The following is a 283078-nucleotide window of genomic DNA, read 5'->3' on the forward strand; positions in this document are numbered from 1 at the left end:
ATATTTATAAAATCAAATATTTAAATCCATATATAATCAATTTATTCAAATTGATGGAATTTATATTCATAATTCTATTAAAATCAAATATTTAAATTCATATATAATCAATTTATTCAAATTGAAAGAATTTATATCTATAATTTTATTAGTTAACCGGAATATTTTAAATATTTTAAATATTTACATAAATACTTAAATTCTTTTGAATATAATTAAAAAATTTTATATTGTATAAATTATGATTCTTAAATTTTAATATAATTAATAGATCAATACTTATATTTTTAAAATTAAATCTTTAAATTTTTTTATATTTAATTCATCGAGTGAATTTAATCTAATTATAAGTATAACGATCCGAAAATCGGACCGCTATCGGCGCTAGGATCCAAGTCGACTTAAGGTCGCCGGAACCCATAGCAAGCCTGCTATACTCTCTGTGTACCTGTCAAATCCCATACATGATTATACATTTCCTGTAAAAACATAAAACTGATTCTCTAAACCAAGGCTCAACCTGTGCATGCACTATCTCTGTACGATAAAACCCCTTACTAGAGCTTGCTCTAGACGGGTTCAACTCTCTGTTAAGCCTGGTGTTTTACATATACGGATAAAAACATTCACAGTACATAAATAGACCATGTATATAAAAAGGATTTACAACATGGATCAAGCATAATACTCTACACTATACACAACTAGTACATCTCTTTACAATAGTACATGTTCACACTATACTATTATAACTTTCTTTACTCTTCCTGTACCCTGCTAACTTCCCCCTGACTCTGATCCTACAAGACTGGGGTTAAAGGAGAGGGATGAGCTATACTAGCCCAGTGAGTAGAACAGATAAAACAAGTTAATAAAACATGCTCACATGGAATGCATCACATCATAAGTAAATCATCCATCTCAGACGAACAGATTCAAAAATCCCTCTGTTCTGTGCCCGACCCTCTCAGGGCTCCTCAGGACTTTACTCGGAGGGCTAGTGAATCCAAAACTATGCCCGATCCGTACAAGCATAGAATAATGCAATGTGTCACCTTAGTGTAGTCTAATGCACTCTTCCTAGTACATATCATGATACATGGAAACATGCTAAAAGCAGTTACTTTCTCAATTTACAATATTAAGTTTAGTTCCACTCACCTCTGGCTGACTCTGAGCTGACTCTGGCAACTCTGAATACTCTGAAGCAGTGCTCACTGCTGCTCTCTTCGGTTCCTCTGGTCCGTTCCTACACAGGTGGACTCAAATGAGGGACCAAACTAGCTCAAGAACAACTCTAGAATACTCCCCCAAAAACCCCCCTAAAACATCCTAAAACAATCACATAAAACATGCAAAAGAAGGCTGGACATGACACTTTCGGCGGCAGGTTCGGTGGCCGAAAGTCCTTCCAGAGATGAAACTCAAGCACTTTCGGCGGCACTTCGGCTGCCGAAAGTCCTCTCCAGAGACGAAAGTCCCTAACCTTCTGCGGCACCTTCGGCGGCCGAAACTCTCCTCTAGAGCCGAAAGTCCAAACTTTCGGGGGCAAGCTTAGGCAGCCGAAACCACCTCCTTAGCATGTTCGGCGGCCGAACCCTCTTTCGGCGGCCGAAACTGGATTCTCCAGTAAGGCAGAAACTTATTCTGCTTCATGCAAACGTACCCAATCTCCACTCAAACATGCAAACCACAATTCCACAACCTGCATATACTCAAGTATAGGCACAAAGGGGTCCAAAATTCACTTAAAACCCCAACAAACAACACAACTAAATACATAAGCATGCTTTGACCACAAATCAACCAAACCCTCAACTTATCCTACACATGCATCTCTACCCAAAACTTCATAAAACCTTCATACAACATGAAAAGAAGTTCAGGATCTTCACTTATCTCTTACAAACAAGAAGATAAACGATCCCAACGTGGAGATATGGAGAAACTCTCCCTCAAAGTCTCCAACTACAAAACCTTTGGTTAATTTGCTCAAAAGCTTCAAAACAACATAAAACCCATCAAAACTTTGCAAGATTTGAAGAAAATATGAAAATCACCCAAGGAAGCTCATGGTCTCACCTCTGGCTGTGAATGGAAAGAAAATCTTATCCATTCACCGACGTAGAGCCTTTTATAGGTGGCTGGCCAGACCACCTTCGGCGGCCTAACGTAAAACCAAAACTCATGCACGGTGGCCGAAACTCACCTTCGGCGGCCGAACCTTGCATTTCTTCCTTGGCTCTTTTCTTTCAAAAACTCATTTCCTTTTATACTTAAAACATTAAAACATACTAAAATCCTTTTTCCAAAAACATCTCTCCTACCCTTCTAGAGGGTTCCGACATCCAAGATGCTACCGGAAAGTAGAATTCCGATGCCGGACTCTAGCCGGGTATTACAATAAGAGAATGAATAAAAAAAATATGTTGATAAAAATAAAAGAAATTTTATGTTATAGGTTTAATCTAATTATAAGTGCACCTCTTAATTTAATTAAATAAATTTTCTTTTATTTTATTTTCAAAATAATAAAGAAAAGAAAAGGTTGGCATGTTTGTTTGTTTTTTTTTTTTTTGTCCTTTTTCATTATTTTCAGGTGATTCATGGTCCGTTCCTACACAGGTGGACTCAAATGAGGGACCAAACTAGCTCAAGAACAACTCTAGAATACTCCCCCAAAAACCCCCTAAAACATCCTAAAACAATCACATAAAACATGCAAAAGAAGGCTGGACATGACACTTTCGGCGGCAGGTTCGGTGGCCGAAAGTCCCTTCCAGAGATGAAACTCAAGCACTTTCGGCGGCACTTCGGCTGCCGAAAGTCCTCTCCAGAGACGAAAGTCCCTAACCTTCGGCGGCCGAAACCCTCCTCCAGAGCCGAAAGTCCAAACTTTCGGGGGCAAGCTTAGGCAGCCGAAACCACCTCCATAGCATGTTCGGCGGCCGAACTCTCTTTCAGCGGCCGAAACTGGATTCTCCAGTAAGGCAGAAACTTATTCTGCTTCATGCAAACGTACCCAATCTCCACTCAAACATGCAAACCACAATTCCACAACCTGCATATACTCAAGTATAGGCACAAAGGGGTCCAAAATTCACTTAAAACCCCAACAAACAACACAACTAAATACATAAGCATGCTTTGACCACAAATCAACCAAACCCTCAACTTATCCTACACATGCATCTCTACCCAAAACTTCATAAAACCTTCATACAACATGAAAAGAAGTTCAGGATCTTCACTTATCTCTTACAAACAAGAAGATAAACGATCCCAACGTGGAGATATGGAGAAACTCTCCCTCAAAGTCTCCAACTATAAAACCTTTGGTTAATTTGCTCAAAAGCTTCAAAACAACATAAAACCCATCAAAACTTTGCAAGATTTGAAGAAAACATGAAAATCACCCAAGGAAGCTAATGGTCTCACCTCTGGCTGTGAATGGAAAGAAAATCTTATCCATTCACCGACGTAGAGCCTTTTGTAGGTGGCTGGCTAGACCACCTTCGGCGGCCTAACGTGAAACCAAAACTCATGCACGGCGGCCGAAACTCACCTTCAGCGGCCGAACCTTGCATTTCTTCCTTGGCTCTTTTCTTTCAAAAACTCATTTCCTTTTATACTTAAAACATTAAAACATACTAAAATCTTTTTTCCAAAAACATCTCTCCTACCCTTCTAGAGGGTTCCGACATCCAAGATGCCACCGGAAAGTAGAATTCCGATGCCGGACTCTAGCCGGGTATTACAATAAGAGAATGAATAAAAAAAATATGTTGATAAAAATAAAAGAAATTTTATGTTATAGGTTTAATCTAATTATAAGTGCACCTCTTAATTTAATTAAATAAATTTTCTTTTATTTTATTTTCAAAATAATAAAGAAAAGAAAAGGTTGGCATGTTTGTTTGTTTGTTTGTTTTTTTTTTTTTTTTGTCCTTTTTCATTATTTTCAGGTGATTCAATAATGGAGATATTAGCGAACTTCTCTCATTTCCTTTTTAATAGAGGGTTGGTCTATTTTGGGCCTTTACTTGCGTAGTAAGCTTTCAGTGAGTTGGGCTTATATTTGTCATTTGGATCTGAAGGTTTTGTAATTAACAGAAAACTTATTTTTTAATTTTTTAATTTTTAAAAATATATTAAAATATATTTAATATTTTAAAAAATTTACTAATTAATTCTCATTAAAATATCAATAAAATTTATATTAATTAATTATTTTATTAATTTAAACTATTAAATATTTTATTATTTAATTTTTATAATATAAAATAATTTATTAATCAATCCTTTAATTTTTTTAAATTTTTTTTTAATTAATCACTTTTAAATTTTTTATAGTACTTAATAGTTAAAAGTAAATAAAGATACTAATTATTAAATTCTTAAAATTTTAAAATTATTTTAATATATTTTTTAAACTGAAATTAATTAATGAATTCTTTTATACTATAGGGATAAAATAGTAATTTTTTTAATGATATTTATATAAATTATTATTAATTACTAAAATATCATCTACTGATAAAAGACTATTTACTATTTAGATTCCGTCAAAAATTTTAATTAATATCATTTAGCTAATATAAAATAAGAGAAAAAAAAAATAAAAGGTAAAAATTTTTATTGAAATTTCTCAAAAATTAAAAAGTAAGTTTTTATTAGTTAAGGGAAGTTATTTATAATAGAAATAAAATTTTAATATGTAAAATTATGAAAATATTTAAAATATTAAAAAAATAATTAAATTATAAAATTGACTCATAAATTTTCATATCAAACTTTTAAAAGTCATGCGTCTCAAAATTTTCTTTTCGAAAAACTATCGTAGGTCTTTATTGAATATCAATAGTAAAGTTTAAACTCAATTTAAATCTACTGTAAAATTCAGAGTCAGTTGCTCCAAGTAATTTACTAAATTTGATAAAAAATTTGGTTAAATATTGTATATTCTAATAACCAATTTGATTTTTGATGTGTGATGTTAGATTTATATAATTTATAACTATGACTTATTTTTCTCAATGTTAACTAATATCATACCTTTTTTAATTATAAGAAATTAGATACAAGAGATTACCATAATAGTGAATAATGAAAAGATAGCTTTTTCTAGTATAGTTTATGACTATAATTCTCAGTTTTTCTACTATTAATTGAATTATTAAATTGATAAAAAAAAACGTAATTATTAACGAATTTAATTTATAAAAACTATTAATTTTAATAAATTTTTTAAAATATAAAATTTAATTTATTAATAATAACAATACTTAAAAATAAAACAATAAATCTCTCTTATATTAAGAGAGACATAGCTAGTAGAAGAAAACTAAGATGAAATTTGGTTAGCATGTGGTTTAACAACAACTACTGCCTATTGTCTTCATTTGTGACTTATAAGACAAAATATTAGTTAGCCTAACCTTGTTCTAAAATTCCATTTCATTTCAAAGTCAATTAAATTAGGTTAAATTTTTCAACATTCAAACAATAATTATATACATTTTTCCAAAAAGTTTAACTTATTTTGATGGGTATTGGCCAAATCCTAATTACTGAATATTCAATGCTTATCTTTTCCAGTAATTCATTTGTCTGTTAGTATTTTTAAAATAATTTCCAAATTCACTTCATTATTTTTGTCATTATTTGTAAATATATTAATCATGCTCATTTTAATTTATTTTTTTCATATATTTCTCTAAATAAATTTAAAAGAACTTTATTTTTTATTTAAAATGAAAGAATTAATTCAATTTTATAATTTTAAATAGATTAATATAATATTTATGTTAAATTATATAATTAAAGGTATCATTATAGTACAAATAAAGGGCTATTTGGGAAGTTAAAATAATGGACAATATTTCACAATGATGTTCGATAATTGGCTGCGAGACTTACTTAACCTTGACCACAGTGGTCTGCAAGTTGCCAAGAATGATTAATCTCCTCAACCACCACATGTGCCCACTAAACCCAAATGAAATGGACACTCAATACCCCCTTTTTTCTTTCTCTAGGGAAAAAATATAAATGGTTAAATGATTTCGATTATATATATATATATATATATATATATTGATTTAGAGCAAAAGTAAAAATGAATTATTAGTAGCTTAGATCAATATCTTTATTTTTTTTAAGACTTACTAATGCTTAAATATCCATTTAAACTATTTCTATTCTTATTCATCTCTCTTTATCGGTATAGTATATATAGAGAGAGTTTTCTCTTGTTTGAACTTTTCGTTTTTTAAAATATCCATTCAAACTATTTCTATACTTATTCATCCAAACCATCTCTTTATTGGTATATACAGAGAGTTTTCTTTCGTTTAAACCTTTCATCTTTCCTAAAAGAACATATATCAATAATGTTAATTTAGTACAACCGCTATTCCATTTTCGGGTAGTTATAGCTCCTTCTCTACTCTTGTCCGGATATGAGTTTATCTCCCTCCCTTTTTTGGATGAGGGTTGTATAAATTTTTTTTGTTTCGTTTTTATTTCTAGTGGCGATACCTTTTGAGTCAAATGTTTCTTTGGTCCGCCATTCTATTGTCTGTGTTCTTTTATTCCTTTTATGTATTAGGTTTTTAGGCTCTCATATCGGTGTTTAAGGAGTTTGTATGCAGAGGGAGGCGATGAAATCGATAGAGTTTCTCTCAAATTGTCTTCTCCCCTTTGCTTGTTGGTTTCGTCTTTTAGAATTTCCTTATTGGCTAAAGGGTGGTCACTTAACACGATAGAAAAAGTTTGGCTTCTCTTTCTAAGGCGTCTAGTACTATTATCTCTACCTGATTCGTTTGTATATACCTTTGTCGTCTTAATCGTCGATTCCCTCGACTGCAAAAGGTTCATCATTTTCTACTAGTGTGGCTTCTCTTTAGTATTCAATAGTTTGTTAATGGCTTTTGGCCATAGTGAAAGTTTAGCTTCACCGACTTTATCACTAACTACACAAAGAAGTATAATGACATTCTTATCTTTTTATCTTTTGTGTTAGGAATTTGAATCTTTTTAGATTAAATTTTTAGGAGTATGATGCTTATTGGATTTTTACTCTATTGAGCCTTAAAACTCTAAGTTCCTGTAATGATATGGTTGTTGGGATTTGGACCTCCTTTGTAATCCTTTGACCCTTTAATAGAACCTCTTTTATTTTCTGAGAAAATAATCTTTCAAAAATCTAATAAAGATGGTCATTTTTCGTATAAATGTTATTAATTATAAAAGTTTCATGAATATATTAAAAAATAAATGTGAAATTCTCAAACTCATCTCATAAAACTTTTAATTGAATTAAGATACAAACATACTCTAAATTGAAATCACGAACAGTATTGTCTAATCATTTCTACCACTTAAAGTCTCAATTAATATAATTTTTTATATTATATTAAAATATCTTTTTAGATAATTGTACATAAACACATTTTATTTACTCTATATGTGAATATATAATGTATAAGTAGAGGAATAAAGGGAGTTTTATACTCAAATTAGAATTTGCAATAAACATAATGGGAAAAGAAGTAATTAGAAATTTATATTTCTTAAAATTATAAATTTCTTGCTCTAGAAAAAAAATGTGAAAGATATATTTTTTTAAAATATATCTTTAAAATCTTTTAAATAATACTTTAACCTATTAACTGCGATAGAGAAAGTATAATTCATGATAAAATTATATTATTGTATTTTTCTTAAATTAAGAATATCGTGTTTGTTTTAAGACAGATTTATCCATAAATTTTAGTATAAGAGATTTATTTGATATTAGAATTAAGTGGTTAAAAGTAGTTTCTTTTGTTATTTTAGTAATTTATATTTAAATAATGTTAAAAATAATTTTAAATTAATTTTGAATATTTTTAGCTATTATTTTTTTTAACAAATTTTTTTTTTAATTGACGATACTTGTTTATATACAGGATGTACAATGGCGGGAAGAGTAACTAACTGCATAACTGCCTAGCTCATTCTTCACGTATACGATCAACTTAACTTGCTTCTAGAAGACTCACTTCCTTTAGAATAAATTATTGGTAGCTTAGCTCTCTCTACTTCCTGTAATAAAAAAAAAGGTTTAATTTGTTCGGTAGTATTTTAATTTTCATTGATAAGGGTAGTTAGTTAAATATTGGGAGAGTTTAAGTTCAATATCTAATTTTTTATTTCCTTATTAAAAAAACTCTTGAATTTTAATTAAATTAAGTCCTAATTATATTAAGATAGACATTCTCATTTTCTTAGGGCTAACAACAAGCTGGGTCAGTAAACCCGAAACCATTTGGATCCAACAAATCTTATGCAACGGCGCCGTTCCTCCTCAAGTTAGACGATGAAGCACAGGGAGCAAGCTAAAAAGAGGAAAAACCACCATACAAAAAACATCTTCAATAAAACTGAACTCCAAAAGTTTGAAGAAATGAACCTTATAAAAAGAAGCATGTTGAGCCGAGAAAACCAAGGAGGGGAGGTAGGACTCCGAAGCCTCTCAATCACCTATAGCTTCAAAGAACCGGAAAACATCACAGGCTTCGTTAGTGTCCCTTAGATACCTTCCAAGAAACAAACGCTTGAACCTAGGAACAGGGTTCTTATGCTTGGTGATGTTAATTAATTTGTCTAAAAATAAATATAAAAATAGAATTTTCTTCAGTTGTCTGACAGCAAATAAAAAAAAAAAAGCTGAGAACATGATGACATGAAAATTAGAGTTCAAATTTATATTTAAAAAAAAGGCTTGGGGCCTATCAGCCGCACCGTTCCTGCACTAGGCTCTAGTCTATGGAGAGAGAGAGAGAGAAAGAGATAGCTAAAGAAAAGCAACAGAGACAGATTCATCTTCTTTACTCAACTCTGTTCTGTTGTGTCTTTTTGTAGAGAAAAGGCCAAGAACCCATTTATACAAACCTGCTAGTTTCTGTAACTGAAATCAAGAAAATGAGGTTAGCATTATATTTCTCTTGACTCTTCTGCTGGGTTCGCATCTTCTTTCTTCTCTGCTTGCTGATTTTTCAGACACTTTCTTCTGTATTTATTAAGCTTTTGAGACTCTTTCGCATGCTATGTTTCATTACTAGGCTCTCCGATACTCGGTATCATCATTGCTTTATGTAATTCTGCTTTCTTATTTGCTGCAAGTTCACTACTTGAAGATTTTGTTGGTGGGCTCACTGGGTATTCTCTTCTCCCATTTGTAAGTTTCAGCTGTGTATCAAATTCTTCTATTACAGTAAAAGAAATAGAGGCAAACCCAGATTGTTTTTTCTTTTTTGGAACTTTTCTATTCCAGTGCTTACCCGCTCAAATTCCTTGAATTTTTGTTGCTAGCAATCAGTCTTTTTTCAGATTTGTGGGTTTATATAGTGAAACCCATTAATTCAGTACAGTTTTTAAAAGTATGGGTTTGTTCCAATTTAGATTATTGTGTTTGTATCTTTTCCTTGTGTTCAAAACCAGTATTGCTGGTTCTCAGTATATAGGTCAGATATATCCTGGTTTCCAAGCATCTCATATGGATTGGATGGAGAATGGGGGGCTATTCTTGCGATCAAAGAACTCAACTTTTGGTTTTGGCTTCTACACTGCCCTTGATGCTCAATCTTATTTACTAGTTATCATCCACTTGAAAAGTGCCAAAGTTGTTTGGACTGCTAATAGAGGTTTGTTGATCAGTGATTCTGATAAGTTTTTGTTTGAAAAAAATGGAGATGTTTATTTGCAACGTGGAGATGGCGTAGCTTGGTCCGCAGGTACTAAAGGGCAAAGAGTTACTTCTATGGAACTGATGGACTCAGGCAACATGGTGTTGCATGGGGACAGTGGAAGAATTCTTTGGCAGAGTTTTAGCTATCCCACGGATACGCTTTTACCCGGCCAGGAGTTTGTAGAAGGAATGAGACTTAAAAGTTTCCCAAACAAAAACACCTTGACTAATTATCTTGAAATTAAGTCTGGTGATTTGGTCTTGTATGCAGGATATATAACTCCACAAATATACTGGTCCCTGGCAAATGAAAGCCGGAAAACCAATAGCAGTGTCAAAGGCAAAGTGCACTATGCATCTCTTTTGTCCAATTCATGGAATTTCTATGATCAAAACAGAGTCTTGCTTTGGCAGTTCATATTCTCTGATAATTCTGACCCATATGTGATGTGGGCTTTGAAATTAGGTGCTGATGGGGCAATAGCGTTCTATAATCTTGAAAAAGGTAGATCGGTTGCCCTTGAGGCAACTAAGATACCACAAGATTCATGCAGCATTCCGGAGCCGTGTGGCAGATACTATGTATGCTATTTTGACAATTGGTGTCAATGCCCAAATCAACTGAACACTCAGTTTGGTTGCAAACCTCCAGTGGCTTCATCCTGTAATGGCTCCAAAATTTCAGCTGAGCTTTTTTATGTTGGTGAGAAGCTGGATTATTTTGCACTTGCGTTTGTGACACCCTTCTTCAAATCCAATTTAAATGCTTGCAAAGAAGCTTGTCTTGGCAACTGTTCTTGCATTGTGTTGTTCTTCGAAAATAGTACCGGAAGCTGCTTTCTATTTGATCAGTTAGGGAGTTTGACTCGCAGTCAGGAGGGTTCTTCAGGTTATATTTTATATATGAAGGTTTCAATGGGGGAGCAAAATTCAGCCAGTGGCAGGAATGTAGGGAAGGAGGCCTTATTAATTGCAATAATTGTTATTGCAACAATAGTGGCAATTGTAGGTTTAATTTATGTGGGAATCTGGTATCGCCGCAGAGGGGAGAAATACTTGGTATTTCAACAGCAAAATCCGGAAGAAGATGATTTCTGGGACAGTATTCCTGGGATGCCTGCTCGTTACAGCTTTAGTGATCTTTATAAAGCAACTAAAAACTTCTCCGTGAAGGTTGGCCAAGGAGGGTTTGGCTCAGTCTACCTAGGTGCGCTACCAGATGGTACCCAGTTGGCTGTCAAAAAATTAGAAGGCATTGGACAGGGAAAGAAAGAGTTCAGAGCTGAAGTGAGTATAATTGGGAGTGTCCATCATGTCCATCTGGTCAAGCTTAAAGGCTTCTGTGCTGAAGGGGCTCACCGGCTTCTTGTTTATGAGTTCATGGAGAAAGGATCTCTTGATAAATGGATCTTCAAGAATGCTGAACAAAGTTCCTTTTTAGAGTGGAATGCAAGATACAACATTGCAGTCGGTATGGCAAAAGGTCTGGCTTATCTCCACGAGGAGTGTGAGGTAAAAATAGTACACTGTGACATAAAACCTCAGAATGTGCTTCTTGATGATAATTTCACTGCCAAAGTTTCAGATTTCGGTTTGGCAAAGCTAATGAATCACGAAGACAGCCTTGTTTATACTACAGTGAGGGGTACTAGGGGGTATCTTGCACCAGAATGGATCACCAACAATCCTATATCAGAGAAGAGTGATGTGTATAGCTATGGTGTAGTATTGCTGGAGATCATCGGAGGAAGGAAGAACTATGATTCAACAGAAATTTCGGAGAAATCCCATTTTCCTTCTTATTCCTTCAAGATGCTGGAAGAAGGAAGATTGAGAGAAATCATTGATCCAAAGCTGGACATCAATGCAAATGACGTGAGGGTTGTCACTGCAATCAAAGTTGCATTATGGTGCATACAAGAAGAGATGCAATTGAGACCACCTATGACTAAAGTTGTCCAAATGCTTGAAGGTCTTTGTGATGTGCCTGATCCTCCAATTTCTTCTCAATCAGCTTCTCGCTCCATGTCAACTTTCATTAAATGGAACAGCAAAGAATGTTCCTCTTCAGGCCCTGTTGATGACACAAGTGATGCTTTTTTGTCAGATGTTCGACTCTCAGGCCCTAGATAACATAACAGAAGCAATTGTTAGAAGCAAGCTTTGAAAGATGAGTTTTCTCAAAATTCATGTGGTCTGATGCTTTTCCTTATTTGTATTTATCTCTCCATTTTTTTTTTCTTTTTCTGATTTAACCTGCATATTGAAACTCAACTTCCTGAGTCACAAACCTTTTGGTTAGATTGCAGATCAAATTCTGCAATCCTCTTGTATTTTCAGCAGAAGAATGTTGATGAGAATATTATGCTGATATAGAATACTATTTTTCTGATTAATTCATGTTAGTTTCTGCTTGGTGTTCTTGTGTGTTTTGAGCATTGATCATCATTAGATTGGAAAGATTTATCTAGATCCAGTTCATGGTGTATCAAAGACATAAACAAGTGATGAAATCCGCATGAAAATCGAATGAGACCCACTTGTTTATGTTTTGGGTTCACCATGAACTGAGTCTAGACAAGAATTGCTTGTGGAGCAAAGTGTATTGCAATAATAATATGTTCTTGAGGTTTCTTTCAAACTACTGGGCTGGGATAAATGGTTAGAACTTAGAAGAAAATGGAAGAGAACTGGGTGTACATGGCAGTTTCTATGCTCATCACATTATAGGATATGCACTTGGTGACTGCATTATGGGCTTTTACATATGAAATCTTTAATTTTTTTTAAAATTAGAATTTGAATTTTAGTTTCACATCAAATGAGATGTATTTTGTTTTCCACGAAGTCTTAGTATATGGATTTTTATATAGAACTTATATAGGATTGAGAATTTTGTTAAAATTGTCTTGATTTTAATAGCAGTCCAGTCTTATGATGATTAATCCAATTAATCTCCAGAGATGATAAGCATGCTGTTGCTTTCACTAGCTGTAAAACACAAGGCAAAACATAGAAACTTGTTTTGGTTTTGCAAATTTTAGCTTGCATGCATGATATTAACTGCAGACAATTGAGAAGAAATGAATACAGAAGTATGGGAAGAATGTTAATAACACCTTATCACTGATAGTGAGTGATGGTTTGAAAGAAAATGAAGTATAATGGAGACCCATCCCCATGCTCATGTACATGCATACAAAAAACCTTCATTCCACAAAGAAACTACGAGTTCAAATTTTCTCTCTCTATCTCTCTCCACATTTGCAACGTGTCAAGCCATTATTGGTTGTATTCTAATAATTTTTGGTAAGCTATTAACGATGCTCCCTCCTGTATCCCACGTAGACTACAGGCCATGATACCAAAAGCTTTTGACTGTTTGCTTTATTAATAAGTGCATTTATTATTATATTTTAATATACAATTTTAAATATTTTTTTAAATAATAATTGCAGCTATTAAATAATTTATTTTTTTAAATACAAATTATTTTTTACAAAAGTAAAACATTAAATTTACAACCATTCCTTACTTTTCTGCAACTATACATGCCACCCTCCCACTATCTTTGCACTGTTTACATTCCTTATATTTAATGTTAACTTATCTTATTCAGGAAAAAGAAAAAAGGTTATATCTTAGAAATCTCCATATAGAGAAGAGATTAGGAAGCTGCAGCCAATGGGGGATGGTGGGCAGAGTCATCAAAGCAACCGTGTGAAGATCTAGTTTCTTGTTGCCCATCTTCATCTTCATCATCTTCTTCAGCATCCCAAAGAAATCTAGCATATGAAGCTAAGATGTAGCTGCAAGAATTGGGATTTTTGGACAAAAATTTCAGTCAGGAGTAATTACTACTGGAAGCTTGAATCTTTAATTAGGGAACATCATGGATATTAATTCAGCTAACGTTTTCAAACGCCATGTCAAATTTGGATCTGCTTTACCAGTTCTCTGGAGAAGTTTTAACAGCTTGATCATAGTAACTCTCAGCTCTCTGAGCATCTCTCTCTTTTTGCCATACTAGATCACCATACATTGACAATACATTTCCATCATTTGGATTTGCCAATATTGCTCTCCCACACAACTCCTCTGCTCTATCCATATCTCTTCGAACCTGCAAGCATAATCAAACCAAAATATTATATAAATAAGAGTATGCCAATCAAGAGATTGAAAAGAGAAGGAAAGAGGGTTGATTTTGGTTTAGTTGATAATTTTTTACCAAGTTTCGTAATTATTGATCAGTCTAAGTTTACTGATAAATGCAAATCTAAGTCTGCTAGGAATTTACACAGATCTTATGAATTTCAAAATTCATCAACTGCTTATGATCAGTTTAAGATCTCAGACCTCTTTCAAGAACTTAGCATAGTTTACAAGTAAAAGTGCATTTCCAGGATCAGCTGAAATCATCTTCTGATAATAAGCATCAGTATTGTCATCATTCCCATACATCCCTGAACCATCATTACCATCTCCACCACCTGATGTTCTCCCACCGCTACCACCACCACCATCCACTACTAGTGTCTGCAACCCATCATCACCATTAGCATTCACCACTTTCTCTCCCAACCCAGAACTAGAAAAGAGTGTTTGGATTCTTGAACTGGGTTCTGCTTCTTTTTCTTCCTCATTACTCTCTTTCTTACACTGTTTTCTGCTGCTGTGAGGATGTCTTATAGGTGATCCCTTCTTGGGTTTTGGGAGATTGGCTTCTTGTTGCAAGAATTGGGAATGGGTTGAAACTTTCTTTGTTGGGTCATCAATGGAAGGTTTAGAGTGAAAGGAGATTGATTTGGTTCTTTGGAGGATCTGAAACTCACCTTCTGGTGAGGAGTAGTATTTGAAATGGTGAAGCCATGAGTTTAAGATTGGTGTTGAAGAGCTCCTTAAGAGCATGTTTATGGACGAAGTAATGCTTTTAGAATGGCAAGAAGTGATTTTGAAAGTAGAGAGAAAAGCTTTTCAGAAGGATTTATTTAGAAACAGACAAGTCAAGAAGAAAGGCTGCCTCTACGCTGGGGGCATCTGTGTTATATAGAAGACTGAAGAAACTCGAAAATGAACCACCCAAAAATAATTTTACACTAATGAATGATAATAACAGTAAGAACAATAAAGAAATAGACAATGGAGTATGGGTGTGTGACTTTCTGGAGGGACGGGCTCATAAAAGCTCTTTGTGGTGGGGACGGAGCAGCCTCATTGTGATCTTAGCTTGCTCCCACCAAGGCCAAACCAGTTTAGACACGTACCAGTGTCAAAACAGAGACTGATAAGGATCAAGTAACTGATGATGGTGATGAAGAAGAAGAGTTGGAGCTAATTGACAGAAATGGTCAATTTTCATTTTTGTGCTTGTGGGCTTGGATGAGACAGTCATGGAAAGTCACTGTGCTACTGCTAGGATAAGATTTTTTTTTTTAGCAGATTGCCCTATCGTGGTTACTGGTTAGGGATGTAATCAAGTTGATAGGAGTCTAATTTAAGTGATTTTTTAACTTAAAATTCTAAATTTAATATAAAAATATACTGATATTCATGAAGTAGCTCGATCATTTTCATGAGATGGAAAAATGAAGTCAAGTAACCAATAAAAAAGAAAGGAAGAACCGATAGGCATTGGAAACTTATGATAGAATTGAAGGTGACAGAATCTCCGAACCTTGTTACTATCAGGCTAGAAGAGTGGATAAAGGAGCAATTGCCTTAAACTTCATCCTGGAAGATATTATCAATCAATCTGCAAATATCCATCTCCCTCGATCTCCATATATCCCATTTCTATATCAAGGCCTTTAACTCTAAAATATCAAGCAAAAATATTTCAAACCCTATCCCCACAAGTCTGTTATGAAGCAATCTGCTTTCACATGACATGCCCTTGTTCATACATGCTGCTGCAACCTCTAATTGAAATATACTTTACCTGCAATTACATAACTGGTTATGGTAATTACAGTCACCATGACCTTTATTAGAAGTTGAAACAAGGACAAGAAGGTGGGAATCCAAAAAAAAAAAAAAGCATTCTGACAACGTGCAGGACAATTTCTTGAGCTTACAAGAAGCAAAAGGTTGATTCCTTGTTTGACAGCCCATGATAAGAATTCCCAATTTGTAAGCCAGTAATCCATATATTCAACCTCATTAGATTCTGACAGTTATCCCAATTCAAACACTGCCACTTCCACCCATTTTGAATCAATTCCAATGTCAGTAGCTTCAAATTTCAATCGGGTTTGGTTTTAGTTTGAGATCCTACGAAACTGATAAGGTCCCTCTCCCTGAGGATATCATGGGAAGGTTAAATCCCCAACTTGAGAATTTCAAATTCAAATCACAAAAGAGGCAGGGAAGTGGAGATAGAACGTGTGTGTAAATTTATATGATAGGGACCAGAATAATATTCCACCTACACCAAGAACTAAAGCTCTAAATGCGGAAATAATAGGATGCCTTTCAGTATGACTACTCCTATGTTATTATCTCTGCAAAACATTGAAGAAAAAAATCTATATCCATGTAAGAGGAGCAACACACATTCTCAATGGTTCCCATTCATAGAAAAACAGTGAAACCCCAAATAACCAATACATCATGGTCAAGTAGGTTAAAATTTCAAGTAATTTGCAATGAAAAAATAATTTCACCCATGTTATCACATTACATTCCTCAAAATTCATTGATGATCGCTTTAAATGTCAAAGATAATTAAACTTTCTTAACATCCCAATTTTTGCATCAAATACTACCATAAAAAGTTCAATGGGCATATCACAGTTATAGTTCCGTGATGGAGTCGCAAGAAGACTGATTAGCATCAGTGTATCATAGAAACTCTCAAATACATGAAGAGAGTGAATATTTCAATTTAAATTGAATATGTAAACTTTCCTAATTCAAGTTTACAACTATACTGGTAAACTGAATGTGAAAAAGGCTATAAAAACCACCTGTATAGACAACAATGTATCTTTTTCCTTGTATATAAGCTAAAACTACTTCTTTGAAGACTTTTTATGTACAAATTAAATGCTTACTACGTCATTTTCTAAATCGAGATCCTTTGTTTGGTCTACCACTACCATTGTTCCTTCCACCCCATGCAGAGGACCAGAAGAATAAAGACATCCAGAAAAGAACAGCTAAGAAGATCTGAACACGGTCCTGAAGTCCAGACAAAGTTCCAAACATGCCTGCACAAGGGTAAAACAAAATCATAAGAAGCCTACTAAAACCCAATGTCAGAGCAGTTGAGTGGTAGTTGACTTGATTTTCACTTTCTTCTCAAGATTCAAAAGATATAAAAGGAGACCGCATTACTAACCTACAATATAACAAACAAACAATTACCAACAGAATCGATACAAGTACAACAAACAGTGGTAATCATGAAACAAAGACATAGTTTAATAATCCTGTTGCAAATGGAAAAAGGCTAAATATATACTTACACACCTGTAATATGAACACCGATTAAACACCTGAACTAAAATTGCAACCTATTGAGCACCTAATGTAATAATTAAAGACAAATTAACCATATCATTGATTATTTATAAAAAGAATAAAAAATAGGTAGATTTGCTGCTAATTGTACTTGAAATTTTGCTAATTAAACTCTAAATTTTCATAAAATGATAAAATTATACTCATTTAACTTTGTTAATTTATAAATCAAAGTACAATTAACAAAATTTAGAATACAATCAGCAATATGTATTATCAATTTTTACTTTTTTTCCAATAAATTATCATTAATATCACTAATTTGTATTGAATGTTTATGGCTTTTAGAAGTTAAAGTGTTAAATAGATTACAACTTTAGTTCAGGTATTCAATAGGTTAATCCTAATTAGTATAGGGGCGTAAGTAGATATTCATCCAATGAAAAATTTCAGTAGAGATTAATTCATAGATTAGGCTGGCCTAAAACACACACATAAGGATAAGTTCACATAAAGGATGAGAATGCAATATATGATTGATGAAAACAGTTCCCAAGCTTCACAACTGACTTCAAACTGGAAGGAAAATTGATGACACTGATTAAGGAACCAGCTTATTAATGCTTTTATGGTGGCTAAAGTTCAATCAACAAATCAGTTATTAGGCTCCCAAAGCATTTCAGAGCTCATGACTTGCAAGAATGCAGAAATAAATAAGTCATTTTACTGTTGCAATTACGTTTAGAAAAGAAGATGGAGAGAGTTGAAAGAGTTCTCATCTGTGCTACTGTAGCAGAAAACCATATAAAGAAAGAAAATGAGAAGAAAAGAGAGACAGAGGGAGCGAGACTGGAAAGGGTCTGTGAACAGATTTTGTTGTAATGCATATCATAGTGTTCTATGTTTCTATCATTTAATTAAGAGCTACTGTAATCAGTATTCCATAAAGCCAAATTGTAATTAGGCTAAATAGTACATACAACAACCACTATATGGATCACCAAACCATTAGAGGAACTAGCATTACTGGCTATGTTAAGAGCAACATTTTATTAGTGATCACCACTATATTGTGTGATCTATAAGGCTCACGATTCATAAAGCTTCATAGCCCTACCAAAAGCCATATTATGCCAATCTGGCTCTGCTCTTCTCATGTCTTGTTTAACTCGGTTATACATGCAGTGCCTGATCTATATCCATACGGAAAGGCCATTCTTGAATTGCTTCTGCACTTGGGATATGCCAAAAAGCAGCCATTGATAGCTTTCCCTTCCCATCAGAACTAGTGCATAAATACAGACACCGTCAAATGTAACCTAAGTAAATGCAAAGAAGTCCTCAAATTGCTCACTTTTCACATTGAGAACTCCTTGAAGAGAAAACTGCAGCGCAAAATTCTGCAGCATCTCAAAACCTTTTTTTTTTTTTCAGGAGAGAAATTCAAATCTATGAGCTTTTTCAGTGATAAGCTAGCCTACACCTCATCTCATGGAAATTCTACCTCTACCCCAAACTTATAGCAAAATCCCAACTAGTAAGCAAACCATAGCCTTTACGTATTCCACTACTTAACTAACATTCCGAATACAATTAGACCGAATTGTCACAGCCAAACCTCACTTTTCCGAATGATTTTAAAATTGTTAATTCAGAAAGTAATTCAATCATAAAAATATCAGCTCAAAAAAGAAGATACCAACAAAACTATAATAATCAATTAAAGGAGGCGTTCGGTGTTCCTAGAATTCGGACCTTTGGGCCGAACAGGATCCATTTCAGGTGGCGGGTCGGACTGGGGAGGCGGTTGGGGAGATAACGCGGCGTGCAGACGGCGGACGTGTGCGTGGGGATTTGAGCGCAGCGGCAGGAACTGGAGGTGGAAATTAATCGGGAAACGAGGAGAAAGAAGAGACGGGAAATTTTTGGCATGGTGTGCAAAGCCGGCAAAGGTTGCCGGATAGAGAATTGCCATTTTAGAGGAAAGGAAGAAAAGATTGAAACGCTTGATTGAGAGTTCTAGTTAGTATATGTCTAAATATATTAAAATTTAATAATAAGAAGAAATTAATCATATTGTTATATATCAAAAATTTAAAAATAAAACATGGAGTAATAATTTAGTTTTCATTATAACAATAATAATTTTTTTAAGAACTTGAGTTATACAACTATTATTAAAAAATAAATGTACTTTCCGAATTTCTTTTTTTTATAGAAAATAAATATTATTTTTTTAAAAAAATTAATTATTAAAAAAATCCAAAAATTATTTTCTATAAATAAATAAATAGGTCTTTATATTTTGTAAAAAGATATTAAACATAAATAAGATATTCATTTACTTTAAAATTAATAATTTATCTTCCAAATTATTTCTTCCAAACTTTAAGAAACCTTATTCATAAATAAGATATTCATATACTCTCATTTCTTTAAAAACTATATATTAAACTATTAATTATTTAAATAGCACAAAATAATTCAATTAATTCTCAAAATATTCTTCATTCTTCTGAATTTAACCGGGTTAACTCATTTTCTAAGTAAATTAAATTTAAAATTAATTTTTAAATTTATTTAATAAATAAATCAAACTTAAACTTTATAATATAGTGATTATTAAAATTTATAAACTCAATTCATTAAATAAATTTACCAACTTATTATTAATTGCATAAATTTATTAAGCAGATTCAACTAAGTATTATAAAACAATTGAACTCAAATTCGAATTTATATAAACTTTTATAAATCAAATCTATTACCAGAATGATTAAGCTTTAATTTAGATTTTAAAAATGGTAACCTTAATCCATTGAAATCCCATATATGCTCATGATCAACAGGAAAATCAATAAAAGCAACAAAAAGTCCAAAAAGAAAAACCATTTTAATAAAATTCAGTATAATTGAAACAAAGGCAAACCATGTTCAAACTTCAAGCTTGGTCCCCATATCAATCAGTGTACATATCTTGGCTACCACATCTACTAAAAGCTTCCAAAACCTTCACTGTGATCTGTGAACTTACAAAAATTATCACCAAAGTTATGAGGACTTAACCCTTCCATGTGGTTAGAAGAGCTCTTCCCACACCGCAGACACATAGAGATGAGTGTTTTCACATCTAATCTGCATGCACATGTGCATCAAAACTCAGAGTATATTATTCATCAAGCCTCTGGAAGACAAACTCATATGTATTTCTAATAACGCCTTGTCAATGTTAATAATCATCATTTTCCAGTGGCTGTGGCATACAGTGGAAGGGAGACAAAGGAATTGAGTATTGACTATTGTAAAGAGCTCATGGTTGGAAGAGCTTATCTCCACATTTGCATTTCCATGAGAGAAGATACTAACTACCATTATCATCATTGTCTCCATGAGATAATGCCTTAAAAGTGAGACTCTTCTTTTGGTCAGAAGGAACTACAAGAGTAGCCATGCAAGGCCTGCAACTGAAGCACTTGTTTACACAACATGGAGGCTTTTAACCCATCAACATAGTCTTCTTTTGCTGCTGCTGCCTGTTGCTTGAAAGTCCTAAGCCTTGAGCTGTAAGTAACACATAACAAATATTGCAAAAACGAAAAGAACCATTTCAGAATTAAGGTCTAGTGTTTTAAAGAAAAGGGTATACAAAACAAATACCTGGTTCTGGTGGTAGAAACATGAGACAAAAGACGAAAGCCACAGTTACTGCGATTCTCAGCCCATCTGCGTAGCTTCTTGAAACTGCCATAGAAGCCAGCAGCAGGAGCACTATAAAATTAGAAACAGTGGCACTCGTGACTCGTGAGGTTGTTGAAGGAGAAGAAGAAAATTTTTTGAGAGAGAGAGGATTGGTTGGTCTTTGATTGCTAAGAAAGATTGGTAAAGTGGGTGTATATATAGAGTGTTGTGGACATGTAATAGGGGTGTTTCCCTTGAAAGGGACATGTTTCTGATGCTGGTGGGCTTCTTCACACACCAGTTCAATAAATTTAGACTTCTTCCCTGTTTTGGAATAGAAAACGATACAGATTTCTTGTGTCGTTTTGGAGAACTGTGGCACTGACTTCTTGCTTTGATTTTCTGACTTCCGTTAGCAGACTTAATTGACTTATTAATTGCTCCCATTCAAACATTAACCAAGTTTTTCTTACCTCTTCATATTGTGCTTGGGTGGAAAATTTTGGAGCTACGGGTTTATTTTTCTCAACTGCAGTATTTGAGAGATTTTTTTTTTTTTTTTCTTTCTAATAGGTATTTGAAAGAAGGGAAGGGCATGGGAAAGGAGAGGCGATCAAACTCTTTATCATAATGAAATTTTCAAATATGTCTTGCTAAACTATTAAGTGATGTTATGAAATTTTTAAAATCTCAAAATCTTTTACCAACCCACCAAATTAATATATTAAGAAAGTTTTAAACTGAATTTTACTTGAATAGAAGTATAGGGATTAACTTGAATTTTACTATAACTCAGAGACATGATTGTAAAATTGAGTCACTTTTGAGTGTAAAATTGAAATCCTAATAGATGGAGCAAATGTTCTACAAGAAAACTCAAAGTTTATTCAGTCACACAGCCTAAATCTGTGAAAACGGCAAGCATATGACCTCAAAACGACAAGAGAGAAAAGAGAAAACAAGCTTTAATTAGACAGAGCACATGCAGAGAAGCAGAAATCAATGGATTTGGACCTCCTTCAAATCCTTTTTAGGCTGTTCAGTCCTTGGAATGGTAATATGAAGAACCCCATTCTTCAACTCAGCCTTAATATCATCAGCTTTAGCATCATCAGGCAACAACACACTGGTGTTGTAGTATCCATAGCTCCTCATTGACCAGTGCTCGTCGTCAGATCCTTCTTCCTCTTCTTCCTTGTGCTCTCCCTTTATAGTCAGGACCCCATCGTCAATGGTGATCTTCAATTCCTCTTTCGACAGACCAGGAACCTCGTATCTCAGTTTGTAGCATTCATCTTTCTCTTTGAAGCGGCCCATGAGGTTTGTAGGTGATAGGTTCAGATTTTCGAACAGCCTGTTGATGTTGTCTGTTGCTTGCAACAGTGCATTTCCTAACCCTGAGGGGAAGAACTCTATTGCATGGAACAACGTTAAAAATCAGTTCAATTATAAGAATGTAAAAAACTAAGACATTGGTTTGAGTTCAAGGGGGAGAGAGAGAGAGAGAGAGAGAGAGAGAGAGAGAGAGAGTGAAATTACCATAGAGCTGAGGAACAAATTCTCGGCCATTGCTCCTCCAGAGGCCTCTCCTGCCTTTCTTCCGAGGAAAAAGTTTAGACTTCTTGTTGCCGTCGTTTACAGCAATTTCTTTACCGTCAGAAGTTTCACCAGCCGTTGCCATAAACCTCTTCAACAACTCATCATTCCACTTTTGCCTTTGCATATCAACGCCACTCCTCTTAGTGACACAAGAAGTTGAGGAGCTAAGCCTTTGAGACAAGTTCCTCAAAGCCAGACGTGCCAAAGTCATTCTTAGTAACTTGCTGTTGCTCAAGCTCGCAAGAAATTCAGTCGAAGAAAGATGGGTTTTATTATTTTCGATTGTTGTAGTTGGAAGGTGATTTAAAGGGAGAGCTGGAGCTGAGGAAAATGGGTGAGGACAGTTGGAGAAGGGTCTAAGAGTTTCTGGGAGGTGGTGTCACGTCAGCAGAAAGGATTTACATGTCCAAAAAGGAGAAGGTTCTTGGACTTATTCATATACTAGGAGTGTTCCAGAGGAGCATGATCCTGATGCCACGTCTTTCCCCCTTTGCCACTTTTTTCAACTTGTTAAACATTGCTGCAAGTCTATTTTACTTTTTACCACAGTGAAAATTCATCACCAAAATTTTGTGGTAAGCTATAGAAAGGTATTCCATTCCAATTTTCTTTTTTAATATATAATATTTCATAAGACAGCAACAACACAAAAGCATTGATTCATATTCATTAATTCGATGGATACTTATAATGTTGAATATGGTTATGTTACACTTACCCACCACACCCTGATTTCAATTTTTTTTTCTTTCCACATGAATCCGAAAAAAGTTCGTTGATCTATTGCTGGGCATAATTTTTTCAATCAGATTGGTGAACTGTATCAGTTACATCGTTTCCCTTTTCAGTAGACAGATTAATCACAAGAAAGAGAGTAGCAATTAGGCATATATAGTTGTAACTCAAGGCCATTGGACCATTAGTTTAGTGGCCTCTTGCTGCCAAGGAAAAGCACTGGAAGGCAAAGTTTTTGCTTGATTTGAATGCAATACAAAGACATGTCTAAAAATGGCCTGTAGAGGGAAAACAAAAGCCGGGGTGGGCATATTACAAGTAATGTTAACAGTTAATATACACACCACCGTCTGTTCATCAGCTTCTTAATAGGACCATCAATTGACAGGGATTTTCATTCTAACCTCCAAAGTGTCTTGTACTTCTGCTTAATCATACATCCCCTCCTGCTCCCAAATGTCCACTAGAAAATCTACCATTTCCTGTCATTTAAAACCAATCAAAAATAAGAAACTATGGTTTCAGGATATCAACTTACTGAAACAGTGAGAGAGAAAAAGAGACGATTACAGAAAGAGGAATTGGCCGAGGGAATGGCTTGTTGCTTCCAAGTAAACTGTCATATGTTGCATTCCAACTGCAGCAAAGCCAGAAGTTTTTAACCATGCATTGACAATGAGTGCTGACAAAATAACCAGAAACAATTCATGAATGATCAATGTTTATCTTTAAGACAACAGTCTCTATGTTCCAGGGATGATTCCCTACATCCCCATGCAATGCCCTAGAAATTTGGAAACCTAGACACAGGTGATCTTCACAAGCTAATGCATTGATGTTTCAACAATCTCTACACTTCCAATGGAACAATACTGCTAGCAGTAAACAATCAGCATGTTATTCATATCTCAACTCAATGATGGCCAGGAAAATAGGCCCAACAAGTACGCATTATTCCACTTTGTTCTTCACGAAACATTGAAGCCATAAAGTATGCTTTTAATTTTTAAAAGGCAAATAGTATTTAGAATAAGAGAGAAAGAGAGAGAGAGAGCTAAAACAATGGAAAGGAAGTCATTCCAAAGAGTCATGTAATATGCTTCAGAATTCTGTCATTTATGAATAATTATTTAAGATGCTATGCAGTAAAAGACTGGAAGCAAAAACCCAACTAAATATAACATGCAAGTAGCAAGATTGAGAATTGCTCTCAATTTATGTTTTGCCTATTTCTTAAACAAAAAGAATTGTTTTGATTAATAATTAAAATACATATTAAAACAAAATGCATATGCGTTTAATCAGGCCTGTGAATGGAGGTGTTAGAAAGTTAATGATGCCTATAATAGATTTTGGTCTTAATTTGACCCAATCAGAAGAACTGAGAGCAACTTACTTCAATTTGGGTTCCTGAGATTGCTGTGCACGGTTCATAGACCTTTTATCTCCTACCCAACGCTGCCTTGTTTGATTCCATAGTAGAACACCTGCAATTAAGAGGTTTAAAAACTTTTGCATTATGTGGAATCCAGTGCATAATTGGGAAAAGTAAATTTGGGCCATAGGTGTATAAGACGCTGTACAGATGATGGATAACAAAAAGTAACACCCCTGCACCCTCAGATCACATGCACCAGGTTATTAAATCAGATCCAAAAAGAGATCCAATTAAAAAAAATATGAAAAACCTAGAACATGGACAGCAGACTACATGACCGTCACTACCCAGTGCATATTGTATTTCCACATTGTAAGTTTTACCACCTTCTGAAATATATAATGGCATTAACCATACAAAGACCTCTAAATATCATTGCTGTTGGTAAAACATGGCAAAAAAAGAAAATTAAGGATTAAACTGAAAATGACCAGCAATCATATTGTGTGCCATTGCCCATTACTTTTGATGCACACAGCTGTCAGATGTATAGAGATTTAATCAAACAAAATTGCAGATTTTAAGAAGCAATGCAAGCTTACCATTTACAAAGGTACATAAAAGGGAGACCAAAATAGTTTGACGTCGTCCATATTGTTAAGTTGTTGGCTATATCTTTTTACTTAAGTTGTAAATACTCTAGTCTAGACTCCTCAACTAACCTTTGGTTAGTGCATAATTATTTTGTTTTACACTGAACTCTGAAGAGCCAACTTCAAAGCAAACAATCATATCATTGAATATTATATTTAAACTCTTCATCTATTTAGATTAAATGATATATCTTCAAAATTACGATCTTTCTTTTCCAAGATTCTTTTGTATGTTGATCATTCTTTATCATGCATGATATAAGCAATTAGAACAAAATATGATCAAGTTCCCACTCACAAATCTAGGTCTGCCACTTACCATGGTTCACAAATTCAGAAGGTGCATTATTGCTACTGGAGCCACCATGCAGATCATGCGTCTGGTTGATTGTGCTAATTGATGACATGCTACCCTGTGATTGAGCTGCACTGTTGTCCATATCACAAGTGCTGGTGGTCCAGAATCCCTCTGATATGCTAGGTTTTTTCACTGTCTGACCTTGAATTTCTGATCCTTTTGATGGCTCATCTACTGAGGTAATTAGTGTGGGTTTCTTGTAGCATCCAAGACAACCACTGTTCTGTTGCAAATCAAATACAATCATATAGCTGAAGAATAGCAGCCACTATGAAATATAAATGTCGCCGCATGATACAGGTGCAGATAAAAGATACAACTACAAAATCTCACCGTCAATCCTCAAGCTAAAAATTGAGAACAATAATAATGACAGGACAGGAGATACATGTTCATACTTCATAACGGCTAAGTACACATACAAACATCACATTTTCACCAACCATCGCAAAGTCTTGATGCTGTACCTATCTTATTATAATTTAGAAAAATTGAAGCCTTTAACAAATCATCTTTATTCATTGGAAAGAAAAGAGACAAGCAAAACACCCTAAACATGCAAAAATCCCCAAACATTAGTATAGAAGGAACATTCATCCCACAGGATGCAAAACAAATGCCATAAAACTCTTCGTATACCTTTTTCTTACATTATATTTCCACACTGTACCAAATATTGTGGTGCATTGAAGCTCAAAAGTGACTAAATGTGCATTTAGGAGTATTCAGAAGTATAAAATGCATATACATCTTTCAAAAAATTAATAGTAAGATCCAATCTTGAAGTAGTCGTATATGCTTGGGAAATTGATATCTGATACATTCCCAAGCAACCGTGGACCCTTTTACATCAGTTTATCAAAGCAATCCTCATGTCCAATCATAGAAGAAAATTGCCAACAGAAACATGAACAGATATGAAGATAAGAGAAAAAGATGGATCACATGAACAATGCAAGAGGGGAGGTTTTGCAAAGGGAAAAAAAAGGTCCTCGAAGAAACATATGTTTCTGGATAATTTAAACTGTGATCTCATGCATGGGATGCATCTACAGTGCTCAACAACATAGTTAAGCATCCTCAACTGTTATTACTTTGCAAATTGAGAAAAAGACTAAAGGAGCTAAAAAGTTTATGAAGGCCCCAACCAATAGTTGGGATTTACTAAAATTACCCAGCCATGTTAGCATGCCAATTCAGTACAGACTAAGTCAACTAAACAAAACATACCAACTTCACATTTTGGAAACCATCAACTAATCTACCACATGTCAGCTAAATCGGATATTACATTTAATTGGCTTCATCCAACTCCAATTGTGCACTCCAATTAAATAATTTATCTAAATATGCATAGTAATTGGTAAGAGTTGGATTGACAAACATATAAAATTCAGGGAAAAGCATCCATTTCAGGCACTTAACTGAAAAAAAAATATAAAAATAAAAATTAAGGCTATATGAGGGAGAAGCAAATTCACATAGTTTTCTCACTGAACAAGACCTCACCTTGCCCAAGCAAGTTATGGCTTGTAAACAAGTCAATGGCTAGGCAATGCCTCGAGGATCCTACAACTATATTCTAGGTAATCAGCCTAAATTCTCAGGAATTTGACTTGTCTGCTCTGGTTCCAAAGTGCTCCAGCACGGGAACACCCTGAAGTGGCTGAGGCTAACAAGTGTCAACTTGATTGTACAAATTAAATACTTTCTGTCAGGTAAAAATCAATAATTTGGTGACTCTGGAATGTGAATAACTGGTGGTGTTTACTTTTTTTTTTATTTTTTTTATTTTTTATTTTTTTTTTGGGGGGGGGGGGTTTGTAAAGTCAGATCACACGTAGTTTGGCTGGATTATTCTCTTACAAAACAATTTGTGTAGATGTAAATTTTCTTGGCAGTTTTTCTATGAGCTAAAACATGAAAAATGTTAAAAGGATAGATTACTGACGTGACCCTGCATGCTAACATAAACCTAAACATGAATTAACGCATGCAAGCTGACAAGAATATGCAAGTGTAATATGACCAATTTCACAAATCGAGTTTCAGTTATTTTTTATTTCAAGGATGCACCAGCAAAGGCTTAGTTGCTATTGTTGTTGTTGTTATTGTAATGCACAGCAAGTAATGAAAACAGATGCCTAAAAACAATTTTAACCAAAAAAAAAATAATAATAATAATAAGACAACTAGATAGGAATATCAAAACTTTAAACTTTAAGTAAAGATTAAAATCATCTCAATCTCATCGCCGTAAGAATAGCAGGGACTTAATTTGCTGCCAGTCTGACACCCAACAAAAATAAACATCATTATAACTTCATAACCTTTAGACTTTAACCCATTTTTTATACTCCAACTTATAACAATAGAAAACTAACCTCAAAGCTTCTCCAGAAATATATAGATCATATTAGTTAAGCTTAACCCGCCAATATCTTAGAAGCTAATGCAGTAAACACAAAACAGTTCATCCCAATTTCTACTTTCCTCAACAACTCTTTAGATAAACAAACATAGTCCATAGTTGAATAGCAAAATCTCTGGTCTTACTTTGAAGTTTGAACCAGAAAAAAGAAAAACAAATCAGTTCTATGAGCAACCAAAGAAACCAAATTAGCACAATCATTTAAACTCCATGAACAAAGCAAGCATAGGAGACTGTAATTGACAACCAAACAATCGCCAAAGCACAAAAAAAAAACATAAAAAACCCAGAAGCAAAATCTCCCTAAAATTCCAAATCCAGGAAGAAGAGGCAGAAAAGAAAACTTACCCCATGCATACAGTAAACAAGAAACGAACAGGCCTATGAGATCTTGCAAAATGGATTTCACAGGGAAAGCAAATTCCGAGAGAATCCAATTACAGAACAGAAAGACAAAAGAGCCCTCAAAAGAGGAAACTGATGAAAATAAGAAACAAACAGTGGGTGTGCGAGAGAGAGAAAGAGAATAAAATAAGAGAGAGCTAATGGTTTGCCTTGCCTGTGGTGTGAGATGTGAAAAATGTGTACTGTGAATAATGGGTTTTTTTTTTTTTGCCCTTTTACTGCTGCTCTCACTGAATCTACCGATGGAAGGAGCGACTAATTCTGATTTTATTTTATTAGGGTTTGCTTCTCTCCTCCTCCTCCTCCTTCTCCTCCTTCTTCTCCTGCAATGCTGCTCCTCTGATTAACTTCTTAATTTGTTTCAGAGTGAATTAGATTTCCTTTTTCATTGGATATCTTAATCAAAATAATTTGTGATCTTACTTTTTTTTTATGTATTAATAAAAAATAAGTTTATATGTTAATTAAAATAAAAATAATTATATACTGTAGATATAAAATAATTTTTTTGTAATTCATCAAATTCAAATTAAAAAGATTATGGTTATTTCTTTAGTAAAATTATTATAATAAATTAAAATGTTTTAAACAAAACTATAGACCATAATGTAAAGAATTTAGTAAAGCATAGTATTTGTTGCTAATTATTTTTCATTATTTAAAAAAGCATATTATTATCTAACAACCATTTGATTAAAAATTATTATTTAGAATTATGTTATCTTTTCAGAATATTTTAATTTTCTTAAAAAAAGGAAATCAATTTAATTTTTCTTTTTAAGAAAATTTAATAAGAATCCACATCACCTTAATTAAAAAGATAGAGAAATAAAAAGAGAGAGTATCGAATAATTAAAATATTATATATATATATATAATTATGTATAGAATTTGAGGGAAATTACAAATATAATAATAAATTAAGGAATAAATATGTGGAGGGAATAAATATTAAAAAGGAAATAAAATTGTTATACTTTAATTACTTTCAAGAATTATTTTCAAACATAATATAAATCAAATTTTCAATTGAATAATTAGGAGTAATCTCAATTTATAGGTTTTATGAGATTAGATAATGAATAATTTTGGCGTATATATTATATTGCAACCGACTATATGTTTGAGAATTAAAGAATATAATGATAATTGATATGACATAATCTTCGTTTAAAATATATATAATAAAATAATGCGGTAAAACTCTAATAAATCATGATATTCAATCACAAAAATTTATTTATTAATAAAAAATATTTGAATATTATAATACTCAATATGTAAAAAATATTTGAACATTATAATACTCAACATGCGAAACGAGAGAAAACTCGCTTTCTTATGATCAATTGAATATTTTATGACATTTAAGTTATAGTTAAAGATATTAACAGATCTCGATTATATTTATAATCGCGATATCTTTTATCAACTAACTGATATTAATTAAATTTTTAAAAAATTCACTAATTAAATCATTTTTTTGCAATATAAAATAAAATATATATAAAATTGAAGGTATTCATGTTTACACTCTCTTTAAATTTTAAAAAAATAATTTATCTCTTTTTAAACTTAAAAACTAATTTATTAATTTAATTACCGTAATAACTATTTATAAATATCAATCATCCCATTTTTTTTATTTTATAAAATAATCAATTATTTTTAGCTTTTCTGGATTATATTAATAATTATATATGCATTTTAAATTTTTTACAAATGAAGATTTTTATATTGCCTTTTATAATCTTTTCAAATTATCTATATTATTATCAAAATTTAATTTTAATTTAATTTGATTTCAAATACGTGATCATTTCTTTTAAGTATTGTGATGCAATTATATCACATTAAAAGACAGAATAAAAAGCTTAATAAATTGAAAAGGTTCTCTTTAAAAATTTTAAAAATATTTAAAAATTTATTTTAATTTTTTTAAATATTTAAAAATTATTAAAATTTGGAAATCATAAAAAAAATCATCCTATAAAATTATATTCTAAAAAATTTTATTTCATTCCAAACAAAGTCTTCTCTATCTACTTAGATTTTAGATTATGGTTTATAGTTAAACCTTAGGTTTTTTTTTTTTTTTCAATTTGGTTAAAACTATTAGATTAGGCTTTCCTTCAAGATTATGGTTTATAAGTTGGATTGAAGATCGGCTTAAAACAAGTAGGTTAAATTTTGTTTAGAAAAATAAATAAATCATAAATTATAAAAATCCATTAATTTCTCACCATCGGAAAGATCAGAAAGAAAAAGCAAATCCAGGAAAGTTAAATTGTAGAGTTTTGGTTGGTCAAATTTGTTGGGCTGCTCTGACTTGACTCCTTCTGTGGCTCCTCCTTGCTCCACCCATGCCCCTGCCCGTGCCCCAACTTGTCAGCTTCTCTCTCTCTCTCTCTGCACAAGATTTTTCCCATTTCACGTGAAACCTCATTAATGTGATATTAAATAAAAAATAAGATTTTCTTCTTTTTTTTTTTCATAAATATATTTCTCCATGGATGAATTTGTAGAATCATATTATCTATTTTTATTTTCTAAAAAAATATTTTTCAATACGACATTTTCGTAGTTTTTGAATTTTGAAAATGAAAAATTTTAATTTATATTTCTATCTAGAAAACATATAAACCATTTGAAGTAAATAAATTTATATTTTAAAAGAGGAAATTATTTCTAAACTTTTAAATTGTCATTGACATGATTAAAAATTTTATTTTAAAATAAAAATTCATTAAAAATAAATAAATTTCAAATTTTTGTAAAATTTTTAATTTTAAATGGAAATTAAAACTAAAATTCTGCTTAAAATAAATAAAATTGTTGGTGGAGAATTAGAGAGAAAGAAACCGGTAAAAGTACATTATTTAAAATATTTAAATTCTTTTTTATAAATGTAATAATAAAGAAAAATTTTGATTAATTTGATTTAAAATTAAATTGAATAAATTAAAAATTAAAATTTTAATATTTATAAAAATTAAATCGAGTAGAAATTAATTTAGTTTGATTAATTAAATATTTTGATAAATTTTTTATTATTTTAAATTTTTAATTAAAAAATTTCAATTTTAATTATAATATAATCTCTTTATACATTTGATTTATTTTTTTTAATTAAAATTAAATTAAATTAAAATAATTAAAATTAATTTATTATATATAAATATATTATTTATTTTTTAATTATAATTTATTATTAATATTATCGCATAATTTAATAATAATTATTTTTAAAAAATTAGTTTGGGTGGGGCTACTTTCCCTTTTCAAGGATGTTTTAAAGAACAGAGGATTTGTGGTTGCCTTTTGAAGAGTTGAAAATGTGAAATTGACTTCTCTTTCTAGAATAGTATGGCTATATTAAAATATTTGCAAAAATGATGCATCCATTCGTTATTTCCTACGAAATTTATTATCAGAAAATAAAATATATTGAATAATTCAAGCTAAAATTCAACAAAAACAACTAAAATACAATAAGGTTCCCAGTTTTTTTTTTTTTAAAAAAAATCAAAGTTCTAATATTTACCCCGATAATTATTTAAAAAAAAAAATGAAGAATTTGGAAAAGAGAGATTAATATGAACATTCCATTCTGTGCAAACGGTCCCTTAGGATTCCATTGTAGAGAGCAATCCTATTGGCTGGCATTCCCTGGATTTCATTTTTGCATACTCCATCAATTCTCCTAATCGATTTTCCTTTCTCTTTCTCTTTTTCTTGCTTGCCAAACAGAGAATTCTCCTTCTTCCTTCTGTATTCATCTCCGTTCTCTTTTGTATCCTTCACATTCTCTGCAAATCTCACTCTTCTGTTCTTCTTCTTTTTCTCTTTTTTCTTTCCGTCTGCACAAAAAACAACAACAATCAATACATCTCTGACAAAGAGAAAGAAATTACCAAGAAATTAGAAAGAATCGGGAAACTAGAGAGGTACCTGAAGACAAGCAAGAACGAAGATTTTGAATTGAAGGAGAGGGTTTTTGCTTGGAGAAAGCTAGAAAAAGAACAGTGCTGGAAACCACCATGGCGGTCGCAAACACAACGCCTTGAGAGGTTAAGCTTAGCATAGAAGACATGGCTTCAAGCAGAAGAACAGACGGACCAGAGCAGGCAGAGGTAGTTGGGGTGGTTGGTTAAACTGCGCACGGGCTGATCACAAATGTCCATATATATACATAGAGTGAGATGGGCGTTAAATTATGAATTTGAGGTCCGATCGGTGGATTATTTTGTAGTGAAAATAATATATTTTAAAAAAATTATTATTTACTCTTTAGATTAATTAATAAAATTTTTTAAATATTAATGATATTTTAATATATATTTTTAAATTAAAAATTAAATAATAAATTTTTTTATAAGATAAAAATTAAATTGTAAATTTTTTATAAAAATAAGTATTTAAAAAATAAGGTGACAGGTTGAGTCAACGCGGACTTCTCCCAAGATTGGAGATTATAGTCAAAATTATTGGGTCGCATTTGGATTTGGAGACTAAGATTATAAATTGCCACATGAAAATTAAGGAGAAAACGAAGGCCTGATAAAAAACGCACCGTGTTGCCTGCTAATTATCCTTAGCGGAGCACCGTTTGAGGTCACCGTCTCCATTACGACCGAGTCACGGTGTCAGACCCAATTGGCGAATGCCGATTTGTCCTTAACAAAGCCGCTAATCTTATTTGCTGAGTGGTGGCCCCAATTGGCGATTAGAGATTCTAAAATATGATAAAATCCAATTGTTGCATGAAACTGCTCACACGTGGAAGCATCTTGCTCTTCCATCATCCACTTGGACATTGATTGCTGATTACCACGTGTCCAACCGATCATATCAGTTAATGATCTGGGTTGTCAACACGACACGCGTTCCCCAATACACTGGACGCGGAGAGAACACCTATATCTAATTGCTGGTTGGGTTGGTGAAGACTGAATAGTGGATTTGTGGGGCCACTCTTATAAATATTATTAAGAGAAAATTATTTATTTAATTTTTATAATATTAAAAAACTCACAAATCAAAATTTTAATTTTAAAAATATATTAAAATATTCATAATTTTTTTTTAAAATATATTAATTAATTTTTCTCTAAAATTGTTGATAATATAAATAATTTATAATATTATTTTATGTATAGAATTAATAAAAATATGTAAATAAAATAAAAGATAAGTAGATATAATAATTATAGATAACATGTAATTCACATTTTAAAAACTAGTATATGATAAAAGTGAGACTAAATTATTTAATTTTGAATATATGTGGATTAAATTGTAGTTTTTGTTGAAGGTTATAGACTATACCTTAATTTATTAATAAATTTCCAAACTCAATTTTGACATTTTGCTATAATTATAAAAATGCTTAAACATTTGAATTTTATTGAGCAATTAGCTTATTCATTTAATTTTTCTTATTAGAAATTCGAAGTGAGAGTTGATTCTTATTTCATTTAGGTGCAAATTCTAAGATGGTAAAAAATATGTTTCTATTTACAATGGAAATAATTATATGCTTAATTTTTTAGGCATATTTTCTGTTTTTTCTTTGATAATCGTAATTGAATTTGCCGTTAAAATTTATTAAAATTAGTGAAAATTTAAATTTTGGAAAAACTAAATTCGGTACGAAAATATCATTTCCAGTTAGATGTTGATTGAAGGACATTCATTTTCAAGGAGTGAACAATTTGAAGTTCAAAGTCGTCAAAACGGCTGGTGATCACAATCCAACAAAACGCCAAATGTAGTTGTACACATATAGATAATGGTCACTATCCAATGTATGACATCTACTTCTGGTGGATTTTTTCCAAACTACTAACTGTTATAATTAAATGAAGCTAAAGAGAGTAACTATTCATGATCCATTCCTTCACCCTCTAAATACTAGTCAAATATTAAATTAAATTATATTACAAAAATAATAAAACTTCATTTCAAGTATTTATAATCTAATCGCTCCTAAATTAGAGAAGTTGGATCCATGGAAAACATTAGAAAATCAGATTAACAATTATTAGAGTTAAAACTGTCAGAATCACATTATAACAATAGCATGAACACCTCTGTAAATCCTGATATGAATACCATAGCAGGAAACTAAAGCAGGCACCTCACATAACATGATTTATTATTTGATACAAACTAGCCAAAAAGCCCAGATGATAAGCAGGTTATTATTTGAATACCGCATAGAGTTCCATTATGTTGTAAGGATAGGAGGAAGGTAATCTGATTTGGCGCCTAGAATTCGAGCCTTGGTGTCAGGGAAGAATTCGGTTCCAGGGAGCTCTGTCACATCTCCGTCACTAGCAATGCTAATAGGATACCGGAGCAAATGACCAGGCAAGTCATGTTCAAGCGTCTCGCTTGAATATAGATCCCAATATTTGTCTGCCATCTGGTTCACCTTCCGGACACACTCCTCATTTTCTGGATTAAGGAAGGTCTCATCAAGCATGCCAAGGTGTTCATACCATAATGCCATACGGAAGCCATGAACTTGACCTCGTGCTGGCTGCCTGGTAGACAATTGATATGGTTGATAGGCTCCCATGGCTATTTCTGAGTCCCTGGCACCATCCATTGATCTTTGGTTTATGTTGGCAGACCCAACTATTATGTATTCATCGTCAACTGCAAAAATCATGTGTCAAAAATTTGTGTAGCAACAATATCAAAAGAATGTATTGAAATAAACAAGACAGATAAAACAGGTATGAATAAAATTGAAGTTTACAATCTTAAAGTAAGAAATTCTTCATTTCTTCTCTAGAATCACATGTTAGTATAGTGTTCATTTTGTAGGCACGACCTTTTCAAACTTGCAATTGACAGACTTCTGCAAACATTAGCTTTCATTTCCAGAGTTCTACTTCAGAGTTGAAGCATAACCACATTAGTAAGTACTAAAAATCTAAATGTAACAAGGTCTTAAATTTAATTGTATTTAAAGATTTAACACTAATGATAATATCATAGTAGTAATGGAGAGGTGGTAGGGTGGATTGTAGTGGTTAAAAGAGTGATAGTTAAGATTATAGTAGTGCTGATGGCAATAGAGTGATCAGTAAATCTTAGGAACTAAGTGCTAAATTTTCATTCAAATAATTGCCACCAAAGTGTAATAAAAAGTTAAACATCATGATCATGGATATTCTGTAATTAAGACAGAAGAAAAAAGAGGGGTAGGGAAATAGGGTTGTGGCAACTGGCAAAGAGAGAGAGAGGGGAAAGGCCAATGTACGCTTACCAATCATCATCTTTGAATGAACGTAGATCATGAAGCGTCGGGCCTCCTGAGCTCTTATATAATCTGAATCATCCTCTGGTTTTGCTGAAGGTTCATATTCACCAGACTTCTTCACTTCGCGGTTCCCAAGGCAGAAGAATGTTAAGTAGTTCCGAGGATCCTCCTCAATACCCTTGGCTCGGAGAGCTTGCACAATATCTTTATACATCATATCCATTGTCCTCCTTTGCCAATCTAATATTGCCTGAACTGATCCACTCTCTGGGAGACCTTCTGGCCACATTGGGACAACAGCGTAGACAGTGAACCTCTCCCCTGCCTCAATCTTGCTAACTATCTTAAGTGAAAGTTCCTTTGGGATTACATGCAATACATTAATATCTTCAGGCTTAATACCATCACTACTCCAACAGAATGAACTTCCAAGGAAATACTGATTTTCAATATAAATGAAATTCTTTGCCCTTCGGATGGCATGAATATAAGCATCTTGAATGCTCCGGTCAATGATATTATCCTTCCCGCTGACAAGCCCCGCTCTGGCAGCATCTTCAGGAGTCTCAGGAAAACCAAATGCAGCCCCACCATCAATGGATCTAAACAATTGGACGTTCCACGTCTCATAGTCATCAGGGTACATCACTGGAGATGGGGAAATGATGATATCGTCCAGTTCTCTCAGATGAACAAGCAAATCTTTCCCTCCTTGTTTTCTCCATCTCTGCTCAAAATTAAACAAGACATCCCAAGCAATAGGTCCTTCAAGTCTGGAGTGGATGTCATGCCAAGGCTCTCTTGGACCACCTTTTTCTATTGAAGCGCCATTAGTAAAGTTGGGCTGGTGGAAATCATCATGGTGGGCAGTGTCCAATGTCCTGAAAAGAGAATGAAATGGGGAATCATATCTCCCATCACATAGGTCAAGACCCCCAACAAAACTAACAATTCTCCTCCTCTGTGAATCTCCATTAGGCATTGCACTGTCTACCACCACAATTTTCTGGTGGTGAGTGAACATGGTAGAGATTTGTAGATCCTGAACTATGCTTCCACCATCATCAGGATTTCGGGGACACAAGATACAATGTACATCAGTATTCTGGAAGTAATTTTCAGTTTCTTCATCATGAGTGGCCATCAGTCCATCCTTTTTCAATACACCAACTGAGGTTCTGTCGTCCCAAACAAGCATAAGAACCCTAACACCTTCACTTGCCTTCTTCTTAAGCAGCTCACCAAGAGTGACGTCTCCTCCCGGCTTTGGTCTCCTTGAATCCCTTATCAGGGTAATTTCAGTATAAACAGACCAGCCAGTGATATAGATAAAGTGTTTTGCATTTGTAATAGCATCAAAAACATCTTCCCAACATCTATGGGGTTCATAGCACTTGCCTCCAGCAAGAGGGATCTTGGGAACAAATTTGTCGGGAACATGAGCGTCTTGGTAGAGAGAAACTTTACATCCTTGTCTCTGTGAATAGAATGTGTAAGGTACTCCATGATATTTTGCACTCCTAATACCCTTTCCCCAGTTAGGGTCCTTGGTAACATCAAAGTATTGCAGCCTCACGTGGATCTTAGAATCACCGGGAATAGGGTTTTTGTCTTCATCCAATATCTCAACCCATCTATCTATCTCTTCCCCATGTATCAGCTCTTCAACCGGTACATATGCTCGTCCAATTAAGGTTGCCCCAATAGGATTATCATCCTTGATTGTGAATATGATATTTGAAGCCAAATGTGCACAGTAAATGTGAAAAGATTCGTGCCACTTGGGGTTGGAATGTTCATTTTCAAGAATTCTAGTCCTCCCGACTCTAGCCTTCTCCAGGTCAATAGTTGCATAGAGTTTACTGACTCCTTTGCCAAAACCAACTGTCTCCTCAATGTTTTCCATGAGCTGTAATAAGGATTCTTCAGTCAGATGGTTGGAGCAATAACTAAAAACTATGGACGGATGATAACATCAAGAACCACACTAGAAAAAGATAATTGTAAACCAATATTTTTCACTGGTGGAAAATAATACAGCTTTTAGTGCCTTGTGAGCAAAATAAGGAAAAAAATAACTGCTTAATTTGAGAAAAAAAAGTATTGCAAAGAGCACATGATGGCAAGGCCAAACAGTAAAACTGAAAAGTGAGGGTACCTTTCCAAAAGTTAAAGAGCCACAAGAAATCAAATCTTTGTGGAGATCCATGTGCATGCATGTGTGCGTGAGTGCATGACTATTAGGACACAAGATATAAAACCTCAATGTAAAAATGGCACCCATTTTCACACTTATTTTTATAAAACATTAAAGAGAGAGAGAGAATAAAATACATTAATGAACCGAAATTATATTCACCCATATATTAAAAATGGTTACCACAGAATGACTCAAACTTTCTTTTGAACCTTTTTTTTTTCCGCATATTTTATTTATTTCAGAGGACATCATTTCTTTATTACCAAAGATGACATGTGCATCAGGAACTAGCAAAGGCCCTGGAGAAGCTCATGAAAAGAAACATGCAAATTTAGACTGATTGAATTTCAATTCATGTCATTAACTGATGGAATGGGAAGTTGCAACTCGATGGGAAAATGACAAGAGAGATCAACGTAAATTATCCCTTCCAAAGAAATTTATTATTAAGTCTCTGTACCACTATACCGTCTACAATCAGATCAATTCAATCTTAAGTAAAGATAAGAACACATGACAATATGTCAAATCCAGAAGGGTGGTGATAAATATAAAAAACAATTCTAATTCAAAAGAAACAGAAGCAGCAGCAGCAGCATGCAATCAATCTAAGAAAGTCTTCAATGCGGATATTATTGACTATGAATTTGAACTCAAAACTCATACAAGAAGACTCAGAAATCCTAAGATATAATTCCTTGAATTTTGCACTTCGAGTTACAAAAAAAAAAGTCATCAGTGCTCAAAATCAGGAGATCAAATTCTTATGGTGTTACAAGCAGCAAGCATGCTTTTTTTCATGTGTCTATAACAAGTACAAATTTCCTTTTCCTTTCTCTCTTTTTTTTTTCCCGGTAATTCATCCTTCTGAGATAACCTACTCGACACATGTCAAAAGAAAAGGGCACATTAGAAATAGTATATACTCAAGAAATTTGCTTGAAATCAGAAGACCTTAGCTATCAGTTCAGTGAGAGTTCAAAAACCAAATAAAATTGGGAAGGAAAAAACCCCTCAGGATTGCTAGAAATATACTAAACAAGGTGTGTGTGTGTGTGTGTGTGGGGGGGGGGAATCAAAATGAACTACAATTTATATATATGACATTTCAAAATTACCTGTATCCAAAAGTTATAGCAATAATTCTTGTGCCATTTAAAGAAGACCAATTGTTGAATCAAAATCCTCCTCTTTTACTTTTCATAAACAATTTATATCCTTTCCCAGAAAAATAACAAAAAGGATGATTTTCCAAGAATTTCAAACCACATCAGGCATGTGAAAACAAAGAACATAAATTTTCCATCAAATAACAAAAAACCATCACAGAAGATAACCACAATTAGCAATTAGCAATTAGCAATCATTGAGATCATACACTAGAACAAATTGCGTGACAGAAATTCAATCAAACCACTCCCATTACTCAGTCTTTGCAAAACTCGAGTGATTATCAGTTAAAATACCATTAAGATATACTACATTATTCCATTACTTGATTTCTTAGAATTCCTGTAAACAAAAGGAGACATCACCAGCTAAAAGATACTTTGTCACTTCTAAAGGCCAAAGTCTTGGCTCAAATCTATAGAAACATCAAAATGGTACAAGTGAAAACATTAGAAAGACAAGATCTATGCCCACAACATATAACGTTAATGAACGTCAATGCAGATTTCAAGAATAAAAACTATTCCCATTGTCCAATTTATAAGCTGAGAATTCTCCTTCAAAAACTAAAATAACCGAAAAAAAAATTGAAGTAATAGCATGATCACCAAGATGGATCAAGTAAAACCGGAACCAAGATGGATAAAGTAAAACCGGCTCCAAATCCAACAACGGAAGAAAAAAAAGAGTAACAAAAATATATAGACATACCTTGCGAAAGAAGTGGGTTTCACCTCCACCGTGAAGTCGATCCACCTCATAGATCGTAGCATGTAACGTCCCGTGCAACAACACCTGCGCCATTTCTCACCTGTAACCAGTAAAAAACAGTGAAATGCTGAATCAAATTTAAGAAATAAATATGCTTGTATTAAGCGTGCGAAAATGACAGTTTATGCAGAAGAGATCAACGAGAAGATCACTCTGTTCTTTTGCTTGTTTTAGGCAAGCAATCCAATAATCCAATCTCTACATAAAAAGCTTTAAAAAGCGAAGCAAAAAAGGAATGAAGGAAGAAAAAGTAACTCTAAAAAAAGACGACTAAACTTTTAATTATATAGAAAGGCAATTTGTATTGCAGAGAGATGATCAGAGACCAGAGAAAAGCAACAACAGTCCAAAAAAAATATTGCGAAGAATTCAAAGGAAAATTATCATGGAGATTATACTTCATTGAAAGAAAATGAAAAGAAACGAGAAATCAGTGAAAAATAAGAGAGAAAGAGAAGGAAAAAGAAACACAAACCTTTGATGAAGATGAATTGAGAGATCTGAGAATGAGAGATGAGTGCTAAGCAGAGTCTTAATGCTCTGATCCGAGATCTTGTCTCCGAGTGTGCGTTGTGTATATAATATATATATATACACAAAAAACGGAGAGATTGTGGAAATGCTGAGAATGTGAAAGCAAGAAGAGAGAGGGAGTGATTTACGAGATTAGCTCTTGAAAAAGCTCGTGGTGAGCTGATCGGACCCTGACTTCGACAATCAAAATTTAATTGTTTAATATTTTAATTTTGTACTAATTGATTTAGTTTAGTTGAGTTATTTTCACGTTGCCTCGTTCGTCGTTCTCGATTTTCGTCGTTCTTGATTTTTGCACGTTGCGTTGTTTCGTCGTAGTTATAATTATAATGTTAAATATTTATATTTTAAACTTCATACAAAATTATTTAAAAATAAATATATAATAATTAATAAGGTTTAACTGAATTAATAAATAAAATTAATCAATATTTTTATCAACTAAATTTAAATTTAAATTTAATTTATTTAATAATAAATTACTTTTTATTAAACTTTTTTCCTTTATAAGACTTATTGGATTGGATGCTTTTAAAATATTATATTAATCTATAATAATAAAATAACAATAATTAAATTGAAATGACATAAGCCACGTGGCAAGCAAATGGCGATTAAGTAGATCCGCAAGTGGCTCCCAGTTTTGATCCGTAAGTTCGTTTAATTGGTGGACTGAATGATCCTACCGGGAAATGAAAAGCTGATTTGGCGCAAAAAAAAGGGACAAATTATGGCTGGAGAGAATTTTAAAATTAATTATAAATTTTATAAAATATTAAAAAAATGTTACTTATTGATTGATTAAATTGTTAAAATGAAAAAAAAAATTTTGATTTTCATCGTGAAAATAACTTTAAATCGTTGAATATCGTTACTTACATTAGCTAAAGAACATATGAACTAGTCGAGAAGCTTATTGATAAAATTACAAAATTATCATCATAATGTATAAAAATAAAAAATAAAACTTGGCCAAAAACATCATTTTCATTCTTTTAGTTTCTTTTAGTTTACTATTAATAATCTTATAATAATTTAATTTAATTAATTTTTTAATAATTATTTCATTTATAATAAAATAATTTAATTTTTTAACTTAAAACTTTCATTTTTAAAAAATATAAAACTTATATAATTTTATAAAAAAATTTTTAATTTTTTTTCAAGCAAATAGAATCATGCCAGTAATAGGAGAAGCAAGAAAGCCTCTTCATATCTTCCATAGGAATATTATTTATTTATAAATTTTGACATTGTCACTTGAAAAAAAATTGCCAACTAAATTTGTGTGTAAATTAATTGTTAGCTCTCTCTAAAATTTTCTTTTCTTTTTTTTTTTTTTGACAAATCTAAATCTTTCTTCTAGACTACAATATGATATATCTAAATATACTATTGACTAATTTATGTCTCCTTCTAGAACTATTAGAAAAAACTACACAATCTAATGAATTTTAACTTATTGCTAAATCATCCATCAAAATTAATTATATATATATATATAAAACCGATACACAAAAAAATCTAATTAGTTAATTTTGTAATTAAAAATGAATTTAATAATAATAAATAATTATATTAAAATTTTATACAAAATTAAATTAAAGTGTAGAAAAAGTGAATAAATTCAATTTTTGCTCGGACCGATCTACTCGATTGTGAATTGAGTTGCACGTTAATAAACCAACTTGTGTGATAACAGTCGGATCTCATTTTCCTTTGGACTAAGTCAGGGTCCGCGAAAACAGAACAGGCTTGGAGCTTAGGACAATCTTTAGGCAAGCATGCTCAGCTACTCAGGCTTGGGCTTGAAATGCATGGCGGGCCAGGTCGATCGCGAGCCCAAAATCGGTAAGAAAGAAGTCAGCCTAGAGATGGGACATGAAGAGGAACAGTAGGCTCAGTCATTTTGCAATCCTATCCGTATGCGCACTAGGAAAAATTAAATGACCGCCTGATATAGAAAAGGGGACTGATACTACTGTACGTATAGACCTGCTCGACAGAAACATATGTCATAATAGCAGAAAAGTCATTAGGCGTCACTAGCAAGTAAGGAGGGGGAATAAAAGAAAAAGGGATATCCTCCTCTCGAGAGAAGGGAAATTCACTCAACTACAAAAAAATCTTATTTTTTATAGATCTCGGAACATCATTGTGTAATGAACTCTTGAAATTGACTTTTCTATAAAAACTCAACTACGGCTTGAGTGTAAGTGGTTTAGCGGTTATCAAGTCTTACCAAACTAATACTCTATATAATCTTATTTGACTTTTAAATAAAATATTGATCACCTCTTAAAATTTCAATTAGCTATATTTATTGTTAAATTAAAATTTTAGGAGTATATAATTTATGGATTTTGATATTTATAATGAAATTATTATGAAACACACTATGCTAATGACGATATGGTACACACATAATATTTATTTTGTAAAAATTTTTCTCTATGTAATTATGTTAAAAAGAAAATCTATCTAGTGTGTCTCTGGAAAAGGAAGGTGTGGACATGGAGAAAGATAAAAATTTTTTCCCACATTCAATGTCTTGCTGAGAAAAAAAAAAAAAGTTGCCTGGCTTTGACCGTCAGAAGAAGCTTCCTCATTTTGGTTTGAATGGAAAGAAAAATTACCGATTTGACGTTTTTAATGTATAAGTCATTGAAAGCTTTCCTTTATGATTTTAGACCGTTATTGTTTAATAATCCTTTAATTTTGATTTTTCTTATTCTAAGATTGGTAAATTTTTTATTGGATTGCTACGTTTATTAGTAATGGAAGGTTATTTTCGAGTTAACATTTTAACCCTCTTTCTGAATTTGCAGTGCTGTTAAAAAATTATTATACCTTTTTATTTTTACGAATGAGTGATTTTTATTGGTGAAAAAAAATGGATCTAGAAGATATTTGTAGGCAGAAAATAGTGGTCAACGCTGGAAGATCCATCGGTGTATGCGAAAGGAACCTTTCCCATCATAACCGTTGATGCAAATACAGCACAGAAATAAAAATAAAATTCAAAATTATAATTATTATTATTATTATTTTGTGTAACATGAATTACATTGAAAGTTTAGAGGGTTAAAAGAGGAATAAGATTAAAATTAACTATTCAATCCATAATTCAATTTGCAGAAGTTCAACCTAAATTTCAAAAATTCAATCCATAAATTCAGCCTGATATAAAACCATTGAAAGCTGCCGTCACTGTTAATTACTTTTATAAAAGTCAAAAATATTGTGTCAAATGCTTCGTATGGAGTGAAATCAATTTTATTCATATAAATTATATTAAAAACAGTTGTATGATATTAAAATCATATTTGTATAAAGAATAAGGAAAAAATAAAATTATTCATTTTAAATTAATCCGATGAATAAATATATATTATTTACATGTAAAATTTAAATTCGAGTTTTCATATCTTAATTTTCTATTAAAAAAAAAAAGAGGTTGGAAAGAAAAAAATCATAATGCCCCTACTGAACCATCCAACTTGAGTCTTAGCCCACAAACAAGAACCCTTAAGCTAGTTGTATTGTAGAGGTGGCGTCGTGGCTCTCCTATGCTCTCTGGTCGCTGATCAACAAGCAACAGCTGAGGAACGAAAGAGGCTATGGAAGCTCTTCCAAAGGAGCCAAAAAGAGAACCAAGGAATCAAAGCTATACCTTTGTGGTTTGTGAGAGAGATTGAATGAGAGAGTTCAAATCAGCAACTATTTGGATCAACAAAAATCAATTAGTTAGAAATCTATGAGATATTTTTTTAAAAGTTCATCAAGCTCAAATCTATGATAAAACGAGAATGCAAATTTCGTTATATGTATACATACATTTATTTATTTTAATTTCTTATAATTTTAAATTTTAAAAAATATCATTGCGAACTTTATTTTAGTTCTTAATTTTATTTTTCCACAAAATTTGCGTTTAGATCTCTAAGGCTGCTTCTTTCAGGGCCTCATATGCTTTTATTTGTGGCTTTATTTCTTACGCCTAGAGGCCTGTAACCTCTGAATGGGCATTGTTACCACCATCTTCCAACCAAATTTTCCATCAATAAATTGATAGCTTAAAAACAAAGTATACAGATACAGACCACAAATTAAGGCAATTAGTTTCGAAATAACACAACAAATTGTAACTACACATATTACCCCGTAACAATATAGACAGATGTCCATATTTAAAATCTATAGAACCAAATACTCACAGATTTAATTTTGTGATAAGTATATCTAAGTAAATCTGAAAATTCTTAACTTTATTTTCATAATTTTCAATTGTTAATTAAAAAAAAACAAAATTCAAACCTTATTATATTAATAAATATTTTTCTTAGGAAAAAGGTAGATACCCTTTTATGCAATTAAATATATACTACCAGTACCCTGCTATTCCATGTAGAAATTTTTCATGGAATAGCAAACCTATAACCTATAATACATAAATTCCAAAAATTAATAACTATTTAATTATTAAAATAATTAATCAGTAATCAATTTACTTTAACTCATTTATATTATAATAATTATCTCTAAGATTGAGAGAATTCAAATTATCAAAACAGTTCTAATATTAGAATAGCCGCAAAAAAATTAAACTATCCGAATTTAACATTCTGAATTCGATTAAAAATTAATTTAAATTATTCGAATTCATTTCAAACCAGATTATTATTATTTGAATTCGATTAAAAATTAATTTAAATTATTCGAATTCATTCCAAACCAAATTATTATTATCCGAATAAATCTATATCAGTTTAGTTTTATATATTTTAATTAATAATTTATATAAAAAAATATTTTTTATTAATAATTTTTATTTAAAAAATTAAATATTTTTAAAAAATATTTAGACTTTAATTTTTAAATAAAAAATATAAAAAAATTATAAATATTATTATAAAATATATTTTTTTATATTAAATTAATTATTTATATAAACAGTTTGGATACTGTGATTATAAAATTCGAACTCGATTCGAACTCGCAATGAGTATTATTTTTTTAAAATTAAATTTATTCTAAATTTTATTATAATTATTTAAATTCATATTATTAGAATTTAGTTGGTCAACTAATCGAAAATATCCTATCCGTTTTTAATCCCCGGGTGTAATTAACTTTCTCATAACAGGATATATGTATATAACACTGAGCACAGCACTGTCCTGTTGTTTTTTCTTTTATTCAACTATAGTTCCACATTAACTAGACCTCTTCTCTCTCTCTCAAGAGAAAGATACAGTAGTCAGTGACAAGATCATGGTACAAACTAAGAAGTTCAGAGGTGTCAGGCAGCGACACTGGGGCTCATGGGTCTCTGAGATTCGTCACCCATTATTGTACATTTCAACAACTCTATATATACATATATTCATCTCTTCTTTTGTTTTTTTCAGCTTTTGTAGTGCTGCTCTGTACTTGATTGTTACTGCCATTTCTTGGAATAACAAGGGTCTATTTGATTTTCTTGATTAATTAACTATTATTGGTTTGTTATATAGGAAAAGAAGGGTGTGGCTGGGAACTTTTCAGACAGCTGAAGAAGCAGCCAGAGCCTACGATGAAGCAGCAGTTTTAATGTGTGGTCGTAATGCCAAAACAAACTTCCCAGTCTCCACAGATCAACAAGGCTTGCCTTCGTTGCTCAGCGCCAAACTCCGCAAGTCCTGTAAATCTCCATCTCTCACTTGTCTCAGGCTTGACAATGAGAATTGCCAGATCGGAGTATGGCAAAAGACTGCAGGGCCACAGTCCAGTTCGAACTGGGTTAGGATAGTCGAGCTCGGAGAGAAATATGCACAAGCAACACAGTCTAACTTGCCTGTCTCCGAGACACGTACCCCACAAGAGAAGATGCCCGCCAAAGAAGGTCATGGTGACGATCGCGGTGACAGTGACTCAGATGAGGAGAAGAGAGTTGCATTGCAGATGATAGAGGAACTACTCAATTGGAACTAAACTAGCTCAGTGATTAGTTAGCTAGATAGCTTCCATTATTAATGCATGTGAAAATACTGTTCCATTACATTGTGTTTGTTTGCTCAAAGTTGGAGCCAAGTGCTTTAAGTTCCAAAGGAGTGCATATTAATCTTATCTACATGTGTTTGATAAAGAGACCTCTTCATTATTCCCTTCCACCATTTTCATTCTTCATATAATGGAGATTAATTATGATTAGCTTTGTCTAAATCAACACAAATTGCCTGCTTGTTTCCATGATCATAGTAAGAGTTTTCATTAGCTCATTTATATCTTAAACATATCTTCAAACAACTCTCTTGCCATAATAATTGGGAGAGGAATAAGGATTTGATAATGCTTTTTAAAGAATAACAAAGGAAATATTTCCTGTTAAAACAGATTGAAGGAATTAATCTTTACTACAAAAATGCAATAAGTCCATGTGACAGTTGATAGATTTGAAAATTCCCAAAAATCCAATCAAGCTGGCATTATTATGAGTGAAGAGTTTCAAAAATTTCAGCAAAAATTCTCTTATACATTTGGAGCTTTGAAGGCCATGTGGTGGAGATTGAAGAGAATTGTTAGAGGCAGCAACACATGCACTTGCAAGGAAATAATGAAAAGGGAAAAAATAGAGAAGGAGTGGGGATTCTGATTTTTATTTTATGCAAAAATTGTGAAAGTAATAGTGTTGGTTTTAATTATTTAACTAGCTATATATAGAAGTTAGGTATCTTTTTCTTTCATACTTCTCTTTTGGCTGGGGCAAAATTAATCAATTTAATTACCACTCATAATAATTTTCCCAGCTAACTTGGACTACATACAAAAAATTTTAAACGAAGGAAAATTTATATATAAAAGAATTCAATCCCTATATATATATATATAGTTTAATGGTTTAATAAAAAATCATCTCTTAAGGGAAAAAGAAAAAGTCGAAATGCAAGGGTTATTTGCAATTATTACATAGGTAAGGGGTTTTAAAATAAATAATCGAATCTTTGAGGCATAATTGTAAATCCATAATTTTCTGTGTAGGCCTTTGATTTTGATGAGTTGTGCTGATCGCTGAAGAAGCAAACATTCCGAGTTCTCTTTGAAGCAGAAAACCCAAACGCAAACGAAGAGATAGGCCCAGAAAAACATGATACTTGCTGTATTATTTGCAAATGTTGAAGGCAACATCTTGATTGAACGGTACGCATAAATCTACTACCTCGAATCCTATTACGCCACGCATCTTGCTTCATGTGTTTGAGTCTTATTAGATCAATATAACCTCATTTTTGAGCTGCTGTGTCCTTGTTTTTTGTTTAATTTGTTCGATTTTATTGGTTTTGAACACCCTTTTTGTTAGATCTTGCTGGGTTTTTGTTGAACTTGAATTCTATAAATGTTGCGGTTCTCCTTTTACTTGCTCAAAATTGGTCGGAATTTATATGCCATGCTATTGATCTTAGAATATATAATTTGTTTGATCCAACTTTTGAGGAGATTCAAATGATTTCTTATTGGTAATTTCAGCTAAAATGGTACCCAAATGGATATGATATCTTTAAGGGGTATAATTTCTAGTGAAACATATAGATCCTGAATGGTAAAAGTCTGTGGATGTAAGATGCAAGTGCAAATGCGTGGGTTTGATACTTGCGAGAGGACATGAGAAGATGCTGGCAAATATGATCTTAGGACCATTTCCAGTTTTTCTCGACCAAGCCCACATTTTGTTGTGACTAATACTGGATGATGGACTTAAATGTGGCCTTGAATTTACCTATAAGCAGCAGAAATGAATACTGAAGAAATAGTCCGCCTTTCCTATGTTATTCTGGAGAGAGGAAGGTTGGTGATACTAGTTTTACAAGCCTTGGAATATCCCATCTGGAATGCAACTGTATCATAATATTTGAAAAAGAAAGTTTTGTGTAAATGACCTTGAAATTGTCTTGTTCAAGCAGGAGTCAGCCATCAGTTTAACAATCCTCATGATCTCACTAGGAGTTTTTAGGATGTGACCAAAATGGTCATCATATTGATTCTAGTGTTCAATTGTTAATATAATTGCAGGTTTAGTGGAGTTCCAGCTGAGGAACGGCTGCATTGGAGATCTTTCTTGGTTAAACTGGGGGCAGATAATCTTAAAGGTGTTAAAAATGAAGAGCTTCTTGTTGCTTCCCATAAGTATGTATACTTCCGTTCTCTTAAGAGCATCTATTTAAGTGCAACTAATCCTGTTACAGTTTGAAGTGAAGTATGTTTTTGATTTGGATAACATATGTTACATCTATATGCAATATAGATTGTATCGATCACAGAGTGCTATTTGTTTGGTTGTTTGATCCATGGTTTCTGGATTTCCTGTTTCAATTTTCTAAAACCACTGATATTTGGACTGTATCTTTGGTGTGTCCATTGTTGACAAAGAAGAACCTTGAAAACTGCATCGAGAAGGTAGTGAATCTGTGTTTGAAATATGTCATTCCACTACTTATATTGTGAGCATAATTTTAATTGAATTTGTGCAAATTGCAATACATATAAAACTAGATCTCTACATATTTTCAACGTAAAATAAACAAGGTGTCTTTTGTTTGAGAAAATTGTATTTGTAAAATTTTTTATGGTTTTTGTGTGTTAAATTGAACTTCCTGCTGCCAAATTCTGTCATCTGATTGTTATTAACAAAATTATTTGCAGTTATGATCTAAATTGTATTTATAGGGATCTGTAGGGCATTTGGAAGCCAAGTCATTATTTCTTTTTCATTGTGAAATCATTTTAGGATTCATTCAAAATGTTCTCTTACCAGGTCAGTTTATATCGTGTACACAGTGCTTGGGGATGTCAGCATTTTTGTCGTTGGCAAGGATGAGTATGATGAACTTGCCTGTGAGTATACGGAAATTCCTTTGTTTACCCCTTGTTGTTTTTGCAAGGACATATACTCGGTTAAGCTTACTGATGACAAAATTCATTCTGAGGTTGAAGACCATTTTAAGTGTGACCTGCAACCGAAGCTTCCATTTTTTTTTCTCTTTACCTGAAGTTTCTGACATGCAGTGAAGACCAGGTTCAGCTCATATATTGGGTTTACTAGCTTGTCACTTATAACTGCCTACTATAATGGAAATTTGGTGCTTTAACTTAGAAATAAAGGAAAATTATTTGATACCTCTGTTTCCTGAGAAATCATGGTGGCGGCTGTCTGGACTGTAATGTGAAAATTTTAAAAAAGAAAAAACAATGGAAAGAATTAGAAGATGTAGATAATTGATTGTATTACTAATGATCATCTGGGTTTTTCTCTAGTGGCAGAAGTCATTTTCTCTATTACTTCAGCCGTGAAGGATGTATGTGGGAAGCCTCCAACTGAGCGCCTTTTTCTTGACAAGTATGGGAAGATATGCTTGTGCCTAGATGAAATTGTTTGGAAGGTAAAATTAACAAGTTGAGAGAACTTTTGTTGTCTATTTGGCATTGAGTTTAAACCTACTTGTTCATTAGGTTACAATTTTTAAGATCAAATCATGTCAGAACTGTTTAAAATAAATAATAATTGCTTCCTGTTAGCATCAATATAGTGCTTTTCTTAACAGTTATAGCAACAAAACCAAGTAGATTTGGAATCTTTAAAACAAATAGGAAACCAGAAAATTGTCTGATATATCTGAGGTTTTGTCCACCCTTGATTATAATTAAATTGATTGATGCTGATATCATAAATTCTCGATCGTAATATGATGACTGGTGCACATATATCTCCTCTTGTATTTGGCTAGAAACATGGGGCATCTAAGCATTGTTATAAAGCTATGTAATTTGGCAACTGCCTGCTGGAGAACTTCACATTTTGCTTCTGTTATTCTTACATCTTCAATTGTTCCCTGCTATTTCTTACATCCTCAAACACTCATTTTCTTTTTCATTATATGAAGGGATTGCTGGAGAATACAGATAAAGATAGAATTAGAAGACTAATGAGATTGAAACCTCCTACAGAGGTCTGAGTCCTAAATCTGCTTGTAGCGACCAGGCAAATGAAAGATGTATTTTTGTATAACATTGAAAACATTGTGGCTTTATTATCTTCGAGTGATCACCTTTGTTCCTGATCTGTACTGTACATTTTCTAAACATTCAACTGAAGCTGTTAGATCCAAGTATTTTGTTTTACCAGTGATTATCATTTACATCGATGTGGCTGCCTTAGTAACAGTTGAAAAGGGTGCGGTTATTATACTGTCTATCTCATATGGTTAAGTATTTTCCGTTGGCTTAGTCACAATCTCCTCGTTTGACGATTTATTTTGCAAAAAGAAATTGAAATAAAATTTTACCAAATTATGCAAAATATCTGTAATTTTATAATATATATAAAAATGTGAATATAGGGTCGAAGAGCAGTGAAGCATTAGAATCTCAGCAGTTGCTCTCCGAAGAGCAGCTTCGTCTTACGCCATTTAATGTTTGATTAAGGCGTGCTTAGCGTCACTGGCATTTTGGTTTGACAGCAATTGGGGCTAGTTGCTACTCATGGGCTTACCGTCATCGTGCACTCAAGCAAGAGCTGTTGAAAGCATCGTTGTGTCGTTAGTCGGCAATGCTAACATCTGGTCTAAGATCATAGTGGGACCCACTATTGTACGTTTGAACATTTACTCGTACACACTTATTCATTAATTATTGTTTTATCATACAATAATAAAATTTCTGAAAAAAAATAAAAATAAAAGAGGGAATGGAGATTTCTAGAACGTATGTCATCTTATGTCCAGGTTCATCAGCCTATCATAAAATAATATTCGATTAAATAATTCTATATACATATCAATCTTGAAATAATATTTAAGTAGGAATTAAAATTTCTTGTTAGTCAAAATTTATTCCTATAAAAATTCATTCCATCTAATTCAATATTGGCCGGCTAGCTAAGCAAATAATTAAGCCACTAAAATTCCATTTTAGTTAATCCCAAGCTATTAATACTTGTAATTACAAGCTGAAACTGTTTGGATTTGTTTGGAAATGCAGTCACATTCTTGAATCCAACGTTGTAATTGTCCACAGCACAAGCTCCAGTAACTACATGGTGAGGAGAAGCATACAATAATGTTTAAGCAAACAATTTTCAATTGGTTTAAGGAAAGATCCTACCATGTTTCTGCTCAGGACAGATTTGACTTCCAATCAAATTACACAATGGTTCTGCCTTAATTACCATTCAATTTAAGTAGTTGTCTTATTTAATTTGGTATAGTATATTTCTGCTTCCCTATATATTATTAAAAAAATTTTATGGCATTGTAAATTTTGAAAATATTTATAAACTGGAATGAAAAATTTCAACTCAGTACATAACCTAAAGCTTACCAATCCACAAAATCTAAATTTAACCTGAAGCTATCACATGAAATTCATTCCAAGCCTGTAGGGTTTGGTTGGATCGGTTTCTAAAAAAATTCGATCAGTGAATATCCCTAATTTAAGAAGGGACAAGAGGTTTTTTTTTTTTTTTTGTTAATAATAAAGTAGATAGGTATAAAAAAGTTGTGTACCCTATTGAATTTCGTCTAGGTTTTCGATGGTCTCAAGGATAAATTAGCTTAGTTAAGCATAAACATGAAGTACGACAATTATATTCTCTAGGACAGAGAATATGCTGGTAATAAAATTTGATTATATATGAACAAGTTTTAACTCATCCTCTTCTCCAACATTGAGGGTTGAGTCAAGAAGCTGTTGAATTGGATCAGATCAAATCAAAGATGAAGTACGGAAAATGGCTTCGTGATGAGATTGAGAGAACCTTTCCTGAATGGAAAGGTCAGTTCATCTCTTACAAAAAGCTGAAGAAGCAACTGAAGTTGATCAACAGTAGATGGCCGAGATTTGCCACCACAAGATTTTTGGAAGTTAATAATATGAGACTCAGCATTGGATTTACCAGATTACTAAATAATGAGCTGAATAAGATTAATATGTTTTATTTTGATAAAGAGGAAGATTATATTATTAGATTAAAGGTATTTTGCTGGTCATTTTTGCCTGGTTTGCTGGTATAGAATATTTTGGTTTGGAAGGTGTTTGACAAAATGGGTTGCTGGTTGCAGGAGCTGCAAGATAGAGCTGAAGAGTTGGCTAGTGATGAAGAGAAGCTACAAGTGCAGAAGGATATCTTAAAATTTCATGGAGAGATGGTTCTGCTGCTCAATTACAGTGTTCTTAACTTCACAGGTGCGTCCTCTTTTCTGCTTTTTCATGCCTTTTTGGTTGAATTTGGAGCAATATTGATGAAGATGTTGAACATATATTGAACCAAAAGTTATTTGGAATAATTTTTTTTGTAAAAAAAGAACTGAAATGAAATTGGGAGAATGCAATTTATGATTCAGAAAAGTTTAGGAGCTTCCTATGAGAAACTATTCTTAGTTGGAGAATTTGAAAGGATTTTAAGTTGTTGCAACTTTTGTAGATCAATTGGATAGCAAGAAATCTAATAGAATGAGTTTTTGCTATTGTTAAATATTAACTTTTTTGGGTAAATATTTAATTTCATGTTCAATTTCAACTTTCAAATTAACCTAGAGATCTCAATTTTGCTCAAATATAATTTCTAAACTGAATTTCTTGATTTTTAAACTTAGATTAAAGAGTAAGAAAATCAATTTCTTACATTTGATTAATACTCAAATTAAAAAGTAGGAAATCATCTTTTAATAGTTTGATTTTCTTGTTAATGCTCAAAAACAGGACTGATCAAGATTGTTAAGAAGCACAACAAGAGGACAGGGACAACCTTTCAGTTTTCCTCCATGCCAAGGGTTATGCAGCAACCATTCTTCTCCACTGATCTGCTTTACAAGCTTATGAGAGAATGTGAAGAAATGCTCGGTCGTCTCTTTCATCCACAAGACCCTTAAGGCCATGCCCATGTACTTGGGGGCATTAGAGCCATTCACTTCTCATATTTTTCTCTTCTATGGCTGTATTTACACATCAGCACAATATCCTCTAATAAAAAGGCTGTGGATAACAAAGATCAATAATATATATATATTTATATAGTTAAGCTTAGAAATTTATACGCCATATGTTGCCATTTGTCATGGCTAATATTTTGATAAATGTGTATTTTATTGCTTCGTTTGTTATATTAGTTTGTCAATTTTTTTTTATACAAAGGAGGTTAATCTAATAAAAAATAAAAGACTATTCAAAATTAAGTTTAATAACACCTTCTGGTGGAGGGGATCAAGACTCAGCCGGATTATGATCCACTTGATCTAAAATAGCTGCCTTATAATCTTCCAGATGATTTAGAGCAATCGCAATAGAGTCATAAGCATCAATGCTTATTTTCTCAAAAACATAGGCATCCTACGTTTCCAAATTTGCCATATAAGGAAGCTAGCCATTTGGATAGCCTCAGAGTCGTCACTTCTAGTCTTCAAAGGAGATGTTAAAACCTCCCAGCAAACTTTAATGTCATTGCCCATAATGAGAGAAGATTTTAGACGAAGGGGCGAGTTGTACCATATAGCAACAGCATGAGGACATGAAAAGAAAAGATGGCATGTAGATTCAATTTCCTTACAGAAAGCACATTTTTCATCCAATGCTGGAATGCGATCATGGATGTTTTTATTTGTTGGAAGCTTATCACTTAAGCATGACCAGAGGAACATTTTAAGCTTGGGGGGAAGGGATAATTTCCAAATCTCTTTCCAGAAGGATTCCATCTGAGAGGAGGAACTAGGGCCCGGAATGGAAGGAGAGGCCAAAGCATTATGAATCTCCTTAGCTATGTGATACTCAGATTTAACGGAATAGTGCCCATGGATAGAGAAATGCCAAATAATCTTATCCTCACATTGGAAATGACTCACAGACAAAGCAAGAACATTTTCAATTTCCTCTTCTTCAAAATTAGCTCGAAGGATTTCTATGTTCCAAGAGTGGGAGGTATTATCAATCAGATGATTAACTCGTTGGATGCTTGGATTATGATATCTTCTAACCCTTGGGTAGAAAGGAAAGCTTTTGGTAATCTATCTGTCCTTTTTGCAAAGAATGGTCTCTCCACTACCAGGTTGCCACCGAATACCTTGTAAGGTAATATCTCTTCCTCACAAAATACTTTGCCAGCGCAAGAAGGCATATTTTCTTTTTTTAGCTTCCCCACTACCAGTCTGAAAAATATTTTCCTTTGATTATTCTATCCATAAAAGAATTGGGTTTAAAAAAAAAACTTTTTTTTTTAACTTTTATTATTATTATTATTATTTTTTTTTTTTTTTGAGGGGAAGTTTTAGTTTACTCTTTGGAAGTAAACTCGTTAACCAAACGAGACCTGAATATGTGTTTTGATGTAGTTTAGTTTTGATTTTTGATTTTGAAAAACTACGTAGTTTTGAGAACTTAAGAAACCTAAAACGCTCATCCGTTCCTTCCTTTCTTTTTCACTTGGCCTCTTGCACACGATTCCTTCCCAAGTCACCATCTTTGAGTTGAGATCGATCACTTCTCCGACTGGTGAACGAGTTCCTACCTTCTTGTTATTTTCCTCTCCTTGACGTCGACGCTGGCTGCCGCCAAGGCGCGATTTTGAGCTTTTGGTGCTGCTGCTATTCTCCGCGAAGCTTCCCTATCGAATTCTTTGTGCTGCCGCCCTTTACGACCTCAGGTTCGTTGATTCTTTTGCCCTTTCTACGTTCTGAAATTAGTGAAATTGGCAATCTTGGTTCAGATTTCTGTGCTTTTTTTTTTTTTTTCAATGGATTAACATTGGGGATTCTGGTGGGAAGAGAATATGACTTGGACACTTGGTGGTTCTCCCAACTGCTGCCTATATCTCCATTTTTGAAGCCTTCTTAATCCTTGTGCTGCTTGCCCCCCCCCCCCCCCCCCCCCACAAAAAAAAAAATTATGTTAAATTCTATGGGTTAACTTTTTAGTTGTGTTTTTCTCGTTAAAACTTTAAGACTTTTGAATTAGATTATAATTGTCGAGCAACAATTGGTATAATGTGTATATATATATATATTTCCATGAAATTACTCTGTTTTGTTGTAACTAGAATAGATTTAACTGGGTTTTATTAGTTGAATTTGTAATCCAACTGTGCTCACAGGATAAGTTTTTTGTAATTGCTTTTTGTTATACCATGTATAACTATTTTCTTTGTTTTTCCTTTGAATAGGAATGAGTCGATTACTGGGTCAAAAACGAAAACAGACAGATTCAAAATCTCCAGCTGAATCTCTGACAGAACAAGAGCGTATCCTCTATAATGTGATAAGAAACAAACAAGACATGGGGATCTGGACACGAGACATGAAAAGAGAAACCAGTCTTCCTGACAATGTGGTTAATAAATCATTGAAGGTACTTCAAGCCAAGAATTTGATAAAAGAGGTGGTAAACATCCAAAACAAGGGGAGGAAGCATTACATGGCAACAGAATTTGAGCCATCAAAGGAAATCACAGGAGGGACATGGTATGTTGAAGGGAACCTTGATACAGAGTTTATACAGATTCTGAAAGAGCAGTGCACAAAGCAAATATACAAGCTGAAAGTTGCTACATTGGAGGGAATTACAGATTCTATCAAAAGGAGTGGAGTGTTGAATGTTGAGTTAACAAAGCAGCAAATTGATGAGATTGTGAAAGCATTAGTTTTGGACAATGAAATCATAGAACTTAAGAGTAATGGCATGGGGGAATTTGCTTCTATCCCAGTAGGCAAAATTTGTTATAAATGCATTAGTAAAGGAAGCGGTGGAGGGGAACCAAAAATTGGGGCAATGGCTTCTATCCCATGTGGAGTTTGTCCGCGGATACATCAATGTACACCTGATGGCATCATCTCTCCTCAAACTTGTGTCTACTATAACAAGTGGTTGGATTTTTAATTTGATTGTTTCAGCTAAGAAAATTTTGGCATGGTTTTGCATATTTAATGGCCCCAAAGTTTCATTTTATTGATGACATTAATAGTTTGAAACTTTAGTATGGTCCTTGAGAGTTACCCCCCTGTTTCCCGTGTTTATGGTTGATTAAATGCAATGCGATTATGCCTCATGATTCAGCCTTAATGCATTTGGTCTGTTTGATTGAACATTGAAGTTTCGCCTTTGAATGGTTGGAATTTGGGAAATCATTTTCAGCTGTTCTGTTGCTTCTCCCAACAGTTGGATAACAATAACAATGTCTTTGCTCTTCAGATTATGAGGGTTAAGTGCTGATTGTTTTATGTTAGATATCTCAAGGATATCAACCTGATCATGGGTCTATTTATATAAAGCAAAATGCATAATTTACTCTCTCTCTCAACTTTATCTTATCTTCTTTACCTTTTCTGCCTTCAAATTATCTAATAACTTGATTCTTGTGACCCTAGAATGACTCGTTAGTTATTGCGGTATGTACCTACACTGCAGATATTAAGCTATTCCCACCTTGAAAGTTGAAGGGGTAAATATAATAATTATAAAGTTTACTGGATAAAGGGTTATTTGCGAATAGATGAGTGGTAAATTCTAAAGCAATATTATTTTATTTTATCTCATACTGGAATTAGGTTGTAGTAAGGGCAAACATGAATATGGAAATGTCTATTGATCGAGATCTCATTGCAATACTAGTTTTTTTATTTTTATTTTTTACCAATAAGCAAGGTGAAACAAATATAGTGTTGCAAGATCAAATTACAAGCCCATCACCAATTCAGCCCATAATACGGTACCCAACTCAATTCTATCAGTCTAAACTCGAACCATGAAGCGCTGTCAAACTGCATTTCTTTGGATTTTGATTCAAGGCACCGACTATCAGCCACCAAACACCGCCAAACCGCTCATCTCCAATTCGGAGCTAGACACCAACCATCGTTTTTCATGGTCGACAACACCGAAGAAAGATTAAAAAAATGTCACATCATGAAAAAAAAAATATGCACCCAAAAGATGCAAATGATTAAAAGGAAAAAACAGCAAACCCAGAACAATATACAACTAATCTAACAATTAATCAGACCTTATGATAGGTGATAATAAGAACTCAAAAAACAAAGATCACATCTCAGAAAACTTAATGATTAAAATTATAAAATACTCTAAAAAAATAAAATTTACAAAAATAAAAAAAAATAACAGCAATATAAAAAATAACCGTAATATTTCATGATTTATTATTTAATCACTTTAGATAAAATTTTAATTAGGATAGTGACAAACTTTTTTCTAAAAATTATAGCGGGTGGAACTTACTTTATCAAAAAAACTCTAAAACTAGATAAATTTTAAAAAACATTGTACACCCCAATGATTTGGTAGCTAATAATTTTAGCGTGAGTATTTTAAATTTTATTATCAATTGATGGTAAATATTTATTTATCGTGGAAATTAAAAATTGAATAATTTGTCATAAGATGGGGTAGATTTGCTTGTTACCCAGCCTGGATTATTTCATAGAAACTTTCCTAGTTGTGCAGATTTCCAAAAACAGAGCTCTAAAAAGGCAAATCCCTTTGCGCTCGGTACCTTCCAAATCCACATGTCTCTTCTTGAGTAAGAAAGCGGAAGTTAAAAGACCGATGCACCCTTGTTCGCTACAAAACTCTGATTTATAAGTGACGTGCCACGCAGCCAGTTGAACTCAGAATATATCCCGGTTCTGGATCGGTCGACTACTCTCTCTGTGTTCAGCTCAGTACGTGTTGGCAAAATGATCAGAGGAAAAGCGGTGACTATTTTGCTGTTCTTGCCCTTCATCTTCACCCTTGCGCGAGCTAGGCCAATCATTCGTCTGCCACGGCCTTTCAGATCCTTCAAGATTAACACTACGCAGGTGTGAATATGTTCTACAAATATGTTTATATGTATATTTCTTGCAAAAGCAAAATTTCCTTAGATTTGATCCTTCTGAAAGAAAATCGACGAGTGAGAGAGAAAATGATGATTCTTTGTTGTTATAGAGTATTATCTTGATTTTTTTTTACAAAGGAAATTATAAATTCATATAATTCCAATATCACCGATGCGTAGATTAGATTGATAGAATTAAATAATTAGGGATAGGAAGACGGGAAGGGACAAGCTGAGCTCAGACAACTAGAGATTAGAGAGATTTCTTGAAGTTATCATTGTCATTATTATTATTATTTGGAATCTAAATCGACCTGTGTTTTGCAAATCTGTGATTCAGAATGCAAATAGCTGTTCTTACACAGTAGAGGTATCGACTAGCTGCTCTTCAACTCGTTATACAAGAGACCAAATCAGTCTTGCATTTGGAGACGCTTATGGCAATCAGGTTAGCATTGTTCTGTGAAATAAATGGAAATTACTCTTAACACTATGTTTTGGTCCAAAGTTTTTGGAGGCAAGACAAAGGGTTTTTAAAGTATCATTCTGTTTGGGATGGAGGTTCCTGCCATTAATTTACTTTAGCAACAGCAACTGGGTTCAACGATTAGTGACTGTCTGTTTGTCAGGGCATGAGTTTGAGAATTGAATTTCTGAAAACCCTTTTCAGGGATATTGAAGAATGAACTAAAATGGTCAATTAATTTGGTGCCATTTGTATGTGAATGATCAGGTTTATGTTCCCAGACTAGATGATCCATATTCAGCAACATTTGAGAGTTGTTCAACAGATACATTTCATATAAACGGGCCCTGTGCATACCAGATTTGCTATTTATACGTCTACAGGAGTGGCTATGATGGCTGGAAACCAAAGTCTGTCACTGTGTATGGGCACAACACTAGGTCAATTACATTTAACTACAACATTTTTATTCCTATTGGTATTTGGTATGGCTTCAATTACTGCAATGGAGCCTCCTCAGCCTCAATTTGAACATTGCATATAGGGTTTGTGTGAGTGTGATTCTGGGGTCTTGTGTGTGGTGGTATAATTAGTAGGAAGTGAGCATAGTGCTTCCTCTCTCATCTCCATTGTAAGTGAGAATAAAAGGTCCTTGAAGGGTGCCCTGGCCAATATGATTGTTGACAATGATTATGCTGTATCCATCCCTGACTCTGCTGGGTCACAGCAGCACATGTTCAAAAGAAATTATGGAAATATATTGGTGTGTGTGTGTATATATATATATATATAACTTAATTTGGATGCTTTTTTTTTTTTTTTTTTTTTTTCTCTTTTGAGGTTCTTATATGGTGATATAAAAAGCAATTAATAGTTCAAATTATAGTAAAATATTTTTTAATTTGATCACATTATTTTTTATTTAGTTTAAGAAAATTAAATAATTAAAGGAGGAAAAAGAGAAAATAATAAGATACTTGTTAAAAAAAATTTTAAAAAATAATTATTGGTGCTTGGTGAAAATAAACGTAAAATTCGAGAGAATTAATGGCATCTTTAATTTAGTTAAAATGATTGATAAATTCTAAAAAGTGGCAAATTGCTTTAAAAATTTATGAAAAATTAATATCAAGTTATTTTTTTTTATCAATAATAAGTCGGAAGCTGCGAAGAATTTTTTAAAAATTTGTATTTTAAGGCCTTTTTTTTTTTTAATTAGTAAATCACTTGACTTCAACTTCACTCAATTTCTCACTCAAGAATGTTACTTTATATGTCGACAGAAAAATCGAAGGATGAAGCATAAGATTAACGAAAAACTCTCACTGCTAAAGAAGACTTCAATTTTACTTGAAATTGATTTATCATCATATCGTATTATTCAGTTTTTATTTGATTGCATCGTGTCATATCGTATATATTTTTCCTTAAAACTAAAATAAAATTAAATATATTAAAGTAAGTTATAAAAATGCAAGGATTAATTAAATAAATTAAAGTTTTTCTCCGTGATCCTTTTGTGATCGGACGATCTTGTCTTTTCCTCATTCTTAAACTTACCTTTTTCTTTTCTCTTTCCCATGAAAGAAATCTGCGTCAATTGACTATTGATAATAAAGAAAAAGATATTGTTGTCTCCATTAAAAGATCTAAATATATTCCGATTGTCACTTATAATTTTTATATGGTGGGGATATTTTTCACATACAATCCAATCAATTTTCAGAATATGCAGACCTTTTTGACAGATTTATGATAGCAATTCTCGGACAGTTATTGCATTGAAGGAATTGGTTTCTAGTTACAAGCCTGATATTTTATTTTTTATGGAAATAAAAGCTCTTAGAGAACGTATGAAATTTTTTTGTAGTTTTTTACATTTTGATGATTGTTTCTCGGTCAATAGACAATGATTGGGAGGAGGCATTTCGTTAATAAGGAAGAGTTATGGGTCTGTTTCTGTGATTCGTTTTTCTTCAAATTTTATTGATTTGATTGTTTCGGAATGTAATGTTCAATAGAGGTTTACTAGTTATTATGAGTTTTCGGAATCACAACGACGACGTCAGTCTTAAAATCTTATTCGAGTTTTATCTTGCAAAAGCTCTCTTCCGTAATTTTTTTCGGAAGACTTTAATGATTTATGCTTGAGAGATGAGAAAGAAAGAGGAGTATTTTGCCATATTATCTTATGCAGAGGTTTAGACAGGTACTTGAGAAGTATTTTTGTCAAATTAACTTATGCAGAGATTTGATTTTGAATGACTGTAAATTTTTGTTAGATCTAAAACTAAAATTTCTGTTAGATGAATTCGTCGTAATACTACTCTAACGGCTCATATTTTGGCTAGAGAATTTATAAGATATAATCTTCTTTCTGTTTGGGACGATATCTCTTTTTATTTAATAAAATTTTATTAATACTAGTTTTGTTTTAAAAAAATTAAAAAAATTAAAAATTAATAAAATTATAATGTCTGGAAAATAGAATCTTATAAAAAACCATCAAGAACAAATACATATATTTAATAAAATACATGAAAGTTCTCATACTAAATTTATATTAATTTGATCATTTTAATTTTAATCTTATCAACAATTATTTCTTTTTGTTCAAATTCAACAAAAATTATAATTTGTGATAAATGTACATAACAACTCTAAAGAAAAAGCCTAGTTAAAAAAAAAAAAAAAACTCTAAAGAAAAAGTAAATGTATTTTTAAAATTGAATGACTTTATTTCCAATTAAAGAGTAAATCTATTATACAATTAATCTGTTTTTTTTTCGTTAGTTAAAATAATGGAAGTTTTAAGATATTTTGAAATTTTGTAATATCCTTTTTCCTTAAAAAATTTATTTATAAGAACAGTGCAAGAAAAAAAGTTCTCTACCAAATTAAGTGACGAACTTCTTAAGATATAAAACCCAATATTACAAATTTTAAAAAATGTTTTCGGTTGAAAACTACTTTTTTTTTTTAATAATTTAAAAAGGCCATTAGACCTTATTTACACGTTGGAAATCAACCATTTAAAAATTAGTTATGATGAACTAAACTTTATATCTATGATTAATATATAATATACTGAATGATTGAAATTTTAATTTTAATTTAATTTACTACTTTATTTTAATAATTATTAATAGATAAGTTAATATATATATATCAGCATAGTTTCTATTTAATATTTAAATATGTTTTTAATATAAATATTTTTTATTAATTATACTGACATAATAAATAAAAGATAAAATAATATGTTTTTCCCAAAATATCATATTTATTTTAGTTGAATTACTTTTTTGTGAAATAATAAATTTTGTGATTTTTTTCATATATAGAAAATGCGCTAAGGTGATAAATGTTTGAGTTTTCTTGTAATATCGAGTATATCTAAACAATAGGCCTTACATTGAATTTAGCATCGCATTCGTTCTAAAATTCAGGCTTGAAAGCAAAATCTTTTATCTTAGTCTAATCAAGTTACTTTGATTTAATTAGTCTTTATGGCTATTTTTTTTATTCTATAATTCTTTTTCGACATCTTAAACAATTATGTACTAAATTGAATAATATTTTAATCAACTTTTAATAGAGAAAAGATGGAGTGACTCTAAAAATACATTGGCTTAACTGACAATGATCTAGTTTATCTAAATTTTATGAATGTATGACGGTCAAGGACTTTGAAAATTTTAATATTGCATGCTTAGTTAAACAATGTCAGCACTACTCTAAAATCTATCCAGCTTATGGGCTCAATGGTTTTAATACTCTTATTTGGCATGATAAATGATTTCCTGATGTACATAATTTTCTTATGATTTGGCTGTTTCATTGCCTTTTTCATGTTAATTTAGTGGATCAGAGAGGTCTGGACTAGAATCATCTATTAGTGTATCACTTTTTTCCTTCGTCTCATGGTAGGGCTATTATCTCTATTCTAGTAGTTTCTATAGATACTTTTTCTTTATTTTATCACTTTGAGCAGAATGGATAGTATAGTGTCAAATTAGACTACAAGTATTTTACGCAACAATCCTCTGTCCAGACTTCTATCTTGCTCCCTTCCTTTTTTGACGATCCTCACAAAGTTGTTTTAGCAAAGACGCGAACTCTTCAAGTTCAGCCTAAACCTAAAATTTTTATCTAGTATTTATTTTATAATACAATTTTTGTAATACATCATTTAGTTTTATGTGGCATTCAAACTTCTTTTATGTTTTCCTTTTGTTTTACACCTATTGAAACACTATAATATACTATTTTTCTTTATTTTCATACTAGAGCCACTTGGTTTTTGAGCTCTTGTACTTATAAACCTATACTTGTCGGCTTTTCAAGTCTTTTTGTGTGGTGAGATTTAAGGTAGAGCCAGATTGTAATATTATTATGCAACTTCTCTCCTTTACTTTGTAACACATATGGAAGGTATGAAATAAGAGAGTTTTTGAATTTATACTTGAAGATCATTTAACTATTTCATCTCACATTTTCTTTAGCATTATGAGACTTAGACAATATGAATGTTTTGCTACTTTTCATCATGCAGCTCTTTGCGCTGATTTTAAAATGAGATTTGATTACCTTTTACTCATGAAACTTTGAAATATAACACCGGTGCTATCTAGAAAAGTCCATTTTCTCGTGCTGCTATTATTGTAATAGTTTGCAATAGTAATAATATTTTTAGTAAATGTAATAAGTAAATTTATTTGGAGTTAAATTTGGCTTAAAGGTTCACGGTCAATTATTTATATCACTGGCTCAAAAATTTTATTTGCAGTATTAATTAATACGAATTTTTAATTATCTTTTAATATTTTGACTACTATTGTAAATATTTAGTTTTTCCACTATTAATTAACTAATATATCTTTTAAATTTATACATGAGAAGGTAGAGTAATAAATTTATTTGAGAAATATTTTACTATGTATTTAACTCGTGGTTAGCCCTCCAGAACTAAGTTCTGTTTTACAAATATTGCTGTGTTTGAAGATATGTAATGCTTTACAGGCAGTAAAAAAAAAAAATCCATGAATTCATCATAATAATTCCACCCTAAAAACAAAAATTAAAATAAGCATCGATTTGCATCACCGCCAAAACTGAACTGGAAGGGTAATTCCGTCATTTTCTCGCTGCACTTTCTTCTCCATCCTCTCTTTCACTGTCTTCAAAACTCTAGCGAACTCCTCCCACTCTCCGGCTCTGTAATGCAAAATGTTTCAATTTGTAATCCTTTTCTAATTTTTGAAATTAATTTTTAACTAATTCTTTTTTAACTCTCTTGAGCTCAATCTCGATCTCTCTCTGTCTCTCATTTTCTGCTTATTCTTTCAACACCCTAGTTCACTCTCGAGCTCTAAAGGTAAGCTCACGAGTTCTACAAGGAATTTAATCCTGGAAATATTGATTCTAAAAGTTATGTGATTCTCTTAATCCTAGAAATTTGATTGAATTTACTGCGTATTTGTGTCTCACAGGCAAAATGGGTGAAGTAAAGGACAATGACGCCTACGAGGAGGAGCTGCTCGACTACGAGGAAGAAGTCGAACACGCTCCAGACTCTGTCTCGGCCAAGGCAGCAGCTGAATCTGCTAAGAAGTTTGTTTCTTTTCTTCATTTGCTCCTCGCGGTCTACTTTTTCATTTTGCAACTTATTGATTTGCAATTTTGCTATTTTTGTTTTGCACAGCTATTTTCTCCTAGTTTTAGTTTGATTCTACAAAAATTAATGAAAATGTCTCCGTTAAATTTCTCTGTGGTTCTGTTTATGGATTTGTATTGTTATTTTAAAAGGAAAGTTGTTCATTTAAAAGGATTTCTTTTCTTTTTTATGCTTTTTTTTTTCTAGATTGTTGGCTTCTTTTAAAAAGTAGAAAATTGATATTATCTTTTTACTTGTTGCCTTTTTTTTTTCTTTAGTTCTTCCTTTGTTTCACGTGTTCAGAAAATTGCGTATTATCTGTATTCTCTTCTGTGTTGTTCTTTTTGTATACTCTCTTTATGTAAGGAGCATGTGCATTGCACAGTCTACACTTTAGAATTCTTGAAGCCATGGATACTATTTTTTGGCTAGAAAGTAAGTTGGCATTATTTTCTCTCCAAACAACTCCATTTTAGTGTGTTCGTGTCTTGCATTAGGGGTACCTACTCTGCTTTCTGCATTCAAGAGTGAATTGGAATACAAATAATTTATTTCTTTCTTTATGATTTGGATTTTGGGAGAGACGAGTGGGAAAAAAGGAGGGGGGGTGTTAGCAGGAAATAAATTTCCCAGTACTAGGAAAAGTGTGATTGTGATTTTCATATATCAAAATTTATAATGAAAGTATCTCCCGACTTTTGTTGGTTATTGAATATTGTTTTACTTTGTACAGTGCAGGGGCTATGTTGGAATTCACAGTTTGGGGTTCAGAGACTTCCTATTGAAGTCGTAGCTTCTACCAGCCATTGGAGATTCTGGATTTGAACATCCTTCAGAAGGCAAATTCTTTAGTCATGCCTTTAGCTTGTATCAGTTATTTTATTGTTTATTTAACAGATGAAATGAATCTAGTGATTTCCCAATTTCAGGGTTTATCTTTTTTGATTTTTTTTTCTTTTGATGATAGCCGATGAATCCACTATTTTGCATTGTGCATTCTTTCTTTGCATTTTCCTTTTCTCTTTTTTGACTACTTGTGTTTTACGCTTACATGTAACTTTTACTAACTATAATTGCTGAAAGTCATAATTTCAGCAAGAAAACTGGTCTTGATAAACCTTTCCTTTCAAAGGATCTGGAAGGTTTTATACTTACTGAGGATTCGTCCGCTACAATTTTGTTTCCTTCATCAGTGCAACATGAGTGCATCCCTCAAGCTATACTAGGAATCGGTGTCATCTGCCAAGCAAAATCTGGGATGGGTAAGACTGCTGTTTTTGTTCTATCCACTCTGCAGCAGATTGAGCCTGTTGCAGGTCAAGTTGCTGCATTTGTTCTTTGCCATACAAGAGAATTAGCATATCAGGTATGTCTCCTATTTTGATCATCCATCAGAAATTTATGGTTCTCAAGTATGACTAGTTTGTGAAGTGTTTTTTTTTTTTTTAATAATTTTTTTATTTATATAAATTCTAAAGGTTCATTGGTTTATGTTGTTGCAGATATGCCATGAATTTGAGAGGTTCAGCACCCATTTGCCTGATGTAAAGGTTGCTGTCTTTTACAGTGGTGTCCATATTAAGGTTCACAAGGATATATTAAAAAATAAATGCCCACACATTGTTGTTGAAACTCCTTGAAGAATATTGGCTCTAGCAAGAGATAAAGACCTTGGATTGAAGAATACGAGGCATTTTATCCTAGATGAGTGTGACAGGATGCTTGAATCACTTGGTATGTTGTTTGAGTTTGATTCTCCAGAGAATAACAAATATTTTTCTTTTGAATATCTATTATTTTAATTTAATATTTGTTGCTGTTTGTTTGTCTCTTGTCCAGATATGAGGAGAGATGTCCAGGAAATTATCAAGATGACTCCTACATGATAAGCAAGTAATGCTGTTTTCAGCAACACTTAGCAAGGAAATTCGCCCTGTATGCAATAAATTTATGCAAGGTGTAATTATTTCTTGCACTTAATGATACGATCTGAAAATATTTTGTTTAATTTTACTTTTTCTTCCTTTGGCATACATGTATTGATTTGGATACCATATTTTTCGTGGTATTTCTGCATTCACATTCTATTGTTGAAGTGACAAAGTTTATATTGATTTGTGGTTTAGATGCAAGGATGGAACTAGAACATTGGGCTTGAGTGTGCCCAAGATAAAGTGTAAAGCGATATGGGTGAAACTCAGTTGAAAGGAAGGGATCGGAACTAAATATTTTTTAGAAAAAGTGAGGGGTTATGATTTTTTTTTTTCTTCTAAAATAACCTTAAATTTGAGAGTGAATTGTTATTTTGGAATTTTGATATATGAAAAGTAAATTAACGACAGGGAGTAAACCTAAAGTGCAACAAAGTTGCGGGGTCATCATCAATTTATTTGCAAATTATCTAAAATCTGATGTTGAAACTTCAAATTTTAAATCCCAATCCTTTAGCCAGTTTGCTCTGTCCAGATGCTAGGTTTTTGTATCTTTATGTTGAGCATCTAAATCACATAGTTTTATTTCCACAGATTGCATTGGCATCTGGGTAATGCTAGTCTGCTGTGATTTTCTGTTTCATATTTTGTTCCCTAAATTTTGTTTATGATGTTTGATTCTTCCAGCCTATGGAAATTTATGTAGATGATGAAGCCAAGTTGACTCTTCATGGTCTTGTACAGGTGTGTGTAAAATGATATTAATACATCATTCAACTTGAGCCTTTGCTATGAATGCATTGTGTTATGCTCATATACTTGCTTTTTTTCTTGCAGCACTACATTAAATTGACTGAAATTGAGAAAAATTGCAAGTTGAATGACCTGCTTGATGCCTTGGACTTCAACCAAGTAGTCATTTTTGTCAAAAGCGTGAACAGAGCAGCTGAGCTGAACAAGGTATGGGTGGAGTGCAGCTTTCCCTCAATCTGCATCCATTCTGGAATGTCTCAGGAAGAAAGGTATTAATCATAGGGAGAGCATATCTCGGTTCAAACTGCGAAACCGAACCGATTGATTTCGGTTCAGCAGTTCGGTTAGTCAAAACGTTTGGTTTGGTTCAGTTAGTATTTTTCAGATTATTCGGTTTTCGGTACGATTCGGTTTAAACATATTAAATAACTGACTAACCGATTTTACTATATACTATTATACTAACATTTACCCAATCCAGCCAGCAGCCTAAGTCCAAACGTATTAAATTTGCAAACTTCGGTTTTGATATAACCGAACCGAACTGATTTTTATCAGTTTGATTCGGTTCGGTTATAAACTTCGGTTTTGATATAACCGAACCGAACTGATTTTTATCAGTTTGATTCGGTTCGGTTATATCTTAATAATCGGTTTGGTTCGGTTTTTAATATTTTTAAAAAATTTGATTTTCGGTCTTTTCGGTTCGGAATCGAACTGATCGATTGCATAGCCCTAATTAATCGCATGTTACATGATGCTTGCTTAATATCTAGAATTAGCTGGGTTTCTGATATTCAATGGTTACTCTACTTTAAGGTTGACACGGTACAAGGGTTTCAAGGAGTGGCATAAGCAATTCTTGTGGCAACTGATTTGGTTGGAAGAGGAATTGATATTGATCATGTTAACATTGTTATCAACTATGAGACGCCAGATTCAGCTGATACCTACCTGCATAGGGTAAGCTGCATATGCATTCTAGCATTTCGTGATTAGATGGTTTGAGGAATAGCAATATCTGGAAACCATAAACTAACTTCAACTTTATTTCAACTGCAATTCAATTTGTTGACAACAATAGGTGGGGAGAGCTGGTAGGTTTGGCACCAAGGGTCTTGCAATTACATTTGTCTCATCTGCATCTGACTCTGATGTTTTGAATCAGGTAAATCATTACTTCGCTATTAACACTTGTTCATATGTGTTTCTTACTCGTTCTGTTAATAATAATAATAATAATAATAACAAACTACATCATAATTGTTTCAGGTCCAAGCAAGGTTTGAGGTGGACATAAAAGAGCTTCCTGAGCAGATTGATACTTCAACATACAGTAAGAACTGCTTTAATGCTATGCCCAGTTCACAACATGGAATCGAGTGATACAACATTTTGTTTTTCCCTGGAACCACAACGTTGGGTGTCAGTCTTGTGGATATGAATAGTTGGATATTAAATCTCTAGTAGCTCCAAGTTTCTGCCCTTCTCACTTCATTTTTCTTATGTTATATGCAGTGCCATCATAATGTACATGTGCATGAAGGTGACCATTGACATAATTGAGAGCTTGATGGATGTGAAAATTTCAAGCAGGCATTGATCCAATATCTTGTAAAATATAGTGGATTTGTCCATGCAAGAGTGTATTTTGAGCGGAGGGATGCATTTGATAGAGCACAGCTGAGACTTCTAAAATTAAAAGTTAGTATTTTGGGTTTTGGGTAATTTGATGGTCTCGTATTAATCATCTTGTCTCGAATGTTGTATTCTATACTGTGATTTTTGGCTAGGCCATTGCATTAGTTAAACTTTGTTGCAGAATTGTAGCTTTTAATTCGTTCTTCTTAAATCCTAAATTGTGGATGGACGCACTCTCTTTGATCTTTTGTTACTTTTTTCCTAGGGTTATGTTGGAGTCGGTAGAAGTTAATCAGTGTAATTGCTGCAGTTAATAAATTATTAATAATACTAGAAATAATAATGGTAAATTGATAAATTACTAAATAATATATTTATTTACTTACTATTTTATATTTATTTTATCAAAAAGAGATGAAACAAACGTAAAAAATTAATAAATTAATCACCACATATTTGTAATACTATTTAAAGAGGTAAAGTGTGTTTACTAAGTAGAAATAATGAAAGAAAAATATATTAGGAAAAAGTAGAAGAGAAAAAAGGTAAAAGTTTTATTTTTATTTACTTGCAACCAAAAATTAAATGATATTTAAATTAAAGTTAAAGAAAAAATAGAAAAGAAAAATATATTAGAAGAATGAGAAAGAGAGAAAAAGTAATATTTTATTTATATTGACTTGCAAAGATATAATAGCTTAAAAGTTTAAAAAGTTTTAAAAACTTGTGAAATTAAGTTACTAAATTGAAAACATATTTAAAATTAAGGTACTAGAATGACATTATCCGAACATAATCCAATTCCACTTATCTTTATTGAAAAGTTATAGTCAAGCACAATAGCTCAATCCCGTTTCTTGTTGGAATCCTTTTCTTTCGTTATTCCTTTTTTTTTTATATATAAATAATATAAAATAATAATAATATATAAAAAAAAACATTTTCCTCTTTCTCCACCTTTTGTTTGATTATTTCCATTTAAATGAAGTAAATAGATAGAGAGAAGGGGAGGAGGTAATCGATAGAGAAGGGGAAGTGAGAGCCTGAAATTAAGCTCCAAACAAGCAGGAAGCTTCAGTATTTGCTTTTCTTTTTGTGTCTATCCCATAATACAGGAAGTTGGTTTCACAATCCCCTACTTAACGAACTTAACAATTTGCAAAAGCTTGGAGGAAGAAGAAACAGATATTAATCATTACATTGATGATGTCTGTTATTCGAACCCACAATTTACAACTTCGCTTTCCCATAAGTAGGGATATATATAACTGAAAGCCTAACAGATTAATAATAGGTTTTCCCGCTAACTAAGTAACTGCTCTAACTAACTTTTAATTGCTTCTCACTCTTCTGCTTCCTTCCACAATCAATTTGGGTTAGATTCAGCTACTAAGCCTCTTGCGAATAAGAATTTTTTTTTCTTACTATTTTTTAACGTTTAGATACTCAATAAAATTTAATAAAAAAAAATCATAATATATATAATAAATTAATGTGATTTTTATACCAGTAAAATTAATGTGATTATAAATTTTTACTGTTAATTTTAATATTTATCGTAATATATATAATAAATTAAATTGTCATCAATTTCAGTAGGATTGTATAAAATCAGAACGTAAAACAACATTACATTCCCAGGTTTTATTAAAATCTTTGAAGGCCACAAAATTAGGAAAAAAAGAAAATGCATAGGACAATATATTAAATTAAATTTGATTATTTCTTTTGATGGTATTTTTATTTTCCATTTTACATCTGTCCAATAGCAAAAATGTAAAGAAAAGGATAACAATTTAAAATGGTAGCTACAACTTTATTGCTTAAGCTACCATTTCTAGAGCATAAAAAAATATTATAAATACAACGCAAACAGCCTGCATGAATCTGCAACTACAACTACATTCTTTTTGGGAATCTTCTCCTTGATAATTTTTTGTTTTCTTGGATAAATAAAATGGTGAGAGCCATCTCTTCTTCATCTCTTCTACTTGTAAACAATTTTGCAGTTCTGATCTTCTCTTTTTCAGGATCTTTACACCATTTTCTTGATGTTATGCATGGCTACTTTGGGTTCAAGCATGGGTCCTCATCTTTTCAATGTAGTTGATTTTGGAGCTGTTGGAGATGGAATTACAGATGATTCCAAAGTATACAAATATAAATTTATTACATGTTTGTTTCAGGACACATATAATCTCCTAGTGTTAATTCATAAATCACCGTTTCTGATTGGTGTGGCATCTGCAGGCTTTCATGAAAGCATGGGGAGCTGTTTGCAGAGCTACACATGAAACTCTTCTCATAGTCCCACCAAGAAAGACATTTTTGCTAAAGCCTGTCAAGTTTCTTGGTCCATGCAAGTCCCCCGGCATTCAAATCCTGGTACACAAATCACTTATTAATCAGTCCGATATAAAAAAATTCATTAGTTGATTCTTAATTTTAAAGAATACACTAAGATTATTAATTATTTTTATTTTAATTTTATTCATTAAATATTTTGCAATTTAACTCCTGTGGCCACATCAACAAATTGAATTTTTTGTGACGAAATTTTAGAGAAAAAAAAATTGCCATTAAAAGTTCACTAAAATCTGCATATAGACACTCAAAATTTGCCACTAAATATAAAAAATAGTCGCTAAAACTTTTAACGTCACAATTTTTATGATGATCGAGTGGCGTATTTTAATTTCGCTAAATTCACGCATTTAATGACGATATTTATCTCACTAAAAATCAAATTTCCTATAGTGGCATGAAAAAACTCCTCAATTGATTTTTTAATTTTTTAAAAATATTTATTCATTAATTTCTCCATATCTATTTTTTTAAAACTTTTCTGTTAATTATGTAATAATTAACAAATCGATGGAAGTATTTTTTTAAAAGTTTAAAGATGTTATAATATATTTAAAAAAAAGAGATAAACTAATAAACCCAATAATAATTTGTCTTTGAACAAATTTAATTTCTATCATTATCAACTCTTTCTGTTTTTTTTTTTTTTTTTCTTTTGTGAAATTATAGGTTGAAGGGAATATAGTTGCACCGAGTAAAATATCAGAATGGACAACAACATACATGGGCAGCTGGATTGTTTTTGTAAGAGTAAATGGAGTGAAGGTGACTGGAAATGGAGAAATCCATGGGAAAGGATTTGAGTGGTGGAGATGTGCAGTGAAGAGTAAATGCATGAGACCTATGGGGATGAAATTTCATTCTTGCAATAATATTGAAATTTCTGGATTGAAAATCTTTAACACACCAGAAAAGTTTCTATCTGTATCTGATAGTAATCATGTCATCATCTCAAACCTTCAGATTAAAAACCCTAAAACAAGCCCTAATACTGATGGCATGGATCTCACTCATTCAACCAATGTCTATGTCAGGGATTCTCACATTTCCACAGGTATGGGGTCCTTCTCTTTTCCCATTAATTTCAATCTCTTCACAGGATTCTTCTCTGAAAAATTCAGTCGGTAAATGCAGGTGATGATTGTATTGCAATTCTTTCTGGTTGCTCTCGTATCTTCATTTCTGGAATCTCTTGCATTCAAGGCCATGGAATCAGGTTTGTCAAGTCTGTTATAGAAGGGAGAGCAGGAAATTATTTTCATCAAAGACAAATCAAAAGCTTCAATGGCGTATCTACCATAGAAAAAGTTTTTTTTTTTTTTTTTTCTTCTCACTTTCTTCTTCTCCAAACAGTTTTTGCTACACTTGCGGCGCGTATCCTCCGGAATATATCATTTTTGCCCTTAAACTTTAGGTAGATATTTAATTGTGTAAAATTAGGTTTTCGAATGAATTTTCTCAAAATCTCTTTTGATTTAGGATTAAAATAGCTATTTAATATTATAAAGTTACTTAATAATAAATATTAATTATTTTTATTTTCTTACTATAATTATTATAATAAATATATTTAATACTAAAATATAAAACTAATATTTTATTATTAAAAGCCTGAAAATTGTTTAATTTTTTTTTTGTTAAAATGAACTAATTCAATCCCAAACCAAAGAATTTAGGTAAATTGAGCTAAAACTTAATTTTAGAAGAAATTGAAAATTACTCCAAAATTAGGGTAAAAAAATGAGACGACTTCCCCACCCTCTCTCTCTCTACCTTAACAGCTAATTTTCTTTGAGTAATGTTTATATAACTAATTAATACTCTCTGCTTTCATAATTTTTATTTATTTTTTTTAATTGTTTCAAAAATGATTATTCTTTTTTTTAATTATAATAACATATAAATTGATTATTATAACTTTATTTTCTTATTTTCCAGAAACTTTTTAAAATATCTCTTATTATTTAATAAAATTTAATATAAATATAATTAAAAAATTATTTTTTTAATGCGTGGAAAAATAAAATTAACAAAATTTATGGGACAGATATAGAGAGGGAGAGGAAGTATATAATGATATAAGAAAATCAGGTGCTCTCTTTTCTGAAAAGTCCTAGTGGCTGCCTAAAACTTTTAATACCTTGGTAATGTTGTGAATTTCATTGCTTTTTTGAATTGTAGCATTGGAAGCATGGGACACAATGGACAGTATGATACAGTGGAAGAAGTACATGTGAGGAATTGCAAATTTGGGTCAAGCTTAAATGGAGCACACATCAAAACATGGCAGGTAAAATCCCCAAAATTAAAATAAAATCAGGGACAAATTAAAATTTAATATCACTTAATGTAAATTATTTATTACATATATAATATATAACTTATGTACAATAAATATATATTAATAATTAATTATAATAAAATTTATACGAGACTCAAAAATACACATTCGTTCGGTTCTATTTAAAATATAATAAAATAAATTAAAAAATTAAATTTAAATATTTATAGAAGTGAATCAAATATTAAAGGAGAAAATAATTTAAATTAAATCAGTTTGATTTAATTTAATTTAATTTAATTTTTTAATGAAATTTTTATTTTTTATATCTTATATTTAATGTGTTAAAATTCAATTAAAATATTTTTTGATTCAGATTTGATTTATGTATATTATTAAAACGACATAATATTATTAACTAATAGATTTAATTTGATTTTATCAAAAATTTTTTAATTAAAATTCAACTAAATCAAAATAATTAAATTTTTTAATATTAAAATAAATTAAAATTTTAAATTAATTCAATTCGATCGGTTATTTCATTTTAAAAAGGAATATTGCTAAACCTAATTATAATCGCGTTCAAATATTGCAACGGTAAAATTTCTCCTTAATATGATGAGAGAAGGTGACTAATAGTCCTTCATCAATTTTCTTCATTCCTTCCAGGGAGGATCAGGATTTGTCAGGAAAGTCACATTTCAGGATATCACATTACATAATACTTCAAACCCCATCAACATAGATCAATTTTACTGCCCTGGAGGCAAATGTCCTAATCAGGTAATTATTCCTGAAATTGAAATTAATTTTATTTGGAGAAATTTTCTCAGGTGTGATTAGAATTTTAATAATGTGATTATTTTGTTTTGTTAAAAATTTGCAGACCAGGGCAGTCCAATTAAGTGACATTTCATTTATTGGATTTAGAGGGACTTCCTTCACTGAAACTGCAATCAACATAGCCTGCAGTCAAAGCTTGGGTTGCTCCAACATTTTTCTAGATCACATCAACATTATTTCTTCAGATCCACACAAGAAAGTTCATTCAAATTGCTTCAATGCTCGTGGAAGATCTACAAATACTTTTCCTGCTGTTAATTGTTTACAGTAGTACATTTTAGATCAGTGACTTACTGGTTGTAACTCTTTTATTTTCAAATAAATTTAGCACTTTTCTGCTCAGCCTATAAAAGTTATACATATAAAAACATTCTTTCTAACTATAAGAGTAGAGATAGAATAACACGGAAACTTCTTAATTGCTTTTGAATTTGAACATCGAATATAACACATATTTAAAAATTGAAAGACAACATCTATTTGGCATGCATTTTAATTAATTAGGCCACTGACTTAGCCTTCTTTTTTTCATTAAAATTAACTCTTTTTTCAGAGTATGAAAAGTTATATGGGAGTGAGAATGTAAACGAGTAAAATACTTGTAAAAATTAAATTATCCGAACTCGATTTATATTAATCGATCTAAATCCGATTAAAAATTAATTTAAACTATCTGAATTCGTTCTAAATCCGATATTATTATTCGAATAAAATATGAATCCATTTAGTTTTAAATATTTTAATTAATAATTTATATAAAAAATATTTTTCATTAATAATTTGTATTTAAAAATTTTAATATTTCTAAAAAATATTTAAATTTTAATTTTTAAATAAAAAATATATAAATTATTATAAAATATATTTTTATATTAAATTAATTATTTATATAAATGGATTCGGGCAGCGGGTATCCTATACATAAAATTCAATTCTGATCCGAACCCAAAATGAATATTATTTTTTAAATTTAAATTCGTCTCAAACTCAATTATAACTATTCAAATTCATCTAATATTCAGTAAATACTCTATCCATTGCCATTCCTGTATGATGAGTACAAATGGGTTCTTTCGAATTTGAATTTTGACTATAAAGCACATTTTAAACTTGAGAGAGGTCTGTTCTCTTTATGGGTCTATCATCCAGATTAATAACGAATTCAAATATGGAATTGTTTAAAAAAAATTTACTTAAATACGAAGTCTCATATAGTTGAAGTTCAGCAAACTACTTGTCGTTATCAAAAAATGAAGTTGGTTCAGTGTACTGTTTTGAAGAGATAAGAAGAGCAAGTCGTTTAATTATAGAAATTCCCATTCGTAGTTTACAAGTTTACTATAATTTTTTTTTTCCCATCCTTGTTGATGCCTAATATTCTTGCTTCAATGATAAAGATTTGCTTGTCAAAGAAATCAGGCATAATGGAAACATATTGATTTTATTAAATCCTTAAAATTTTAAGAATCCCATAAATCTTGCAGTAGCTTTAAGACAATTACGGATCCTCGTAATAAAAGTGACGGTATACATTTATATACAAGTCCTATAAAACACATCATATTGCAATAAGAAGAAGAAGGAGAAGGATTTGTTTTTGTCACTATTCTGTCGCAGAATCCCTTAAAAATGCTTGGAAGAGTACAGGTCAGAAACATAATATCATTCGTTCAGAAGCCTGTCAGAATAGACTTTTGGTCGATATTCTGACATCGCATTTCTGCATGAAGTGTTCTATTTTATGAAACTTAGTATGTCGTTTGATTTTGGACAGGAACATAAAAAGATGTTTTTGATTTATTCACAAGATCAGTTCATTATTTGTTTCAACAGGAATTTCTGCTTATATTACTGGTTGTAGCATTGGCAAGCTGGAGACCAACCACTGAAGCAAGTACTGCAGATGTGATGCAGCATGGAGCTGCTGGTGATGGAAAAACAGATGACTCAAAAGTAAATTTATTTCTCCAATTGCTTATTAGTTCATCTCAAATAAAGTTTCGAGTTTGAGTTCGAGTCGATAAAGAAAATTTGCTAGTACTTAATGGATATGTTCTGATGAAATATTGAAAGGCCTTTCTGAAAGCTTGGGAAAACATTTGCAATGGGGATGATGCAACTGCTGCTATCTTAATCATACCAGCAGAAAGAACATTTTTGCTGAAACCTGTGAAGTTTGAAGGTCCATGCAAATCCTCTACCATTAACGTGCAGGTAACTTATGTTATGTAAAGCCACTTCATGAGAGAGACAAAAATCAAATGTATGTTCATGGGTTGTCCTAATCAAACCTTGGAGTTGCAGGTTCTCGGAAATATTATTGCACCAAGTGGCATTGATGCATGGGACGGTGAAGATATGAAGAAATGGCTGGAATTCTCAAATGTGAATGGGCTTGTAGTTAATGGCAATGGAAAAATCGATGGACAAGGAGAAATCTGGTGGCAAAAAGCTGACCAACTAGACGCAAGACCCACTGTAAGTAATTAAGCCTATTAAAAATATAATAATATTATTCAGACAATTGATTCACAAAATCATACTATAATTCACCAATAATAATTTTCCAGGCATTAACATTCTCTGCCTGCAACAACCTTCAACTTAGTGGATTGAGCCATGTCAACAGCCAGTCGGCCCATATCCACATTACTAGCAGCAACAGTGTCCTTGTCTCCAACCTCTATATAATTGCCCCTGCCTCCAGCCCTAACACTGATGGAATTGATATTAGCCACTCTACTGATGCTTGGATTCATGATTCCACCATTGGAACTGGTACCCTTTTCTTTCTTTCTTGCCCTTCATACGTAATTTTTTCTGACATGATAAAATAATAGGTGATGACTGTATTGCCATTGGAGGAGACTCCTCAAACATCAAAATAACTGGTGTGACATGTGGACCAGGCCATGGTATAAGGCAAGTGATCATGATAATTTTAATAAATAATTAATCATTTTAGAATAGTTATTATGGAAAAAAATTGTTTCTTTATAATTAATTTGATTTTTTCTTTTGTAGCATTGGAAGCTTAGGACATAATGGAAACACAGACATTGTGGAAGAAGTACATGTAAAAGACTGCATTCTCAAACGAACAACAAATGGAGTGAGGATCAAAACTTGGCAAGTAATGGATTTTAACAAATACTGATTAATAAACTCATTTTATTTATTAAAATTTAGTGAATAATTCATAATCATTCATAAATTTCCTAGGGAGGATCTGGATATGCTAGAAAGATCTCCTTTGAAAATATTACACTTGATGCAGTTGCCAACCCTATCATCATTGATCAGTTTTACTGTGATCATAAATTCAAATGCAAAAATCAAGTAAGACAAAATCTGGGTTATGGCCTTCTTTTCAAAATTTTTTTTCCTTTGAATCTCCTGATAAGATTGATTATGTTATGTCTTCTCTCAGACATCAGCAGTGAAAGTGAGTAATGTGATCTACAAAGGAGTGCATGGAACTTCAATCACAGAAGATTCAATCAAATTAATGTGCAGCCAAAGCATTAGTTGCAGTGATATTGTTCTTAGTGACATTAACATAGTATCTGCAAATTCTGGGAAACCAACTCATGCCTTCTGTTCTAATGCCTATGGAACAAATAGCCTCTCTAATCCATTGGTCAATTGTCTATCAATTCCTTTAACTTACGAAGGCTGTCACCCTCCAGAAAACTGTCTTCCACCAAGCCAAAGTACCAAGTTCTTGGATTTCCATAATGTTTACTTATTTTTCCTTTCGTTTCTTTTGTGTTTCTCTTTTCTTAATCCATTGTGAAGACAGGAAGCTTGAGATCAAGCTTGTAGGAATGATAAATTTTGTGTTTGGCAGTTGCAAGGAATTGTAGTTTTTGTTGTTGGGCAACAAAACGACATGACGTTGGACGTTCAAATATAATGGAAAAAGATTTAGTTATTATTCTATTATTGATCCATCGGATGTGAAACTCTTAACTCTGCTTGGTACAATCCGTAGGCATGAAAGATACAGAACTCTTCTCAATATCATAACCTATCAAAAAGTTCGTTTGGGCCATGTTTCCAAAGATAGCTATTCCATTGGATGGAATCATCGTTAAGCACAGCAAATCTTTGTCTGCTTTGGCAAATGTGTTCACTGGCTGCAACTCTATATCCGCATCAGTGAAATGAGCAGTGATAATGGGAAGATTAACATCTTTTTCATCTCTGAAACAAATGCTGAAAATCCCATGTGGGTCACTAACACGTTCTGCTTCAACAGCTTCTTCCAGTGCTGATTCCAGTTCGTTGAAGAATTCAGAATCAAGAAAGGTCAATGTTGTCCCGGAGTCTATGATAATATTACCTTCTTGGACATTTTCATTCAATGAATGTTTGTAGGATAATCTCTTGTTTCCGACACTAATTGCTTCTAGTGTCAGGTAATAGAAAGTGTCAGGTTCTTTAGACACCAATGGGGTGGAAACTACAGAATCAGGATCAGAAACCAGCATGTCAATACCAAAACTGATCTTGCTTGTACTGTTGTTTGATTCTTCTGATATGGTTACCAAGCAGTACGAGAATTTTCCGCTTATTTTAGTAGTCAATTGAGAGATTAGTGAGAGAGAACCACCTCCAAGGCCAATTATACCAGAGCCCGTTTCATCGAACGTGCCACCATTTCTGGTTCCACAACCAAAGGCAACTGGTTGAAGATAAACAGAACTGCTGTTCATCGAGCCAAGGGTAAATCTTTCAGTAGCAAGCAGGCCATCAGTGAACGAATGGTCTCCATAAGAGTAACTGTATCCACAGGCCTTAACAGAGCCTCGGGGAGTACAGACTCGAGCTTCACTATTCAATGCGTTGCAGATCCTGGAACCACAAGATACTTCACGGTAACTGGAAGATCGTCTGGGATCGAAAATGGGAGACTTCTGCTGGTAACAGAGATCACAAGGCTGGCATTGAACCCAGATTAGATCACTACCAGTATCAGCTATTGCAAGTAGCTCAACAGGTGGAGTTCCAATAGAAATTCTCATGAAATATTCTCCCCCGCCAGGGACGATATCTGATTGAAGTGCTTTTACAGAGACTGAATTTGGCCTGAAACGATTAGCACGCATTATGGAACGATAGAAAGAGCTCCTCAAGCGACAGAAGTGATTATCATTGGAGTTGTAAAGCGGAGAAATGGGAGAATCGCGATGAATAAGATTTGCAGTGAAGCCTGTAGCATTGGAGGCAGTGGTTTCTGAAAGTGAAAACGATGATATTATACAAAATAAGTATATAATCAAGAACACGTAAACATTGGAAATAACAGCCATTGTTCTGGATATGATAAGGCAGAGCTTGAAGAGAGGATTGTAATGGCGGAATTTATAGCAAGTTGAATTGGAAGGGAACGAAACGTACGAAAGATGAAAGGTCATGGGCTTGCTGCTGTTAATGCATGGTGGAAGATGGAAGAGGTGGAAAGAAGTGGCGCAATATTACAGAAGATCGTAACAGTCGCCGGAGGGAAGATGTCCGAACAGAGGATGTAATTATGTGGGACCCAAATGAAACTCCATGTATTTACAGGAGCATATGATGCCATACAAATCCAGTTGAGATAAATTTTTTCAGTATCTTACAACTCAACATCTTTCATTAAATTATTTTTTGATACCACCTTTGTCACATAATAATTGTGATTTAAAATTTATACAATTAATTAATAATTTTGATTTTAAAAAAATTATAATAATTTATTTAAAATACCATTTAAATGGACATGTTTTTTTTATATATTAATATTAAGTGACTTAAAAACTAGTAAAAATATATATAAAAATAACAATTAATATTATCTTATAATTCTCGTAGTGACATCCTCAAAGTGAATGATTTAGGATAAAAAAAAAAAAAGAAATATTTAAAACAATAGATACTGTGGAGTGGAGATAGCATATATTATTCGGTTTTCATTAATTTTAATATTATTTGTTAATATTATTAATATTAATATTAATATTAATATTACTAAAATTATTCGTTTTCCCATTTCAATTAGCGGGAAAATTACCTAAATTAACAACCTCCCCCTCCAGTGATCCATTCTTTACCATCCAAAACCATATATCTCTCGCCAACTCTCTCTCCCTCTCCCCATTGTCCATTTCTTCTCGCTGCCGATGGGCCACTGTCCACCATCGCCAGATATCGAGAAGAATCCCTATGTCACGTCCGCCGCACCCTCCTTTTAACCCACCGCCTCCAGAGCAATGGCTCTCGTGGCTTGTGCCTCTCATATTCGCGGCTAATGTTGCCATGTTTGTTTACGCTATGTATGTGAATGATTGCCCAGCAACTACAGGACCTGAAAATTGTATCCTCTATGATCATTTGGGGAGGTTTTCTTTTCAACCATTGAAAGAAAATGCTATCCTAGGGCCTTCCCTCATCACGTAAGCTTAATTTCTCATCCCTCTCCTCTTTCTGCAAGTTTGTTTTTTCGTTCATTAATTTTGTTTCCAATCGGTGATTGTTCTGTTTCTGCCCTTTTCTTTTTCTTTGTATGATTACTGGAATTTCTTTTGTTCTTTGTTCTCTCTTTTTTCTGGTTCATCAATTGCAAATTTTGTTGTTTAATGGAGATGTAAGGGTTCATTATATATTTCAGAGGATATTTAAATAACTAATTGTTATTTAAATATTTTTTTTTTTTGAAAAAGCTCAAATAAAATAATATTTTAATCAAAAGACTAAAATATTATGAAATTTAGAAGTTGAGGATCATTTAGTTAATTTGATTTTGTAAAATTCATAATGTAATTATAGATATTGACAAATATGAGTTTCTAATAATTTCCCCTAAAACAAAAGGGCTTTTTTTTAAAAAAAATAAAAAAAGCTCTTATTAATTAGCAATGAATTTCATGAGTTTTATGAAATATTAATCTACCCATCATATTTTAGACTAATAGAGCTAGAACTTTCAATTTAATGTCAATATATTGTAAATCAACAGAAGAATATTAATTTTAGTTTTTTTTTTGTCTATTTTTAATTAATGTGAGTAAACCCTAAAATATAATTTAGTGAGATTTATATTTAAAAAAGATTATTGCTCAAATGGTTGGGATTAATTCCCAAATAGTTAGCGTAGGAAAAATGTGAAGAGAATTGATAAAACTAGCTCAAAATTATTAAATAATTTGTGTTAACAAATTTGAAAAATAGGAGAAAAATAAGTACTTAGCCTAACTTTAACCTGACTGTTACTATTGTTTCTAATCTTCACAGGCTGGAACGTTTGGGAGCACTTGATCCAATAGCAGTAGTGAAGAAAGGAGAAGGATGGCGCTTGTTTTCTTGCATATGGCTACATGCTGGAGTTGCTCATCTCTTGACAAACATGATGAGCCTTCTATTTATAGGAGTCCCACTTGAGCAAGAATTTGGATTTTGTAAGGAACTTATGTAGCTCAAATCACCAAAACTGGTTTTATTATGTTCAATCACTATTGATACTCAACTTACTGGATATGGCAGTGAAGATAGGAGTATTGTATATATTATCTGGTTTTGGTGGAAGCTTGATGTCAGCTCTTAGTCCGAAGCCGAATATTTCAGTTGGTGCATCTGGTGCACTTCTTGGACTTCTGGGATCCATGCTTTCTGAGCTCTTCTTGAACTGGACTATCTATGCAAACAAGGTAAACAACAGCTTGCTTATAAATCATATTCTCTTGCATATGAAAAATTTTCTAATCCTGTCAATTCAGTGTAAAACAGTTTCCACACTCCTGCTAATCATTACCCTGAATCTAGCCTTCGGTCTGATTCCTCATGTGGACAATTCAGCTCATATAGGAGGATTTCTTTCAGGATTTCTTCTAGGATTCATTCTTCTAATCCGTCCTCAATACGGATACGTAAGCCGCAGGTATATACCTGCTGGATATGATATCAAAAGAAAACCCAAACACAAATGCTATCAATATGTAATGGTAGTCACAGCATTGATCGTCCTAATTATCGGGTAAATACAAGCTCCTGTCTTATATCGTTTTCAAGATATTCATATTGAAACTATCAATGTTAGCTAAAATTTCTGTGACTTGGCAGGTATCTATGGGGCTTGGACAAGCTGTACGGTAACAGTAGCTTGAAATATGCTCCTGAGAACTTCAATTAAATAGCTAGCTAATCCTTCAAAGAATCCAAGACCAGCAAGATTATCCTTGTGTTTCTGTACACTCTAACTGACATGTAAGTTAACATGATCTCATATTATGCCTAGGATTGTGAACGTTATGCATTTATAATAACATTTGCTCTCATCAACAGAGTTCTGTTTCTATTCCAGGATGTGGGTATGTGCTTTTTGTGAGTAAGGAAGACATCACGAGGCTTTTGTTTATTGGCCGGCATCTGTGGACATGAATATACATTTTGCTTGATCATTACTCTTCTATGTTAATGGGAGAGTAATGTGAATTTTAAAAGTATTACTCACTTTCCCATGGAAGAATTTCTAGCTAAGTTGTAACAGGGAGAAGTACGATTCTGCTTCAAGTATTTATTTCCCCTCTCGCTCTATATAGGGAAGTAAGATCTTGATTTCAAATGTTTATATATTTACATTACTTGAACCTGGACATTATTTAAACTAAAACTTGCAATCCATATGAAGAGATATTTTATTGAATCAATTGTACAAGCAGATTAAGCTTCACAAAATGAGTAATACTGAAAATTGTCAAAGATGCTACATTGGCTAAAATGCTACAAAATTGATACTTAAAAAGTGATACGAAGCATATGCTCATTATTACTAATTTACTCTATTGAAAATATAAATATTGACAACTACAACATATATTTGCATATCAACATGCATGGTTAAGGTGCTACTTAATTAAATAAAAATAACAAGTAAAAAAACCAAATTCGAGCCCATTTAAGGTAAACATCATCTGGTTTAGACACCAGTGCATTTGAGAACACAGGATCTCTCATGTGCACTATACAACATACATACAAATAAGTCCAGCGAGTGAGTTCAAACTTTCAATCATAATATACCTCACATGATTCTGAGCGGCCAAAAATTGTATAACGATTGTTTGCAACATTGTCATAAACAAAATCCCTCAAGAACCTGTAACCATCAAAATGAGAATTTCAAATCTCGTATTGTTACTTCAAATAGTTGCCAAACCAAAGTGATTGACAAAATTGTGCCATGGAGCAGGAAGGGATGACTTACAGAGGTACAAAATGTAGGAAAAATGCTAGCTGGGGAAAAGGCAAGTCAATGTATTCCATTATCTTCAATACGGCTTCCGACTTTATATATGATCTGAGATTCACCACAAAATCTTTTGTTTTCCTCGTTGAATCACTTTCTTACATGCACTAAATAATTGCAAACACTATAATCTCTTAGCTAAAATATACCCCTATACCATTTGGGATTGACTCATTGGATACTGAGCTAAAATAAAAACTTATCGAACACCTAAATTGATAAAAATCTTAACAAAGTGAAATACAAATAAGCCTTATCTTGTCAAAATAAGTCATAAATGGTCTCACTTATTGCTACCAGTACTCTAAATTTTGCTAACTGTGGCAAAAGAAAATTATAATTCTCATTATATTGAAGTTAACTTTATTATTTATATAAAAATTTAGACCATAAAAAGCAAAACTAATACAATCAACAATAAATAGGATGATTAAGGTGCAAGTTTGGCAAGCTGTAATTTAATGCAATCAATTTTTCTATTGAATTTTAATCAAGAAAACAATTAGAAGTTGCATACTGCATACCTGTCCTGTTCAACAAGTACAACGCTTGAAATATCATCAGGAGCTCTTCCAGACCTCCTCAGAAGCTTGCTACCTGCCTCACTCTGAAGAGCTTCGTACCTGATTCTCCTGTCCATGAACAGCAACAACAATAAAAGAAGAGCTTCTGAGAAGGAGAGGGGGGGATTAATCCCAAAAAAGCATCATAAATAATCTACATCTCTACCCATAAATCATTCAGGCAAATAATTTCTCCAGGAAACCAATGAATCTGAATTGGGGATATCAATTGCTAAAGAAAGACTAAAACCTACAGAGACGGTGAGGAAAGATTAAATCATGAAAGAAGAAGAGGAATTTTAACACTGACCTGTTGCGATCATTGTCACGCACAAACCTCACTCCTCCATTGCAAAGGTTGCACACACCTGCGAAAACCCAAATTTAAGAGTCCATTAGAGCACAGAGCCACAGAAAATATGGGAAAATGGGTCCTTCTGATTCAGTGTCATACCATCGAACAACATGATGGGTCTGGAGTCTCGTTCGAAGAAGCTATTAGTTGCCTCGACCCAGTCGACCGTTTCACCTCTTGGAGGGGATAGAGTAGCAAAGGTCGTCATTCTCCGTCTAACGTTAACGGTCGGTGCCACACTTAATCGTGCGCACCCGCCGGGAGTAACTAGCGCCATCGAGAGGGAGCAGTAGCCTCAGTTAACTGAGACAATCTTGCTGTCGCAGCTACAGAAGAGAAGACGGAAGAGAGGGAGACTTTTATATATATGAAAACTAAGAAAATACCCTGCTGGTTGATCAAAGAGATTGGCATCTTTTGTAGTTTTGTAGAAGTTTGGGGTCAGAGAGGTAAATTAATAACTGTGATTTTTGAGTTGGGCCGACGTGCCTTTAGTGCGTGTTCGGTCTCATCTCACGTGGGGTTAGAGAGACCACTAATTGCTGGGGCTAAAAATTAAAATCGTAATAAGGTTTTTTTTGTTTTTTACAATGCAATAGAACTTGTATGTCTAAGGTCTATTGGGCTAATTACACATATAGAAAGACGGATAATCCAACCCAACAACTCAAGAAAAAGAGCAATTAACCACAGTTCAAACTCAAACCCACCAATATTCTTCAACAGAAACAGCCCAAAATCCAGATAGAGCAATCCAAAGTCCAAACCAAGACTACCCACCAGACTCGCGCACCCAACATGCATAACCACCGATCCATCGACAGAGTACTGCAGTACCGAACGTGCAAGACTACCGATAAGCAGCAAAAATCTAAGTACCGAACGTCTAAAAGAATATATATTATTTGAGTGTTGCTTAGTACAATAAATATATATTTATTAGGGTTGATATATTAATTTAGCATAAATTTTAATATAACAATTAAATAAAGGTAATTATCATCCCCATAATATATAATCCATCCAACTCATATTCAACATACAAAAAATTAACATAATTACTATAATACTATGAAGATAATGAGCACAAATAAATCTTAAACTAAAAATAAAAAATTATATAATTAATTTTTTAATTTTTCAATGTTAAAATTTTAAAATAAAAATATGTAATATATTTATTTTTTTTAATAATTTCACGCTTCTAATTAATTTTTAATAAATAAATAACTGTATAATTTTTCAATTAAAAATTTAAAAAATTACTAATTAATTTTAATAATATTTATTGATTGATTTCTCAATTTTAAAAAATACATTAAAATATTTTTAACATTTTAAAAAATTTATTAGTTAATTTTTTATTAATTTTAATATTTTATTGTTTAAATTTTATAAATTTAAAAAGTTTATTAATTAATTTTATATATTTCTAAAAATATATATTAATTAGTTTCTTTATATTAAAAATATTTTAAATTTTTATAAAATATTTAATAATTAAAATTAATTAAAAAATTAATTAATATATTTTTTAATATATTTTTTAAAATAAAAGAGTGAACTGATGAATTTCTATATAAGAACTAAACAATAAAATTTTTAAAAAATTTCAGTTTGAAATTGAGAACTCCAGAATCGAAATCATGCGATCCGGTTCATCTCCCCCGGGTGCCTCTGGCACGAACCAAAACGGTCCGTCCCGATCCGGAATCGGCTCGATCTGTGGGCGAGCAAGTCACCACTCCCAGGACACAACACAAGCGAGTAGAAGAACCAGTGCAAAACCATAAAACGATAGAAGAAACCGAAAGCTGGTCAATCGTTGAGGGCGACAAAGAGAGGAAAGCAAAAAGAAGAAACTGAATAAAAAATGGGGTGGATCGGAGATACCGTTGATTCAGTTAAATCCATCCAGATCCGCCAGCTCCTCACTCAGGCCGTCAGTCTAGGTCAGTGTCTAGTTTTATGTATGCGTGAAATATATGCATGCTCATGCAATTCTCCTCTGGCATTGAGTAATGGAGGTGCGAAGATGCTGAGAGAAATTTGTATTTTCCGAAGTTTAATTTGGATTTTTTTGAAGGTGGCTAAAATACTGGAACTTTAATTTGTCAAAAATTTTGAGTTTTTGATTAATTAGGCTTCAAAATTCAAGTTTGACACTTTATTGCCCTTGTCTTTCCGTTGGTCGATTTGCTTATGTGATTCTCTCTTAACTACCGAAGGAGCTGAAATTGATACGGAGGGTGAGACATTTTGCACTACTGTTGAGACTAACTTGCTGGCTAAGCCTAAAACTGGGGCTTATTACAGTGTTGAGCTTCAAGGAACTAATCAAATTTGTAGGTTCATCCGGTGGATGCAAAATACATTGAATTTATGATTTTTTGTTTGGATTATGAACTTTGGAGAATCCTTTTACAGGAAAAATCACGTACTACTGCTATATTTTGTGTTTGGATCAAGTTAACGTGCTTATGGTTAAGTTGCTTTTCCTCTACTTTGATGGATTGGAATTTGCCCTATTGATATCCAGACATATTTGATCAGATAATGGTACAGACATTTGTTTTGTAAAGAAAGCTGCACTTCTAAAGAAGAGCATGGAACATTACGATTTCTAGTTCTGTCCCATACTCCCATCTGTTAGCGAATGACCTATCAATATCTGTTTTTTGTTTCAGGAATGATTGTTACATCTGCGCTAATAATATGGAAGGCATTGATGTGCATCACTGGTAGTGAGTCTCCTGTGGTGGTTGTTCTATCTGGAAGCATGGAACCTGGCTTTAAGAGGGTAAGTCAAACTAAGTGATTTTGTTAATATCCATAACAACTGGCCGATGATTAAAAAAGGGAAACATATTCTTTATTTTGCCAAGGATGAAGGATAAAAGATATCATTTATTAATAGTTTGTAGAGTGAAGATTGGTCTTATTCTCTTCTAAAGCCACATGTTCTATAATGAATGCTTTGGAAGTTGTTTGTGGTACTGTATCGATTTTTATGGATTTCATTTTGTAAATAATTAAGCGTTTTTGTGATGGATTATATTCTTTTAGAGTAAAACTTATCATCCATGCATATTCATTTTATGGCTTTTATCTTCCCTTTTGAAGCTTTTCAATGATTTGAGGATCTTTTTATATTTCATATGTTTGGTTTTAGGACCTTCTTTTTTGAATCTTATGTTTCACACTTTCTTGAAGAGAAACATTGTTTTTGATAGGATATCCAATCACTCAAAAGAGGAAGAAAGAAATTGAAAGGAAATGTTTAACCTTTGATTGAGAAATTGCACTAGCAGAAAATTTTACCAAGTTTGAAGTATATCTCTATTAACCTGAACTCCAAGCCATATGTTTTATGTGCTTATAGCTGCAACTGAGAAACCTCTTGTGTTTGATTTCCATTTCCTTATGTTGTCATTTCTTATAATTATTCCTCCCTTCCATGGTTCAGGTTGATTATAATCAATGGCAAAAAAAGCAGCACTATAAAAGAACATTTTGTTTAGATGCAACATAAATCTAACTCATGTCGTTGCTTTCAGGAAATAGGATTGACAACAATTTGTATTGGTAATCTCTATTCATTGTATATGACTAAAAGCTAAGGGTTTTATGCAAGTTTTAGATAAGAAAACAGAAAAAGTCTAAACTACAGAATCTTTTTGAAAGTGCATGATTAAAGGATAAGATGTCATTGTCATCCTAACAATTGAGATGCTGCTGATGAATTGAATACTCCACATAAATTTTACTGAGATCTAGTATGCATCTTTACTTGTTGGTTGCAACTGCAGCATTGAAAATAAGAAATTCTGTGGACCTAAAAGGCTCATTGATACAATGATCAACTAGAAGTAAGGCCTTTGAATCAAGTTTCGTAATGCTAGAAAACTGAGACATACCTAAAAAAGGGCCAAGAAACCACCTTTTCCACAACAGATAAATAAAAGGGAAAAAATCTGATTGTTTGAAAATGAGGGCATTACTTTCCATTACTATTAAACATGAATTTCTAGATGGTTAGGAATCATTTAAATATTTTTGGGACTACAATGACAACACCTCGCTGAAGTGTTACTATTCTACGTGTTATCGCAAGTTGATGCTCTTTTTAACTTGTTTTTCCTGTGCTTGATGATCATGATACTCTCATATTGTCTATCTTTACATTTTTATTTCCTTTAGTTGTACCAATTAATCATGCTGCTTGAGTAACTCTTCACTTATTCTGTAGGGGGATATTTTGTTTTTGCACATGAGTAAAGATCCAATTCGTGCAGGCGAGATTGTTGTTTTTAATGTAGATGTAAGTGCTCCCTATCATTTTTATGCTCTGTATTGCTGTCCTTAATTGTATTTTCAGTTAATTTCTGGGGATAAGCCTGTATTTCCCTTTTTATTTCTTTCATTGTGTCATTTTTCATTTTATCATATTATACAGATTACCGTAAAATATTATTCACCAGTTATGTTAAAAAGCAAATGGATGGAAAAATACAACTGGTTATGTGGCATTTACCATAAAGTATGTTATTATTATTAGATTTTTGGTTGCTAATGCTTGAGGCTGTATGTTTCATGCTCTTTTTAATGGTCTTTCATCTTGGGATATAAGTTATTTCACGTGGTGCTTCTGTTTTAATTTTCATACTTTTCTTTTCTTTTCTATTTTGTCCTTTCATATTTTTATATGTTGTTATTCTACCTTTGCCCTTACCATGTGCATTGTTATTTTATTGGTCAGGGCCGTGAAATTCCAATTGTCCATCGAGTAATCAAGGTAAAGATTTGGTTCCCTGTACTACATGCTCATTTTTATTTCCTGCCTGTGCCAAAAATTCATTTTGGACAAAACAGTCTGACTATTAACTATAAAACTGCAAGAGATATTTTATATTGTAATCTGTTTGTGTATCTGGGAGTGGCTGCATGGGATAGGGAGGGGGGATATGTAGGTGTGCTACGTCCTCCATGAATTAGAGCTACTATCTGTCTGATTACTATTGTGGCATGTTTCTGCACTGCACCAGCTTTTGATTTAATTTTCCATCCTTAGGATGGAAATTTAGTTTTTCATCTTGTTGTCTGATGAGTTGATATTAATTTTTGTGCAGGTCCATGAAAGGCAAGATACTGGGGAAGTTGATGTCCTCACAAAAGGTGCCAGCATCTGGAGCTAATGATTAATTTGTTACATTGACATAGTTGCTTCTTACAATATCTACGTGTGTTTTCAAAATTTCTGCTGTTTTTAAAATTGTTATGATGTCATGAGAATCGTTGCATTTTGGTGTTTATTAGCGATCCTAATGTTCTCTCATCATCTTATATCTTCAGGAGATAATAATTATGGGGATGACAGGCTTTTGTATGCTCAAGGTCAGCTTTGGCTGCAGCGGCACCATATCATGGGGAGAGCTGTTGGGTAAGAGCTTTTATCACGGTCCCTTTTCTTTTCTTCCTGTTTTGGAGTAGGAGGTGTAGTTGACTGTGTCTTAGAATGCTTTTGAGTGTTGGGAATGGAATCTTAATGTTGCATACATTTTCTTATTTCCAGGTTCTTACCTTATGTTGGTTGGGTGACAATTATCATGACTGAAAAGCCTATTATCAAGGTTCGTTTCTCTCTGCAAATCATTTTATACTGAAAGTCATTATACTCATCTTTTGAGGGTGATTTTATCTAGGATTTTTCTTCTGGTTTCATTCTTACTGTCTGTAGGTGCTTTTAACTACTACTACAAGGCAAATATTAATCATCTCGAATTATGATCCTTGTTTTGTGCATGCAGTACATTCTTATTAGTGCATTGGGATTGCTCGTCATAACTTCAAAGGACTGAAAGATGAAGCAATATGAAGGCTTGGGGAAAAAAAATCCAAGTAAACCATTCTAGTAGTGGCTGTTACTATTTTTTTTTTTTTAACTTGAGAGAAATTTTCCCATCTTTTTTTGATAAATTAAGATGTGATAGATGTTTCAGGATGACAAGCATCAGAATCTTGATAGCTTTGATACTTACATAGTTGATTTCCAGCCAAACTTCTTTCACAGTTTTTACCTATGCCTGACAGCCTGTTTGAATTGGTGTTTCAAATGTTAAATGTGGTTGAGATAGAAAGGTTTTTCGTGGTTTCATTTAACCCTCCATTTAGACAAACCCACAAAATTAGTTGGTTGGGGAATCATCTCTTGAAATCTACAAATAATGTCCTTATTTTCATTGAAATCTTTAAAAACAAGTGATGGCAACACTCTATTTTACATCTCTGTGCTCAGTTTTTTATACCTATGGACAGTTACAACTGCTTTGAATGATCCTTTCTCAATGCTTGGAGAATATAAGAAAACGTTCTTCTTATTCTTTTTGTTAGGTTCTTATGTTTGTGGGTAACTTTATCGTGCATATATAACAAGATTCATTTGTAGTTTGAAGGATGGGAAGGTTTTGATGAACTCCATCGCTCAAAGCATCAAAAGCAACTAGATTGCTGGGTTGGGGGGTGTATTGAATTTGATGAAGGTGCTGATACATTTTACATTTCACTTAGTTTGTTCTTATGTTCTAAATAATAAATATATTGTGATCCTAATGAGAAGCCACAAAGAACACAATAAAGTTGTTAAAATCTCAACCATGAGGCTGATGTTTTTCACTCTTCAATTGCATCACTTCACTATTAGTAACTTTCTCTGTCCTTCAGTGGCATAATCAAATCAAATTTTCATATCAAGTATATTGCAAAAGTTAGAAGCCTTGAAATTAGTCTCAACATTCTCATGATAATTAATGTCTTGGATTACTTAATATCTTGTTTCTTTGTCTAAAAATTATAAGCTTCCTCCAATGAAAACCATTGAAACTGCACTTGAATAATTCCCAAAATATCTCATCTCTTTGGCATTATTCATTAAAAAAAAAAATTAATGCATGATTTTATTTCTTTAAAACGAAGTTTCAAAAAATAAATTAATCGAAAGGAATTGAATTTTATGAAATTTTATTTTAAAAAGATGATTTTCCAATTTGTTTAGACATATAATAAGGAAAGGACATGCAAATTCAGGTGTACAACATATATCATTTGAAGTGATGAATTTTATAAATTATGGTGTTTAATATTTTAGTTCATTCCTTTAAGAAGGTAAACTCAAATATTATAAAGGTGTAAAATATATATTTGACTAAAATAAGTTGATTTTGATTTGAAATATTAAAAATATCAAATTACATTTGATTTATTTTTAACTTTATTTGGGTTTAAATTTTAAAGTATATCAAAGTTTTTATATTAATTGAATAAATTATACTAATGTGTATAATTTCTCTTGAATGAAAATATAGAAAAATAACTATTATGTTCTCATAAGTTATGAAATACGAAATAGAATCGAATCCTTAAAATGATAAATCTTATGTAGATTCAGTACACTATAAATATAAAAAATATCAAAATGGATGCTATTTATTTTTTATTTTATTATTTTAATACATTTTTTTCATTTCCTATTAATTTAAATATAAATATTTTAGAGTAAGTAGAAGAATTTACTAAAATGTAATTTCTCCTCCGTTCTTTGCATTTCTCATCTTTGCTTTTTTGTATCTAATGTAAAAATAAAAAAAATAAAAAAATCAATTTCTTATTTTTTTATTAAAAAATTATTATTTACTATATATAAAAATTTATTAGTTAATTTTTTAATTTTAAAATATTCATTAAAATATTTTTAAAATATTAAAAGCTCTACTAATTAAATTTTTATTAATTATGTCTGAGGTGACACATCCCCTTAAAAGATTTAATTTTAGATATTTTAATATAATTTTTTGTATATATTTTTAGAAAAATGTAATCTAATTTCATAAAAATTTTAAAATTTTTTATCAAATATTTTTTTTAATTTTTAAATGTTAAAAATTTAAAAATTCATAAAAAATAAAAAATTCGCCAGAAAATCACCAAATTTTTTATTGTATTTTAAAAAAATATCACAAATTTATTTGAGTTGTCATTAGATGATTTTTTAAACTTTACAGGGAGAATTGAGATATGTCACCAATATTACCCTCATTTTGTAAAACATATGCAAATAATATCAACTCAATGTTGCACCACGAGTTTGGAGAGCAATAGGCACTCAATGTTGCACCACGAGTTTGGAGAGCAATAGGCACAGTAGAAGAGAGCCACGGGCTTTAAATATTAAATATTTTTAATTTGATTTTCAATTTATTAATAAGTTTTTTAATTTTATAAAAATATAGATTATTTAATTTTATGATTGATGATATTTTAATTTTTTTAATATTTAATAATTAAAATTAATAAAAAAATTATTTAATAAAATTTTAAAAATATTTTAATATATTTTTTAAAATTAAGAATTTAACCGGTAAATTTTCTTTAAGGAAGAAAAAAAAAAAGATAAGCGATCCGAACCTTTTCTTTAAGATACAAAATTTGATGGAGATGAGTATTCCAACCAATCACCATCAACCAATATGGAAGTCCATGCTAGCTTACCGTGAGCCTCACCTCACCTCCAGATGCTCAACAAAGAAAAGCCATATAACTTCCAAAACCTAAACCCCAAAGCCTCTCTCAGGCCTCAGGTCAGGAGTCAGGTGAACAAGAAAGAGCCAAACCGCAAAAACAAAGTCACTGCTCCTTTAGATCCCTCTCTCACTATCTCGGTAATCTTGCCCAATCTAGTTCCATTACTTACACGGGCCAGTAATAGAGCTGCAGCCTTGTATATATCAGATTAGTTGGGAATACAAGTATTCTCTTCTTGTTCTTTATTTTGATCTGATTTGTTACTTCAATCTCTAACTTCCTGTTTTGGTCGTTTATTGCGTCCTTTTCTACTTGCTACCTTCTTATTAGGTTCTTCATTTCCGTGCCTAGAATCAAGTTTATAGAAGTTGGTTGTCCTTATGTTTGATAAAAGTTCTCAGTGAAAAATCTTCATACAGTAGTTCACTTCAAACTGTTAATGTTTCTGGGTTTTTATTTGGCGGATGGGTATTGGAGATTTATGACATTAGTGCATAGAATATTGAGTTTGTTGTATGGGTATGTTTCATTTTGAGGAAGAACTCAGAACATGCTTTTTCTGCGGCCTATCCGCAGATTCTGCCATTCTGCTGCTGCTGCCGCCATTGCATCAACTGGTAGTCGTGCTCCTGTAGCTAATCACGTTTTGCATCAGAAACCTTTGGAGGATCCTGCCCTTGTCAAGTTAAAAGCAGAGAGAGACCCCGAAAAGCTATTTAACCTTTTCAAGGCCAATGCTCAGAATAGGCTTGTCATTGAGAACCGATTTGCATTTGAAGACACTGTTTCTCGTTTAGCTGGCGCTCGTCGATTTGATTACATTGAGCATTTGCTTGAGCACCAAAAGACTCTTCCACAAGGCAGACGTGAAGGCTTCATTGTGAGGATTATAATGTTGTATGGTAAGGCGGGGATGACTAAGCATGCTATAAATACCTTCTATGATATGCATTTATATGGATGTAAAAGGACAATTAAATCTTTCAATGCTGCACTTAAGGTTTTGACAGGGACCCGTGATTTAGGAGTAATTGAGGCATTTCTTAATGAGGCAACTCAGAAGTTAGACATCATACTGGATACTTTTTCAGTTAATATCATTATTAAGGCTTTTTGTGAAATCGGTATTTTGGATAGAGCATATTTGGTCATGGTACAGATGGAAAAGTTGGGGATAAGGCCTGATGTGATTACATATACAACGCTTATATCAGCATTTTATAACAACAATCGATTGGAGATTGGTAATGGTCTGTGGAACCTTATGGTGCGTAAGGGGTGCTTACCCAACCTTGCAACGTTTAATGTTAGAGTACAATTTCTAGTCAAGAGAAGGCAATCATGGCAAGCTAATGACTTGATGGGTTTGATGCAGAGAATTGGGATTTCACCTGATGAGGTTACTTATAATTTGGTCATCAAAGGGTTCTGTCAGGCTGGGTATCTTGAGATGGCTAAAAGAGTTTACTCTGCATTACATGCGAAGGGGTATAAGCCCAATGTTAAAATTTATCAAACCATGATTCATTATTTGTGTAAGGGTGGGGAGTTTGATTTGGCATATACAATGTGTAAAGACTGCATGAGAAGAAATTGGTTTTTGAACGTGGATACCATTTATGCATTGCTTGAGGGGCTAAAAAAGAACAGGCATTTCGGCAAGGCTAAGATGATTGTGACATTAGCTCAAAGAAGAGTGCCTCCTTTTTCTTCAAATCAATTGAGTTCTTTCCAGTCCATATTATCTAGAAGTTGATTCACTTGATTGAAAGACATGGATAAGTTTGATTATTGTAATCTCCAGCTAACAGGTCTAGCAATTCCTTTCAATTGATTTTGATAGATTGTTGAACTAAATGAACATCAAGTCGAACTGGTTACGTCAGATAAAGGAAACGTACTTTTCTTCAATTAATCTATTGTACAAACTCAATAAAGTTGTGGTGAGATGAAGGTCTAATGGACGGTGCTGTGTTCTTGTAAGTTGCCAATTTCATGCAGAGCCCCTTTCTATCAATATCCAGTTCAAATGAATGGCATGAATATATATGTTCAATTATGTGTGCATATGCATTGGTTTATGTGTATATTTTCCTTCAACTTGGAGAGTATGCATTTGGCATGTGTTCAATTGTCAATAATCACTCCTTATTAATAGGTGTGCCATCACCATATATGGTATATTTAATATGTTTGTTAATTTAAAGTTTGCTTTATGATATTACGTGGGCTTCATATGCTATAATGATATGGATGATGGTTATATATTTGCTGTTTTGATTTGATGTTAAGATCATGCATGTTGCTAAATTTCTTTTCTCAGCATTATTTATGAAGAGCTTGATAACAAGAGAAGGAAGTCAATTGTCTCATTGCTACATTTTGCTTGACTGCTAATATTGGTAAGTCTCATATTTTTGCTTTTAAGTTAGGTTTAGCATAAACATCATTTTTTTTCCTGATATTTGTTGCCTAATATGTATGATGGTAAGTTCAACGAACTTAATTTGTTAGAAATGAACATGTGTGTGTGTGTGCGCCAATGCACTTGCATTGCATGTAATGATAGTGAAGGCTAGTTCTTTTTAAATTTTCAAATGTTTGGTTTTATGATTGGCTGTAACCAATATCTATGTTTCTAACATTGAGAAATTGGATGTTACTTTTAAAACATCCTTTAATATTTTAAAGCCTAAAACGCAACTCAGTTTTGTATCAATAACTTTAAGCTTCCCTTGAGGCAGATAAACATTGATAGCTGATCACAAGTAAATAGTAATAGAAGCATAAAGTGTTTTGGGAGAAGCCTTGCATATCATGCAAATGAGTGCTAAGTAGAAAAATATGAAACATGGAAGAGATTCATGTAATAGCAACTGAGGATTTAAGAATTAAAGTTCTCTTAGCAAGTTTGAAAGGATTTCAATGGGTTGTGGAAGTAGCAAGGTGGACCATCCAATATCTGTAATTTATGAGGTTAAAAAGGTAGGCCTGGCCAAGGCCCCTGAATTGAACCAGGACCAGCTGGGGTCACAGCTCAGTGAACCAGGCTGTATCTGAATTGTATTACCAGCTGCCCATCAAAGGCATGGACTGGAACTGGTAGTTTGAAGTTTGAACTACCAGTTCCAGCCTGGTCCAATTCAGTTATTTCTTTTCTCAGCTTTAGAGAGTGCCACATGAACCAACCATTTTCTAACTGCCAAAACTGGAACCATACTGGTCTGGCCTGATTCTGCCGCGCTCCCTCCTCACTACTTGAACTGTTGGTCCTGGTTCAGTGGCTACGCCTAGTAGAAGGCCACCTAGGTATTTTGTTTGTCCGATGTTTCTTACTTGTTAGAAGTCATTTGTAGTTTGACTTTGAAGTGTTGAACATAAGCTAATTCCAGTAATTTTTGTGGAACAAATATTCTTCTAGGCTACTTCTTAAAAATGGGGAATGTCATATAATTACATTTCCTTATTTTTACTCAGCTCCACGTTTCCTTCCTACAATAAAAAGAAGTGTAATTCTACAGAACTCTGGAAAAAATAAAAATGAAAAAACCTGAGATCAATGCTACTACATTTTGATTTTCCTATTTTAAAAGAACTGCAGTCTGTTCCCTTGCAATTCAGAGATCAAAGCAAGTTAGGTTCCAGACTAAATGAGAAGGTCCATGAATTCTGTCCTCTATATCTTCTGACCTACTTGTTACAAAGTCCATGTAATGTATAATGTATTCTCATATTGAATTAAACCAAAGATCAAGGCGTTAAGCCCATATAATGTGTAATGTTCTCCTATTGAATTAACCCAAGGATTTGATCTTGTGACAGCTGTCTGCATATACTTCTAAATTCTAATGATAAGTTAGGAGTGTTTATTAGGAAAAGGAGCAGAAACCTTGGAGGCTATAGATTCATAAATGCAACAGAAAAAACTTCTTCATTCTTGAATATGCAGTGTCTGCTCAAATATGAATGCAAATTTGACTCCTCCCTGTTGGACTCGTGCAGGACAGAAGTCACAAATGAACGTTGCTACTGCGAGAAAGCGAAAGCTCATTGAAGAAACGAGCCTGGAATAAAGGGTACTTTAGCTGAATCAATCTTTAGGGGCAAGAGGCCGGAATTCCAGTGGTGGAACTGTTAGGCAGCTGAAAAAAGAGCTTAAATCGAAACTCCTGGTCCATATGAGCATGTCTTTTTAGTGTGACAAGTTGATATTGAACGAGTCTGAGCTTAACAGAGTAACTTGTTGGCTGGTTGGATGTGCATTATGTGGGCTACTTGGATGGATTCTAGGCTTCTGATCTTTGCATAACCACAAAATTGTTTTAGTCACATTAATGCCTTTTGAGTTGCCTGAATAGGGATTTAGTTCCAACTTGGGATGAACTTGGGGGGGATTGCTTTTGCATTTCTTTGCTTTGGTCGGTAATGTGTAATGTGCAGAGCTGAAATGACAGTGGCCTGCCAGATTACAAAGCTCGTTTTCTGTATCTAACATGATTTTAATTGATGAAAATCGCGAAAGTTCAATTCTTTTTGGCTCTCATAAGATCCTATTTCGTGAGCAACTCTTTAAACTTTAGTAGTTATAATTACCGTTTTATACTTTGTCAGGGAGGAGTTAAGTAACCTAAGAGTTTTTAAAATATGGTTTTATAAGATAAAGTTTTAAACTTTAATAATTTTTTGTTAAAATATTTAGAAATTTTTAAAAGAAAAATTTTCAACCTGTATTAGTTTTTGGTAAGTTATTTAAAATCTGAATTTTAAGATTTTAAAAAATCTTATTTTCTTTTAAATACAATTTAAAATTTTGAAATTTTGAAAAATCTCCTATTACTTGAAAATAACTCCATTCAAACAAAGTTACATTTGAACATACTAGAACATAGAAATTACAAATTAAAAATGCCTCCCTGTTGCAGTTGGATTTTAACTGGTCTTCCTGGGAGATTCTGCAGGGATGTACTGCAGAGGCCATCAGCCCCGTGCTCTGTATTGGACTCGAGGCCGAAGGGGAACAGAGATATATTTGCCTACTTGGGTTGAGGTTGAGAGAGAAAAAAGTGTTATCAATGTATAATAATTTTATTAAATTATTAATTATGATGAATATCAGATAAGTCTGTTATAATTTTTTCTTTCTTTTATAGGAGATGTTGAAAAATCAAAGCACAAAAAACCCCTAGGCAGGAACGGGTCTGGATTTCGTTAGGCTTAAAAATGCATAGGACTAAGAAAAACTAAAACTGCTAGCTTATCAACTATATTATTTCATATATGTCCCATTATAATTAATTGTGAACATTTAGCTGTTGCATTGCATATATAATAGGTTCCGTTGAGTAATTTATCTTATTTTTCAAGAAGTCAAGACAAAAACAATTTTCACACTTTCTTAATACTTAAATATTTCCTAAAGTTATCCCAATTAAACAAGCCAATCCATCAACCAGAAGCTTGTGTAGAACAATTTGTTTGGTGGTGGTTTCGCAGTTCAAAGGGTAATCATTGTCCTTAGTCTATACATATAATCAAAATTTCATACAAGGAAATATCTTTCGTAACGTAATCCAAGCAACATCATTGTTCAAATTCTTTTTCCTAGGACTTCAAAATGGTTCCTGCTGTTCACTTTCCAAAAGGGAACAACAAGAAGCATGATATCACATACAAAAGAAACTATTGGTACATTACTATAACAGACACAGAGGAAAACGTAAGAGATGAATTTACAATTTAAATTCACAAAAGCAGTCAGGCAAAGCTTCCTCACGTGTTGTCCGCAAGGCTTGCATCAACTCCTTCCCTTTCAAGCCCTGAAAAGTGAGTTCTGCAAAAGCTCTTCTGCTTAAGAATAGAGTTTTATGGAGTCCCTTGTAAGCTCGCATCGCAGCAACCATCTTATCCATGTTACCAAAATAAGTAGCCATGTATGAATCACTATTGATAGATACATAATAATCCAAGGCAGCTTTTGTGTTCCCGTGCACACTTGTGAAATCCTCACCATTAAGAAGCGCAGATTTTTTAAAAACATTGGTGTATACAGATGTTAACCCTTCAATTTCCATAAGGCCATCACCAGCTGCAAGATATATATTTGTGTTTGTCGGAATGGAAAGTGCCTCAAGTATGAGGGCTGTCTCATTAGGCGTGAGGGGACACTTCCCCCGTTTTCTCCAAATACGGGCCAACTCTCCAGTCCATTGTTTTCTATCTCCCCTTGCAGCTTCAATGGCTTCCATTGAGGCAGGCGAAAGGCCTGAGTATTCACATTGGCTGTATGCTACCATATCAGGTTCAAATCGAAGGTGAAGTGAGAGGAAGGGTTTTGGTATAGCTTCCAGAAGTTCTGAAGCTTTCTTTTCCAAGGATCTTGTAAGACGCAGTGCACCGTAGCAGGCTTGACAAAGTGCAGCTTTTGCATACTTTGGATACCTACAAAATGAAATGAAGTATTTCAGTTGTATCCATGATCGACTTTTGTCATATATTGAGAAATCCTCATGAAAATAGCTGATATACACTGCTATATCATTTGCCCATAAGCCTACTAACTAGGTTGTTATTTGACAGCAGTAAAACCTTTTTTACATGTCGTAACATGTATGAAAAGTCAAGTTACAGTACCTGTCCCTTCTTTGGCTCATTGCTGGTGTAATTGAGATATAATGGTGCTCCAAAAGTGATGGAAGAATACTTTCAATGTAATCCAACTGGCCTTTGCGTTTCCTACAGTCTACCTGAAAAGGTTCTTTTGACACAATCTCTGGAGGCAATTCTTTAACAACTTTAACAAAGCCATTTACTTGTTGAATGAAGTAATCAACATCAAATACATCTGCAAAGCCACTGAGGTAAAACTAATGAGTCATATATTGAAAAGGGTAATTCACAGTATAGTCCTTGAGGTTTAGCAAAACCCACAACTTAGTTTGAAACAAAAATAATTATTTTAAACCTAAAATATAAACAACAAATTTTGAGATCTAACTTCAATTTGCAGAAAAGGAAATATTCGCTTGCTAGAAAGGAGACATCCTAAAACATTGCTGCATTACATGTTAGCCTGAAGCCTAATAACATATTTGGATCAGTATACAAGGAGAAACCATAAATATTACAAGCTCCTCTCCTTAACACTGCTAAAAGTTATCTTTTGGTGTTCTTTAAAGCAGAAAGGCGAAAATCATCACTGTTAATAATCTAAATTATGAAAGGATCAAAGGAAGTTACCTCGATTCATTCCAATATGCAGCTGCTTCAAATTTAGGCAAAACTAGTGTTGCATTTAACAAACGGGCAATGCCAACACCATCACAGAACTGTAAAAATCATGACACAAGAAAATTTTACCTAAGCAGCAAACACAAATGAAACATTTTCTGCAAAATATATTTATCTATTGAACACTCAGATCTCTTCTCATCTGATTGAGGCCACCATAGCAATCCACACGGATATATCCATTACTCTCTATTGGTAGAGCTGCAGGATTTCAACAAAAAACCAATGCAATTGTCTGCAATGAAAACCAGTTAAATTGACTGAGAATTTAAAAGTAAAAACAACAATATTATAGCATTGAACGCAACCCAAACCCTGTTCTTAGCCACAAATACAGTTTCTAAAACACTAGATTGTAAAAATAACATTGACGGTGCTCAAATATTCACCTTATTTCTATTTAGGTGTTTGAATGTATCTTTTGTAATTAAGTATCTAGACAAGTTAATAATTTTTAATCAAGTGAATTTGGACAGAAAATTTCATTGAAGTACTGATATGAACATTAAAATATAGTTTTTCGGCATAAAATATTTGGTTTGAAAAATAGAACAAAAGTTACAATGGTAAATTAGGATGAATGCAATTCCCTGATAAAAACACCAGCATAACTATTTTCAAACTTGATAAAACTGAAAACAGTAAAACAATAGTAAATTGGTTGTAACAACCACAAAAGAAGCAAGCAAATCAAAAGTCATCTATTTTTCAACTGAATTTTTATTTCTAAGAAGTAAGCTCTAATGTTTAAGTACATTCCAATGAGAAATTATAACTAAATGCCTTGACTAGAAATAATTGATCTGTTCAAGTACTTGATTAAAAGAATTAACATCTAAGCACTAAACAGAAACTGGAATAAAAGTTGATGCACCACAACTTTACTATCCCTACTAGATTTATTCCTAATTGCATATTAGTGGAAGTGCTGGACAAATTTGTGGCATATAATTAAATAATTACCAACCACCTCAATCTATTCCAAACCTTAGATATTCAAACTAGCTATTGCACACAGGGATCGTATTAAAGCTGAAACCTTTTCTTCTTCTAACATAAATTAAGTAAAGTGAATCATTATAGATTAACCCAGTTATGAAGAAAGAATCAAAGAAAGGTAGTAGCAACTTCAATCATTCACGCATACTTAACTAAAGTGAATCACAATTCTCTTGCAGTCGAGCATCATTTTTAAACATAGCTTAAGTAAAGTGAATCATTATACATTATCCAATAGCAATCGAACATCATTTTTAAACATATTTCAACTTCACCAATTTACAGTGAATCACAATTCACACACACAAAAGAGCACAATTGAAAAGCAAAAAAGAGCAATAGCATACCAGTAAGATGTCCTTGAAGCCACCACGTGCAAGGCCTCCACTCCACAACCCTTCCAACACTCCATATATCCAATTTCCCTCTGCGTTACAGAAATTATCAATATAGGATCAAATAAAGAGAACAACTGTTAGATAGATGCAAATGAACATTTATACTTACACAGATGAAACTGAAGAGGAACCCGATTCGAAGAAAACGGCGTGGAAGGAGAGAGCAACATGACGGCAAGTAATAGTGAAACAGTGAAGATAGCGAAGAACAATGGCTTTACAGAGACCGCAATCATTTGATAAAGAGGATATAATTTATGATTTGATCTGACTATTGCAATAAATTTAGGGTTTGTGAGCATCAGATCTGGAAAATGCTTAATTGGATCGAGCGTATGAGATCAGTCTGCCGCTGAATTGATTCTAGCAGTAGCAGCGGGCAGGACAACGGTTCGAGGAGAGTAAACCGGACAAAATTGAAATCGGGGGAAATTAATATTTAATTTTTTATTTTAACAAAATCACTACTTTAAAAAATACATTAGTGAAAAAAATATTATTTAATTTTTATATTATAAAAAAATTTATTGTTAATTTTAGTATACATAAAAATATTTTAAAATTTTAAAAAATATATTAATTTAGTTTGAATGCTTCTCAAAAAAGTTTGTAACTAATTGCGTAGGAAATTAATTTTAATTATTAAATATTATAATAAAAGAACAATTAATTAATAATTTTTTTATAAATTTAAAGAATTTACTAATAAATTTTTTAAATAATAAAAGTAAATTAATAAAATATTTAGCAGTTAAAATTAATAAAAAAATTAATTAATTAATTTTTTAAAATATTAAAAATATTTTTATATGTTTTTTAAAATTAAAAATTAATTGATAAATTTTTTAAATTATATAAATTAAATAATAATTTTTTCAATTAATTATTCCCAATACATATTTTTTTTAATAATAATATTCTTTCCTTTTAGGAAATTGGATGAGTGGTAACGAAAATTCAAATTTAAGTCCAATAAATAAATAATATTTATTTATTTATTAAATCAAATTAAATAAAACATTTTTTCAGTCTATTATTTAGTATTTAAATTAAATTTCATGTTAATACATTTAAAGTATAAAAAAAATATTATTATACTTAATAATTTAAGGTTTAGAAAATAGAAGGATTATATAAAAGACTGAATAAAATTTAAAATTAATGTCAAGAGACTAAAGCCATTTCAAAAAAAAAAAACAGAGACTAAAGAATAAATAAAATTAAATTATAAAATTAAATTTTTAAAATTAAATAATATTTTTCCATTAAAATAAATGATTCATCTGATTGAGTTTCTGCTGGTTCCAATTTGTAATTTACTATTTAATTATCAAAATTATCATCATCTGTATTGGAAAATAAACTTTCCAAAGGGTCTTTAATTTTAAGTTCGTTAACCCTATCTATAAGTAATAAGTCATAAACAAATTAGTATTTTATTTTACTAAAGTTAATAAATACTTAAAAATAAATAAAAAATTATAATAAATCTCGTAAATTTTCATAGATCGGTGATTACTATCTTGAATTTTCATTTAAGCTCTAAGGGTGGAGATTCTGAATTAATTAAAAATTTAAATTTAAATATTTATAAAAAATTAAACAGAATAAAATTAAATGAGAAATCAATTTCAATTGAATTACTATGATTCAATTTGATTTAATTTAAATAATTAAATTTTTAATTGATTTTATTTTTTAATATTATTTTTAATATTTTAAATTTTAATTAAAATATTTAAATTTTGATTAAGATATAATTTCTTTATATTATTAAAATAATGTAATATTATTAACTATTTGATCTGATTTTGTCAAATTTTTTAATCAAAATCAAATAGAATCAACATAATTAAATTTTTTAAAATTTAAAATTAAACTGAATTAAATTAAATATAAAATTAAATTAAAATTTTAAATTAATTTAATTGGATCGATTATTTCGATTTAAATCGGATTCAATTATAAAAATTTATTTATTAAGTTAGCTCGATCCTAAAATTATATTGAAATTTATATAAAATTATTTAAAAAATATTTATATTTAGACTCATGTATATTTAATTTAAATAAGAATTTTCATTCAAAATTTCAAATGGTGGGTATATTTAAATTATTTATAAATATTTGAAAATAAATAAATTTATAATACCCTATACGTCTATTATAATCGATATTATATATTAAAGAAGTCGTGCTATTTCTTTCAAAAAAAGTTTGTTATTGTTTTCGCATGAAAGGGTAGTGTAATGGGAGGAAATGGGAATATCTTGTTAATAATTCCTGTATAACATAATGTCAAAATAGTAATACAATGGTCATGCTCCTTATTACTAATACAATTGCCTTCAAAACACTATGAGAAGCTTTATGGTTTAATAAATGGAACACAACGGACAAATTCAAAAATTTGTAGAACAGAAACTACTGCACAAATGAAAATCAAGACCGTCTCCCAAGATCTTGGAAACAGAACTGAAAAGCTGTTTTAGAAGCTTCATTCTCCCATTGAACGCTATCCCACCAGTGTTTCTCTGCTTCAATGATGACAACTTGACCCCTTGCACTTTCATTGTTTAGGGGAAGCTTCTGAAGCAATGGGCAGTCAATAACAGTGATTTCCTGTAGAAATGGAAACGGCAGGGCGTTCCAATATATGCTCTTCAATCGTAGCAATTGATATAATTTCAGGACTTTGAGTCTTGGAAATGGGTTTAGATTCTCATCCTTATCCAAAATAGCACCCAATTTTGCAGAGCTAATTATTTCTTCCAAATTTTCACACTTGGAGACGTACAGTTCTGTCAGGTTTGGTGCTAGAATGAGCCATGTCAAGTCCTGCAATAGAAGGCACCTTGTCACATCCACATGCCGAAGCCTGTCGAAGTTTCTCTTCCTCAACCTTGCTGGGTTACGGAGACCACCAAGAGCTTGTGCTGCTGCATTTTTTGGCTGCATATCTGTTGAAGATGAAAATTCTGGATCCCTCAAATCCTGAAGGGACAAAGCTTGAGTACAGCTTAAGAGTTTGTGGCTGGTGAGAAAACGATGTAGAACATAAGCATGTCTTATTGTGAAGCTCAATACTTTCAGATGTTTCAATAACAGCAGTGTCTCTACATATATAGCACCTTCATCTTGTACATGACAAACTACACCACAACTAAACATTCTCAAAACTTGCAGCAATGGAAAACCAGACATCATCTTACTTGGAATGCTGTGTAGGTCATAATTGTGCTCCAAGTTCAGATATTTCAACTTTCTCAGAGCCATTAACTCTGGAGGCAATTGTTTTATCTTGGTTCTTGATAGATTCAGATATTGTAATGCTACCAATCCTGAAATCCCATTTGGCAAAAATTTTAATGCAGTCTCTGACACGTCTAGTACTGTTAGAGCATTCATAAATTGGAAGAAGTCATCAGGGATACTCCTGAAACAGCCATTACCACAGAGAAAAAGGGTTACAAGATCAGGGCATCTAGGTACTTCTGTTAGTTGCTCAATATTGTTTTCCATCAAAGATACTCTTTTTTTCCCTCTCCATCTTTCAATCTCTGGTGCTTTGCTTGATTGAGCACCTGCCTGCACCAAATATTTATGCTCTTCCTTTTCCACTTCACATGTTATCCATAGAGCCATATCACGAATCACATCATGCATTTTTACAGAACTGCCTTCATGTTCTAATAAACATGCATGAACAAGCATACCAATAATGTTATACCCCTCATTGAAAGCGTCCACTTGATTATGGCCTTCATCCCAAAAGTTCTCACACATCCAATGCTCGATCAACTCATCCTTGGAAATTTTGTAGTCCTCAGGGTAAAGAGTGCAATACAAAAAACATGATTTGATTTTATAATTGGGTAAACTGTCATAGCTGAATTTCAAAATTGGAAATACCTCATCCCCCATAACTTGCATATTTGAGGCTGATACTCTCAGCACCTCAACGGCATACCTCCACTCCTGTGGCGTCTTCTTGCAGGCCATGGCACGACCAACGGTGATGAGTGCGAGTGGCAAACCAGCACATTCTCTAGCCACTTCTTCAGCTATGTTAGGAATATCTGGATCAGCATCAAGTGTGTCTACCCCAACTTTCTCTTGAAACAATTCCCAAGCTTTTTCCCACGCCAATGGTTCAACCTTAATTTTCTGTTCAGCCTCCATATAACTACACACTGCCCTAGAACGTGTTGTAAACACTATTTTGGACCTGTTTTGTGTTTTCGGGATAGGAACGCCAACATCTTTAAGCTCAACTCGCTTCCATATATCATCTAATAGCAAAACAAACTTCTTTTTCCGCAGGACTTGGAAGATTTCCGCAGCTTTCTCGCTAAAGCTTTTATGTTGCCATTGCCCATCATTTGAAAGGCCTATCTTTTTGGCAATTTCTTCTTGAACTTTCTCAAGTCTCAAATCTTTTGACACCACCACCCAGATCACAACATCAAAATCATGGGGTGTGTCCAGGAACTTGTTATTGATGCGAGTCAAGAGGGTCGTTTTGCCAACTCCCCCCATACCGTATATGCCAACAAGTCCAATTGCTTCTTCTATCAAGCAATTCCACACTCTATCCAACATACCTTCCAGGCCCGCTGTTGGTTCGATAGGCCTTTCAATCACTGGTTCTCTAGCTGACCTTTCGACAAACACTTCGAAATCTCCTTTGCTTTTCAGGGCAGCCACATCTTGCAGTCCTCTCACAACCCTTCTCCCAAACGTGTAGCTGGATTTGAGATTCTTGGAACAACACCCTCCAAGACATAATTTCTGAATTTCTTGGGGACCATCTCCAATCAGCTCATCGACCTCAGTTATCTTAGCTTCGACCCTTAAAAGCCAGCCTTGAACTTGTTCACGCCGTTTCATATTCCCTCCTTCCTCAATACCGAGCCTTCGAATCACATCGTCCTTTAACTCCCTTAATTCTTCTCTTGCAATCTGCAAAGCTTCAAGATTGTGTTCAAGTTGGCATATGTACTCTGCTTGTCCAGAAGTACAATCCCAGCAGCGATTGATGAAGGAATCTCCGCATTGAATTTGAAATGGGCAGACGTTACCCATCGCTTGCAATTTTCAGAAATTGGAAGAAGAAAATAGTGGGAAACAAGACAGAGGAAGACCGAAAGAAATCTTGTAGAAGAGATCCACTTGGGAAAATTAAATGCTTTTTTCTTGTAATTTAATTCTACAATTATTAACATTCACTTTTCCAAATATGATTTATTTAAAAATAATAATTTAAATAATTTTTTATTATTTCAAACAATAAAATTAATTAAAAAATTCAATTAAATTAATTTTTTTAAAATTAAATTGAATTAAAGCTTTAAACTATGAGTATGGTATTGTTCATGCAAACTTCGTCCCAAGGATGATATGTTTTTTGGAAAGTCAAAGAACGACACAGCAGTGTTTCTTTATCGGAAAAATTACTTTTTAGTTTTTAAAATTTAATATAATTAATATTTATATTTTTCTATTTTAACGATCTAACCCTTAAATTTTTCACTTTCTTTTTCATCTAAATTCGTAGTCTTTCTATTCTTCTTCATACTACTAATCCATCAGTTTCCATGTCAATGTCCTTACCATAATTCCTACATCTTTTGCAATAAATCTCTCTCTATTTTTATAAGAGCTCACTCTCTCATCTCTCTATTAACCCTCCAAAAAAATAATTTATAATTCTCAAATAATGATTTAGGTATTTTAAGATTTGGAATCTCATCTTATGAATGATGGTGGTGTTGATCGGAGAAGTGGTGGTGAATTTGGAGAGAGAAGGGTGTTGAGAGAAGTTGATGATGGGCTTCCATTATCTACTTGTTGTAAATATTTTAGAGGAGAAAAAGAAAAAGATATGAAAGAGAAAAAAAATGAAAAAAAATTAAAAAAAAAATCAATAATGCAAAAAAAAATAAAGAAGATACGAGAGAAAAGAAAGAGGAAAAAGAGAGAAAAAAAAAGAAATAGACAAACTATGAAAGAAGAAAAGATAGAGGGTTTCACATTGAGGGGTTTAATAAGTTTGTTAAGAGTATTTTTGAAAAATATTCTCACCTTTCACTTTTGATTCTTTAACCAAATGACTATTTTAGACAGAAAGACTATGAATTTGGACGAAAAAGAAAGTGAGAGATTTAAGTGTTGAGTCGACAATATAGATAAACAAAAATATTAATTATGCTAAATCTCATAGATTGAAAAAGTAATTTTCTTTCTTTATGTTAAAATGTTGAACTCGGCTGCAGGCCGGACCGACGTCAACGTTGGCGGCTGCCCGCTGCCCCCTCAATTTCTTTCTTGTTTTTTTTTTTAAATAGTCTTGGTGTAAGCATTTTAAGAAAATAAATAAATATAACACTTTAATATAAAATTATAAAACTAAAAATATATTTCGTTTGGCAAATTTTTTCCCTATAAAGTTAATATTTCAACTAATACATATTATAGTAATTATAAATTATTCTCGTAAAATATAAATTAATGTAAAATTACTCATACATAAACTTAAATTCTTAAAATTCAAATTTTTTATCTTTTATTTTTTTATAGGTAAAAACATATTTAAAGTATCTAAAAAATTAAGGTAAGTATTCAAAAATTTGATTAAATTAAATTAATTTAAAATTTTAATTATTTTAATTTAATTTAAATTTAAAAAATTGATAAAACTAAATTGAATTGATAATAGTATATTATTTTTATAATATTGAGAGTTTACATCATAATAAAAATTAAAATATTTTAATTTAATTTTAAATTATTAAAAATAAAATGTAAACAAATTTATTAAACAAATTTAATCGATTAAAATGAATAAAATTAAATTATATTAATTTGATTTAAATTAATTCGATTCAAATTAATTACTATTTAAAATTAATTTAATTCAATTTTTATAAATATTAAGATTTTAATTTATTTAATTCGATTTAATTTTAAATTTAACTCGATTAAATTTTCGTTCTAACTCAAATCGAATTCCAAATACATTCGTATTTAAAACTCAAATAATTAATTCAATTCAAATCAAATTGAAGAGCATTATAAATAAAATTTGAAGAATTAAACTAAACTTTAAAATATAGTATGAAAAGTGATTCTAAATATATTAGATTGTCTGATAAATTTAAAAAAAAAAAAAAAAAAAAAAAAAAAAAACTAACTCTTGAGTAAAGAGAAATGGACATTTTAAATTTAAAAAAATGCATGTATCTTTGTATTAAAATTTTCACTTTATTTATATCGTAAATTAGTTATCTTATGTATTGAAATTATAGTGTGAATTTTTAACTATAATTTTTACTATTTAAAATAAATTTATATTTTAATACCATTATAATTTATATATTTTATTAATCAAAATAATTAAATTACCATATTAATTTTGGCCCATCCTCATTTAATTCTTTGTGGACAGGCTCATCCCAATAAATTAAATTCAGGCATAAATTACCATACTTAACTGTTTATTAATGATCATATGATCTATTGCTTTTATTAATGTGTGTGTGCGTTTTGTTTTTTCTTTTTTTTTTTTTTAAATGGGGATGGGGATTCGAACCTGAGATCTATCAGGTTTAACCGGATGCACTTACCATCAGGCTAAGCCTGGGAGTGCTTGTTTTTTCCTGTTAGAATGGATATATTGTCTTAATGAAGAATAATCATCATCATCATATAAAATTAATATCCTTTAATTTTTAAAGATTTTTAATGAAAAACTATTCGATAAAACTATTTAATTTTTAAAGACTTTTAATGAAAAAATTAATACAAAATTAATATTCCTCATATGATTATTTTTCATTAAGACAATACATCCATTCTAACAGAATAAAAACGATTTGATAAAACTCACAATTGAATCTATTTTTTTAATGAAAAACTATTTAATTTTTAAGATTTTATTTTATTAATAAAAATATCATTCTATTAAAATTTATGATATAAATTATTTATTATAGTCTGCTATTCGATTTAAATTAATTGAATTAATTTAAAATTCCGTTCGATTTTTTATTTTTATTTATTTAATTTTTATTTTTAAAAATTTTAATTTATTTTAATTTTAATAAAAAATTAATAAAATTAAATTTATTAATAATTAATAATATATTATTTTTAATAATATAAAAAAATTATATCATAATTAATTAATATTAAAATATTATAATTAAATTTTAAAATATTAAAAATAAAAAATAAAAAATAAAAATATTATTAAAAAGTAAATCGATTAAATTAAATCGAATTAAATTAGATTAATTTAAATTAATTTTTATTTAAAATTAATTTAATTTAATTTTTATAAATATTAAAATTTCTATTTTAATTTTTTCTGTTGGAAATGCTGACCTCTAATCAGCATTGTAATGATCCAAATTTATATTGGCCAATGTATAAACTGTTTTCTTTTTTTGTTTTTGGGAAAGCCAATAGATAAACTTGATTATTGTCTACAGTGCTGCATATTGGGTGATGGATAAACTTGATTTCTCTACAGTACTCCATATTGGCGGATGGCTAAACTTGACCCAATTGGCCGTTTTGGATGCAGTGCTTCATTCATATTTGCAGGGTGGGCAGCTTGTGACGTCAAAGGGGATGCTTTTTCGATTTTTTTTATATATTTTTTTACTTATATTACCATTATTAAATTACTTTTTAAAAATATTAGCAGGCGGATCAATTTATCCATTTTTTTAATATACTTTTAAAAAATTTCTCATGCATATATGTTGCATTGAATTATTTACATCACTAGCTAAAATAACTTTTCATCCATTAAAATCTTTAAAATATTATATTTAATACATTTAAACTGATTGCAAAATTTACATTGAGTATTTATTTTTAAAAAATTATTATTTAATTTTTATAGTATAAATAAATTTAATTTATTAATTTTCTCTAATTTCTCTTTTATTTATTTTTTTTTCTCCTAACAATTCAACTAATATTGTTTCTTTCATTACTATTTCAATAAACTTATGAACAAAACCAATTTCATCATTTAAAATTTTACTTATTTTATTTTATTCTATTAAATAATCAATAATTAAATTTCTAAAACAAATCATAGGGTACAATTATAAAACTTTAAAATTATAATGAAAATTTATTATTCTATGAAGTTAATTTTTTTATATTAATTATGATTACATATTAAAGAATTAAATAATACTTTTATATTTTTTATAAAAAAAACTTAATATTATATATAATATTCTCTTTCAATTGGTCAAAATAAAATTCTATTGATCTCTGTCTAATTTCTTTCTTCATCTACTCTCTCCAATAATAAAAAGAAAAAAAAAGTCTAAATTTAAACTTTTTTCATAATAAAAACAAGTGGAAAGAACACTGGAAGAGTCCAGAATTTTGATACCCTGCCCATCTCCATCTCCTGTAATCATCACCCATTTCCATGCAATCCCTACGCACTGCCATACCCACGTTCTCTCCACTTTGCTTTTTGTTCCTTTTCTGCCTAATTTCATGCGCATAAATTTATACCTCCAAACTAGAAATTTCACCACCTTCTTCCTCCATTTATGATTTTCTTCTCCTCTGTCCTCCCACTTCTTTTTAATTAGCCGTCCCAAATTTAGGCTCAGTTTATTTATTTAAATAAATACTTTTTATAAACATATAATTTATTTTATTTTTAAAATAAAATATATTAATTAATATATATAAATATGTTAATAAAATTTTCAAAATATAAAAAATTATTTTTATTAATTAAATTATTTAGCATTTAAAATTTGCCCGTAACGTATATTAAGTCACTCTCTTTTCCTTAGAAATGGCAAATCAAATATTTTTTGCAACTGATGCTACTAAAACTTAATAAAATAAATTTAAATAATTATAATCGGATTTGAAATGAATTATGAGTTTAAAAATTAATACCATAATAAGTTTATATTAAATTTAAAATTAATATAATAATATAGAAAAAAATGAAATGTGTCAAAAAAATAAAATTAAGAAATTAAATAGTTTAATTTTCAAAATATAATGATGAAATTAACATTAGTGATAAAACCCATCAACTAAACCATAGATTTTCCTTAATTTTATAATAAAAGTAAAAATCTTTTGTTTATAACTAAAATGTTAAATTAAGATATAAAAATTTCTGTAAATTTATTTTTACACAATATAAGAAATATATTTATATCTATATATATTTTTATGTTGAGGGTGGTCCTCTACAAAACAAATGAATGTTCACGGTGTAGAACTTTGCGTATGAAATCATGCTTTGATTGCTAATGAAAATAATAATTTAATTTAAGAAAAATTTGAAAAGTTTAATTTTTGCAGTAGCTTATTTACATTCGTAGAGAGCTTTGCTTATGAAATCATGCTTTGATTGCGATTGGTGCTAATCCTAGTCACCATTGAAGATCTACGTGCCACAGTCATCAACATTTATATATTGCATGAAAGACACGTTGCATGAACGTTGCTCCTATAAATGCGCATCATTTTCCATGAAAATTCATGGCAATTTTTGATGGCTAATTTTTCATTTCTCTTCTTTGTCTACTTTCTTTCTGGCTCATCTCTTTAGTCTCTTTTTCTTGGTTAATAATTCTCTTTGATTCTTTAACACCCGCCGTTTGTTTTAAAAGATATTAATTCCTGCCAAGTTTTTCGCATTGTTTGTTTTCTCTGATAATGAAGGAGAATATGGAAAATCCTCTCCATCTCAAGTCCTTGAATCACATCTCTCTTCTGTGCAGATCACTCGAGGAATCCATTGAGTTCTATCAGAACATTCTTGGGTTTGTGCCAATTAGGAGGCCTGGGTCTTTTGATTTTGATGGAGCTTGGTGATTTTCCTTACTACTATCAGATAACTAAACAAGCAGATTATTTTCTTTCTTCAATTTAGTTATTTTTTCTTTTTTTAGAATGATTATGATTTGTAATGTTGTTTGTTTGTACATATGTGAATTTGTATAGGCTATTTGGCTATGGAATTGGAATTCATCTTCTGCAATCAGAAGATCCAGAGAAGATGCCAAAGAAAAGTAGTATTAATCCCAAAGACAATCATATCTCTTTCCAGGTTAATTTCCAATTAATTTTATTTAAACTTATGTTGACTGCATATTAACATTGATGAATTGAAAATTTGATTAAATTTGGTGTTTGTTTTAGTCATCAGACATACAAATTTTGGGTATGAACAGAAGAACCAAGACGACATCTCTGGTTCAGGCTTTCAGCCACTAACCGGTGGCTGTTTTGTTTTGTTAGAGAAATTCTACTAATTAACAAAAATGGAAACTAAAAAAGAAGAAGTCATTCTAGCGCAAACTTAGGTGAAGCCTGATAATTTAATGCCTAAGAAACTTGGGTGGTTGTTGAATGTTAACAGTGTGAGAGCATGGGAGCAGTGGAGAAGAATTTGAAGGACATGGAAATCAAGTACGCGAGATCCATGGTGGAGGAAGGTGGAATCCGTGTGGACCAACTGTTCTTTCACGACCCAGATGGGTTCATGATTGAGATATGCAACTGTGATAATCTTCCTGTGGTCCCTCTAGCTGGAGAGATTGCAAGAACATGCTCACTTGTGAATCTGCCAATACTGCAGCATAACAAGCAGCAGATCCAGCACCAGTTGGTTCAGCAGTAGAGACTTGTAGAGACTCACAATGGTGCAAACATTTGGCGTTTGTGGTGTGTGGCTGTGATCTTTGTTATGTGATAATGTGTTGCTTCTCTTTACAATAAGACAAAACGCAAATGTGATGCACTTCAATGGAGATTGATCATTTGAGATTTGGTCGCCATTGGTTGTTAACATTTTGTATCAAAATATGTAACCTTATTTATATATATGTATACACTTTTTAAAAAATGAAGAAAACTCCATTAGTGTGATTTCAAATGAGGAGTTTGTCTTCATTAAGATCTCTTTCTAGAAAGAGATTGGTAGTGATGTCCTCTTTCTCTAGTTGAATGAAATAAGTAGCTTTTCCCCTGAAAAGAAAGTAATTTGTCTTCGTTAAGATCTGGGATTTAGGAAGGCTTAGAATTGGATAAAAACTCCATGCCAATTCTAAGCTTGGTGATGACTGTCTCTTGTCTTGCCCTAGAATGGAGACAACCGCATAGACAAAGACCATCTGTCTGAAAAGTGGAGCTATTTTAATTGTATGAACAAATCATTGATGATTTGTGCAGTTGGGCCTATGGCCCCGTAACTATGCCCAAAAACCATACTCCAATTTTTTTAAAAAAAATTATAAACAAAAGAGAAAAATTGAAATTAAAAAAAATTGTCTAACATGATAAATGTAGGATAGCAAGATTATCCAATTTTTTATTATTTGAATATTCGATTTGACTGATGAATTTGAATGATTTATAGTTTAATATGATGAATTTGAATAATTATACCGATGATGAATTAGTTATAATCGATTTAAAACAAATGGAATTTTAACAAGATTTTTAAATTTTAATAAATAATTATAATAAAATTTAATAAAATGAATTTAAATAATTATAATCAGTTTTAAAATGAATGTAATGAATTCAACAAGATTTTTAAATTTTAATAAGATAAATTTAAATAATTATAATAAAATTTAATAAAATAAATTTAAATAATTATAATCAGAATAAATTTAAATTTAAAAATTCATAATGAATTTTATTTATATAAATAATTAATTTATTATAAATATATATATATATATATATTAATGTAATATTTATAAATTTTTTGATATATTTGTATTTAAAAAATTAAAATTTTAATTTTTAAAAAATATTAAAATTTTAAATTAAAATTATTAATAAATATTTTTGTATAAATTATTAATTTAAATATATGAGACTAAACAAATTTGATTTTATTCAAATAATTTGAATAAAAATTGAATTTGAATTTTATTCGAGAATTACTCATAATATATTAATGTTTAATTATTTAAATAAAAATTAAATTTAAAATTGATTGAGGAATTTATATTAATTTTTAATAGAATTTATATTAATTTTTCATTGAATTTAAAATAAATTTGGATATTGTTAATTTGAATAAAATTTAATTTTTAATTGAATTTAAAATAAATTTAAATATTATTAATTTAAATAGAGTTTAAAATTTAATAATTTAATTTTTGCGTTACTTTACCAATATTGAGCAATCAAATTTACCAAACTCACTTGACATAGATTGTCCATGAAACTTTTTCGAGACACTTTAAAATATACAGTTGCATGTGATATTATTACTGAAAGAGACTGAGAACTGATTGAGATAATTGGATGCATTCAAGTCAAAGGAGAACTCAGGAGGACAAGGTGGGTTATGCTGCTATGAGAACGGATGCATATGATCGGACGACAATCGCTTAAAGGCAATTATGATGAAGTTGGGTTTCTGTACCGCTCGGGTGGAGAAGGTGATGACACCTTTGTCTTCAGTGCAGTATATGATTTCTCATGGTGGTAAGGGTCATGGCCCAATCTCCAATGACCTAACTGTTATTAATTTCTTCCAGAAAATGCAAGATAAGACTTAAAAGAAATTCACTTATTTTCAAAAAATTTAAAGAATAGCTGACTAAAAATCCCATATACGATTTTATTTATTTATTTTTTTAATTAAAGAGAGAAATTCATTACCAATGAAATTAACAATCCAATATATATATTATCACATAATTATCAGAGAACGGAAAGTTAAAGACCTCTTTCAAGCATTTTCTCAAAATTCTCCATAGATTCGAGCCTCTGGATCAGAAGTTGTTGCCTGAATTTCTTGATGAATGCTTCTGCACTTTCATTTATGTCCATGGATGGCTTGCTCTCAAGCTTTTCTGCTGGTTTTTTCTCTGCAACAACAGGATCTCTTTCTTTCTTGAAACTGTGTGCATCTTCTTTTGATTCAAAACTTTTGAAATTATGATATTTAGAGGGCAAGGTGCTATTGTTCTTCACCATATTGCTTCTCTTCCTTTTCTTGTTCTTGAAAGCTAGCCTCTCTAGATGATATATCAACTTCATGCCCATACTTCTTAAATATGAGAGAAAAGTGAAGATTTTTTTTTATTAAAAAAATGATAAATAAGTAAAAGATTCCATCTTTATTATTATTTTTATTATTGATAAAGAAGTAAAAGATTTTTTTTATATAAATTATACCAAAAAAAAAAGGATTATAGCCATCTTTGCTGACCTGGAAAAAGAAAACCCACATTATTGAATGACCCACACGCATGTAATAAGAATCATAGAATTCAAAACCGTGCCGCTTAAGACGAGGTTTGGGGCCGAAATTTGGTCTTCACTCGCCGAATTTTGGCTTCTTCAACAACTCTGCTTCCTTGAATTACCCATATCCTCTTTTTTTTTTTTTTTTTTAATCCCTCATCCTAAGTGTTATTTTCCAATCAACTTATTTATATTGAGGCCTAATTTTTTTTTATTTGATCGAATATTTTCTCATATCAATATCTTTAAAAATTTTCAAATAATTTTGAAGTATTCTTCAATAAAGTGAAACTCTATTTAATAAAAGCTCTCTGTTTAAGGTTTTCTCCTTCTATTAAGGTTGAACTTGAGCCTGGGCTTTGTTTCTGATATTTTGTTGGGCTTTAATTTTCTTTTTTGGGCTTTTAACAGCTTTCAAGTTTTTTTTTTAATTGTAATTTATATGGGCCTCAGCCTTTTTTTAATGCATCTATGTCTTTTGGTAAAAGAAAAAAAAAATCTTTTTAACAGTTAAAATATTGATAGCATATATGACTTTGTACGATCTTATGTCATTTTAATCCTAGGAGTTTTCATGGGCTTTGTCTGTCTATTGAAAATGTTGGGCAGAGTATGTCGCTGTGCTTGATCTTAACTTGTGGTTAGGAATTAAGACTGTTGCAGAAAAAGGATTTGGTTTTGGGATGTTTGCAATCAATACATACTGACACTCTTGTTTCTGGATTTGAAGTCCATCTGATGAATTGATGGGACAATGGTCGGTGAATGTCTCATTTTCTTGCGTGCAAGGCCTAAGATTAGAGGATGTCCTTTGAATTCAGTCAGCCATGACAATGGTCAGTGAATGTCTCATTTCAAATATAACTTTTTTTAATATTACTTTATGCGTTTTTTTTAAGCGAGTTTGATGTATTTAACTATTAGCTATAAATTAACTAGATATTTAATAAAAAAATTTTACTTTTATATTTATTTAAAATCTGATAATTTATTTATCACGTATATATGAATTATCAAAATTTAATGAATGGATGATTATCCGTTAATATATATTTAAAGTCCTGACAAATAAAAAATAGAATTTTCAATAGATATATAAATTTAATTAGAAAAAATCACTCATTCCTTTTTACTTCCTTCTATTTAATTAGAAAAAATCACTCATTCCTTTCTACTTCCTTCTCTTTTGTATGTTAATACTGTATAGTCACTTTTTATGATAGTATTATTTATTTTTATTATTTAGACAGTACGTTCGGACGAATCAGAATATATTTGCATATCAAACAAATAGAGTTACAAAGTGACTGAATCGGCTATTCTGTCACATGTCATATCACAAAGTTAGATTATTTTTGGATGGACCCGCGCTCATAACTCTAGCCTTGTTGCTAAACTAGAGTTTATGATATTGGATCGATCTACTTGAAAATGGTCTGATGAGTTTTGAGTCTGTATTTTTATTTAGAATATGGTCTCACCACGATATAAAAGGTGTAACAATCATCAATATTCAAATTAACTTAAAATTAATGTTTGGAGAGCCATTATCTTATCAAGAAAATTAATAGATATGGGCATTAAGTGGAGGCCACTTCTTGGATTGAATTGGACCTCCACCATTCAACATTTATAATTATTATCTTTTTTTTAAGGTCCCCATGAACATATAACACTCTTAGAAAGTGCATGAATGCTCACCACCACATCCACTAACTGATGTTGATTTGCCCAAAAGAGATGAAGAATGACAATTGAAAAGTTCAATGTCTTTTTCATTCTAGCATATTTACCATTTTTTTTTTAAAAAAAAAAAATAAACTCAAAAGGAATTTTTCCTATCAAAATTTTCTTATCCTCAGAGCATGATGCTCTTCTCATCTTGGTTTTCTAGCTTCTACAGGTGCTTGTTGGCTTCAAGTGGACGGAGTTGGCAGCTCTCCATAATAACTGAAGATTAGATTATCATAAATTGATGATCACAGTGGATATGATTGGCCTTTCCAAAATGTGGAGATTCGCAGGGATCTAACTGTGCAATCTTTTTCATATTTTGCGGTGGGGGTGAGGGGTGAGCAAGAGCTGTGGCCCAATGATTAAGCTTAGCAGTTATCACATGTGATACCCAGAATTCCCAAATCAAAATCAGATGCTTTGCCTCTGTGAAGGGCAACCGCTACTCATCCCTATCAATTGGTTACAAGGGTAACTTTACCCTTAGCCAAAACAATAATCCATCATTTTAGATACCTCTCATTTTATAAACTGTAATAATGGCTAAATGGGAAATTTCTTATTATTTATTTAAATAATAGAATATTAGAATTTGTTTTTAAATTAAATTGTTATGATTTTTTTTTTAAAAATATAATATTCTATTATTGGGGATATGCTTTTTTTTGTTTGAAGGACAAATCATAAACTATATTTATTTACATATTATTCAAATGGATGAATTTTTAAATCATAAGGAAAAACCTTACTATAAAACCAAAAAGCCCTCCACATTTGTATAACAGTGAATTAGTGTGACACCCAACAACATTAAATATTAAAAGAGGATGTTGTGAAGAATGTTGAATTTCAGAAAGAGATTGACCCAACACAAGCCTCATTAATTTGCTTGCATGCCTGACCAACCAACCAGCCGTCCATCAAGTGGAGCTGTTATAATTCAAAGCTGTGATGCTAAAATGGTGCAAAACAGTTAAGCAAAATGCATGAAACTAGGGATTATATAAGTTATCTAAACTCCTATTTTGTCAAAGAAAAAAGCAAATCTAGTTAACTAACTGCAACAACTTTGATTAACAGGGTCCACTTCTCTTTGCTGATCCCAAGAAGGCTCCCAGAATCTCTCTGCCAGAGAAACCACAGCTCAAACTCATTCGTCTAGATTCTCATCTTTTCTCAATTTGGCAAAAAAAAAAAGATTGCTCTTGATTAAAAATTTCCATTAGGAGATTCTAACTAATACGATCACAGAAAGAGAATGATCAAGAAAAGAGATAATCAAGTTTGCTTTTTTACAGAAGATCAAGAACAAGAACCAGACCGTATACACATAATTGGATCAACCCAGAACACAAAATCATCTCTAAAATCTAAGAAAAGAAACACAAGAACATGAGCATATCTAATAAATTAAGAGGACAATGAAAGATTATAACTCAGTTCTGTTTCAAAAAGCTTCTGCATGACATCTCAGTTTGTTGAGATGAACTTTTAAGCTCTTTAACCCTACAAACCTAACAGCATATGTAAATAGAGCACCAAAATACTGTAAACAATCATACCCTTTTCCTCAAATTCTCCGACGGTCACCTGAAAACTATCGTGATCTGGTTTTACAGGCCTTTTCCCGATGATTCTTCGCTGGTTTTCCGAAAGCACCACAAAAGCCACAAGCAGAGACCCTAGGAGAAGGAGGTTCAACTGCCGGAGAGACCTTCCCGGTGCGGTAGGCTCGTTGTCCGCCGTTGGATCGGCTTCTTTCAATGGTGCAGATTGTTCTTGATGATGTTTTAACATCTTTTTCTTGCTGGATATCTAGCTTCTCTTGTAGCTCTCGTTCTTGTTCTTGTTCTTGCTTCTGGTTTGGTACTTGGTTTAGCTCTCCTGACAAAAGCTTATCGTCCCAAACAAGACCTGAAGAGCCTTGTCTCCTAAAAGACACAGCAGATCTTTGCAAACCAGCCATGGCTTCTCTCTCTCTCTCTCTGGATCCTTCTCGCTGAGACGAAAATATTTACCTTTGAGTTGTATATATACGACCTGAAGAGGCTTTCTTTTTTGACATTCACATATAGAAATAGGCAAAGCAGAGGGAAGATAAAAGGAAATAACGGGTCACAACGAGGCAACTCGGTCAAACATATCAATATTTCTTTATTCTTTTTATTTTTCGCTTTCTTTCTGTTGAGATCGAAATCAAACAAGAGAAAGGATTTGTTTAAATTTTTTATAATATTGGGTAATTTATAGAGTTGTTAGAATAATGGACCAATTATTTATTATTTTATTGACTTTTTTGAAGGAGCTGCAAACGTGATTAAGTTTTATTTATTTATTTATTTATTTATTTTCCACAATTACTGACCTGGCTTACTCAACCTCTCCACGCGAAGCCGCCAGCTCCTTTTTATTTAATTAATAATGACGATCGATGGTATTTCTAAACAATAGGTGATAGATGAAGATTTTAATTTTTTTTTTAATACTTTCTTTATTTTGTTTTGTTTTATTTTATTTTTCCTTTGATCGTTCCAGAATTAATAACAACTAAGAATTATTTAATCTCCAATTTTATTTATATTTTCTTTATTATATTCTTTATATGTAATTGGAAAAAGTTATTTATTTTATATGATATTAAAAATTATTTTTAATTTGAAAAATTATAAATATATTTAAATTATCATTATTTTTTTTTATAATACTTTCCACCTTAGTTTTGTATTAATTTAAAATAAAAAATTATGTATACTTAAATATATAAATATAATTATTAAATACAGTTTTAGTTATAGTCTATCAATGTACAGAGTTCCATGTTTTTTAATTTAAAAAACTGTATTTTTTAATATAACGAAAAAATTATAAAAAATAATCATTTAAATATTTTTTATAAAATTTAAAAAATTAAAATAAACATCTTTTTTAATTATTTAAATAAAAAAAACATGTTTTAGAAATATGGCAAAATAGCTAATAATGTATGTTTTGAAATGAAAAAAAAAATTATTTAATCTTTAGAATATGGCAAAATTAATTAATTAGTGTATATATCTTTAAAAAACATTAAATAGTCGATCTGGTTTTTATAAACTCAATTAAAAGATTTGTATTATTAAGTTTTAATATGATTACCACTAATTTTATAAATTAATGGAATCACAATAAATTAATTGAATTTTTAAAATTATAAAAACTGTAATTTTAAAAATATAGAAATTAATTAATTGATTTTTTTAATACTATAAAAAAACTAAATAATAATTATTGTTTTGAAAATGTGGTAGGCTAATGTCTATGTGGCGCAAATGTTCCAAATAAGCCAAACATGGAGCATCAGCTTTTTCAGAGAGTTGCAGTAGCTCTTCTCTTTGACTGTCATTGGACTCTCCTTTCTTATACTATCTCCAAAATTAACATTAATTAACAAACCAATTCTAAGTATAACCTTAAACCTGTCAAGATTATAAGAATACAGTTTTCACCGATCTAAGTTTTAAAATGACAAAAACAAAAAAAATTTTTTTTGAATTTCTATTTCGCGAGCATTTTAAATACTCTCATCTCGAAATGAAAATTATATATGTCTTCTTAGATTTAAAAAAAAATTATAAATGTCAATTTCATCAAGTTCTAGTCGGCGGCTTTCTTTTATTTTTTAATATAATTTTTTATTAATTATTATTTTTTAAATAAATATAATTAAAAAATTAATAATTTTTTTTAATATGTATGAATAAGATCAAATAGAAAAAAATTATGAAAGTAATTAAAAAAATCCTCTGCCCGTGGATTTGCTGGTTTCAGATATACAAGGGTCAAGGGGTTGCTTGGCCTTTATTGATAATTTTTTGGAAGACTATTATCATTCAATATTAAACACAACTCTAATATCAATTAATTAAAATGGATTCATTTTAAATTTTATTATTTATTTAAAATTTTTTATAATAAATTAAAAAAATTTATCACGCACTCGATATATATTTATCCAATAAAATCATGACACATAATTTAAATATTTTTATCAAATTGAATTAATTTAGATAAATTATTTCGACTTTATTTTAAAAAAAAGAAAAACTGAAACTTCAGAAATGGCAACTAGCTCAACTTTTATAAATTGGGTGTGTTGAAGAAAGTCAAGGGATGAAATTATTAGCTTTGAATATATACTATTTGGTCACAGCCAAAAGGAAAACTATGGTCTTACTACTTTATTTTTATTCATTATTATTTTTGGAATTTGGGGAAAAAAAATAAAAATTATGATATTATGACCAAAACAAGGAAAATTTGAGATTTATGTGATTGTGAGTCCATGACATAATGAAGCACATCAAATCCTTAATTTCTTTATCCTCATCATAACATCATCAACATTATCATTGAACGTATATAAAAAAAGTCTCATGAAATTAAGCAATAATTCAATTTAAATATAATAATAATTAATAAAAAAATATATATGTTGGATTCTTAATGATAATGACAGCCAATTATGTTGACCTTTATCACTGACAAAAAGACATAATAATGAATATTATGAGCTTAATTTGTGTGAAAATAACTTTATTTATTTATTTGGATGGGAAATTTCTTTAGTTAGATCATATACGTTAAATAAGGCATCATGGTACTTTCAAGAAATTAGAAAGAAATAATAATAATAATAATAAAAAGACAAAAGCATAATGGTCTTCTTTTTGGCGAGTTGTAGAATTTAAAGAACTGTTAACTTATAAAATTTTGAAAAAAAAAACTATATCAATATATTATAATTTTTAAATGAAAATTTCAAAACTAATTAAAATAAAAATAATTTTTTTCACTATTTCTTTTATAAATAGTTTATTTTTATAACAAAACTGTTATATTATAATTTCATAATTAAAATTAAATAATTAAATAATCATATTTATTTTAACCATTCAAAATAACTTTTTTTAATATAGAAGTAACATGATTAACATTATTCAAAGTGTATAGAGAATGGGAATAAACAAACACAATAGTAAAACCATGTTACTTTATTTAATTAATGAGAATATGCTTTGATTTTTACATGGAAAAAAAATACTTTAAAATTGATTTTTTTATAAATTGCCAAATTTCATAAAAATTATCTCCAATTATTTCAAGTTTTATCAATTCAATCAATTCATAACAATAATATATATATATATATATACTAATCTCAAATTTATTCAGATACACTTATTATCAGGCTAAGCATGTGAGTGCGTATAATAATATTTATTTATATGCAGAATTTAAGAATTTTATGAACTATCGTTTGAAAATGTGATATTTAAATTAAAATTAATTTAAAAATTAGTTTGTAAGATACTTAATTCCCTTTAAATTTTATAATTGTCCCCAAGTAGTTAATAAACTCATGGAGTCTTAAGCACATGATTAAGTCTAAATATATTTGGATGAGAGGAAAGAATATAATAATATTTTTTCCTTTTGATTGGATTAAAGGAAAATAGAGAAAAATGAAAAATAAAGGTAGAAAATATTGAAATTGGGCTTGGGTTTCTAACAACTTTGTTTTTTTTAGCTGTATCAAAGAGCAGTCTTAAATCTTAATGAGTATGAATCCAGATGATATTTATCCATAAGCAGCATAAATCAAACAGCTGGAGTAGCTCAGTTGGTTAGAGCGTGTGGCTGTTAACCACAAGGTCGAAGGTTCAACCCCTTCCTCTAGCGGTTTTTTTTCTCAGTTTTATTTTATTTTTTTGTCTTCTTTCCAACACCAAAAATTAAAAATCGTTTCTTGAAAAATATAATTTTTGGAAAAAGTCTGAAAATTTCAGAAATTCAGACGGACCTTTTTTTATTTGTGAAAAATACTGTAATTTTCTTTCAAAAATCGAAATTTCTTAAAATAAATTATCAAATGGATTTCAGTGAATAAGATGATAGGAATTTTTTTTTTAAAAAAATTCAATTTCAAATGTTATTTTCTGACAGTTGGATTATTTTTATGGCATAATGATAATTATTGTTTTTATGAGTTTAATAACAGATTAAAATTCTCACACATAAAAAAATGTACTTGTTTTTTTTTATATATATATATATATATATTTATTTATTTATTTATTTTATATATAACAAAAATAGTATTTTATTAATAAAAAGTTTGTAAAATTATAATGACAAATATGGACTTAAACATAAATGTTTAAGTTAATTAGGTAAAAAAATTATTCTTTTTCTTATTTAAGTAAAATTTGTAAAATATGCTTTTTATTAAATATTTTTTCTCATTCTATAAAAATAAGCATATAATTATTTTCACATGATTAAAAAACATAATTAATATAATTAAAGCAATAATTTTAATATTTTCTTTTCTAATATACCTCTCATTCATAGTTCATTAATATTAATATTTTTAAACTATTAAATAATAATATGTTGAGAAACTAATAATATGTTATTATTTTTTTAAAAAAATAATATGTAATTTATGACAGAAGAAAAAAAAATTATTGAAGAGGGAATTCATTCAGAAAACAAAACTGCCATATATAGATCCAAAATTACAAAGTTAAGTTGGCCCATAGGATTATAAATGGAATTGATATCATGAAGAGCCTTAGATGCTAAAGCATGGCTTACAAACACCATTTGCATGAACAAGGGAGATAGAAGCAAAGTTTTCAGGAAGTTTCTCCATATTCTTATCAACCCTTGAATTTTGAAGGGAATATAGCCTTTGCTAGATAATGAGCAGTTTCATATATGCTTCTGCCCTTGTCTACTAAAGGAGAAAATATTTTTATGAGAATGAAATAAACTTTTTTATCTTGTAGGGAGAATTTCCTCTTGTTTCTTTACTTTTTTAGGTAAACTTTCTCCTCCCCTCTGTCTATTATTGTTTTCCACCCCATCAAAATAGGGTACTATCTTGATGTTCTGACTTTGAAGATTGGTGGTTTCTCATCTTCATTTCTAGATGGGGTTGTAAATAATATCAATCGCCATATTTGAGCTTCAAAAGAGGAGATCCAAAAAGCAGTAAACTAACATTTGCATATTATCTATATGTTTTGATTTTACACTTGCAGAGATATGATAGATTTAATAATACTTTTGGCAACCTCGGTTTGGTTCTCGATCTCTTAAAGCTTATAAGAGACCGTCCAATCGAGTCAATTGAGTTTCTTTTCTAAGGCATATTCCATGACTGTTCTCGAAGTGTTTCTTAGATCACTTTACAAATTTTCTCTATATTATTTAAGATTTTTCTTATTTTTAGTGTGATTTGAATGAACAAGTGTTGTTTTGAATTAACATTTATAAAGAAAAATATGGAGAGAATGACACCATGAAAAAGAGATATTCGGTCATCCATCAAACAGGTCGGATTTAGAATCTAAGGTTTCATATGCTTAGGCTTGTGGCCTATGAAGTTTTAATGGTTAGGGCTATTTTTAATGAATTAGTAAAATGGCTGGATAAAATTGTATTGAATGAAGGAAAGGATGTTGCAGGATCTGTCATAAGGTAAAGACCATCTTTTGCTTTAGCTAAAACAATCCTCTTTTAATGTATTCTGCTCATGTATGATGTATTTATCATGACAAAATATGAGATAATAATGAAGTGATGAGGTCAATTTAGTGACTGAAATAAAATTAAAAGAAAACTGAGGTATATATAAGGCTTCATGAAGAATGAGATATCAGGAGAAATATATTGTGCCAGATATATTTGCAGTAACTATAGCACCATTTGATGATTTGTGTAACGACCCGGAATCCGGACTGCTACCGGCGCTAGGATCCAAATCGGCTTAAAGCCGCCGGAACCCGTAGCAAGCCAAACATTCATCCTATAAACCTGTTTAATCACATACATGGTCAACACATACATAAAAATTTTGAACTTTTCTTTTCATTCAATCACCAAACTCAACCCGTGCATGCACTATTCATAAACATAAACATCAACCCCACACTGGAGTCCTCATCAATTGCTCCAATGGGGTAACATATCATAACTTAAGTTTGGTTTACATAAACAATAATAAAACATTATTAAAGACCATGTATAAAGGGATTAACTAACATACTAGAATCAAGCACAATTCTATCCTCAATACAATCCTTAACATTTCATAACTATTCGATACATTACATTACAATATTCTCATGTCCACAACTAGCTATTACAAGACATCACTTTACTCTAGATGGCCTCCTGGTCTATCCCGTACCTGCAAACCTGGGGGATTAAGGGAGTGGGGTGAGCTACTAGAGCCCAGTGAGCAGAATAATAAAATATTATATTTAAAACATATGATATCATGAAATGCATCACATCACAGACAAATCACGTCAAGGATGAACTTGTCACCAATAGCCCACTACACATTTCAATAGTGCCAGGGGCATAGACTGGGCCTCACTGGTCTTTCTCTTACATTACATAACATAACATTCCAATATGCCAGGGGCGTAGAATGGGCCTCACTGGTCTTTCTCTTACATAGTGCCAGGGGCGTAGAATGGGCCTCACTGGTCTTCCATACCATACCATATCATATCATATCATAGTGCGGACTAAAGGATCATCCAACATTTATCCATATCAACAACATAATATGCAATGCAACATATTCGTGAATTCTAATGCAAGCACCCTAATATATCTCATGGCATTCATGATGCGTGAATCATGCTAAGAACTGATTTATTTACTTTAAAGCATAAAGAGTTATTCCACTCACCTTAGGCTAGCTCTGACAAGACACTGAAGTAGCTGACTCACTGCTGGAGTCCTCGGTTCCTCGGGTCCGAACCTACATAGGTGGACTCAAATGAGGGACCAAACATCCATGAACATGACTCTAAAATACTCCCCAAAAATCCCCTAAAACACCTTAAAACAATCACATAAATCATGCAAAGGAAGGCTGAACAGGGCACTTTCGGCGGCCGAAAGTCCCTCCAGAGCCGAAAGTCATGCACCTTCGGCGGCACTTTCGGCTGCCGAAGGTTCCCTCCAGAGACGAAACTCATGCATGTTCGGCGGCACCTTCGGCGGTCGAAACTCCCTTCCAAAGCCGAAAGTCCACTTTCGGGGGCAGGGTTCGGCAGCCGATACATGCTACCACAGGCAGGTTCGGCGGCCGAAAGAGCCTTCGACTGCCGAACCTGAGTTCTTCCAAAGGGTAGAAACTCAGCCTTTAATATGCACAAAAGCCTCCCAACTCATTCAACATGCATTTACCTATTCTACAACATGCAAACTCAAGCATATAAGCTCCTAGGGGGTTCAAACTATCCTAAACCCCAACTACAACACATCAAACAACCCACATTGCTCAAAAACATAACATTAACCATAAAATCAACAATAACCTAAACATGCATTTCTACCCCATAAAACTTCATAAAACTCGTTTAAAACATACAAGAGGGGTAGGATCTAAGCTTACCTCTTGAAGATCGAGAGGGAAGACGATCCTAACTTGGAGATGGGGAGAAATCCACTCTTTGGTCTCCAAGCTCCAAAACTTGCTCAAATATCTTCAAACCGAGATAAAACTTGTTAATAAATGAAAGATTTGAAGGAAAAACATTAAAAACGACCATGGGAGGGCATGGACTCACCGTTGGCCGAAAATGGGGAGAAAACTCGCCCATTTCGGCCATGGGGCCCTTTTATAGGGGCTGCCAGACCACCTTTCGGCAGCCTAAAGTGCCTCCAAAACTCATGCAAGTTCGGCGGCCGAACCTTTGCCTCTTTCGGAAGCCTAACTTGCCCCCCTAAACCATTCAATGTTCGGCGGCCAAACTTGAGGTTCGGCGGTCGAACCTAGAAATGCCTCCATAGTCTATTTCATTCAAAACTCAATTTCCTCCTTACTTGAAATCATTAAATACAATAAAACATTTTATGAAAACATGACTTTACCCTTCTAGAGATTTCCGACATCCGAGATTCCACCGGACGGTAGGAATTTCGTTACCGGAGTCTAGCCGGGTATTACAATTTGACACGTATAGGCCTAATTCTTTTGTATGGTAGGAAATGATTAAGAGAAAAACAAACATGAACAGTAACTTCAGTGCCTAAGATCCATACATTAGTTTGCAAATAACACAATAAAATAGAAAAATTACATAGAAAATTGAAGCAAGAAGTATTGAGATGAAGCGAATCTGTGGCCGTGAATGTGCTACTTGATTTATGGAGTGTATGTCTTGTTTAGATTTGGTTGATTGACTTACTGGTTGAATCAAAGCAAGTAAGCGTTGATATTGATCTTGAGTGAAATGAAGATTTGAGGAATCAGGATTGCCTTGATTGAAAGCAACAATGCTAGATGAATCAATTATTTCGATGTTATTGATACTAGCGTTGTTGGAGCAATTTCTAAACTTAAAATCAGGTGAAAAACCATGTTTTCTATAACAAGTCTCCTTTGTGTGTCTTGATTTGCCATAGAAAGTACAAATCTTGGTGTTATTCTGAGTATTGTATCTTTTATTACCTTGGAGAGAAAATGTATTAGTACCTCGTCCATGATAAGATTTTTGAAATATTTCTTGGTTAGATTTGGCAATCAATGCTTTAGATTCTGGAATTACAATAAGAAATAATTGTCTTTCTTGTTGTACCACAAGAGAAAAAACTTTGTTTATTGAAGATAGTGGATCTATCATCATGATTTGCCACCTGACATTGTTGAACTGATCATTGAGACCCTTTAAAAATCTAATGACATAATCGTTTTCTCTGTAAGTTCTCACAGTTGCAATTGCACCACAATTGCATGAAGGATCACATGTGTACTGAGGTAGGGGTCCGAAGTTGATTAATTCATCCCACAAGGTTTTTAGATGGGTGAAGTAGTTCGTAACAGATGAATCTGCCTATTTGAGATGGTAAACTTCTTCCTGTAAATCATAGATGCGAAACATATCTACATGCAAGAATCGATCTTGAGGGTCTTTCTAGGCGTCTGCTGCAACATCTATCCAAATAATACTCTGCACAATTGGCTATGACAAAGATTTCGTGATCCAAGATAGAACAATGTTATTACACATTTTCCATACTGCAAACATCTGATCTGTGACTTTTGGCATCTTTAAAGATCCATCAATAAATTTTATCTTGTTCTTGGATTATAAGGCCATTTTAATGGCTCTGCACTAAGAACGATAATTTGATTATGAGAGATCATATGACACAAGAATTAAGGCAAAATTTTCACTTGGACGTAAAAAATATAGATTTGAAGGATTGGTGAGATAATTTGTTGTTTGGTTTTAAGTCTAATTCAAGAACCTCATATTTTGGTTTGCCATGAACGTAGTGGGAAGGAAAAAGAAGAAGAAAAATAAAAAGGAAAAAAAATGTTATTGCTTTAATACCATATTGCAAAAAGAAACATGGCTAGAAATAAAAAGACTAAGGCAAAAACTCACTTGATTTTTGACTTATTCTAAAATGGGTACGTCATTGTGTACAGCTCATTATGTGCAGCTATTATTATAACAAAAAACATGTGAGTTGAAAAAAGAAAAAATATTTTTTCATTATTTTGTGCAGCTGGCGTGTTCTCTAGAATAATTGCCCGACCTCTTTTGTTAATTAGCGCGTCTTCTAAAATAATTGTCTGACCTCTTCTATTAGCTGACACGTCTTTTGAAATAAAAGTCGTCCGACCCTGTTCTACTAAAAATGTCTTCACTTAATCAACTACAGAAGTCGTCTGATTTGAACATTGGTCGTCTAATCTGATATGTTGTAGAAGTCGTGACTTGAACTGTTGGAGAAGTGGTCCGACCTAGTCATCTTGAAATGATAATCTGATTGTCTAATCATCCGACCTACCGACCATCTCAATAACTCTAAAATAAGTGATTTTATTTATCGGGTAACAACTTACATAAACTCACACTACAAAATCATGTGAAATCCAAAAAACTAAAATACCAACTGATCAAATATGAATCATTCAATAATACAAGTAATTACCTAGAGTTTTTTTTTATCTCATTGGCACACTGAAACAACAATTAATTAAATTAAAACAAGGCACACACACCTTTCAGCAGGACGAGGCGCATTAAACAATCAACATTCAGCACATGCTCTACCATTATGGCGCTTACGGTTCGAAATCACATAGTTGAGTTGACTCGTTCAAGCAACTCGGTGATTTTGCATAAACTCAACAAAATGGTCTATGTATCGATCGTGAACATCTTTATCTGCAATTAGTTTCTTCATCTCCTTTGCTCCGTTTCTATAGACTTCTCCTTCCTTTTCAACCATAACTAACCTAAGCGAGGCAGCTATCGAGTCCCTTCTAAGAGACCCATCTTCTCCATCTCGTTTCACCTCTATACCCACCATCTTCTCACTAAAAAATCTTGCAATTAATCCTTGGTCTATGGAGATTGGCAGCATGATCAAAGGACGTTCAAAGTAAAGTGCCTCTAACATTGAAGCATAACCACAGTGAGTTAAGAAGCCTCCCACCGATTCATGACCCATAATTTTGAGTTGAGGTACCCAACTTCCCCACACCATTCCACGTCCCTTCACTCGCTCCTCAAACCCGTCTGGTAATTTCACCGAGTTATCTCGCTTCCTTAGAGCCCAAAAGAATGGAAACCCTGATAACTCCAATCCATGTGCCAATTCGTGTAACTCGGGTTGACTCAGTTCCGACTCGCTTCCAAATGCTATGTAAACCACAGAACCTTTGCTTTGCTTGTCTAGCCACTCTTTGATTGTAAGCCATGTAACATCTTCGTCACTGCTGCCATCAAGATCTACAGGCGGCAATAAACCTAGTGGTAGAACAGGCTTGCCGGAAAACTCCTCGACAAGCATCGAAAAATTACGTTCTAGCTCATTGCAGTTCCGTATAACTATAGCGTCACAACCTTGCATTACTGAACCTAAACGAAACATATCGGAGAAACCCGAAGTGTTTACCTCAAAGTGATCAGCAAAAGCTCGCTTTGCCTCATGGAGCCGAAAAGCGACCTTGGAAGGAAAAGGGATCCACTGAGGAGGCACAGTGAAATCCTCTGGTCGAGTTCGTGGATCCTCACCTTTAATCAGGGCTGAGGGAGATGATCCTAAGAAAGATAGAGTCCAGGCACCGTACATACTGAAGAAGACAGCAGAAATCCCAAGATCAGCCACCATGGGAGGTAACCAATAGGGAGCAAAGTCATAGATGATCCAATCTGGATTAGAAGTTTGTAAAAACTGAAGCAGAGGGACTTGGAGACCGTCATAGGCAATCTTGAGGTATGCAGTTTTCCGGGAAGGTATATCAGTGGTGGCCTCCGCATTCTGTGGGAGATGTTCAACTGTCGGCAAAGGGAGGCTCACTAAATTGAGAAGAGGTTCCAAATTTGGAGGAATTTTTGGTAGACGTTGGATGTTTCTGGGGGTGGATATGAAAGAGATTTTGTGACCCCTCTTAGCTATGCGCTTGGCGAGCTCAAGGAATGGGATTAGATGACCGAATGCTAGCCATGGAAACAGAGCAACGTGCAGCTTCTTAGCTTCGCTCATGTTGAATTATGTGGCTGTGGGTGCTGTTCGAGAGAGTTCTTTTGTTTACTGTCGGCAAATTGCTTTTAGATATATAGGCTCTGTCATGTTCTTTTTGCAGGTTTCACTTTCAAGCGGCCAATGTTGTCTAATTGCAGTTCCTCAATCAAATAACAGAACCCACAAATAGAGTATTTTCGCATAATCATCCAATTGAATCTTAATAAAATGAATTTAAATAATTATAATTAAATTTTATCTAAATTTAATTTTAAAAAATAATATTCATTTAGAATTAAATCAGATTTAAATTTTATATATAGAATGTTTATTGTTTAAATTTATTTATATAAATAATTAATTTAATATAAAAAATATATTTTATAATAATATTTATACTTTTTATTTAAAAATTAAAATTTAAATATCTTTTAAAATTATTAAATTTTTTAAATAAAAATTATTAATAAAAAATATTTTTATATAAATTATTAATTAAAATATATAAAATTAGACAGATTCTGAATTTATTCGGATAACAATAATCGAATTTAGAACGAATTTAAATAGTTTAAATTAAAATTTAATTGAATTCAAGATAAATTTAAATATTATTAATATAAATTAAATTTAAATTTAAGTAATTTAATTTTCGCAGATTTTCTATCCGTTTATCTCCATAGTTCAGTTTACTTGCAGGGAAAAGTATGATTTTATTTGAAAAAAAAAATGTGTTTTACGATTGACACTGTTAATTTAAATGTTTTTATTTTAAATTTATTTATTTTAACTTTTTTATTTGAGTATAATTTTAGTTATATTTTAAACTTAATGTCCAAAATTTATTTTAAAAATTTAACATTTAAATTAAAATTTGTACATGATGTGAAATATCTTCTTATTATATATAATGTACTATATATAAAGAAAATCTGAATTTAAGATGTTTATTGACATTTATCTGAAATTGCACTTAAATAAAAAGGAGAAAATTTAAAATTTACATAAACTAGATTTTGTTATTCAATTAGCCTTTTAAATTGTCATCGTTAACTTATATTAATGAGAATGATATAATTTTTTATACATATTGAGAAAAATAAAGAGGAAGAGGAATGAGGGAGGGTTAGGTTTTGTGTGTGATTGTTTTTGTTTTTTTCTTGTAATTCGTTTGGCTTGCATTTTCTTCTAATAGTTTTTGTATTTGTGAGGTTGGCTATTTTTTTAGTTTGTCTCTGCTTGTTATAATTCTCTCTCAGCGTGATTGGATGGTAGCTTTTTGGAGTTTTTCTTTTTAATTTTCTTTTCAAGCCTGTGATTTATTTTTGAGAGGAAATTCCTTTTTGACGTGGATTGAGAGTGATTGGAGGGTATTGAAACGGCCGGATCAAAACACATCTTAATATGTCAAATAATTTTTGGACTTATTTTTTATTTTATTTAAAATTATTAATTTAAATTATTTAATAATTTCGTGCTAATTATTATATACAATTCAAAATTATCATAATTTTTCGACATGGAAAGCAGTACAAGTTGGTAGCTCAAGCAGACCGTTGATTTTTATACTTTTCTGTTAAATTTGTGACGTTTTCGTCGTAACTGAATTAAATATAATTGCTAATCAGAATCGGACCTTTGAATATTGTGGTTCACTAGTATTTTGGGCGGCTCCATCTCGTCTCTCACGAGTAGCCCTTTCGTCTATTAACTTTACATAATTTATCTGATTCAGGGTGGCTCTGATATCAATTGAAACAGTCGGACTCAAATTAACCCAAATAATTTTTGCACCCACTTTTCACATAATTCAAAATAAATAACTCAAATTATTTAATAATTTCGTGTTAATTATTATATACAATTCAAAATTACCGTAATTTTTTTACGTCTGTGTCTCAATACAAGCCAAGCTTTATGGAGATGGATTGAGAGTGCTTTGAGAGGATCTCTCAGGCTTCATGGAGAATTATCATTTGCATTGATATTAATATTTTGAGACAGTAGTACCACATTCGATGAATCACACTCCTGTGAATTTCTACGTTGACATCAATCTAGCCAAAGGCTTTTTCCTTTTACTTTGTTGCATGTATGCCTGCTTTTGTCTGGCACTATATTTTTTTGTTGCTTTTTTTAGTTGTTGCAGTGGTTGATTGGCTTGTTATCGTTTCAGTGTTTGTTGTGTTGTTTATGCCTTGTTCTTGATTTGATTGTCGATAATTTAACGGTGTTTTGATGGTTGTTAGGTTGTCAATTCAATGGGGTGATTGTTGGGTTGTTAATTTGATTCGTGGGTTGGGTTGGGTGGATAGCTGTTTGAGTTTGATTTGTTTTTTGCATTAAGTGTTTTCTTGTCAGTTAGATTTGTTGTTAGAAATTAAACTTGGTGCCATTCTAACTTGCCACCTCAAGCTTCTTGAAAAATCAATCATCCTTTTTGAGTTTTACTTCAACACTAAGAAAATGAATGGCCTTTAAAAATATTTACTTAGCATAAAAAGATTATTTAACCATAAAAATATTTGAGTTGGCAAGATGGACATCATATGGTGGAGTCTCTTCAAAAGGGACAGCACATGGTGGAGTTTTTCAAGATGCTGCATGTGGATAAATAGGGTGAAATTTACTTCAACATCTCCGATTTGAAGTCGACAAATTTCACAAATGGGTACCACCAATTTTCAGTTATAAAATGGAATCAATTCTTTGCATTTGAAATCAGAATTTTTAGAGAGAAAAGCCAATAGCTGAAGAAAAACAACAATTAGTTCGTAATCGTTCACTCAACGAGAAGGCCCTACTTTTAATTTGTCAGTTCGTTGAGCTATCAGTTCTTGAAAAAATATTTCATGCTAAAATAGTAAAAAAGACTTAGAATATTTTGCTCAAAATATATGAAGATGCAGATCCAGTTAAAAGAATGAGATTGTAGGGATTAAAAAGACAGTATGAGCTGATGGAGCAGGAAAAAGATGAAAGTGTTCGTGATTATTTTTCTCGCATATAGAAAATAGTCAATGAGATGAAAAATAATTATGATAAAATTGAAAAAAAGATGTTGTAGAGAAAATTCTGCGAATGCTGTCAAGTCGGTTTGATTATGTGGTTACAACCATTAAAGAATCTAAAGAACTTGAAGCTTTGACTCTTAATGATTTAGAAGCCTCATTGGAGTCCCGAGAAATGTGGATGAATGAGAGGTCACCAAGCACATTGGAACAAGCTTTAAAAGTCCAAATAAATTAAAGAAATGAAAAGGAGTCAATCACAAGTAAAACATAGCATAATCAAAGAGGCCAAAATTTTAGAGGCAGGGGAGGCAGAAATTTCAGACCTACTGCTAGACAAGGAGCAAGAGGTAATAATTTTTCTCAAAATAAATTTAATATTCAATGTCATAAATGCAAAAAGTCTAGTCACTATCAATATGAATGCAAGTTACATATTCAGTGTCATAACTGCAAAAAATATGGGCACTATAACAAAGCATGTCGTGCCAGGAGAATTTAAAATAGAGAGAAATTATGCTAGAGTTGCTCAGAATGATAATCCAAAAACTCTCTACTGGCTAGTCATGAAACCTCCAATAGTAATGACAGTCATTGGTTGTTAGATTCAGGCCGTAGTAATCATTTGAGTGGAAATAAGGAAGTCTTTTCTGAGCTCGATGAGTCATTTCATTCTTTAGTGAAATTTGGTGATAACTATAAAATTTCAGTTCTAGAGAAAGGGAGGATTACCATTAAAGTCAAGAATTGATCTTCAAACTATATTTTTAAAGTGTATTATGCTCCTAGCATTTGCTAAAATCTTTTGAGCGTGAGACAACTAGCAGAAAAAGCTATGACTTGTGTTTCAACAAGTATGAGTGCACTATCAGTGATATAAAAAAGAGTGTGATCCTGAAAACGAAGATGTCAACAAGCAGTTTCTAACCCATATTAATTATCGTAATTCTTCTTATTATAACTCCATGGTTATTGATAATAACTGGCTATGATATATGCGTCTTGAACACTTGAATTTTGGAAGCATTAAATTCCTTGCAAATAAGGAATGGGTTTCTGGCTTGCCAAGCATTCAAGTTCCTGAGCATATTTCTGAGCATTGTATTCTGGGCAATAAGCACATAGATCCACTTCCTATAAAGTAGGCATGAAGAGCTAAAAGACCACTTGAACTTGTGCATTCAGATTTGTGCTATGTGAAAGGGTATGTCGGAAGGGTAGACCACTGAGGTCAAGTCAGAAAGGTAAGACCTGGAAGGGGAGACAACTAAGGTCAAGTCGGAAGGGTAAAACCTAGAAAGGGAGACCATTAAGGTCAGATCGAAAGGGCAGACCACTGAGGTCAGGTCAGAAGAGCAAGACCTGGAAGGTCAAGTTGGAAGGATAGACCATTGAAGTCAGGTCAGAAGGGCAAGACCTGGAAGGGAAGACCATTAAGGACAGGTCAGAAGCGCAAACCATTAAGGTTAGGTCGGAAGGATAGACCACTGAGGTCAGGTCAGGTCAGAAGAGCAGACCACTGAGATCGGGAAGGGCAAGACCTAGAAAGGGAGATCATTAAAGTCAGGTTAGAAGGGCATACTACTGAGTTCAGATCAAAAGGGCAAGATCTGAAAGGGCAAGCTTTGAAATTGCAAACTTTTCAAAAGGAAGACCACCAAGATCAAACCTTGTAAAGGAATACCACCAAAGTCAGACCTTCCAAAGGAAAACTATCAAGGTCAGACAGTTTAAAACATTTTAAAAGAACAGACCACCAAGGTCAGATCTTGCAAAAGGAAGACCACCAAGGTTAAATCTTTCAAAGGGAGGACCATCAATGTACGATCTCCCACAACTACATCTCCAAAGTGAGAATTCTAAAAGTAAGACCTTTAAAGGTAAGACCTTTAGAAATAAAATAAAAATAATTCCATTATCAAAATAATACATTTTAAATTTTCTTGCTTTTTTAGAACGTACTCACTCAATCCAATCTACGTGTAGTTTTTCGACTCAATTTATCACACATCCCCTCGAAATTCGTAAGCGCCTACCGAATAGATAACTAGAGTCAAATTGACGAATTATATTCCCTTTTCAAACCGTCATAAATAACTCTGAGAGGTAAAACCACATCTGATAATATATAAAAAATTATAATATTATTTTATTTAAAATCTATTTTTAAATATGCCAAAAAATATTTTCGCGTTTCTACGTGAATTGCGATTAACAAGACAAAAAGGGCTGTTTTTTTTCAAGGTGAGCAAACCTTGACAAGAGAGAGTCTTTGCATCCTTTTAAGGGGGCTCCCTCTCTTCTTCTTCAGTTTCTTCTCATCTTTCTCTCTCCATTATTTCCTTTATATCTCATACTATTAAAATTTTTTGTAATAATTTTTTAGATATAACCTTAATGTCGGAGGGTTTTCACGGGTATTTCTGATAGACCTTTAATATTTTTTTCCATTTTGTAGGTCTCCATTTTTAGATTGTATATTGTGGGATTCGAATAATAGAGTAGGAGGAAAATAATTTATCAAAATTAAACACACAAAACATAAAATTTTATTAAATTTCATAAAAATTTAAGAATTGAAATCTTACCAAACAATTATTGTTAAGGTCCTGTAAAATCTGGAAATTGAACCTTCAATGTTTTCAAAGCTTCTCCCAAAAAGAAATCTACATACTTTCTTGATCTTGATTTGGAGGCTAGGGTTGAGAGAAAGTACTCAAAAGATTTTTCAAAATTTTATTAAGAAAGAATAATATTTAGTTTTTATGATATAATAAAATTTATTAATTATTTTTTCTATTTTAAAAAATATATTAAAATATTTTTAATATTTTAAAGAATCTACTGATTAATTTTTTTCGTTAATTTTAACGGTTAAATATTTTATTATTTAGTTCTTATAATTTTAAAAAATTCATTAGTTAGTCTTTCAAGTTTTTAGTCTACTAATATGTCAGTAATATTTTAAATTTTTTTATTTATATTTAACGACTAAAATTAATAAAAAAAATTAATTAATAGATATTTTAAAATATTAAAAATATTTTAATATATTTTTTAAAATAAAGAGATGAATTAATAAATTTTATTATATTATAAAAATTAAATAACTAATTTTCCATTTTAGTATTTATATGCTAGAATGAATCCTAGAATCTTTTGCATTCCTTCAGCCTAGTCCCCGTGTTGTAAGTTGTTGACTGTGCTGAATAAACTCTTTTAATTTTCTTGCCGTGCACACCGGAATGTTGTCCACACGTGCAAAAACACAAAACTCAAATGAAGAAAAAGCATAGGTTGACACGTGGAGTAATTTGCACCCACACTTCAAATGGCCTTCGCATGGCTAATTAAAAATAATAATAATAAAAATAAATTATAATTTACCCTCTAAATTTTAACATAATTAATATATCAATTTATTTATTTTTATAACTAAATATTTAATTTTATATTTTTATTCCATTTAAATTAAAAGTATTTTCATTTTAAAATCTATTAAAAAGAATGGAGAAATAATTTAAATTCTATAAATATTCCATCTCCACTATAGTCTGGTGGTTTCTCTTCTTGATTTCATCAAATTCCATTCGAAAATCTATTGATGAATTCCAAAACTGAAGGAACTACTAATCGAGCAGTGTAGTCCTTATTTCTAATCCATGAACTTTCTACCAACAATCCATTGCTATACTCATGAGATACTGCAGGTGATAAAAATATCATCTGTATCATTAGATTTTCTTAAATACAGGAATGCAATAGAAGGAGGTAAAAGAATCATTTGTGCAAATTATTGGTATAGAAATCTGCTCCAATAATAATTTCCTTCTTAGATTTCACTGGAAACAGCAACTGAACTTTGATCAAACGTCCACCAGGTGTGATGTTCACGATTTGGTGGGTAGCGACCATCGCATGCCTATCACTGGCGAAGCACGAACGGCATGCAATGCAGCCGCAACGTCCGCATGGAGATCGTCCTCCTCACCAGCAGAAGAGAAACCGAGAGGATGAGCCTCTCGATTCCGCCGAGGTTGTGGCTCCTGGGCTGGCTCGGCGCTGGCGGAGGCTTAATCGTTGCGTGATCCACTGGTTTGTGGACTGACAGCGACTGCAGGTCAAGAACGGCAATCGGCTGTGTATGAAGAGGGGGTGGCAGCTAGGGTTCTTCTCCAGGAAGAAGAAGTTTTTGAATCTAGAGAGTGATTTATTTTATACGTGTTATATGTTATAATAAAAGTATTTGGAGAAGAAAAAATAATTTTCATAGATTTAAGTAATTATTTATTTTTAAATTAATGAAAAAATAGATAGAGAAATTTTATATTTGAATAGAATAAAAATAGAGAGATTTAATTGGTCTATTAATTATAATATAATTTAAAAATTAAAATAGAATTTATTCTAAAAAATTCAACAAATTAAATTCTAAGCCATTGGTCTTGACCAGATAAAAATAATTTAAAAATTTTAAAAATTAAGTTTTAAATTCTTAAATTAGCAATAACAATTATAACCAACTAAAATATAGTAAACAAAATAAAAATAAATTAAAGTTAATAAAATAATATTAAAATAAGTGATTAGATAAATTATTATTTTTAAATAAAATTGAAAATTAATTCTATAGATGGAATAAATATTTATGGAGAATATATTATTTTTATTAATTTCATTGAATATGAACAAAATATATTTATAATTATATAAAAAATCAATAAAGTAATAATAATTATTCTTAATATTTTATACAAATTAGCACCGTCTGGCTTTTGTTCTGTCTTAATCATCTTGTCTTAAAAAGCTTGTTAGACAATCATTGAGCATATTCTCTCAGCTATAATTGAATTAAATTGTTGCACCAGAGCATGATACACTTCTTTAAAAAAGCGTTGAGCGGTAATTTTTTTATATAAAAAAAAAGTAAATAGAATTTAATTTTCCAACCTCGTAGACTTTTTTTTCTCTCTTTTTAAGGACAACATCATTCTTTTCGGTCTTCTTTTAATCTTTTGTCGAACAATTAGCTTTGTATTGCTATTAATTTGATAAACTTCGTTGATCTTCTTCAACAAATTGGTAATTTACTAATAATTTGCAAATTTATTAATAGTCTAAGCAATACAACTCCAAAAATTAAACTTGAAATCATTTTTTCAAAAGTACATGCAACACATTCTATAAATAATAATTATTTAATTTTTTTATTCACATTAATTATATATATATATATAAAATTCCGTGGCTAATCAAATATTTCAACACAATCCCCTAATTTACTAGACCTAAATAACGCATGCTAAAAGTATAAATAGGCCTAAAATCCAAGCCCCAAAACCTACAAGATTACAATTAGCCAAATGCCCAACAAAAATCCTAGTCTGTTGAGATAAAGGAACTTTGGATTGCTGCCAAGGCCTTAGACTACATCAGTAGAGGGAGGCTATCAAGGTCGCTAAAGAAGAAGATAAACATGCCAACTGAAGCACTTATTGACTAGATACAGAGCTAGGCTTGCTCACTATGTATGAACTACAAAAGCCAACCACACAAAGGAGCACAACCAAAATCTTCATTCAAGCCATGGAAGGGCATGCAAATAATAGGTCATCAACAATCTCAGTGCTTTAAGGATCGATGGTCCAAGCCAAGAACGAACAAGTAAAAAGCCCTGACAGTCTCTATATCAAAGCTTAAACCATGAATCTTTCGCACAACCAAAGCAGATTTACAAGTAATGGAGGCACATACAAATGAAAATATTTGAAAATGAAGCGTCCAAAAAAGGAAAGCCCCCTTTCCTCCCGGAGCAGGCAAGAGCCTATTCTTAAAGATTCTTTTGATGAAGTCCAAAAACCTGCATGCAAGAACGACAAAACGCATCCCAATGTAATTTCCTCTCAATGAGCTTAAATATGCAAATAACCCAATAAAAAAGTTTTATTGATTGTAAACAGTTAACCTTAATTTTTATATATTTTTAAACATATTTTGCATTTATTTTACTTAGATAAATAATAATTTTTATTTATTTATTTGATATTTTTAATAATTTTAATTAATTTTTATAAATTAAAATTTTATAATATTTTATTCTTATTTTATAGAAAAAAATGTCAATTAAATCTTAAATAACATTAATTTAGAGAAAGGCAGAAAATTGCGTAAGTAAATTATATTATAATTTATGTCAGTGAACATGCCGGCTTATTATATGTACACAAAATTAATATTTAATTGTTATGACATTTTTAATATATATAAATAGTTCTTTTATTACTTTTACAGAGGAAAGACTCTGGAAGAAAGGAAAGAGCAGCACCTACCTTTCTCTTCCTATTTTTTATCTTTTCTTCTTTATTTTCACGTTAATCACTTTTGGAGAACAAGGGAGCAGCCGTAATTTCACCAATAGAGGCTCTTCGGGCATGGATCTTTCGTTGTTTGAAGAGTACTACATTTGGATTTTTTTTCTCCTTTATTAATTTTATATATTTTTATTTTAATTTAAAATTTCCTTTATAAATATCATGATTAATGAATAAATTTTAGATTTTAGAGTTTGAGTATGTGATCTTTTATTTTAATTTTATATTTAAACTAATTTTTATTAATGAGTTTGAGCTAGTTTTTCATTTTAAATAGGGTATTTGATCTTAATTATTTTCTTTATACTTTAATTTCTTGCTTTTTATTTGGCCAATTAAAATAGTGTTTTAATCATTAATTGATGCACTGAAAGATGAAAATTAATGATGGAGAACCTAAAATTAAAACTTGTATTCTTAGATTTAAGAAATTGATTAAGAGTATGAGAGAGTTTTATAATTTATTAAACAACTTAATAAATTTTTATTAAATAAAGAGTAAAAAAAGTAGAAATTGATTTAATTAAAACACAATTTTTGATATTTTAAAAGAGAATTAAAGTGATTTTAGAATTAATTCCAATTGAATATTCATGAATGGATAGAAATTGGAGAAAATTCAAATTAATTGGAATATGAATCTCAAATCTCTTAAATTACATTTCTATATTTAATTTTTTTATTTTAATTAATTGCTAATTTTAGTTAATTTCTAGTTAATTTATCATTACTTAATTTAATTACTTTTTAATTGGTAGTTAATTTGACTTATTAGTATAGAATTAATTTGCTTAATTGCTATTTCTTGTTAATTTGTGCTTAATTTGTTTTATCTTTTAGCTTAATTAGTTAATTTTAATTTTAAATTAATTAGAGTAAACAATTGCTACAACTATAATTTAATACTTAAACACAATTTCTAACGCTAATTCTCTATTATTCTACTTTATCATTATATCACTTGTGCGACCTATGTATTTGCGGTATCACAACACAAACTCTGCGTGCAAGGGGAGAAATAAATTCGGATATGAATCCAATTAAATTTTTATATTTTTATTTAAAAGTTAAATAAATCTAAAATTAAAAAAATTCACTCTCTATTAAAAGACTAACTGTAGAAGGAAAGGAGAGAGGTATGGGGAGCTTCTCTCTATAAAAATCAAAGAGAGAAAAAAAAATAATGGTATGTTATTTTAAGTTCAATAGTAATTTATTTTATCGTCTAATGCGGCTCCAGAATAGGGATATAAGATCAGCAAGTAGCAGAAGATTAAAAATAAATAAAAAAAAATTATTTATTTTACTTATATATCTCCAACCGTTGAGCCACTTGCAGTCTTGCACAGAGATAACAATCTAAAGTTAATAAACAAAGCAAATTGCGTTTAAAAATTAATTAAATTCGTAGTTAAATTTCAGATCCTTTCATAATCAAACTCAAATTCATTGATATTTAATTTATTAGAGTATGAGCTCATTTATTTCATAAATTTATAAGTCAGCTCATGTATTATTTAATTTTAAAATTATTATTTTAAATTACCTTTTTATATCTTTCTCAAAATATATGATAGCAAAGGAAATAAGCCAATAGCAAATCATATCTTCAAGATTTCGTTTTCCCAAATCTAATAAAAATAGAAAATATACCCTTAATTAAGCCATAAAACACAAAACATTAAAACTAAAAAAATTAATTAATCAAAATCTTCAAAAAGATTAAGTAAAATAAATATATATCTAAATAATTAGATTTCACATAATTGCATCAATAAATCATATTTTACAAATCTGATGCAAGATATAAAGTGACCTAAGACTTTACATTGCTAGACATCTGCAACATGAATAGATAGTGAGAATCAGGTGAGGAAAGACAATCGATAGAACCAAGAGAGAGCAGTGCACAAATCTTCAACTTTAATGATCGTCTGATGACTAAAAGGAACTCAATCAGTTGAAAAGAAGAAGTAAAGGAAGAGTTAAAGAATTCTCAGTTTTAGGTGAGTACTTAAAGGATTTTGTTTATGTATAACAGAGTAAGAGAAAAAGGATTTGGAATGGAGAGTAAATGAATAAATAGTAAAGATGAATCTATTATAATTTTTTTTTTTAAGAAAAAAAAGAACAAGAAGATGGAAACATAGGAGGGATTTTGGTCGTAATTGAGGAAAACAGGAGAAGGAGAATAATAATAAAGAAGGTTTTGGAAGCTAGGCTTTTATCTCACTATTAGGGTTGGAAGGTAAAATTACATTTTTTAAAAAAATTTTCACTTTTTTTAATAAAAATTCAATTTTTAAATGAATAAAATGATATAATTATTTAATGGATTGAATATATAAATTATTTTATTTAAAAATGTAAGCACTGTTTTAACTAACCACAAGATTTATTTTTAAATAAATAAAAATCAATTTAATAGTTTATGAAAATAATCTACCTAACTGTGAATTGTCATTTTCCTTATTTTGTCTTTGATCTATTAGCTCAGACTGGATATCATCATGCATTTAGGGATCACCCAGACCAGGCGCACACACACATATATATTATACCAACTTGTAAATTGAATTGGACCAGTCATTTGTTTTCGATTAAATCAGTTATAGTTTTTCTTTTTATAAATCGAAAACAGATGAAAATTGATTGGTTTATGTTGATGATTTAATTCGATTTTGATTTAATTTTATATTTTTAAAATAAATTATTTTATAACATTATACCTTTAAAATTAATATATATGCAAGTTAAATTTTTAAATTTATTTTTACCTTATAAAAATATTATTTATATTTAAATGTAATATTATTTTATTTTTTATATCATATAAATTCATACAATTTATATAATTTATTTATTTAATAAAATATATATTTTTTAAATTTTTGTCAAATTAAAATTAAATTTACTGTTTATAATTGAAATCAAAATTAAAACTATAAAAAATCATAACCATAATCATTTTAAATCAAACTATAATTAAATTAGAACTGTTAACAAATTGAAATTATTTTAAATTGAATTGATTTTAATTTAATTTAAATTAAAAAATAAATCAAATCGGAACCGAGCCATGGCATCCTCTATGTGCAATACAACAATAATTAGAGGAATTATACAATATTTTTTAATTCTATTTAGGATTATTATATAAAATGACGATTTAATAATATTTAAATAATAATATAAAATATATTTGGAAAAGAAAAGTAAATCCTAAATAATTACTAAATATATATATATATATAAATATTTTTTAAAATATCGGTTTTTTTTTTTTGAATTTGTAATTTAGCGTTTCGGAATCAATTATTATCACCAAACCGATTGCAGAAAGATCACATCCTCACCTATCATAGGTTTGGCCTTTTCCCACTTGGAATGATTCCCAAATAATTGAAAATCAGTGCCTAAAATTTAGATAAGCAAATTTTAAATATTTTAATTCTTGTTGTTTAAGAAATTAATTACTTATTTAATTTTAACAATCATAGAATATAGGCACTCACAGGCGTAGTCTGATGGTAAGTGCATCCGAGTAAACCTGATAGATCTCAGGTTCGAATCCCCCAACCCCCAATTTAAAAAAAAAAACAATCATAGAAAATAAATCTTAGAATTTTTATTTTTAATTTAAGCTAGAAAACCAAATTATTTAAATACAAATTTATCCAACCTAATACATTTATCACTATACATAAAAACATCACCCATGGTCATAAGAAATATTAAAATTAGTAAAAAAGAAATTTTACCCAAAAAAATATAAAACTTTACTGCTATAATTTTATATTAATAATATATAATTATTATAAAATTATAATTATAGATATTTTGTAATAAATATTATTATTAAAAAATTTCCATTATACAAATAAAATTAATGTGGCTGTAAATATTTACTGCTAATTGTAATAATGGTTAAAATGTACTTCATTTTATTTTTCTTAAAATATATATATATATATATATATATATATATATATATATATATATATATAAAGAGTAAAAAAAATATTTGATATAATCCAAAATAAATTATGAATTGCAATTATAAAACATAGTCACGTTGTAAAAATTTTATCAAATAATACGCGGTTCCATCCAATACCGTAGTTTTCAATTCTTTGCTAAAATTACTGCAACTTTACAAAAACAACCTTATAAAAAATTACACAACAGCATATCTCTAATAAATTTATAATCACGAAATCTCTTATTTACTCACGTATGTTAGTTGAATTTCTAAAAATTTTAATAATTAACTCTATTTTCTTTTAATATAAAATTTGATAAATATAAAAATTAAAAAATATATTTTTACACAATTACTCTTAAATTTTAAATAATTCGTTATACTCATATTTTCTTATTTGAGTATTGGAGTGGCTGTCGTAAGTGTGAATCACCTCATTTTCTTACAAATTCACCAATCAAAATACAGTTTTATTTCAGTTATCTCAATAATATTGTCAATAAAAATTTTTATTTTAATAAATAGTGGTGATAAAATAATTTCTTTTTATATAAATACAAATATTATTTTATCTGTACCAATTCAACCCATTAAAATTAAAAAAATAAGTAAAAAAATAAAATATTCTCAATGAATATTTCGTTGATTTATAAAAATAAATTTCTAACTCCACTTGTAAAAAAAAAAAACAAAACAGTTGTTCGATCAACTATCATTTAAATATATATGAAACTGAAGTAATATGACTCAGCAGTATTAATTATTATTTCCTTTTACAATTGAAATACCACCATTGTTTCCTTTTCCATCATCCTTTGGCCATTTTTTAAAATCATCCCTCAAAGTGAGAATATTTGAATAATGGGTGAAACCTGTTTTGGATGCATCCTCCTGCAAGGCTTTATCACAATTAAAAAATCTCCTTCCAGTATGAAATCTCTCAACCTTTTTAACTTTAGCTGGAAGGATAATTTCTCTGCACGCCATACTCAATAACTAGTGTGTTTGATAGTATGTTGTGCACGTAGTAAAATATTTTATATCATTATTATATTATATAAATTAGGAGAAAATTTGGACGTGGCTCAATTACATACATCATTATTTTTAAATATTTTTTAAATCTTATTAAGCAATCAAAATCTATCGATATTAATTATTCATTAAAATTTTATTTTATAAGATCTATCATTATATTAATCATTTAAAAATAGAATTCAACGGTGATAAAAGTAAAATTTAAACAAATAATTAATACCCTTTAACCTTGTTAGAGGACGGATAACTTTAAACAAAATAACTCAATAAAAATATTATATATATATTTTGAAAAATAATATACTCTATTCCTTTCATAATTTTTATTTATATTTTATTTTTTAATTATTTTAAAATTATTGCTTATTTTTTATATTATAATAATATATAAATTGATTATTATAATTTTATTTTATTTTTAAAAAATTTCTCAAAATCTCTCTTAATATTTAATAAATTTTAATATTTTTAAAATGAATGTAATTAAAAAGTTAATAAAAATTATTTTTCTTAATATATAAAAAAATAAAATGAATAAAAAACTTATGATGAGATGAAAGTGGTATATAATTTATATTAAAATCACCGACAAAATGTTAATAAATATAAATTTCTTCCATATGAATTATGAAAGGTCTGACGTACTTAATATATTAAAGTATGACGTATCGAAATGGGAGAAAGACTCCTTCAAGAAAAACAAAATAATAATAATAAATAAATAAATAAAATCGGAAAATCCAATAAAAGATTAATCTGAAGATTTTCCATGTCTATATAAGAAAGTGAATGAAGTGGACGCAAACCACACACAGCAGCTACACAAGAACTCTTAGGTAGAGTGAAGCTTGGAGAGATGGTTCTTCTTCGATTTGCTTCTTGTTTCCTTCTCTTCAATGTTTTATTGTTTATGGTAATTCTTTACCTTAATTTATAATTGCATATATTCATATATCAAAGCTGTTGTAAAATACTTTAAAGTTGTAAATAAGTGTGTGATTAATTTAGAAAAATACAGATCTCATTTATGTGAGAACCACAGAAAATTTATTTTAATTTGAGTTCTTTTATTTAATTATTTGTATTATTATTTCATGTCCTTGCAGTGTGGACACCATGCAAGTGCAGCAAGAGATGTAACTAAGCAAGCTCACTTCCACAACAAAAACCTAAAAGATGATGAAGTGGCAACGAAACACCCACTTAAAGGTCTATATTACAGAATCTTGGATGAGCTTTTCAAAAGCCCAACATCAGGACCTGCAGGTCCTGGAGGATCAAATACATTAAACGAGTTTGAAGATTTCGTGTTCGATTACGTAGAGCCTTCATACATAGGCTTGTTCATTCCTGATCAGGTTTACTCTGGAAAGATTATGCCTATCTATTTTCCGATTCAGGATCCTTCTACTACTGTTCTTCCTTTCATTCCTCAACAAAAACAAATGGGCTACTCTATTTCTCATTCACCATCTCGTCTGCCAAATATTTTCAAGAACATGCCACCCAAAATCTTGAAACACCCACCAGCCTACGATATCTGTGATATTGATCCAGATGAAACGAAAATCTGTGCTAAAGATATAGAATCAACCCTTGATTTTATCGGCCGTGCGTTTGATTCGAATGAGGAGTTCAAAATCGTGGGAACAAAACAGTCAATGTCTACTGCTGTTTTACAAGAATATGTTGTTTCCGAAGATCCTCAAGAGATTAGAGGTTCAAGAAAGGTTATTTGTCATCCTAAGCATGGTTCTTATTACTGCCACTATGATGTTAAAGGTGCAAATAAGGTTTTGAAGGTATTGCTGGATGGTGAGAATGGAGATAAAGTGGAAGCTATTGCTGTCTGCCATTTGCACACACCAGTTACAGTTGAGAATGCTGGGCATCCTTTGTATCGGATGTTAGGACTCAAGGCTGGAATATCTCCTGTGTGCCACTTCTTGGCTGTAGGAAACTTTGTTTTGGTTCAGACATAGGTGATTTGTCTGAAGCTTCTGTGTTGTGTGTGAATCTGTTATTATGCAGATTCCAAACTGGTATTAATTGTAATTTTTACTAGCTTGGTATGTTAAGTTTGCTGTCTGTAATAGGAGTAATCCATCCCCATTTATGAAATGGTGGATTTACCTTCTCCAGCTTGTTTATAATTTAATAAAAGCATATTGGTGGTTGTGAGTTTTAGTTTACATTGATCATCATTCCTCTCCAACGTTGTATGAAATCCTTGATCATAAATTCAATGTCTTCTCATAGACTATATGGTTTGGATTAAGCTTAAAGAGTTGATTGAAATTATGGATTTCATGAATTAGATTGTTTACATTTAAAAAAAAAATGAAATAAGGAATTAAATGTAGGAGAATATGGTTTATATGGGTTTAAAGTAAAATGGAGAAATGATTTATGTTCAATACGTTTTTTTTTTTTTGAAATAGGGGGTTGGGGGAGTTGAACCTTAGACCTCTCAAGACTATAAGGATGTACTTTCCACCAGACTAAGTCTCGGAGTGCTTATGTTCAATCTACTTGTTTGTATAACTAAAGTAATTAAAGACATATTAAAACAATATTTATATTTAATGAAATATTTGTATTAATTAAATTAACTTTTGTAGTTACACCTAATTGTTTATTTAATATTAAACAATTACTAATTTTTAATTTACCTAATTTATTACAAACTCCTGAGCCAAAAAAAATTATAATGAAAAAAAGCTTTTTATGATAAACAAATGGCCATTATGTAACAGCAAGGCTTTTGTGTGAGATGTCTTCAATGGCTGCCTCATCTGCAAGTGCGATGAGATATGAGTTTTCCCAGGGATGCTTATCTTCTCTGAGTCTCCATCCCTTTTACCGATGGTTCTTCAGTAGGACAAAATATATTCGATGGACAAAATTTAATATCAAATCGTAACTAAATTCAAGTCCAGCAACAACCCTAATATATCCAGAACCTAAAACTTGAAATGAAAAATAAAAAAACAAAAATGAAGAATAGATAATAAATAGTTCGGAAGCTCATACCAATTACGTGGGACTAATATATAAATTCATATTCTAGTAAAATTATTGATGATTCTTAAGAAAAATGAAATATTATTATACATCTATCACCCTTAATTACATCTCTACTTCTTTTACATCTACTGCAATACTCTCAATTTTTCAAAATTTTCACCCTTGAAATAAAAAAATTTTATAAAAATTTAATTTAGTTTAATTTTCTCCATTAATGTTTTATTTGTAATGCAAGAATACATTTTTTTTAATTTGTAAAATTTAAATTATGTCTAATTTTCTAAAAAAAAAATTAAATTCTTTTTTTTTACAAAATAAATAATAGATCACTCTTTTCAATATGAAGTAGTTTATTATTAACTAATCTAATTAATATTTTTCTTAATTATGTATTTATTTAATAAGTGAATTTCTTCAATTAGTAAGTTGGTTTCTGGATGAAATATTTTTTGAAACTTCTACTATGAATGAAATATAAATATTTTCTGAAATTATCAATTGATCATCTTTTATATAAAAAAATATTGGATATCTAGACTAAAAATGTGACATGATTAATTTAAAAAAAATTAGTAGAAAGATATGAACTAAATGAAGTATAATATTAATGTATTAACGTTAATAAAAATAAATATGAAATCATTAACACTTAAAAGGGTCTTTAATACGAAATATATAAATTAAATATTATAATTTTATTTTATTTTTAAAATATTTTTTAATATTTAATATATAATTAAAAATTAATAAAAGAAGTGAGTATGCTTTTTAAAGAGATTATTAAATATTTAAATTAATTATCATTTATTTAAAAATGGATCAGTTATTAATTAAAAGAAAAACATAAACCAAATACCCAATATTAATTAATTATTATTACCACCAAAACAAGTGCAGAAAGATCACATCTTCACCTACCAAATCTTGTATTTCCCGCTTCCAACGATTCACAGAGATTTTTTCTTTCACATACATGTAAAAATCAGTGCATAAAAATTTAAACAAGAAACAATTTAATATTTTAACTCAACTTCTTTAAAATATATATATATATATTAAAAATTAAAATATTATAAATTTTATAATATTTTAGATAATATATTAATTTTAAATTAAATAAATATATACGTGCAAAAATTTTCAATAATGAAGAGTGTGGTATTTACCGGTTGCTATGGAAAATGTAGTATGGACAGGACAAATGGTGTTGTCGTTTTTAATGAAATTTGTAGGGTTATCCATGTGCCTTGGTATATAGTTGCCATAAAACAGACAAAACCATACACTTAAAATAATATTTCTGAGCAACCTCGATAGATGGTGTTGTCGATCAACAGTATCTATGAACAATACTAAAAAGCTTTAAAGAACTGGCAGTTCTAATATCATGTAAATCGGACTAAAAATGAAAGAAAATTATGTATATTATATTTTAAATGAATGAGTATTTATATAGGGAAATACAATTAATCTCTTAAAATTAGCAAAATCAATCTTATAATCAAATTTGATTCTTTTTAAACCAGGACTCATAAGTTAAACAAATAAATTGCATTTTCCATGCAAGATAAGTTTTTGCACTCAGTTTAATTGAACGATAGAAGAGATACCACTTGAAAATTTCATAGCTAAGAAAAGAAAAAGGAAAGATAATGATACCATCTAAAGATTTAAAATTAATTTCTTTTTATTAATTTTTAATCATTACATATGTATATATTTTTATATATATAACTTTTGACTAAACTAAAAAGGATAAAGATATATTTTTTTTTTTTTAAAATAGGGATGGGGTCGAACTTTAGACCTCACAATGCTACTAGAATACACTTTCCACCAGGCTAAGTCTCGGAATGCATAAAGATATCCTTTATACTTATAATATTAAAGGCATTGACGGTGACAAAGGAAAAAATTTATTTGGATTTAATTTATATGGATTTAATATAGTAGTTTTATCGTAAAATAAATTTAAATTTCAAAAAATTTTATAGTCGTGAAAGATTTTAGGATTGTTAAAAATTTTATTTACAAAATTTTTATGCGGTTACAATTTTAATATTTAAATTTGACCGTTATGATTTTATTATATTATCTCATGATTTTTGTAACCGCTTTTAACAATTATTTTCTTTTATTATAAATAGCATACATTTTTATAAAAGAAGACACTTCATTTTCTACTTATTCCTTTTTTCATCTATATTTGTTATTGGATTACAAATTAAAAATAAATTATTATTATCTTGATCCTTAAAATTAAATTTTAAAAAATCTTGTTTAATTCTGTAGAATTACAAAATAAATTTTTAAGTATAGTGTCCAACATTACTGAAATTTTATTATTTTATAATATTTTTTCAATAATTTTAAGGATTTAGTCATATACTTTGATGGTGGGAGAAAATTTTATCCTTCAATTGTGAGAAAAAATCTTATCTTTAGGAGAAAATAATTAAAAATTTACTCTAAAATCTCGATTATTAAAAATTATTACCATTAAAAGTTAGTGCTAGAGAATGAAATTCAGTGAATTTATTGTTATTAATATTTTTATCTAATTTTTTAAGCTCAAGGCCAATCGCAAGCTTAGAAATTAAAGATAGAGATAGAATCTTAGCTCCATCTCTCAATCCACCAGTTACTTCCTCTAAAAATATGCCAATATATATCATTGCACCTAAAATTTATTTTTTTTTTAAGTTTTAATAGTGTTTTATTTTTGAAAAAGTTTAGAGTAATAAATTATATTAAAGTGCTATTACTCTTATACTTAGTAATATTAAGAGGAATGCAATAGAAGAAAATAAAATAATAAATTGATAAGACTCCTATAAATTATAAATTTTTTTAAATAAAATTAACCTAAAATATTTAAAAGTATGAGATATTTTGTTAAAAAATATGCTTATAGTTCGTGTGGTGTCTTGTTTCTAATCAAGAGAATAAAATTCTTAAATTTTTATATAGTTTGAAATAAGTACTTGAATAGTGATATGAGATATTTCATTAAGTTTTGGCTAGTATATATATTATTTGTTTATATGTGAATGATATGTTTATATTTGACACAAATTATAATACAGTATATGAAATTAAATATTTTCGTATTCATAAATTTAATATACAATATATAAAGGAAGCAAATGTGATTTGAGGTATTAAAATTGGAATGATAATATAATTATATCACAAGAGCATTAATATTAAATTTCTTTTCAAGAAGTTTAGACATTTCAATGTCAAACTAGTAAACACCTCATATAATACTAATTCTTAAAGAAGAGTAACAATGATATTATTACTCATTTAGGTATGCACATATTACTAGAAAATTATTGCATTTAATAAATTTTTCAGACTTGATATAGCTTATACTATGTAGATTGAACAAATTTATAAATAATCTAATCATGATCATTGGACTACTTTAGTCAAATTTAAGAATTATTTGAGAGGTACCATAAGTTATGATATTCTATATAGTAGATGTCCCATTTTTATTAGAAAAATATAGTGATGTTAATTGGAATTTAGATTCAAATGAGTTAAAATTCACTGATGATTATTATTTAATTGGTGGTCTAATTATTTAGAAATCAATTATTAATGTCAAAACCACAATGGAGTCAGAGTTTACTGTTCTGAAATTATATGACAATCAGATTTGAACGACTAAAAAGTTTCTTAGCAAATACTATGTTGAGAATAAAATCAATATTGTTCGTGCATTGTGATTGCCAAACGATAATAGTTATTGCACAGAATAAAACTTTTAATAGTAAAAATAAACATATTTGTCTAAGATACGATATGGTTGAGCAGCTGCTGAGAAATGAAATTTTATTCATTAATTATGTGAAGTCAAATTAAATTTCGCCAACCTCTCACTATATTTTTAAGAAAGAACTTAATAAATGAAACATTAAGAGAAATGAGACTTAAGCTAATCAAAATTAACATAATAGGAACCCAATCTTTGTGATTAGAGATCCCATGAAAAATGTTCATAAGGGTAATAATAAGTCACTTATTAATTCTACTAGTATTATTTAACGTTGTCCCTCCCTATAGTGTGAGAAGTACTGGACTACATTAATAAGAGGATAAAATGAAAATTCTTAATGATATTTATATCCTTTATGGGTGGTGTAGAAATTACAGTATACAATAATATCACCAATATAACTATGGAGTGGGGCTAGGGATGTAAACGGGTAGGGTATCCGCGAAAATTAAACTACCCGAACCCGAACCCGATTTATATTAGTAATATCCGAACCCGTTCCGAACCCGATTAAAAATTAATTTAAACTATCCGAATCCGTTCCAAACCCGATTATTATTATCCGAATAAAACCCGAACCAGTTTAATCTTATATATTTTAATTAATAATTTATATAAAAGATATTTTTCATTAATAATTTTCATTTAAAAAATTTAATATTTCTAAAGAATATTTAAATTTAAAATTTTAAATATAAATATATAAAAAAAATTTATAAATATTATTGTAAAATATATTTTTTATATTAAATTAATTATTTATATAAACGGGTTCGGGTAGTGGGTACCCTGTACATAAAATCTGAATCTAATCCGAACCCGCAACGGGTATTATTTTTAAAACCCGAACCGATCCCAAATCTGATTATAACTACCCAAATCTGTTCTATTAGGGTTCGGTCGGATCGGGTACCCGAAAATACCCGATCCGTTGTCATCCCTAAGTAGGGCCGCTTCTATGAGATTACATTTATGAATTACCAGGTATGCGCATGGTCTATTAGCACAAAACAGTATTTGACAACAAGATCTGTAGAGTTTTATAAGATTGATGGGATATTAGTATACAAGAAAGAATTTTTGGTTCATAAAAATAAAAGTTTCACCAATTATTCTGTTTGTCCAGTCTTATTAATTTAGGTTTGATTCATAGTCAAAAAAATATCAGATTCGAAACATATATATTAAAATTTTAAATATAGTAATGAAAAATATTTTAAAATATGTGGGAGTTATTGTAAAATGAATTTATATTTCAAAAGATTTTATAATTATTGAAAATTTTATTTATGAGATTTTTTTAATGTTGTAGGTTTAATATTTAAATTTAATATTAAATTTTATCATTATAATTTTATTATATTATATTAAAATTTTTATAATCATTTACGACGATTATTTTTTTCATTATAAATAGTTTGTATCTTTATAAAAAAAGACACTATCATTTTCTATTTTATTTTTTCTCTTTTCTATACTTTTTATTGAATTATAAATTAAAAATAAATTATTATTATAAAAATTAAATTTCATAAAAATCTGTTTAATGAAAGGTTATAAAATAAATATTTAAGAACGGTATATATCACAACTCACATATTATTTTATTTTATTTTTTCTACCGGTCCTTTATAAAAATTTATATACAATCTATATTTGAATGCACTTAAAAATTTCACAGCGACCCATATAGAGATAAGCTCTGAAAAACGTTAAGGATGGGAAAGTGTTGTCGTTTTTAGTGCAAAATGTGCAATTCGTTGGGTTATGCATGGGCTTTGACTAAAAATTACAAATAAAATAATAATTAAAAAATAGTTGCCATAAACAAACAACACAATACACTTAAAAATTGTGCATGCATGTGAATTATGAAAGATTTTATGTACTTGTTTATTCATGTGTAGATATGGAAGAAAGATTCGTTCAAGAAAAATAAAAATATAATAATAATAAATATAATTGGATAATCGAATAAAAGATTAATCTTAAAATTTTCCATGTCTATATAAGAAACTGAATGCAGTCGACACAAACCACACAAATTAAGTAGGTAGACGACAACTCCTGGGTTGAGTGAATCTTGGAGAGATGGCTCTTCGATTTGTTTCTTGTTTCCTTCTCTTTAATGTTCTACTTCTTTTGGTAATTTTTCCACCTTTATTTATAATAAAAAAAATATATTTAGACTGAATTTATATAAAAAAAAATATTCACACCGAATTTATATGAATTTATAGTGAAAATGTATAGATTCTTTGTAGGTTTCATTCTCATTTTCATGTTTACCTCGTTAGAAATTATATTTGTGTTATTAATTTAGAAAAGGAGATGTTTTCATTTAGAAAAATTATTATAATTTGATTTTTGAATTTAATTATTTGTATTATTATTTCATGTGCATGCAGTGTGGACACCATGCAAGTGCAGTAAGAGATGTAACTAAGCCAGTTCACTTCCACAGTACCCTAAACGATGATGTACTAAAAAAGGACTCACTTCAAAGTCTATATTACAAAATCTTGGATGAGCTTTTCAAAAACCCAACAACTGGCCTTCCCGGACCTCCTGGTCCGCCCGGTGGTTCTGACGATCCTCCTGGTCCTCCTGGTCCCGGAGGATCAAAGGCATCAGCCGACTTTGCAGACTTTGTGTTCGACTACATCGAGCCTTCATATATAGGCTTGTTCACACCTGATCAGGTCTACTCTGGAAAGATTATCCCTATCTATTTTCCCATTCAGGATCCTTCTACTACTGTTCTTCCTTTCGTACTTGAAGGAAAAGAAATGGGCTTCTCTATTTCTCATTCACCATCTCATCTGCCAAACATTTTCAAGAACATGCCTCCCAAAATCTTGAAACGTCCACCAGCTTATGATATCTGTGATATTGATCCAGATGAAACTAAGATCTGTGCTAAAGATATAGAATCAACCCTTGAGTTTATTGGCCATGCCTTTGATTCGAAAGAGGCGTTCAAAATTCTGGGAACAAAACAGACGTTAACTACTGCATTTTTACAAGAATATTTTGTTTCAGAAGATCCTCAGGAGATTAAAGGTTCAAGAAAGGTTATTTGTCATCCTATGTATGGTTCATATTACTGCCACTATGATGTTAAAGGTGCATTTAAGGTTTTGAAGGTATTGCTAGATGGTGAGAGTGGAGATAAAGTGGAAGCTATTGCTGTCTGCCATTTGCACACCCATATTACAGCTGAGCATGCTGAGCATCCTTTGTATCGGATGCTCGGACTCAAGCCTGGAATGTCTTCTGTGTGCCACATTTTAGCTGTAGGAAACTTTGTTTTGGTTCAGACATAGGCTATTTGTCTGAAGCTTCTGTGTTGTGTGTGAATCTGTTGTTAAACAGATTCGAAGGTAGTAATAATTGTAGTTTTTACTAGTTTAGTAGGTTAAGTTTGCTGTCTGTAAGAGCAGAATATCCCCATGTGTGAAGGGGTGGATTTATCTACTCCAGCTTGTTTATATTTTAATAAAAGCATGGTTTTGTCCTGCTAATAGTTATACTACTTCTGGTTTGGAATGAAGCAACCCATATAGATGATTGAATTTAATTTACCAAAAAGAGAGATTTAATTTAATTTATAATATAAAATTTAAATAACTTTGCCAAAAGTATAAAACTCATTTTTTTGAAATATCCTTTAACTTTTTCTATATTTTTTAATTTAATTTAATTAAATCTCAAACTCAACCTTAGCACCCTAATAATAACTTTTGCACCCACAGTGTGATCAGTTTGTTTAACCAAATCACTTTGCCGCAATGCAATTCTTGCACACTTGATTCAAAGTCGCCCAGTAAATGAGAAGGGAAAAATCAGTAGGAAAAAGAAAAACTATAAATAATAATAATGTCTTTGACAAAGAAAGCAAGCGACGTTTTTTGCAGCTGAATTGCACAAAGTTCTTGTTTAATTACATTACTGAAATGTTAAAATCTATGGAAGTTTATTCATAGCTAGTATCAAACTTGAGTACAGATTCCATAATAAAAGCAACGATCAGGTTACTGCACATTCTGCCATGCATGGCGAGAACAACAGAAACACACGCGACTCCAATTACCATCACCTCAATAATGCCGAGAATGCTTCAAAGAAAGATAAATTAGATCGTCTACTGAAGCTTCTTTATCCCAGGAAACGATGGAAGGATTGCAATGAGAGCGTCACCATATCCAACAGGTTCTGTTAAAAGAAAACCAGCAGGAAAAAGTAGGTAAATGATGATAATAATCCTACATCTTTCAACTTGAATAAAAACCCAAAATTTGGGGAAAAAAATGAAAGAGAAGAGTATAATTACCACCATCTTCCCGCAGTATTTTGATCACTTCACCAGATACATCAGACTGCAAAAGATGAAAGAAAATGAAGACTTCGATTGCAAACGCTGACCTGTGTTCTAATGATGGACTAGCCGTGCCAATTAACTATGTTATAAATATAATTCTTTGGACATCTATTAGTACCACCCATCCACACCATGAATTGAATATTGGGTTCAAAATTTATTAAATTTTAGGCCGTTGTTCTTCGATAGCCAGTTCTCAGAACATTGATATTGACAATAGTGACAATATAAAAGTAGCAAGAAGAATAAATTATGCTGTGTTGAACACATGGTTGGCCAGTATTGGCCGAATTAATTGCGGGTAGGGGTGGCCAAGGGCCGATTCTGAGTCTCAAACGAGATTCAGGTTCAAGGTTCAGGGTGGCCAGAACAGGCCCCTAGGGTTCCCTGGTTCCAATTTGGTTCTGGTTTTGATCAATCAAATAGTTGCAATTGTCTCAGAATTTTTAAATTTTTTAAAAGAAAAATTTTGGTTGTTCAGGAACTGATCTGGCAAATCCAGATCAATACTGATTTTGGCCATTTGAACTGCTCTGCTTCAAAACCAGCCCCTAGCCGGGTCTAATTATGGGGCCAAACACAGCCTCCTTGTGAGAGAACTTGCTTCCCACATTAAATTCAACACAGTTATTATATCAATTAAAGGTTCAAACCTCAATTGGGAGCTCGCCACCCAGCTGTTCAATATAGCAAATCACTTGGCCCTCCTTCACCATTTGCTTCTGTTATGCAGAGGAAAGTTATCAACGTTAGTTGATAGACTCATCGTAACCGAAGCAGTACAGCAAAGGATCAAGTACATGATCTATGATTAATTGATACGTGCACCACAAAAATCTGACCCATGCATAAACAACACAATTCATTTATCCTCCCGAAATCAAGCCCCTAAACATATCTCCCGACTACAAGTGTTACAATACCATACTATAGTCTTGTGCCTTCCTTTTCCTTTTCTTCTCCCCCCACCCCCAACAGAGGGGGATAAAAAGAAAGAAAAGAGAGGAAGATGAACAGTGAGTACAATAAGTCCATCACAAAATTGAGAGTATAAATAATGAAGCACAAGACGAGAAACCATCTAAAATCCATAATAAGACCTTATTTTTATGCTTTCTTTTTAGATAGTGAATTAATATATTTCAAATAAAAAGGATGCATGATGCATGTGTACATGTTGTGTAAAGTCAGTCAATCATTGCATGGTCCAGTCCCACACATTACAATATTTCCGAAGTTTAGTTTGTACCTCATCACATGATGGTGGTGCACGTTTTCCCTTTATAGTTAGAGATCTTCGGAAAAAACCCACCTGCACTTTTATGATGTTATTGCCTTGAGCTTGAAGAAGCAAAAGCATTCATTCTGAAGATTCTCACCCTTGGAGACTGCAGTATCACTAAGCCTTCATCTGCAGCTCTATCTAGAAATGATTTGATTCCCCCTGAAAAGGGTACTGGTTTGAAAATAGTCAAAGATGTAGAAGATGCAGATATATTTGAATCAGGAGCCTTGAAAGTGGCATCCACTGTGACAGATGCAGGAGCAGGAGAAGGGAAACTGGCAGTGGAAGGAGCAAGAGTATGCAGAGATGGAAGTTTATTTTTCTCAGTTGTGTCCCTCATCATGTATAGCTTAAATCCTGCAACCTAGCAACAGGCAGGATGAAGGGAAGAAGAGAGAGAATAAAGCAGAAATATTAGAAATTTTAAAGTGGAATGCAACCAAGTTACAAAATGGGCATATAGCAGTTTATGATTGCTTACTTTCAATTCAAACTCTGCAATGGAAGCTGTATTGCACATTTCTGTGACCAGAGATTCAACCTGCAGATAAAATTTAAGTCATACATATTCTCAAAGCCAAAAAGGAACTTCAAAACGGGAGATATTAAGCACCACAAACAGACATCTTTACACACAATCACATGATGCTTGAAGGGAAAAGTGAGGTAAAGGAAATGTAAAGGTGGATACAAATAACAGAACACAGAATATAATAGTTGAACTTTGCTTGGGATAAACATTTAGCTTAACTTTAATGACGGATAGGGAGGATTTTTAGGGGTATAATAGAAGGAAAAAGAGGACCAATATTATAGAATTTTCAAACATATGATGATGCTAGAAATTGTACTTGATACTCCCCATCCTCACTTCAACCTCTACACACTTGTAAAATACGTTTAGGAGAAATTTTGTATCTTAACTTTATGCAGATTAACGAGGTGGTTAAGATTTTCTGGAAAATTCACAGAATGGAACAAGGTAATATAAGAATGGCTTTTGAAGAGTCAACATTGCACATTTCTCTGGACAAACAACTCAACTAAGGACATATAAAAGTGGGACAGCAAATAATCCAAGCCAATCCCAGTTTTTTATACAGTTCAAAATAAGCACAGTAAAAAAAATGGGAGTTCAGTCAAGAATTAAACCATCCAAAAACAAGTTATGTCGAGGATTAGCTTAAAGGCAGCCAAATAACTCCCTTGCTGCCCCATTAGCACTTTATAAAGACAATTTGCTAACCATAACTACGAACACTTCATAAAAATCTGAAAACAAGTTAATAGGTCTGTTCAACTTCAACATGGGAACAAACAATTCATTTTCATGTCTGGTTCTCATACCCAATATAATGCCATTGGAAGTGCTTGCTATTCCAGAAAAAAACAATGTATCAGCCACTCTAATTGGTTTCATAAGAGCTGTGCTCCAGCTCAAGAAAATGTACTGATATCCAGTCAAATTCAGTTTCTTTAACAAATTAGCTGGATTGGCAAATGGTAAACCACAAGTAGGTTCCAACTGATTTCTTAGACTATTTAGTGAATATTCGTAGGCACTAGCAATTATTAAGCACTAAGCCCTAAGATTGCCTCCCGAATAATGTGCATGCTTAACAAGATCCTCTCCTCATCATTTCCTTAAAGAAACCACATAAAACGGAAAAAAAAAAAGGATGGAAATAATGATTTAATCACAATTGTAATACACAAAGCTAAATTCCAACTATATGGCATCAGCCACATGTATCCCTTTCTGCCACTTCTTTTCCTACTGAAATGATCTCATATACTTCCATTAAAGATATAACTGCAAGGGATGACATGATTTAAAAATAAATAAATAAATAAATAGAAAAGGTCATGATAAACAAAGTAAAAAAAAATAAAAGGAAAATTTCTAAATTTCTGCATAGTTTTATATTTGATACAACATAATAATCATGCCAGTAATACTGCATATAGAAAGTTAATTCAAAGGAAAATTTTTACAATGTGAAGCTGGAATAATCAGTTAACCGCCAACTATGAAATCATACAAAATAAAATCTTCAAATCTCTGCAAGTAGCAATGAATATAACAATAAAAATGGAAAAATAGTGGCAGTCAGCATTTGATACTTGGACATCTAACAGTGAGGCACTTACCTCAGACAGATTTGGAATAAGTTGGCTTGTCAAACCAGATGATTTAATCTCTTTCACCTCATCCACTCTATTTGTAGCAGCTATAAATAGAAGCATATAATATAAGTTGCACACAACTGAAACACATAACATTATCATTGTTGCGTTGGCATGTAATCCCACATACAACTTTCTGGGGCCAATGCAAGCACACCAAAAACCAAATAAGAGATCCTATTATCACAGCTATATAATCCCACATATAACATACACTAGCCAAACCCAGTATATATGGAGGAAACTGAACCCAGTCTTGTGAGGAACTTTTATAAGGGAGAATTGATCGTTATAAATCAACAAAATGACCCGTTCCTTAGTCTTTTGGGAAAAAATGGCAGTGATTTTGAATATTATTTTTTTTCCATCAAAACTATGAAAGCGCTTACTCTCTGTTTCCAATGTTGGACCACAATTTACGTTGAATACTTTGTTTGGTTTATATGATACAGTGAGACCTGCATATTGTGGTTGTCTCCTGCCTATCCATGTCCTTATGTCATTCCATTGCATTAGGTTCTCACGTTTTGCTCCGCCAAAATCCAACTTTGAAAGCTTAAAATTTGTAGCTCCTAAGCTACCTGTAAAAGCGAAACAGCAAAATAACTGTTTCAAGTGAAAATCTTTCATATTATTTGTGAGACAGGCGGAATTACTAAATATTATCTCAACTGCAATGGAAAAGAGAAATACATTATATTAATAGCAAGAGAAAAAAATACTAAATCTGAACTCTACTATAGTATCACATTCATTAACAAATTTTCTCCAATGTTTGTCTGAAAGCACTGCATTTCCATGGCCTCAGTGCCAACAGCTGTGAACCATTATAGATGGTACACTTTTCTTCTGTTGAAGCTTGGCTGGAAATAAAGAAAGAGAGACAAACACACAAACATCCTCTTGTAACATAATATCTGAAGCTATAGAAAAACCAATGGGTTTCGCTTTTGTAGAATGTACTTCAACTTGGTACTACGATGCCTACTAAGTTACAAGCCAAAAAGCTATACATACAGCAAGTTAACTAAAATAGCATTATGTTTGCAAGAAATTCAAACACATAAGAGTGTCCAACTGGAAGAAAAAAGACCAGAAACCACTAGGAAGTATGGACAAAGATGTTTTTAGCATAGAGAGAATTTAGTCAAACTTCAGGTCTGAACTTCTTTTTCCTCATTTCCTTGGCACTCAAATTTACTCATATACCAGCCACTTGCCTTCTTCCAACTCACCTTAATTCAAACCAACCAACATGGCAACATCTCAAGAACAATTTATCCAAAAACCATTTTGTACATCTCCCCCAGGTAATTAAAACTTTACACCGTTGCTTTTCACATCCTCTTGGCATCTAGCTTTAAATATAGAAATGAATTACACTAAACAATCTTAAAATTTTTTTTCATGTTTTCATTTTCTGTTTTTATTCTACCTTCCCTGATAATGATGCAAATTCATCTTTTATTTTCTTATAAAAAAGTATAAGCAGTGTCAAAGCATGTAGGCCCGCTCCTAATATAGCACCTAAAGAACCCACCACCTTCCAATAACTACCAGAACTCCCCACCAGTGAAGACAATATGCAGTAGCCTTCTTTAAATAATTAAACATGGGAAACAGTGCAAGAAGATGATGGAATAGTAAAAAGTGGTGTACTATTTGATATTATTAACATCTGTGGAAAAATTACATTGTAAAAATAAATTAGTTTCTGAAATAGCTGAATATCATGGAAGCTGAAGTAACATTGAACCACCACATAATTCATTTCATGCTGAATTGCGTCAAGCTAAGAAGAAAATTACGATGATGAATATGGGCAATAAAGCGTTTGCTATATAAGCTAGAAGTTGATTATGACAAAGTCAAGCAAGATATGACCAAACAATCATATTCATAAACTATATTATTTTACAGAGTAAAATATCTTAATCCCTCAATCAAGTGCAAAATATTCCAAGTCTACATCGAATTGCACAAGAAAAGATGCACTTTCCAAAGAACTACTCAAGCAGAATCCTTCCTCTTTTTTATCGATATTTGATGTTTCCCATTGATTGTACAAAAAAAGGAGGGAGAAAGTAAAAAATAAGCAAACCTTTATTTCCAACCAACTACCCATAATCAAATTCAAAAAGAAAATGCAGAAATTGTTGAAGCCGATGAAACTGTCGCACCAAAATGCTAGACTAACAAATTCAATCAAATACCAGTGTCACAACACAAACTAATATCAAACATCAATGTCATATCATCTCATCTAATGCAAATGGGAGAGAGAAACTCACAGGAATCCATAGAAACCTCTGAAATGTTGGGAACCAAAGAATCCAGGAAAGTATTGGAGAGTCCAGAATAAAGAAAACCCAGTTGAAATGCGATCTCAAATATCGACAAGGCACCAACACTGCTTATGTATGCGCGCGGGTCTCGACTGTGAGTGAGGAGAAGTTAGCATATGGCTATTGAGTCGCCTCTAATGTTAGAATTGTGCAATTTAGCCCATATAAGAGAAGGAAAGAGCAGAGAGATAGAAACAGAGAGAGACTCGTAAGCGCCCGAAGGCGACAGGACAGAGGGAGCCACCAAAAGCCAGAACTCTACAGCTGGTGTGGTGTATTGAATCAGTTTGGGTCACCATTTTTGTGTTTTTTCTTATTTCTATTTTTTAAAATTAGAAATATTTTAATATATTTTTAATATTAAAGAATCAAACTAATAAAATTTTTCATATAATAACAATTAAATAATATTTTTTCATTATTTTTAATAGTCAAAATTGTTAGATTAAACATGTACTAAGAATATTTACAGGATTAAATTATTAAATTATTAATATATAGAGATTCTGCTTAGAAATTTATTACCTCATTTGTACTTTTATATATCACAGAACTAGTTTTAGTACATATTTTTTATTAAATTCACGTTTTAAATTTTATAAATTTTAAAATTATTAAATCAAAATTTATAATTGTACTATTCTAATTTTTAATGTACATGATGTGGACATGAAAGTGTTAAAAAAATGTTTATAACGCAAAAGATATGGAAAAATTATATGTGTGAATTTTTTTTAAAAACTTTATTTGATTTAAACGTGTTATTTTATGAAAACTCACCTTTCTAATTTAATTAGATTAGAGTAAGTAAGTTATTTTTCCTCCGCTAAATAATAATAAAACTCCTAATTTTTTGATAAATAATTTCTAAAAAATAAAAAAAATTAGACTTAAAACTAAAAGTATGATTTTAGTTCTATTTTATGAAATATTTTATAATTTTGATTTAATCTCAATTTTATTTTAAATATTAAACATGCCAAGTAAAATTAAAATATTTTTATTTTTATTTCAAAATAGTAAATAATTTAATTTTTTGAAATCATAATAGTAATATTAACATTCAAACAATAATAATATTAATATTACAAATATATAATATATAATTCCAGTAAAATTATTATATAATACTATATATACTTAGTAATTATACCATTGTTAATTAAAAAATATATGTGTAATTAATATTTAAAAATATATCATATAATTAATATATAATTCACTCATATAATTAAAAAATCAAAAAATATTTTCATACATTTATAATTAAAATTATTTTAAAAATATAAAAATAAATTTATTTACATATAAAAAAATATATAATTCTATTAAATTTATAAATTCATAGGAAAATAAATGTACGAATTGTTTTTTTTTCAGTCTTATTACCATAAATGCATTTCAATTTGATTCCTATAATGACAGTTATTTTTTTCAGTTTCGGTTTGTTTATTTAGTTTGGGACCCACCAACCATATTCAATTCTAATAAGAGATATAATTAAATCATCATTATTGCTATACTATTCATTTAAAAACTAATTTCTTGTATATATTTAAAATACATAAATAAATTTATTAAAATATATAAAATTATAAAGACTAAATTTTAAATAGATTAAAGAGTTAATTGTAAAAAAAATTTATATTTCATAATTTTTTATAATTTTATTATGTACTTTCAAAATAGTTAATTTAAATTTATATTTTTAACTTTTCAAAAAATTTTAAGTAATAATTAAAATTTTGATTAATTCATTAATAAAAATATTATATTATCATAATGTTATCGCTATATTATTATAATAAAATAATTATAAAAAAATTATATATTTTATAATTTTTTTTATAATTTTACACTATATTTTTAAAATAACTAATTTAATCATGTACTTTTAAAATTTTTATCGATTATCCTCAACCATTAAAACAATCCATTTACTATTTAGTCATTAATAAAAATATTACATAATCGTATCACTATAAAATTAAAATTAAAATATAAAAAATATAGTTTTCACTAATTTATAGGACTGAATTTTAATTCACATTTTTTAATAATTAATGTAAAATTTTGAAATGAGGACATGGAAAGCCTCCTGCTCCTTGTCCAGGTATTTTGCAAGTTAGGTTCAAATTTCTGGCCCATATAAATCTTCAATTGAAAATTGCTGAGCCCTTAGGCCAAAGTTCATTGGTCCAAAGCCCAAATAAATCCAATAAAAAAAGAAATATGTCATCTTTTTATAAGTTTTTTTTTTGGAGATGTGGGAATTTTTATAAAGAAAAGAGTAGTTAGCATTTGAATTTCTGATGAATGTGGTAATATTTTAATGACATATAAAGTTAATTGTTGATTTATTGTGTAAAGAGATTGGTGAGAATAAGGGTAAAGGGATACTTTAACAATGAACTTTAAATGGAAAGATTTGGGTTTCTTTAGAACAGCAATTAATTAATAATATTATGTAAGCTTTTCATGGGATAATATTCTAAAAGAAGCACTAAGGCTTCATTGCACGCTGATAACACAACACATTGGGCCCTCACTCAAAAATATCAAGCATGCAAAGCCCTCAATATACAGAGAGACAGAGAGGAGATAAACCCAAAACCAAATCAAAAAACATAAAAGCTAGCTTAAAAAGAACACAACATTCTTTTGCTTAAAGCATAGTTTATATGAGGAGACATTCATGATTGCCTTGGCTGCTTTTCAAGATGCACAATTAGGTCAATCAAGGGAATCCAATGTTGTTAATCTTTTATATTAGAAGTTTGATTCTTATATAATTTTAATTATGAATGGAAAATTAAAATTAAATATTTTATTGTTTGAGATTTAGAAAAATTGATTCGATTTTAAGTAATTCTGATGCATTTTTAGTTTGATTTTAGTTCTTATTTCGTTCCTATTTCGGGTTTAGTTTTTAATTTTTATTTTAGTCTAAATAATTATCTTTATGTTCATTCTAAGATAATAAAATAATTTTAATTTTTTAATAAAAAAACTACTATTTAATTTTTATAAAAGATAGAAATTTACTGATTAATCTTTTAGTTTTAAAAAATATATTAAAATATTTCTGAGAGTTTAGAAAGTCTACTAATTAGTCGACGTATTAATATTGTCTAAGTATTTTACTATTTAGTTTCTATAGTTTTGAAAAATTTATTAGTTGATTTTTTAGAATTTTAAAAGATTTATTAATTAATTTTTTCATATTAGATGTATTTTAATTTTTTTTATAATATTTAACGGTTAAAATCAATGGATGATTAACTAATAAATTTTTTAAAATATCACGAATATTTGAACATATGTTTAAAAGTGAGAAATCAACCGGTGAATTTTTTTATACCATATAAATTAAATAATAATTTTTTATTTTATTATTATTTTTAAAATAATAATAAAATTATTAATATTAATGTATAATCTTAGTAAGAATATGTTATTATCTTTATATATTCCTTAATAATATAATTTTTAAATTAAAATATATGTATAATTAACGTATATCATATAATTGTGGTTCAACCATACAATTAAGTGCCATAGGAGAATGCATTCATGGCTGAATTTGTTTTTTTTTTTAAAAAGGAAAAGATATTATTAAATTATATATACCTTTAATAAAAGATAAATAAGATTGTATAAAATATATTTAAAATTATATGTATAAAATCAATTTTCAATTTAAATGATTTTAAGAAATATTTAAAAATTTATCGAATAAAATTTTTTAATATCACGTTAAATTTGAAATAAACCTAATTTTAACTCATATTAAAAGTTATCCAAATATTTTCAATGATATTCTGTGAATTCTGCTATCGGAAATTATAACATAAAGTTATATTCATGGATAATGATTCTTTAATTGTGTGAGAAATTTTATAATATCATCATTATATATATATCGATTTTTTTTTAAAAATAGAGATTAGAGTAAAATTTAAAATTTTTCAAATTTACTCAGATGTATTTATTATTAAATTAAATGAGTGTATATATATTGGGTATATATATATTAAATAATATATAAATTTTATTATAATTAATTATTAATACATATAATAATTATACAACATAATTTTTTTATTTATTATAACTCTTTAAAATGCTTCTATAAATGTCTTAGATTTGTCAGCTTGAAGATTTCCTTATTTATAGAAGCATTATAACTAATGAAATTAATTTTATTTTGTCTTTTCCAATTCTAATATTCATTTTAACTTATTATCATATTATTATTAGAATTAACAAATTAACTTTTCCAATGCATAATTAAATAAAGTATATTAAATTTTATCGTTACTTTTTTTAATTTTTTTAGTGCTAATTTGATTGCAATAAAGCAAAAACATATGCAGAGAGAGTGAGAAAGAGGGAGAGAAGATGTTTATATAACAACCATTTCAAACAATGAAAAGAAGAGGAGAATCATCTTCTTTTGAGAAACATGCAATCTCTAGAAAACAAAAGGGAAAATATTGGGTAATAGATTTCATCCCCATATGGCTACAAAAGGATATAGTCGATCAAAAGCACAACAAGCTTCTTAAGGGAAGCCTCACAAAATGCCAAAGAAGGGGAGGGGTCATCATATATAGCTTAAAGAGATCAACATGGGTTTCAAACCATGTTTACATCTCAAGAACCCTAACACCCAAAAGAAATAATAAACCAAAAAAAAAAAATAGTAGTAATATTCTTTAATTTGTCTTGTCTTGGTTGCTGCAACACCTGCAAGAATCAAAGAGATTTTAAATTATGATAAGGTCACTAAGGAGCTGCTCTTAAGAAAAACACTTTTTCAAAGATTAAGTATGCAAGGGAGTAATGAGTAGAATCTCCATACACATGTCTAGTACGAAGGTCTGTTGCTAAGTTCTCTAGGGGCATTGCATTTGAAACATTCCATTCTGCTTGCAAAGTTGTGTTCATTGCAACCCCACCTGTCCAAATGAATTATGCAGTAAAAGGTTGTTATAAATTTTGCAAAACAAAAACTCCATGAAAGAGATTCTGAAAGCTATTTCTCAATTGCAAAAGCAGTCAAAACTAGAGTTCAGTACTTGCTAGTGCTTTTAGCATTCATTATGTTAAAGAAAGTAAGGTCCTGTAATGCCCAAAGATTCTCTTTTCTTTTTTTTTTTTAACCAAAAGCTAGAGTCACTGTTGCATTAAGTTGGCACTTCCAACTTGGAATGAAAAGTTCGACAATCTCATGGAGCAAATACTCACTTTGAGAGCATTTTACCGATTCAGTGCGATCAGAATAATACCTCTAATTATATATATATATATATATATATAAAGCGCACTTGCAGGGTTGGTTTGGTGGGAATTCAGCAGAAAATTTAGATACCTGGTGCAGATCCAATCCCCAGATTTCCAACCAGAGCGATTGCTGCCACTGCCAAAGCCTCTAGAGCGAGGAATGTCAGAATCAAAGCCACCAGTAGAATCATCTTTGTACACTCCACATTTGAAGCAACTTGAGCGGCTTGCAAAGTTGTGAGCCCCACAGTTACCGGCAGTGCAGTACCAATCACCGGGACGAACATCTGAGCCAGTGAAACCAAATGATGACCCACCTGATCTCCCACCATAGCCTCCAAAATCACCTCCAGCCCTCGAGTCCCCACAGCGCTGGCACGACTCACGTCTCTGGAAGTTCAGGTGCTGGCATGACCTGCAGTTCCAGTCTCCTGGCCTGCTCATTCTCTCTGCACTTGTTAATAAATGATTTTCAGTCATTAACTAAAATCGTTCTATTAATTATACTGCAAAATATCAGATTAAATGTAAAGGGTTGCAAACCTTTGAAGTAGAAAGACTGAAGAAGGTGATGAACTGAGCCAAGAAGATGAGGAAAATCAAGAAAATGGTGGTGGTGAGCGAATGTGTTAGACACAAGGGATGCTTATATACATGGTTAGCTCACAGGGAAAGGGAATCAATGGAGGGCCAAGTCATGTAACTTTTTCGTTTTCTTCACCTTGCAAACATTGATAAATGCGAATCAATCAAACAAAATCTAAAGTAAGAAAAAGAGATAAAGGGAAATTCCAGCCAAAGACTGGATTTTTCTTTTTCTTTTTCAAAATTTTGAACAATTACTCTGGCCACTGATATATGCTTTTATGGCTTCTTGACGTGAAAATTGAGAAATATTGCTTATGCAATTGCTCATATAGACACACACATGGATTCTCGTATGTCTTTATTTTTTTTTTTAAATAAAGGTAATTTATTCTGATTAAATAATAAACTCAAAATCTCCATTCTGAAAACGATTTCAGTATTAATAAATTTTATGGTTTATAGTTTTTATTAGTTTTCTCCATCGAATTCAAAAGTAAAATTAACAGCTCTTCAATGATTCTCTTTTTGGCATTTGGAGTACCAAAGGAAAATTAAAGAACTATTCAGGTTTTACCAGCATGCTTTAAGCTAAATCAGCTTTTGTTTTCCTTAAGAGAATATATAATCATATTAATTTTTCAAGTATAATATGAATTACCATGCCTTCAAGTGCACTCATAAATAATAAGTCTAAAATAAATTCGACCTCGTATAAAAATAAAATTTAAAATTATTATATTAAATACTTATTGAGATTTATGTATAATTAATTTAAATTACATAATAATTATAAATTCCATTTTCATGTGACATTGAAAAAAGACTGCAAAAGTATATGTTTGTAATGAAAAATTAGAAATTATTAAAAAATTAGAAATAATGTCAAATCATGAAATTCGACGCACATGCAGGAAGAGAGAGAGTTGGCAGTCAAAACTGAAGAAACAAGTAGAATATAAGGTGCAAAGCTGAGCTTTAGATGGTCGCATTCAATCCAAGAAAATCAAAACAAAAGAGGAACCCACAACGTAAAGCAAACAGGAGATATTGTCAGCCTACAACCACAAAACACCACTCACTCACTAGATCTATCAACTCAACTCAACCCACAAGCCCTAGCCAGTAGCCAGAAACAAAGCTCCTTTGACCATATAATCTGGGACCCTCATATCACTGCCAAGCTACCATGCAAAGCCCCCTTCAACTCATCATGAAATACAACAACTAGCAATCTTATAAAATTATTACTGTTAGTTGATAGTAATTTCAAATTATTATAAATAAAATTTATACATCTTACAATGTAATAACGTATTTTAGTAATTTTAAATAACTTGTTTTATATCTAACAAGTTTATAATTTAAGCAGTAAATTTTTATATATTGTAAAAAATAGATAGACAACTATATTTTAGAATCGTTACTTTTGACTTAAGACTATGATTTAAGTATATAAAATACCTATGTGTAGTTATTGTCTTAGATAAATTAAAGAAAAAATATATAAAAAAAATCTTATAATTTTATTGGTTTTTTATTTCAGGTATATAGTTTAATTTATGTCAAAATAATATTTCATAATATTATACTTTTATCAAATAGCAATAATTTTCGGACAATGTAAAGAAATACTAATATAAAAATTATGAAATATAAAAAGAAATTGAATCACATGTCCTGAAATGAAAATAAAAATAATTACATAATTTTTTTCCTTAAAAATATTAATTAATCATTATATTTTACTAATTTTCATATAAACATTTTCTAATGACGTCAAGAAATTTTCATTATTTAGTAACGGTAATATTAAAAGATATTATTTTAATATAAATTAAATTACAGGTCTTAAAATTTAAGTGAAATTAGGGGAGATTTTTTTTATGCTTTAATAAAAATTTGAAAAAAAAACTGGAGGAAAAGGCAGAAACTTATGAGTTTTTTTTTTTTTTTCTTGTGATAAGCGAAATTTTATTAATGGACATTTAGGCATGGTAAGTGAAACACATATGAGAAATAGTTGGTATATGTAATGAATAATTCTGACAAAGAATTGTCAAGGCAGGCCCACACCCACTGCTTATCTTCATTATTCCATGAGGAGCAGGCATAAGTGTCTCTGTCAATTATGCATATACTTTGAGAATCAGCAAAGTGAATTAAAGCAAATGCATGGGTAAAATTTTTGTTACTTTACATAATTTTGAATATTCTCTTTTTTTTCCACACTTTAGTTCCCTGTCATTCCTATAACAGAATGCATTTTGCTTTTGCTTCATTTTAACTCTATCAAATACACCCTTTTTTATACCTCAATTATCATATATTTCTTAATGAACAGTAAAAAATTGATAAAAAATAATAAAAAATAAAAAAAAATTAAATTAAAAGAGTCGAGTTTTTACATTAAATTATTATTTTTGAAAGAAACAAAAGATATATATATTAAATGAGCTTTTTCATAATTTATAGCGATAAAAATCCGTTTTATTCGATAATATTATTGAACTGTAGGACTGTCGAATTTAATAATATGATTATTGAATATGATCGTTGATGTAATGAGCAGGAATTTTGGCCGGTGTATTAAGGATGCAGGAATTATAGCTAGTAATTAAGAAAAGATATTATGGAATGCTTAAAATATGAAAGAAAAAAGAAAGGGAGAAATTAAAATAAAGAGAAGAAAGACAAAGGCAAAGGGTGAGTTTCAATAAAGATAGCTGAAGCTGGAAATGATGGAATAACAAGTCTTCGAGGTTTCATTTTGACCAACTTTTTCTTTAATTTTCCTTTTCTGCGGCTGCTATTCCAATTAAAACCCTTTAATATCTCTCTTTCTCTCTCACAAAAACAACTTATAGAAACAAGAAGACGTAAGAATAGATCTGGCCTCCATTCTCTTGGAGAAGGGTAAAGGAGAGAAGAGGCAAACTGTAAAGAAGACCAAAGACAATTGGTGCTGATTCGATTCTCTCCTTGGGAATCACACCCATGCATCACCACGGCCAACTTCATATCTCTCTCTCTCTTTTTTTTTTCTTACTTCACATCCACTAATCTTCTCTCTTTGCTTTCCTTTGTGCTATTGTGTGCGCGTGTTTTGTCAAAGTGGAAAAAAAAAACACAAAAAAAGAATACTGCTTTCACTTTTTTTCTTTGCTCCCATTTACCCTCCAATTATTGTGTTTGCTCCTTAGCAAATGTGATTGTGATGGTAATTTTATTTCAAAAAGTTTCTATTTAATTTTTAAAATATGAAAAAAAAATATTAATTAATAACTCAATTTATTAAAATATTTTTAAAATATTAAATAATCTATTAATTAATTATTCTATTGATTTTAATCTATTTTATTATTTAATAATATAATATTAAAATTCATTAATTAATTTTTAATTTTATAAAAATATTTATTAATTATCCTGTTAAGAACATTTTAAATTTTTTAATATTTGACGGTTAAAATTATTATTTAATTTTTTAAAAATATTAAATATATTTTAATATATTTTTTAAAATTAAAAGACTAGCTAATGAATTTTATTATGCTATAAAAATTAAATAATAATTTTTTTTTTGCTATTGATGGCAGATATATATATATATATATATATATATATATATACCTTTTTCTATGTTCCGTCATGTCAAAAATTTGAGAACACAGCCCCTACTAGTCATGCATGTTGCAATATATGAACAGTGCAGAGACAATTTGCTTGCATATACTTCCAGAAGAACAATCGAAGTTCAGCAAAACCACATTATAATCAAGCAGTTTTTTATCCAAGTCCTCGTTCATGCATGCCTGCTTTGGTACTTTTCCAACACTATGGAATGATAGAAGATTAATGTCTTGAAACAACTGAAAACTCAATCCTGTGACATCCAATTTCCTTTTTCTTGATAAATGATGCACAGCACTTCAATAAGAATACAAGGTAGGCTACAACTGGGGGGGAATTCGGAATTCCCCATATGGAAAACATTGTGAACTGACCAAGGACGAAAAAGTCAAATATAGAATACCATGCCATATAGAAGCCCACGAAACAAAGCCAAGTACTATTAAGCCGAGAAGGAAATATATACACCCTACATACTTGAGCCAATTGCAGATCCTCTAGCTCCTCCCAAAAATTTCCCTCTCAGAAGAGCACACGAATGTTGAGGGACTCATGCGACACTGCAACTAACTCAGCCAACCTTGTATACCAAGAGTCAACCAAATTGCAAAAGTTTCTCTGGCAGACTCTTGAGACAGTTTGAACCTAGAGAAGATCCAAATGAAGACAGAAGGCAACAATTAGATTCTCAAAAAGCACAAGTATCAGGGAAGCATTACAGTTTGAGGTTGCTAAGATGCAAAATACTTCAGTCTCTGAATTTGGAATGGTCTTAGAGCCATACCAAACTCTAGGCAAAAATTGCAACAACTAGACAAACTCACAAAGTGCAAAAGAGGTTTAAATTGTTGTTCCATCATGACCCTGCTCTGGTTCGGCTACCAGGACTAGGAACAGTCCTCGCACTAAGAGATTCAGATGAACTATGCAAGTCCCTTGGGCTGGATGATGAGCTTCCTCGGAGACCATGAGATGAACCATGGCGAGGAGATCTGGAAGATGGCTCACTCCCTCTAAAAGTTTCAGTCTCCAACATTTTGGCTTCATCAACCATCATTGCTAACTGTTTCATAGTAAACAGCTCAATCAGATAGACGACCAACAAATGCATGTCATAGTACATCTTTTATTAGGGGCTTAGAAATAACAGGTCAAATGTAAATAAAGTTCGCCAAAATGCAATTGCAGCATGGCAACTTACAAGTACTAACATGTTAAAGTTTCAACATTAAGTATAAGTGGCTACACAAAATATCACGACTATCCAAATTTTGAAGGAATGCATAATTTAAGCCAGAATATCATATATTTATCTAAAGTCTGAGGTAATGACAAATTTAAAGCCAATGCTCAATTCTATTCAAAAAGCAGGATCCAGGAACTGAAACTCCAGAAATAACTCTACATTCAGCATCTTTGTGCAAGGAGCAGCTCTTAAGGCCTCAAAAGGCAACCCTACACCCTCATAGTTGCAAACAAAATAATTGACTTCCACACCATATTATTGCCCTTTCAAAGGGGGGAAATAGACTATGCCAATCACATGCCACCATCACTGCCTATCAAATACACATTAATTTTCATTCTATACCCGAATTTCATTCTCTCTCAAGCGATCTTGGAGTGCCTTTATAGCAGGACTTAAACTGCACATGTTTCAAAGGAGGCAAGTAAGAATAGATTGAAAAATAAACTGTTAGGAAAAGAGGCAAGAATTAAAAAGTTGGAAGGGGTTCACTGTTTCTAACCAATATTCGATCAATTTGCACATGGAAGCTTGATAAGTTGCTGTGTGATGTATGAAGGTAAGGGGATGCACTTTCCCATCCCTACATAAAATTATAGCAATTGTAAGTCAGTAAACAAGAAAAATATATCCATAAAAATGAAACAAATGTCAATGGTAAGTGAAAGAATATCTCAGGATAACCTCAAATTTTGCAAGATAGCTTGGTTATATGCTCCTCGTTCCTCTTCATACAATACACGTTGCAAATCCGTAAATGACATTAGAGGTGAATCTAGCTTAAGAAGAGAACATGTGGGCAAAACATGAAGAGGAATTTCTTTTCTGATGTATTCTGCACCACTGTTGGCAAATAGAAAGGACATCAAATATAATTACCACTACTACAAGCATATATATAACATCACGATTGCTATAAAGAATAAGATCCTCAAAAACATATAATATATAGTTTACCACAAGAAAAGTATAGGATGATAGCAAATTATAAACTGCAATCAGAAAAAAGAAACTTAGGGAACCTGGTGACCAAGAACATAGTCGATTACTAATATACCTCATTTCCAGATTTGAGCGGTGCATGGCTTCTTGCATACTTTCTGACATGTCCATGGGGTCTATATCAACCATTGTGTTGTCTGAATTACCAGTGTGGTAGTTGCCTCCAATTCTATCTTTCCCAACATAGTTTGCATCAGCATTTGCAAAGAAATCCCCCAACTCCAAAGATTTTACCCCACCCTATCAACCATTCAGGGAACAATTAAAGAAGGTAGCATCCTAAGAAATAAGCATGCATATAAAAAATAAACAATGCTGTATCATCCTCAGACCTAAAAGTACAATGTTAAGACAATGTAATTTGCGTGAATGATAAAAAGCTATAATCTGAAAAGACAGTACAAGATCCCAAGAGGGCTACTTTAAGGAAAATATATAAACTCTAGTTCAGGCAGACAGAATCATATCGAGTAGGTCACCATCAATAGCCTAACTCAACATACTCTAAACTAATCAGAGCTTATTAAGTCGGTGCATTCCAAATTAAGATTTCTGCTTTATTTGTTTCTTTATTTTATTTTTTTTTTGCCTTTTCTTTGGAAGTTTTGTATAAATAAAATCAGGCCTACCAACTAGCAGTAAAGGAATTTCTGATGCTTACTGGAAGAAGCTGAACTCCTATTTTAAAGAACCAAAAATGTAATAAAAAGGCAACACAAACATTAGAGACTATCACTGTAATCAACATTCCCTGTAGCATTGTATTTCATGTGAAACACACAAGCAAATGGAGTGTCTGTATAAGCTTAATTTGGTAGCAACCCAGTTATTTTGGTTGCAGCAGTATAATTTGAATAGCATTCTAATTTATGTGAAACACACAAGCAAATAGTGTATAGGTCTTAATTTGAATAGGAGTCTAATATAATTGCAGCAATCGCTCACACAAAATATTTTGGTTGTGGTATGTATAATTTGCCAAACCCAATGACTATACCCGTAATTATCTGAGCAAACTGATTAGACTCAATCCTCGATATTTCCAAAGAGTAGTATATGCGTTAATATTCATTAGCGAAATCCAATGCAACTTAAACAGCATAAGAGACAGGGCAGCCATTTCTCTTATTTTTGGAGAGGAGTGATAGGTTGTATTTAAACTTAAGGTACAAATGAATAGAGAAAGGAAAGTGATGATGGGCTCCTGCATGACAGTAAGAGTACCTATCATGAAAGTGATTCCATTCTAAAACTGTAACAGCAGCGGCCTACAAATTACCAGATCTCATTTAGGCATAAACTTTTATTTTACTGCAAAAAACGTCCACTGACAGAATCAAGTGACGAAACAAAACATGGAGATCAGTGGAGGCACAAATATGTGAGTGTCTAGAAAGAGGTAAACCCCTTGGTCATCTAACTAAAAATTGAGAATTCAAAAGAAACTAAGGAAAACCACAACAACAAATATAAACTGAGATCAATACCTTACTTGATCCTGCAGTTGTTTTTGAATCACCAGTGTCTTGTTCTGGGCTCTCTACCCTTGCAGAACCAGATCTCACTGATGTGTTTTCTGAGGAGCTTAATGATGACTCAACATCTATGTAACTTCTATTCACAGGTGATATGGAAATAGGTCTTGATATGTTATTCTGCTTTCCATCTGATGACTGGAAAGCAATGACTTGGATTCTCCCAACCTGAAATTAATCAGAGCAAGTTCCACATAGGCCAGGATGAGACCATTATCAGGACACAAGTCAGTAAATAGAATTCATCTAATACAAACCTTATTTACATCTTCACTGAAACATGAAAATATCAGCCCGATAAACCCAGGATCTAGAAGTTGATACATAGCCTGAGTCCGTACATCTACAGACAAAAGATGGGACAGGAGATGCTTCAAAGTTCTAGCAACCATTATTACGGACAACAAATCTAACATAAAGATTTTATTTTTAAAGAAAAAGAAAAAAAAAACTAAAATGCACTATAAATTATCTTTATCAAAAAAGATGAAAGTGCATAGATTAATAAAGCATGGTCACAAGAACATCAAGAAAATGTTGGGTAATTTATACTGGTTATTCCTCAATTTCTGGAGGTCATTACACTTTAGTCTTTCATCTTCAATGTGTTACCACAAAATTCCTCATCTTTAAAAATGTTACAGAAAATATCCTCATATTTAATAACATTAAATTCTGTTCATTTGTGCAATAGAACTAATACATGGCACTGCAACATTGTAAAAATAAGAAATTGAAAATCAAAAGTAGTTGATAAAATATTAATAACATTCTCTCATCATACACTACTTCTATCTCTCTCTTGAGGCGTGCAAAGAGAGATAATGTTATAAACATCTTATGTGGCACTTGATTTTTATTATTTATTTCACACACTGCCACATTGTCAATTCTATAGGAGAAATGAATGAAAAATGTCCTGAGGGATTTTTACAAATGTTTTTAAACATGAGTGATTTTGTAATAACAAATTGAAGATGAGAGATCGAAGTATAACAAACTCCAAAATTGAGGGATGGCCAGCATAAATATCCTAAAATGTTGATCAAAATTTTCACACAACTTTTTGGACTACAAAAACTTACCTACATGAGAGGGTAAAACTGTAATATGAGGATGTGAATGGTACCACCCTATCACCCTTGTTGTCCGTCCTGTTGATGTGGTCATTCTGTGTCATGTAGTTAAGCAACCAACAAAACCGACATCTTCTTTAAGATATGCCTATGCAAATTGCACCATTCAAGCAATGTGTCAAGCAAACATTTTTATTTTCTGTATTTTCATTCCGTAGCCAGAAGCCCAAGTATGAGGCTTCTCAGAAAAAGAAAAAGTACAAAAAAACAAATCCTTGAGTTCACAAGAAATTCATGTAACAGAGCTTCATTTGTCAAAAACCTCTAATATTCTCCTTGGATAGCAAACTTAAGAGTTTAGGCCAAAAATGAAGTTATTCAAAACAGAACAAAACCCACCCACCAACCCACCCTGAAAATATATATATAAAAAATAAATAAAATGCAAAAACAATTCCTAGAAGAAAGGGCTGTACAAAAATACACAAGGAAAAAATAAAAGGATATCTCAGCCTGAGCTGATGCAGCAGCCAACTGTTCTGGATTTGTCTCTACACGATCCTTTCGCCGATCAGACCTTGACTGAGGTGAAGCTCCCCAGATTAGTGCAGTAACACTCCCATTTTTTGAGTACTGATATTTTCAACACAAGACTGAACCATCAAATATGGAAGTAGAATTCTCCACTCCAATAAGTGAAATCTCATATACAAGAACCAAGGAACAAACACAATTCCCAAAATGCAAAATACTCAGGTAAGCCATACAATAACCTACATCAATTTCATACCTTCATTCTTTTCTTTTGCTAAATCTACTAGGAGATGCATTGTTCATTAGAAAATTTCACGCGTCCTAAATCTTAAATTCTAGAACCAAGCAGCTTAATGAGACAGAATTCAGATGAAATAAGTAGTGCAGCAAACTGCTCAACACAAATATAATATCCAGTATGTAATCCTCGTCTCCTTTTACACAAAAGATGCCACAGTATGAACATTTCTTTTGACAAAAGTCAAAACCAATACGCAATCAGTCATATTGGAATTTCGCAATCTTTGGAAAAACAAGATGTCAGCTACCCAAAACAAAATTGGATCTGCAAACTTCAACAGCTCAGATAACTCAGTAAATAGCTAATCCTAAAGAAAAATACGGATGAACGGTAACACTGTTTGGTTGAAATGAACTAGAGATGTAGAATGGGTTCTAGTTAGAATTCATTTTGTGTTATGTATGATATAACTTGAAATGCAAAATTCAATTGAATTCTATATAATCCAAGTTGTTTGTGTGCAAGGGAGAGAGAGACTGAAGTCACGGAGATTTTAGACCAAACAGTGTCACTGTCCTAATATTGTGGAATTCATTTGAAGTTCCACCTACTCTAATGGAATTTAATTTTAGTTATAACCAATTTCATAGAATTGAAGTTTAATTTTTTTTATAAAAAAAAAAAATAAAGAACAAATATAGACTAAAAGTAAGCCAAGTCATCACGCTTCTTCCTTGAATTGAAAAGGCATATCATAGAGAAGAACAGAAAAATGGTATAGCTGTCCATCTGTTTAGAATTGGAGCTATCTTTATCTTGTCTTACATATGTAATCACTTTTGCTAAGTTTTAGAACTCCATATTAAGTCCCAATTTCCAGGCAATGAGTACAAAGCCAAGTAACTCATAGCCATTTGAGGCATTCACAAAAATTCATAGAGAAAAGAGAAGAAGGGAAAAGAAATAAACAATACACAGGTTAACCTAGAAATTTTCCTTTTCTATCTGCCCAAAAAAAAATCTAGAGTTTTACAGCCTTTTGAGATAGCAGGATCCTGTTATCTATATCAAAATCACAACTGAATAACAATTTGGAAAAAAAATCATTTCATAAACAAAACCATATGCATAAAAGGAAAAGTTCAATTGCATTATAGCAAAGTTCTCAAAAGAATATCCAATAAAGAAATAAGATTGCTCCCCAACAAATACTAAAAAATTCCATAATTAACAATTGTAAGTGTAATGCTTAATGTGAACGTAGCAACATTGTCGTCAGTCAAATCAAATAATACTCTGAATAGAAGAGAACAGAACCAGTATTTGTAAGACCCATTTTAAACAAATGGTTATGGAGTGTAGGACGTACACATTTATCAATTGCTGTAATATAGCACAAAATTCCTATTCAATAAAAGTCTAAAATGAAATCAGAAAATAACTGAAATTCCAAATCAAAACCACAAAATCAAATGGTAACACAGAAGAGATACGAAATCCAAAAGCTAGAGTAGAAAAATGGGCTTCAAATGTTTATCAGAATTCAGGATTTCAACCACCTACTAAACCAGCAAGCTAAAATCGAATCAATTTCAATTCCATTTCCACAAGAAGCATAGCATAAATATGAATAGGCACACATATGAATAAAGAACTAAAAAAAAGCTTCAGAATTGGAAAAAATAGGTAATCAAATTTTGCCCTACCCATTTGAACTAACAACCAAATAAGCCGGGAAAAACAGCACGATTTCCACTTTACTTCCAATTGCAATAACAATTTATCCAAAAACATAGCAAAAATAAAAAATTTATAAAACGAAATCTCCAAATTCATTAAAATAGGAGCAAAGATTAAAGTTGATGACTCAAAATGAATTTAAAAAAATAAATAAATAAACCTCAATATCACCAAGAAGAAGGCCCATAATCTCCTCAGTCTCTGTAGACAATGCATGTGTGAGGCACGTTAACCAGACATCCTCAGACATTTTAACGCTGGTTAGAGACATATTGAATATCTGAAAGTTCGACAAGTCTGAGATTTCCGAAGAGATCTTAGAGGTTTCTGTTTTGTCTGCGTGGGTTTTCGAGAGAGTCCTGACCCCCTCAGCTCCTCAGCGATGGATCTCAACTCAAAGGGTGTCTTTCCAGAATTAATAGGGTGCAGTTGATTGTAGTTTGATGTCGTGCTATTATTCAATCTTGTCCTTTCGATCTTGCGGATAGGACAAGAGAGGGGCACCGTGATTTTTTTTTTACAAAATAAATATTTTGTTTACAATTAAATTAAAAATAAAGTAATTGTATAGTACCTAATATTTTGTTTTGAATTGGAATCGAAATCTGAAATTTTATATATTTATTTAGATTTATTTATTATCGGTCTAAATTTATGAGTGTTATAATCTCTAATATTTAATAAAATTATAAATAAATTTTATATTTTTTTATGAGAAATAATTTAATATTAAAGATTTAATTTTATTAGTAGAATAATTATACTAAATCAAACACAATAATAAATATAAAGGTAAAATTAAAAATTAGTAGTGAAAATATCTCATTTTCAAGTGGAAGATGAAGTGATGCATTTATACAATTATTTATAGCTAAACATATTTTTATAAAATTTATGAATTATTTTTGTATTTTTATTGTATAGAGAGGCTAACGACTTTATATAAGCATTTTCTCCTCCATTTTAGAGGACAAGATATTTTTATTTTATTTTTTAAATAAATATTTTTCTTTATTATATTTTTTGTTTTTTTGTTTTTTTAAATAAATAATTTATTAAACAACAAATATTTTGGAATAATTTATTGTTGACTTTTTTAAATTCAATTAAATTTAGTTATTAAATTATAATTGATTAATCGAAAAGATTTATTTTTATTATTTAAAATTTATTTATTTTATTATAATAATAAATTAATATAAATGTCCTCTGTTTTTTAATCATTTTCATATTTGTATTTAGTCGCTAGTTTCAAAAAGAAAATAACAAAAAAAAGGGACATTTTAACTGATTAGGATTTGGATAATTCAATTTATTAGGTAAGATTTGATGCGATTGAAAAAAATAAATGAAAATGACATATAACTCAAGAGATCGGCTCTGCATTCAATTATTCTGATGTTTAAATCTATAAATTATTAAAAAAATATTGTGAATCGAGTAATTAAATTTAAAAAAGAGTGTGTAAAAATATATATTTTAGATTTTATATATATTTTATTTTTATACTATAATAAAATAAAATTAGTCAAAGATTTTTTAAAATTTTCGATTAGTATTGGTTAATAAATAAAAAATTTTATAATTATATAATCTAATATATAATATTTTTTAATAATAACAAATATTATGAAAGATTTAATCAAACACAAGGAGTGAAATTTTTATTATTACGAGTACTGATTATTATATTGATTAAATTTCTTTTATAAATGAAATTTAAGTGATTAAAAATTATAATTTATTAAAATTTTATCACGTGATTTCATCGTATATAATAACCATGCAAGATACATTTTAAGCAATGTGTCATATATTTAACACAACATCCTATTGAATGCTACTGCTGTTTCTCGTTCTATGAATTTGTTCTTTTTCTTTTATGTTTATTTCCCCACATCAATAATCATCGTTTCTCTGTAGATTGGTATATAAATACACATCAAAATATCAAACTAAGTAAAACCCATCAAAATAACACATCAGCCAGCAATAAAAAAATAATTATATAATTTCCTTCCCAATAAATTGGACTATAAACACAGATTCCATAATCAGAAGTTCCTCAAAAAATAACAAAACAATAATTAATCACCTCCACATGAGGGTAGCAATTAAAATGCCCATTTTATAAAATTATGAAAAAAAAATAATAATAATAATAGAAAATGGTGTTCATGATCAACAAAATCTCAAATCCTAGTAGATAAGTTGCTTGGATTTCCATGGCTGGGTTGTGAGGATTGCTTGGATTTCCACGATCAACTAATCTCAAATCTCAAATTCATGTAATAAAAATTTGAGAGAACTTTGGCCCCTATCTGCAAATTGTAAAATTGCACATCCAAAAGTTGTCCATCAGCCTCAAAGGCTTCCCTACACAAAAACAAACATTGCGGTGAGCGTGGATCGAACACGCGACCTTCAGATCTTCAGTCTGACGCTCTCCCAACTGAGCTATCCCCGCTGACTGTCAAGGGATATGCTAAAATACTTATAACTAAAAAACAATTAATCTCCAGAAAATAGAATAATTAATAGATTTTTCAAAACTTTAAAATATTTTAAAATCAATAGACTGATTAGCAAAATTTTCTATATCACATAAACTAAATATTAATTTGTCCTTAAAAATCATAGTGTCAGATATTCATAAGTTTGCACCTTAGGAAGGATAAATTTTCATGGAGCATTGGGGAGAATCAAGATGGACAGCAATTGATTCCAATAAATCTGGAGGATACGCCCTATCTTATAAGAAAGACAACGCCTTATTAATCAAAATGATGTGCATAACTGGAGAGAAGAAAAGCAGTATAAATTTATGGGGTTAGAAGAAAAGTAATATAAATTAATGGGGATTCTTTGTGTATTAATAATGACCAAAATCCAGTGTTCTGTCTTACAAAGGATGGTAAAAAGTTTGACAAATGGATAAGTACATGCCTCTTGCATGCTTCTCTTTGAAAACAAAAGGCATGTCTTTGAAACTCAATCATTACTCTGCTTACCCATAACGTTCCCTATGTGCTCCAGTGAATCCATCTTCTGCAACAAGAGAATCAAACAATACTCTTGTCCCCCTGACTCAAAGCAGAACGTTCCCAGGACCTCAAATTCCAAATCTATTCTACCCATTGTTCTCAGCGATCAAGACGAAAATTGCCTTGCGTAACGTTATTCACTCATGTCGATGTTATCACCTCCTTCAAGATCACTAAGTCCACCAAATTCTTCTTCATCTTCTTCTTCTTCGCTATCTTGATCAGTTTCCATGGCCTCATCAGATTCTTGTTCATCACTTTCATCCTTGTCCTCGTAAATTACTGGAATTACGGTTTCATTTTCTTCAGATGTATCATCAACCACCTGTTTTTACAAAGAAAAACAAAGAAATAAAGAATCACATTGGAAAGTATAAATTGCACCACTCCATTAAAAGCCAAATAAGCGCAAAACCCACCCCTGCATAGAGGAAGTCTAAGCAACTTGACAGTTGAAGAGCTGATCGGAAAGTTGAGCTTCTGGACTCAATGAGCTGTAATATAATGACAAGCACCAAGTTATAATAAGAACACAGCATAAAAGCATAAAAGGAATGATATAGTAAAAATTTAATTTCTGTTTAAAGAAAAGAGGGGTCTAATTGCTTAAGCATAATTTCTAGCACAAGTACAAGTCAGATAGATTATCTACTGTATTAAACATAAATAATTTGATTTTTGGAGTCCACATATTCACTGAGACATTAAACACCATAAACATATGATGTGCATTCAGCATCATATAGCTCAAAAGAAAAGGGTTAGATACCATCACACGTAATCTTTCAGGTAAATTCCACATTTCTAACCTGATATAAGGAGTTCAAGGCATGCAAAGAAGAATCGTGGGACATAATTCCACTTGCATGTTGAAGAAGTAAACTTCTAAGCCATGGAAGGGTACACACCAAGATTGCTCCCCTGCAATATACAGGCAACATTTAAGACCCAAGATGCACTCAGTTTTCAAATCAAACTGATTCCTTTGCTACCTCACATTTCTTATTTACTTTTGTTAAATAAACATATAGTTCACTTGAAATACACCTTCCTACAGAAAGAAAAAGACAAAAATGCATAATCTTCATAATAACAGCCAGATTCAGCAGATATCAGTAATACTCACAATAAAACATTGGTTGATTACCTCGAATCAATTATGGTTAGAAGAGAGTGCAAAAGCTTGAGGACATCAGATGGATTAAGCTGGGAGATTGAATTTGCAATAACCTGTAAAGCAGGAAATTTTCATGTCAAATAACCATTGCTAGGATAAATCACCTTGACTAGAAACTCAGAAAGGTAATGTAAAACTAGTTTGACTTGCAAAATGTTGAAATTCAAAAAGACTTCAACTGATCAGTTGAGTTTAAAATTGAGTAGCTCCAGTAATGAGTCAAAAGTTTGATTAACACTTTGACTCAAGTAGCCCATCAGTCCAATTGACTACTAAATTTCTGATTTACCTTTACATCTATATCTAAGTTTGTAAATGGCAACTTATAATTTTTTTTTTTTTTTTTGCTTTATCCTAAATATGTAAAATCAAGATTTCAAATGAAGTTCAAAACCCAGCTCACTGAATTCAAGCTTTTTCTAAAACTGATTAAAGCCTTGACATGACATTTTAATGATGCAAATGGAGTTTGATTCCCCGAGTTTTAATCAAATTCAAGTAGTGCATTAAATTGCCCTGATCACACACCTAGGTAACATGTGCAGAAAAGCTTTTTCATGACAAACTTCATCCTTAACAGAGAGAGAGAGAGAAAGACCAACCTTCTCATCTTGGTTGTACAAGCAATCCAGCAGAAGAGCACGATCTTCAGCATGTAATGCTTGCTTGAGAACAACATTGACCGAGTCTGCACTTGGTGGCTTCGCCAAAGGAGGTGATTCCTGTTTCTCAGGGCTCTTGGTTTTATCAATATCTTGTAAATTCAAAATTGCAAGTTTCTCACCCATGGTTGGCTCATTATCATCTTCCACGAGGACTCCATCCATAGCCTCACCATTAACTGCATCAAACACCATCACAGAAAATGCACAATCTTGTTTAAACATTCCTTCCATTCCAACATTTACTTCTCCACCCAAGTAACTATAACATGTAAGCTGAACCGGCATATCATAAAATAGAATAACCACCACAGTAGGTAAATTGGAATACCATAAACTTATATATCATCATCCCCAAACCAAATTGAAGCAGCACAACAGATGATGATTACATAGTTTTGGATGGGTAGACAAACTCAAGGACAGCATACTGCAAAATTTTTCTTTCTTTAATATACTCCCTCCATCCACAAAGATAAACTTATTTTTCTTTTTCATCCATCCTGAATTATAGGTCACTTTCCTTTCTGATACGTTACTACTTGTTAGCTTCCTAATATAATGCATTGAAAAGTAAAATTTAATAGTTCAAGAATTTTTATTAATAAAGTAATATGAGTGAAGGTATATTAGGAAAGACATTATAAAATTCATTGTTTTAACTATATTAACTATATTTTCTTAATCCATGTGAAAAAACAAATAAGCATATCTTTATGGGAGAGGGAACATTAGATTATTGGCTTTCCAATTTACTTTAACATACCAGAATCAAACCAAGCTATCTCAAGGAAACGGTCTTACCAAAGATTTCCTAAAAGCAAGAGCTAAAATCACAAACAATAAGTTCTCAGTTAAATGAAGATGCAAGTTTTTATCATAGTAGGAGAGTAAGAAAACCAATAGTTCATTATTTGTATAATTACGTTTCTCAGCTGTACAAACATAGCCTTTTCTTCCTTCAGAAAAATTGGAGATAAGAGAACTTAAAAGAAATGAAGAAGTTAACTATAACACTGTAAAAATATTAATATTCATCACAAAGTAAAATGGGATGAGAGTATAAACAATAATGCCCAGCAATCAATCGGATATATTGGAAGAGGATAAATGCTTAGATCCTGCTATTAAGTTAATTGAGAAGAGAACTAGGACAATTGAAAAAATGGTAAATTGTGCAATTAAGTCCTAAAATTTTTGGGTTACTATGGTATATGCTAAACACATACAGGCATGCAAGCATTTAAGCCACAAAAGAAGTAAGGAAACAACAGGAATTCATTTCACTGAATAGCAATTGATTGACAAAAAAAAAACAGGAACTATTATAAGTTAAACATTTCAAAAAATGCTGGCAGTCTCAACATAAATCTGATGAAATTATTTACCCTCCGTTTGGCATAATTCACTCCGCAAGAAAATAATTCAAATGAATTCTTACAAAAAAATTATGCATAATTTCATTTTCTTTAAAAATAGAAATTATGTATTCCAAATATGAAATTTGATAGAAAATAAATGAATTGAATTAAATTCTTGTGAAATCTTTGATTCCAAACAAGGGGTTAAGATTTTTTGATAAACTGTAGAATTAAGTTTAAGCGACTATTTAACAACCCATACCAGTATCAACATCTTCAATATCAGATGCAGCCCGTTTCTTCTTTGTCTTTTTATTTTGGGATGAGGCAGCTTCTGATTCCAAATCATGGACCTCTGTGAAAAGAAAATTTCTCTTGTCATAATACAAAACTAAAAAAGCAAAATTCAAAATTTTTATCTAAGATAATTATTTATAGAGATAAAGAAAGAACTTTGATTTTTCATCATTGATAATAAGGAAAAGGAACACTGATCATCTAACATGCGAAGGCAATATGCCCAATTTTCACCATAGCAAATATTGCATCACAAGTTGTAAATGCAGTTAATATTTAGTTATAATCATTCTAATAAAGTTCAACCAACAAAAACCCTCAAGGAGCAGTCCAACCTTCTCCCTTTTCTATCATTTTATACACACATTTTCCTGTATATAATGTTATAAAATCTCGCAGGCCTAAAAGATCAACCACCAGAGGAATTCCTTGTTTAGTACATGGAATGACAGTACAAAACTTTAGGAAGAATAAAACTTGACTCCAAAAAGTGAGTTTATAATGCAACACCTTTCCTTCCCATGTGATTAGAAGTTGCCAAATTTTTCAGAGTGAATTCCTTTTATCACATGAAGATAGTAATTCTATAAACAATAAAACCCCTAAACTCCTAAAAGATAATTGATGGGACAAAAAAGAAAAAACCAAGAAGATGTGTAAGGGGAAAATAAAGGAATTGACTAGGAGTGCAAGAAGTAAAAATACTGAGATATTGTCAATAAAAATAAATAAATAAATACACTGTAACACTGCAGTGAGACAAATCTTATTTATTGATCTTTCAGCATACTCCAAGAAAGGAAGACTGATAAACTTTGACCTACCTTTCCTAGGGAGAATCCCATTTTCTCTAGCAGTTTCAGTCTCACCTACAGCATTGACAACAATGTTCTCCCCAGAGTTAATAATGTTGACTATGCTAAACTGTGGAGAATCAATTGAACCATAAGCAATAACTGCTGTCATCTGTTTGTCATCCTCTAGATCATGTAATTTGGCAGCAAAAATTGAAGTGCGACTCTTCTTGGCACTTTCACCCTTCAACTTCTCTGTTTCAGTATTGTTACCCTTTACTGTGATTTTTGTGGGATTAACCTCATCTTCTGAGATGGTATTCAAATTCCAAACATAGCATACACCCGACTCTGATACAGCTAAGACAACCAAACCATCTTCTTTTTCTTCACCAGTACTCTTGCATTCAAAGGCTAATGGAGTATGTCGCATAGGAAGAACAGGACCACTACTTACACTTTTGGAACTCAAATCACATCTCCATATCTGAAGATTTTTCTCCCTAAAATCGGATGTAATAATACTCTTTGCATTATTAGCTATAGAAATATACAGCTCTGGACCCTGCAACAACAAAGAATGAAGTTCAATAATTCTATTTAGTATATGTGGTGGATACTCATCAACTAATGGATAAATTTTCAATCACCAAGTCATCAGGAAACTTTAGAAGCTCTTTTCCATTCTCGAGGCTCAGAACTCGTGCCTTACTCTTACTGCTAGCTACCGCTAAAATTTGCTTGTCTAGCACATCAAAAAACAATAAATAATATGAGATGCGAAAGAGATTGTGTCCAACCGGAAAAACTCGTTAACACTAGAACAATGTTAATGACTTTACCAATAGAAAAAGACAAAGCAGCAATGGGCTTTTTGGATGCTTTGAATTCCATTATCAGCTCTCCAGATTCTGATTTCATCTTAGATGACATTCCATTAGTTCCAATGCTATGCAGGGTACGGCCTTTATTGGAAAAAGCAAGACCAATGACTCCACTGCATGAAGAAAAAGTGCATTTTATCAGTGATCTTACATTTTATCCAAGTCATCAATGTCCTAGCCGATGATTGGTTGTTCAATGAAAATAATATCAACTTAATTAGCTTACTGTGAATATAGTAATTCACTTGCTTGCAAAGTTCTCCACAGATAATATCAACCAAAAAGAGAGAAAACACAAAATTCTTATAAACTTGTAAATTGTACCCTGGATGACATCCGCTAGATTTCCACTTTGTGTCATTGGTGAAAGCATCAATGGCCGAGATATCTCCATCACTTGTGCCAAGAGCCAATAAGAAAGACCCACGTCCTTTTTTACGCTAAGAGTTTTAAAAGTAATAGAAAAATATAAATCTATTTGAAAAGTTTCAAGAAGCAAAAATTGAGAGAATTAACGAAACAACAAAGAAAAAGCTTATGTTGAGATTTTGTACCTTCTTTCCAACAAAACTGCAGGCCATACATGAATAATTAACAGGGTTGTCATCTGAGTGCTTCCACTCTGCTAATAAACTTCCATTGCCAGTATTCCAGATCTGCAGAATAGAAGAAAATTTTAAGTTCAAGAAAGAACACATGCACCCATTTATAATGGCAAAAGAGTAGCAGGGTGGGAAAACATTTCCTAGGCAGGAAGCAGCAAACAATCTTTAGGATTATGGTTGGTTATAGGATAACCATTTCCTTGGCAGGAAGCAGTAAATAAAGGCCACAGCATGTAGAACATATCGAGGTTATAGTTACCAATTTACCGTGCCAACTACTTTCTAAAAGTTATAGGACAATAGATAGCTCAAATTCGCAAAGCAAGTATGTTGTTTCCAGGCAGAAATCAGCTCACAATTCACTTCCTGAAAACGACACAGGTATTATTAACCAATCCATGCCTATACAACCCAGAACCAATTCACTCATTGTCAAAGAAACAACCAAGAAACAAAACCGAAAGAATCAGAGAAAGGCTGTCAACTAAGCAATATCAAAAGGATCAAATGTAAATTATGAGCAATAGGAGAGAGCACTTACTTTGACAGTTCCATTTGGAGATAAAACGGCGAGAAAGTCACCCTCAGGAGTGAAAGATGTGATTACAGACTTTAATTTCTCTTTCGTCATGGATGAAAATTTTCACTTCCTGAAGAGGGAGGAAGAGAGAGAGGAGGGAGCGAGGAAGAAAGTTGTAGTTAGGGTTTTGGGTTTAACGCAAATTTCGTAAAAGCGCCTCAGACAAAACGAGTCGTTTCAGCAAATTCTTATAATTTTTTATTTTTTATTGAGGCTTTTTAAACCATATGTATATAGCTTTAGAGTTTTTTAACTCTTTTAGATTCTAATTTTCTCAAATAATTTTATATATCTATTATTTTCTCAATTTTTATTTTTAATAATAATAATTAATAAACATTTTCATTATTATATTTTTTCTTTGAACTTTTAAATTACTATTATCTTTGCTCATTATTAGTATAATAAATATTTAAATTAATGAAATTAACGTAAAGAATTAAATCATATATATATTTATTGAATTTCGATGAATAATTTTTCTTTTTTTTTTTTTAAATTTTTTGTTTCATTTAATAAATTATGTGGTTGACAAGTCATATCCGAGCTGGATTAAAGAAGATTTACCAGAGGGAAGATTAGGACTTTTCTGGTACTTCTCCTACCGACTTCGGATGCTACACCACCACCGGCCTCAGGCTCCAGCTCCTATAAATACACCCTTCCTCCTTTCTCTACTTTTCCTACGTCTCCCTCTCCACGCACTGCAGAATCATCTGGTAGGTTCCTGAATAACTCTCTTGTCATAGCACTCTCCTCTATTTTCTGTGCTTCCTTGTCATTCGATTGACTTTTGTAAACCGTCTTATACGTTTTCATGGCTGGTTTTGGTTTTAATCGGAAAAGGGGGTCAATTTTTTTTCCACAATCTTTAATTTGTGGTTTCTGGGAAATACTCTCGATAATTTGATAGCAAATTTAATTGGGTTGCAAATTTAATGGGGTTTTTATCCATCTGGTGGTTCTGTTGCGTAATTGGAAGATTATCAATTAATTCTTTTTGTTTTACTGTTTGTGTAATCTATCTGGTTTTGATTTAAGTATGTATTTGATTGTTGATCAGCTGCTTTGGTTTTTTTACTTGTTCATAATTTAATTTTCAGACCCTTATTTGAAGATTTATGGTACTAGGTACTGTATCTCTGACAAAAAAAGGTAAAGTAATGATAATCATCTGGGTGATGACAAGAAAATTTCTTGCCTTTCCTAGGCCTGCCTGTTTTATGTAGATTCAAGGGCTATCGAGAGAAATGTTTTTTGTGGAACTTACTAATTTTGCATGTAAAACCATTTATCAGCCATCAGTTCTAGGAAAAATGAATCTGTTAGGCAAAATTGACCCTTGTGAGCTGTTAATTGCTTTGCCACACATTGGTCTGTTTGGAGAATGATAGATATTTGAAGTCATAGAATGACTCTTTTGATTGCAGAATCTATATTTTGGAATTTGTGAATGGAATGTTTTAAAATATTTTAGTCTGCATTTAGATTTTCTATTTCTGTTAATAGAAGTTTAATAGAGCATAGAAGTAAGATGGTCATGCTATTTTCATACTACTCTTTGATTGAAGCTAAGATTAATTTATGCTTTATTTTAGTTGTTTCTTCAAATGCATTTTATATGAACTTCCTCACTTCTTTTTGTCATAATTTATATGATTGTGCAGGATCTCATATACTTTTAAAAGTAGACGGAGAATTGTAGATTTTTGAAGATGCAGAAGCACAGAAGCATCGGTTCAAAGTCTTTTAGACAAAGTTCTGAGCGAACAGAACTATACAGACCCATAACACCACTTGTATCAGCTGAGGATGCACCCAAAACTCCATTGGAATCAGCTGAGGAGGTCAAGCAATGGGAGGAAGCTAGGTGCCCAATCTGCATGGAGCACCCTCATAATGCTGTCCTTTTACGATGTTCTTCTTATGATAAAGGTTGTCGTCCTTACATGTGCAACACGAGCTACCGGCATGCAAATTGCCTTGATCAATTCTGCAAGTCATCTGTGTCATCTCCATCAACATTAACAATACAAGGAAATCTCAGTGCTAGATCAAACTTGAATAGAACTGCGCAATCCAATGCTTATGGGAGCGAGTCACAGCATAAACTTAGTTGCCCCATGTGTCGGGGAGAAATCTTTGGATGGTTTGTGGTAGAGGCTGCACGAAACTTCATGAACTCCAAAGTAAGGAGTTGTTCTACTGAGACTTGTGATTTTAGTGGGAATTATTTAGAACTTAGGCAGCATGCCAGGTCAGATCACCCTGCTGTCCGGCCATCAGAGGTGGATCCAGAACGACAGCATGATTGGACAAGGCTGCAACGTGAAAGTGAGTTTTCCGACATGATGAGTATGATCCGTGCAATGACTGGACTAGGAGGAGGTGAAGAGGGTGATCAAACAAGGCTAGAATATGAAAGTGATTATTTGGGCATGTTTAGTTTGTTCCGGGCAATGAATGGAGAAGGAGAGATAGAACTTGAATTACACACTCCAGCAGATTCTCTTCAATCTTTACATAGTTCAATCATCTCAATTGTGGAAGTCATCCAATCCACTATGGCGGCTATGTCAGGACTTCACTATGCATTGGAGAATCTTCGCATAAATAGACAATATAACTCCTTAGGATGGAGTAATAACTATAGGCAGGGCAACTTTGGACGGAGCAACAGTTCAATACAGAACAACACCGGCGGACAGATTAGTAACGGATTCAGAAGCAACTTTCGTGATCGGAGCAACTACAGACAGCTTAATTATAATAACAGCCTCAACTCTAGAGAGAACTACAGTCGTAGGGGCAATCTGACGGAGAGAATGCGCAGCAACCGGACCAACAATATAAGAAGAGGATGGGATCAGCAGAGGTACAATCTTAGGAGAGACAGATGGAATCAACAGCGTTGGACTGGACAATGATCTGATCACATTTTAAATGTCTCATAGACTTGATGTTTCAGGAACTCTTTTTATTTTTTGGAAGAAAATTTATTAGTTGTTATTATTCTTTTAAATGGTTGCGTAAGTGCGAGAAGAAAATGTGTTTATCACCAGCTCTTGTGGTGGCATTTTAATGGAAATTCCTGTTTAAAAGATGATTTCTTTGAAAAAAGAATTCTTTGAATTTATAGTTAAGGCGCTAGTTATAGGCACAAAAATTTTAATAAAAGGCATTGCATTTCATTTTTAAGGGCAAAATAGTTATTATATATAGTTGTTTTTCAAAATGGTCATTATACAATTCGAAATTATACAAATTATTATAATTTGAAATAATTTCAAAATGGTCATTATACAATTCAGAAGGAAATATCAAGATAAACATGTAAATGTAAATACATCGGCTGACTGACTTATTTTGATAGTATTCAAGTTAATTTGTTTTATTTTAATAGTGTTAAGTATTATACGGTTCTGAATAAGTGCCAAAATTTGAATTCAGTGACATTTGTTTTCTAAAAAATTTATCTCTAATTTAAAACTTCACTAAAAATTATTTGATTTTAATTAATTTTATAATATTACTTAGGTGGACTAAAATTATATAATTCATTAATTGATTGATTTAAAATATTAAAAATAAACATAAATTTTAATATAATATGATATTGAGAAATTTATTTAATAAGATTCGATTAATTTAATTTATTTATCTTAACTGTTTTTGGAAATTATAATATTATTAAATATTCAAAAACTTAATATATCAGATTTTTTAAAAACATCAAAAAAGTCAGTTGTGCATTTTACCTAAGATAAACAATGCTTGACGAGCTGGATTAAAAGAAAAAAAATTCTTCTGTTAAAGTCTTCTTTGCAAGTGTATGAGCTGCCTGCTTCATTCTTAGTTCTCCTTACCCAAAAGAAGGTATCAGATTCAAAACTATATCTAAGATCAGAAGGTTCTAAAATCTAAAATATTATAAAACAACGCATTATATAAAACAGCACTTTATGGATAGGGGTGACAGCAATCTTTGATAACCAGCCCAAATTCTGAAAAGGTTTTCATTTAGTGATTATTTTGGAATCTATTTCAACATCAAGACTGAGCTAACCCAGAGCCTTTACATAGATGGGAAGTAATTCATTATAAATGTATTTTTAGCTTTCGTATATAGAATAACATGTAATTTTAAAATTTAATATAAAAACAATCATACTCTTAGTTAATAGAAAATTAAAAATATTTTAACAAAAAAAAAAAGAGAAAGAGAAAAAAAAAATATCGCGATTTTTATATCCGAATGAGCTTCGACTTCGACTTTTCCTTTTTGTTAGATGCTTATGCATTTTATTGTTTCTCTTTTAAGGGTCATTTTGGATTTAGAATTGTTTTTTATTTTATTGTGTTGCATGGATTTTTTATATTTTTTGGGTACGGGCGGTTTAGAGTTTTTGATCTTATTTTTTCTCCTCTGGTGGTTAGTGCTCATTTGATTTGTTTAAGGAGATAGTTCTCATTGTCCGCTCAATAGGAGTTTCATGCCTGCGATGACAGTGGCTCCGAGCTATAGTAAGCCTAATTTCGCCTAAGCTGTAGAGTTCAGCCGGTGTTAAGTTGGGTTTTTCTATTGGTCTTGGCCGATGCTTTCCTCATCCAACATTGATAGTGGATTTTTTCTTTTGGTTGTTGTCTTTTGGAAGTAATTGCTTTTTTAGTATCAATCGGTTGTCTGGCTTAAAATTAATGACGAATTTTGTGGGTGAAATGCCGAAACCGTTTTTACTGTGTAAATGGTTTTTCGTTTTTCGATTTCTAATTTAGTCTGTTGGGTTGAATTCGGCTGGATTGTGGGGTTTGGATTTGATTAGTTGGATGGATTAATTTTCTTGAATTGAGATGGTTTTGATTATTTTATTCAGGCTAAATTTGCATTATCTTTAATGCAAATTTTATTTATTTGGGCTATAAAATGCAATTTTAATTGTTATCTGAAAAAAAAAGTTAATAGAAAATTAAAAAGCAAAATTTTAAAAAAAGTTAAACTTAAATTATTATATAAATCATAAATTAAATACATTTTAATAAAAAACCAATTGTAATAAAAATAATAAATCTGTAATATAATAACTAATGAAAAGTAAAAAATAAAGATAAAATTAAGGGATCAAAATGAAAATATTTTTTAAAGTTAAAGGGCATACTATTTACCCAAAGTGTTATTCTCGTCTATAATCACCGCCAACACGAATATCTCCCTCGCTTCGCAATCGGCCATTTCCGCGCCACCGCTCTCTCTCGAAGGGTTTGATCGAGGTAAGGACCGACTCGCCGTTTATCTTTCGACTGGTATTGACTGAGTTCTTTCTCTCTCCTAGGGTTTTCATCAGTTCTATTTCTTGTTCCTCATTTTACTATACTTTATTTTGTTAACTTCTTAGAGAATTAAAGATAAGATATACCTGTAGTGAAATACTTAGATATCAGAGTTTGAATTCTTTTGCTCTTGTTTTGCAGTTATAATTATTTGAATTTTTTTACTTAATTTTGTTTTAACTGTGATTAGATGCTATATTTCTGATACCCTGTTATTTCTTCTCCATTTTTTTTTTCTAAAAGTTTCTGGCCTTTTGACATTGGCATAGGTATTAGCATGGCGAGGCCTTTGTCAAATATACTCTTAAAGGGCATCGCAGGTCTCCCTGCAGTGCGAGTGCGGTCTACTAGTACTGTAAGAGCTAATACTTTCTGCTTCATTTTATATGATGTAAATGTTTGACACTGACATTAATATCATATGCAACATGAAGTAGCTCCATGTGCTTAGATAATGATACAATTAGGCAAGACTTATTGTGGATATATGAGGACAATGCAAAAAAGGTAAGGGTTGTAAAATGAAGCCTATTTGTGGGTATTTAATTTGGCACTTAACATTAGCATATGATCCATGCCAGACTAGTGTAGAACTAAAAACCATCATGTTGAAGCTGTGGCTTGAAATTTGAACATATAGTTGTGTTTGGTCATTTGAGAATTTTGGACTGCAAAACCTTTGTTTTATGGTTCTTTCTGTAATCTAACAATGGCAGAAATGCTCATTGCTCTTGTTTTACTGCTAAACTAACTGTATCTTTATGTTGTCTGACTTCTGGTGAAGTTGGAGTTCACTTTACCCTGGGGTAGGTGTTGTCCAAATGGCAGCTTAACTGTGCCTGAATGATCTCCTCGTGTTTGAATTATTGAGTCATGGAATATTGGTCAATGCTGGATTCGACTCCTTTTTTTGCTTCATATGTTCATGAGGATTATGGTCACTGTACCCCGCGATCCTTACATTTCACGTTGGATTTGTAGGTTTTTAGGTCCTTTAATTGCAATGGAATGAGATATTCAACTACCGTGCCCAATGATCCTGACACACATGAAGATTTTCAACCAAATAATAAGCTTGAGAGTTCTGGAATGTCTTTGAAGGATATAGTTGAACAGGTGAATATTGCCTTATGAAAGCAAGTTCTCATATTATTGTCTTTGTTCGCCAATAGGAATTTTTAGTTTATTAACATCTTTATCTGTTATGATTACTTATGGTGTAGGATGTTAAGGACAATCCAGTGATGATATACATGAAGGGGGTGCCTGATTTTCCTCAATGTGGATTTAGTTCCCTGGCAGTAAGAGTGCTGAAACATTACAGTAAGTGTTTAAATGTTGTTTTGACGTTATGATTTTATTGATAGTTCATATTATGTTGAACTCATGCATTTATAAGTACCTAAAATTACAAATAATCCTGACTGTTAATCCAGAGACCTTTAGTGTCCTAGAAAGGGAAGATCAACTGCAGGAAAGCTGCACAATGAGGACAGAATTAAAATGGTGGGAAATTACTCTCTCGCTAATGAGAAGGATGGTTTACCTACTAATTAATGTTTGTGTGAGATGATGTTTAATGTTGTCATTTCTGAAAGACTAAATTACAATATTTAATGTTTGTATAGGGTCTTTAATTGTTTGTGATTTTTTTTTTAAAACTGGAAATGAGCATTAATTGCCATGAAGTTTCACATAAGATTCAAGAATAACACCAAAATAGTATCCTAAAAGGGAAAAAAAATTATTGAAATAGTTTGATATACAGATGGGGAACTTTATGGCAAGACACAACTTTTCTCATCAAACTCATGCTGCAGTTGATTTTTAATTGTTTAGTAGGCTAATTCAAGTAAAAAATTCTATTCGTTAAATTTTCTTAAACATGCTTTTTTGAGATCCTTGTTTGCAAAACACCATTATTTTGCAGTTGTTACGGCTTAGGAGATCTCCATCATTTTGAGGGGCTTGGTTTTCAGCAATTTGCTAGCATAAGCATGCAACAATAAGTTTCTAATGCATTGGATACAGATAAAACAAAAAATCAGTAACATATGAATCAAGTTGAAAAATAAAATCATTGGATATGATGTGCAGAGTATAGGATATATAACTGTCTGGCTTTGGCCACGCTATTACTTATTTTTATGTGCTTTTCGCATTAAAAATGCGTATTCATTCTTATTTATAAAATTGTACTAGGAGTTGCAATTCGTATTGCAGCTTATGGCTAAGGGTTTGGAAATAACAACTTTCTAAAACGGCTCTCTATTTTTTTTTAACAAAAAAGGAAAGTCCTTGTAGAAAAGATGTGGCTTTAAGTAAGCATTTCTTGGTTACTTCAAACTGGACCTATTTGGTAATTCACTATTCAGTTGGTTCACTACGTATTCTCATCTATTTTACATGCATTTGTCAAATTATCTGGTAGTAATCAGTAACCAGAGTTCAGTATCTTTCTTAAAGTTGAAGGTTCATAATAGATCTTCGATCATTAGTTCTCATCCTTGTTTAATTATTAACCTTGTGCAGCAAATATAACAATCTACTATGTTATTCTTACAATTGTGTTGCCTGTGCAGATATTCCCTTGAGTGCAAGAAATATTTTGGAGGACCCTGAGCTGAAAAGTGCTGTAAAATCCTTTAGGTAGGTTATATTCTATGGTGACAAACAATGACAACACAGCCAAGGAAGCATGCCTTTTTCAATCTCATTAATAAAAAACACTCATTTCCGCTGGTGTATTCTAATTTCCAATGAGATTTCAGTGACATTCATTCAATACTATCTCTAAGTAGATCACTCAAAGTGATTGATGCTCTGAAGGGGTGGCGGACTCTCTTGGGGGGTCTGTTTCTGATAGCATGGCTGGATGATGTGCCTGTCTAACGCTACCAAATCATGCTTTTTCATGCATCTGGGAGTGCCAGGTGTCTATGGTTTAGGAATCTTGTTTGATGCATTAGTGTTAAAATGAAGCTTTAAGCATTGGTGCCATGACTATGGGGATTTAGGTTTAGTTTTCCTTACATCATCTTTCCATTCACAAGTTCTACACATGGATGGTAGTATCATATTACTATCAAATGGATCAATCCCCAGCAAGGCCCCAGAGTTAACCTAGTGTCACAAGAAACCCTAGAACAGAGAAATGGAAGAAGGATAAAGGAGAATAGAGAGAGATAGAGAGGAGAAGAAGAAGAAGAATCTAGAGAGAATTAGAAAAGAATAGAAGAGAGAATGGTTCAGGTTGTTATTGATCTTAGAATGTATATGCCATGTATTCCTACTCCTGTTTATACACATCTCTCAATAACTGCCGCAGCAGCTCCCTTCTAACTGTCACAGCACGCACAACTGACTTCTAACAGCTCCTTTAACTAAATACTCATCTTTCGTCCAATTCCAGCAACTTTGCTAGTTCCTATTCCCTCTAAACTGCTCACAATCCAATTCATACATCTCACCATTCAGTCAACAGCAACTCCTTTCAGCTCCTGGTCTTTCTTATGTACCACCTAGACATGCAACTGAGTGTTGTGATTTGACTTTAATGATGACACTGGCTTTGTAAATTGATTGGTTTAGAAGAAAACAATATTGATGAGTCATGAGTTAGTTTCTCAAAATCTGACATTTCTGTGCAGCAATTGGCCCACATTTCCACAGATTTTTATCAAGGGAGAGTTTATTGGTGGATCAGATATAATCCTGAATATGCATCAGGTTAGTTAGCAACTTTACGTTCTTATCTATAAAGAAAGACGTTTTTTCTTTTTCTCTTTTTTCTTTTCTTCGCCCTTCCTTCTGTACTTCTTGAAACTTTCAGTTTGATACTGTAAAAAAAAATGTAAATGGAAGCTTCTGATTTGTAGCTTTGTCCCTTTACAGAGTGGTGAACTGAAAGAAAAGCTTCAAGACGTTGCAACCAGTCAGAAGTCTGAATAGTTCTCTCATTTAATAAAGAGAAGATGCTGCTTGGCTGCACGAAGGAAGGCCTCTTGAAACCACCAGGCGTCTGAATTGAAGATTAGAAGAAAACTACTTGGGAAAAAACTTGGAAATTTTTTCGTTGTTATTGCAAATGAATGGTGCATCAATCACCAAAGCTGTTCCATAAAAAGTACCTGTAGAGTGCATTTCCTATTTAAACAATAAAAGCCTATATATTAGTCTTCGTTTTACGTTTTTCGTTATTTTTTACTTAAAAAAAGCGTTTTTTTGTAATATTTTCAAAGCATTTTTTTTTTTCAAATCAAACGGTAATTTAAACAACAAAATTTGATTTCTTATTTTCGCTTCTTAGTAGGCACCGAGTTCGCTTCCCCTTTATCCTTTCCGTCAATGTCGGCGACAATTCTTTCTTTCCGTCATGACACCTGCCATAGACAAGGAAAGCTTCATCAAGAACTCAAGTTCTCAATTCTATTTTTCTGTCACCATTTCATGCATATTTGGTATTCCATACTTAGCAGTTTATAATGACAAATTTTCTAGAGGCTGCAAGTTTCATATAATTGAAACTTTAGACATGGGAAACAGAATGGCTAGAAGTAGCATTTATTATGAATTTTGTATTTTAATTAAAAAATTTAAATTCTGAATGAATCGACACAATGTTTGAATTTGGATGCTTTTTTATCTAATTTTTAAAAATAAAAATGTGAGACATATTAAATATAATATTTTATTATTTTTAAATAAAAATTAATTTTACATATGAAAATAATGAGTTATATTAACTCATAATTAATTGATATATTTAATTATAAAAATAATAGTAATTTAATTATTAAATATATCATATTTTAATGGTAGATACATTTTATTTTATTGTAAAAATTTTATAATATATATATTATTCTTAATTATTTATATATGCTGTTATTTTAAATTAAATACTATGTGTATTATAAATATTTTATAGTTATTATTTTAAAAATTTTATAATATATATATTATTCTTAATTATTTATATATGCTGTTATTTTAAATTAAATACTATGTGTATTATAAATATTTTATAGTTATTATTGTAAAATAATTTTTTTTGTTGAAGATGTAAATATATATTTAATAATTAGGTTATTTATTTTTTATTTTAATTTTAAAAATAGACTAAAATTACATATAAATGTAAATGTTATAATGATTTATTTAAAATTTAAATATTTAAATTAAAATATAAAATACATAGATATTAAAAAATTTTCAGGTAATTGACGTTTAAAAGAAAATAAAAAAGAGAAATAAAAGCGAAAAGTGATTTTTATTGAAGGGAGGTATATAAAACAGAAAAAAAAAAAAGTTATTTTCCTCTCCAATATGAAAAAGAAAACAAAGGGACTTTATACTATTTAGAAAATTATAACAGTTTATAATTTAAATTGAATTTATAAAATAAAAAATAAATAGTAATTTAATGCAATATTTCTTTTTTTTATATATTTTTATTCCCAAACAATAGCAAATAAAATTATTTTTTTATTTTCCTCTCATTTAAATAAAACAGTAAAAAACACATAAATGATTGCTTTCTTTATTTTCTTCTCTTACTTTTTTTCTTCCATTGAAATTTTGCCAAACATGAGATTAATGTATAAAAATTTTATGATTTAATTTTATTTTTTAAATTATTTTAAAAACTAAGTTTTTTTAGAAAACTGTTTACAAGAAGTATAACTGATTTTTTTTTTTTTAAAGATCAAGCAGTAAACAGATGTTAGTTTTCGAAGAAATGGTAAAGCAAAACAACCTGAAATGATGCCAACCGCATCCTTAGTTACTCACTCAAATGGACCAGCAAATTCACCTGTGATGAAAAACATATGATCCCACTTTCAGTCGAGATTTATGTCCTAACCTTCTGTCATCCCTCCCTTTCGCGTTATGATTGCACCTAAATTAGCAGCCGCTTTTGATAAAGTAGTAAATTTAAGAAAATTTAGATGCGGACACAAATCCAACCGACCTAAATTTTATAAAGTTGAGTTTTATTATTTATTAAAATAAATTTAAAAATTTAAATTTGATCTCATTTAAAACTTCTTTAATATAAATTCACCTGGTGAATTATATATTATGCTCGAGCTTAAATATAAAAAGCTCAATTATTATAATAACGAATTTAATTTGAATTTAAATTTAAAAGGTTCGATTAAAAAATTCGTTAATAAAATTTAAACTCAACTAAAACGAGTTCAGTTTGTAATTACATATTATAGTCAAACTCGATTTAAATTTGATCTGTGAAAAATTCATTTATTATTTTAAGTCTAAATTAAGTTTGAACTCAAAAAACTCATTAATAAAACTCGAACTTAAACTCGTAAAATTTAATTAAAAAATTTATTAATAAAATTCGGTTTGAGCTCGAGTTTAAACTCGAATTAATAATTATAAATTATTTTAGACACTCTTTAATAAGTTATTAATTATTATTAATATAAATAACATAAAAAAACACATTAAAAAAATATAAAATATAACTCATAATAAAATTAATATAAATAAATATAAAATTAATAATATATTATAAATAACACACAAAATTTAATATCAAACAAATAAAGTTTGAAATAAACTATATAATTTAATTACCTTTATTATTGCTCAATTAATCAATTTAAATTTCAATTTAAATATCCATGTAGCCTTTAAAAATAATATAAAAAATAACTCTATAAATAATATAAATAAATATATCATTATCAAATTAGTATTATAAATAAATAAAATAAAATAATAAAATAATAAAAATAATAAAACAATTAATCATCCAAAAGCAAAAGTAAAATAATTCCAGTCCATTTTACCATTACATATCACATCAATCATGTTTAACAATGTCAACTTTGCATAACACAATGCTATCAAATATATCTCTTCTGCAGGTTAACTATTTAGATACAGCGTCCCGCATTAATTATTTATTAAAAAATTATTAATTTATAAATAATTAATAAAAGTTATTAAATAATTTATACTAATCATTTAATCAAATAAAAAATAAATTTAAAAATTATTTAAATTAATTTAATTAAACTATTACAATTAATAAAAAAATTGTGTAAAGATAATAGAATAATATCCGAAACCTCCGTCTTAGTTTGTGATATTTTGATGCTTATAAACTTGAATGTCAACAATATCAATCGAAATTCTATCCGGACAAAAACTATTTTCTTCTGATTTAAAAAAAAAATGCTTACCGTTGAATTGTTAAACTGCAGAGTGAGATGGGTGGCAAACGAGCAATCGATGCAGAGGTGTAGGCGTGCAACGGCTAACAGTCGCGCGAGGACGAGGTAGGCAGAGCGGTCGATGCAGAGGTACAGTGTGCTGTCACGAGCACGAGGCGCAGTGGTGTGGTGGCTCCCAGTTGCACGATGCAAAGGTGGGATTGTTTAAATGAGCAATGGCTCAAATTTAGCTTGTTTAAATGACCAGCTTCAAAATTGAACTCGAATTGTCGAGCCTTCAACAATTCACGTACTTGGTGCGCATAGTAAATTGAAAACCTGCCTTCAGAAAGAGTCTTTATTTATTTATTTTTTAAAATGAAAAAAAATAGTCAAACTGCAAATGCCAACTGCATTCATAGTTTTATATCCTTGAAACAGAAATACAATCACTAATGAAGTGTAAGAAATGTGAAAAAAGCCTTCATAGGAAAAAATAATCAAAATTTCCATAGATACAGCGGCATATTATACAGGAACGCCTGTGATTTGGAAGTTTCCAATAACAAAATCGCTTAAACAGCACTTTTGGACCAATAAGCATTGCCAACATATGCAATAAAAAACGATGAAAGAGCTTGCTGGATATGCTTCCCTATGAATCAGAGCATCTGGGGAACAACCTGAAGTAACAAGTAGCCTTCTGCTTGAAAAGGCTTATGTCATGTGAACCCACAGATGCTACATGTTAACAACCAGGCATTGCAGTTGCTTTTCAACCAATAAAGTGATCTTGCATAATTTGTTATTGCTTGCGGAGCACAGATATCGGAGCATATATTCATTAGAAGCACAAGTATCTGCCAGATCCTTATGTATTCTGGTAATTGCCTTCTGCAAAGATTTTAAAGAAGGAAGAAGATTTCTGGAGTTCTGTTGCATAGAGTTACCATGAGCTTTGCAAAGCGCCTGTTATGAAAAACAATAAGCACCCATGAATTAGATGTGGACACCAGTAACAGTTCTGATTTTACACAAGTTGAAGATCCAGGAAAGTACCTGACACCAACGAAGTATGAACTCCAAGGGTGGACAGCTTTCTAAAAGATCAGCCAGCGCCTCTATTAACCTTTGCAGATATCTGTAAGGAACTGAGACAAAAACAGCTGGTATATCTAATGGATTGACAGCAAAAATGCATTTCTTTATTAGTGAATCCTCATTAAGTCGAAGGCTGAGGATTAAAGCTTTGTTGGGTTTATCCTCATTTAGCTTTTCATCAACTGCCTATGCATCAATGTGGCCATTAAAACAAAATCAAAATCAGCTGAAGGATATGCTACAAATCAGCTAAATGCTAACTGCCAGTATTCTCTAATAATGCACCTAACCTTTTTAAACACATTCTCCATTTGCAAGGGGCTTGAAAAAGATAAAAGCTAACCAGTTTGATTCTTTTTTAAGTTATATTTCACAAGAACTTCTACGATAAAATATTGGGGCTACATAAGCAAGAAGAATTAGCTCTTCTACTAATTCTCAACAATTTTAGAAAGAAATAAAAAAATCAACGTGACTCAAAACCTCATTCAAATACTTTTGATTTGGACACAAGAAAGGAGAATACACTCTTCAACCAAATCTTAATAATTTCATAAAGAAATACAACGATCAACATGATTCAGACCTCATACAAATAATTATGTTCTAAGTCCTCCCTATCCATGAACAAACTAATTACTATTTATCAAATGAAGAATTAGCATTCTATCACAAATTCAAAGCGCCATGGATTTTAAGAGAGTGAAATACCTCTGGTGTAACATCTATGTCAAGATCTGTGGGATCAAATATAAAAGATTCATCAATTGAATAAACTAGAACTCCTGTTGTTGCTGCAGAAAAGCTTCGGTCAATGGGTGCAATTCTCAGGCATTTTGTCCGAATAATAGGCCTACCACGATTGGGCATGGATCCTGGTAAATCATAACCCAACTTTCCTTTAACTTGTTTATCAAGGCCTTCTTCTGTATCAGTGTCATCATCATCAATTAAATCAAGTGGACCAGCATCTGTCATTTTCTTTGAGTTCAAGAAACAGATTGTGGGTTATTTGAAAACAGCGCAGAAGAATCTGCAAAAGAAATGCAGAAATAGATTGACTACAGTAAAAACAGACATACAATGAAGAAGCAAAGACATACTCAATATAGTACAACAGAAAATTATGAATATGGAGGAATTGGCAAGGCAGGTACATAAAAAGAAGCTTATGAGAAAGGACAGAGACTTGGAAACAATCTCAGTAACTATGAAATTAACAAAACTTATAGCAAAAGCAAATAACTAGGGCTATTAATTTAGTAAATTTACCCCATATAATTAGTACAAAATGGCATGAAAAATTGAAGTTTTACTATTGATAATTTTTACTTTCTTGAGAGAAGAACACAGATAAATTTCCAACATTATTTACATTTCATGATCTCACCGCCTCCAAACTGCCTATCATCCAAATTGTTCCCGGTTTACTTTTTTCCATTGATTACCTTTATGCATGATATTATTTTGCTTACAAATTGCAATTTCAGTCAGAATAGCATAGAATAATTTTTTAATTACCTAAAAACAATTTAATTTATACACATCAGACAATGAACATAAGTTTCATGGGGAACAAACCTGATCAGCAATGCCATACATACAGATGTATTTGCTACTTCCACCAGCTAGTATGTAACTCTCATCTGCAGAATAGCATAAAGTTGTGAAGCACGTTCCTGCAGTTGAATTAGCTGCTGATCTACGATCAGTCATGAGGCACCCACCGGCAATATCCCTGCAGCCCTCAATGGTGTACATTAACAAGCAATCAACAGGGTCCCAGAAATGAATCTGTCCATCCAATGTGCTGCAAGCCAACTGCCTTCCATCTGGGCAATAAACTACCGTAAGGACATCATGTGTGTGAGAAAATGTTTCAAGAGCACCTTTTCCTTAAAAACATCCCATAAACAAACAGTTTTGTCCGATGATGATGAAGCTAATACAGCCTATATTTGTGACAGGAGTTAATTAGTTTCCCATGACAGGTAAAATAATTTATGTGGAAAATCTACAAAAGTTAGCATTCATTTGCTTGACTCTAGATAAGTACCATAATCCATGACAAGCATCATTTTACAGAGAAATAAAAGGAGTATCGAGCCAGATAAAAAAAATTCATGAAATAAATTGCTTCAGAAAATAATTAAAAGACTAGTAGAATAAAGGAAATGCACAACCACATAGAACAAGGAGAATTATCAAAATATAACTCACATTTGTAGGGGAAAACATCAATCCATGTACAGGACCTTCATGTCCACTAAGGACATCAAACAAGCAACCTGTCTTCATTGACCAAACAAATATCTATGCATATGAACATGAAGCAAACTGTCAGGATAAATGACTGATGAAAGGAGGTGGCTGCAAAATCCATCAGTAATGTGCGTAAGTACCTCGAAAGAATCTAAAGTTCCTGCACAAATTACTTCACCACTTTGGTCTGCAGCCAAAGAAACAAACTGTCTTGACGAAGGGGTGGTAAAGGTCCTAAAATTTTGATAGCGGAACAAATTCCATGCACAAACTGTGCCATCCAAAGATGCACTCAAGAGACAATGGTTATTACCCATAAAATGGAGTGCAGTAACTGCATTGGTGTGCTCTGAGAATGTCACAAAACAAAAGCCTGATGAAACAGTCCACACATGCAACAATGCAGGCAAAAGCACATTTAGATGGCATTCAGAAGATTTGAAGGACGATCATTCAAAAAAACAAACATAAAAGAATGAAGAAACCTTCAGGGCCATAATATTTATAATTAATAAGATAACATCTAATTTCCAAAATAGTGTGCTACAAAATACTTTTAACATAGACCTAAGGCACAATGCAGATACAAAATACAAAATTAGCTTGTGATCACCTTAAAATGACCAGCAATGGAACGAAAAACAGTTTGTACTTTAAAATAAACTGGATGAATATAAAGTTTGCAGGACCATGAACGAAGTTCACAAAAATGAAAAATTTAAATAAACAAATTAAAACAAACACATTATAGATAAACATACAAAATCTTTTCATAATTTGTTTAAGCAACAGAAGAATCAACTGAATACAATCAACTAAGTAAGTAGACCATGGAAACAGGTGCTTACCAACTAAATGTGCCTGCTGTGCATCGACACCTGAGCTCATTGGTTCTGTACAGGACAGCATCCAACAGGACAATGCCACAATCAGTTTAATGAAATCACTAATAATAGAAACAATTTCAACATATGAGCATTTAACAAACATATTCCAATATAACAACATATGGCATGCATGTAACAGCATAACAGCTCAATTAAATCACTGACAATGCAACCAATTACTGTCACATGAGAATTTAACTAACTCATCCGATAAAAAGAAAAAGCACAATCATTTCAACCAAATTACCAACACTTCACAAAACCATTAGAACACACTAAATTATACCTCCACTTTGTTATCATCTGCCCCAGTAGCCAACAATTGTGAATCTGGTGAATAAGCCAAGCAATTTACATCAAAGTAATGCCCTTGTTGCTTCAATATATAACTCTCTGACCGCCATTCCCACACAAGCAATTGCCCTAACTTTGCACAACCAAATGTTAACCAATTACCAGTCTCATTGAACACTGCAGAAGTAATCTTTTCCCTCGAAATTGACAACAAATGGATGCAAACAAAATCTGGCATTTGGTATAACCCAAAGACACAATTAGAAAACCCTACGACCACCATATCAAGCGACCTGTGATACTCACATGCAGTCAATTTTGTTTGAGATTGCATAAAACCATCTTTCCTTAACAATTCCCATTTTCCTTTATGCAAATAACCCTTTTTTACACCCAAATTGCCATCCTTCACATAAAAAACCTTCCTTTTTTTTCACATTACTCTCACTTCCACCATCCAAATTCCCTTCCCCTTCGCGCTCTGGTGTCTCCGGAGAGGGTGGCTCTGAATCTTGCTCATCCCCATTGCTGAACTCACCATCATTGCCACTATAATTCCAGCTGAAAATATAACCGTCCCGGGCAATGGTATAAACCTTATCAACATCGTTTGGTTCGTTATCATAACCCAAAAAACACCCGACAACTGCATCTCTATGCCCTAAAAACAAAAATGGCTTATCCAAAATTGCTTCCTGCAATTTCTCAATGCAAAAAAGTCTCGCAGTCAAGTCCTTCGATCCTACTAGCAAATACTTACAATCTAAACTCCAATCCAAAGCCGTAACTGTATCCTCACTGTCTGCAAGAGTCCTAACCAACTCGAAGGCACAATATTCCTTCTTGAACCCCGGGGTTCGCCATATCTGCACCAATTTTCCAGTGGCAACCGCAATGAACTTGCCGTCGGGGCTAAACCTTACAGCATTAACCGATTTTTTGAGAGTTATACGATGGAGGACCACACGCCAAGGAATATTAATGAAATTGCAGCGGTTGTTCTCGTCAACCGTATGAAGAAACGTACCGTCGGGGGAAGCGGCGAGGCGGCGGATGGTAGAGGATGATTGGACAGGCAGAGTTATAGTTTGGGATTTTACTAGGTCAGTGATGGAAACACGGTTACCAACCGGAGAGATTAATTGGGTATTTCGAGAGATTATAGCGTTGCCACCTCTGTAGGGAGCTCCGAACAAATTTTGGAACCTATAATTCATTTCTTCTAACTAACAATTTAATACTATCTTACACTGACCGCCGTTTGGAATCCGAGAAAGTGAAGGAAACAGATGAACCAAAAGCATTAAGCTTTAGCTCATCAGTAGGGAAGCTGGGGTTTAGGGTTTATTAGCAGAGGTGGTACATATCCTGTAATGGGTTCTGTCTGAGCCCAATGGGCTCAAGATAGAAGCGCAATATATATATCCATTTTTCAAATGGCAACAACCTACGGTGTTCCCGCTCTCCACGAGGTTTAAAAAAACATGCTTGTGAACAATGCGACATAAGCGGGCGAAATCAGACACAAAGATCCTGTCGTCGAACCGTTTTCCTTCGACATCTCCTTGGTAACACATATCATGTTGTTAGTAAATGATAACCCTAGCGTCGTAGGTTTTCTCAAAAATGGACTCTCCTGAAGATAATCGCATTCCTCCCTCGACGACATCGTCATCATCTCCTACTGTCCAAGTGAGTTTCTGTTTTCCACAGTCTCGTACTCGGTGATTTCACTTCATTGATAGACTAGATTTCTTGTTATGTTCTCTCTTGGAGCTTACTTTTGGTTTCTTGGTTGTGTTTGATTGCGGCTCTGATCAGATCAGCTTTATATGTGGTGGGTGGCTGAGAAAACAGGGGAAAGAAATGAAAATGAATCGAAAGTTTTGGGGTTTCTTGGGGGAAATAAGTCGATTTATAGTGTTAGGAACGTAGGAAGAAATGGAAATTGCTACAAGATTGATGAATTTTTTGTACTAACTCATTGAATTCAGTGGTTTTGTTTCTTTCGATTGTAGGAATCCCCTTTCTTCAATTACCTCAGAAATCTCTCTCCTATAAGGTCCGGAAAGACAGCAAGATATGTACAAGGATTTACACAAACAAACTTCACTGTCCCTCCGCCGCCGGTGTTCACATCACCCCGTGTAGATCTTCAGCGAGAGACAAGTTTCAGGTTTGAGAAATTGTTGTAATTTTATATTCAAGTCCATAAAATCGATATCTGTCAACTGAAGCGTTTGATATTGACAGAGAAGAAACAGACGCAGCAGGTCCTGATATTTACGGACAAGGCGATACCCATCTGAAGCCTGAGCCGATTCATTGCTTTCAAAAGGAAGACCAGCCTTGCAGTCCTTCAGGGTGCATTGATGAATACCTGGCTGATCCTGTGGATATGGAGGACACTACGAAATCATCTGATCTCTGTGCACAGACAAGAAATGATGTTCCCATGATCTTTGAGAACAGGTTGAGTACCCATGGAGATACCATCGACAAAGACGATGATCATGTCGATTCTCATATGTTTCAAGGCTCTTTCGCCGGAGCACAGGATCATGAGAAATTTGAGCCTCAGGTGAATAAACGATCATAGTTTCGTTACCCACATATCTAAATTGGTTTATTATTGTAAATTCCTCGGAATATTTGTCTTGCAGGCTACAGATGGTCAAGATAACAAAGTTGGTGATAGTTACCAGTCAATTCCTCAAACTCTACAGAGCGTCAAGACACATAAAGACTTTGGTGAGGATTCAAGGTTAGCATTGAAACAATCAGCTAAGGTAAAAATTATTGTCTGTGCATTATCATAATCCTTCGATGTTGTATGGTCTGTGCATATGGTCTCAATGTGATGTTATGGATTAAGTCAACAGTTTATTCACTGTTTGGTTTAATTCTATTCTTTAATTTTTGGAGATTCAATTGAATTTTATATATATATATATTTGTTTTGGCTAAAAAATTCAATTTTAATACTTTAATTTTTTGTGAAATTGGTTAATTCTAAATTTGAAATGGATTTCACATAACTTGTATAATTTTTTAGATTAAAATGCTCACATCAAAACTTTTCTCTTAATTATCATATTCTTATTTTTATTAATTAAATAACTTACTAAATCTAATAATTAATTGAAAATATATTTATTTTGTTTCAGCTTTTTATAAATTTTTTGTGGATGACGAAAAATTATATTTATATTCTAAATTTTATTTCTTAAATGATAAAATTAAAACTCTAAGGTTAGTTCAATAAAATTGAATTTGAAAAAGATAATAGTAAGTTATAGTATGGTTGTTGTTTTATTTAATTAATAAAATAATTTTTTAAAATAGATTTTTATATTAATCATGTCCTTATTTACATTATTAAATTCAACCATGTTCTTTTTTGTCAACTATATTATTTTACTCTTTAATAATTAAAGGATTGTGATACTTAATTTTTAAATTAAATTCACATATTTTAAATTTTTATAAACAAATTCTGAAATAATAAAATGATTTTTTAATTTAATTTTAACAATATTTAAAAAATTCTTTAAATCTTGAAATTTATAGCATTAATGGTGCATACCTATTGCTGGTGCAACATCCAGAATGGTAACCTCTCAATTTTATTTTATTTTTATTTCTATATATACCAAACATAAATTAGAGTTTCTATCAAGAGAGTAAGTTTTATACTCAACTGAATAGGATGCTGATCAGCATCAACGTGGTATACGGAGACATCTTCAATTTGGTGCCACAATGTCTTGCAAGGATACTGGTAATGAGACTCATGATACTGCCAATTCAACCCTAGCTGAAGGCCTTACAGACTTTGAGAGTTTGGTTTCATATCAAATTGAACCAAGTGGGATCTCCAACAGTTGGCAGGCAGGCACCCATGCTCAGACTGTAAATTTCCTGTTGTCTTCCTGTCCACCTCAGCCTGTTATGTCAGTTGAAAGTTGTGGAAACCATAATGTATCAGCTTGTTTTCCATCTGATTTAGAATTGTCTGCAAGTGGCATCATCAGATTAACCGACTCCATGGGCTCAGATTCAACTGCAACCCAGAAGTTTGTGGGCAAAGTGCATGCACGCGAGGAGAAGCAGATAGCTGTTAGAAATCATAGTTCAGCATCTGTTGCTGGAGAAATTTATGCCCAAGTGGAAGATGATCAGCAGGAGACTCAAGCTGCTAAAGCAGTAGGTTCTGCATCTTATCGTTTAAACAGAATGCAGCCCATGTGTTTGTATTAATTTATCGTTTAAACAGAATGCAGCCCATGTGTTTGTATTAATGTAACATTTTCTGAGCCGCAGATAGTTCCATATGATGGGAGGACCCTTACTCCACAAAACACCAACATGGTCGAAGAGTTATACCAAGCGAGTCCTAAGCGAAATAGGTAAGTAACGTTTCTTTCGGTTCGAACATTTGGAAGGGAAGGTTATTAATTAACTCTGTTTTTTTTTTTTTTTCTCGTGCATCTAGGAAAAGGGCTAAATGCATCAACGAAGGTGAGGGTTGCAAACGTTGCAATTGTAAGAGATCAAAATGCTTGAAACTGTAAGTGAACATTGCCATGCATGAAGCAAATTCTCAGAAGATCCTTCTTATGATTACTATTTGATCAAAATTATATCAACGCGTTTTGAGGTCTATTTGCTGTATCACGGAAATTATCATGGTTTTTTGATATTGGGTATTGCTGTATGACTCAATATTTATGAATAGTGCTCTACAAGAGTGATAACTAATACCTCTAAATTTAGTTGAAGGAAATGTAAAGGATTGTGAATTATCTGATTTGTGCTTACCCCAACATTTTTATGGGATGATTCCCATCATTTTATATTGGCAAACGGTTATAATCTCATGAAGTGTTGAATTTTGCAATTATTTTAGACCACATTGGGAAGCTACTTGGGCAATCTCTTAGGCCTTCCTAAAGAAAAAAGAAAGGAATATTCAGTATAAGCCTATGAAATAGAAACTTTGAAAAATAGCAAATTCAAACTGTCCTGTTATTTTGCAGTTTGTGTTAGCTGTGATTTTTGTCACTATGCAGTTATTGTGAGTGCTTTGCAGCTGGAGTTTATTGTCTGGATAGCTGTGCATGCACAAACTGCTTTAACAGGCCTGAATACGAGGATACAGTTCTTGATACACGACAACAAATTGAAACCCGTAATCCGCTTGCTTTTGCTCCAAAGGTTGTTAAACAGGACACGGACTCTCCAGCAAATATTGTGGTAATCTTTCTTTTTTGAGTTACTCATCTCGTTCTTTAGCCTTGACAAGAATATTACTAGGTCGAGAATAATATAGGAGGAAGGGAACTGGACAACACCCTCATCGGCCAGACACAAAAGAGGATGCAATTGCAAGAAGTCGAAATGTCTTAAGAAATACTGCGAATGTTATCAGGTTTGTCTCAGCATTGCTGGCAATATTGCTGCAAAACTCCTTAAATATTTGTTTTATTTTTTACTTTTTGTCCCCTACTGCTAGGCTTGGCCGGGATCTGGTTCGGACCATGAATCGAACCGATCAAACTCGGGACTGGACCAGTCAACCAATTTGTGTTCTTGAACTGGACCAAAACCTTATATTAGGAGAGTTGATTATGGGGCCCATCCTCTAAACTAGAATTGGAACTGGCAGATTTGAACCGGCGATCTAGTTTGGTTTTTTGGCTTGATTTTGAATTTCTAAAATAAATTATCTAATAAATTTGTGTCACTAAGTTTTTTTTTAAACTTATAAAGAATATTATTTCCATTTACATGTATATTATTTTATTTTTATATTATAAAATGTACACCTTTTATACAATTACTTATTTATTCAATTATCAATTCAATAATGTTTAATATTTATATTTATTTATTTTTTATTTGAATTTATCTAAATTTTTTACTTTTAATTTTTTTTTCCGAACCAAAACCAAATTGATTGTTTAAAATTTGGACTTAATTATAATCGAAACTGTAAAAAATTGTAACAACTTTAAAATCAAACCGGAAAAAACCGAAATCATCATAAAACTGAAACTATTTTTGAATCGTTAAAAATCAGACCAGTTCTAATTCGGTAAATTAGATCAAACCGCTAGTTCCTGCTTGGAACCGGCCTTTGGCCAGGCCTACCTACAGCATTATCATAAATTTCTGATGGATGTGACAAAACACTTCAATATTAATATTATGTCTGATTGCTCTTCTTTAAGATAATAAGGGAAGCAATTGTGCCCTACTTCAGATGTGAGGTAGGGATAACAAAGCAGATATTATAAAGTTTGTGTCTTTTGATCTATTCTGACTCTAAACATTCTGCTCTAAAGGCAAGGGTTGGATGTTCTAGTGGATGTCGATGTGAAGGTTGTAACAATTCTTTTGGCAAAAAGACAGGTGCGAGTTCAATTCTAGCACTTGGTTATTTTATGTTTGATATATTCATATGAATTCCTTTTTTTGCTTAGATTTCCGCCTAAAATCCTTGAGATGTTTGGTTGCTTTTGGCATGCACATTATATGTATAAACTTTTAAGTTTTATCCATTGTTGTTAAAGAGGCCAAAAGGCGCCTGGCGAGGTTGAAGAGGTGAGCGCCTTTACTCGCTTGGCATGAGGCACCAAGCTGGGCAAGGTGTCTCCTCTTTGAAGTGATAGACAAATCTTCCTTTTCATTTTTTTTTAAACATCAAATTCTAGTCCATAGTGTCTATATGGTTCAGAAGATCACTCCTCCTTTTCTCTTCTTCTTCCATTCTCTTCTTCCCTTTCCAAAATGGCACTATAGTGACATATTCTATTTTAAATCACTGCTTATGAATATATAATTGGATATTTATATGTATATGTATGTATAATTGTACGAATGTACATAAGCTATGGCGCCACTTCAAAAAGCCCCTCATCTTGCCTAAGAACATAGGTACTCTGTCGTCTTGGTGCTGTCTCTTGATTAAGGCTATAGGTATTCTGTCGTCTTTTGCCTTAATAACATTGATTTTATTCGCGGATTAGTGAGAAAAATAAAGGCTCTATATTATCTTTTATGGCACTTTAGGGTTGATTGTCAGTGGCCTTGGTCCCTGGATGAAACAATTTAATTTCTTTGATAATTCATAGAGAAATTATTCTTTTCAAGCATCCAAAAACCCAAAATGATAATAACTAGAAGTTGTCACCTCACCTCCTATTAACTTCATTAGGGGGCTATTAATTGCTATATGATATGTTGACGTCTATGTGGCATTCTTTCTTCAATAATCACATATCTTATTTATCTGAGCTCCCAAAAGCATAAGTTTACAATGGAGAACAATTTTTCACATTTGAAATGCTTCTTTTAAATAAATGTGGTATTGTTATGTAATTTTGCCTTATAATTGCAAATCATACTGTGTTGCCTGTTTAACTATTTTCTGCATCTACTCTTTGTTGATTCACTGATGCATAATGTCTGGAAATTCATTTGTGATCTATAACTACAAGCATTCCTTGATAAAGAAAATATGCCGTAGAACCAGAGCAATATTATAAGCATATTCAAGAATTATTTGATGTAAAAACTCAACATTGATGATCAATTGAGAAGCCACTACAGTTGGCCAACTTTCATCAAAATTTGGAAGCACTCATTTGTAATGCAATATCAAAAAATAAAGGCTCTTAATAAAATTTAGGAATCTTGTTTGTTATAGAATTAGGAAATTTAGGGTTTAATTATTTAGGAAGTTTATTATTGTTATTATTTTCGAGTTTAGGTTATCTAATGTTCATAATTAGTTAAAATATCTATTTCCATTTTAATTAGGATTGGGATTTTTATCTATTTCTAATTGTTAGAGTTTCTAGTCTCCTTTTTTTGTAAGCTCTATAAATAGGACTAATTTTCTTTTCTTCTCTTTCCATAGTTTTAGATTAAGATAATTATTTAAGAATAAACTAATGAGAATGAGTTTTTTTTTTTTGGGTCTAGACTATCCAGTATTCGAAATTCATTAGCTCGGTTAATTTAGATTTGTGCCGAACAAACCCACTAAGCGAGCAAAGTCCATACTTAAAGTTCTCTTTTTCTTTGAAGATCTATTTCTTGTTTTTCTTATGTTCTACATTAATTGGTATTTGAGCCCTAAGTTTTCTATCTATGGACTGAACCAGCCATTCCCAAATTTAGCTCGCATATTTTTTTCTCTAATTTTGATGCTTCTACTTCCTTTCTCTTTGCCCTAATCTTACCAATAATTAGCTCACATCAATTCTCATTGCTTGTTGTTGTTGCTGTCATTCGTTCCTTAGTCGCCACTCGTCATTGCTCTCTCGCTGCCACTCGAAGCTTCTCGTTCATAAGTAAAAATAATTTTTACAATTGATAAGGATATTTTTAAAATTATATTTTAATCTATTTTCTTTGACTAGGCTTTTATCATTGACGAACATAATTTTTTATGAAAGGACTTCTAATTTTGACGGAATTAAATTTCAGAAACTAAAGTGTTGGATTCAAAATATATAGGGACAAATCCGTTAATTATACTATATCTCATATTGAAATTGGTAAAGTTTAGAACTTTTCTTTTTCTTTTTTTTGTTTTTACAATTACTCCTTTTGATTACATTAAAATAATAATTTATGGTTCTTACTAGGACGATGATGTAGCATTTTCACTAGATTTGATTATCCAACTTGACATTAGGATATAGATAAATTAAGTGGTTAGTATATGGTATAACAGGTAATTTTTATAATTCGAGGTATATGAGGAATTTTGGAGGAATTTTCAAAGTTTATTGCAATTGTTTTAATATTTAAAGCTTTGGATATTAATTAGAAGCCAAAGAATCTAATTTTCCTAACCAATAGTTACCCATGTTGGTTATTAACACTGTCTCTCAAGTTAGTGCATAAATGTGGAACACATGACTAACTAGCAAATCAAGGTATGATAGGTTTTGTTGTTGAGTCTTTTATTGAACACACAGGTTTCCTCCTATAAGTGTATAGAAACCAAAAGTTGACCTCCTATCATTAGAAGATCATTAGAAGATCCAATGCAATTTGCATTTGTACAGGCTTTTATTTGTAGATGGCCCTGTTTGGAGAAAAGAAAGTTTTTTCTTGGGATGGACTTCAAATATCGCAGAATGCGAAAGACAGTTTGCATGTGAGGTTCATGGAGATCATGCGTAAATTGACTGTCTAAGCAACAACAACAATAATTACTAGAAGACTTGCTACCTACAACAACAATGCAACATCCAAAATGCCATGGCATACTCTAGCTTATCTATATTTTAGTTAGAAATTCGCAAGTTCAAACATAGTGTACATCCGTTAAACATCTCTAATCTAGTTAGAGACCTCTTGTGCTCAAATATTGTTACATATCACCTTAGCATTTCTAACTCAATTGGAAGCTTAATTATAACACACATCAGCTTAGTACCTTGAGTTGGAGACTTTCTAAGTGTAACATACATTAGCTTAACATCACTATTCTTATTAAAGATAAACCAAGTTCAAACATTGACATAGTATGGATATGTATCTTACTATGCTATAACGCCCCAAGAACGTCTTATTTTAGGGGTATTACATTGCTAGTCTACCTTTCCTCGCTATCAGAACTCAAAATTCGACACCCCCCAGTGGCAAGCTCAAAGGGTCCGGTTAGATCCAAGTTAAACCCGACGGAATTCTAGCATATCATTGCCTCTTGGAGCTGTGCCTAATGTCAGCAACCACTCTCCAGCCATTGGAGCTCCTATCTGATGTATCTCCACTTCCTTTTTTATTAGGCCATTGACTCGTTTCTTTAGCCAAGTTGAGCTCAACAAACTCAGTGAGTTATATTGCACTATTCTTGGCCCTTTCTTGTGCCAGACCACCTGCATTGCCACCTGAGCATCTAGTGCTATGTCATCTGCCACATTCTCATTCAATGCTAGGAGTGAGCATTCGGTCAATTCGGTTCTGAACCGAATTGAAATCAAAAAACAGAAATCACTATTTTTTCCAACCAAACCAAACTGAAAGAGTTGAGATAATTGAACCAAACCAAATTTTTTCGATTTGATTCGGTTTAATTTCTGATGAACCGAAATTTAAACAAATTACAAAAATCTAATACAATACAGTAATTTAAAAGATGAACAGAGGAGGAAAATTAGAAAATCATCCATGATCGTATCAGTAAATATTCAACTGCCATTTTGCTCCAAATACATGAAGAGCAAAAAAGGAGAAGAATCCATCTCAATAGTGAACAAACAATAAAATGAAATCTCAATAATGAATGAACAAAACTGACACCCAATTAAAAATCTCAATAAAGATGAAGTTCTCGTTTAAAATGAATAAATCTCAGTGACAAACCTCAAACAAAATGAAATACATCACAATACATGAAACAAGCTAAGTCATCCAGCTATGGAAGCAAACCGAAGCCACTGACGCATCAAATAAAGAAGATTTGGGAGAGTAGCGGAGATCAATGATTAATCGTGAGCATCGATCCTTCCGTCGTGAGGAGAAATGGCAAGGAGCAGTTGTCTTCTTCATGAGGGTTGTCTTTAGATTGTGAGAAGAAATCAAAGAATAAAAAGAAGAGATCGAAGAAGGAAAAGAAAAAATCAAAGAAGGAGAAGAAACAAAGAAGAAAGGCAAGGGAGGCAGGAGGGACTAGAGGCGTGAGGGAGAGAAGAGAGCACAAGGTAGAGGGAGGTGGCTGCATAAACATAAAGTGCGGAGAGATGAGGTTTTGTTAGGTTCTTATATATATGGGCAGTTTGGTTCAGTTTTCTTGTTGATATTTGGTTATTAAACCGAATCAAACTGAAAACCAGAAATTTAAAAAACAATAACCGAACCAAACTGAATAGACCAAATAATCAAACTGATTAATTCGGTTTTGGTTTTAACCGAAAATTGCTCAGCCTTGTTCAATGCCTCATCAACTCTCCAATTTTGCTAAGTTTGAAGTGCTGAATCTATTTTTGATATCAACTTTGGCCTAAAATGACTCCAAACAGCTGAAAATCTGAATTTTCTACTGATGTATGTTTCTTAGGATTTTATACAATGGTATCATCAAATATCCAATTAGAGCAACAACTAATGGATTTTTGAACAAAGCTTATCAACCATCCATCGGTTGATAAGCTTCAATCTCTTCTTTACCAAGTCAAGAATTGCTTGTCAAAAGTGGAACAATTCCCTACAAAATCTATGCAAAGTGCACTTACACCATCTATGAAAGCATTGGCTGCGCAATAACCTCTTAAACATTCTACTATCGATGTTAAAGTAGCAGTTGCTTCCTGCAATTTCTGAAATAACTGGAATAACTGCTCCAAATGCTCCTTTTGATGATGATTAGATGAGAGATGTTTTACAATTGATTGTCTCCTCATTTGAGAATCTGGAAGTTGGCAAATAAGTTTAATCGAACCTATGGGAAAAGGTTTCTGATTCTTAAAATTGTTGCATGAGTTCATTCATGTTTGGTGATGTTGGATCTTGAATGCAATAATATAATAATTGAGATGTTTCAACATTAATGGTATAAGGGATTATCATCCTAAGAGTATGTTTTAATTCATGGAGACTATTATGATTCTTAGAAGAAAGTGAAGATATGTCGCTAGAATTTCTTTCTTCAAGTGAGGATATCTCTCTAAAATTGCTCTTTTTAGCAACATTGAAAAGACGCAATTTGAAAGTTTTGCCTATTGCATGTCAGTTGGGAGAAAGGTACTTGAAAATTGTGCAGACATGGCTCAGCCTTGTAACATGTGAGATCTTTGGATATTTCCTTTGGCAGTTATAGTAAAATTGTTGCATCAATATACCAATCCGGTAGTGTTGAATAAAGAGAGCAGTTCGAGGAGCTTGAGATAAAAAGAACTCAAATATGTGAACGTTAAGCGTTCGCATATTAATGAACCCATTCTAGAGGGACCAGCTAAAGAAGCTGAGCAAGAAAAGTTTGATGAAGATGTGATGGGGAACAAGGATATGAAGCCATGCAGATTTTAATGCAAATCAAACCAAATCAAGTGATTCTTTGTGATTTGACTTTAATTAGGATTGATTTTATAGGTTCAAATATTTTCGTGAATGCAAAGGAAAATTTCAAAATTCTTCATTTCAACCTTGATGCTGTCTTCCAAGGAAACAAAATTGTATATTCTCCAGCACTTCAAAACTTTTTGTTGCGTCTTTTCACCAACTAGGGGTGAATAATGCATGACGGGAAGATAAAAATGCCTAATATGATTTAGAAATTTTGTTTATTGTAGAATTAGGAAATCTAGGGTTTAATTATTTAGGAAGTTTATTATTTAGGTTAATAGGAGTGAGTTATCTTTTTCTTAAAATCTTTGTTTTTTGTTTTGTTTTTTTCTTTCTTTTTCGAAAATAAAAGCTGACCGACTATTTTATAATGATGGAAACTGCAGAATCAATATTCAGAAGACCTGAAAAATGGAGGAATCCATCTCATGAACAACCGGACAATCTCCAGACTCAAGATGATTTTGTCAAGGCAGGGAGAGCTCATCAGATCTCCTCAACATGGGAAGAACTTGTTGATATGAGCCATCTGACTCCAATATCACATTCTCACTCAGCGGCAATGGCAACTTCAGCTTCTCTCAGTATAAGGGACAGTTCAAAAGTTTCTCAACCTCAACCATATCAGGAAAGCACTCTCCAGTCATCTGCTGTTTACCTTCATAGTCACCATTCTCCCATTAGTCCTACACCAAAATTATATGGAAGTAAGATCCTGTCTGATATTAGTTCAGACAACCATCTCTATGACATATTGGAGGATGATACACCTGAGTTACTCAAGAACACTTTGACCCCAACAAAAGCAGTGAAAATTAGTTCACCGAATCAGAAACGGGTGTCTCCTCCACAAAATCGATCACAAGAGGTGAGATCAAGCACTTCGCAGGGGTTGCGAAGTGCGCGCAAATTCGTTTTGCCGGCTGTGCCATCTTTCCCTCCTCTCAGTCCATATAGCAAGTCAAGAGATGGAACCCAAAAACGTAATGGTGATAGTAAAGATGATGATAACAGCTGTCAGTGAGGGGGCATATCAGAAGTTGTGGTATGTGATCATTTCATTATTTATAGTAGCAATGCAATTTTTATGGATTTTGAGCATTTGTTTGAAGGCAATGACCAAGTGGCATGCTGCTTTTCCCAGGACATTCCAAGCAACTACTGAAAAGCTCGGCCATTCCAAGCAACTCCTGAAAAGATCGGCCATTTTCTCCGAGACATCTAAGAGGCATCATTCCTCGATGACGCCGAATTTTGGTCCAATTCTTACGTTTATAGCGTTAAGTTGATTTTGTTGACTGTATAGTTTGCACACGCAATCGCTGGTTGCAAATAAGAGTCGATAGTACTTGGTAAAGCTCTTCTGAGCTTGTGTCTATAGAATGAATGAATTGCTAATATGGGTGGTTTCTCTTCCACCGTCTCCCTCCCTGTTTGGGTTTCTTTACTGGTAGATCGACCCAAGACGCCTTCCCTTTGATAAATGCTTTTAATGTTATCATCATAGGATAACTATGAAAATGCATCCACAATGTTGAGAAGGTAACTACATTTCTGCTCTTCAGAGTAGCAGTGAATTTTTTTTTTTTTTTTTAAAAGAGATTTGAGTTGGCTTTCGTGATAACCTGATGTAATTTGGACTTCTATAGCAAGCAGCCGCCATGACCAGTAGTTTGAGAGTCTTCCCTGCTTCTTTCTGCAGCATTATTGTTTTAACTAATTTGGGTATCAAGAAGGCCCTTACAAGAATTGGGCCACAATCGCTTTCTTTCAGTCATTGCTGAGAGAGAGGATCATTAACCAAACTGGTAGACTGAACATTAGAGTTAAGTAAACAAAATGCTCAACAAGGATAATTGATTACACCCATTACGGCTAATCACTAAATTCTGTAAGCTAAATGAATGACAAACACATTCAGAACTTTATTTTTTATGTCTGGAAAGAGACAAAAACGGAATTAGGAGAGTTAATTCATCTATACCATATACCACCCATTCTATTTACTACCCAATTTTACAAATCCGTTTCTTTCCCTTATCTTGTTACTGCTCCCTGTTGTTCCTCAGCACTAGCTCTTACTAGGAGTTACACACGTGGGACCTCAAGTCCCAGCTTTACTATGAGCCAATTGCGAACCTCATCCATTTCTTTAGGAACTGTGTAATGCCCAAGCCTGTTAGTCATATTAAGATGTAAGATAATTTGCTGTAGTGTTCTACTAGGCACAGTCATTAGTTGAATGCTGGTTATAGATGCTGAATATTTACCCGTCATACGGTTTAAATGTGAGATGCTGAAAGCCAGCTGAATGTAAGGAGTGGAAAGATTTCTCTCCATAGTTGTAGGGGACTACATCATCACCTGCATCAGATTAATAAGATGTTCACATTGAAACTAGAATGGAACTAGTCATATACCATGAACTGCATATAACAGAATTTATTGTTTCACCAAGAAGTGAATTTCTAAACATTCCGTAATACCATGCTATGTTATGGTTATAGGCAAAGTAAAAACTGAGGCAGAATTTACATTGCTCATCCCAGTTCAGTAATGGTCAGATTCTATTATTGATGGTAATGAAAAATGTGATCTGCGATTTTCCTGTATATTACTGTTCTTATAATGTTCCACATCAGCCTGAGGACAGTGCCTCTATGCACTGCCAGTTATTTGGGCAATAATGTTATCCAGGTAGCACATGGAACGAACTTTTCAAACATTTTAAAGATGACATTGGAGAAAGATACATACTTGATCCATGACAAAGTAAAATAGGCAAGGATGCAGCACGCCTTGCAGCGTCATGGGACCCTTCTATTTTGTTCTTTAAGGCCCTGCACAGTGACAAATTCTTAGCTAGCAAATATGGGAATGTTCTCTAAATACAAACTAGCTACTGTTGTTTCTCTTTCTTTTTTCTTTTTTTTTTTTTTTGTATAACATGTGGATGAACTTGGTCCCTTCTCCAGAGATTATGACATAGCACTCTTCTGTTAACATAATATTCACACTTCTTATCGTTGATATGTAATTAGCTAAAGAATAATGCATAAATCATTAGTGAACACCATCAAGAGATACTTTATGGTCATCAAGTAATATTGAATATTTAACATATTTCAAGCATGTATAATAGATCTAGGATGAACATTTTATTTGCGAATGAAATCTCACAATCGCCATACCTTGAACCTGGGAGCCATCCACTTAGTCCAACAACTGCTTGGAGATTGATAGGGTATCGATTGCCATTTCCATATCGTCCCAGTGCAGCACAAGTTGCAGAGTACAGTGCTGTTGCAGCACCCATACTGAAGCCTCCAATACCAACTTTAACTGTTCCAATATATATATATGTATATATATATATATATGTATGTATGAAGTCCCATTAATGTAATCAGTTCACATAGGCAGAGATTTATGTATCACATCTAAGCCAGCAGGGAAAAACATTGTGAGCAAATAAATCATATGTTTACAGAAAGTTAAGCCTTGAAAGTACCATCAGTAGGCTCTGTTGACAGTAAATTTGCAATATGTGCTGCTGAGGCATCTAATCCTTCCCAGTCATCAGGACTATTTTCTGAGATCTCACCCACATCAAACCCTGCATGAATTACACAACTATGTTACGTGATTTCCCATAAGGAAAATAGCAAGGAAAAGTTTACTTTAATCATTAAATATATGAAATTGGATGTGTAATGCATTATAATAGAAGGAAATGAAAACAAGTCTCACATGCAGTGCAAGGAAATCCACCCAGCAGTGCTACAGGACGTGTAGGAGCAGTTGGACAAATCCATTTAATCTGCAGCATAGATTAAACAGTCACAAAAAGTAATTATCGATGAATATGAATAGAAGTATTTCACCATTAATGATGCAGTAGTAACATATAAATTTAAGACCGCGAGCAATATAGCAAACTATTGAATTTGTGCATGCTTACATTTGGAAGAGGAAGGCTTTCCAGAAGCTGGGACCAGCTGCAAACCAACCAGAGAATAGAATGAAAAATATTTCTAGCTATAGCTTATATTTCCTAATTTTTACTCTATCCAAAAAAAATGGGATAGAGTAATATGACAACCAATAAGTAATATTGCAGGCACTCAAAAATGGAAAAAAAAAAAAAAAAAAAAAAAAAAGAGCCAATTCTATCTGGATTTTGGATTTGTAAGCACTGCACCATCACTTTGGGATTCAGATATAAAACATTTCTAGAAATAATCCATAGTTACTTGCATATGTGTAAATGTCCTTCACTAAGCATCTTGTGTGGTTGTTCAGTTGCCAAAGTCAAGTGACTTAGTGATCCCTATTCTAGAATATGGATATACTTGTATTTCCTATTTAATTGTATCCAAACAGAACTTAGCATCCAATGAGATGATAATGGGAAAAGTCTATATATATAATACATGGTGTTACAGTGCTCCCTTTTGAATTTATTAGAATGAGAATTTCATTAAAAGGAGCTCAACATCAAAAATAAGAAGGAAAAACAAGAAGGAAAAGACATCATATGGACCCCTCCAATAAAGATATTGCTCATATGTTGACATTTGCTAAGCCTTTTTACCTTTTTTCTTGTCACTGGAGCAAAAAGTCCACCATTCCAACACAAGAATTTGTACTTAATACAAAAGCAAGAGAATAAACTTGGCAAGTTAGCCTTCATTTGTTTGACAAAAAATATTTAAACTTGGCAACTTAGACCTCATTTGTTTTTAAAAAAATATTTTTCAAAAAAATATCTTTTTCATTTTATGACATTTGGGGTTCTCAAAAAAATTAATTAATAGAAAATGTTGCTGGTCAAATGAAAAATTAACTACTTTTAAGATAAATGACTTCCATTTTTTAAAAAAGGAAGTTATTTTCTAAATTTTGAGAATCTTATTAACACTGCTAAACTTTCTATTTATAAATTTAATAATATCCTTTATTTAAACCAAACATGGAAAAACAAGTTAATTCCTTAGAAAATAATTTTCACGAAAATATTTTTCACATAAAATATTTCCACTTTCACAAATAAACACAGCCTTAATGAACAAATATCACATGGTCATGTTGATATTTAGTTCCACTAACCCAGTTATACTGTTTAGCAACTGAAGTTCACAGAAACACTAATCAACAGCTTGGTTATTAACACCGACATGAATAAATAGACCCAAATATTCCAATAATATAAACTTCAGTTCATTATGAACAACAGATTATGTGAAACAATGTAAATCTTAAGTAATAGGGCCTCACTTCGAAAGTTTCCCTTCAGGAAGAGTTCAGAATCTAAAGGCAGAGCTTTGAATAAACAAGAACAACTACAAAATGAAGGAAAATGATGAAGAAAACCAAATTAGCTGCAATACCTTGAACCATTGTCACCGAGACCATGTAACCAGACAATAGTAGCTTGATGTTTCCCCTTAGGCCTCACCACGTAAGTCCTCCCAAACTCAAAAGTTCTTCTAGCAGTTCTGCTACCTAGAAATTGGAGCAGTAGAATGAATCACTCATCAAATAACGTGAAGTTTGAAGGATTGAAACATAAATAGGCATAAATCTTATGCATCAACCAGAAAAAACAATATTCATTTGAAGAATAGAAGGAATAAAAACTAATTCAATAAGTTGGGTGATTACTGATTAAATTAGGAATCTATGCTATGTTCAAGTTGAAAGGAAGAAAACCCAAGGAAAGATGGTAAGGAACAAACCAGAACCCATAGAAGGATGTTGTTGATAGCTCATTTTGGGGATGCAACAAAACCTCCCACCTATGAACAGGAAACGACTGAAGACCAGCTGCTTGAAGAAAAGCCAGAAAGAGAATATCTATTTATAGCGTGGAGAAGGAATAAAAGAGGTGAATATGCATATCTTTCACTAGTAAATGCAGTGTGCACACCAGCTATATATTAGAGCCTGAAACCACGTAGAAACTGGAAAAGTGGGGAGGCATCCATAAAAAGGAGAGAGTGAAAAAGACAAGGATAAAAAAAAGCAGGAGATCTTTTGAAGACCCCAGAGAATCCTAGCAGAGAACAGCAAAATCATCCGTCCAAGAGCCACACAGCTAGGAGAGAGGGAAGGCTTTGAGATTTGCAACATAGAGAGAATCTATGCTTATGGGCAGTGACTAAAAAATAATAATAAAGCAATCCCAACTATCAACAACAAAAACAATAATCAACGACAGCTCTCAAGAATATTTCTGAAAACTAGAAAGAACAATCCAGGTCCGTAAAAGAAAATATCTTTTCTCAATCATTTGTTTATGAATTTTTCATGATTGACAGGTACCCAATTAACCCTGCAGCTAAAATGTGTTTCAAGCTTCCAATTTATGGCTTGGAACAACTTTAAATTTAAAAATAAAAATTCAGATGTAATAATGCATTAGGGTTTTAGATTTATGGCTTGAAAAAATTTTCATGATTGATAAATAGTGAAATTTTGATAAGTATATACTCTATCCTATGAAAAACAACCACTGACAATATAATTTCATTACAAACTCTCTTCCGCAGTAATTTTAAAGATACAGTTCGAATCAATTAAAATATTAATTTTTATAATATTTAATTAACCACTATTTTATTAATTATTAAAATTGTTAACATTACTGAATAAATTATAATAAGTTAATTTTTATATTTTTAGAAAACATGCCCAAGTTTTTATTAATGTTTAAAGAAAATAATCAAAGTTTTTAACTAATTTCTTCTTTAATAATTTTAATATATAAAATTTCTCTTGCACATATATTTTATTTGACATAAATACATATCTGAACATGTTAGTTTTTTTTTTTTTTTTTTTTTTCTCCTTCCATCCTCTTTCTAGCTTTTCTGCTTGCCACTATATATGTTTGATTGATTAGCCAAGTCCCCACCAATATAAAATTTTGTTTGTTTGTACTCACGAGAGGATAACCCATAATCACATAATCCAAAATTAAGAATCCTTTTAAATGATTATTATGTCACCCTATTATATTATTTTATATATATATATATATTAACCTTTTGTTCTTTAGAGGAAATTAGGAAAATGAGAAATCGAATATAAATTTATCCAACTGAATTACTTGTAAAATCATGTTTAATTTTATAAAATAGTATTTGTTTTTTTTATAAAATAAATTATGTCAATAAAAGGATATATGAAAAGATTAAGGGATTTTTTTTAAAAAAAACTTGCAAAATTTGCAAATTAATCAAGTATGGGAGATTTTTAATGTAGTTTAATTTATTCAACTTGTTAAAAGCTTTAAGACCCATCTTCATCTCACTTCATCCCAATCTAATCTTATATTAGTTAATGAAATGATGGGAGAATCTTTCCATGGGTTGGGTGTCATTTCAATCAAAATCACTGACTATACAAAAAGTTTTAAACCCTAACTTATCATTCTCTTTGTACCTACTACAGTTTGCAATTCAAATTCAGCACAAAACACCAAGAACAGTAAAAATTGGAATATGGGTTTATCAATTTGATTGATTATGATAAATTTGTAATCCAAGGCTAGTGGCAAATTATCCTTTCTTGAGCAATATAAGTTTTGGTATATGCTTATATGGAACCCACCCATCAAGTGTTTCAGGACTATGTGTTGAAATTTCAATGGTCCAGATCTCCCATCATCACATATCACAATGCAGATTGCCTATAGGTTGCAGCCTTATTGCTGCTGCAGCAGGAACTAGTGGGAAAAAAAATATATAATTATATATAAATACTAAAATTGCATCCCATCCAAACCTTGTAAGAAATAAAACCTCTCCCATTATGTACAATGTAATAATTTCTTTCTATTTTCCAATCTTTGTTGATTCTAGTAAGAATAAAAAAAATTTTATAGCTAGACATACACTAATGTCCCATTGAGTTTCTGGCTTTTACCCTTTGGTGTTTTAGCAGATAACAAATAATGCTATCTCTATTACTCAACTAGTTGACTAAACACCTGGAATAACATAGCTGACATGGCGAATCGCAATTGGTTACCGCCTAAATGGTTAATCAATATTTTGATTAGGGCAATTTCCCCTCATTTGTGGGAAAAAAAAGTATGCAACTTTATGTTTTGTCAACCCAATCCTTCCTTGCCCCACAATCAAAATGGGAAGAATCGATCTCAATTACAAAATGGGATTATACTAATCTTGTGGGTTTATAAAACTGTAGAAACAGCAGATGCTGTTGGCACTAGTATAATAATGTTAGATTCATATTAATGGACAAAAAATTCTAAAGTTGGCAATTTCTATAATGAAAATACTAACAATTGTTACTTGAGGCAACAAGTTGGAGCTTTTCAAGTAATTAAATTTATTTAATTTATTTTAAATTCTGTTTTGATTGCTTATAAGCTGGCTTCCAAATGAAATAAATTATAGCTAAGTCTATATAGGAGACATGAAGGTTCTAATTTCAAAATTGTGAATAAAGTGAAATGGCATAATGTTTTGAAGGTAAGAAGCTGGTTCTCACTAAATCTAAATGACTAGACATTTGTGAACCAAAACCAAAATACCATAGGCTTACCTAATGAATTAAACCTTAAGTAAAATATTCAATGAATGTGGATTAAAGAAGTAATTAAAAAAAATTATAGGATAGGTAGGGAAGAATTAGATTAGGTTGGGTGAAAGTGATTTTTATTTTGATTATTTTATAGGGTGGAAAAGATTCTTGAGAGAGAAAAAGGTAACGTTTTTTTTTTTTATCTTTACATACGTATTTATCATAACTTATATAAAAAAATAAATGTGAATAAAAAATAATAATCTAAATATATTTAATAAATTCTCAAATATTTCAATTCCATATTCATAACTTTATTTTTAGTTTTTTATTACAAAGGAAATTGTTTGAATAATTTAAGGAAATGTTAGATGGAAGAATTTTAAATTAAAAAAGAATCTATGGATTATTGAAAACGTTCACAATGTTTCACCTAAATTAGTAAAATATCTTATTTTAATAAAATTATGTATTGTCTCTGGCATGGATCCAAACACTGTAAAGGGAAAGAATAATTAGGTATTTAAAAATGTGATGGGCATATGAATATGATACTGTTGGAATTGATAGATTGGACAACTCATGAAAATTGAATATGGAATTCAAATTCAAGGAGATACATCTGCACATAATAATAATAATAATAAATATTAAAATGCTTCGCCATGCAGTTAATATTTAATTTTAAAGTGAGTATATATATATATATATTAAATAGAAGCTGATGTTTGTTGTTTATACTTGCTTTCAATTATATCATTTTCGTTTATATTTGGTAAGATTGTCAGTAGAGAATTTTGAATCCGTTCTTGTTCTGATTAGTGATTCCTCCTCATCACATTCTCCAAGTAGTTACTAATTTATTATTATTATTATTATTATTATTATTATTATTATTATTATTATTATACTGCGAAGTGCGAGATTGCTATTTAAGAAAACATTTATGTATATCACATTATTATAAATTATAAGGACCGCCTTTACATTTTATCTTAAAATAAATTATGATACTTTAAATTAATAAATAAAATGCTAAATTAGTAACTCAACGTTGGTTCGACGTATTTTATCCTAAATGAAAATTAGGTTTGATAATAAATTCATAATCATAAGATTTTTAATGTATAAGATTTTTTTTTGAAAAATATGGAAATTTATTTTAACAAATAAGTCAATAAAACTTCAATGATATCTCAAACAATGTCAAAAAAAAAAAAAAAAAAATCATAACCACACACCTGGTATATATTGAAATTTTTTCCCTGAAGGAAAGACGGCAGTATACCCAAAAACTTGTTACTGCTCAATTGATAAGAATCATTCGATAACTATGTTCCGTAGCTTCGAAACTAACAAAGATTATCGAGGGAACTCCATTTACGGGGTTCGTCCCTTAATAAGATTATTAGAAAAAGAAAAACAAAAAGACAAGAATAAAATGTTAGGTAAGTGCATTCCTTTTCCAAATTGGTCCTCATTCCATTTGAACTTTACGTTTGATCTCCCATCCTGATACCCAGCTTGGTATCCTGCATTCAACAAAACAGCAAGGTGATGAAAATACAAAAATATTCCTTTCACATGAAAAATCAAAATGATACGAATTTTGATTCTTCAAGATAAAATAACTCGGGGGTAATTAGAACATCCCCTCGTGAGAAACCATGGGTGTTCTGCTTCATCACATCAATGTCAACAACGTATTTATCCTCTTTAACTGGAGCTAGAATCATATCACCCAAATTCACATTAGCAAGTGCATTCCGTACTCCTCAATATGCCTGTTATGATGCAAATGCATAGCACATGGTGCTAACATGGTGCAATACCAAAAGTAATGAAGTTAAAAAGTACTATGATTTCCTTTCATGCAAACATCAAGAATTTTCACGAAATAATGGAACTGTAGCCATCAATTATTTGGCAATGCATTAAAGGAAACCTAACAAAAATCCATGGTTTCAACAGATGACAGATCTGTGTCCACATCACCACAAAAGAAAGAGATACCATCCATATCAGTTGAAAAAGCAACAGCCACAAGAGATGAAAGGACTAATCAAGAACAAGCGAACAAGACATTAAGCTTCTGAACTTCAATGCTGCATGTATATTGGAAATTGTCATCTTCCTGAATCTTATTCCGAGAGGAAAATTGAAATGCTGTAATTAGTGATGATCTTCATCATCGCCATGTCCATCCGGAGGTCCACCAGGTCCCACTACTTCCAGCTGTTAACCACCAACAGAATAATCAGGAAAATTCTACATTCTGAATGGAACTTGGAATATCTAATGCAGAAATGCAGCAGAGACAGCTTCTGGTCCATTTATCCAAATACAAGCATCTTTCAGGGAAAGCTGATAAATGATCATTTCCTTAAACATTAAGCACATGCAATTCTGATGAAGTCAAATGTTTTACATGACATGACGCTTAATAGTATAATCCAATTAGAACCTTACAAAATCAAGCAATCAACGTAGTTTCTAAATAAAGTATTAAACACCGAATAATTTCGTCCCAGTTAATATATGATTAATTAAAGGTTGCAAGGCATATGATTTTGCTGCAGTTTTCATTTCATAATGATCAAGATGTATATTCTCATCAATTGTGAAAAAACAAGTACACACAGACACACATATTCTCATAGGGTGATTTTTCATCAGAATATTGGTTGCTCATCCATGCCATGTCGATTAAGCATGCAGTGAAACAATCTACTGTGATAATCAATTGGCCAACCACAGCAGTTGTAGATCTCACTATATAAATCCAGAATCGCTCAATCCAAAGTAGAAGCAAAATAGCAAACACTACAAACTTTCTAGAAATATCAGTTCTGATCTCATACTGACCACGAAGTACTGTGAGCAAACTGGACATTCATGAGGCTTGCCTTTCTCCAACCAAAACCAGACAACATCATGCTCATCCTCTGTAGTTCAAGAACATGTAAAGTTGCAAACTGTGTCAAATTGATTTTCATGTTATGCATAATTATGTAGGTTTAATTCAAAGAAACAACAAAATCAGCAGCAACAGCAGGGAAGGAAGGGGGAGATGGGGAGGGAGAGAGAGAGAGCCCACCTCCTTCACCTCCAGGGCAACCCACAATCCTCTTGTCATAGTATGACTTGACAACTGCCGGGGCTTCCTGAAAAAAATGGCAAATACATACAGGTTACATTATTGCAAAAAATAATGTGATTATAGCAAGAGAATATTACATACTGAAGGCAAACTTAAATAAATAATATGAGCAGACGATATGTAGCTCACAGTTTAGAAGTCAGTAACCATTAGATGATGAAAAATTTAAAAAAAAAAAACTAAATAAAAGAAAAAATCTGACAAACTTTGTTATTGGCTGACATCCAAAATTTCAAATCTTTAGCAATAAATGGATAGGTACCATGAAATAGCCTAATTCCTAGGTGTTGGTCAATGGGAAACTATCATCATTGAATTATTGCTAGATGAAGTGAGAACATAGCAGAATCATGCTCAAAACTCAGAAGTCAGAACAGCTAAATGTGAATCCATAGACCTCTAAATAAACCTTAAAAAACATAAATTTGCAATAGAAATCCAGTTCACAAATTCAAATATTAGAGAAAAATTGATTACATTTATATAGAAGGCACTATCATCCTCCCCCACCCCCCCTTCTTTTTTGGAAGAAAGGGAATTATCATCTTGCTTCTCATTATGCAATTATGGACCAACCGGACCAGAAAAACTGTAGTACCTCAGACCAAAAAATTCCATTAAGCCTGTTAATGCTGGGCTTGACTAAAAAATATGACTTGGCAACTACAAACCTACATTTACATCTTTATAAAGGTCAAGTTACTTAACCAATCAAGAACTAAGCAATAGAACTTGAGATATGATATTCAAACAGCCAGAGAGACTCTTATTTTAGAAGAGAGATAGATAAGAGATGCTTCCTTCTTCTAGTTTTTGTTTGGGGCGATACTTTACCAAAAGCAATAGCTAGAACAGCTCACTGTGACAAGACAATTAAAGGGGAATTCAGCTAACTTCCATTGACCAAACCCCCAGAAGAAGAATATGGTTGAGTCATTACACATATTAACATGTAGAGGAGCATGGCAATGAGCAAAATTAGGAAGCATGCAGTGACCTTCATGCCAACTTTCAATGCTAACCATCAAAAAGTAAAAATGTCAAATAAATCCGACAATCAAAGACCACCTGCTACCTGGGTTTTGGAGGCAACAAGGATAAGGAGGATGGTGACTAAATGGCAGTGGATTATCAAATTTGGGCCATTGACTTCAACGTCGACAACATTATTAGAGTATTATACAGGATTGAGAAAGGAAAGTGGCTTGATGAGGAGAGGAAACTGCAAAGGAATGCCAGGTGAGGAAAAGTTCAAACAGTGGTTAGCTAGCATGACTTTTTTTTGGGTAATCATTGCCCCACTAAATTACAACCAACTTTTAGAACATGTGTGGGGTACCCATCTTAAAAGTAAAACTAACACAATTATAGATGCAGACAATTTGGTCATTTGTATACACTTAGCAGGCTCAAAAGGAATTTTTTAACAGGACTATTTCATTAATGGAACCAAACTCCAAGGAGCACTTCATTTCATTTTCATAAAGGATGATAAATTATTGATAATACTAGATGATAGGGGAATATAGTAATTTAACCTTCTATTTTGAATTAAAAATTGCAAAAATAACTGCACATGGGGGAAATTGCAACAACAACAATAGCAACAATAACAAAGTGATCTGAGCTGATCCAAAGTCCAAGGGTTACAGTTGACCTGAAATGAGATGTAAATCCATCTAACCAACTCAATTACAAGAAAACTAGGATAAAATATTATTTAGGAACTATCAGGTATTTGCATTCTGGAATAACTACATAAGGCAATAGAGATTTTTTTATATATAAAAAAATAGTTAAATACTAGAAATCGTTTTACTCCCTTCGTCCCATAATTTTTGTCCACTTTACTGTTTCACACATATTAAAAAAGACAATTTTTTTATTAACCTTCTAATTATACCCATCTTAAAGACATTAAATTTTATTAAACACTGAGAGATGTTTTGAATACTCATTTAGAAAAATAACAATAACTAAGAGGTTGTATTGGAAATAAAATTAAATAGGTTGTAATAGTCAATTTATATGTTAACCATAATATAAAAAAGAAAAGTAAATACTAATTTTGGGACAACGAAAAAAGAAAAGATGGATAAAAATTATAGGATGAAGAGAGTTTTTTTTTCTCCCCCTATTTGAGCAAGCTCCAATCATGAAAAAAAGACATTATACCAATTAAAAAAAGAATACTTGGGAAATATAAGATTTCAATGAAAAATAAGCTCCTACACGATCTTGATGGCCTATCGGTGACGATATATTAAAGCACATAGAGGAGATCAATGTTAGTTATGCAATGTGAATAAATAACACACCATATCTATTGTTCAACTCAGAAACCACTAACCTTTGTGCCAAAAGGACCAACAGGATGGTTAATTTCAAGAACATCCTTCCCCTATTCAAAACAGACCAAAAAAGCAAGGATAATGTTTCAATTAGCAACAAAATCCATTGATATAAAGAATCAAACAGGGAAACAGAATAATTAATAAACAGAGAAACAAAATAATTAATAAGTGAATGCATATGCATGATAAATAAATTTTCATAATTTGTCTCAAAGTAGAGATATTAAAATCTTCATTTAATGGAGAACTGAATCACAGGGATTCAACAAAAAACCTCAAAATTAATTACAAAAATGTAAGTTCAAGAAAATAAGTAAAAGAATCACAATAAAATAAGTAAAAGAATCACAATGCCATATTTAAATAAATATAGAATTATCATTTAGCTAATTAGAAATAAGTTTTATAAGAGAAATTCTTATTGCGTTATAAAGTTTTATATTACACTTCATAAACTCTTGAAGTTGCAAGGAATAATTAACATTGTGCATGTGCTGAAACTCTCATTTAAAATTGATCAAAGTATTAAATAATAAAAAGGAATAATTAGTTCATTTCAAAAAGTTGGTTAAATGAAAATGTGAGAATATATTCATAAAAAATTTCATAATTTGACAATGACAATTGGAGAAGTAAATAAAAATATTTAAAAAAAATGAGAGGGAAAAAATAGCTAGTCAAGCAAGGTAAGGTTTTATGTATACTTCCACAGTAAAAAATGAATTTGAAGGTATAAGGTCTAACAACTCTTTAAAGAAAGAATAGATCTATTCATATTGTTTTACTATCGATTCTTTCAATTTGATTGTGATTCAAGTACATCTGTAATTAACCCTACAAATTTGAACTGCTAGGAAAGAGAATTGAATCGAATAGTACAAATCATAAGATTCTGACATAAGTAGATTCACTCCATAAATTTTGAGAATTGTGGGATTCTAATAACAGATGTAAACAAAATATCAAATCAAATCCAACTAAAATTATTGCTAGTAGTGGCATTTAACTTTCCATTACATGAAAACCCAAAAAAAAAAAAAAAGAAAAAATCCAAGTGCATTCCAATACATGAATTCTTTGGGGTTAAAAAAAGACTTTATCCTTTTTTCTAATCCGTAAACCAAGAATAACTACCTGAAGTGCAGCTTCAAGCTCCTCCCGCTCGTGTCCAGTAGCAATAGGCATTACATCCTCAACCCTCTTTTTCACAGAACCATCTGCTGAAAAACAGAACACACCGTTCACTCACATACAAATACACAGACACATGCATTTGAACAAGCATGCTCGCTTCTACAGGCATTGTTCACAGTAAATCTAGGGCAACTCAAATCAATTTCATATGCATACATAAAAATAAAAATAAAAATAAAGGCGCTCATCTTCAAATGTAGAAAAACATGTTTGCCTGTGTAGGCTTAATGCTTATAACTAATCATTTTCTATCATATTGAGTTAGGTGGGGCACTAACAGCTAGAAAATTATGCAGTTTAGGATAATTTTCTCCCCCCCGAAACACAAGGAGCTTTATCTATACGTCCATTCATACACTTCCATTTACGACCACACATATCATAACCACGGAAGCATACACTTCCCGTCATAGCGATACAGAAGCCAAACAAAATTGACGAGAATATAAAAAGAGATACAATAACTGTAGAAATACAAATATGAAAGTGAAGTGAGGATCTGAAGGAAAACCTGAATCGGCACTGAAGTATCGATGGAAGAGAGAAGCGGAAGGCGATGGGGAAATGAAGGACCGATTAGAGCGTGCGAATCGGATGGCGGCGGAAGCAGATAGGTTAGAGGAGGCTAGGGTTTTGAGCTGTGAAGAGAGTGATCTTCTCCACATCGTCGTCGTTTTGGTGGATTCAGATTCTGTGTTCTCTTGTGATCGAAGGTCACACCCTGTCTGTATCTCAGGCTTCTATCTGGTCTCTAGCGTTCTCAGTCTATAGAGAACAATAATTTCATGGAAAATGGGAAATGGGGAGAACGGCCAAAATGGGGTTTCAGTCCCAGTGCGTTGAGCTGTGGAGTGCACGGGGATTGACTTGGCTGGCACGTGCGAAATCGAGGATTTTACCTCCAATTTTTTCTTCTGAAATTTTAGATACTATTTTCACATAAATTAATAAAATAAAATATCATTAATATAATTATATTTATAGATTTTTTTATTTTTTAATATAACTTCTAGTTATATTGATTTATTAAATAATTAATATAATTAAATTATTTTTGAAATTATAAATCAAACCTAATAAATAATATACCTTTTAAAAAATGTAATTTATAATTTGAAAAAAAAAAGTCTATTTTAGTGGGAGGAATGAAGTATCAGTTAATTTACTTTTTATTTTCTTAATCCAATAATTGAGCTACATAGTTCTTACAACTGGTCAAATAGGCCATAACTATTTTTTTTTTTAATAAAATTAGATTGTATTAATAAAATTCTATTTATTATTTCAAACAGATACGATTAGATTGTCTAACCAAAATATGAACCGAAAAACAGTATTACGATGAATCAATTTAATAAAAATATCAATTTTAAAATCTAACAAAAATTTATAATCATTCAAAATCAAATCTCTTATATAAGATAATTTGATAAAAATCCTCCTCAAGTACTTGTTTAAAGTCCTGCATAAGATAATTTAACAAAAATACTCCTCCTTTTTTCTCTCTCAAGCATAAATCATTAAAGTCTCCTGAAAAAAGTCACGGAACAGAGTTTCCACGAAATAAAATTCGAATAAGTTTTCAAAACTGACGTCGTCATTGCGATTCCGAAAATTCATAATAACTAGTAAATCCATTCAACATTACCTTCCGAAACAACCGAATCAATAAAATTTAAAGAAAAACCAACCACAAAAATAAATCCATGACTTTTCCACATAAATGAAATGCCTCCTCCCAACCATTGTCTATTAAATGAGAAACAACCATCAAAATGTAAAAAATTACGAAAAAATTATATACGAGAACTAAGAGTTTTTGTTTTCATCAAAAATAAAATATCCGACTTATAATTAGAAACCAAATATTTCAATACAATAACTGTCGAGGATTGCCGTCATAAATCTGCTAAAAAAGTCTACATATTTTAAAAATTGATTAGATTATATATAAGAAATATTCCCACCATACAAAAATTATAAGTAACGATCGGAATATCTTTGAACCTCTTAATAATGACATCAATATCTTTATAGAGAATGAGAAAGAAAAAGTTAAATTTAAGAAGAGAAAAAGGCGAGAGTATAGAGTCACAAAAAGAACACCCAAGAAAACTAGGTCATAACTAATCTTATCATGAAATTCTATGGTATTTACATAAACTAATTGCAATCCACTTTTTATTTTTCCTTGATCCTAAAAATACTATCCACATTAATAATATAAATAATTAACCAATTTTATTTCTAATTAGTCTGACCTCGAAATTGGCATTAATAGACTAAAAAAAATGAACCATATGAAAAAAAAAGTATTAAAAAATAAATATATATACAACCCAAGAGGCAAAATGGTATTAAATATTCAATTTTTTGTTACCACTTTCAATTTACCATTCGAATTACTTGCCAGTTTAACTGGTTAAATCCCTAAACTGATACCGATTCAAGAGCTCTGAATTGAACCCATGTCTCAACTTTAAGATTTTTGTTTTTATTAGACCCGTTCACTATATCCTCCAGTAGACACCTGCAAAATGTTAAGTGCAGCAATTCTTCACATAAAAGACAGGCATCAACTATACCAGTAATTTGAAGAGATGATTCAAACTTTTCTGTTTAACGAACTACTAAGTTAAGCTAATTAGCCAATGACTTCCTAAATTGCCATACTATAAAACTTCCAGACAAAATATGATTAGTATAATCAAAGACGAAGTGAGAAAGTCGGTGAGTTGCCTATTACGGAATTGATTCCTCCTTCAACTACTAGACCCCTTGCCAACCATTTCAGCAATCCAAAAAAATAAATTGATAATCTGCAACATATCTTAGCTCATGTCATTAACTTTCGTTGTCTTCGAGGTCTACTTTTGGGCTCTTGATCTTGATCTTGCTCCAGCTTTCTTTTTAAATTCACTAAATCTGCTTCGCTCAGCTGGCCATTCAATTGTTGGTTTAATGCATAAGCCTCTGCCAACTTTCTCTTACAGTCCTTGCTTGCAGAATCATGAGAAATCACTGGAACAAAATGTAGAATAAACTTCAAATCAAACTGCAGGTGAAGTCAAGACAGATCAAATAGAAATGTTATAAAAGAATGCAATCAAGAGTAAGTCTCTGGATAGTTGCTCCTACTTTGGCTCTAGGAATTTGCTAGCAGAATAGTTCTACTTCACAGAACATCCCTTTTTGTATGATTTATTTCTTTATATAGCAATATGTATTACATTGTTTAAGGGAACTACCACCGAGTGAAAAGTTAAATCCAAAGTAGGTCCCTTGATCAGAAAAGCACAAAATCCCACAATTTCTTACATTTCACAGTAAAGGCAGAGCAAAATTAGACTAGGGCAGCACTAGAGAACTGACCTGGTTTTGGATAATCTCTTCCTATTATGCACTTTGCTTTAGTTTGAACATTTATTGGAGCTGTCCATGGCTCGTAGATGTACTCCTTTGGCATGTCTGATTATTGACATTTGATTATATATAACATATAACAGAGCCAAAATAAGATGATGATACGTCAAGAAGCCTCAATTACCTTTCAATACTGGGAGAAAATGCCTTATGTAATTACCATTTGGGTCATATTTCTTCCCAAAAGATATCGGAGAGTAGATACGGTTATACTGGCCATCACAAACACCATTAATCTTAGAAGGTTTGAACTAGAGTCCATTCATTTGCAACATAAAGAAGTAATATTTCAAAGCAAAAGCTAGATTCTTGTAGCACAACAAGGACCTCACTTTTTGTACAAGCAGGTGGCAGATGAAAAAATAAGGACAAAACTATCTTCCATTTTATCATGCAAGGATATCAGTTGAATCCATGGAATGATGACATGTGAGATACTTGAATAAAATTACCCAACAGTTTGACAAGATTATTACAAACTATTGTTGCATCCTTGTAGGCATTCTCCTTTGTAAGGGCACTACTGAGCATTAATAAGTCGTAAAACACTGGTGAAATGGACCCAAACTTAGATTTAGGATGCCAGTTACTATGGGAATCCAACAACTGGCAACATCATCATGAAAACTTGTATGTACAAATGATTCATACCTGATAAAAGAATGATGAACATGACAGCCATAGCCAGTTCCCATTGTTAATTGCCCAATCTGAATCAATTAGAAGTCTCTCAAAGACATCACGCCCTTTTTCCCAATGCACAAACTATCAGCAGAAAAGTTTTTGTCAAGCAAGGAGGAGTTATGAAAAAGAGAGAAAATGACATGTTGGTCATACCAGATCGCCACGAGTTAGAAAACAGGCAACACAATGCCTTGCTAAATGGTGCATCCAACCCCACTTGCTAAGCTACAAGGGCAACATATCTAAGTTTCAAACAAGCTTCCTATTTAACATATGTAAAGTAACTGCAATTTAAACTTGATGATAGAAAATAATTTAGTAGTTTAAACACAGACCTAACCTGAACCATGATAGCATCAATCCAAGGATATCCAGTTCTAGCTTCCCTCCAAGCTGCTAGCAATTCGTTATCATCACTCCAAGGTATCTAACATTGTAATATAGTTTCATCAACACTATATATAAGGAATCCATGCAGGGAGAATGTAAAAAAAAAAAGGTACAAATGGGCACACAAGAAATGAGAATGCATAGCCTCTTACATTAGTAGTTAACCATTTTTAAAGTTTGTTTCTAGATTCTAATTCATATAGCTCCAGTCAAAGAGGTTTTATTAGGAAAGAGCTCCGATCCTCTTCAAAAAATTAAATAAATAAACTAGTTCATTTGATATTGCAACATAGCTCATAGTTGGTAGAAAGTTCCAATGGCAATAATGAAAAGGTTGAAGAATAAAGAGTAAAATGCTTCACAAAGAAGAAAATTTTCGCCAGTATAGATGATCCTTTATCAAACTATCACAGGTATGGACTACTAAAAGAAATTATGCAGGTTGTCTGAGGAAATCTCGTGCAAGTGATATTGGTTTACCTGCTTGCATATTCTATTTCCCCTCATGTGATCAAAGTTAGGAGTGCCAAAAGCCACTGTGTAGAAGAAATCTCGCCACAACAGCTGCCAATTTTTGAAGCCAAACAATAGTTTAATGGTATCTGCAGCATGATCATCTGTAATACTGAAATTAAAACTGACCTGGCCAACAAGAGAAACTGGTGGTGAAGTGTGCTTTCGGACATTTCTATAGACATCTTGAAGACATTGGTAGAAGTATCTGGAAGAGAGACAGCCAAACTGCAAATAGATTGCAAAATTGGCAAGGAAAATGAAGAAATGCTCAAAGAAATACTAGATTTCTCTAGTGCGCAGGTTATAATCCTTGCATCAACTGTAAGAGATGCTAATAACCAATAACTATTCTGTTTTTTACTCGAGATATTAGCAACTGATATAAACCATTGTGTTTGTGACTCACTTTTAAGTATGGAGATAGCACAGTAGTTGCTGGTTTCACAAATGCAGATGGGTCACCCTTAGGTTTCTCAAAATTTGCCACCCACTCCTGCAATATGAAGAAAAAGTAAGCTGCATAACTGCCACTGCCACATCCTACAAAATGGGTTTTGAAGACCCTACAAATTAAAACATGAAAAAGAAAGAGTAAATTAGGTGGATATGAGTTAAAGTCTGCGACATATGAAAGGCAGTCTAAATGTCATGTCACCTTGTTCAAACTGCACAAGGAGTAAATAAAAACAATACCAAGTACATCAAATATGATGTTTTTTTTTTCTTTTGAGCTCCAATACACAAATTGGGTCATGCATCACTTGCCTACGCACGGAAGCTCATGGATGACCCTCCTAACCAACACGCACACTTCAAACCAGTCAATACCAAGTTGACCAAGCCAACTCATGCTGCTCCAGAAGCCATGCCATGTAGAAATAGAAGAAAAAGCTTAAACACACAGACCGTACACTTATCAAAAAGTTTATGTTAATACCTAAGTTATGAGTTGACGCCATATGCCTAAACCTCTCTTGGTATTCATTAATGGAATATCTCAAAATTAAACATAAAGATAGACTGATAGAGAATCACATTCAATTACTGGATAAGAAAATTATTTCCTTGAAAAGAATATGTGCTACAACACCTCGGAGAAAAAAAAAAATGAAGCTTTGAAGAAAAATAAAAGGCAGCAAACTTTTCTTTTTGCAATCATCAGCTACATGTGGGAATCAAAAAGAGAATTCACTAAATATCATACCTTGTTATTGATTGATTCTCTTAACCTTTTCAATGCTTCTGATTCACCACCTCTAAAAGGAGTCCATTCAACCTGCAAACAGAATCTAATATTAGTACTAAGTTTAAAAGAAAAAAATGGAAATCTCAGTACGTAGGTAACTTCGTACTTGCTCAATGTCTTTATAGCCAAGCTCTTCTACTGTTGGAACTTCTGATATCTCACAGCTTCCAATATGCCCAACACAAGGAAGTGAGAGAATTGTGGTTGAAAGTGGTGATGACGCCCATGAGGGTTGTCCAGCAACCTTTAGAAATGATTGGTAACTTAGAGGCGGCTTTCCTCCATTCTTTTGGACAAAAATTATTGCAACGTACCAAACCAGCCAAGATTAGGATAGTAAAAACTGAAGCCTGGATATTAAACTGCCCAGGACTAGTGAAAATAACATAAGGAGGGCCCGAGCAGGTACCAAAATGAATGTAAGAGTGTTACTTTTACCGCACCTTCTGTATGATATCCTCAGGATTGAAAAGGGTATGACTCACTGGAGAGAACACTTCAATTCCAGCCGAAGAAGCATAATCCTGACAAAACCAGCTTAATCTCACTACTATCTAACACTCAACTACATGATCACATTCTTACAAAAGACAAACTGTTTTTATCCAATAGTAACAGATGCATAGAATAGGCAATTAAAGGGAAAGTTACTTTGTAGCTTACCTTCACTTTAACATCTAAATCTTGGTAATATGGATCTGTATCAAATTCGAAGCAAAGTTTTTTCACATCCCACTGCAACAACAACAAGAAGATAAGTGAACAGCCTCATATCTTGATGGTTAGAGAGAGAGGGAGAGAGGCACTCACTTCCTTCAAGCACCGAATCAAAACCTGGCTAGGCTCTCCCTTGAGAACCAGCAACCTGGAGCCAAGCTTCTTGAGGCTCAAATCGAGATCCACTAGACTCTCTAGCAAGAATCTGATACGGTTTAGGCCCGCACGGGTCGATCCAGGAGTGAAAGCTTTCGGATCAGGCTCCATGTAATGCGGGTCAATTACAAAGACTGGGTAAACAAATTTGGACCCTTTGGAAGCATACTCCAGAGCCGGGTTATCGTGGATCCGAAGGCCCTTCCGAAACCATATGAGAGAGGTTGACCCGGACGCCATGGTTAATGGGTGACGACAACACTGAGGCCTAGAGAGAGAGAACGGCAATGGCATACGCGTAGCGGCGGTAGAGAGATCAAGAGAGGATTGTTAGCTGATACTTTATCGACAGTGAGGGCATGGGGATCAGTAAATGCTCGGAGAAATTTGGGAGGGAAGGGAAGTTGTTGAAGCGGTTAATATGGCGCCACGTTGTGGGTTTAAAAATGCGAGACGTTGAATGATAATTTTTGTGGTTGAAATTGAACGGGAGATGTTTGAAACGACTGCGTATCATAAAATTTCTGGGGTGACCCAACTTAAACGAGTTAACTAAATAAAGTTTAAAAGATTTATTATTTAATTTCTAAATATTATAAGTTAATTCTTTTATTTTTAAGTACTTCAAGACTTAGTCTGGTGGAAAGTGTTTCCTGTAGCTTTGAAAGGTCTAAGATTTGACTCCCCCAACCTCCTATTTCAAAAAAAAAAAATTCTTTTATTTTTAAAAATTTATTAAAATATTTTTATATTTTATTTTTATTAATACAATAATTCTTGTATCTCCTTCTATATATTATATATATATATATTTTAAATTAATAATTTTATATTTATATTATTAAAAAAATAAATTAATACATATTTTTATTAATTATTTTGTATACCAACAATGTATTTTTTTTTGAACTGGACCAACAATATAATTAAATATAAGAATATTTGATTTTAACATTTAAATGTGACTGATAGTTAATTGACATTCAAACAATTAAATTAAATATTTGATAAAATTTTTAAAAAGCTAAAAAGTAGTTGATTGGACGTTGATATAATATCTATTGCATTTTAAATCTCTTTTAATTTTAGAATTATTTTTTAATCGGTTAGTAGCTATCTTGATTTTATTTTTATTTAAATTATATTATCTATTTAGAATTTATTAATTTTTTAAAAGTTAAAATTTCATATCAATAAATTATTTTAAATTACAATATATAAATTAAAAATATTAGAAATAATAATTAAATTAGTTATAGTATTTATTATTATATAATAAAAATTATATATGAGTATAAAAAATAATTATATTTTTAATTATTATATATGCTGTATAATAAATTAATATTTTTATATTTAAAAAGATTTACAATTTTGTTAGAAAACTATTAAATCATCTTTTCTTTTTAATTTCGTTAATTATATACTCCTTCAGCCTATTTTCATAATTAATACATTAAAAATATTAAATAATTCTTTATCTTTTAAATTAAATTTTATCTTTATTAACTCTTTTAACCTTTCGATTCTCTCACTCCGTTTCTCCATCACTTTTTCATAGTTTCTTCTTCTTCAACCACCATTCTCTCTCTTTGATAGTAATGAGAGTCTCAAAAGATTGGTATGAGTCGAATCAAGCTAAAAAACAAATTTTTACAGACGGTAAAAACTAATTTAGAGATACCTAATAGAGATCAAATCCAAAATGAAGCTGAAGTTAAAAAGGAGATGGGTTAAGATTGTGAATGAAGCAAACATTAGCTTCTGCTATTTCATCTCTAATCACTACTCATGTATCAATATCAATGGAGCTCAATTTTGTATTATTTAATTTTTTATTGGGATTTAATTTTTAATTTTTACTTTTGGATGTATTTTAGATTTACTCAATTTTAAGAATTTGATTTGTTGTGAGATGTTATTGTTAAAATTGTTGATTTGTGCTTTGATTTAAATTTTCAATTTAAAAGCTTGAAAGATTTTTTTAATTTTCTATAAATGAAATTTCATAGTATTGGTTCGCTATTTTTGTAGCGGAAATGTCATTCTTCCATTCTTGGCATGGGAAAGAAAGGCTTATAAAACGCTTGCTTGAGACGTTTGTCATTCGTTACTAGTATCCTACTCTTTCAGAGCCTAGGCCTTCAGCTTCAGCTTGAAGAGAAGCATAAGAAGAAGAAAGTAAGCTAAAGAGAAAGAGCGGGGAGAGTAAGATGTTGAATTTCTGCTGGCAAAACTTTTTTTGATAAAATAATTAAGTATATATATTTGTTTATGTTACTAGGGAATTTTCAATGTTATGCTTGCATATGTTAGCATTAGATGAAAGGTAAAGAGATTGTGTTGAATATCTAATGGTTTCTTGATGCATTATCTCTTCCTTTTGTTTGTGGTTAACATATATGGAAGGTTGTATGTGAGAAAGTTTAGATTTTATAGAAAAAATAAAGCTTAAATTGAAATTAAAAAACATAAAATTGAGTTTTAAATTTTTCTATTATTTTTTATTTAATTTTAATGAAAAAGAGAATGAAAAGAATTTAATGTTTTAATACATTTCTTAAAATCAAAGTTAATAATGATAAAATTCAAAAACTAAATAGTAAATTTTTCTAACTGTGCTTCTAACTCAAGGTTGTAGGTGAGAAAGGCTTGATTTTGGCACAGAGACAGCTGCAAATTAGGTCAGTGGGTGTATTTCTGCTGATGTACTTCATCTGCTTTACTGTTCATAAGCTGCTGCTTGCTTCTTACAGCTTTAATGTATTTATATAAATTATATTTTGAGTATTGAACGAAGTTTAAACTCATAGATCGTTGCTTCACCAAAACATTCCTTGTTCAGTGTCCAAGGCTTTGATATTGAGGTTGATTATATAGTGTCTCCAGATGATGTTGCATAATTTTGCTCCTGTCCTTGTATTTCTACAGAAATTCTTGTATCTAGCAGCCTTGACAAATGCAATGAATTTTCGCTCTTCTACTATGGCTCCCTTTTGTAATTTTACTGTTGACAAAAATTTATCAATTTCATTCCCAGATTCCCTAGTGAAATGGAAAATCTGAACTTCATACTTGGCAGTTTACTCAAAATATTATGCTCAGAAGCATGCTGTTCTATGTATTGTTCTTAATTATAATCTGAACTTAAATACTGCTGTGTGATCTGCTATTAGCTATTTTGTCATTGAAGCTTTATACGATCAATTAGTTTAAATTCCATTTGTTTGGTTAAACTTTGTTGATACTGCCAATTCTCGGATAGTCGGTGGCCAAGTGAAGGAGTCTTCCCTTTTTCATCGATTTAGTGAATGTCTGCATTAATGTTTTGGTACAGTGTTTATTGAAATATCATGATAACACATGTAATTGTGATACTGAGACCTAAACTAAATATTTCCTAAATCAAAAATATTTTATTATTATATTAATTTAATAATAAAATATTCTTAATTTCGGTTGAATGGATTCAATTTTTCAATTTCAGTTTCGATAAATTTTTCAAAATTTTTTATTTCTTTGATATGTGATTTTACCCCATATTTTAATATTTTTTATTGTCAATGGGGATAAGGAGATTAGCACGCATATGATGGAAGTCAGTATAACATCATCGCTAAAATTAAGAAGAAAAACAAAATCTAAGCAGAGTTGTTCGTGGATTGCAAACCTAACTCTCTTTTTTTTTTTTTTTTCTTTTTTCTCTTTGTATTTCTTTGATCTTTAATGCCATTAGCCGCTACGTTCTGCCTTAATTTTCTAAATGAAGTTTGATTATGATCTTTTTATGGAAATTCTATGCCTTTTACCCATTAAGAATTTCATACGGTTCAGAAGCTTGTCAAACACATGTTGTTCCTGTATTGACAGCCTAGAATTCATCAATCTCCGTCTTAATCGATCTATCAAAACCAGCATGGATTGCTGCCTCATTACTCATGAACATGATCCAAAGGGTTCCATTTATGCTTTCGACTTAGACTCGGATAGATGCACTGTGGAGCTTAATCGCCTCTACAACCCTCACACCTCTATATCTGGCGATTGCCAGTTTCACAGAGATGTTTTTGGTTCTTGCAATGGGTTGCTTGCTATGTATAATGGTGAGGGCATAGTCTTGTGCAATCCAGCAACAAGGGAGCACAAAACTTTATCTAGATTTTGGGGTCACTGCTATGGTGATTATGAAATGCTGCGTGAATTTGGCTACGATGCTCTTAACGATGATTATAAGGTAATCATTATGATTCAAAACTACATGGAAAACAATACCAGAGTAATGGTTTACAGTTGGAAACGTAAATCATTGACAAGGGTCGAAGATCTTCTTGGTTATTCTATTATTCCAACACACAATAATCCTCAACCTGGCGGTGTTCTTGTTGGTGGGTCATTGCATTGGGTGGTTAATGGCAAAGGAAATGTTAAAGATAGAGTGATTCTTGCATTTGGTCTGGGGGATGAGAAGTTCTTTGAGCTGCCAAAACCTCAAATGGAAAGTGAAAATATTTCCTTACACATGGTGGAAATTGGAGGAAGCCTCGCTCTATGTAGTTCGTGGCCTCACTGGATGAATGAGATATGGGTTATGAAAGAATATGGAGTAATGGAATCTTGGACTAAATTATTTAATTTGACCAGTTTTCTGTTACGTCCATACAATGTGAAAGTTTTATATTGTTTAAGAACTAAAACTGGCCATGAAGTCTTACTGTTGTATCAGGAGAAAGGTAAATATCTTTTCTTTTATGGTTTACGGCAAGAAAGTAATCAAAAACTTGGAAACTTGAATCTTCACATGGTAAGATTCTAATAGAATCTCCGGAAATATTTGTATAAGAAGCCATGTTCCAGTAAAATTAAATTCTGGGATTGCTGGGTCTTCGTCACAGCTTTCAAAGCAATGAGCTCAAGAGAATATGAGAGCAAAGAAAGAGACGTTTAATTTATTCCCATTATTTATGTGTTTTTTTTTTGTGCGGCTGTGTACGCAGTCGAATGAGAATTCCAAACTCTTTCGTTCAACTATTCTGTTCCTTCTCAACTGTCTTCTTGTGCAGACTCATCAGCGCCCTCGAAGAGTCCTTAAACCATAGCAGAATCTCAGATTACACAATCATTAACCAGGCCATCACCAACAACTTTTGCAAGGAAAATCGGTACTCGTGGAGAGTTTAAGCCATGCAAACGAGTCATTCGCCTTTGTACAAAATGGTGCAAATATAAAAAAGAAACATCTGAATGCAAAAAAAAAAAAAGGTTATATTCATTGTTTATGAGAAAATTAAAAATTATAAATAATTAAAAATAAGCTCATCCTATTTTAACCTTGGTCTGAACTTCACGTATCATTTTAGTGATGGGTTTATGTATATATATATTATAGGAAATGAAAATTTTATTGATATTAAAATTTTTTTTAAAAAAAAAAGGAGGAAAAGCCTGCAGAACCCAGCCTATAAATTGGAGATATAAGAAGATATTTGTGAGCTTATTTCAAATAATTATTATGAATAAATATAATTTGATCATGATTTAAAAGTATATTTTATTATGAATAAATAATTTTAAGAATATTTCATTCTCAATAAAAAAATATATAATTACGAAGTAAAAACTTTTAAAACTAATTGTCTCTCAGATTGCTTGAGAAAAAAAAAAATTGTCTTTCAGATTGAAATAGCTGATAGATTGATCCAGCCATTAGAAGTCAAAAAAAATATAAACAAATATTCTTTTCATTTTGGTGTTTTTATTATTATTTTTTAATTTTGTAATTGTATTATTTTTTTTTAATTTGGGTATGGATACATTTTAAAAATATTTAGTATACTAAATAACAATTCATTAAAATTAGTTTTACATATATTTTTTTTAATTTTTATAAATATTAAGTATACTTTGCAAACATAATTTTTAAAAATAATCTAAAAATGAAATTAAATATTATTTTTAATTGACGATTTAATATATATATTATCCCAACTATAAAAATAAATTTAAAATAGAAATTATAAATTGTTATTTTATATATTTTAATTATAATTCTATGTTATGTCACTGAATATAAAATAATAATTTATTTAGTTTTAGATAACGAATAAAAAATACAGCGAAAGTTATAATTTTATTAAAATATAAAATAATTTTTTATTAAAATATATTATTATATATAATAAAAAATTAAATTTTTTATATAATAATTTTAAACTGTTATCTAAACAATAAAATATAAAAATATCATAATGTAGCTACACTAATATTCATCAATTGAGAGCTAATTACATTAAATATTTCCAACATAAATATATTTTATTATTATATTAATTTAATAAATAAAATATTCATGTTTCCGGTTGGACAGGTTTCAATTTAAAATTCAGAGGTAAAATAAAATCTTAAGAGTTTTTCAATTTTCAGTTATGCTCAAATCGTCAAACAAATCATGGAAGATAACAAAACTTATGAATCAAAATTTAAATAGAGTTGTTTCAGAATTGTGATTTAAATGAGGCATCAAGCTGATCTTATTTACCATTAGCCTCTACGTTCCAGCATAATAATTTTCTAAAATGAAGTTTGATTACGATCTTTTCATGGAAATTCTATGCTTTTTACCTATTGAAACTCTCTTACGATTCAGATGTTTGTCAAAAACATGTTGCTCCTGCATTGATAGCTCAGAATTCATCAATCTCCATCTTAATCAATCTCTCAAAACCAACACCAATCGCAACCTTATTATTCATGAACTTGAGCCAAAGGGTTCCATCTATGCGATCGAATTAGACTCATTAGAATCAGATAGATGTCCTGTGGAGCTTCATCGTCTCTACAATCCTCACTTTGATACTTTTATGCACGGGCATGGAAGTGATGTTTTTGGTTCTTGCAATGGCTTGCTTGCTATGTATAATAATGAGGGCATAGTCTTATGGAATCCAGCAACTAGGAAGCATAAAACTTTGCCTAGATTTTGGGGTCACTGCTACGGTGACTATGAAATGCTGCATGGATTTGGCTACGATGCTCTTAACGATGACTACAAGTTGATCATTATGAGTCAACACTACATGGAAAACAATATTAGAGTTATGGTTTACAGTTTGAAAGGTAATTCATCGACGAGGGTGGAAGATCTCCTTGGTTATTCTATTATTCGAACATACGATAAGCGTCGATCTGTGGGTGTTCTTGCTGGTGGGTCACTGCATTGGGTGGTTAATCGCAAAGGAGATGTTACAGATAGAGTGATTCTTGCATTTGGTGTTGGGGATGAGAAGTTCTGTGAGCTGCCAAAACCTCAAATGGAAAGTGAAAATATTTGCTTATATGTGGAGGAAATTGGAGGAAGACTGGCTATATGTCGGCAGTGGCCATACTGGATTTATGAGATATGGATCATGAAAGAATATGGAGTAATGGAGTCTTGGACTAAATTATTTAATTTCACTAGTTCAACGGCATGTCGTCATAACCTAGTCTATGTGAAAGCTTTATGTTGTTTAAGAACTAAAACTGGCGATGAAGTCTTATTATTGCATGATCAGAATAGTAAAAATCTGTTCTTTTTTGGTTTACGTCAGGGAAGAACTGAGAAACTTGCAACTTTTGGACTTCCACAGCATAATATTTATAGTAGAATCTCAGCAAATGTTTGTATGAGAAGCCTTGCTCCAGTAAAATTTCAAAGGAAGGAGCTCAAGAGAACAAGAGAGGAAAAGAAAGAAAAGGAACAGAGAAGGCAAAAGCAGATTTCATTGAAGTGAATTTTTGTTGATTCACTTCATTAATCTTAGTCTTTATCAGGATTTCTTTTTATGTATTTTATTCAAGTACTGAGAAATTTGCCTGTATTAATCCTGCTCGCTCTCCTGATCTTCTCTCATCTGCTATAAATAAAATTAAATATAATTCTAATCTTAAAAATTTCGAATAACAATTTGAAATCCGTTAAGATAACAATTTAAAATCTGTTGTTTAAGGACTCTAATCCCAAAAAGATAGGATATTGTATCACAACTTTTATTTGTGGCCTTTTCTGATCTTCAATACCATTAGGCGCTAAGTTCCTCCATAATTTTCTAAAATGAAGTTTGATTATGATCTTTTCATGGAAATTCTTTGCCTTTTACCTGTTGAGACTCTCCTACGTTTCAGATGTTTGTCAAAAACATGTCGCTTCTGTATTGACACACCAGAATTCATCAATCTTCATCTTAATCGATCTATCAAAACCAACACCAATCGCAACATCATTATTCATGAACTTGAGCCAAAGGGTTCCATCTATATGATCAACTTAGACTCATTAAAATCAGATAGATGCCCTGTGGAGCTTCACATGCACCGGCATGGAAGTGATCTCCAGTTTTACGGAGATGTTGTTGGTTCTTGCAATGGGTTGCTTCCTGTGTATAATGGTGAGGGCATGGTCTTGTGGAATCCAGCAACAAGGAAGCACAAAACTTTACCTAGATTTTGGGGTCACTGCTATGGTGATTACAAAATGCTTCTTGGATTTGGCTACGATGCTATCAACGACGACTACAAGGTGATCGTTATGATTCAACACTACATGGAAAACAATATAAGAGTTCTGGTTTACAGTTTGAAACTTAATTCTTTGACAAGGGTAGAAAATCTCCTTGGTTATTCTATTATTCGAACATTTAGGATAAATGCAGACTCATATAATAAGTTGGGCGGTGTTCTTGTCGGTGGGTCACTGCATTGGGTGGTTAATCTCAAAGGAAATATTGAAGATAGAGTGATTCTTGCATTTGGTGTTGTGGACGAGAAGTTGTCTGAGCTGCCAAAACCTGAAATGGAGAGTGGAGATATTTCCTTATATGTGGAGGAAATTGGAGGAAGACTCCTTATATGTCGTTGGTACACCAATTTCATACTGTGCTCTTGATTTCAGTTGATGAAGTTTCTGATAAATTTTTTTAACAGAATTAAAAATAAATCTAAAGTTTTAATATCAAAATAGTAAAAAATAATATTATTAATATTTAGATAAAAATATACTTTTCCTATACGTATGACTAAAAATATATATAATTCACGAATTTTAATTTTTTGTTCTTCATCCTTATAAAAAAAAGCATATGAATGTATTTTATTTATATTAATTATTTTAGTCACTAAAATGAGTCTAAAAACTATTTAATTTAATTTTAAATATGTATTACGAAATATGCTATCTGGAAAATGCAAATAAAGTTACAACAAAAATAATTGTATTTTTTGACCAATAATTATATTATATTTATGAGATGTGGCCTAACACATCTAAATAAAATTTCTCAAAACTTATTTTCATTTTTTGTGTAAAAGAAGCAAAGCCAAATCCATCTAAAAAAATTTAAGTTCTTTCTAAAGAGAGTTTTCCTTTACTTTTTTTTTTTCTTTCCTTTTAATTCGGCCGATTTCTTACCCCATCTTGGATTTCTCTGTCCGATTTCAACTTCCTTTTGATGGTAAATTTTACTCTCTTTTACAGTTGAGTGGATGTGTAGATAATTTTTTTTTCTTTACTTTTAATTCTTTCTTGATAAATTAGTGATAAACGACGATCATATCTTTTGATATATTATTATGTAATTTTTTATTATTTCATTTTCTACATAGTTTTCTTTTAAATAGTTATGGCCAATTTCGAATATGTATTTGTACATGTACAACTAATTATTTTGAAGATGTTCATGGAGGCATATCTAATTGTTGATATCTCAGTCCTAAAATCTATATGAGATTGGGATTTTTGAAATTTTACTACGTCATTCTCAATTCTTCTTTTTCCAAAATCTATTATGTAATTGATCTGTTTTTCTTGATGGATTTAGTTGAGTTTAGTGTGGTCTTCTTCTCAATTTTTTCCTTTGCTTGAAATTATATTTGGCATGATTCCCAAACTATACTTCCGACCACTTTTTTGGTAGAAGAAGATTTCAGCACTCTCTTGGAAGGAAGCAGCACATCTTTTTGGATCGGCTCCCTATTCCAAATTGGATCCGGGTTAGGGCACATAAAGAGTAGACTCTATGGTTTGAGCAGTCTGCTAGATAGGCTTTGTCTATTAGATCATCTTGGTCTAGCTCTAGTTTCCTGAGCTTGTATCTTTTTTAGAGCTAGTTGATTTTTGGGTCATGGACTTTTTTGTCCGCAGCCTTATGTGTACTGGGCCTGCCCCCTTTAATCTAATAGAATTTTAGCTTTAGCAATATTTATATAACATGAATTTATCTCCCAAATTAAAATTAATTTATCAATAAATATTCATATCCTTATTATAATAAAATCATGTATAAAAACTTCTATATTTGAATTAGAATAGTAGTCATTGAATTTTATTTTATTTTATTATGCATTTTAGTTCATTTAAAAGTCTAATTACTTAATAGAGTAGCGACTTCTCTTTTTTCTATTAAAATTTGTAACTATTAATTGTGATTTTATCTCTAAAATTCAGCTGTCTGATGTGAAAGAAAATTCATATCGGCAAATTACCAATTGAATTAATAATATATAAACCATGGCTTAGTACTATTAAACAATTTAAATTAATTATTTTGAATCAAATGAAAAATAAATTTAAAAATTTTTTGAATTAATTTAGATGTTTCAATTAGTATTATAACTATTTAGTTTTATTTTATTCATTTTTCTATAGATAAAAATAAAAAAAATAAATAAAATGAAAAATAAAAATACAATTTAAAATGTGTATAAATCTATTGAATAATAAACTTAATTTTTATATTATTTACAAAAATAATAAATTATTATGCAAAAATGAATATTTAAAAAATTTATATATAAGGTGATTAATTAGCCGAATAATAAAATTGTTCGATTTTAGATTTTTTTGAGATAACATTCTATTTATTAAAAATTTAAAATTTATAGACAATTAAAATTTTTTTTATTTAAACCGAGAATCGAAGATTGAAGATATAAAATCTGAAATCTATCAAATTTATTCAAATATACTTAATCAGACTAAATTTGAATACGAAAAAATTAATGTTAAATATTTTTTACATAACACTCACAAAATTAATGTTAAATATTTTTTATATAAAATTATAAAGAGTAAATTAAAAAATATTACGTGTCAAATTTTTAATCGTATTTATTAAGTAAGATAGCAAATTATGATTATAAAAATTTGAGATTTTTTTTAGAATAAATTTGAGAAAACTTGAGATAGAATACAAAAAGAATTTTTTTTAGAAAAAAGTTTCATTTTTTTTTTCTCAAAATAAAATAATTATAGAAGTCATCTATATAATGTCTTGGGTTGAGAAACCCTAACTTCCTCCACAACAATCAGTTTCTTTGATTTTCTATTATTAGCCGCCTTAATCCATCCCTCTAGTTTCCAGCTCCATTTTCTCTAATGAAGTTTGATTATGATCTTTTCATGGAAATTCTAAGCCAATTGCCTATTGAGACTCTTCTACGCTTCAGATGCTTGTCAAAAAAATGTTGTTCTTGTATTGATAGCCCAGATTTTATCTACTTCCATCTTAATCGATCCATAAAAACCTGCACCAACCGTAGCCTCATCATTGATGATGTTTTTCCAGAGGGTTCTATCTACGCGGTGGATTTAGACTCATCAGAATCAGATAGATCCCTTGTGGAGCTCCATCGTCCTTACAAGCCTTTCGTGAATACTGTCGAGAGTGTGCTTAGTGATACTACAGACAGGTATATTGTTAGGCCTCGCAAGTTTTACTCAGATGTATTTGGCTCCTGCAATGGCTTGCTTGCTATGTACAACTGCAGTGGCGTCACCTTGTGGAACCCATCAACGAAGAAGCACCGCAACATTCCTGAATTCTGGAGTGATATTGAGTCCAATACTTGTGATAGAATCTTGGAGGGGTTTGGATATGATCCAATTAACAATGATTACAAGGTGATCATGATATATCAACGTAATGAACTACACTACAAGGCAAAATTACACGAGATCAAATCTGTAGTTTACAGTTTGAAAGGTAATTGTTCAACAAGGATTGAAGACCTAAATGGTTATTATATTTCTTTCAGTGGCCACTCAGCGGGTGTTTCTGTTGGCGGGTCATTGCATTGGGTGGTTAGTCGCGAAGAAAAAAGATACCAGTTCGATAAAAGTATACTTGCATTTGATCTTGTGAATGAGAAGTTCTACGAGCTGCCGAAACCTCGTATAAAGGGTGAACTGTTTGTGTCTTTGTCGGAACTTGGAGGAAGCCTCGCTATAACCTATTCGTCGAGCACACGTATGTTTATAGAGATATGGGTTATGAAAGAATATGGAATAATTGATTCTTGGACTAAAATAATTCGGATCGACGGTGAGGAGAACTTACTTAAATCTGATCGCTATGCAGCCAATCTGCGGCCTTTATGTTATTCAAAAACTGGGGGTGAAATCTTAGTGGGTTATCCGTATGATGAATACTTTGTCTCATATGATTTGGAGGAGAAAATTGCTAAGAGAGGTGTAGTTTTTCGATCCCCAGAGCGTGAGAGTATTCACAGTGATATTCCTAATAAAATCTCAGCAAACATTTGTATGAGAAGCCTTGTTCCTGTCAATTTTAGTTCTGGGATTGCTGAGTCTTCTTCAGAGATTCAAAGCATGGAGCGCAAGAGAACATGACAGAAAAGAAAAAGAAGATACTTTTTTATGGATTCTGTGTTTCTGATTTTTGGTTCAGCAGCATTACTTTTGCAGACATTTATGCTCTCTATGATTTGTTTTTGCAATAAAAATAAATAGCTGTTAGTGTTTTCTTGGGTGTAGTAACCGACTATTTTCGATAATTTATCATGTTTTGCTCATCATTTATATGATTCCTATGCACTGTTCTGGTTCCTTTTAAGAATTATTATAAATATATATATATATATATATTTTTTAATTTAGATCAAAAGTTTCTGATTGATCCTTGAAAAGTTTGAGATCTAGTGAAACAAAGAGACGTAGATACATGTGTTAGTGTTTGATTCACTGTGAAATTAATGGCTCTGAGTGGTTTAGAGTAAAAAGGATTGAAGCTGTGGTTGAGAATGTTAACGTTTGGAGGAGAGTCTCAATATTTAGCGCTTTAGCGCCTGAGAGGTGAAGTTGAAGTTGTAGTTGAATCATCTATCTTCTAAGGTGGTTGGTTCAGGGTATTTATATCTGACCATATTCTCATTTATCTTCTAAGATGGTTGATCCTGAATTTTTATACTCTGAATTAGGATTTCATATTAAGACACTCTAGCAGATGTATTGAATTGGATAGAGCGTGCTGTGGTAGACATTTCAAGCGGCTCATTAATGGTGGACAATTGGCCAATAAATATTAAGCTGCTTGGTCTATCATTATGACTCTAGCAGACTTGCAATGCAATTATAATCCTAACAGGTCAGCCTACTTATTTTATACACTTTAAAGACATTTTGAAGAGATCGGCCTACTTATTTTGAACATGGTTGTAATACCCGGCTAGACTTCGGTATCAGAATTCCTACCGTCCGGTGGAATCTCGGATGTCGAAAACCTCTAGAAGGGTGAAATTTTGTTTTTATAAAATGTTTTGATGTATTTTATGATTTTAAGTGAAAAGGAAAATGAGTTTTGAATGAAAATAGCCTTGGAGGAAGACCCAGGTTCGGCCGCCGAATCCCAAGTTCGGCCGCCGAACGTGCATGCGCTTCGGGAGTGTTTTAGGCCCCCGAAGGCATAAGAGAGGGAAGTCCAGGTTCGGCCGCCGAACCTTAAGTTCGGCCGCCGAACATGGCATGCATGCGGAGGCACATTAGGCCCCCGAAAGTGGCCTGGCCAGCCACCTATAAAGGGGTCCCCATGTCCGAACGGGTGAACTTTTCTCCCCGTTTTCGGCCAAGGTGAGTTCTCCGCCGTCCCTCATCGATTTTGAGCTTCTTCCTTCGAATCTTCATGCTTTTCTTATGAGTTTTCCCTTCGTTTGAAGATATTTGAGTAAAAGAGCAAGTTTGGAAGCTTGGAGACCAAAGAGTTGATTTCTCCCTACCTCCAAGCTAGGATCATCTTTCCTCTCAATCTTCAAGACGTAAGCTTAGATCCAACCTTTCTTGCATGTTTTAAACAAGTTTTATGAAGATCTATGGGGTAAAAATGCATATTTAGGTTATTGTTGAACTTATGGGTTTATACTATGTTTTTGAGCAATGTGGGTTGCTTGATGTGTTGTAGATGGGGTTTAGGATAGTTTGAAGCCCCTAGGAGCTTGTATGCTTGAGTATGCATGTTGTAGAATAGGAAAATGCATGATTGAATGAGTTGGGAGGCATTTGTGCATGTTGGAGCCGGGTTTCTGCCCTTTGGGAGAAACCAGGTTCGGCAGCCGAAGGGACTTTCGGCCGCCGAACCTGCCTGTGGAGGCCAACTTTCGGCTGCCGAAGCCTGCCCCCGAAAATGGACTTTCGTCTCTGGAGGGCACTTTCGGCCGCCGAACCTGCATGACTTTCGGCTTTGGAGGGACTTTCGGCCGTCGAACCTACCGCCGAAAGTGCCCTATTCAGCCTTCCTTTGCATGATTTATGTGATTGTTTTATGGTGTTTTAGGGGGTTTTTGGGGAGTATTTTAGAGTCATGTTTATGTATGTTAGGTTCCTCATTTGAGTCCACCTGTGTAGGTTTGGACCCGAGGAACCGAGGACCCCAGCAGTGAGTTCAGTTGCTTCTGAGTCTGTTAGAGCTTCAGTCAGAGGTGAGTGGAATACCTTATTTTGTTTCAAAGTAATTAAATAAATTCTGAGCATGATACATGCATCATGAATGCCATGTGACATTCTAGGTTGTTTGCATTAGAATTCACGAATATGTTGCATTGCATAATATGTTGATGATGTGGATGAATGTTGGATGATCCTTTAGCCGCACTATGTTATGATATGATACGGTACGGAAGACCAGTGAGGCCCATTCTACGCCTCTGGCACCATGTAAGAGAAAGACCAGCGAGACCCATTCTACGCCCCTGGCATATTGGAATGTTATGTTATGAATGTAATGTAAGAGAAAGACCAGTGAGGCCCAGTCTATGCCCCTAACACTATTGGATTCAGTAGTGGGCTATTAGTGACAAGTTCATCCTTGATGTGAATTGTTTGTGATGTGTTGCATTCCATGAAAGCATGAAATTTAAATTAAATGTTTTATTATTCTGCTCACTGGGCTTTATAGCTCACCCCTCTCCCTTAACCCCCAGGTTTACAGGTACAGGATAGAGCAGGAGGCCGGATAGAGTAAAGTCTTGGTCATGTAATAGCTAGTAGTGGACATGATGGATATTGTAATGTAATGTTGAGTTATGTAATGATGATATTGAGGTTTAGAAGTGTGCTTGACCATAGTATGTTGTAAATCCCTTTTTAGATACATGATCTTAAATGTTTATTGATGATTATATTTAACCAAACTTAATGCATGATTATGTCACCCCATTGGAGCATTGATGAGGACTCCAAGGCGGGTTTAATGTTAATGTCTATGTATAGTGCATGCACAGGTTGAGTTTGGTTTATGAATGAAAAGAAAAGTTTAAAATTTTTATGTATGTTGTTGATCATGTATGGGATTAAGCAGGTTCACAGGATGTATGTTAGGCTTGCTACGGGTCCCGGCGGCCTTAAGCCGATCTGGATCCTAGCGCCGGTAGTGGTCTGATTTCCGGGTCGTTACAGAGTTGGTATCAGAGCCCTAGGTTCATATGATCGGACCTATAGTGTGTTGGGCTCATAGATGTTATAGAAGGTCAAGCACAATAGGAAAGATCATGTTCACTAGGATAGGATGTAGAGTCCTGTCTTGAATGATGATGTGAAATGCCATGATTATTATGCATGTGCATTAATGATATGATATGATATGTGATGTATGTGATGCGGGTTCATGTGTTTGCACATGAACCATTTGATGCTAATGTTTACGTGATGTGTGTTGTTTTTCAGTAAGCGAGATGAGAGGAACTCGTCGATCTGCACGATTGACTGGAGTACCACCCCAGGACGAGGGCACTGATGCCCGTCCTCCTGCATTGCCTAGGGCAATGTCAAGTAGGTCCAGCAGAGAAAGAGCAGTAAGAGACCCTAGAAGGTCTTTGGATCTGGGTAGAAGCAGATTAGTGAGGGGCACAGTGCAAGGGGATATGTCAGAGGATGTGGGGGATCAGATGGATGTGGATCAGAGGAGGGATGGCAGTCTCGGAGTAAGTATGTCGGAAGAGGGAATGGGAGAGTCCCAAGGAGGCACCCAGGCCTCAGGATTTTTTCAGCCACCTTACTATCCACCCTTTTCACATAATCCCGGGTATTCGATGGGAGGTACATCGGATTACCCCAGTTTTAACCCTTATCACTCTCAGATGCCATACCCACCTTTCTACCCACCGTACCCACAGTACCCTATGTACCCACCCCCATCTTTCTATCCAGGTACAGCAAACCCTGCCCCAGGGGATGCTGCACCTCCTCCACCACCAGCTGCACCTCCTCCACCACCAGCAGCACCTACTGTCCCAGAAACCCAAATGCCTAAACCTAGCTCATCTGGGGGGAGCAAGGTCAAAATGATCGACTATATGAAGCTGGGTGCTCCCCAGTTTGAAATCGGTGATGACCCGTTTGTGTACCTTGAGAGGGTCAGAACGATTACAGATGAGATAGGAGCTGATGACGGTAGAGCCATTCAGATGGCTGGGTTCACACTAAAATGCAAGAAGGCCCGAGAGTGGTTTAAGAACTATGTGAACCCGAAGTTGGACAGCCTATCATGGGAGGAGTTTGCAAATGAGTTTGCAGGATGGGCTTTCCCTGACAGTTTAAGAGAATTGAAGATGATTGAGTTCGAGCAGCTGAGGCAGACGGATGAGATGAGTGTGGATGAGTTCACAGACAGGTTTTTGGAGCTGTTGCCGTTTGCAGGGCAAAATTTGGATACGGATCAAAAAAGTCAAGGAGGTATATCATGAAGCTCCATTCCAGGTATTCCTCCTTGATTCAGTCAGCAGAGAGGGAGAATTTCCATGCCATAGTGGATATGGCTCAGAGGATGGAGGCTAGTGCTATCATCGAAGGGAAAGTCAAGCAGTCAGTGGCACAGCCTTCTGGTTCCAAGACCCCAGGTGGGGGAAGGATGGACTCTTCTTCTCTGAGTTCAGCTAGTAAGAGGTGGAGCAGTACCACCAAGAAGCCAAAGAAGAACAAGTTCTGAAATAAGATCAAGTCTGGTCTGGGATTAGGAAGTGGTTCGAGCTCAGGTGCAGATAATGCAGTATGCAAGAAGTGTGGGAAGCCGCACAAAGGAGTATGTTTGGTTAGGACGACAGCCTGCTTCAGATGTGGGCAGGAGGGACACATGGCACGGGAGTGTCCTAGGGTAGCTTTTGTGGCACAGTCTTAGCAGACAGCTTCTGGTAGTGTGGCTCAGCCAGTAGCTCCAGCCGCGACTCAGGCTAGTGGTAGAGGCAGAGGAAGAGGAGCAGTCTCTTCTTCAGCGGGTTTCAGGGGTAAGGGCCCGTCAGCTCCAGCACGGATCTTCACCATGACTCAGCAGGAGGCAAACACATCCAACACCGTGGTGTCAGGTAATCTCATCATTGGTTGTTCTGATGTGTATGCATTAATGGACCCGGGCGCATCTCATTCTTTCATTGCTCTGAGGGCCGTCGAGAGGTTGGGATTGATGGTCTCTGGGTTAGAGTGTCCCCTATGGATCAGTGGACCCAAGTGTGACCCGTCAGTGGCAGAGTCAGTCTGCCAGTGTAGTCCAATTTTTATGGAGGGAAGATGCCTCTTCGCCGACCTTGTGTGTAACAGCCCGGAAACCGAACTGCCACCGGCACTAGGATCCAGATCGACTTAAGGTCGCCGGGACCCGTAGTAAGCCTGCTATCCTGTCTGTAGACCTGTGAACTCCCACACATGATCATACATTTGCTGTAAAAACATAAAACTGTTCTTCATTCCAAGGCTTAACCTGTGCATGCACTCTCTCTGTGCTCTACCAATCCCTACTAGAGCTCCTCATGGCTCTAGGCGGATCAAACTCAGAATGTTAAGCCTGGTTTTGCTCATAAACATACAACAATAAAGAAACATACATAAACTGATCATGTGACTCCACAAAGGGATTACAAGTCTTATAAATCAAGCACCATTCTATACATATACACTATCTCGATACAATTACATATCCACACTAGCTATTGCACAACTCTGTACTCTTCCTGTACCCTGCTGAGTTCTCTCTGACCTCTGAACCTGCACAACTGGAATTAGGGGAGAGGGATGAGCTACGATAGCCCAGTGAGTAGAATAGGAAAATATAGGTGATAAAACATGCTCTCATGGAATGCAACACATAATCACATAACCTCGGCCGGACGGATCAAAACTCCCTCTATCTCATCTGGGGTACCTAAGTACCATGTGCCTGGTCCCCGTAGGGCTGTTCCAGGTCTTTATATATGTGCCTGGTCCCCGTAGGGCTGTTCCAGGTCTTTCCTCTGAGGGCTAATGAATCCTCACGAAGTCCGTGCCGTCTCACATAAGCAATGTACAAGGAGCAATGCCAAGTACAAGGATAAATGCAATGCATCATCTTTGTGTACACTAATGCACTCACCCTATAGCATATTCATGATGCATGAAGCATGATAAAATATTCAGTTGTCATATTAAAACATTCAGTTAAATTCCACTCACCTGGTTAGCTCTGAACTGACTCTGTAGGTTCTAACACTGGACTCACTGCTGATTTCCCTGATTCCTCTGGTCCGTACCTACACAGGTGGACTCAAATGAGGGACTAAACTCACTCAAGAACATCTCTACGAAACTCCCCAAAACCCCTCTAAAAAATCCTAAAACCATCACATAAAACATGCAAAGGAAAGCTGGACAGGGCACTTTCGGCGGCAGGTTCGGCGGCCGAAACCCTACTCCAGAAACGAAACTCATGCATGTTCGGCGGCACCTTCGGCGGCCGAAGGTCTCGTCCAGAGACGAAACTCACACACTTTCGGCGGCCGAACTCCCTCTTTCGGCGGCCGAAAGTCCCTTTCTAAACCGAAAGCCTAGCTTTCGGGGGCAACCTTTGGCAGCCGAACTGCCTCCACAAGGGGTTCGGCGGCCGAACCTTCCTTCGGCGGCCGAACCTGGTTTTGCCCGAAAGGCAGAACCCTGCTCTGTTTCATGCAAACTTTGCCCAAAAACCTACAAACATGCATATCAACTACTCCCAACTAGCATATCCATATAGCTATGCACCAAGGGTCTAAAACTACCCTAAAACCCCAAACAAACGTAGCACATAACACTTAATCATGTTGGAACACCACACATCACCAAAAACCCTCACCTAAACCTAAACATGCAAACTACCCATACAAACTTCATAAAACCTTTCAAAATCATCAAAGAAGCTCAGGATCTTCACTTACCTCTTACACAACTTGAGGATGAAGGATCCTAACGTGGAGATATGAAGAAAAGCTCTTCCAAAGCTCCAAGCTTCAAAACTTGCTTCTTTTGCTCAAAACCTTCATAAGTCACCAAAACTCTTAAAACTCTTGAAAGATTTGATGAAAATCATGGAAAACATGAAAGTCAACGTAGGAGAGGCTGAAACTCACCTCTGGCTGCAAGTGGAGGAGCAATAACCTCCTTCCACCGACCCTTGGCCCTTTTATAGGTGGCTGGCCAGACCACCTTCGGCAGCCGAACGTGAAGCCGCAACCATGCCATGTTCGGCGGCCGAAAGTGACCTTCGGCGGCCGAACCTCTGCATTTCTCCCTTGTTGTTTTTCTTTTAAAACTCAAATCTTTTAACACTTCAAAACATGAAAACAAGTGAAAATCCCTTGGAAAACATATGTATTACCCTTCTCGAGGGTTCCGACACCCGAGATTCCACCGGACTACAGGAATGTCGATGCCGGACTCGAGCCGGGTATTACATTCTCCCCCCCTTAAGAACATTCGTCCCCGAATGTCCCTAACACAACATAAACACATAGAAAAGGGGAAAACTCACCTTCAAACAGATATGGGTACTGTTGGAGCATAGCCTCCCGTGTCTCCCAGGTGCACTCTTCTAGGTTGTGGTGGTTCCACAAAACTTTCACCATTGGTATCTCCTTGTTTCTCAGCTTTCTAATCTGGGTGTCAAGGATCCGCACTGGCTGCTCTACATAGGTGAGATCACTTAAGATTTCCACCTCAGGTTCACTAAGAACCTTCTCTGGATCTGACACAAACTTCCGCAACATAGAAACATGGAATACCGGGTGAATTCGTTCCATAGAAGCCGGTAAATCTAGCTTATACGACACAGGCCCGATCTTCTGCAAGATCTCAAAGGGACCAATGTACCGTGGGGCCAGTTTACCCTTCTTTCCAAATCGAACCACTCCCTTCATCGGGGACACCTTAAGCAATACCATATCCCCCTCCTGGAACTCTATCTGCTTCCTACGGATGTCTGCGTAGCTTTTCTGTCTGCTTACAGCTGTTCTAATCCTCTCTCTGATGATAGGCACTAACTTGCTGGTTATCTCAACTAACTCTGGCCCTGCAAGAGTTTTCTCTCCTACCTCTTCCCAGCAAACAGGTGTTCGGCACTTCCTCCCATACAAAGCTTCATAAGGAGCCATCCCTATGCTAGCATGATGGCTGTTGTTGTAGGCAAATTCCACCAGAGGTAGATGCTGCCTCCAAGAACCGCCAAAGTCTAACACACACATTCTCAGCATATCTTCAATGGTCTGGATGGTTCTCTCTGACTGACCGTCTGTCTGTGGATGGAAAGCAGTGCTGAAATCCAACCTTGTGCCCATTTCATTCTGCAGACTCCGCCAAAACCTAGAGGTGAATTGAGGTCCTCGATCTGATACTATCGACACTGGAACTCCATGCAACCTTACTATCTCGTCGACATACACCTGCGCCAATTTGTCCACAGAGTAGTTACTCCTGATTGGAATGAAGTGAGCAGATTTAGTGAGTCTATCCACAATCACCCATATGGAGTCTAATCTGTTAGACGTCGCCGGTAACCCCACTACAAAATCCATAGCTATGTTCTCCCATTTCCATTCTGGAATCGGCAGTGGGTTAAGCATTCCAGCCGGCTTCTGGTGCTCTAACTTCACCCTTTGACATGTCTCGCAGGCTGACACGAACTGTGCCACTTCTCTCTTCATTGCTGGCCACCAATACACCCTTCTCAGATCTTGATACATCTTGGTGGCTCCCGGGTGAATGCTATACCTCGCATTATGAGCTTCCCTCATAATGTCTGCCTTCAAACTGCTATCATCTGGTACACATAACCTCTTACCGTGCCGAAGAATCCCCTCACTATCAAATCTGAACTCTGCACTGTTGCCCGACTGAACAGTCCTGGCAATCTTCACTAACTCGGGGTCTTCGTGCTGTTTCAGAGCCACTTGCTCTAGAAACACTGGTGTCACTCTCATCTGTGCGATCAAAGCACCTGTACCAGATAACTGCAACTGTAACCCTTCTTCCACGAGCTTGTAGAAATCCTTCACCACCGGTCTTCTTTCTACTGCAATGTGGGATAAACTGCCAAGTGACTTTCGGCTTAAGGCATCAGCTACAACATTAGCCTTGCCCGGATGATACTGGATCTTACAATCGTAATCACTGAGCAATTCTACCCACCGTCTCTGCCTCAAGTTTAAATCTCTCTGACTTAAGATGTGCTGTAGGCTCTTATGATCCGTATAGATCTCACATTTTACCCCATAGAGGTAATGCCTCCACATCTTAAGTGCAAAGATAACAGCTGCCATCTCAAGATCGTGTGTCGGGTAATTCAGCTCGTGCTTCTTCAGCTGTCTAGAAGCATAAGCTATCACTCTATCATTTTGCATCAACACACAACCTAATCCCACTCGGGATGCATCACAGAACACTGTGAAATCTTCATCACTGATCGGCAGCGCTAACACCGGTGCTGAAGTTAACCGTCTCTTCAACTCTGCAAAACTCTCTTCACATTCCTCTGACCACACAAACTTCTGATTCTTTCTGGTCAGTCTGGTCATAGGAGCAGCTATCTTCGAGAAGTCCTGAACAAACCTCCGATAGTAGCCTGCCAAACCCAGAAAACTCTTGATCTCTGTCACTGTAGTGGGTGTAGGCCAGTTGGCTACTGCCTCTACCTTTTTGGGATCTACTGTGATACCTTCCTCTGATACGACATGTCCCAAAAAGGAAATGCTCCTTAACCAGAACTCACACTTGGAGAACTTGGCATACAAGCCATGCTCTCTCAAGGTTTGCAGCACTATCCGCAGATGCTGGGCATGGTCCTCTGCAGTCCTGGAGTACACCAAGATATCATCAATAAAGACGATCACAAAACGATCCAAGTACTCCCGGAAAACCCTGTTCATGAGATCCATGAATGCTGCAGGGGCGTTAGTCAACCCGAACGGCATCACAAGGAACTCATAATGCCCATATCTGGTGCTGAAAGCAGTCTTGGATACATCTCCTTCCCTGATCTTCAACTGGTGGTATCCGGATCTCAGATCTATTTTAGAAAAACAACCTGCTCCTGCCAGCTGGTCGAATAGATCATCGATCCTGGGTAAAGGATACTTGTTTTTGATCGTGACTTTGTTCAACTGTCTATAGTCGACACAAAGTCTAAGAGGTCCATCCTTCTTTCTGACAAATAATACTGGAGCACCCCAGGGTGAGGTACTCGGGCGGATGAAACCCTTAGCTACCAAATCCTGTAACTGCTCTTTCAACTCTCGCAACTCTGCTGGTGCCATCCGGTAGGGAGGAATAGAGATCGGTCTGGCATTGGGCATCAACTCAATCTCGAACTCTATTTCCCTATCCGGTGGTAGTCCTGGAAGCTCTTCAGGAAACAAATCTGGGAAGTCTCGAACCACTGGTACTGAGGATGGTTCCCTAACCTGACTGTCTAGCTCTCTCACATAAGCTAGGAACCCCTGACACCCCTTCCTTAACATTCTACGAGCCTGGAGGGCTGATATCAAACCCCTAGGTGTCCCTCTCCTGTCTCCTCTGAAGACACACTCTGACCCATCCTGGTCTCTGACACTGACTACCTTGTCTCTACAGTTCAGGGTAGCATCATACGTAGATAACCAGTCCATCCCTAGAATGACATCAAAATCTGTCAACTCTAGAACCACCAGGTCAGCTGGAAGGTATCTACCCTCTATGCACACTGGACTGAACCGACAGACTGACTCTGCCAAAGATGGATCACATTTGGGTCCACTGACCCATAGAGGACACTCTAACTCAGACACCATCAGACCCAACCTCTCTGCAGCTCTAGAAGAAATGAAAGAGTGTGAAGCACCAGGGTCCATTAAAGCATACATCTCTGAACACCCAATGATGAGATTACCTGACACCACCGTGTTCGACGTGTCTGCCTCCTGCTGAGTCAGGGTGAAAATCCGTGCTGGGGCTGACGGACCTGCACCTCGGGAACCCATCCCTGATGAAGAGGCTACCCCTCTTCCTCTTCCTCTGCCACTGCTTGGTGGAATGGCTGAAGCTACTGGCTGTACTACACTGCCCGTACTCATCTGCTGGGATGGTGCAACTAAAGTCGCCTGAGGACATTCCCGTGCATAATGTCCCTCTTGCCCACATCTATAGCAGGCTGTGGATCCCAACTGACAAGCTCCTCTATGATGTTTGCCACACCTCTTGCACACTGGAAAATCTGCGCCAGAATTAGAGCCACTACTCATTCCCAGACCCGACTTAAGCCTGTTCCAAAACTTGCCTCTCTTTCCTCTGAATTTCTCCCATCTCTTCTTACTTGCACTTGCTGTACTCTGTGAGGAGGAACCTGGTTTAACACCAGAAGACTGTGCCTTGACTACACCTTGACTTATAGCACTGGCCTCCATCTTTCTAGCAGCATCCACAATAGAGTGGAAACTTTCCTTCTCCGCATGAAGAATCAAAGAGAAATACCTGGGGTGAAGCCTTGTGGCATATCTCTTTGCCTTCTTCTGATCTGTATCATATGCCTGATCGACATATGGCAACAATTCCAGGAACTTATCTGTATATGCATCAACGCTCATCTCCTCCGTCTGTCTCAACTGCTCAAACTCCACAACCTTTAGTTCCCTAGAACTGTCAGGAAAAGCCCATCCAGCAAATTCGTTGGCGAACTCTTCCCATGTCATACTCTCCAGTCTCGGGTCCACATAGTTCTTGAACCATTCTCTAGCTTTCTTACACTTTAACGTGAACCCTGCCATCTCAATGGCTCTACCATCATCTGCTCCCAACTCACTTGTTATCATTCTGACTGCACTGAGATACTCAAAGGGATCATCTCCTGTATTGAATTTAGGAGCATCCAACTTTAAGTACTCGGTCATCTTCACCTTACTTCCCCCTGAAGAACTGGGTTGCTGTGCTTCCACAACAGGGGCTACTGGGTCAGGAGGTGGTGGTGGAGGAACTGGTTCCCTCACTTCAGGCTGTACTGGACTTGGATGAACAGGTGGGGGTGGATACATGTGATATGGTGGATAGAAGGAAGGATAGGGCATATATGGCATGTAGGGTGAATATGGGGCAAAACTGGAGTAATCCGACGTACCTCCCATCGGATACTCTGGGCCCTGAGGAAAGGGTGGATAGCCAAACCCCGAGGCCTGAACGCCTCCCTGGGACTCCCCCATACCTTCTTCTGACCTTCCTACACCCATGCTTACATCTCTACTCTGATCCTCTTCCATCACACCTCTTTCTGCTACTGACCTTCCCCCTCTGTTTACTCCTCTCCTGCTCTCGTCAGAAGACCTTCTAGGGTCTCGTGACGTTCCTTCCCTGCTTGACCTGTGAGATCTTGCCCTTGGCAAGGCAGGTGGACGAGCAGCTGTACCCTCACTTACAGGTGGGACTCCAGTCAATCTCGCGGATCGACGAGTGCCTCGCATCTTCACTCTCTGGGAAAACAACAAAGCACATCACATAAGCAACACATCAAAAATGCACATGCAGAAATCATGGCATTGCACAGCAGCATATAGACAGGACTAATCTCCTATCCTAGTGGACATGTTTTTCCTATGATGCTTGACCTGCTAAACCTCTCTATGAGCCCAACTCTAACTCTATAGGTCCGACCATATGAACCTAGGGCTCTGATACCAATCTGTAACAGCCCGGAAACCGAACTGCCACCGGCACTAGGATCCAGATCGACTTAAGGTCGCCGGGACCCGTAGTAAGCCTGCTATCCTGTCTGTAGACCTGTGAACTCCCACACATGATCATACATTTGCTGTAAAAACATAAAACTGTTCTTCATTCCAAGGCTTAACCTGTGCATGCACTCTCTCTGTGCTCTACCAATCCCTACTAGAGCTCCTCATGGCTCTAGGCGGATCAAACTCAGAATGTTAAGCCTGGTTTTGCTCATAAACATACAACAATAAAGAAACATACATAAACTGATCATGTGACTCCACAAAGGGATTACAAGTCTTATAAATCAAGCACCATTCTATACATATACACTATCTCGATACAATTACATATCCACACTAGCTATTGCACAACTCTGTACTCTTCCTGTACCCTGCTGAGTTCTCTCTGACCTCTGAACCTGCACAACTGGAATTAGGGGAGAGGGATGAGCTACGATAGCCCAGTGAGTAGAATAGGAAAATATAAGTGATAAAACATGCTCTCATGGAATGCAACACATAATCACATAACCTCGGCCGGACGGATCAAAACTCCCTCTATCTCATCTGGGGTACCTAAGTACCATGTGCCTGGTCCCCGTAGGGCTGTTCCAGGTCTTTATATATGTGCCTGGTCCCCGTAGGGCTGTTCCAGGTCTTTCCTCTGAGGGCTAATGAATCCTCACGAAGTCCGTGCCGTCTCACATAAGCAATGTACAAGGAGCAATGCCAAGTACAAGGATAAATGCAATGCATCATCTTTGTGTACACTAATGCACTCACCCTATAGCATATTCATGATGCATGAAGCATGATAAAATATTCAGTTGTCATATTAAAACATTCAGTTAAATTCCACTCACCTGGTTAGCTCTGAACTGACTCTGTAGGTTCTAACACTGGACTCACTGCTGATTTCCCTGATTCCTCTGGTCCGTACCTACACAGGTGGACTCAAATGAGGGACTAAACTCACTCAAGAACATCTCTACGAAACTCCCCAAAACCCCTCTAAAAAATCCTAAAACCATCACATAAAACATGCAAAGGAAAGCTGGACAGGGCACTTTCGGCGGCAGGTTCGGCGGCCGAAACCCTACTCCAGAAACGAAACTCATGCATGTTCGGCGGCACCTTCGGCGGCCGAAGGTCTCGTCCAGAGACGAAACTCACACACTTTCGGCGGCCGAACTCCCTCTTTCGGCGGCCGAAAGTCCCTTTCTAAACCGAAAGCCTAGCTTTCGGGGGCAACCTTTGGCAGCCGAACTGCCTCCACAAGGGGTTCGGCGGCCGAACCTGGTTTTGCCCGAAAGGCAGAACCCTGCTCTGTTTCATGCAAACTTTGCCCAAAAACCTACAAACATGCATATCAACTACTCCCAACTAGCATATCCATATAGCTATGCACCAAGGGTCTAAAACTACCCTAAAACCCCAAACAAACGTAGCACATAACACTTAATCATGTTGGAACACCACACATCACCAAAAACCCTCACCTAAACCTAAACATGCAAACTACCCATACAAACTTCATAAAACCTTTCAAAATCATCAAAGAAGCTCAGGATCTTCACTTACCTCTTACACAACTTGAGGATGAAGGATCCTAACGTGGAGATATGAAGAAAAGCTCTTCCAAAGCTCCAAGCTTCAAAACTTGCTTCTTTTGCTCAAAACCTTCATAAGTCACCAAAACTCTTAAAACTCTTGAAAGATTTGATGAAAATCATGGAAAACATGAAAGTCAACGTAGGAGAGGCTGAAACTCACCTCTGGCTGCAAGTGGAGGAGCAATAACCTCCTTCCACCGACCCTTGGCCCTTTTATAGGTGGCTGGCCAGACCACCTTCGGCAGCCGAACGTGAAGCCGCAACCATGCCATGTTCGGCGGCCGAAAGTGACCTTCGGCGGCCGAACCTCTGCATTTCTCCCTTGTTGCTTTTCTTTTAAAACTCAAATCTTTTAACACTTCAAAACATGAAAACAAGTGAAAATCCCTTGGAAAACATATGTATTACCCTTCTCGAGGGTTCCGACACCCGAGATTCCACCGGACTACAGGAATGCCGATGCCGGACTCGAGCCGGGTATTACATTGTGGTTCTAGATTTGACAGATTTTGACGTCATTCTAGGGATGGATTGGCTATCTACCCATGGTGCTACCTTGGATTGCAGAGACAAGGTAGTCAGGTTCAGATGTCAGGATGGGTCAGAGGTTGTCTTCAGAGGAGACAAGAGGGGTATACCTAGAGGTTTGATATCAGCCCTACAGGCTCGTAGGCTGCTTAGGAGGGGTTGTCAGGGTTTTCTAGCTCATGTGAGAGAGCCCGCCTCAATGCCAGTGGTCAGAGAATTCTCAGATGTTTTCCCAAACAAGCTGTCAGGTTTACCACCTGCTAGAGAGATAGAGTTTGAAATTGAATTGATGCCTGGAACTAGACCGATCTCTATCCCTCCCTACAGGATGGCACCAGCAGAATTGAAGGAGTTAAAAGAGCAGTTATAAGAGCTGGTAGGTAGGGGTTTCATCCGACCAAGTACCTCACCTTGGGGTGCTCTAGTGCTATTTGTGAAAAAGAAGGATGGATCACTTAGACTTTGTATCGACTACAGGCAGTTGAACAAGGTCACTACCAAGAATAAGTACCCATTGCCAAGGATCGACGATCTATTCGACCAGCTAGCAGGAGCAGGTTGTTTCTCCAAGATAGATCTGAGATCAGGGTACCATCAGCTGAGGATAAGGGAAGGGGATATACCGAAGACAGTATTCAGGACCAGATATGGGCATTATGAGTTCCTTGTGATGTCGTTCGGGTTAACCAATGCCCCTGCAGCATTCATGAATCTCATGAACAGAGTGTTTAGCCAATACCTGAATCACTTTGTTATTGTCTTCATAGATGATATCTTAGTGTATTTCAGGAACGCAGAGGAGCATGCCCATCATCTGAGGTTAGTTCTGCAGATCTTGAAGGAACATGGCTTGTATGCTAAGTTCTCCAAGTGTGAGTTCTGACTGAGGAGCATCTCTTTCTTGGGGCATGTGGTGTCAAAAAATGGAATCGAGGTAGACCCCAAGAAAGTGGAAGCTGTAGCTAACTGGCCCAGACCCACTACAGTGACAGAGATCAAGAGCTTTTTGGGTTTGGTAGGTTACTATAGGAGGTTCATTCAGGACTTCTCTAAGATTGCAGCTCCCATGACCAGATTGACTAAGAAGAACCAAAGGTTTGTGTGGACCGACCAGTGTGAAGAGAGCTTTGAGGAGCTAAAGAAGAGGTTGACTTCAGCACCGGTGTTAGCTCTGCCGACTAGTAATGAGGACTTCACAGTCTTTTGCGATGCGTCCCATGTGGGACTGGGTTGTGTGCTAATGCAGAATGAAAGGGTGATTGCTTATGCTTCTAGACAGCTTAAGAAGCATGAGTTGAATTACCCCACACATGACCTGGAAATGGCAGCAGTAATCTTTGCACTCAAGATGTGAAGGCACTACCTTTATGGGGTAAAATGTGAGATCTTCACAGATCATAAGAGCCTGCAGTACATCCTGAGTCAGAGAGAGCTGAATCTGAGGCAGAGGAGATGGGTAGAGCTGCTTAGTGACTATGATTGCAAGATTCAGTACCATCCGGGTAAGGCGAATGTTGTGGCAGATGCCTTAAGCCGGAAATCACTTGGCAGTTTATCCCATATTTCAGCAGAGAGGAGGCCAGTGGTGAGGCAGTTCTTCGAGCTCATGAATGAAGGTCTACAGTTGGAGTTGTCTGGTGCAGGTGCTTTGATTGCCCAGATGAGAGTGGCACCCGTGTTTCTGGAGCAAGTAGCTTAGAAACAACATGAGGATCCAGAGTTAGTGAAGATTGCCAGGACTGTTCAGTCAGGCAAGGATAGTGAGTTCAGATTTGACAGCAAGGGGATCCTCCGCTATGGGAGCCGTTTATGTGTACCAGATGACATAGGGCTAAAGGGAGACATTATGAGAGAGGCTCATAATGCAAGATACATCGTTCACTCCGGAGCCACCAAAATGTATCAAGATTTGAAGAAAGTTTATTGGTGGCCAGCTATGAAGAGGGAAGTGGCACAGTTCGTGTCAGCCTGCGAAATATGTCAGAGGGTGAAGCTGGAACATCAGAAGCCGGCTGGAATGCTCAACCCGCTACCTATTCCAGAGTGGAAATGGGAGAACATAGCTATGGACTTCGTAGTGGGGTTACCGGCGACGTCCAACAGGTTGGACTCCATATGGGTGATTGTGGACAGACTCACCAAATCTGCTCACTTCATCCCTGTCAGGAGTGGCTATTCTATGGACAAGTTGGCACAGGTGTATGTTGATGAGATCGTTAGACTGCATGGGGTTTCTGTTTCAATAGTGTCCGATAGAGGACCCCAGTTCACCTCCAGGTTTTGGCGGAGTCTGCAGAATGCTATGGGTACCAGGTTGGATTTTAGCACTGCTTTCCATCCATAGACGGACGGACAATCAGAGAGGACCATCCAAACAATAGAGGATATGCTCAGAATGTGTGCGCTGGATTTTGGCGGTTCTTGGAGGCAACATCTACCTTTGGTGGAGTTTGCCTACAATAACAGCCATCATGCTAGCATCGGGATGGCTCCATATGAAGCTTTATATGGGAGGAAGTGCAGGTCACCTATTTGCTGGGAAGAAGTTGGAGAAAAGGCCTTGGCAGGGCCTGAGCTTGTAGAGATCACCAGCAGAGTGGTGCCCATCATCAGAGAAAGGATCAAGACTGCTGCAAGCAGACAGAAGAGTTATGCAGACATCCGCAGAAGGCAAGTAGAGTTTCAGGAGGGGGATTTGGTATTGCTCAAGGTGTCTCCAATGAAAGGGGTGATTCGGTTCGGGAAGAAAGGTAAGCTAGCTCCACGGTACATCGGACCCTTTGAAGTCTTGCAAAAGATTGGGAATATATCGTACAAGCTGGACTTGCCTGCTTCAATGGAGAGAATCCATCCGGTTTTCCATGTTTCTATGTTAAGAAAGTTCGTGTCAGATCCGGGCAAGGTTCTTAGTGAGCCTAATGTGGAGATCCAAGAGGATCTCACCTATGTTGAGCAGCCAGTAAGGATCCTAGACACCCAGATTAGAAAGCTAAGAAACAAGAAAATCCCGATGGTGAAAGTCCTTTGGAATCACCACAACATTAAAGAGTGTACTTGGGAGACACGGGAGTCCATGCTCCAGCAATATCCTCATCTCTTCTAAGGTGAGTTTTATGTGCTTTGTATGAATGTTTATGTTTTATGCCTTGCATGTGCTAGTTGAGGAACATTCGGGGACGAATGTTCTTAAGGAGGGGAGAATGTAATACCCGGCTAGACTTCGGTATCGGAATTCCTACCGTCCGGTGGAATCTCGGATGTCGGAAATCTCTAGAAGGGTGAAATTTTGTTTTTATAAAATGTTTTGATGTATTTTATGATTTTAAATGAAAAGGAAAATGAGTTTTGAATGAAAATAGCCTTGGAGGAAGACCCAGGTTCGGCCGCCGAATCCCAAATTCGACCGCCGAACATGCATGCGCTTCGGGAGTGTTTTAGGCTCCCGAAGGCATAAGAGAGGGAAGTCCAGGTTCGGCCGTCGAACCTTAAATTTGGCCACCGAACATGGCATGCATGCGGAGGCACGTTAGGCCCCCGAAAGTGCCCTGGCCAGCCACCTATAAAGGGGTCCCCATGTCCGAACGGGTGAACTTTTCTCTCCGTTTTCGGCCAAGGTGAGTTCTCCGCCGTCCCTCATCGATTTTGAGCTTCTTCCTTCGAATCTTCATGCTTTTCTTATGAGTTTTCCCTTGGTTTGAAGATATTTGAGCAAAAGAGCAAGTTTGAAAGCTTGGAGACCAAAGAGTTGATTTCTCCCTACCTCCAAGCTAGGATCGTCTTTCCTCTCGATCTTCAAGAGGTAAGCTTAGATCCAACCTTTCTTCATGTTTTAAACAAGTTTTATGAAGATCTATGGGGTAGAAATGCATGTTTAGGTTATTGTTGAACTTATAGGTTTATACTATATTTTTGAGCAATGTGGATTGCTTGATGTGTTGTAGATGGGGTTTAGGATAGTTTGAAGCCCCTAGGAGCTTGTATGCTTGAGTATGCATGTTGTAGAATAGGAAAATGCATGATTGAATGAGTTGGGAGGCATTTGTGCATGTTGGAGCCGGGTTTCTGCCCTTTGAGAGAAATCAGGTTCTGCAGCCGAAGGGACTTTCGGCCGCTGAACCTGCCTGTGGAGGCCAACTTTCGGCTGCCGAAGCCTGCCCCCGAAAATGGACTTTCGTCTCTGGAGGGCACTTTCGGCCGCCGAAGGTGCCGCCGAACCTGCATGACTTTCGGCTCTGGAGGGACTTTCGGCCGCCGAACCTGTCGCCGAAAGTGCCATGTTTAGCCTTCCTTTGCATGATTTATGTGATTGTTTTATGGTGTTTTAGGGAGGTTTTGGAGAGTATTTTAGAGTCATGTTTATGTATGTTAGGTCCCTCATTTGAGTCCACCTGCGTAGGTTCGGACCCGAGGAACCGAGGACCCCAGCAGTGAGTTCAGCTGCTTCTGAGTCTGTTAGAGCTTCAGCCAGAGGTGAGTGGAATACCTTATTTTGTTTCAAAGTAATTAAATAAATTCTGAGCATGATACATGCATAATGAATGCCATGTGATATTCTAGGTTGTTTGCATTAGAATTCACGAATATGTTGCATTGCATAATATGTTGATGATGTAGATGAATGTTGGATGATTCTTTAGCCGCACTACGTTATGATATGATCCGGTACGGAAGACCAGTGAGGCCCATTCTACGCCCCTGGCACCATGTAAGAGAAAGACCAGCGAGGCCCATTCTACGCCCCTGGCATATTGGAATGTTATGTTATGAATGTAATATAAGAGAAAGACCAGCGAGACCCAGTCTACGCCCCTGGCACTATTGGATTCAGTAGTGGGCTATTGGTGACAAGTTCATCCTTGATGTGAATTGTTTGTGATGTGTTGCATTCTATGAAAGCATGAAATTTAAATTAAATGTTTTATTATTTTGCTCACTGGGTTTTATAGCTCACCCCTCTCCCTTAACCCCCAGGTTTGCAGGTACAGGATAGAGCAGGAGGTCGGATAGAGTAAAGTCTTGGTCATGTAATAGCTAGTAGTGGACATGATGGATATTGAAATGTAATGTTGAGTTATGTAATGATGATATTGAGGTTTAGAAGTGTGCTTGACCATAGTATGTTGTAAATCTCTTTTTAGATACATGATCTTAAATGTTTATTGATGATTATGTTTAATCAAACTTAATGCATGATTATGTCACCCCATTGGAGCATTGATGAGGACTTCAAGGCGGGTTTAATGTTAATGTCTATGTATAGTGCATGCACAGGTTGAGTTTGGTTTATGAATGAAAAGAAAAGTTTAAAATTTTTATATATGTTGTTGATCATTTATGGGATTAAACAGGTTCACAAGATGTATGTTAGGCTTACTACGAGTCCCGACGGCTTTAAGCCGATCTGGATCCTAGCGCCGGTAGCGATCCAGTTTCAAGGTCGTTACAATGGTATTAGTGATATATTTGGCTCAGGTATCTGTAACGACCCGGAAACCGATACCCCTCTGTAACGGCCCGAACCGCCACCGGCGCTAGGATCCAGATCGGCTTAAGGCCGCCGGGACCCGTAGCAAGCCAAACATACCTCCTATCACCTGGTCAAATCCCATACATGATCAAAGCTTTAACATAAAAACATGGAAACTGAACATCTGCTGAACCCAAACCTGACCTGTGCATGTATCCTGACATGAAACATACATCATAAAATCATAAAACCTCCACTGGAGTCCTCATCATATACTCCAATGGGGTAACATTACATGCCTCAAGTTTGGTTCTCAACTCAACATATAACATAAACATAACCATGCATTAACAGGGACTAACCAGTCTATAGGGCCAAGCACAACTAATCCATAGACACAACTTTACTTAACATTACATTATCTTACATGAATTTATAATACATGTCCACTCTAACATACTAAACATAAACATAATCTAAGCTATTACAACATGCATATCTTAACCTTGACTTTGCCCTGCAGCCTCTGGACTCTGACTTAAACCTGCAACACTGGGGTTAGGGGAAAGGGGTGAGCTAAAAAGCCCAGTGAGTAGAAACATAGAAAACAGTTCATTAGTTACATGCTTTCATGAAATGCGTCATAACACAGAGAAATCACATAATCTTGTCCGTCTCGGGGCTTATGCAAAGTTTATTCCCCACGGACCCTGGTTTCTGAGAGTCTGTCTTTTTGCATGCATCTTTCCTCTCAGAGGATGGACATGACATCAAAAATCCCTCTGTCGGTGCCCGGCTCCCCCATAGGAGCTCACAAAGGCCTGTAATATACATGACATGGTGTCTGGTCCACAGAGAGCTCACATGGACTTTCCTATATGTACTCGTCCGGCTCTCAAAGGACTAAGACAAGACTCGTGACAGATATGGGCTATTGAAGTCGCCTCGGTCCACCCTACCTCAGCATCAACATGAAATAATGCAATGCAACATATTCGTGAACTAGTGCAATCAACCTACTATACATAATCATGATGCATGCTCATGCTTTAGGCATTAGATTTTTGTGCATAAAAGATTAAGTTTAGTTCTACTCACCTCCTAGCAGACGCTGACTGACTCTGCAACTGCTAACACTGATGGCCTCCTCGGTCTCTCGGGTCCGATCCTACACAGGTGGACTCGAATGAGGTGCCAAACATACTCTAACAACTCATAAACATACCCCCAAAAAAACCCTCTAAACATCACTTAAACATGCATGGAAAATATCCAAGAAACGGCTGGACAGGGCACTTTCGGCGGCACCTTCGGCGGCCGAAAGTCCCTTCCAGAGACGAAACTCGGGTAAGTTCGGCGGCAGGTTCGGCGGCCGAAACCCCAGGACAGAAACGAAAGTCCCTCCTTCGGGGGCACGTTCGGCAGCCTAAAGACTGCCTCCCATGCAGGTTCGGCGGCCGAAACTCCTTTCGGCGGCCGAACCTGGTCCCCTCTGGACGACAGGTCCGATTCTGCCAAGCCAAAATCCAAACTCAAAACACCCCAAATCCTCACATACTCTCTCCCAATCATGCATACTCACTCCCACAAGCATAAAGGAGCATAAACTAACATAAACTCCTCAACACAAACATCACATAACATACATTGGGTATAAAACCCACATAAAGCCTAACATGCATATCTACCCATACTCAACCATCAAAAACTTCATAAAACTTCATGAAAACACTAGGGAAGCAAGGATCTACACTTACCTCTTGAAGATCAAGGGTGGTGTGACCCCTAACTCGGAGGTGTGGAGAATCCAAGCTCCAAAAGCTCCAAGCTCCCAAAACTCCTTTTAAGCTTTAAATCTTCAAACACAAGGGTAGAAATCATGAAAAACTTGAGAGATGGGTAGAGAAAACACGAAAACGACCAAAGGGAGGCATAAACTCACCTGAGCTCGAGAATGGGGAGAAAACTCACCCATTTCCGATCTGAGGGTCCTTTATAGGTGGCCTGGTCGAAGACCTTCGGCGGCCTAACGTGCCCCCCAATCTCATGCATGTTCGGCGGCCGAACTTGACTTTCGGCGGCCGAACCTTGGCTCGTTTAAACAAGACTTTCGGAGGCCAAAGGCGCTCCCGAAGTCTTTCCATGTTCGGCGGCCGAACTTCACTTTCGGCGGCCGAACCTGGCAAACGCCTCCTTGGTCTTTTCTTTTCAAAACTCCATTCATTTTCATTTAAAACCATGAAATCGTGTGAAAACATTTTTAGAAAACACATTCTACCCTTCTAGAGAGATCCAACACCTTAGATTCCGCCGGAAGGCAGGAATCCCGATGCCGGATTCTAGCCGGGTATTACAGTATCGATGGAATGACGTGTCATGAAATTCTCTGTTCTTTTACACAAGGTATTACGATCTCAATAAGATTTATCATTATCATATTATTACTCTTAAATAACTTCACTTTGACGTTCATTTTTAGTTCAAAATCTATTTTTATTAAGTTTAGATTTAAACTCATGCTCTGAAGATTATAATATTCTTGTATATCTTTTAAAACAATAAGAATAATAATTCTAAATTTCCAACATAAAAACACTAATAAAATAGCAAGACTAATTAATTTTTAAAAAATACACAATATATAATATTATATTTACTTTTTCATTATTGTTAATTTAAATTACATTTGAAAAAAAATCCCAAAATGAAATGTTGATTACCACATTTAACATAAACTATTGAACTTAATTCCTGAAAAAAAAATTTATTTATTATACTAAATATCCATAAATATATGCATTCTTTATTTAGGATTGTGTTGGATTTAAATTTCAGCGAAATAAGCGTAATTAACAAAATGAAATTTTGTATTGATAATCATAATGGTGAAAGATCTTGATCGGATCAAACCAATTCCTTTTTAATATAAACTCGTGATACTATCCTATTTAAATTATAACACTAATCACTATTTTTGAAAAAAAGAATTGGATATTTTATTTTACTAATATGCATTTTTATTATGTATTATAGTTCATTTTAAAAGTTTAAATACGTTATACTTAATCAAGATATAGGTGATTGATTTTTTTAAATAATAATAATAATAAATTTATTGAGATTTAAAAATTATACAAAAATTTTACCTTATAAAAGATAAATAAAAAAAAAAATCTCACATTACTCCACCTCCTATTCCTATTGATAGAGCGATTTTGCTTACTTCCTAATTAAAGCTTACTAGCAGAGTCTTAGATTATACAATCATCAACCAAAAACTTTTGGAAAATGTCAGATCCCATATATTTGATTTTTTAATAGAAACATATAAAATAATTATGCAAAGATTTTTATAGTAAAATGTCTCGATTGAAAAAGGTAAAAGGATCAAACCTGATCTTTTTAAGACTAAAATTGTCAAAGAAATCAAGGAAGATTTATATGAATATTATTTTATTTATTGTTTTAAATTTGAAAAAAGCAAGAAATAAATAGAGATCTTCTAGGATTGTGAGTTTCAAGTGCGAATCCTTGTCAAAATCAATTAGGAAAAGTAATTAAAGTTTGCAATTTATAAATAAAGCAGAACCTCATTCTGATTTAATTTATCCTACCATCTCTTAATACCATCCAACTTAATTTTCCAAGATGAAGTTCGATTATGATCTTTTCATGGAAATTCTAAGCTTTTTGCCCGTTCAGACTCTCCTACGGTTCAGATGTTTGTCAAAAGCATGTTGTTCATGTATTGACAACCCAGAATTCATCAATCTCCATCTAAAGCACACTATCAAAACCGACCTCAATCGTAGCCTTGTTATTCATGGACTTGAGTCAAAGGGTTCCTTCTACGCTATCGACTTAGACTCATCAAGACATATACCTTTGAAGCTTTATATCAGTGAATCTAACCAACGGCATAGAAGTGATCTCCAGTTTCACGGAAACGTTTTTGGTTCTTGCAATGGGTTGCTTGCTATGTATAATGGTGAGAGCATACTCTTGTGGAATCCAGCAACAAGGAAGCACAAAACTTTACCTAAATTTTGGGGTCACTGCTATGGTGATTATGAAATGCTGCATGGATTTGGCTACGATGCTCTTAACGATGATTACAAGTTGATCGTTATGATTGAACACTACATGGAAAACAATGTGCGAGTTATGGTTTACAGTTTGAAAGGTAAGTTATTGACGAGTGTCAAAGATCTCCTTGGTTATACTATTTTTGGCTCATACCATGATACTGAACCCCTTGGTGTTTTTGTTGGTGGATCACTGCATTGGGTGGTTCAGCGCAAAGGAAATATTAGAGATGGAGTGATTCTTGCATTTGATCTTGGGGATGAGAAGTTCTTTGAGCTGCCAAGACCAGCTTGTATGGAAGATGAATATTTTTTCTTTCATGTGCAGGAAATTGGAGGAAGCCTCGCCTTATATAAATCGTGGGCAGTCTGGGTGGATGAGGTATGGATTATGAAAGAATATGGAGTAATGGAGTCTTGGAGTTTTATCAAAAAGTTTGAGTATTTGGCTAGTAAATATCATTGGTTCGAATATTCAGAATATCATCGTCCTACTCCACATGATGTTAGAGCTTTATGTTGTTTAAGAAAAAACACTGGAGATGAAGTCTTATTATTGCTTAATCGGACTGGTAAATATATTTGCTTTTATGATTTCGAGAGGGGAGCTATTCGCAAAGTCGTAATTTTTGGATCTTCACATGGTTATTATTGTACAATCTCAGCAAATATCTGCGTGAGAAGCCTTGTTCCAGTAGAATTTATTTCTGGGATTGCATAGAAAAAGACCCATTAACTTTGGGCTGAAATGCCAGTGGCTGTGCTGTTCTTTGCTGCATTCATGGTCTCTTTAGTTTAATTTTTACGGGTAGCCTACCCATTTACATCCCTACAAGTAAATCTAACTCTAATTTCTGAAAAATTAGATGATTGCATTAAATCGATTTAATTTATTTCTAAATCAATATATGTTATTGTTATATTAATTTAAATTATTCGTATTTTTGATTGGACAAGATTTTAATTTAAAATTCAGAGGATTAAAATACAAATTTTTAGGAGTTTTTTTTTTTTAAATTTTACTTAAATATAGTTGTTAAACCTTAAAATATTTTATGTTTTTGAAATAAAATTACAATTTTGACTCAAAATCTAAACAAGCAATTTCAATTTGATGCAAAGTCAGTTTCAATTCATTAATCAACCAAATCCTTTTTTTTTTTAATTCTAAAATTGTCAAACAAATCCTTTTAAGATTTTATATGAATAATATGATTCTATTAAATTTTTTAATAACTTTTTTTTTATTTCTTTGAATCTGTAATTTTACCAAATATGTAATTTGTTTTACGGTAAATAAGCAAATTAGCACGTTTATGATGGAATTCTTTTGCTCCACTCTTATTTTTTTTAAAATATATTTTAATATATTTTTAGATGAATTTATTTTTTAATTAAAATAAATTTATTATTTTTTATATGTTATGAAAAGTTATTAAAAGATATTTCTTATATATAAAAACAAAAACAAAAATGAATGAATACCGGTAAATCTAGTGAATGGCATGGAAATGATCTCTGACTAAATATATGAGTGTAAATATAATTATTTCTTAATTACTAGTAATAAAATTAATTTTTATTTAAGATTATTTGTATTTAAATTTTAATAGAAAAATAAAATAAAAATATGCATGAAAGTTAGTGGTAATTAAAAACTAAAATTGTCTTGTTTAATAATATCAAAATAAAATTAATTTTTTATATAATTAATTTGATCTTAACTCATTATCAAAAAAGCTAAACTTCCTTTCTATTTATTTATTTATTTATCAATGTGATAAGATGACCGGCAACCTTTATCATAAAACCCTAAAGTATCTGCTCAGAACAAAATTCTCGAGGGTTTATCTTTATCATCTTCCATTAGTCGCCTTATACATTCCAATATTATTTCTCTGATGAAGTTCGATTATGATCTTCTGGTTGAAATTCTATGTCGTCTACCTGTTGAAAGTCTATTACGCTTCAGATGTTTGTCAAAAACATGTTGTTCCTGTATTGACAGTCCAGATTTCATCAAACTCCATCTTAATCGATCCATAAAAACTCGCACAAATCGTAGCCTCGTTATTCATGAAATTTTGCCCAAGGGTTCTACTTATGCGATTGATTTAGACTCATCAGAATCAAATAGACATCCGATGAAGCTTCATCATAAGTTCCACGGAGATGTTTTTGGTTCTTGCAATGGCTTGCTCGCTATATATAATGGTGAAGATCTGACCTTGTGGAATCCAGCAACGAAGAAGCACCGAAATTTACCAAGATTTTGGGATCACTGCCAAAGCGATGATAAAATGCTGCGTGGATTTGGCTACAATGCTGAGAACGATGACTACAAGGTGATCGTAATAACTCAACTCTTTTTCATGTACCATCCGACATTTTGGGTTTATAGTTTGAAAGCAAATTCTTTAACAAGGACTGATGTCCTCATTGATTGTTCTATTATTAATGATAATAGACATGATTCCGTTGGCGTTTTTGCTGGAGGATCAGTGCATTGGGTGGTTAATCGCAGAGGTTACTTTGATAATAAAGTGATACTTGCATTCAATTTGAATAACGAGAGTTTCTGCGAGCTGCCGAAACCTCGTACAAGGAGTACAGATTTAGTCATGTACTTGGGGGAGCTTGGAGGAAGCCTCGCCATAAGTTATCCATGGGATTGTGAGATATGGGTTATGAAAGAATATGGAGTAGAGGAATCTTGGACTAAATTATTTTATGTCTCCCATTTTCGTAATGGAATGTATTATAAAATTTGTGACCCATATCTGAAACCTTTGTGTTATTCGAAAACTGAAACTGGCCATGAAGCCTTGTTGGTTGTTCAAGATAGTGAATATTTTCTCTTGTGTGATTTAGAGAAGGAAGGTACTAAGAAACTTGCAATTTTTGGATCTTTACAGCATAAGAGGTGTAATAGAATCTCAGCTAATATTTGTGTGAGAAGCCTTGTTCCAATCAATTTTGATTTTTGAGATTGCTGGGTCTTCTTCTGAGGGTTAAGAGACATGAGAGAAATTAATAGAGGAGTTTTTTTTTGTCTAATGGATTCAGGATTCTTGTTTTTAGTCATAGAAGGATCCATTTTCACAACTTCAACAGTTTTAAGAATTGCAGAGACATTTATCCCTTTATAATTATAATGTGATGGTCTTGATTTTGCTTTAAAAATAGCTATATGAGCTGGTGCTTTCTTTATTGGGTAATGATTAATCATATTTTTCTCTGCATTTTTCTTTTTATGCGTGGTTTTATTCCGGTTCAATTTTTGGTGAGAATCAGAAAACGTTAATTTAATTTTTTTTAATTAAAATCAGAATTTCATTTTTCTTCTACAGTACTTGTTTTGCTTTCAATTTTTGTTTTGATTTTATTTATTTCCATTTTTAGTGTAAAATTATAGTATATATATTCTTGTTTACTTTTTTGGAAAATATATAAAAAAAAATGAAATTTCAATATTAAAAAGTTAATAATTATAAAAAAATTATTAAGATAAAACTATATTATATAAATATAAGAAAATTTATTACGAGAACATTCCAATGGTTTCACACAAATAACTATTTCCTTCGCTGGTCCACTAGTTCTGCATAGTTTGTCTGATCCAAAATGACTCTATACCAATTAAAACAGTCCGACCCAAAGTGATCCAATAACTTTTAGATTAACTTTGCACTTGATTCAAAGTGATTAACCAAAATTATTTAATAGTTTCATTCTAACTTTACATACAATTATATATATGCAGAATTACCCTATTTCGTCGATCTGATTGAATTCCAAACAGCTTTACACTTGCATTCGATTTTGGAAGGAGAAGCTCTACGGGCTGCCGAAACCTCATACGAAGAGTGACCCTTTCGCATGTTTGGGGGAAATTGGAGGCAGCCTCGCTATAAGCTTTTGCTTGTGCATAAACGTGTTTGTAGATGTATGGATTATGAAGGAATACTGAATAATGGATTCTTGGACTAAACTATTTCGGATAGACGACGGTAGGCATCGTGCTACCGATCTGAAGCCTTTATGTTATTCAAAAACTTGTGGTGAAGTCTTACTGTGAGGAATTTTTTGTCTCATATGATTTGGAGCAGAAAAGTGCTAAGAGGTGTGTAATTTTCACATCTCCAGAGCGTAAGAGTATTCATAGTGGTATTCTAATAAAATCTCAGCATACATTTGTATGAGAAGCCTTGTTCCTGTCAATTTTAATTTTGAGATTGTTGAGTCTTCTTTAGAGATTCAAAGCAAGAAGCACAAGAGAACGTGACAGAAAAGAAAGAAGATGAAAGCAATTTGTCAATTGCATCAATTTTCATTTGGAAAGTGAAGCATTTTTCATCACTACAAGAATTGAATTGATCACTAACAGATTTCGCCAACGGATTGAAGTCTGTTAGTACCACTAACGGATTCACCAACGGATTGAAATCCGTTAGTGATACTAATGGTTAACTCTAATGGAATATTGTAACCGTATTGTCCATTAACGGATGGTTTCATCCGTCAGAAGTCCGTTAGTGAAATATTAACGAAACTTCTGCGTTTCCGATTATATAAGTTTAGCAGCATCACTTTTGCAAACATTTATTTTTATGATTTGCTTGGAATAAACTTAAATATATATTAGTGTTTTCGTGGATGTAGTAGCCGACTGTCATATGGATCCAAGAAATTTTCAAAATCCGATTTAAGTTTAATTTTAAAATTAAAAAATTTTAATTTATTCATTTCAATTTGATTTTTTTAAAAAAAATTCAAAATCAATCGATATATTTAAATAGTTCCATTTTAAATCATGTCCCATGTTTAGCATAATGGTGAAGGAGCTTTTTAGATAATAGTTGATCATGGGTTCAAGACTATATAAGTTTAGGGTTTTTTTTTTTTTCACTTTTTAATTTTATCCATTCGCTATTAATTTTTTTAGTATATATTATTTTAAAAAAAATTAATTTAAAAAAAAAATCAAATTTCAGTTTAGTTAATTTGATTTAATTTTTAATTGAATTCATTGTTGTACCGCACTTATTTCTTGAATTTATATAAGCTCTTTTATTTTTTGAGTTCATATAAACTTAGTGTAGATAATAAGTATTTTCTTTTCTTATGTCTTATTTATAAAGTTTTTAATCATAATAATAGAAGTTTTTTTAAATTTTAAAAATTTTAAAATTGTGTTTTGATGAGTGTATTTTTTAAAATAAGATTTTTTTAAAGTTTTCTTTAAAAACTTCCAAAAAATTTCAATTTCAAACTATTAAATATGTGGATCGTATATCTCTTGGAAATCTATAAAAACCTTAAAAAGAAACTATTCTAATTCCTTTTAAGAATTTTTTTAGAAAAAATTATTAAAACAGAAATTTTCAATTGATTCTAAATAATTTCACTTTTAGTTTTATTTTTAATTCAAATTCAGTTTAGATTTGACTTCATGCTCTCAAAATTATAATATTCATGTATTTCTTTTAAAACAATAAGATTCTAAATTTCTAACATAAAAATAATAAAATTATAATATGTTATATTATTACTTACTTTTTAATTATATAATATTTAAAATAAAAATTCAATTACTGATATAGATATAGATAGAAGTATAGAAAATTATATGAAAATTCAATAAGAAATAATTTTCTAATAAATTAATTAGAAACGATTTTTAAAAAGTTCA

General features: G+C 32.5%; 40 protein-coding genes, 2 non-coding genes and 2 pseudogenes across 64 annotated transcripts; 23 read left to right on the forward strand and 21 right to left on the reverse strand.

Moving 5' to 3' along the window:
• Positions 1-8516: 8516 nt before the first annotated feature.
• Positions 8517-12129, forward strand: LOC110613551 (G-type lectin S-receptor-like serine/threonine-protein kinase SD2-5). 4 transcript variants are annotated; one of them, XM_021754744.2, is made up of 3 exons: positions 8517-8972; positions 9169-9223; positions 9503-12129. In XM_021754744.2, the coding sequence occupies exons 1-3, from the start codon at positions 8968-8970 to the stop codon at positions 11864-11866; spliced, it is 2424 nt and encodes an 807-aa protein (XP_021610436.1). In that variant the 5' UTR covers positions 8517-8967; the 3' UTR covers positions 11867-12129. The 4 variants fall into 4 exon arrangements, with proteins under 4 accessions (XP_021610436.1, XP_021610434.1, XP_021610435.1 ...); XM_043955972.1 differs by having other exon boundaries at positions 8521-8972; positions 9108-9223; XM_021754742.2 differs by having other exon boundaries at positions 8520-8972; positions 9108-12129.
• A 1196-nt stretch (positions 12130-13325) lies between these two features.
• LOC110613552 lies at positions 13326-16317 on the reverse strand. The gene is made up of 3 exons (XM_021754745.2): positions 14093-16317; positions 13684-13856; positions 13326-13542 (listed from the first exon to the last, which is right to left on the reverse strand). The coding sequence occupies exons 1-3, from the start codon at positions 14642-14644 to the stop codon at positions 13401-13403; spliced, it is 867 nt and encodes a 288-aa protein (XP_021610437.1). The 5' UTR covers positions 14645-16317; the 3' UTR covers positions 13326-13400.
• A 276-nt stretch (positions 16318-16593) lies between these two features.
• On the reverse strand, positions 16594-19221 carry LOC110613554. The gene is made up of 2 exons (XM_021754746.2): positions 18953-19221; positions 16594-16944 (listed from the first exon to the last, which is right to left on the reverse strand). The coding sequence occupies exons 1-2, from the start codon at positions 19170-19172 to the stop codon at positions 16793-16795; spliced, it is 372 nt and encodes a 123-aa protein (XP_021610438.1). The 5' UTR covers positions 19173-19221; the 3' UTR covers positions 16594-16792.
• A 2516-nt stretch (positions 19222-21737) lies between these two features.
• Positions 21738-22979, reverse strand: LOC110613515 (26.5 kDa heat shock protein, mitochondrial). The gene is made up of 2 exons (XM_021754680.2): positions 22415-22979; positions 21738-22287 (listed from the first exon to the last, which is right to left on the reverse strand). Exons 1-2 carry the CDS (start codon positions 22683-22685, stop codon positions 21875-21877), a joined length of 684 nt encoding a protein of 227 aa, XP_021610372.1. The 5' UTR covers positions 22686-22979; the 3' UTR covers positions 21738-21874.
• Positions 22980-23330: 351 nt separating this feature from the next.
• Positions 23331-28684, reverse strand: LOC110613516. Of its 4 annotated transcripts, none has more exons than XM_021754682.2 (5): positions 28378-28684; positions 25560-25816; positions 24606-24696; positions 23780-23891; positions 23331-23691 (listed from the first exon to the last, which is right to left on the reverse strand). In XM_021754682.2, exons 1-5 carry the CDS (start codon positions 28380-28382, stop codon positions 23638-23640), a joined length of 519 nt encoding a protein of 172 aa, XP_021610374.1. In that variant the 5' UTR covers positions 28383-28684; the 3' UTR covers positions 23331-23637. The 4 variants fall into 4 exon arrangements, with proteins under 4 accessions (XP_021610374.1, XP_021610376.1, XP_021610375.1 ...); XM_021754684.2 differs by having other exon boundaries at positions 23780-23846; positions 28378-28683; XM_021754683.2 differs by having other exon boundaries at positions 23780-23846; positions 25560-25821; positions 28378-28669.
• A 3221-nt stretch (positions 28685-31905) lies between these two features.
• On the reverse strand, positions 31906-32613 carry LOC110613750. The gene is made up of 2 exons (XM_021755039.2): positions 32386-32613; positions 31906-32294 (listed from the first exon to the last, which is right to left on the reverse strand). Exons 1-2 carry the CDS (start codon positions 32525-32527, stop codon positions 32026-32028), a joined length of 411 nt encoding a protein of 136 aa, XP_021610731.1. The 5' UTR covers positions 32528-32613; the 3' UTR covers positions 31906-32025.
• Positions 32614-34445: 1832 nt separating this feature from the next.
• LOC110613749 (phospholipase D alpha 1) lies at positions 34446-40534 on the reverse strand. Its single transcript, XM_021755038.2, has 4 exons — positions 40324-40534; positions 39789-39888; positions 35714-37616; positions 34446-35097 (listed from the first exon to the last, which is right to left on the reverse strand). The coding sequence occupies exons 2-4, from the start codon at positions 39879-39881 to the stop codon at positions 34664-34666; spliced, it is 2430 nt and encodes an 809-aa protein (XP_021610730.1). The 5' UTR covers positions 39882-39888; positions 40324-40534; the 3' UTR covers positions 34446-34663.
• A 5122-nt stretch (positions 40535-45656) lies between these two features.
• LOC110612524 (ethylene-responsive transcription factor WIN1) lies at positions 45657-46502 on the forward strand. The gene is made up of 2 exons (XM_021753297.2): positions 45657-45736; positions 45899-46502. Exons 1-2 carry the CDS (start codon positions 45657-45659, stop codon positions 46353-46355), a joined length of 537 nt encoding a protein of 178 aa, XP_021608989.1. The 3' UTR covers positions 46356-46502.
• Positions 46503-47402: 900 nt separating this feature from the next.
• Positions 47403-50558, forward strand: LOC110612887 (TSET complex member tstD). The gene is made up of 5 exons (XM_021753725.2): positions 47403-47561; positions 48432-48545; positions 49174-49253; positions 49674-49798; positions 50300-50558. The coding sequence occupies exons 1-5, from the start codon at positions 47509-47511 to the stop codon at positions 50369-50371; spliced, it is 444 nt and encodes a 147-aa protein (XP_021609417.1). The 5' UTR covers positions 47403-47508; the 3' UTR covers positions 50372-50558.
• A 1335-nt stretch (positions 50559-51893) lies between these two features.
• On the forward strand, positions 51894-54534 carry LOC110614134 (SPX domain-containing protein 1). Its single transcript, XM_021755618.2, has 3 exons — positions 51894-52387; positions 52475-52598; positions 53115-54534. Exons 1-3 carry the CDS (start codon positions 52130-52132, stop codon positions 53282-53284), a joined length of 552 nt encoding a protein of 183 aa, XP_021611310.1. The 5' UTR covers positions 51894-52129; the 3' UTR covers positions 53285-54534.
• Positions 54535-54659: 125 nt separating this feature from the next.
• LOC110612941 (DNA-directed RNA polymerase III subunit RPC6) lies at positions 54660-56697 on the forward strand. Its single transcript, XM_021753804.2, has 2 exons — positions 54660-55047; positions 55564-56697. Exon 2 carries the CDS (start codon positions 55566-55568, stop codon positions 56274-56276), a length of 711 nt encoding a protein of 236 aa, XP_021609496.1. The 5' UTR covers positions 54660-55047; positions 55564-55565; the 3' UTR covers positions 56277-56697.
• A 1295-nt stretch (positions 56698-57992) lies between these two features.
• On the forward strand, positions 57993-59504 carry LOC110613100 (embryo-specific protein ATS3B). Its single transcript, XM_021754039.2, has 3 exons — positions 57993-58213; positions 58571-58678; positions 58964-59504. The coding sequence occupies exons 1-3, from the start codon at positions 58091-58093 to the stop codon at positions 59225-59227; spliced, it is 495 nt and encodes a 164-aa protein (XP_021609731.1). The 5' UTR covers positions 57993-58090; the 3' UTR covers positions 59228-59504.
• Positions 59505-63775: 4271 nt separating this feature from the next.
• Positions 63776-68925, forward strand: LOC110613093 (annotated as a pseudogene).
• Positions 68926-70737: 1812 nt separating this feature from the next.
• Positions 70738-78034, forward strand: LOC110612661. The gene is made up of 16 exons (XM_021753438.1): positions 70738-70827; positions 70928-71062; positions 71711-72095; positions 72176-72257; positions 73223-73331; positions 73995-74108; positions 74212-74421; positions 76002-76121; positions 76242-76382; positions 76473-76646; positions 76739-76946; positions 77009-77090; positions 77193-77301; positions 77391-77507; positions 77599-77881; positions 77967-78034. The coding sequence occupies exons 1-16, from the start codon at positions 70738-70740 to the stop codon at positions 78032-78034; spliced, it is 2427 nt and encodes an 808-aa protein (XP_021609130.1).
• A 98-nt stretch (positions 78035-78132) lies between these two features.
• LOC110612662 (probable aspartic protease At2g35615) lies at positions 78133-79483 on the reverse strand. Its single transcript, XM_021753439.2, has one exon. The coding sequence runs from the start codon at positions 79481-79483 to the stop codon at positions 78137-78139; it is 1347 nt and encodes a 448-aa protein (XP_021609131.1). The 3' UTR covers positions 78133-78136.
• Positions 79484-81323: 1840 nt separating this feature from the next.
• Positions 81324-84760, reverse strand: LOC110613942 (DCC family protein At1g52590, chloroplastic). 5 transcript variants are annotated; one of them, XR_006350532.1, is made up of 7 exons: positions 84472-84753; positions 84328-84385; positions 83979-84086; positions 83413-83505; positions 83229-83304; positions 81961-82094; positions 81324-81843 (listed from the first exon to the last, which is right to left on the reverse strand). XR_006350532.1 is itself a non-coding variant. In XM_043956195.1 (7 exons), exons 1-7 carry the CDS (start codon positions 84647-84649, stop codon positions 81572-81574), a joined length of 690 nt encoding a protein of 229 aa, XP_043812130.1. In that variant the 5' UTR covers positions 84650-84760; the 3' UTR covers positions 81324-81571. The 5 variants fall into 5 exon arrangements, 2 of the variants coding, with proteins under 2 accessions (XP_043812130.1, XP_043812129.1); XR_006350530.1 differs by having other exon boundaries at positions 81961-82097; XM_043956195.1 differs by lacking the exon at positions 81961-82094 and having other exon boundaries at positions 81324-81585; positions 81681-81843; positions 84472-84760.
• A 1342-nt stretch (positions 84761-86102) lies between these two features.
• On the forward strand, positions 86103-90526 carry LOC110613033 (signal peptidase complex catalytic subunit SEC11A). The gene is made up of 8 exons (XM_021753938.2): positions 86103-86324; positions 87060-87172; positions 88622-88693; positions 89132-89167; positions 89502-89547; positions 89725-89812; positions 89945-90002; positions 90180-90526. Exons 1-8 carry the CDS (start codon positions 86246-86248, stop codon positions 90228-90230), a joined length of 543 nt encoding a protein of 180 aa, XP_021609630.1. The 5' UTR covers positions 86103-86245; the 3' UTR covers positions 90231-90526.
• A 2439-nt stretch (positions 90527-92965) lies between these two features.
• LOC110613736 (pentatricopeptide repeat-containing protein At1g80150, mitochondrial) lies at positions 92966-97479 on the forward strand. 4 transcript variants are annotated; one of them, XM_021755008.2, is made up of 3 exons: positions 92966-94760; positions 95273-95351; positions 96952-97479. In XM_021755008.2, exon 1 carries the CDS (start codon positions 93500-93502, stop codon positions 94703-94705), a length of 1206 nt encoding a protein of 401 aa, XP_021610700.1. In that variant the 5' UTR covers positions 92966-93499; the 3' UTR covers positions 94706-94760; positions 95273-95351; positions 96952-97479. The 4 variants fall into 4 exon arrangements, with proteins under 4 accessions (XP_021610700.1, XP_043812078.1, XP_043812076.1 ...); XM_043956143.1 differs by having other exon boundaries at positions 96957-97479; XM_043956141.1 differs by having other exon boundaries at positions 92967-94928.
• An 845-nt stretch (positions 97480-98324) lies between these two features.
• On the reverse strand, positions 98325-102040 carry LOC110612974 (O-fucosyltransferase 13). 2 transcript variants are annotated; one of them, XM_043955660.1, is made up of 6 exons: positions 101743-102040; positions 101583-101662; positions 100367-100471; positions 100186-100274; positions 99580-99801; positions 98325-99387 (listed from the first exon to the last, which is right to left on the reverse strand). In XM_043955660.1, the coding sequence occupies exons 3-6, from the start codon at positions 100376-100378 to the stop codon at positions 98679-98681; spliced, it is 1032 nt and encodes a 343-aa protein (XP_043811595.1). In that variant the 5' UTR covers positions 100379-100471; positions 101583-101662; positions 101743-102040; the 3' UTR covers positions 98325-98678. The 2 variants fall into 2 exon arrangements, with proteins under 2 accessions (XP_043811595.1, XP_043811596.1); XM_043955661.1 differs by having other exon boundaries at positions 99580-99790; positions 100186-100471; positions 101743-102039.
• A 1863-nt stretch (positions 102041-103903) lies between these two features.
• Positions 103904-106833, reverse strand: LOC110614006 (probable disease resistance protein At5g63020). The gene has a single exon (XM_021755450.2). The coding sequence runs from the start codon at positions 106716-106718 to the stop codon at positions 104076-104078; it is 2643 nt and encodes an 880-aa protein (XP_021611142.1). The 5' UTR covers positions 106719-106833; the 3' UTR covers positions 103904-104075.
• Positions 106834-112201: 5368 nt separating this feature from the next.
• LOC110614025 (metallothiol transferase FosB) lies at positions 112202-113319 on the forward strand. Its single transcript, XM_021755474.2, has 3 exons — positions 112202-112507; positions 112641-112746; positions 113059-113319. The coding sequence occupies exons 1-3, from the start codon at positions 112353-112355 to the stop codon at positions 113317-113319; spliced, it is 522 nt and encodes a 173-aa protein (XP_021611166.1). The 5' UTR covers positions 112202-112352.
• A 5010-nt stretch (positions 113320-118329) lies between these two features.
• Positions 118330-119747, reverse strand: LOC110613124 (uncharacterized protein At1g15400). Its single transcript, XM_021754085.2, has one exon. It carries the CDS (start codon positions 119608-119610, stop codon positions 119242-119244), a length of 369 nt encoding a protein of 122 aa, XP_021609777.1. The 5' UTR covers positions 119611-119747; the 3' UTR covers positions 118330-119241.
• Positions 119748-123288: 3541 nt separating this feature from the next.
• Positions 123289-123362, forward strand: TRNAN-GUU. The gene has a single exon. It is a non-coding gene; the product is annotated as a tRNA-Asn (tRNA).
• Positions 123363-125629: 2267 nt separating this feature from the next.
• On the reverse strand, positions 125630-131332 carry LOC110614030 (putative UDP-rhamnose:rhamnosyltransferase 1). Of its 3 annotated transcripts, none has more exons than XR_002487698.2 (2): positions 129727-131332; positions 125630-125888 (listed from the first exon to the last, which is right to left on the reverse strand). XR_002487698.2 is itself a non-coding variant. In XM_021755478.2 (1 exon), exon 1 carries the CDS (start codon positions 131214-131216, stop codon positions 129825-129827), a length of 1392 nt encoding a protein of 463 aa, XP_021611170.1. In that variant the 5' UTR covers positions 131217-131332; the 3' UTR covers positions 129525-129824. The 3 variants fall into 3 exon arrangements, 1 of the variants encoding a protein (XP_021611170.1); XR_002487697.2 differs by lacking the exon at positions 125630-125888 and adding an exon at positions 126448-126465; XM_021755478.2 differs by lacking the exon at positions 125630-125888 and having other exon boundaries at positions 129525-131332.
• A 15050-nt stretch (positions 131333-146382) lies between these two features.
• Positions 146383-147789, forward strand: LOC110613290 (BURP domain-containing protein BNM2A). The gene is made up of 2 exons (XM_021754342.2): positions 146383-146510; positions 146704-147789. Exons 1-2 carry the CDS (start codon positions 146454-146456, stop codon positions 147577-147579), a joined length of 933 nt encoding a protein of 310 aa, XP_021610034.1. The 5' UTR covers positions 146383-146453; the 3' UTR covers positions 147580-147789.
• A 6669-nt stretch (positions 147790-154458) lies between these two features.
• Positions 154459-155935, forward strand: LOC110614041 (BURP domain-containing protein BNM2A). Its single transcript, XM_021755490.2, has 2 exons — positions 154459-154556; positions 154820-155935. Exons 1-2 carry the CDS (start codon positions 154503-154505, stop codon positions 155735-155737), a joined length of 972 nt encoding a protein of 323 aa, XP_021611182.1. The 5' UTR covers positions 154459-154502; the 3' UTR covers positions 155738-155935.
• Positions 155936-156260: 325 nt separating this feature from the next.
• Positions 156261-162895, reverse strand: LOC110613833 (biotin carboxyl carrier protein of acetyl-CoA carboxylase). Of its 2 annotated transcripts, none has more exons than XM_021755176.1 (9): positions 162556-162895; positions 160654-160845; positions 160229-160308; positions 158559-158618; positions 158172-158441; positions 158042-158104; positions 157446-157514; positions 156745-156790; positions 156261-156626 (listed from the first exon to the last, which is right to left on the reverse strand). In XM_021755176.1, exons 1-9 carry the CDS (start codon positions 162563-162565, stop codon positions 156556-156558), a joined length of 861 nt encoding a protein of 286 aa, XP_021610868.1. In that variant the 5' UTR covers positions 162566-162895; the 3' UTR covers positions 156261-156555. The 2 variants fall into 2 exon arrangements, with proteins under 2 accessions (XP_021610868.1, XP_043812008.1); XM_043956073.1 differs by having other exon boundaries at positions 160654-160870; positions 162556-162887.
• A 4096-nt stretch (positions 162896-166991) lies between these two features.
• On the reverse strand, positions 166992-168597 carry LOC110613212 (TATA-binding protein-associated factor 2N). The gene is made up of 4 exons (XM_021754239.2): positions 168439-168597; positions 167984-168344; positions 167474-167570; positions 166992-167358 (listed from the first exon to the last, which is right to left on the reverse strand). The coding sequence occupies exons 2-3, from the start codon at positions 168337-168339 to the stop codon at positions 167480-167482; spliced, it is 447 nt and encodes a 148-aa protein (XP_021609931.1). The 5' UTR covers positions 168340-168344; positions 168439-168597; the 3' UTR covers positions 166992-167358; positions 167474-167479.
• A 3746-nt stretch (positions 168598-172343) lies between these two features.
• Positions 172344-179897, reverse strand: LOC110613862 (lys-63-specific deubiquitinase BRCC36). Its single transcript, XM_021755227.2, has 11 exons — positions 179648-179897; positions 177480-177605; positions 176982-177069; positions 176154-176239; positions 175849-176064; positions 174417-174601; positions 174044-174202; positions 173862-173942; positions 173705-173759; positions 172938-173176; positions 172344-172758 (listed from the first exon to the last, which is right to left on the reverse strand). Exons 1-10 carry the CDS (start codon positions 179756-179758, stop codon positions 172970-172972), a joined length of 1314 nt encoding a protein of 437 aa, XP_021610919.1. The 5' UTR covers positions 179759-179897; the 3' UTR covers positions 172344-172758; positions 172938-172969.
• A 1984-nt stretch (positions 179898-181881) lies between these two features.
• Positions 181882-181954, reverse strand: TRNAF-GAA. Its single transcript has one exon. It is a non-coding gene; the product is annotated as a tRNA-Phe (tRNA).
• Positions 181955-182334: 380 nt separating this feature from the next.
• Positions 182335-189070, reverse strand: LOC110613846 (WD repeat-containing protein 43). 2 transcript variants are annotated; one of them, XM_021755202.2, is made up of 12 exons: positions 188853-189067; positions 188261-188362; positions 188031-188146; positions 187665-187819; positions 187473-187567; positions 186853-187387; positions 185994-186086; positions 184311-184549; positions 183679-183761; positions 183341-183452; positions 182951-183025; positions 182335-182856 (listed from the first exon to the last, which is right to left on the reverse strand). In XM_021755202.2, the coding sequence occupies exons 1-12, from the start codon at positions 188940-188942 to the stop codon at positions 182665-182667; spliced, it is 1887 nt and encodes a 628-aa protein (XP_021610894.1). In that variant the 5' UTR covers positions 188943-189067; the 3' UTR covers positions 182335-182664. The 2 variants fall into 2 exon arrangements, with proteins under 2 accessions (XP_021610894.1, XP_043812160.1); XM_043956225.1 differs by lacking the exon at positions 183341-183452 and having other exon boundaries at positions 182714-182856; positions 188853-189070.
• A 366-nt stretch (positions 189071-189436) lies between these two features.
• LOC110612501 lies at positions 189437-191900 on the forward strand. Its single transcript, XM_021753263.2, has 2 exons — positions 189437-189610; positions 190559-191900. Exon 2 carries the CDS (start codon positions 190607-190609, stop codon positions 191816-191818), a length of 1212 nt encoding a protein of 403 aa, XP_021608955.1. The 5' UTR covers positions 189437-189610; positions 190559-190606; the 3' UTR covers positions 191819-191900.
• Positions 191901-194023: 2123 nt separating this feature from the next.
• LOC110612955 (monothiol glutaredoxin-S15, mitochondrial) lies at positions 194024-198406 on the forward strand. 2 transcript variants are annotated; one of them, XM_021753824.2, is made up of 7 exons: positions 194024-194159; positions 194489-194574; positions 195201-195335; positions 195443-195542; positions 196802-196868; positions 197870-197948; positions 198114-198406. In XM_021753824.2, the coding sequence occupies exons 2-7, from the start codon at positions 194497-194499 to the stop codon at positions 198168-198170; spliced, it is 516 nt and encodes a 171-aa protein (XP_021609516.1). In that variant the 5' UTR covers positions 194024-194159; positions 194489-194496; the 3' UTR covers positions 198171-198406. The 2 variants fall into 2 exon arrangements, with proteins under 2 accessions (XP_021609516.1, XP_021609515.1); XM_021753823.2 differs by having other exon boundaries at positions 194035-194192.
• A 3470-nt stretch (positions 198407-201876) lies between these two features.
• Positions 201877-207346, reverse strand: LOC110612837 (annotated as a pseudogene).
• Positions 207347-207435: 89 nt separating this feature from the next.
• On the forward strand, positions 207436-219458 carry LOC110612835 (protein tesmin/TSO1-like CXC 3). Of its 2 annotated transcripts, XM_021753654.2 has the most exons (12): positions 207436-207639; positions 207966-208123; positions 208201-208528; positions 208611-208736; positions 209656-210153; positions 210271-210356; positions 210443-210517; positions 211020-211203; positions 211280-211378; positions 212295-212361; positions 218418-219076; positions 219176-219458. In XM_021753654.2, exons 1-11 carry the CDS (start codon positions 207574-207576, stop codon positions 219053-219055), a joined length of 2325 nt encoding a protein of 774 aa, XP_021609346.1. In that variant the 5' UTR covers positions 207436-207573; the 3' UTR covers positions 219056-219076; positions 219176-219458. The 2 variants fall into 2 exon arrangements, 1 of the variants encoding a protein (XP_021609346.1); XR_006350555.1 differs by lacking the exon at positions 212295-212361.
• A 468-nt stretch (positions 219459-219926) lies between these two features.
• On the reverse strand, positions 219927-224401 carry LOC110612836 (acyl-protein thioesterase 2). Its single transcript, XM_021753655.2, has 9 exons — positions 223770-224401; positions 223422-223536; positions 221993-222029; positions 221782-221851; positions 221543-221647; positions 221223-221373; positions 220789-220871; positions 220302-220395; positions 219927-220207 (listed from the first exon to the last, which is right to left on the reverse strand). Exons 1-9 carry the CDS (start codon positions 223801-223803, stop codon positions 220120-220122), a joined length of 777 nt encoding a protein of 258 aa, XP_021609347.1. The 5' UTR covers positions 223804-224401; the 3' UTR covers positions 219927-220119.
• Positions 224402-228425: 4024 nt separating this feature from the next.
• LOC110613874 (cytochrome c oxidase subunit 5b-1, mitochondrial) lies at positions 228426-234149 on the reverse strand. 2 transcript variants are annotated; one of them, XM_021755250.2, is made up of 6 exons: positions 233804-234149; positions 233233-233315; positions 232095-232145; positions 229682-229748; positions 229450-229529; positions 228426-228819 (listed from the first exon to the last, which is right to left on the reverse strand). In XM_021755250.2, the coding sequence occupies exons 1-6, from the start codon at positions 233955-233957 to the stop codon at positions 228757-228759; spliced, it is 498 nt and encodes a 165-aa protein (XP_021610942.1). In that variant the 5' UTR covers positions 233958-234149; the 3' UTR covers positions 228426-228756. The 2 variants fall into 2 exon arrangements, with proteins under 2 accessions (XP_021610942.1, XP_021610941.1); XM_021755249.2 differs by having other exon boundaries at positions 233233-233318; positions 233804-234146.
• Positions 234150-235828: 1679 nt separating this feature from the next.
• LOC110612800 ((6-4)DNA photolyase) lies at positions 235829-240835 on the reverse strand. Of its 2 annotated transcripts, XM_021753603.2 has the most exons (14): positions 240362-240835; positions 240215-240286; positions 239995-240075; positions 239658-239837; positions 239510-239581; positions 238712-238798; positions 238432-238530; positions 238270-238353; positions 237740-237826; positions 237553-237624; positions 237367-237480; positions 236840-236927; positions 236665-236760; positions 235829-236313 (listed from the first exon to the last, which is right to left on the reverse strand). In XM_021753603.2, the coding sequence occupies exons 1-14, from the start codon at positions 240716-240718 to the stop codon at positions 236129-236131; spliced, it is 1674 nt and encodes a 557-aa protein (XP_021609295.1). In that variant the 5' UTR covers positions 240719-240835; the 3' UTR covers positions 235829-236128. The 2 variants fall into 2 exon arrangements, with proteins under 2 accessions (XP_021609295.1, XP_021609294.1); XM_021753602.2 differs by having other exon boundaries at positions 238270-238530.
• A 3352-nt stretch (positions 240836-244187) lies between these two features.
• Positions 244188-245520, forward strand: LOC110612664 (F-box protein CPR1-like). The gene is made up of 3 exons (XM_021753441.1): positions 244188-245027; positions 245148-245225; positions 245419-245520. The coding sequence occupies exons 1-3, from the start codon at positions 244188-244190 to the stop codon at positions 245518-245520; spliced, it is 1020 nt and encodes a 339-aa protein (XP_021609133.1).
• A 1476-nt stretch (positions 245521-246996) lies between these two features.
• LOC110612665 (F-box protein CPR1-like) lies at positions 246997-248193 on the forward strand. Its single transcript, XM_021753442.1, has one exon. It carries the CDS (start codon positions 246997-246999, stop codon positions 248191-248193), a length of 1197 nt encoding a protein of 398 aa, XP_021609134.1.
• Positions 248194-248513: 320 nt separating this feature from the next.
• LOC110612666 (F-box protein CPR1) lies at positions 248514-249344 on the forward strand. The gene has a single exon (XM_021753443.1). The coding sequence runs from the start codon at positions 248514-248516 to the stop codon at positions 249342-249344; it is 831 nt and encodes a 276-aa protein (XP_021609135.1).
• A 2440-nt stretch (positions 249345-251784) lies between these two features.
• LOC110612721 (F-box protein CPR1) lies at positions 251785-253279 on the forward strand. The gene has a single exon (XM_021753492.2). It carries the CDS (start codon positions 251832-251834, stop codon positions 253083-253085), a length of 1254 nt encoding a protein of 417 aa, XP_021609184.1. The 5' UTR covers positions 251785-251831; the 3' UTR covers positions 253086-253279.
• Positions 253280-276949: 23670 nt separating this feature from the next.
• LOC110612667 (F-box/kelch-repeat protein At3g06240) lies at positions 276950-278107 on the forward strand. The gene has a single exon (XM_021753445.1). The coding sequence runs from the start codon at positions 276950-276952 to the stop codon at positions 278105-278107; it is 1158 nt and encodes a 385-aa protein (XP_021609137.1).
• A 1180-nt stretch (positions 278108-279287) lies between these two features.
• LOC110612668 (F-box protein CPR1) lies at positions 279288-280373 on the forward strand. The gene has a single exon (XM_021753446.1). The coding sequence runs from the start codon at positions 279288-279290 to the stop codon at positions 280371-280373; it is 1086 nt and encodes a 361-aa protein (XP_021609138.1).
• The last annotated feature ends 2705 nt before the right edge of the window (positions 280374-283078 follow it).

This window comes from Manihot esculenta, chromosome 4 (assembly GCF_001659605.2).
Source record: "Manihot esculenta cultivar AM560-2 chromosome 4, M.esculenta_v8, whole genome shotgun sequence".
NCBI classification, from domain to species: Eukaryota; Viridiplantae; Streptophyta; class Magnoliopsida; order Malpighiales; family Euphorbiaceae; genus Manihot; species Manihot esculenta.

Bases quoted from the DNA above. Each gene is read 5' to 3' on its own strand.
- LOC110612836 (XM_021753655.2), bottom strand. From the start codon at position 223,803: ATGAGCTATCAACAACATCCTTCTATGGGTTCTG. The intron at 222,030-223,421 runs GTATTGCAGCTA...GTTGGTTTGCAG, and splicing joins CTCGGTGACAATGGTTCAAG to CTGGTCCCAGCTTCTGGAAA. The intron at 221,648-221,781 runs GTGAGACTTGTT...TAATTCATGCAG, and splicing joins TGGATTTCCTTGCACTGCAT to GGTTTGATGTGGGTGAGATC.
- LOC110612524 (XM_021753297.2), top strand. From the start codon at position 45,657: ATGGTACAAACTAAGAAGTTCAGAGGTGTCAGGCAGCGACACTGGGGC. The intron at 45,737-45,898 runs GTACATTTCAAC...TTTGTTATATAG, and splicing joins GAGATTCGTCACCCATTATT to GAAAAGAAGGGTGTGGCTGG.
- LOC110614134 (XM_021755618.2), top strand. From the start codon at position 52,130: ATGAAGTACGGAAAATGGCTTCGTGATGAGATTGAGAGAACCTTTCCT. The intron at 52,388-52,474 runs GTATTTTGCTGG...TGCTGGTTGCAG, and splicing joins ATTATATTATTAGATTAAAG to GAGCTGCAAGATAGAGCTGA. The intron at 52,599-53,114 runs GTGCGTCCTCTT...GCTCAAAAACAG, and splicing joins CAGTGTTCTTAACTTCACAG to GACTGATCAAGATTGTTAAG.
- LOC110613124 (XM_021754085.2), bottom strand. From the start codon at position 119,610: ATGGCTGGTTTGCAAAGATCTGCTGTGTCTTTTAGGAGACAAGGCTCT.
- LOC110614041 (XM_021755490.2), top strand. From the start codon at position 154,503: ATGGCTCTTCGATTTGTTTCTTGTTTCCTTCTCTTTAATGTTCTACTT. The intron at 154,557-154,819 runs GTAATTTTTCCA...ATGTGCATGCAG, and splicing joins TTAATGTTCTACTTCTTTTG to TGTGGACACCATGCAAGTGC.
- LOC110613515 (XM_021754680.2), bottom strand. From the start codon at position 22,685: ATGACTTTGGCACGTCTGGCTTTGAGGAACTTGTCTCAAAGGCTTAGC. The intron at 22,288-22,414 runs GTAATTTCACTC...TCCATGCAATAG, and splicing joins ATTTGTTCCTCAGCTCTATG to AGTTCTTCCCCTCAGGGTTA.
- LOC110612955 (XM_021753824.2), top strand. From the start codon at position 194,497: ATGGCGAGGCCTTTGTCAAATATACTCTTAAAGGGCATCGCAGGTCTC. The intron at 194,575-195,200 runs GTAAGAGCTAAT...TTGGATTTGTAG, and splicing joins GAGTGCGGTCTACTAGTACT to GTTTTTAGGTCCTTTAATTG. The intron at 195,336-195,442 runs GTGAATATTGCC...CTTATGGTGTAG, and splicing joins TGAAGGATATAGTTGAACAG to GATGTTAAGGACAATCCAGT.
- LOC110613033 (XM_021753938.2), top strand. From the start codon at position 86,246: ATGGGGTGGATCGGAGATACCGTTGATTCAGTTAAATCCATCCAGATC. The intron at 89,548-89,724 runs GTGCCAGCATCT...TTATATCTTCAG, and splicing joins AGTTGATGTCCTCACAAAAG to GAGATAATAATTATGGGGAT. The intron at 89,813-89,944 runs GTAAGAGCTTTT...TCTTATTTCCAG, and splicing joins ATCATGGGGAGAGCTGTTGG to GTTCTTACCTTATGTTGGTT.
- LOC110614025 (XM_021755474.2), top strand. From the start codon at position 112,353: ATGAAGGAGAATATGGAAAATCCTCTCCATCTCAAGTCCTTGAATCAC. The intron at 112,508-112,640 runs GTGATTTTCCTT...GAATTTGTATAG, and splicing joins TTTGATTTTGATGGAGCTTG to GCTATTTGGCTATGGAATTG. The intron at 112,747-113,058 runs GTTAATTTCCAA...GAATGTTAACAG, and splicing joins ACAATCATATCTCTTTCCAG to TGTGAGAGCATGGGAGCAGT.
- LOC110612501 (XM_021753263.2), top strand. From the start codon at position 190,607: ATGCAGAAGCACAGAAGCATCGGTTCAAAGTCTTTTAGACAAAGTTCT.
- LOC110612666 (XM_021753443.1), top strand. From the start codon at position 248,514: ATGAAGTTTGATTATGATCTTTTCATGGAAATTCTTTGCCTTTTACCT.
- LOC110613750 (XM_021755039.2), bottom strand. From the start codon at position 32,527: ATGTCTTCTATGCTAAGCTTAACCTCTCAAGGCGTTGTGTTTGCGACC. The intron at 32,295-32,385 runs GTACCTCTCTAG...TTTTTTGTGCAG, and splicing joins TCGTTCTTGCTTGTCTTCAG to ACGGAAAGAAAAAAGAGAAA.
- LOC110612665 (XM_021753442.1), top strand. From the start codon at position 246,997: ATGAAGTTTGATTACGATCTTTTCATGGAAATTCTATGCTTTTTACCT.
- LOC110614006 (XM_021755450.2), bottom strand. From the start codon at position 106,718: ATGGGTAACGTCTGCCCATTTCAAATTCAATGCGGAGATTCCTTCATC.
- LOC110612668 (XM_021753446.1), top strand. From the start codon at position 279,288: ATGAAGTTCGATTATGATCTTCTGGTTGAAATTCTATGTCGTCTACCT.
- LOC110613846 (XM_021755202.2), bottom strand. From the start codon at position 188,942: ATGACGAAAGAGAAATTAAAGTCTGTAATCACATCTTTCACTCCTGAG. The intron at 188,363-188,852 runs GTAAGTGCTCTC...TCTATTCTGCAG, and splicing joins CTCCAAATGGAACTGTCAAA to ATCTGGAATACTGGCAATGG. The intron at 187,568-187,664 runs GTAAAGTCATTA...TTGATGTGCTAG, and splicing joins TGCTTTGTCTTTTTCTATTG to ACAAGCAAATTTTAGCGGTA.
- LOC110613833 (XM_021755176.1), bottom strand. The intron at 157,515-158,041 runs GTACAAACTAAA...TCTGCATAACAG, and splicing joins CACCACCATCATGTGATGAG to AAGCAAATGGTGAAGGAGGG. The intron at 156,791-157,445 runs GTTTGAACCTTT...CATCTTTTGCAG, and splicing joins GTGGCGAGCTCCCAATTGAG to TCTGATGTATCTGGTGAAGT.
- LOC110613942 (XM_043956194.1), bottom strand. From the start codon at position 84,649: ATGGCGCTAGTTACTCCCGGCGGGTGCGCACGATTAAGTGTGGCACCG. The intron at 84,386-84,471 runs GTATGACACTGA...GGGTTTTCGCAG, and splicing joins ACCCATCATGTTGTTCGATG to GTGTGTGCAACCTTTGCAAT. The intron at 83,305-83,412 runs GTAAGTCATCCC...TGATGGTTACAG, and splicing joins TTCCTACATTTTGTACCTCT to GTTCTTGAGGGATTTTGTTT.
- LOC110613100 (XM_021754039.2), top strand. From the start codon at position 58,091: ATGATCAGAGGAAAAGCGGTGACTATTTTGCTGTTCTTGCCCTTCATC. The intron at 58,214-58,570 runs GTGTGAATATGT...TCTGTGATTCAG, and splicing joins TCAAGATTAACACTACGCAG to AATGCAAATAGCTGTTCTTA. The intron at 58,679-58,963 runs GTTAGCATTGTT...GTGAATGATCAG, and splicing joins GAGACGCTTATGGCAATCAG to GTTTATGTTCCCAGACTAGA.
- LOC110613551 (XM_021754742.2), top strand. From the start codon at position 9,428: ATGGGTTTGTTCCAATTTAGATTATTGTGTTTGTATCTTTTCCTTGTG.
- LOC110612662 (XM_021753439.2), bottom strand. From the start codon at position 79,483: ATGGCTGTTATTTCCAATGTTTACGTGTTCTTGATTATATACTTATTT.
- LOC110614030 (XM_021755478.2), bottom strand. From the start codon at position 131,216: ATGAGCGAAGCTAAGAAGCTGCACGTTGCTCTGTTTCCATGGCTAGCA.
- LOC110613862 (XM_021755227.2), bottom strand. From the start codon at position 179,758: ATGTCTCTAACCAGCGTTAAAATGTCTGAGGATGTCTGGTTAACGTGC. The intron at 176,065-176,153 runs GTTTGTATTAGA...GATTAATTTCAG, and splicing joins TCAGTGAAGATGTAAATAAG to GTTGGGAGAATCCAAGTCAT. The intron at 173,177-173,704 runs GTATAGAATGAA...ACTATGAAACAG, and splicing joins TGAGAGAGAATGAAATTCGG to TTAGCAATGATGGTTGATGA.
- LOC110612721 (XM_021753492.2), top strand. From the start codon at position 251,832: ATGAAGTTTGATTATGATCTTTTCATGGAAATTCTAAGCCAATTGCCT.
- LOC110612835 (XM_021753654.2), top strand. From the start codon at position 207,574: ATGGACTCTCCTGAAGATAATCGCATTCCTCCCTCGACGACATCGTCA. The intron at 208,124-208,200 runs GTTTGAGAAATT...TGATATTGACAG, and splicing joins CAGCGAGAGACAAGTTTCAG to AGAAGAAACAGACGCAGCAG. The intron at 210,357-210,442 runs GTAAGTAACGTT...TCGTGCATCTAG, and splicing joins GCGAGTCCTAAGCGAAATAG to GAAAAGGGCTAAATGCATCA.
- LOC110613874 (XM_021755249.2), bottom strand. From the start codon at position 233,957: ATGTGGAGAAGATCACTCTCTTCACAGCTCAAAACCCTAGCCTCCTCT. The intron at 233,319-233,803 runs GTTTTCCTTCAG...TCTGTTTTTCAG, and splicing joins ATACTTCAGTGCCGATTCAG to CAGATGGTTCTGTGAAAAAG. The intron at 232,146-233,232 runs GTAGTTATTCTT...TGTTTTGAATAG, and splicing joins AGCTTGAAGCTGCACTTCAG to GGGAAGGATGTTCTTGAAAT.
- LOC110613552 (XM_021754745.2), bottom strand. From the start codon at position 14,644: ATGCTCTTAAGGAGCTCTTCAACACCAATCTTAAACTCATGGCTTCAC. The intron at 13,857-14,092 runs GTCTGAGATCTT...TTATGCTTGCAG, and splicing joins ATGCTAAGTTCTTGAAAGAG to GTTCGAAGAGATATGGATAG. The intron at 13,543-13,683 runs GTAAAGCAGATC...CAATTCTTGCAG, and splicing joins AAAACTTCTCCAGAGAACTG to CTACATCTTAGCTTCATATG.
- LOC110612800 (XM_021753602.2), bottom strand. From the start codon at position 240,718: ATGCCATTGCCGTTCTCTCTCTCTAGGCCTCAGTGTTGTCGTCACCCA. The intron at 237,625-237,739 runs GTTAGGTCTGTG...TTGCCCTTGTAG, and splicing joins TTGATGCTATCATGGTTCAG to CTTAGCAAGTGGGGTTGGAT. The intron at 236,928-237,366 runs GTATGAATCATT...TGTGATGGCCAG, and splicing joins GTTCATCATTCTTTTATCAG to TATAACCGTATCTACTCTCC.
- LOC110613554 (XM_021754746.2), bottom strand. From the start codon at position 19,172: ATGGCAATTCTCTATCCGGCAACCTTTGCCGGCTTTGCACACCATGCC. The intron at 16,945-18,952 runs GTCCGAATTCTA...ACCCTTGTGCAG, and splicing joins GGATCCTGTTCGGCCCAAAG to GCATGTTTGGAACTTTGTCT.
- LOC110612887 (XM_021753725.2), top strand. From the start codon at position 47,509: ATGATACTTGCTGTATTATTTGCAAATGTTGAAGGCAACATCTTGATT. The intron at 47,562-48,431 runs GTACGCATAAAT...ATATAATTGCAG, and splicing joins GGCAACATCTTGATTGAACG to GTTTAGTGGAGTTCCAGCTG. The intron at 49,799-50,299 runs GTAAAATTAACA...CATTATATGAAG, and splicing joins TAGATGAAATTGTTTGGAAG to GGATTGCTGGAGAATACAGA.
- LOC110613736 (XM_021755008.2), top strand. From the start codon at position 93,500: ATGCTTTTTCTGCGGCCTATCCGCAGATTCTGCCATTCTGCTGCTGCT.
- LOC110612667 (XM_021753445.1), top strand. From the start codon at position 276,950: ATGAAGTTCGATTATGATCTTTTCATGGAAATTCTAAGCTTTTTGCCC.
- LOC110613212 (XM_021754239.2), bottom strand. From the start codon at position 168,339: ATGAGCAGGCCAGGAGACTGGAACTGCAGGTCATGCCAGCACCTGAAC. The intron at 167,571-167,983 runs GTATCTAAATTT...TCATTTGGACAG, and splicing joins GGGGATTGGATCTGCACCAG to GTGGGGTTGCAATGAACACA.
- LOC110612941 (XM_021753804.2), top strand. From the start codon at position 55,566: ATGAGTCGATTACTGGGTCAAAAACGAAAACAGACAGATTCAAAATCT.
- LOC110613749 (XM_021755038.2), bottom strand. From the start codon at position 39,881: ATGGCGCAGGTGTTGTTGCACGGGACGTTACATGCTACGATCTATGAG. The intron at 37,617-39,788 runs GTATGTCTATAT...TCCTTATTACAG, and splicing joins AAACCCACTTCTTTCGCAAG to CTCATGGAAAACATTGAGGA. The intron at 35,098-35,713 runs GTAAGCGTACAT...TGATTTTTGCAG, and splicing joins TCATTCAAAGATGATGATTG to TTGACGATGAATACATAATA.
- LOC110612664 (XM_021753441.1), top strand. From the start codon at position 244,188: ATGAAGTTTGATTATGATCTTTTTATGGAAATTCTATGCCTTTTACCC. The intron at 245,028-245,147 runs GTAATGGAATCT...CTGTTGTATCAG, and splicing joins GGGTTATGAAAGAATATGGA to GAGAAAGGTAAATATCTTTT. The intron at 245,226-245,418 runs GTAAGATTCTAA...CTGTGTACGCAG, and splicing joins GAAACTTGAATCTTCACATG to TCGAATGAGAATTCCAAACT.
- LOC110613290 (XM_021754342.2), top strand. From the start codon at position 146,454: ATGGTTCTTCTTCGATTTGCTTCTTGTTTCCTTCTCTTCAATGTTTTA. The intron at 146,511-146,703 runs GTAATTCTTTAC...ATGTCCTTGCAG, and splicing joins TCAATGTTTTATTGTTTATG to TGTGGACACCATGCAAGTGC.
- LOC110612974 (XM_043955660.1), bottom strand. The intron at 99,802-100,185 runs GTAACTTCCTTT...GTTTTACCTCAG, and splicing joins GCATATTGGAATGAATCGAG to TGGCTTTGCAGATGTATTTG. The intron at 99,388-99,579 runs GTACTGTAACTT...TTCATTTTGTAG, and splicing joins ATGAGCCAAAGAAGGGACAG to GTATCCAAAGTATGCAAAAG.
- LOC110613516 (XM_021754681.2), bottom strand. The intron at 23,892-24,605 runs GTAAGTTGCTCT...TTATTTTGTCAG, and splicing joins TCTCAGGAACCCAAATTGAA to CACTCATTGTCAATGCATGG. The intron at 23,692-23,779 runs GTAATCGTCTCT...TTTAAATGACAG, and splicing joins CTCGGCCAATTCCTCTTTCT to GAAATGGTAGATTTTCTAGT.
- LOC110612661 (XM_021753438.1), top strand. From the start codon at position 70,738: ATGGCTACTTTGGGTTCAAGCATGGGTCCTCATCTTTTCAATGTAGTT. The intron at 74,422-76,001 runs GTTAATTGTTTA...TTGTTTCAACAG, and splicing joins CTACAAATACTTTTCCTGCT to GAATTTCTGCTTATATTACT. The intron at 76,647-76,738 runs GTAAGTAATTAA...ATAATTTTCCAG, and splicing joins AACTAGACGCAAGACCCACT to GCATTAACATTCTCTGCCTG.